The following is a 288068-nucleotide window of genomic DNA, read 5'->3' as shown; positions in this document are numbered from 1 at the left end:
TAAATAGCAAATAGCAAAAGCAAAGCTATAATAGAGCAAAGCCAACGAATAGCTCTTATAAGAACCACAAAAGGGTACAGGACGATTTCAACACATGCCCTACAAGTAATAGCCAACGCACCGCCAATAAACCTAGTCCTTAAAGAAAGGGTGGTCATCCACCAAAAAAAGAAAAATGAGGCTATTGATATAGGAGCAAGCCAAGGAGAAATAGACTGGTTCCGAAGCACAACGGGGAAGGAGGCAAAAGAGTACTTGGGAAAAATGACAAGGGCATCAAGGCAAGAAAGATGGACAAATAGCAATAAAGATGTAATAGATAGATAGATGTAATAATTCAGGGGTGTGGTATACTGCGCCCTTTAAGAGCTATTGTATCCCCTGTGCTCTGCCTAAAGCACATCGATGAGTCCTATTTCATCAAGAAACTTGATTAGTAGGCCCGGTTTCAGTGGTTGTAGTTCTTCTATGGTCACATTGTACATCCCAAAACACTTCCTCCTGCGGGCTAGTGTAGCTCCGCAGTTTGTTAGTAAGTGTGTTGGTGTCTCTTCTGCTTCTTTGCAGAATCTACATGTGCCATCTTGGATTATTCCAATTTTCTTTAGATGTCCATTTAATCTACAGTGTCCTGTCAGGAATCCTGTTAGGATTCGCAGTTTGTTCCTGCTTCCTTTGACACATTCTGTGGTTTCTTTCTTGCCAAAATTGGTTAGAAGATTCTTGGATTAAATAGCAATAAAGGTCGGCTAACATCCAAAGTTTTCCCAAGCGTTGAAAAAATACAAAAAGCAAATTGGCCACACCCCAGCTACGGGACCACCCAAATGCTATCAGGATATGGAAACTTCGCAAGCTATCTTCATAAATATAAGAAAAGAGAAAGCCCTTTATGCTCTGTTTGCAGCACTGAAGAAGACGCCGAACATAAACTCTTCAGCTGTATCAAATTCAAGGCAGAAAGAGAACGTTTGCGAAAGACCATCACCTCAGCAGAATGGCCGCCTAATCTCCAAAAGCTAGTCTGTGATATCAAATCTTTTGGAGCACTAAAAGACTTTGCCTCAAATACGCTTAAATGAACAAGTCCCTATTTATTCTATTTATTCTAATTATTAAGTCCTAAATATGTTATTATTGTTCGAGTTTTATTACCGTTATTTATTTATTTCTTGCATAATTAAACATAGGTTTAGGGTTACGGGCTGTTTTCCTCTTCTTAGTAAGAAAATTTTAGATAATGTACATAGATAGAAAATAAAACCAAGGAAAAGTAAATGTGCAAGGGAAGACCTATTGTTTTAGGTTCTAAAATGAAAATATGGTCCCTTCAAAAACCGACCAGCGATCTCGCCTGAAGGAAAGATCGTTGGGAGGCATTTTTATCCCATTTATTTGAAATCCCTTAGATATACAAATTCGATTAAGCTAAAGTGTTTGTCCGCCGGTATGGGGTCTTCCTCAGGTACGGCGGGGTGGTGGAAAGGGTAAAAAAAAAGATAGATAGATAGATAGATAGATAGATAGATAGTAAGAGAGAGAGAGAGAGTGAGAGAGAGTAAGAAAGAAATATTATATAGTTTCAATATCCTTTAAAAAATAAGTTATACCCTTATTTTAAACATATAACCTGGTGAAATAGTTGAGTAATGAAAACCAGTTATTTTTAAGTTTTATCTTCTTTCTCTTTTAACTTTGCGTTATCTTCTCTTGACAATATCTTCACCTATTGATAAGGAGTTTTTTTTATTGTCATAGGTTAGGTTTTAAACGTTCGTTCTTTTAATAGAAATTTTAAAAAAAGTCAGATGCGGAAAGATTTATTCAAGTACTAGGAAGTTAGAAAGTAATTATTACTCAATAATCAGCGAAGTCTTGGTCACAACGTAAACATTTGAAAAGGGTACCACGCAACACCCAAAGGTTCGCAAGCATCATGATGGACTCTTTTTAAATCATAGAAAAACATAATGCAGTTTTCTTTTATTTAGTTTTTTTCAGTATGATGAATATAATTAAAACTAACATCTAATATCAATCCAATAAAAGTCTAAAAAGTACAATTTTCGTAAGTTCAGAAAATCGTCCACATAGACACAAATTTACAACACTGAAAGGTCAGAAAAGCAATTGTCCCTCAATATTTAAAAATACAAACAATAAAATCCTAGGAATCTGCAACTTAGAAACTCACGAAAACAGGGATATATAAAATTTAGTTCAAAGGAAGATAATAAATGGACAGCATTAATGGAGAGAATCAAAGAGAATTATTTGTACATTTTACAAAATTATCTATAAAAACCACACAAAAAATAACAAAATGCGTAGGGAAAATTTAGAGATAAAGCAATAACACACAATCATTGACTTAAGTACAAATTATAAATTTGTAAATACTAAAAAAATAACAGAAATATCGTTTATCTTTTAAATCATCATTTAAGTGATCATTGACACAGGTTTGATAAAACACGTATACACTTTTAGAAAAAAACAACTTATTTTAGTGCTAATACAACGCTACAAGTTTAAATTGCTGTACACATTTAAGCCTAATGACGTACGGTACGTCACCTCGCCGTCTCTTCTTCCAAGCTGTTGTTCGCTTCCATTTCCTGGTCAACGACGGGCGTCTCTTCTTCCGACTCGCTCTGACCGAATTTCTCATTCAAGCTGTAAAACATCGCCGATTCCTGGCACGGTATGGAATCCTCGGGCCTGGCGCAGGTGAATCTCTCCTGTAACAGACAGAAAACAAAAATAGTGTTGAGCACTAAGGACTAAAACTATTAATATACTTAAAAATGGTTGATAGACTTTTCTCATAGATGGTACGATGCGTAGTGCACTGGTACATGTTCTTTACCTTTCATTCCACACAAACACCCTGTTTCCGTTAAAAATCGGATCGGGGTACGCAACAAGCTACTCTCGTTCTCAAAGATTATCTTTACGTCGGGAGCCATGTCTACACGCTCCCTGTAAAGGCCTAAGGGCAGGCCCCAAATTTGGCTATTAGTTTCCATGACAACCTCTTCGTGCAACCTCCTGGATCTTTGTTCTGCAATCGATCATTGATGCTGCCTCCTCAGTGATATTCAGAATAAGTTTCTGTATTGATAACATGCTTTGGCCGTGTCCTTTGACCTCGAGAAGGCGTATGATATGATGTTTGCGATACTTCAGAAATGTCGAGGCATCGGATTCAACGCAAATTACCTCGTTTCTTCGAGGCTTTCCTGAGGAACCGAAGGTTACGTGTCAGACTGGGGTCCGTATTCTTAAGGTACTTTGATCAAGAGAATGATGTCCCACAGGGGCCAGTGATAAGCGGTAAAATTTTCTAAATCGCAGTGCACGGTATCGCTGACGGTATCCCCGACTATCATTATATCATGCCATCATATATTTTATCATTTTATTATTAGTTTTATTCCTTCCTCATTACCCTTTCGCACCGACCACCCGGGCGCTTTAAGGAGCCGAAAAGACTTAAGGAACTGTGTCCCGGGGACCCGTGTTGCGATGGGGTGACTTCTTTATTTACTTATTATTTTAATATTATTTATTTATCATTTTATTATTAGTTTTTTGCTCCTTCTATCTGACCCCCAAGTTTCTTATAGCTTCCGTCTATAATAAAAAAGCAAGACAAAAAAGAAGAGCCAAAGAGACTGTAAAGAGCCGGCGACGGCTTAGGAACAGTATAAAAGAAGGCCAAGACAGTATCCCGACTAATCAGACGATTATTATACGTCGATTTTTGCTTTAGGGGAAAGACCATCGGAAGGGTGATCCAGTTGCTGCTGGAAGAGTCGAGAATATCGTATTCTCAGAGTCGAAAACTGTGCAAGTCCACTTGTGACGCATTGAACAATTTTTCTCTACAAGAGGAACACCTGAACGAGATTTTTTTCAAAAGCAGGTGTCCGTGTGTAAACCGGGTGTGCCCTAGCCTCGTATTCCGTTCCGTTTCAGGTCTTACGTAGACCATCTCTCAGTCTTGCTTCTTCGCGGACGATCCGGCTTATTCTTTATTTCAAACTTTCTTTTATTGCGTACTTTACTGTTCGTACAGCGTCATCGGGCCGCATCGCGGTGGTTCTGTCTGGAGCGGGTCCGGGTACCGAGACGACTACCACCGTGTTCCCATGCTCCTACTCATTTATCTCTCCAATAAGAACACGACGAAAGGGTCCACCGAGAATACGTCACATTAGTTTATTCATATATTATTTATTAGTTACAACCCCAAGTGGGTAGTTTTTCTCTGGAAGGATAAGTACAATCAGTGTCCTTAACTTTACGTTTTAATTGAAAATAGCTACATTAAAGGGGGGTTTGGAATCCTGCAATTTAAAAAAAATTGATTTGATAGTTTTGGTATAATGGCTGGAATATTACAAATTTAGGGATGCAGGCTGTCAGAGAGTACAGGGAAAAGCAAATGAACCTGTGTTTCCAACTTCTAAAGGAATATCTGAATAATATTTGCACACTACGGTTATGCACGAGAAGTAGATACGCACTGATACTGCTGAAAATTAAGTGTTTGACATTAATATTGTTGCTAATTTGATCAAATAATAAAAATTTCGAATGGGAAGTGAAACATTTGTTATGTTGGTTAATGGTTCCTGCTTATTCTTCACATCACATTCAAAAGATAAGTTTTCTATTACTGCTTATGCTAAATCAATATATTTCACGAAAAAAACCCACAAAGTTTATTAAAAATGTCATGGTATCTTAAAATCCAAATAACTAGGTTGTTGTGCCATGGTCATTTTCGATCATTTTGATCTGCCTAATGTCGTTATTTTGGTCTGTCTTCAGTGGTGAGCTTAGGTGGTTTTTTTTAATCTTTTATACATAATCGCCATGAAAGAGGAAAAGTATGTGTCGATGTTGAATCCAACATTGACACAGCTACAGGCTCATCATCCTGCAGACTTCATTATCTCACATCTATAGGTATGTGTTGTCAACAAACTTTGTCTTTGTTTCTAGGTATTTTTATATATATACGTATATCTGTACTCACCTGATTGAAAACAGTTTCCTGAGGGCATATAAAACTCCACATAAAAGTTTCACTCCTCCGTCCGTCGAAAGCTACTGGCAGGCAGACATGGAAAAGCTGGCAATCGTTTTCAGGGTCCGCATAATACCCGTAAGGTTTCGAGTTGCAGGAAAAGGATGTATCTATGTTCTCTCTGATAGACGTCGCGTTATCCGGAAGTGTGAATCTCTCCAACGGAATCGACCGGTCCACCTTTAACAATATCTTTAAGATATAAATCTCAAAGGGGAAAAAAAGATAAAATCACTTACCCTGATTCTGGGCATGCCGGATACAACAACACAAAAAATCAGACCTGAAAAAAAAGAATTCAAAAGCGTGATAAGGCAAAATTAATTTTTTTATATCACCTGTGATGATTCCAATCATGGTGGCGATCAGAGTGAAATATGCCAGCAGAGCTTCGTTTCTGTTTTATACCGACACCCCCCAGAAATCGCCGTGGGCTAGTTAGTATGCCGTGTCCTCATCGGGATCGGCCACCTGCAGCCGATCGAATACGAGATGAGGAAGGACAATAGCCCTAGCTCAGATCAAGAAGGCATGCGGAAAGACTGTCTGACCCACTACCCATTATCGCTTCCCTTCACGAGCTGTCAACGTCTGACTGACAGTGGATAACAGGTGACATTTTTATTGACGACCCGTTATTGTCATACTAAACTTGACTCTAAACAGTCGCATCAAATTCTTTAACGATTCTATGCCCAACCTACGCTTATAACCCTAATATCTTTATATTTCAGTTGCCATCATTGCATACAGAATATTTCCCACTATCCAAATTCGTTCTTGTACGGTTCAAATATTGGACGAGTCATACCAAATCCTTATGGTTTATAACATGATATTATAAAAGTTCGCCAAAAAAACATGTAAATCTATAAAGATAGTTTACAGTCAGTTTTTTGCCATCCATAGTATTATTATCATCGTCAATTACAATCTCTTAGACATACTTAAGTCAAGATTTAGTTTTACTTGAGATTAGTTTATCATAACTGCATTTCTGCAGACTTTTTGGCAAAAAAGTTGAAACCGTTGCTTGGATAGCGGCAGTTCTTATGCCATACGTTCTGCCAGTCTGGACACAAAACATTCGGGTTACACCTTATATGCTTAGCAGACATAACTGACCTATTTATTTATTTCACGTAATTTTACTTTCGATGTAATGTCTTGGTTAGATGAAAAAGTGAAAAAAAAAATTAAATCGATGAAAAATATGACAATGTCTATTTTGCATGTGAAGCTGGACGACATGTGAACATAAGAATCAATTTATTTTTATAACTGGAAAAAAACGATTATAAAAACTTTGTTAGCTCTATCAAATTCTATCAAATTTCTTACCTTAATACGATAAAATAAAAAAAGTTGAAAAAGCTTACGAATTTTTTATAATCCAGATCCAACATAAACAAAATAAGAAAGATATTTTTTTATTTTGTTTTTACTTTTTTAATAATTCTATTATTGTTATTTGCCTTTTTTAATAATAATTATTATTTAGGATAATTACACTCTTTGCTTTTATATAAATGTCATTATTGCTCATTGCAAATTTTTATTTTGTTTTTCTTTAATTTTAATCCATATTTGCTCATAATTGACCATATTAATTATTTCAAATAATTCTTTTTAGCTAAGGTTTTTCGTTAGGATGAAAAATTAGTGTCACGAGCGGGATTCGAACCCACGATCTTCGGCTAGATACGCCGCTGCTCTACCACCTGAGCTATCGTGACCTCGATCCACTCGGACATCAACTTCCTATCTCAACCCCACCTTAAGAGTTTTCCCTCCTTTTTGCCATTTTTCAAATGTCGTGTAATTGGATTGGATTCTCGACAACAAATGAAATGGCCATTAGTAGAGCAGCGGCGTATCTAGCCGAAGATCGTGGGTTCGAATCCCGCTCGTGCCATTAACTTTTTTTCATATCAACTAAAAACCTTAATTAATTGTAATGTATTAATTGGCCAAGCGGACCACAAAATTAGTGAATCTTATATGAACTTTGAACCTGTTTCTTTCTGCTTTCTAGTAAAAATACTATTCTTATTTTTATTTCACAATGGCGCTATGACAAGGATATAAGCAGGGAGAGACGCTGGCTGATTCCATTTCTCAATACGCTAGCAATTAGTTCAATTAGCTCAGTTCTAACCACTTGTGCTATCATTCACTTGAAATTTATGGGTTCGAGTCCTGCTCGTGACACTAGGCTTTTTATCTCAAGCAAGGCTTTAGGGAAAAGTATATTTAATAAAAGTTCGGGGTACCATTAAATTTAGTCGAAGTACGCGCCACACTGGACTGAATTAACTTGAACTTACAATGAAACAGGTACTCCAAAAAACAATCATTTTCATCTGGAATGAAGCGTAGATTATTCTCCAAACTGTATTAACCAGTATTGGCAGGACATTTAGAGATTGTTTTATCGACTATCGTACATTTGGTGGGAAAATTTATATACTGGGTGGAGTCTTTGAACAGGTTTTGTCAGTCGTCAAAAAAGGAGGGAGCAGACAGATTTATGAAGCATGCTTAAAAAATAATTCGTAATGGAATAGCTTTCAGCAATTCAAATTGTCCAAGAATCTGCGTGTAGATGGAGACTCCATTGAATTCTCAGATTACATATTAGATATCGGAAATATATCATAAAAAAGCTTGAAATTCTCAGGAAATGTTATGTAATAAATTAATTGAAGAGTTTTATCCATTGAACCCGATAGTAAGAAAAATTAATAGGACGATACTACACTGCGACGATTTAAATGGGAATAAAACGGGAAAATTTACACGCCGCTCGAATATATTTAGACACTCGAGGAGATAACGAAATGCTTTTTGTTTTGAGACGATTACAACTCCCAGGCCGTTTAGCATTTGTCATGATCATAAGTCACAAGGACAAAGTTTTGAGGAAGTAGGTTTGATTACAAATTCACAAAACTCAATATTTACACATAGAAATATATGTAGCTCTGCTATCGTCAGCAGCAGTCTGCGGAGGCTGAGAAGAAAAAGGTCATACTACCGGGTTGCGCTCCCAAGAACACACAAAGCACAACTCGCTGATCGAGTATCTCCGACCAAAAATATTTTTAATTATATATAGATCTTAGCTACATCATGCGACATGTGTTTTTGTAAGAACGGATGTAATTTATTAGCGTGAATGAAGGGCTTATCCCTCGTTACCGCGTGGAATATAGAGGAATCTGGTTAGTGTGAATATAATTTATTAGCGCGAATGTGGGGGCATTTCCCAATTACCCCAAGATCAAATACTTTGTGGTAGAGTGAATGCTATCCAGACTATTATGTTTTATGTTTTTGTGGATGTGTTTGTAATTTTTGTTATGTTATACAGAATCAAGGGCCGTCAGGGCTGGGCTATCTAAGTAGTTTGCCTAAAAATGCCTAATAAAAAAAAAATTAAAACATAAATGGACGGATTTTACAATAACAATTCAAAAATTTTCTTTTACAAATATCTTCGGTTCTGATCCATTTTTGTTGTTTTTCGTTGTTTATTTTCTGAGATAAGGTCTGCGCCAATACAGTGAAGTCTAGGTTCCAAGACCGTTTTCCTTTAGACCGGTTGAGAAGTATTAAAATTATCATTATTTTTGCGATTTTCGAAAAAATCGAAGGCATTTGGAAAACAACGGCCCAGGAATTTAAAAAACTGCTTTAATTTATTTTTTATGTTTTAATATATGTTTTTAATTTTAATATTAACAAGGGGGACGGCTGTCTGATGAAGGCAATTTCCGACACTAACCGTAACAATACCTGTAGCTTGCAAATAGTTTGATACATGTATGTAATTATTTATTATCTTGTTGAGCTTATTGTAATTTTATAAAATACTAGAAAACCCTAAAAAGTACAATTACAAGTATTAATAAAATGTATTCTTTATTGCTAAGTACATAAATAATTGCTTCACGCCATATTTAAAATACGATAAGTTACCATTACCTACTAGACAGTTACCACCATCCTTTTTAAACTTTCTGTTAAAAATGGTATTGTAATACAATTTTATTAGAAAAAATATTGAATATTTTTTGTGATTTAATTATGAACAAAAATGAGATTTACAAAAATAATAACTATACTGTCAGAGGTTAGGTATTCTTTAACGATACATTTCGAACATTCTGTACGGTTTTGTTGAAATAATTTTGAAAAATGAAAACCTTCAACGTTTGATACAGTCCAATAATGGAATTTTTCCCCTTATTTCTAATTTTACACCGTGGGCTTCGTTCAAATTCATCCCGTTGCTCTCGTTGAAAATTAATTGCTTCGGGTCAGTGACATCCGTGCGACTGTCAAGACCTTGTTGGCATATTGTCAACCGATTCCTCCTATCAAATTATCAAACAGATATTCGAATTCGCTTTTTTTCAAAATGATAATCATATTGTTTCTTTATATATTACTGAATAGTATCTTTAACGCATAAAGATAACAATAAACCTTTAATAATGATAAAATCCTTGTATATCGAGGTGAGAGGAAAAACATAATTTTTCAGCTGGATATTACAAATATATGAAATCCCTCGTCACGTACGCAACAGAGAATCTGCCACTTGTTGCTGAAAATAAAAACATTTCATATATAAAAGATAAACCCACAAGGAAACAGGTTCTTTCTTATTTTACTTATCTCGGTATCGAATCAACAGGAAAACGTTTGTCTTAAATCAACCGACCTCTCTGAAGATGACGCGATGCCGAACGTAATAGTAATTTCAAAACCCGCGAGTGAAGACGGACCCAATGACTGATCCGATGCCGGTGAAGAATGAGTTCACCGACTCGCAGACCAACACCCAACATCAAAACTGTTAGAAATCATGAGTGATGGAGAGAGTGTGGTGTTCATTCCTTTTTTAAAAGATAGTTCCTACTCACAGTAAGTTAGTTTAGTTTAACTCACTAAAATTAACTAACTTTAACTAACTAACTCACTTACTGTGTAGTAGGAACTATCTTTTGAAAAAGGATTCATCAAAGCTGTTTTCTAAAATGGACACAATTTCATTGGTTAAACTCTTAAATGTAATCTGAACTTGCTTAACTTTTAGTTATTATGAGCTTCTTCCTTATGCACAACTAGATTTGGACTACCACGATCAGACTGTATGGAAATTCGTATCGGAATGGTGTACGTATACATAAAAAAGAAGAGGTTTAAATTTCGAAAGATGTTCGTCAAGGTTTATTATCTCACTTTTACTTTTTAATATCTATTAAAAAATATCCGGAATAATCTTGTATGAAAGAACTGAGGTGTGAAAGTGCATAACACAAAGATTACTGGATTAGTAGAAAGTAGTGTGGGATTGCGACATAACTAAAGAAGACAAAATGGTTGGTTATGTTTAAAGATCAACTGTACAAATGATTGAGATGCTATTTAAACAAAACTGTGATCATTCATCAGAAATCCGCTATAGAGTTGAACATGGTAGAAATTCCATTCAGAAAATAAGGAAAGTCTTGACAAAACTTGAACCTTCTATCAGACTTGATATTCGAACACTTCGATTCTAAACGCGTTATGCAGGAAACTGTAAGCATTCGAAATATGGATAGATAATCGCTGAAGATATCTTGGACAGGCACCTGTTTATTACATTACACGAATAAAAAGTCCAAAAAAATAAAAAATCCTTAATACTGTAAAGAGAAGAAAATACTGCAGGTGATCCTTAAAGGGAAAATATATGGGAACCATGAACTGGGCAAAAAGCATTTTGGCAGTTGACAAGTTGGTCCGCAGTGAGTACGGATCATCTGTTTAAAACAGCTTTAGATCCAAAACCAGATCAGGCTGTTGGTGACCAACGTACAATGGTATATGACCTGACCACGGTGGCTACCTGGTATAAGAGGCAGGTAATCTCTGAACACTAGTTGCAACAATAGCTTTTGTTTGTAAATAGATTCTTGTAAGATATAAGTTGTAATGTGAACGGTGTGTAACATACTGCGCTTTTTCAGAGCTATTATGTACCACGTTCTGTACTTATAGCATACCGGTGAATTTCTTCCATGGTTAAGTGTTCATCTCAAAACAGTCCTTCCTGCGGGCAAATGTCATAGTTTGGTAGAAAGTGTGTTGGTATCTCCTCTGCTTCTTTGCATAATCTGCACGTGCCTTGTTGGGTTATACCGACGTTCTTCAGATGCCCCCTTAGTTTGCACTGTGCTGTTAAGAATCTTGTTAGGATTCGAAGTTTTTCTTTTTTCCTTTGGTGCATTCTGTTTTTTTTTTATTCCTTCCTAAGTTAGAGCATAAGGTAGAAAAGTTCTTCGTTTGTTAATGTCCAATGAATGAATTCCACTGTTTCCTCATATTCATTTTCTTTTGCAAGGATGTCCCTTCTCTCGTAGCCTTCTACTCCCACATGTCCTGGGATCCAACAGTTAGTGACTTTATTTTGCATTGCACATCTATTTAGTTTAGTTTTGCAATTTAGCACTATCTTCTATATTCTTGTTTTTATGTTGTACCATTTGTTCAGACTGATCTTGGTTCATATCTCAATTGCGTGGACTTCAGCTTAAAAGATATTGATGTAGTTTCCCATGAACCTTCTGGTTTAAATTCTTAAGTTAGTCCGCAGTGAGCACGGTTTTTCGTTTTAGAATAGCTTTAGCATAGAAACCAGTTCAGGCTGCTGATGGCAAACGTTCTACGAATACATGGCTTCAAAAAGAGAATAATAATAATTAATAATATGTTTGATATATTAAATCGATGGGGCTGGATGTTTTCCGGGTTTTGTAATTTATTTTGTACTAAAAACAAATCTCAGACAAGCAAAGATTTTGGTAAAAAGACAATGAAATGTTCGACGATTTTTAATAAAAATATATATTTACAAAATTTTACAACATTGAAATCTGGAATGTCTATTAAGCAAAACAAGTAAGTTGACACAACTTTATGTTTTGTTTTAAATAAATAATATATATTACACCATTCGCCTTGGGCGAATATTCATAATAAATAATTTATACAAAACCGTTTTCTATGTTCAAATACCTAAAATGCATTTGGAAAAACGACAACAAAGAACACTTAAATTGCTAAACAAGAAGAACATTATAAATTAAAAATAAATAAATAGATGACAATTAACAGTCTGGCTTGCCTTAATTTGTAACAATAAATAACAAGTACTAAATTTTAAAAAACAACAATTATCACAATATTTTTGCAGTATAATTACATTTAATTTTTGAAGTTAATTAATAAAATAATTTTGGTGGCAAGTTATTCATTTTTTTACGTTGTTAAAGTTTACTCTTTTGAAGTATTGCTTGATGATTAGCATCCCCTTAACGTTCGACGTTGAAAGAAGATTGAACACTTTTCTAGCTGTTTTAGAGCTGGAAGGATCAGCCAGTAAATGACTAAAACGATTCAAAAATCAGGGGTCGATACGCCTGTAATCGTTTCCAGCCAAGGTTTGTAATACGTCGTCCGCATGTAAACACCTGGAAGATACGGCGCGGCGCATTTTATCCCGTGGGAGACTGTTCCAGCGAGGACCCAATGCCCGTTCGGCTTTTCGATCATAAGAGGTCCTCCGCTATCGCCCTAAGAAAAAGAATATAATGATTTGATCGTTCAAATGACGGAATTTTTCAAGATTTGCTACTTACCTCGCAAGAGTCCCTTTGACCGTTGGCATAACCGGCGCATATGAAACTCTGCAGTATGTTCTTCGCGTGGCCTGCGGTGTGGAACATTTCCTGGCAGACGTTATTCTCCATCACGGGCACCTGAACCTCTTGCAGTACACTTGGAACTCCACCTCCTGATTAAAGAAAACACCATTACAAGACCGTAAAGAATAGTCAGTTCTAACTTTTTCAACCGACCGTATTTCAATCTCCCCCATCCTGTGACGGTGGCCATTTTCCCGGTGAAATCCTCGTTGTCCTGGGGCATGCAGATGGGGACGATATGCTGGTCGAAGACGACGGGCGATTCTAATTCGAGGAGGGAGATGTCGTTCTCGAACGTCGATGGGTCGTAATGGCGGTGGACGATCACCCTCCGGACGTTCCTGGACACGGACCGTTTCGACTCGAGTTCCCCGCTGATGTCATACTCCCCAAACACTGCTATTAATGAGGCCAAAAATCTGAAAAATTCATTTTGATAAGTGCAAATTCAACTAAAATTTGTAAAAATAATAAACTATATTAAATCTGTTCGTTGGAAGACAAATAACAACTTCTGATTTTAATTTTTTTCATATAATTTTAAACTAATCCATATTTGCTCAGTAGTCCTTGTCCATATTAATTATTCGTTTTATCTAAGGTTTTTGGTTGAGATGAAAAATTAGTGCCACGAACGGGATTTGAACACACAACCTTCGGCTAACACGCCGCTGCTCTAATCACTTTGAGCTATCCAAAATCGTTTCAATTTTCCTTCATTTTCGCCATAAAGCCGAACTTGGTGGGTTCGAATCCCGCTCTGGCACTAATTTTTCAACACAACCAAAACCTTAGCTAAAAAGAATAATTAATTGGAATAATTTTAAACGTTTACTAGATTAGAAAAATAGTCGAATTTCACTGAGGGTCGGGTTCAATAAACTTCAGCATTCCCTTTATTCCTGTTTTAAATTATGTGGATTTCTAAACCCTTTGCAATTTTGGTCGATATCAGCTTTGAAGGTTTTAGTCTTGTTAGCATTCTCACTGCCACAGAGTTCTTGATATTCCTCGGGGTAATTGGGTATATGCCCTACATTCGCGCTAATAAATTACATTCATACACCAGACTTCGTTCACGCTACTCCAGGATATTCGATATTCCTCGGTGTAATTAGGGATGTGCCCTACATTCGCGCTAATAAATTACATTCATGCACCAGACTTCGTTCACGCTACCCCAGAATATTCGATATTCCTCGGATTAATTTGGGATATGCCCTACATTCAAGTAATAAATTACATTTACACAAAGCTCTACGTTCACTCTACCCCAGAGTACTCGATATTCCTCCACAGTGTGATTGGGGATTTGCCCAACATTCATGCTAATAAATTACATTCATACATCAGACTTCGTTTTCGCCACCCCAGAATACTCGATATTTCTCGGTTTAATTTGGGATATGCCCTATATTCAAGTAATAAATTACATTTACACAAAGTTGTACGTTCACACTACCCCAGAGTACTCGATATTCCACAAGGTGATTGAGGATGTGCCATACATTCACGCTAATAAATAACATTCATACACCAGACTTCGTTTTCGACACCCCAGAATACTCGACATTTCTCGGATTAATTTGGGATATGCCCTATATTCAAGTAATAAATTACATTTACACAGAGTTCTACGTTCACACTACCCCAAGAGTACTCGATATTCCACAGGGTGATTGAGGATATGCCCTACATTCAAGCTAATAAATTACATTTACACAAAAGTTTTCGTTCAAACTACCAGAGTACTCGATATTCCACAGGGTGATTGTGGATATGTCCTTCCATTCACGGTTATAAATTACATTCACACACCTGACTTTATACTCGATATTCCTCGGGGTAATTATGGATAAACTTTGCCATATCACATACAAGAATGTACAAAGATCTATATAGAATTTAAAATATTTATGGCCCTGAGATATATGATCAGTGATCTGTGCCTGCTACCGTGCCTCACGGCCGCCATGGGTCATTCGGAACGTCGTATTTTTTTTCTTTGCCGACTTAGTTCTTTGCATTCTTTATATGTGCTCTACCGTGAAAAGCTCCATAACTGGCACCTACATGGCCTCACCTCAATTATTAGAAGGCGTCCATGTGTGATCTCGGTATGAACTTTTCCCTTCTAGACCCAGCCTCCGCAGGCCAGGGACAGTCAGACTTGAAGAAGAATCCTATGCATTATTATATTTTAATAAATAATGGTTCTAACCTAATACAGACAGCCAAGACAATTTTTCTGATTTATGACAATACAACAGCGACGAAAAAAATTGTAAAATGTTTGCTAACAGTCTCATTATATTTCATAAACAATACATTGGTCTATCCTCAGGTATATAGCAAAAAATTAAGTTGAATCAATGCAAGAAGAAATAAAAAGCAATATTTTCAGTCAAGATGTGACGAGATTTTTGGAGACTTATTACAGAACACACAAGAAGAAACATGAAAGCGCGATCTATCGGCCAGTTGTATAACAAATACAAGTACACATATAATTTATTTAGCGTAGTAGTATTACAAAGATAAATAATTAAAAATTGATTCCGTTTTATTATTTCAGTCTAAGCGAAAATATGACATAAAAATGAAAAATACTTAACACTTAGCTAACATTGTTTTCAGTACTGTTCTTCTAAGGTGAATATTAATGCTTGCAAGGAAACTATTGAAATTTGACTGTTGTTATTATGGTAAAAGGAAGCAAATTAAATTATTAATTAATCAAGAGGTCGGATAGCTGTAATTAATTATTATTCCTAATTAATCGGCCCAGTTGTGTAGGCATACTTCTTACAAGAGGGCAGCACCAGAATGCAATTGTGCTGATTCCTGCTCTCTTCTCACTCTATTTCTTGAAAAGAACGGGTTTTTTGAATAGAGTCGAAGTGAACTTGTTAATTCATAAACGCTGATATGTAACACATCTACAACATATTTTTAAAAAATTTCCATAACTAGATATAATTAAGAACCTGGGATTCCGCAAATAAAAATTTGCTTATTCTTTTAAGGAACAGTATTAAATTTAAAAAATAAATTCAAATGTAGTGATATTAAATGTCTGATTAGAAGAAGGGTTGCCAAGCTCTTTCTATAGATGTGTAAGAAAAAACGCAGTAAAAGGAAAGATGATTTAATATGATTAGTCGATTATCTATGACAACTATAGCCATTTGAGACAATTTGACAAATTTTATTATACACGTTTATTCATAGTAGAAGGTCTGATTTGAACAGAATATTAATGACTTAAAAGTTAATTACCCTGGTTGACAGTGAGCAGCTGTGATAACATATTTGTTGGTGATGAGAACGCCACCGCATTTGTTTTTTGTAAAAAGCCCAAGCCATGTTGCTTCCCTGACGAGGACTTGCCACGGCCATTCTCCGAAGGTGGCACCTTTACCGCCGACGATCCTCCCATTTTTCATCAGAGGTCGCACGCCGCATTCTGAAAATAGTCGAAGGTTAATCGATAAATGGTTAGTAAAATTCAGAATAATTAACATTTACCTCGTCTGTAGTCGATTTCCTCGGTAGAAGAGTAAACTGGAGTCGTCTCGCTGAAAGGTTGGTAGTGGTCTGTCTCTTCTAAAAAAATGGTTGTAGTCGGAATGGGCCGTTTTGTCGTCTGCGGTTTGGAAGTCGACGGCCTAGGAGGAGGTCTTGTGATCAACGAAGGCGTCGGTTTGGGTCTCGTGGAAGGTTTTGTGGTGTAGGACGTCGTCGGCTTCTTTGTCGGTTTTCTCGTCGGTTTTTTTGTAGTTGTCGTAGGTCGTTTGACAGGTGGTGTATACGAGCTCACCGTGACGTTTTGCGTTGATTCTCCGTTGATCAGGACGTGTTCAAGGTCTTCGAAGTTGCCCTGTAAACTTTGAACGATCTTTTCGACAAATTTGTGCACTTTGTTGTCGAGGGTTTCGTCCTCGACCAGCGGAGGGGTCGTATCCTGCACCACAGTCGTCTGTGTTCCCCAGCTCACTACTTCTGACTCGCCCTGATTTTGTGTCAGGTTAACGTACGGATCTCGGACAGGCGGAAACGCAAAAAGTTCGGTCGAGTTGGGTATTCCGTCTTTGACGACTTGGGTCGGTGTCGTGTATAAAGGCACGGGTCGGAGGTGAGTCCCGGTCGTCCCATGGGTATACACTTCCGGTTTGATGGTCGTAAATAATGGCCCATGATTTACACCGTGGTAAATGGGTTTTGCCGTCGCTGCTGCGGCGGGTTTGTAAGTAACTATATTTCCGTCAGGATTCACGGTGATTATAGTGCCCAAAGGTGCGACAGGCTTTTTAGAAGGGCTTACAGGGCCTAAAACGATCACTGTGGGCGCTGGTTCGGGTGTTGTAGTCACAGGTTTCGGTGTTATGCTGACCTGAAATCCAGGTCCTTGAACAAATTGGGTCGTAGTCGTCGGTCGCTTAGTAACTTCGCTATATCCAGGATTTTGATAAGTCGAATAGTGAGTCGTCGGTTTTTTTGTGTACACCGTCTGCGGCTTCTGTGTCAAGATGGTCGGTTGGTTCTGTGTGGTGTAGTAATGTTGGGACAAAGGCTTTTCGTACGTCACTGACTGTTCTTGTGTAACAAAAACGGTTACGGGCCTTTCAGTACTGTAATAGATCGTACTGGGGTTTTGACTAGTATAGTGTGAAGTCGAGTGTTGAGGTTTTGTGGGCACATATTGGGGTTTCGACGTAGTATGTTGTGGTTTCAAAGACACATATTGGGGCTTCGTCGTCGTGTATTGCGGTTTTGAGGAGAGATATTGGGGCTTTGACGTCGTATATTGCGGTTTTGGAGACAAGTACTGGGGTTTGGAATCGGTGTAATGTGGTTTTGATGAAGGGTAGTGGGGTTTGGAATCTGTGTATTGTGGTTTTGACGAAGAGTACTGAGGTTTCGTCGAAGCATAGTGAGGTTTTGAAGTGGACGAATAATTGGGTATATGCGTGGGGTATGACGGTCGCTGGGCACCATATTGTCCTGAGTTGACTGTAGAGACGTAAGGTTTTTGAGTAGAGGGCTGTGGCTTGGTGTACATGGATGAAATATGTCCTTGGGTTGTCGAATAGACGGAATTCTGTGTAGGCTGTTTAGAACTCGGTGGGTACACAGTCGACGACGGTCGATATGAAGGAGTGGGTTTCGACTCGACCGAAACCCATGTTGATAAATTAGGTGTCGTGGAAGATTCAGAAGGCTGAGGTTCGGGGACAGGACTATTGTCTTCTAAAATGGACAGGATATGATTGATCGATTCGGCATCTTGACCGTTGCCTGAGGCCGAGAGTGTAGGGATTTGGATGAAATTCTCCCCAGTTTGTGAAGACCAGTACTGGTTTTTGGTCGTCAACCAAGTTTCGGTCGTTGATTTCCATGTCGTCGATTTCTGAGGACTCGTCGCATGCCGGCTCGGGGGAGGAGGCGTCGCGTCCGTCGCTGCAAACATTTCCGGCTTGGAGTTGAACTCGAAATCCTCCGGCCTGAAAGATTCTTCGACGACCGTTCCATTTTCGTGCAGGAGCACCGTATCGGCCACACCGTGGAGTGTGGTTTTGTCATCTTGATTTGGCATGGATGGGGTTGTAGAACTCGTCCTCTGAGTCACGCTCGATGGGACGTTGACGGAAATAAAATTGGAACCGGGAGGCAGTTTGCAACAAGCGCCAAACAAGAATCCGTCCATACACGAGCCGACGACGATCCCATTCTTTTTTGTACATTCATAGTTGAACATACAAACGCCGGTATCTTTCCCGTGAATCGTTCCTGCTTTACAACTTTTTGGTACTATTCGGTAACCTCCAAATCTTCTTCCTGTAAACCAGAATAAATTATTGAAAAAAAAATTTGTCAAATCATCGGTTCTTGTTATCAATATAAAACAAGCTAATTTTGTGTTAAAACCAAATTACACAACTGTTGCAAAAATAAACCTTGTTAATAAAACGAAAGCAACACATAATAGTCGTGAATAAGGGATGTATATAATAACAACCCTTGTTCCAATCTAAAGTGAAACGTACTTTATTGTGTTGTGGTTGTAACTAAATCGGGATGATTGGTAGAGGGCAAAAGGAAACCGTAGGAGGGTCAATTGTAAACTGAACCAGTCTTGCCTTGAGCAAACTTGAACGTAAATATTAACAAGTCGGAGAAAGCCATTGTCTACTAGGTCAGGCTGATCACCAGTTAACATATTTCCTTCTACTCCGCAATCACACGTCAAGGTGAATCATAAAACGAAAGCTCAGAATTTGTATGCCATGTCAATAACCCGATGTATGTACAATCAATAATGAAATAGAGCTAATGTTTCAAACAACACGGACAGTCAAATTACTGGGAAGTGTAGAAAACAAATATGTTTGTGTTGAATAAATGAAAAAAAGACTGAAAGTTTAATTAACTGGCCAGCAATTTACACATTTGGTGTCACAGTTTTACAAGGTAAAATAAATTATGTTTAATGGTTGTAATAATGAGCATATTTTTTTTTTAACATTTTCACTTTCTGAACAAACAAATATTAAAAAGTATTCAATGAATTTCATTATTGGACATATTTAAATATTTTCACCTTATTTTTTATTGTTTGATTTTACGTGACATATTACAACTATTTAATTAAGATGGTTGTTTCTTGATCTACTTAAAAAAAGACGGTTGTTTCAACCCTCATCACGCCCAGGCAATGCGGGTTAGTATCGCGAATATGATAAGGCTATTTTCATGACTAATATAAGTGCGATATACAAAAATGAAAAAGAAAACTTTTTTCAAATAAAAATATTATATCGATTAATTCTTAAATTATAAAAAGTAAATAACCACCAAAGTTGATTTAATTTGTTATCTCAGCTTTTAACTGTTTCTTATAATTTCAACCACATACGTATATAATTCATTAAAATAGATTAACGCGATGATTTTATTTATTAGTTATTTAAGTTAATAATTCATTTTTTGGAATATTTTGTTGACAGGAAAAAAATTCTTAGTCTAATGAAGTTCTACGTCATGCAGGCGTACATAAACAAAGCTAATCTGGTAATTATGCTTTACTTTCAGCTGATATCATAATTTTAAAAACTTATTTAACAGAATAAAGATATATTGTTATTATTAGTATTTAAAAGTTAATTAACAATAAATACATTAAAAACATGTACAATTACATAAGCCAAATTTTAATGTTTCTTAATTTTAAAAGTTTGTTTTTGTGGTTGATTAATAAGAATTCACTTGAAAAGTTAATTAAAAATAAATACATTAAAAAACATGTACAATTACATAAGCCAAATTTCTATGTTTCTTAATTTTAATTTTTTTTTGTGGTTGATTAATAAGAATTAACTTGAAAAGTTAATAAACAATAAATACATTAAAAAACGTCCAATTACATAAGCCAAATGTCTATGTTTCTTAATTTTAAAAGTTTTTTTTTGTGGTTGATTAATAAGAATTCACTTGAAAAGTTAATTAACAACAAATACATTAAAAAACATGTTCAATTTCATAAGCCAAATTTCTATGTTTCTTAATTTTAAAAATTTGTTTTTGTGGTTGATTAATAACAATTCACTTGAAAGGTTTGATGTATAATAAATTAAATTATTGGCTGTATAATCTTTCATAGCAAGTAATCCAATTTTTTATTTCAAAAATTTCTTTACGAACTTTCTTTACATAATAAAACAGAGTACCAACGGAAATTAGTAAACAAAGGAGGAACGTGATCTGTCATTGTCATAAATTCAGTGAATTGAGGACAGTAGACACTTTTGCGAATTGTATTGAATAATTGAACGTCAGAAAAAAGAAAAAGCTTGAAAAAATTATATTAAATGTTCGAATTGTTCACCTTTTTGAATAATGCAAGCCTACATCATTTCCTAGCAAATTTTACTGCTCTTTTCTTTTGTCTTATGTTTTTTCGAACATTTTTGTTTACTTTGTACTACTTTCATTATTTTTAAAAGAATTTTTTTGACTAATTTTGTAACAGTTCGTAACTGAAACATCAAATTTTTAGCAAGTAAACGATAATTTTACATTGGTTGATAAATTAAGTAAATAAGTCTGTTTGTTCTTAGCTTTTTACGTTATATAAGTGCCGTATCCGTCAGTATTTAAAAAACGAAGTAAATTTTACTTATACTTTGGACACTTTATAAAAGTGTATATTCCAATTGATTTGGTATTTTGTTTATTTAAGATTAAAATAACAATTATTCCCATAGGGTATTTGATGTTTTTTCCATCAAATTTACAGTATGATTAACAATTTATGAGATATGGCGGATTTTATGGAATAAAGCTGTGGAAGGTTGAAGTAACTTGAAAAGTGAAATGTTTCGAGTAGAATTAAGTTAAAGCTCTGGAGAATACGGGCCTTTTAGTCCAATTTGACCTGAAGTATTATCTGTTCTTCACGGGACACCCTGTACATAGACATAATTGTCATACTTAACATAATATATCATATGGATAACACGGTTCTCAGTAGTATAAGAGTATTTAACTCTTTCCAACTCATAAATAAAGAAACTACAATTTTGAATTTTAAATGAAACAGTCAGTTAATCTGTGGGTCAGGCGGATGTCTGAGAGAAAGCGGCGGTCGAAATTCTTCTATTTCACGGAACTCGAGTCAGAAGTATTCAAATAGCCCAGGAAAGAAAAAATGGAAACCCGCTTACGACTCTCGAATAAGGTGTGATTTGAATCACTAGTCAATAATGTATATCCGACTAAGGATAAACGAGTTCCTTCTCAATATAAGTTCTATATTGCGAAAAAATTCGATCGAATTCTGAGCGTTGATACAACAGAGATTGGACTAAAGAATTTAGAGATATAAATGCAAAAAAGAATAAAAAAATATTGAAACTACAGTAAATAAAGCAAAGTTTTTGTTAAGTTAAGTTCTAAGGTAACTGATAATTAAGCTTAATTAACTTCTCATTGAGTAATTTCTATCAAGCCCGAACAGGAGTGCGCATTTACTGATTACTGACAGACATGCACTAAAAACAAGTAGGAAACCATGTGTAATGATATAAATTAGTCGGGTTAATCAGAACAGTAATGTCTGAATAAATATAAAAGAAGTAGAGTAACGAATCGAAGAGGGGATAATAGCAATGTAACAGTTATTGTGCATAATTGAAATTGTTATTTATAACGGTGTTAACAAGAAGGAAAGTGGATTGAAGAGGGATAGAGAGTGAAAGGAGTGACGAGTCGGTCTCGAAAAACCGACCTTTGAACGAATGGTACGACCGCATCGGGCCGGAGGTTTAGAAAGAGGAAAGCGAAACGACAAAGGAAATCAGCCGGGTTAAACGCGTTGCAGGGCGGACCCAGGTGACGAATCGCCGTAACGACACGGGCACAGAAGATGGCACAAAAGGCCGACTGTTCCCGGTGTCGGAAGAGCCGAGTGAGAAAAAGAATTTAAATAAACGAGCTTATAATGTGTCGAGTGGGCTTTCACTTTGGCTGAGGTAAGTGTGTCACTAACGGTATGTCTAAACGAGTGTTCCTCATCCTCTAGTTGATTATGAATGAATCTATTGATTATGAAATGAGCATGGCGCCACAATTAGCACTTATAAAGAGACAGAAGCTCTGATTTTTTTAAATAGATCTAGTTTTTCAAGTCCTTTTGGGTCAGGTAAAATCTAAAAAAATATTTCTCAACATTCCAATATACAATTTTAATTAATTATATCGGATAAAAATATTAAAATATGTAATATTTTGTGTGTGGTGTTTAGTGACCGTTAGTCAATGATTATTCGGAGATCCTAAGATGCGGTTTGGTATGACGTAGGTTTTAAAAAAACATTTCCTTTATCGTGCCAACGTTTCGATCTTTATTGAGATCATCTTCAGTTAAAGTGATGTGAGTAGGTGTGTCATTCATAATACCTTGTGTTGTCTGCATTATGTATGCAGTTATGTAATTTTTATTGAAATGTAAAAACTTACTTCGTATTTCGCCTAAAATGTAAAAGTTATAAATTTAGTCTGCTTGTGAAACAGAATTGGGCAAACTCCTTTAATTAGAAAACAGTGGAAAACGTTGGCATTGGAAAGAAACCTTTCCAGCCTGACAAAGAAAATAGGGGTTGTAGAAGGTCAAAGGGAATTTCCATAATTTAACACAAAGAAGCTTCTTAATTCAAAGCTTAGCCGAGACTAATCCGATCCAGAATTGAGGGGCCAATTTGTTTTTCACGAAAACCTCCTATTGAGGACTAATAACAGGCGCTATTGTGCTAAGACTATTTCTCGGCCCGACGTATCGACTCGATTATTTATCCATTTCGAAAGTGGAACAGGTAGAAAACAAACAATTTTACGGTAATATCAGGCCGACGTGAATCCGTGCCGTCCCTGAGATCGAGGTCTCGAATCCTCTAGTAAAGCGTGGAATCAAGAAAGTACCCGAAGAAAGCAGCCGGTTAACAGCTCCCGGCTTGAGTCACGCACCGATTACCCGAGGCACCATACGAAACTCTTTTTCTGTCGATACGAAATTGGCAAAATTGGATGGCATTACCTTCCTGCTGTGTGTCCGTCTGATGGTAGACTGCTGAGAGCCCGCTGACCAGGGGCGGCGGTAGCACTGAGGCGAACCAGTAGCAGTATAAGATGGATTTGATCCACCCCATTACTGCGTACAAGCTCCTGTAACAGAAAAAATATGTTCCAGTTATCAAGAAAAATAATTGTTTACAAAGTTTTCACTTCCCGAAAATTTGTTTAGAAAGTTGTCTCCGAAAAACATTGAATCATGTATCATGTAACGTAGCCCGTCCCTAATCCTCGACTTACTCCTTACTCCACCTAATCTAATTTAACCCAATTAAACTTAGCTCATGCGGACTCGGTAAAATCAAATGTGTTTTGTGAGAAAAAGGTACAGAGGTAGATAAATGGAAAGAAATATAGAATGTTAAAATAGAATTCTTTTCTCAGAAAATATGAATTGAAAGAAATATTGAAAAATTTAATAAAAAAACATCAGGGAGGAGAAAGATAATCCTGGCTGTTTTAATACCAGATATGTCTTTATCAAAGAGACACAACTTAAGTGTGAGAGAGTATATGGGAGAATGAGAATAAGGGAGAGAGATAAAGAGGGAAGGTGGGTGGTAGGGAGGGATGGAGGAAGGGGGAGAGAGAGTGAGAGAGAGTGAAGGAGGGAGAGTCAGAGAGAGAGAGAGAGAGAGAGAGAGAGAGAGAGAGTGAGAAGGAGAGAGAAAAGGAGGGAGAGTCAGAGAGAGAGGGAGAGAGAAAGAGAGAGAGAGATGGAGGGAAAGGCAGACAAAGAGAGAGAGAGAGAGAGAGAGAGAGAGAGAGAAAGACGGATAGTCAGAGAGAGAGAGAGAGATGGAGAAGGATAGAGAGTCAGAGAGAAAGAGAGAGAGAGGGAGATGGAGGGAGAGGCAGACAGAAAGAGAGAGAGAGAGAGAGAGAGAGAGCGAGAGAGAGAGAGAGAGAGAGAGAAGGACGGATAGTCAGAGAGAGAGAGAGAGAGAAAGAGAGAGAGACTGATGGAGAAGGAGAGAGAGAAAGGGAGAGAACATTAAAAAACAATCATTCAGCCACGGATTGACGATGATTGATTCTATTTTTTGTGAATTCTGCCTATGTTTAAAAGACTTGAATTGAAAATTTTATAAAACGCAAAAACTTAATTGAAAATCTCTCTTAATTAAATCTCATTAGTCGTGAGTATGTGTGTGTGTGTGTGTGTGTGTGTGTGTGTGTGTGAGTGAGAGAGAGAGAGAGAGAGAGAGAGAGAGTGAGAGAGAGAGAGAATGAGCGAAGGGAGAGAAAATTATAAATAAATTAAACAATCTTTCAACCGGAGTTTGCACATAGAGAATATGAAAAACTGACATATCAATAAATGTTGCCAGAGATAAAGATGGCTCTGCGCCAAGGTTATAAGCAGGGAGAGGCAAGACGCTTATTGATTTTATTCATGCGAATTCTTCTTATATTTAATAAATCTTATTTAAAAATCTCTCTTAACTCACATTAGTTGTGTGTATGTGTGTGTGTGCGTGTGTGTGTGGACCATCCAAGTGGATTAATTTTAACAAGCAACTTGATAGATGAATAAATAATAGATGTAAGATATACATGAATACATAAGTAAATAACTTCTGATTAAATAAACTCAAATTCATCATTCCAGCTTTAAAGTAACACTCGCAACAATAACAATTAAATTTTATTGTAGTATCGAGAGTACTAGAGACAATTAAATATTTGCGAGAGAGAGCCAGAGAGAGAGAGAGTGAGAGGGAGAGGGAGGGGAGAGAGAGTGAGTGAGAGGGAGAGGGAGGGAGAGAGAGATTGTGAAAGAGAGAGCAAGGATATATGTATATGCATCTATGGTAAAAAGTAGTTAAAAAATCGAAGTTTTTTATTTTAATTATTTTAATTGGTGCATTAATTTAACTCTACTCGTTCGCGTGCATTCCGTGGCAGCGAGCTGTGGAGAAACACCGGAAAGGGAAGTTGTAAGATGTGGGTCGGTCAAGTGCACAGGGTCAAGGGGTTACTAGATCAAACAGCAAGACCTGACACCAGGGGCTATATTGAAGATAAGAATCCTTTTCCGTCGTTTCATCAAGATTGGGTAATGTAGCACTTTAAAATGTCATCTTGGGTGCTCGTCCCACAATAAAATAAAGTCATGACAAATATTTGATTATTTTTTATTTATAACTAATAAGGGTTTCAGATATGGTTTATTTATAAAATAATTAATGTTTAAATTTTTGTAATAGTAACTTTTGTCTTTAGATTAATGTAAATTTTGGAGGTGTAGTAAAACAAAGAGTGCACACTGTGAAACAAGAAGAATAGGTTTGACACACAAAAACTTTTTAAAGTAGAAACTGCAATTACATCCGTTCCAAATGAATGTGAAAATGAGATGAAAAACAATGAAGTTCCATCTCTGCACCTGAGGAAATCTTGGTTGAGGTCGTTCTTGGTTTTCATTGTGTACTTTCCCTCGGGCTTTGAACCGCCTTTTCCCACTGCCCCAGATCGCATTTCTCGTCTTGGTGAACCAACCTTGACACACCGCTGCGATTATTCCCATTTTCCTTTCCGACATACTCAAGTTTGGGACCGGCGTAATTGGTCTTTCTGACTAAGGCGAGACGTACAACGGGCCACTTCCGTCGTGCATATTTACGTCAATCAAGAGTAAAGCTTTACGGCATGGTCGGATCTTGTTGCATTGCTTTACTTCCGAGTTACTACTCTGAGGTGATAAACATAATCTACACGATTCCCATTATTCAGATCATTAATCAAAAGTCCATGATTAATCGTCGAATCTTTCAACTTGATCCTACGAGACGAAACGCCCCAGGTTTGTCTTGAGAACTTGAAGGATTCATTAAGGAGCTAACGGTCTGCGTATTCAGCCGTTACAGGACGATAAGTTTCATTTTCAACTGAATCATTGCCGGTCAAAGGGGATCATTTTAACCAGATCACTCGTTCAACAGGATGGAATCCATCGGCCGTGGCCTCCTGGTGGAACCTTGGTCAAGGTGAAAGTCACGGCCGGACCCCCGCGCCGTCCCCGCCGATCGATCTGGAAACACTTGATATGGAAATGAAGGAAAAGCTGGGAATTAATAATTTCGATTTTTTTTAAATCCCCGTCAATTTTTTAACTTAATTGGGAGCAAAACCTAGCTAAAAAATCCCCCAATAACTTGCTTTAAGTTTCCTCCTTAAACTTCTTCTTTAAGCAGTTTCAAATCCATAAAACCGAAAAATTCTTCAACGAAGTTTAGGAAATGTATATTACTAAACTCTAAGAATTTGTCCAGCCAAATCTATGCTACAAAAAATATATCAGAAATACTATAACAGGCACTGTGCGATAGTTGTACATAATAAATCGATACAGTTTATGAATTACCTTTTCTGGGCAAAGTATAAAATAACGTGAAATAAAATGGCTTAAAATAACTTAAGCAAATACAATAAAATGTACGGGAAAGAAAGAAACTAATTAAAAAAAATAGAAGAATAAGGGAAGATCCTAATAGGCGTATCTGGCTGAGATCGAACATATATTTATTATTATGGCGATTGTTAGAAAGTAGAAAAACGGAGAGTGAGATGAAAAGATAGATATATATATAGAGAGATGGAGAAATAATTAAAAAAAGCATGGCAATTAAAATCACATGTTTTATGAACAAGAGGGACAGGGATAGATAAATGGAAAGAGAATAGAAAATATACTTTTTTTCTCAAAATATATTAATTGAAAGAAATATAGTACAACTTAATAATAAAAACAACAGTGAGGAGAAAGATAATCCTGGCTGTTCTAATACCAGATATGCCTTTCTCAAAGAGGTAGAGATAGATACATAACATAGATTGTGAAAGTATAAGGGAGAATGAGTAAGGGAAAGAGATAAAAAGGGAGAGTGTGTGAGAGAGAGAGAGAAGGAAAAGAGAAGAATTATAAACAAATACTGGCAAAAAGTAAATAAGAATTAAATAAGATACAGGAGGAGAGAGAGAAGATGTGTGTTACAGAAAGGTAAAAATGAGAGGGAGGGAAGGATAGAGTGTGAAAGTGTGAAATACGGTGTGAGAGCGTGAAAGAGAAACAAAGAAACACGGCGAAGAGAGACAAAGAGACAGAGAGAAAGAGATACACACACTCAAGAGAAAGAGAGAGAGAGATAAAAACGGAACGAGAGATGCAAAATGCAGAATGAGCGATAAAGAGATAGATAGAGAGATAGATAGATAGAGATACAGAGAAAGAGAGAGAGAGAGAGAGAGAGAGAGAGAGAGAGAGAGAGAGAGAGAGAGAGAGAGAGAGAGAGGGGTGAGTGGGAGAGGAAAAGAGAGAGTGATAGAGAGAAAGAAACAGAGGGAGAGATACACACACTGAAGAGAAAGAGAGCGAGAGAGCGAGAGAGAGAGAGAGAGAGAGAGAGAGAGATAAAAACGGAATGAGAGATGCAAAATACAGAATGAGCGATAAAGAGATAGATAGATAGATAGATAGAGATACAGAGAGAGAGGGAGAGAGAGAGAGAGAGAGAGAGAGAGAGAGAGAGAGAGAGAGAGAGAGAGAGAGAGAGAGAGAGTCTTTCTACGTTCTACATTAAAAGAATGGGAAAGAATTATTGGAAAAGATTATTTAGTTTAATATGTATAGCAGTTTCACTTGGCTTAAGATTGCCCCGTTTAATCCAACGGCGTTCAAATACACAAATATTTTCACAACCTCATCACGGAGGCCGTACTTTCATCTTGATTTAAACCGAGAAAGTCCATTGTTGAGATTGTCACAAGGTTACCTTATTTTTCATAAAGCGAAACAGGAAAATTCCATTGAGCGGAACGCACGGCGAGGCGGAGTCACAATGGGTTCACGTGTTCCGATTTTGGCCGTTTTACAAAGCAGACGAGTCGTCAAAGTCGGCAGATCCAGACCGGCAGCCGTGAAATCCGAACCCGGCCGAAAAGCGCGCACAGTTTCGAAAAATCGCTAAGAAACCCGCGTCCTATCGGATGCCGGCCGCTGCGACACAATGCAGTTCACTTTCGATAAATCATTCTATTTTCCTCACTTTCGCGACTCTCTGCTCCAGTTTTCCAGTCGATACGCTCTCCTGACTGCGGGAGGAACAAGTGTCGCACAATGCTTTGTAGAGCTACACGGTCAGCTTTGCAGTACCGATCAGTGGACGATCTCGCATAATTTGTTCCACTTTTGTACAAAACGTTCTAATTTTTAGTTCAAGTGGTACAACGTCCACACAATATCTACTAATACTATTACATAAAATGATAACATAAAACAGCATGAGAGTTAACAAACAAACTTTCTCATTTACTTTCTTTTTTCTTATTTCCAAAACTTATATTTTTTGTTGATTCTTCACATATATTAGCAAGATTTTAACAAAAAATAAAATCTGCACATGGTTCCAAAATTATTTTTGCGAAAAAACTCTATTACAATAACAAACAAATTATGAAAAATATTATTATGTGTGTAGAATGTGGAATGTTTTTATCCCATCACTTGTTCACTCGGTTCGAGATCACAAAACGAGATTTCTCATTTAAAAATAAATCATCAACATCAATCAAGATCAATAGAGAATTTTAATGGGAGTATCTTTAAAAGGCTTTTACGATAAAACCTTAATTAAGCCTAGTTATCAGGATATCTTTTCCCCTTTAGAAAAAATCTTTTAGGTCTTTCAGGAATTGGGTTACAAGCTTTATTTCTTTTTTTGTGAGTCTATAAAGGACAATAAGACAAAGGAGTGTGTCTCGTGTGAAAAAGCGAGATAAGGTGTAGAAAGTGATCTCTGGTGTGTGGAGAAGATATATGTCACGGTGCCGTCAACGAGATCAACTTTACGACCTTTACTTTGTCTTGGGCTACTTAATACGAGGCAAAAACAAAGAAAATGACTGTGCAGACGAATGAAAAAGAAGATGGTCGTAAAATTCGAGTGAAAAGCTACGGCAGTGGATGTCGAGGACGGGCAATATATCCCTTTCTCTGGAGTGGTCAACAGCCTTCTCGTTAACGGCGGAGCGTTAAGGAATGAAACGCTCCATCGCGTTGAAAAGTAGCTTAAAAATCATTTTCAGAAGCGTTTAAGAGGCAGAAGAGAAAAAAATGAGCCGCAGACCCAGATGGGGCCGTACTTCATGCCTTACTTCCACAAAACCAGCGTTTTCGCTCCACTTCCGATCTCCACCGAGGATATTGTTTTGCATGTTTTATAAACCGTCAGATTTACGAAAATGTAAGATTTATATATTTATACATGGAAACAAAAAATAAATGATCAGCACGTCGAATGCGTATGTCCAAGGCGGCAAGGACTTTCTTTCCATAAAACATAATTAACCTAGTATACCAATTTATCTACAAATTTTACAAGTTTAGTTTTTTTGGTGTTATTTGATCGTTAGTAAGAAGGTAAGGTAAGAAAATGTAAGTTTTATACTTGGATACAACAAATAAATGATTGGCCGGTCGGATGCTTTGTCCAAGATGTCAAAAACTTAATAAGTTTTATAAACACATAATTAGTCGTAGGATAACAATTTATCTATAAATTTTAAAAGTTTAGTGTTTTTTGGTGTTATTTGATCGTTAGTAAGAAGGTAAGGTAAGAAAATGTAAGTTTTATACTTGGAAACAACAAATAAATGATTGGCCGGTCGGATGCTTTGTCCAAGATGTCAAAAACTTAATAAGTTTTATAAAAACATAATTAGTCGTAGGATGTCAATTTATCTATAAATTTTACAAGTTTAGTTTTTTTGGTGTTATTTGATCGTTAGTAAGAAGGTAAGGTAAGAAAATGTAAGTTTTATAATTGGAAACAACAAATAAATGATTGGCCAGTCAGATGCTATGTCCAAGATGTCAAAAACATAATAAATTTTATAAAAACATAATTAGTCGTAGGATGTAAATTTATCTATAAATTTTACATTGAGTGAGTTTTATACATGGAAACAACAAATAAATGATTGACATAAAAACATAATTAACCCTACTATATCAATTTATTTATAAATTTTACAAGTGTAGTTTTTTTTTTGTTATCTGACAGTTAATATGAAATAACGCAACGAAAACTAAGTTTTATACATGGGCACAAGAAATAAATGATTACAACGTCGAATGCTTATGTCCAAGGCGTCAAATACTTAATAACTTCCATAAAAGCATAATTACCCCTAGTATATCAATCTATTTATAAATGATTATTCGGAGATCGTGAGATGCGGTCTGATGTGATGTAAGTTTTAGAAAACCATTTTCTTTATAGTGCCAACGTTTCGATCTTTATTGAAACCATCGTCAGTGCTCAAAGAGTTTGTTTTCCGTGTAGATGTGTCATTGCTGTGTGTCATGTTGGAAGTGCTCATCAATAATAATCATTAATTAACGGTCAAACACCACACATTTGTACACGAGAAGAACGAAGAACAATACGGGATAAAAATGAATGATTTTGTCCAAGGCGTCAAAAACTTCCAAAAAGTTCCATAGAAACATAATTATCCCTAGCTATAAATTTATGTTTGTTTATTTATTTGTCAATTAAATTATTAATCTGTGCTCTTTGACCGTCAGTAAAAAATGACCGTACAAAAATGTAAGATTTGTCAATTCGCTAAGTAAGAAAGAATTAGCATATCAAACGATCAAGTTCACGGGAAACAAAACTGCAAATTCATCCCAAACCAGCAAAGTGCTAATTAGGTCTGAAGTTCTGATGTTTTCTAAAAAAATCATCACAATTTAAACATGGTAAACATACAATATTTATTCATAAGGAGAGGCTACGAACGTGGGATCACACGAATTCAATGGTTTGTGGGCAATAGGTGGAAAAATCTCCTAGTACGAGCCGATAAAAACATTACGTTTACATAATTTTAAAAAAATGATTTCCTGCCTTTGATGTGCATGTATTTCGAGATTATTATGTCAGTATTAAAATTTAATTTAGTAATATAAAAAGTTACTAAAATGAAAAGACGCTTCCGGTAAAGTAAGCAATCCTCCTCTTAACGCCGTCCTGGGTTCGAATTCTGGCATAGCCCTTTGATTTTTAATTGAAAAAGGTTTTAATTTAATATTGAGAAGGTACTGAAAGGTGGTTTGAACTTTCGTCCGGACACCCCAAGTTGGACGTTCAGCCCTCGTACGACAGAAATTATTTTAATGTAGGAAAGAAAGTTTTTGAATAAAATAATTCAGATTCGTTTTTAAATAGAAATTTTTAAAGCGAACAGTTGAGGACAGGATAAGCCGATGACAAATTTTCCTTCGGTCTTCTACTGGAAAAATATCTGGATTTGAGCCAATATCAACCGTATTGCAACCGCCGGAAAGCTGAATTTTTCTTTTTTGAGCCTATATCAACAATCTTAGGTTTTATTTTATTGTATGTGAGGAAAATAAGAATGAACTAACCAAAAACCTTTTTCCTGTTGTTTATTTATTGATTTATTTACAGAGGACAAATCTATTCCATTATATGAAGTTTTGAGGGTTCTAACATGTGTAAAGATTTTCGAATATGAGTGAAATACCTTCAGTTATCACCTTTATGGTATTTCAAAAAAATGAAGCATTTGAAAGACAAACAATTTGAGAATCTTTTTCCTCCCAAAAAATTGTATACAGGTTATTTTTTTAGGGTGTAAAAAACAAACTTTTTGTCTCTACTTAAAAAAAAGAAATATTTAAACCTATTTTGCTTCGTCGCTAGATCACAAAATAATTATGTGTTGTGTTTTAATATATATGAATGATTGAATATATTTACATGATGTAGTGTAGGGAAAGTGACGTAGCACTATAACTTTCTACTACAGGATTTAAATTTATACAAAAAAGTTATTTAGCGTACAAATTTGTATCGTGGAAAACAAAAGGATTTAACGTAATGTATAAATAAAAAGGTAAAATTACATTTAAGATGAATGATTAAAAATACGTTTGAATAAGTAAATAGGCAATATCAATTTCTAACTAGTCTAGATTAAAGTTCTGTACCTAGTGCTTAATTCGCGTGCGCTTACATTTATCTGATATGGAGTAAATCCCAATGGACCTACAAATCAGATTTTCCAGTCTCCCATACGCCTAAAAAATTCTTTGGCCGATTTATGTATTTACTCCTTTATCTATTCCATGTTTGTATTTTTATGCAACTCAGTCGGCCTTAAGTTTCTTTCAGAGGCGGTGGCTGCCGCAAAAGTTAATTTTGAATTAATTGTAACTTATTAATGTTTGTCTGTCTAGTAAAATTTCATGCTGGGCACGCTTATAGTCTTAAATATTAATAATTTGTTGGATACCGTTAATCCAGATTCTCTCCTGAGCATAGAAAAAGGTAATCGTATTGGCTACAATATTGTTCATGTGTGCGAAAATTTAACCTTGAATCAAGTGTTGTACCTAGGTAGGTTAACGTCTTTGACCAATTGACAGACCTTTCCTCATGTCAATATGTATAGCTCGCCAGATTCGGACAAGATTTATTAAAAACTTATTCTACTTGAAAAGGAACACCCCTATTCAGGATGAAAATATGAAAACTTTTTTTCCATTATGCTACATTTATGTTATGATTTTACCTAGATAAATATAACCAAGCCCCAGCCAAGATTTTTAATTAAATCCTATATTGAATATTGCGATGTTCAACAAATGATATATTTGCTTTAAGATTAAAAGCCTTTTGCTTCAATGAATAAGAACAGAGTGGATTACAGCATACTTGGAGAAAATTTTTCCATTATGTTTTACTTTAAAATTTAATGATTATTTGGAGATCGTGAGATGCTGTCTGGTGTGACGTAGGTTTTAGAAAAACCTTTTTTTTTATCGTGCCAACGTTTCGATCTTTATTGATATCATCTTCAACGAAGAATAACATGGGATAAAAAAAGGGCACTGTCAACATGACAATAATGACACATCGTCATTTTTTTTATCCCATCCTGCTCTTCGTTCTTCTCGCGTAGAAATGTGTGGGGTTTAGTGACCGTTAATTAATGATTATTATTGATGGGCACTCCCAACATGACACATCTACACAGAAAACAAACACTTTGAGCCCTGAAGATGATATCAATAAAGATCGAAACGTTGGCACGATAAAGAACCTAAAACCTACGTCACACCAGACCGCATCTCACGATCTCCATATAATCATTAGTTAACGTCACTAAACACCATTCATTAAAATTTAATATTTTTTATTTAGTGTAACTTATTTTTTTTAATATTTCATATAGTGACATTTATATTTCAAATTCAAATAATACAATTGAAACATATATATTTACCACACTCCTGTAAACTACTATAGGTATAAATACACACTTTTTATTTTCCTATTCTATTGTGCATAAAGCTTGTCCAAATGTTGATTCTTTTCAAGAAATTGTTAAGTTAAATTGTTTTTAAATTAGAAATTTAGAATTAAAATCAGTTATCCCACGTCCTTAGACTCTACTTGTTAATTAATTTTGAAACACAGACAACTTTAAAATTAAGCATCTAAAATTAAGATAATATTTGGTTATTTTATTATCATGGTATTTGTATAAAATTCGCATATTTGAAGAAAAGAATATATCAAGGAATGTATTTTTTTGTTATTTGATTATAAAAATGTGTTAGAAAAACTACGTTTAATAAGCAAAGGATTTTGAAAGATTGATTGAACTGTTAAAAAGTTAATGCGATTTTTCTTGGCTTATATGATTTAATTATTATAACGGATTATGCAATGATCATCATTACTTCCTTTCCAATTGCGATTTATGTTAAGTCAGGGAGGGTAAAAGGGGACCGGATTAAATAATCACATCATCATCGTCATTTTTAAATCTTCAGGGGGGATTCAATAGAACCTTCAATGCACCGTCCATTAACTTAATCGTTCGGGATCTAATGGGCGATGGCGTCTCATTTGAGTCGTTCGAAATAAAATAGAGGAACGGAAACTGTCTTAATGGTTCTAATGAATTGTTTTCAATTTATTTACAAATTTAAATTATAAATTTGTAAAATAAAACTGCTATTGAATTGACTATATGAGAAGATATTGAAAAGTTAGGTATTTTTGAAAGATTAGGTACATACCCTTAGAGAACACTTTATTGTCACTGGTTTATCCAAGGGGGCTATAGAGCGACATCCTTTTCGTATGGGATCGAAATCAGGAATGATGGCAAGTCTGACAGTTTCGAGAGGAAACGGTTCCCGACTTCGATGGATAATTGGTGGTTATGACCCTAGCGGTTCAACTTCGCGTCCTTCGTTCTTCCGACCATTGTCACATTCCTGGTACCCCGTGTTCCTGTTATATGACGACCCTAACAGGCGAGTCCCGGGCACGTAGCAATCCTTCCTCCTCTCCCAACGGGACCAAATCAAACAACGACGGGGTTTCGCAGTACACCTGTGGGAAATCGGTCCCGAGTAACATTTCCGTCAACTTCCTCGAGGATCAAATCTTCAAATATATTTCAGACAATTTTTTTATGTTCTGATATCTTTGTGCAGCGTAGAGTTAAAGTGAAATTGGTACAAATTATACGAATAAATCAGCCAGGCAAGGAAGTGCACGTGCCATAACCTATTCTAACTTATCAGGAACTTCATTTTTAAGCTTCGATCATAATTCTAATAATGAACTAGTTCATTAAATTGTTCGCGCAAAATAGAGGTTAAGGAGAACAATTTGGCCTGAATGTTTAACATTATAAATTATAATTAACTCATTGAGGGACGAGGCCATGTGGACCATCCTCCGGAGCGGATGTAGAAGCAAGTCACATGCAACCGCTTCCGCCGTCCTACTTATTTCAGCCGACACAGTTCCTCTCTCCTCCGTGTATCGATGTAAGTCATCACAGCCGTCACACTCTGAATAGTCGCACACTACCAATTCCTCCGATGCCTGGAAGCATTCGAAACGCGTCGGACTGTTCAATTTGGCGTTAAAACGATGAGACCAACGGTTCAGTAAGTTACCGCTCGTTATGATTTAGTCGTAATAGCATGTAACATATAATTTCTATAAACGGTCATCGCCCACCTTGGTTGTAACAGGAATTAAAGAAACAGAAATGAGGATCGGCGTATTGTTGACTGGGTTTTGTAAGAACATGCACACGGAAAAGGTAGGTGTGTTCGTGGTGAGTAGCTATCGTATCCCCCGTTCTGAACTTATCGCACACCGTGAATCCTAGTTCATCATAGAACTTAGTAGACCGGTTTCAGTTATTGAATTTCTTGTACTGTTACGTTGTACATCCAAAAACACTTCCTCCTGCGAGCAAATATGGCGCCACAGTATGTGAGTAGGTATGGTGGTGTCTCCTCTGCTTGTTTGCAATTATAAGCATATGCCATGTCTTATACCAATCTTCTTCAGATGACCATTGAGTCCGCAGTGTTTGTTAAGAATCCTATTACGATTAGACTTTTTTCATTTTTCCTTTGATGTATTCTGTTATTTCTTTCCTTCTGAAATTTGCTAGACGGTTTTTGGATTGTTTATTTCCAATGAGTAAATTCTGCTTTTTCCTCATTTTCATTTAGTCCTTTTGTGAAGGTGAATCCCTAAGCCACGGAAGTGCTCAGAATCAGGTATGGCCGCCACTTTCGGGTGACATTTTGCACACAATATGTTTAGTTTTATAAGTCAGCACCAACTTTGGGCTAATAACGTTTGAATTTAGTAGTTTGATGGGTGGTGACTATCTGAGATGATAGCTATATCCTTTTTTTATACCCTTTTTCAAGTTTAACTAGGTACATCTTTCAATTTCATGGACTTCAGCTTGGAAGTTACTGTGTATTGTCCTATGGTTTTGGAATATTTGGTTCCAGGATCGAATACCTTTCCGTACCTTTGTCTCCACGGAAAAGTGTTACACCATTCTTCTTCAAAGGCCCAGTCAGTCTGCAGTGTTCAGGATTAGACTCCTTTCCTTTTATGCATTCAGTTATGATGTTTGTTGATCGACCTGCAGATAATCTACGTAGGGTTCCAATCTTCATAGAGGTCATTAGACAGGTGAAAAAAAGAAGACTAAATGCTGGGTTCACAGAGATTTCGGCACCTGCCATCAAAAAAAGGAAAGCCCTGATGATGGCACTATAAGGCGCCGAAAGCTCGGTGAACCTAGCATTCAGTTTTCTTTTTTTCACCTGTCTAATGACCTCTACGAAGATTGGAACCATACATGCATTCAGTAATTCCTTTCTTTTTGAAATTTGCTAGAAAGTTCTTGGATTGTTTATATCCAATGAAAAAATTCTATTTTTCCTCATTTTCATTTAGTTCTTTTGTCTAAGATACTCGATGATAGATGAATCTCTAAGCCAAAAAAAGTGCTCAGAACCTATCAGGTATGGCCGCCCCATTTTGGTGACATTATTTTGCACACTTAACATATTAGTTTTACATAATTATTAGTTTAGTGGTATAATTCAGCACTATCTTTGAGCTAATAATGTTTGAATTTAGTAGTTTGATGTATGGTTGACTGTATGAGATGATAGCTATATTCTTGTTGTTGTGCTCTTTCTTCAAGTTTTACGATGAACATTTCTTAATTGCATGGACTTCAGAACTTGTCCTGCAATTAGCATGGAAAAAATACTAGGATTAATCCCCCTACATCACATGGTAATAAGGACAGCGCAGAAAACCATCATCAACTTTACTAAAGAGAAACCTCCAACAGGAATGAAACTGAAATGGAGAGATAGCAATAAACTATGGAAAGACCTTCCGATGGCTCCAAGAGACGACATGAACAGGATGTTTGAATTTAACCAAAACTTCCGAATAAACCTTGGTACCAAAAAAGAATGGGAAAGAGAGGGAAACAAGAAGGGAAAACGGGCTGCTACACCGCTGATAGGACCTGAACCCTTCTGTGGCATAGGAACCCACACTATTAACGAGCATTCCAGACAGAAGGACAATAAGAAAATGAGGAAACTTTGGAATTCACTCATTGGATACAGACAATCCAAGAATCTTCTAACCAATTTTGGTAGGAAAGAAATTACAGAATGTGTCAAGGGAAGCAGGAACAAACTGCGAATCCTAATAGGATACTGCATATTAAATGGACACTTAAAGAAAATTGGAATAATCCAAGATGGCACATGTAGATTCTGCAAGGAGGCAGAAGAGACACCAACACATTTACTAACAAACTGCGGAGCCACACTAGCCCGCAGGAGGAAATGTTTTGGGATGTATAATGTGACCATAGAAGAGCTTCAACCATTGAAACCGGGCCTACTAATCAAGTTTCTTGATGAAATAGGACTCACCGATGTGCTTTAGGCAGAGCACGGGGGATACAATATTTCTCAAAGGGCGCACTATACTACAACATGAAACCACATCTACATCTACATCTACATGGACTTCAGCTTCGAAGATAACTGGTATATTTTCCCATGAGTCCTGATTATTTCGTTCTAGGACCGAACACGTCTGCCCCGAACCTTCCTGACCACGAAAAGTGTTATACCATTCTTCTTCAGAGGACATTCAGTCTGCAGTGTTCAGGATTAGACTTTTTTCCTTTTTCCTTTAATCCATTCAGTTATTTCTTTCTTTATGAAGTTTGCTAGAAGGTTCTTGGATTGGTTCTTGGTTTTTGGTTTATATCCAATGAGTAAATTCTACTTTTTCCTCATTTTCATTTAGTCCTTTTGTGCAAGATACTCATTGATAGGTGAATCCCTAAGCCAAAAAAGTGCTATCTAGAAACATTTCTCAATTGCATGGACTTCAGCTTGGATGATGCTGGTGTATTTTCCCATGGGTTCTGAATATTCCGTTCCATGACCCCGTACCTTCCTGACAAAGGAAATGGAAGCATTTTTGAAAAAAAATCGTTTATGAAATCAACCGATATCTTGAAAATAATCCAAATCGGGACAACCTTTAATCAAACAATGGATGAAATAAATTATCAGCTTGTTTGAATAGTTTTGAAAACGCTCCAGAAATATATCATAAATCAATAGTACCAAGTTTGTTTTAATTTTTTTGAGTTTAGATCACATGCCTATCAAACATAAATGTTTAAACCTCCAGTGGAAGTAAAGAAAAGCTGGTTGGTTGTATAAATTATTTATCTGGCAGCTTCGTTTTTGTTTGTCTTTAATAGAATAGAAAGGGTCAGCAGAGACGAGGGTAATAACTCTTGCTGATGTCATCAATGCTCACTGTATAATATGTAGTTCATGATGAGTCGTGCCATTGTTCGACTTTCTCCTTCACTGCGTTGAAACAACTGAACGTTTTTTCCCCTATAACAAGATCTTGTCGGATAAATTGATAACGGTCAGAATTAGATTCCAATGTTCAATATTTTTTCACTCGATAGGCGACGAAAAAGAAAATATGATGAAATTCACTTTAAAAAAACCCAACAATTCCACGGGTTCGTTTTTCCTCCTATTCATATTTCGCTTTCCTCTCCCTTTCGTTGCCGAAGTCCAAACTGATGATGACAGAGGGAAAGGGCGTGGGCCAAGAAAGTGGTATTGTTCGTGACACACTGACACGATTGCCCACATGTCTATCGGCTCACGGGGAAAATCATTTCCTCGGACGGGAATCCAACGTGGTAAAAGATAACTTACCATTAGTCGGAAATTGGACTGTAAGTGACAATGGAGATAACCGCGTTACTTCCTTAACTAGGGTTTCCTCGGTCAGCCCTTTCCGAATCTCACTCCTGTTTACCCTCTAAGGAGACTAAATCAAATTTATCAACGGGACTGGTAAAACCGAGGGGTTTTTATGAGATAAATTTAATAATAGACAATGCTGTAAATGCGAAACTTTCGGGGCAACTTGTTCAATCAAACGAAATAAACGAAAAAATATAATCAATATTATTTTAACACAGAGGCGGGAAAAAATATTTGAAAAATAATACTAATCATGAAACAGACATAAAAAACAACACTTTTGGATTTCTCTCTCTCTCTCCCCCCCCTCTCTCTCTTTCTCTCTCTCACTCTCTCTTCCTCTATCTATCTATCTCTATATATCACTCTCCCCTTCTCTCTCTTTATCTATCTATATCTATATATCTCTCTCACTCTCTCCCTTTCTCTCTCTCTCTCTCTCTCTCTATCTCTCTCTATCTATATCTTTCTCTCTCTCTATCCCCCCTCTCTCTCTCTCTCTTTCTTTCTCTCTCTCACTCTCTCTTCCTGTATCTATCTATCTCTATATATCGCTCTCCCCTTCTTTCTCTTTATCTATCTATCTCTATATATCTCTCTCATTCTCTCCATTTCTCTCTCTCCCTCTATCTCTCTCTATCTATCTCTTTCTCTCTCTCTCTCTCTCTCTCTCTCTCTCCCCCTCTATCCCCCTCTCTCTCTCTCTTTCTTTCTCTCTCTCACTCTCTCTTCCTCTATCTATCTATCTCTATATATCGCTCTCCCCTTCTCTCTCTTTATCTATCTATATCTATATATCTCTCACTCTCTCCCTTTCTCTCTCTCCTCTATCTCTCTCTATCTATCTCTTTCTCTCTCTCTCTCACTCTCTCTCTCTCTCTCTCTCCCATTCTCTCTCTCTCTCTCTCTCTCTCTCTCTCTCTCTCTCACTCTCGGACTCTTTCTGCTCGTATGTACATTTGTTTGTTCGTCACCTAGAACATTTTCTCGGTGAGTAGAAGGAATTATGAATTCATTAAAAAAATTCTAAAAATTGGTACATTGAAATTCGTTGTATGCGTGTATACATTAGTTTTTGTAAACTTATTCCTTCGGAATAAAATTCAAAAATTCGATATTCATAGTGAATCATGATCGATTCGTCTTTAAAACTAATACAATAGTTAAAATGACTATAACGCTTTATCAAAGGTATAAGCAGGGATTGGCGAGAAGCTTTGATCAGAAAAAATTCCATAAAAATAAAAATCTATAAAATATTTATATAAGTGTTTGAGAATGAGTATATATGTACTCCCGTAAAAATAATTAAATAAATAAAGCAGTAAATAAATTTTAACTTCATATTCCATGTGCATGCGTTAGAAAATAGTTAAAATATCTAAAGATTTATCACCACTCTATAAGATAGTATATCGAAATGAATCTATTCCATAGCGATTCGTTATGATTTATTGATATAATTAAAGTTGGGATTCAATGAAAGTCGGCAATGAGTAATAAATTTAACGAGCCTTCTAAAGTAGACAACCAAAGATTCGTATCAGCGGACGTTTCAGTTTTATTAATACCTTCGTCCATTTAAAGCTATTCCACTTCTCGAATGGGCGATTTGTGCTTTTCAGCATCCAGATCTTTAAAGCGCACTCCAATAAATGTGCTTTCTCCTAGCGGCTTTCTTAATTTTAAAAGGCCTACGGGGTTAAAACGTGCTTCGGCCATATTTTTAACACTTCCGGCCGCTTTCTTCGTCTCGGTTTTTCAAATTACAAAACTGTTTCAGTAACGAACAGACACGAGGCGATAATAAGAGGAACAAAAATTATGCCGGATCATTTCGGTGGATTCCATTAGACGTTTGTAAACCGTTCTCCACCTAGAAGCGGGGCCGGCTCCTGATGGGCTAATTCCGTGATCATAACGTATCATAATTGCACCTTTTCTTAAACCGTCCTGTTAAAATGGCAAACGCTCATTATTTTTTCGGATTTTTTCAGCTTTCAGCCGTAATGGAAACAAAAGGAGAAACTAACAAGCGGAGAATTCGTTAACAAATGTAAACGATTGATAACCACAAAATAATTAGTCCACAAGATTGTTTAAAGTAATTATTGAAAAACAACTTATTACAATTATTATTACATTTTTTTTCCAGGGAACCTGCCGACACCCTGTTGTATAGAGGCTACCCCAGCATACAGGGACCTGTTGGGGCGGACACTTTACCAACCTAGCTGCTCGTGGGAACTATATGGAACTTATACATCTGTTAAAGTTAGCCGAGCATCTGCGACAGTCCCTGCAGCTACGCAAACAGGGGATTCTGCCCAATTCTTGCCAAAGACACCGAAAGACACCCTTCAAGGCAAAAAGCCTGATGGAGTTAGAACAACTCTTGCAGAAGAGATAACCGAGAGCCTCAACGAACAGGTTAGCAACCCTACTGAAGGAGGGAGTGGATTATGTGAAACCACCAACAATCACCAACATTTTCATAACAGTAACCTTGAATCCAAAGGGCAAGAAGCAGGAACACGAGCCCATGTGACAAAAGTTTTTTCGAAAGCCAAAGTAAGTCTTGAATGTCACTGACAAAAAAATCCTCATAAGATCAGATAGCCAAGCAGCCAATAAAGCATTAGCATGTAAAAGAATCACATCAAAATTAGTCAGTGAATGCATCCAAAATCGCCAAAACTTGGGGAAACACAACAACCTGACGGTATCTTGGTTGCCAGGGCACACAGGGGGGGGGATTTTGAGTAACGAGAAAGCAGACAGACTGGCCAGAGGAGGATCTGAAAGACCATACATTGACCCCGAACCTATTCTTGGGATAACAAAAACAAATATAGAATCCTCAATCGCAGAATGGATCCAAGCAAAACAAAAGGAGAAGTGGATAAACTCTAGCGGTGCTAGACATAGTAAACTTATGATGTTACCGAGACTGGCAAAAACACTGCTGTAATTGGAGAGGGCCAAACTCAGAGGAGTGGTAGGACTACTAACCGGTCAATGGCATCTGAGAAAACATCTACACAACATGGGTATATACAGCGATGATCCCATTTGCAGATTATGTAATAAGGAGGAGAAAACAGCCACTCATATCATCTTCGAATTCGAAGCAACAGCTCAATGGAGGTTTAATCTTAGGGAATCAAATTGCAACAGCAACAGTCAATGACCTGATACTTCTAAGAAGAAGGATTGAGTCTATTGACTGAACTAAGGAACAAGGAAGGTACAATAAGCCAGAAGGCTGCAGTGCCTGGGGCGTACAAACCCCGCTTCCTAGTAACCTTTTCTACCATACCATACCATACCAAGTCTTGAATATAGCACACCACAGAAACAGACGACAAAAAAGTCAAAATTTACAAGGAAGGAGTTGCCCTACAAATGGACATTGCCACAGGTAAAAATAACTCCGGTAGAAGGAAAACCGGAGAGACAGGTTCTATATATGTGTAGATTGTTGCTTCTTCATTAGAGGAAAAAAGTCAACAAGAAAGATTCTTCACTTGCAACGCTATGGAGGTCGATTAACGTCCGATGTTAGCCAGTGAGTTATAAAAACAGATAAGCACATTAGATCTACTTAGCCGAGTTGCAGAATGCCTTGTGGATCTTTTATCCCTATTCTTTCATATTCCTTCTCTACAGTTGGTGGTATTTGTTAGTCCGCAAAGGAATTAGGTTAATTTAGTTCAGTTTAATTATTTTTTATTTACCATAGCTTTAAATAAGTTCATACAATTAACCTTTGTGTATGTGTTTGCTTGTATATGTATGTATACATGCATCATTCGCCTGTCTATGAACCTCTTGCTCTTGCACTAGGTGAAAAAGTAAGAAGCACATTACGAAAATTAAAAAGGACTATGACTGTCTGTCTGCACGTGTGTATTTATTTATTTTTATGGAAAATCGGTAAGTTCTTTTAGTTGAATCAACTGTTCGAAATTATAAAATGCGCAAAGTTTAATGGTCTACATTGCAATTAGCGCACGATTCAATTTTCTCTTGAAATCTGAAAAAGTCGGGTATACTTTAAGTTCGACCATGTTACAAGGGCGTAATTGCCTTCTGCACTTAAAACCTTACACGGACTTTCGCCGTCGTAAGTCGGCACAAAGGTACTATATAGAGACGATAAAATGTAATTGCCTAATAAAATTGGTTTACGGTTACAGATTCTCGGTAAGTAGCCCCGACTCTCACCCCTCGCAAAAATTGTCCTCGGCAATACAGCTCCTTTTCTTATTCGATAGAGCTTAACATCGGTTCGCATTACTGCAATTTATGGCCTATCAAAACATTTCTGGGTCATTTTTTGTGTACAAACGTTTTTGAAAATTAATAATCTGGTCTGATACAGCGGACTTGGGTAAATAACAGGTTTCCTTTACCGACATCGGTGATGCAGGTTTAATATTTAAGCATCCTGCAAGAACGAAAATATGGATAATTCCTCGCTCATTCCTTATCATCGAAAAGGCTCATTTTCGTCAAGGTACCGTTATCCCCACAAACCCTGTCATTCCGAATTAATCTTCCACTGAATTGCATACTTTCAATTATAAAACTTCAAAGGCAACAGGCAAAAACAGTAATTACAATTGTACAAGACGCTGTAGTAAATTATACAAGAATTTTTTCCAATGCACGACGTTTTTAATCAATTCATGACAAATTATTTAAATTTCACTAAGAAAAAACCAAATTACGGTTTAAAAAATGTACTTTTCTTGGATAAACGCCTTATAGCCTTTCTGTATCAAATAAATGTTGGTTTCTCTTGAGATTATTTTTGTATTTCCTGTTCTTCCGACTTGGTTTTTGAATTTGGTATGGGGAAAACAGCCAAAGGATGTAAAGAATTTCAAACCCGGAATTGGCCCAGCGCTGTCATCCAGGGTGTACAGTTATATCGATTCGGCCTATTATGTCATAACTCGTGACCATCATGATCCACTGGCCGATCCCGCTTTCGTTTCTATTTATTCATTCTCACCTCAAGCCCAACCCAGCCTCAATTATTACTATTTATTATCGTAATTAATTGTTTTCTTAGGTCATTTTTCTTAATTTTTTACATGCGTTTATCAAACCAAAATGGCGTGGCCAAAAACCAAAAATTTTCAACGGATTGTTTCTTAATAGAACATGATGATAGGTCATAGCTGTGACACACTGCAAGTCTGATTTCTAGCAGTTCATTTCAGTGAAAGAAAACAAGCAAAACCTGTGGATGTTGAAAAATGTAATAAAACTTCTTTGGAAGTTAAAATAATTAAGTTTATTTGTGTTAAGTTCTACTAATGGATTCATAATATTTTTAAAAAAAGAAGATCCGTTAAGAAAGGAAAGAAACATCATATCAAAAGCCTAAAGAACATGTTTGTGTAGAAAAATGTACGAAGAGACATTCCTTAGTATCTTTGAATCTTGGTTCATAGCGCGATCACGTAGGAGCAAAAAGACGTCTCTAAGGCAAATGGATTCGAATTCCATCTCTTCTCAACTGTTGAATGACTCTGTTCAATTCGGGGTCAACCGCCCTGGGACACGTCACGAAAAATAGTCGCAAACGAAATGCGAGCTGTATTTAGGGCGTCCGTAATTTGTCGTCCGATGGGATCTTCAAACAAGGCGGATGACCGACTCAAGTGCGATACCGTCAACATCTAAAGATATGTCATTTCAAAAAACAAACAAAAAACATTGGCTTAAAAACGATCTGCAAAAGTAAAAGGTTTAAGCATAAAAATTCACTAAGACGATTTTCGACGTCTGTCCCGGTTTTACAAACGGGAACAAACGGTGGACGTGAGCTGGAAACCGATACAACAGCAGGGAGAGTCATCGGTTGTAATGAGGCAAAATATTTTTTGTTGACTGTTTCCCCTTGGAATCATTTCAATTGCGAATCGGCCTCTTAAAACGGTTAGACAACTTTGGACTTTTATTATTTCTCCTATGTCCCATAACCTCCTGTCAACTTATTCGAGGTAAAGAGAGGTGACGGCCACAAATTGTAATAACATTGTCAAAGGCGACCACATTTATTCGCCAGTGGGTCATTGAACCGGCAACATGCGCTTTTAACGGGCTTAAGGCTTATATACGATTTGAAAATGCAAGATTAATATTGAATTTTTGGGTCGTAAACAGCCTGACCTCCTGTGATCTCCGCCCATCTTCCCTGATTTTTGTTAGTTCAGACGCGTTTCGGCATTTCGCCATCTTCAATGTTTAGATTATTTCTGTGGAGACCCCTTAAAATCCCAAACACTGAAGCGAAATGCCGAAACGCCGAACTAGCAAAAACCAGCGAGAATGGGCGGACCAAGATGATAAATAATTACCAAACAGTAAGCCTGACCATGTTCTTCACCGGACAGTCATACAGCTAGCAAATGCGATCAATTTTATTTACGATGTATTTATTCTGACAAATTTAATTTGATTGAAAAAAAAGCAGTCAAGATCTCAACCTCTAAAAATTCTAGTCAATAACTATTGACCGGTGTTAATCACGAGATGTTTTTCTGTCAAAATGGAACCTAGGAAGAGAACTGTTTGCTCAATGTTTTTGCCTTTTTATTTTTTTACCTGTTGCTTGACAGGCATGGCAATATTTTCGAAATTCAAGCTAAACAGCCAAATAATAGTGATCATTTTGAGGGTAAAAAGTAAATCCTGTTTAAACGTTACGAACGTTGTTTTGTTTCATTTCGACTTGCTTCAATTAGAATTTTTGGGTCTTTTTTATACTAAATACTTTTCAAACTAAGCACCGATTTCTTCCATGAATGATAACAACACTCCAACCTACAAACGTTACTTCTGTCAGAGTATAAATGCTGAAATTTGTTGTCTATACTATTTTTGATTTGTTCTCATAAAAGTTGAATAGTTTTTGTATAAAATGAACATTTTATTGAAAAGTGTTGTGAAAGTGATCACTTTTTAAAAGTCAAATTATACTTAATTTGATAAACAATGTCCCGATGAAAGATTATCAAGAATCCTTCGTTTCTTTAAAAAGACAATAATTTTACAAAACTGTTAGTTGTCAGCACCAAAAGAAATTATGAAATGCATAAATACAATCATTTATAATCTAAATTACTTTAACACAGTCAAAATTATTTTTATGTTCTTAGGAACCAAATTCTAAAAGTTTTGAGGTTATGAAGAAGGCATGTTATAATATAATTTGTATTTCAAAATCTTCGTTTACGAAAATTTGATAAAACATATTTTCTACTGATAGCTAAGTGTTTTACTTTCCGTACTTGATCTTGAACTCCTGATTTTAGATAAATTAAGAAAAAGGAAAAATTCATCAGGAGCCAATGCTCGTTATTGTTAATTTTAAAACACTTCTTCCAAGGAAAATTTACCTTCTTGGCGATGTAAGATCCAGACGCTGTATATATCCTCCGGTTCAGTGTATCTCATGCCAGCCAGCCACCACTGCCCTACTGACTTACTGACTCTGCCAGTCTTGGTAGGTATAACGGGGCATACCCCACCACACCTGCTTCTTCTTCGTCCTACCTGGTGGGGAACCAAGGTCACTTGACCTATCAAATCCTTAACCCACCCTTAGGCAAGGCACAAGCACGGACACACACGGGGGATTTCTGACCTATTTCGGTCCTTGGCCATGTGGAAATCCAGTGGGGACGCCGCGCCGGAGAAACAACGATTATTATGGATTACACGGGACGTCGTTTGGGCAAGGACTTCCTAAGTCACAATTTTTTCTGCTGGTGGTTATCATGAAATAATAAGAAATATATAAAAAATTTCTATATATCTACAGAAAAATAGAGACTTATAGACAGCTAGCAAGGGTAAGTATGGGAGATTTTTTTTAGATTTTCGTTAAAATTTTAAATTTGTTCTTCATGTAGTCTTTGATTCTTCTGACCCTTCTTAATTACCTCCTCATTTCAATTATTTCTAATATTAATTTCATTTTCACTTTTTCACATTTATTTATGACTTTGGACATTGTGTTTGGATTACACGGGACGTCGTTTGGTCAAAAACTTCCTCACTCATAATTTTTTCTGCAGGATATTTTATGGTTATCATGAAATAATAAGTAATATATAAAAAATTTCCTTATATTTACAGTAAATTGGTAGATGGACTTATAGACAGCTGGCAAGGGTAAGTATGGGAGATTTTTTCTAAATTTTCGTTAAAATTTTAAATTTGTTCTTCATGTAGTCTTTGATTGTATGTTTGTTCTTGATGTAGTCTTCTGACCCTTCTTAATTGCCTCCTCATTTCAATTAGCTCTGATATTAATTTCATTTTCCCTTTTTTCACATTTATTTATGACTTTGGACATTGTGTTTGGATTACACGGTACGTCGTTTGGTCTTCCTAACTCATAATTTTTTCTGCTGGATAGTTTTGATAATCATAGCACAATAGATTGATAATGATAAAAATATCTATATAACTATAGAAAAATAGATAGAGGGGCTTATAGACATCTAGCAAGAGTAAGTGTGGGAGATTTTTTCTAAATTTTCGTTAAAATTTTAAATTTGTTCTTCATGTAGTTTTTGATTGTATGTTTGTTCTTGATGTAGTCTTCTGACCCTTCTTAATTGCCACCTCATTTCAATTAGCTCTGGTATTAATTTCATTTTCCATTTTTTCACATTTATTTATGACTTTGAACATTGTGTTTGGATTACACCGGACGTCATTTGTTCACGAATTTCCTCACTCATAATTTTTTCTGCTGGATATTTTATGATAATCATAGCACATATAGATAGATAGAGATATATAAAAATATCTAAGTAACTACAGAAAAATAGATAGAGGGACATATAGGCAGCTGGTAAGGATAAGTATGGGAGATTTTTTTTCTAAATTTTCGTTAAAATTTCAGATTTGTTCTTCACGTGTTCTTTGATTCTTCTGACCCTTCTTAATTGCCTCATCATTTCAATTCGCTCTGATATTAACTTTATTTTCCCTTTTTTCACATTTATTTATAACTTATGACATTGTGTTTAATTTGTTCTTGTATTAAGTTTTATGACATTCTTTTTTTTTTCTAGGATACTCAAGAAGTGGTAATTAGTAAAGTAAATTGTTAAAAATTATTTGTACAGAAAGACATCGGACTTTAAAATAATATTATTGACAACACGATTATCGCTTTTCAATATTTTGCCTAAAATGGCGGCTTTTGACGTTTAAAAAAAATAAAAATTTGGTTTCCCCAAGCGAATCGATTTTTTGTATTCCACATCCTCTTTAGGTAAATTCGTCTGCGTTGTAATTGACCATAGAATGCTAAAACTGGAACAAGTCTTGAATCGCCAGTTCTGGTCTTTTCCGGTTGTTTCATCTCACTCCCATTAAGCACGCCGGATCGGTCCGTACTTAAAAAAGTGACCCTAATCTCGCCTAAGTTGTAGAACAGGTTCCAGTAACGGAGCAAAAAGCGCCAATGCCCAAACGATAACTGCTCATCGGGTTGACGAGTTCCGGCCAATTAAATGCAGTAGTTAAAATTTACGACATGATCAAGGTTATTAATAGGAATGGATAAGAAATATAAGAACGTTTACCACCTCAAAGGACCGTTTATCTGAGAAGAGAAACCATCGCTCACAGCAAAACAAATCGTAATTTACCACTTTCACCGTGAATTTCTTCTAGTCTTATAAGTGACTGTTTCACGTTTATTTTTAACAATTTTCTATATATAAAAAAACCCATCGATCTCTGATTTTCTGAAAGTACAACGTAATTGAGTTTTCGAAAAAGTTTGAAGTCGAATCACACGCGAGTGCAATTAAGTCAATCCCGATAGGCGGGAAAAACATTTACGAAGTACTTTCTCATTTTTCTAACATTTTCGGTAATTATCGAAAGGTCTGTTTTGGTTATCGTATTTGAATACATTTCTGACTCTCCTTTATTCTACGTGACTTTCTACAACACGACTTGGGTTTAAATCAACACGCCTAGGTTCCAGTTTGCGTCTGGGTGAAGAAAAGAAAGATGAATTGATGATGCGTGAAGTCATAGTGTTAAGTGAAATGGGTCGCTTTCCACTGTGACCTTTTCAAAAAGTAATCAATGCGTACATACGACTCGAGTCGATTTTCTTCAGTAGAAGGCCAACAAAGAAAAATGTATACCGTCGGTTTGTCCATGCCGGCGTTATGAGGTTATGATATAGTGAACGGTTTTCGACTCACCGCTTCATATGATGTTGACGGGTCAAAAATTGCATTACGGAATATCGGTTTTTCTACAGTTTCTTCCAATCTTGCTTTTTTCTTCTTAAAATGTCTCACTTTCTAAACTAGTTTCGATAAACGAAAGACGGCTTTAAATAAATTGAAATAAATAATACGGTGCGTCACTTTCTATCCATTACTCGTCATTTTTGTTCAAATTATTGAAGAGAAAGGTGTAACCGGAGTACTTTCCAAAGTACAACAATAATATAAACAAGTTAATCGCTTAATTGGAAGTTAGTTTTCTAAAATCGAAAAAGAAATAGTTCAAGATTAAAAATATAAAAAATTCATTTACGTTTTAATGGTCAATTGACCAAGTTACATCTTTCAATTAAATATTCTTTTTATGTAAGGTCTTGGTGGAGATAAAAAAGTCAATGTCACGAGCGGGATTCGAACCCACGACCTTCGGCTAAATACCCCGCTGCTCTACCACTTGAGCTATCGTGACTTCGATTCTCTCGGACACCAACAATCCATCTCAACCTACAACCGTTCGAACAGTTATTCAGATATCGTGAGATGCGGTCGGGTGTGATGTAGGTTTCAGAAAAACATTTTCTTTAACTTTAATTTTTTTCTTTTTACTTTTTCTTTAACCGTTCGAACCTTCCTTGTTTTTGCCATTTTCATGCTGAGATGGTATGAGATCTGTAAAACTAGATTAAACAACAATTTCAATAGTAAAATAGGTCGTTTTTTGAAAGGATTACCAAGGTAGGTCTCCCCAAAATCTGTATTTAGAGGTAGGTTTGAAGAATTAGGCAAAAATAAAGTTTTTAAGTATAAAAATAGCCTATACAAAAATGTTTAATCTAAATTAAAGTCCAAAATACCAGAAGTGTATAAAAGGTATGTGATATACAAACTAAATTGTCTTTCATGCACTGCCACACAATATGGCCAAACCAAACAATTGATTAAAAATGGAATATCTGGGCGCAAAAAAGAAACCCAGATAAGAATGGAATTGCTTTATTTGACCATTTCCACGTCACAACATTAACTGGAATAATGTAAAAACTATCGATTGTTAAAAATATTTACATATCAGCAGAAGGCCAATAAAAGGAACGATTTATATACATAGAGATGAAAGCGCTTGCAATTATAGAAAAAGACATTAAAAAACTTGAGTGTTATATATAGCCAACATTATATTATTAGAACTAGTCCATTGTTGTGATCTTTGTAAAATATATTACCTTTGGAGTTGGGCTGTGTTGTTAATATTTGCATATTATTGCTGACTTAGGTATAATAAATTATGGTTGAATGGGTATGAGTCTTGGCTATACTTTACAGGATAGGTATGAAGGTATATTGTAATGACTACTCATGTTAATTGTTGTAGATTCTAACGTAATTTTTATTGAGTTATTGTTGAACCATAGTTTAACCTAGTCAGGTGGATGGAACATAGATTTATAAATCCATTTATTGTTTAGTTGTCAATTGACCAAGTACTTCTTTCAATTAATTATTCTTTTTGTGTAAGGTCTTGGTTGAGATGAAAAAGTCAGCGTCACGACCGGGATTCGAACCCACGACCTTCGGCTAAATACGCCGCTGCTCGATTTAGCCGAAGGTCGTGGGTTCGAATACCGCTCGTAACACTGACTTTTTTTATCTGAACCAAGATCTTACATAAGAAGAATAATTAATTTAAAGAATTAACTTGGTCAATTGACCACTAAAACGTAAATGGACTAAAAAAATTAAATAATCCCTTCTACGTTTCAAACCTAAACAATCAACAATGACTTCCAAATCCCATTTGCAATTGGCTTCCTGATACAAAAGCGTCCAAAAAATGAAAACCTTCACCTCTACTTGTCCAATATTTTTGTGGTCCCAAAATTCCTAGAAATCCTTCACGTCGTTTGTGGCTGAGAGATCTCTTGAGAGATGATTGCCTCAATGTGAGGGCGTGTCTCTGCTGGGTGACTTCTCTTACCATATGTAAGATGTTAGATTATCATTATGTCTCCTATCTCATTTATCCCTTGCGACTAAAGCTCACAGTTGTTAAAATCGTAATAAATAAATTTAAAAAAAAACAACACAAATACAGATAAACACCGTTTAACCTCTATTCCAATTATTCTTATGCCGGAACAAGAGACCCCCAAGAGACGCCAAGAGCAGGATGTTACAGTTCACGCAAAATTTCTAAATAAATTTTGCCGAAGGTCATGGGTTCAAATCGCTGACTTTTTTATCTCAACCAAGACCTTACATAAAAATAAAAATTAATTGAAAGAAGTAACTTGATCAATTGACCACTAAAGTAAAAGAAGTATCACTTCACTAACTGTGGCCACTTCATAAGTCGCTGAGAATCGAATCCTCATTACACGACATTTGAAAATGGCAAAAAGAGGGAAAATTCGAACGCTGTAGGTTGAGATGGAGAGTTGTGTCCGAGAGGATCGAAGTTTGAAGAAACATTGCTTTAATATCTTCTACTGATATTTTTGTGTCGCCTTATGTGTGTAGCGTGAGAAGGTCGATGGCGGAATATTGAGATCAACCCGCAATTAGATTAGTTGCATAATAGGTTTAAAGGGTAATGAATAAATATCACTCTACCACCATTGAGTGAACGGTATGTAAATAGGAAAGAATGTATTTAAGAATGAGTGAGAGTGTGAATGGATTTAGGAATTGATTGTGTTGGGTTGAAATGACCTATCGACAGCCCCTGAAGTCCAGCCATAACTAGCGGATAAGAACGAGGTATCACCCCGGACTGCCAACACCCAGGGAGGGTGACTCTTTTCTGCTATTAATTTACCACTCTGAAAAGTTTGCATCCATAAGATCCAAATGTAAAGGTGGATGCTCGCTGGGCGAAAATATCTTAGATCCAAAACAGCGATAAATTTGTCAAAAATTGGTGGTGCCTGCAATTCTTTCTTAATAACGTCAAAAGTACTAGAAGAGGAAGCAAAAATGGAGGAAATGTAGAAATTTGGTCTCGAGTTATTTAAAATCTCGAAAGGTGGTCAGCGTGCACAAAAATAAAACTTCTAATGAATGTAGTTGACTTTGTCGACGGTTACCATCCCTACTCGGTAAATTGCCTGTAATTTATTGTAAATTCCACAAAAAGCTGGAATGGCCAAGAAGAGATGGGCTGAACTATGTACACGCGTGTGCATATTCGACCTTATATAAATCAACAATGATTAGTCAGTATAATTGTGATCATTCTTATATACAGAAATTTATCAAATAATTTTCAAACCGTTGATTTGTGATTTTAAAATTTTAAGTGGCTTTCGTATTATTTTAATAGAGGTTTCTTCTATTTATTTGGCAGAAGGCAGCTTTTCGAAGGTGTTTCTTGAGAAACGGACTGATTTTTAAAAATTAATTTTTTTTTTTTAGATGTCATTTCACGAACTTTGGAGCTGTCCAAACCTTGCAAATCATATGTTTACATTTTACAGGTTTAATTATCTCTCATGTTAATGGTTGGACAAGAATTTTGTTTAAAAAAAGATTTTTTTTAAATTCATTCAAATGTTTGTTATTCCAGAAGGAAATAATGTAGTATGCTTTGTAGTGTGATAGTTGAAATGACTGAATTATTGGGATTCTTATGAGTTTTGACTTTAGTAAAACCAATGTACATGCACCAAAATGTATGGCATGGAAAATATACTGAATTTATTAGAATCAGTAAAGTTTTTAGTAGGTTTTTTTGTAGTTTTCCTGCTTGCGTTTATACTCGAAATTGCAACGAGAGAAAGACTGTTAGAAAAGGAAACAAAAAATGACTGATTTTGGGGAAAGAGGTGTGATCCGATAGATAGGTACGTATAGTCTCGACGTCAATTTTAAAAAACAAGCTAAATTGATAAAAACCGCATTCGAATGTCACTTCCCCAACTGCGAAAAATCGTCCGCCACATATCAACGGCGATCCATTGTCGCCGAAGCACAGAGGTCCTTTGGCCCCTCCGGAGGAAGCGATGCAAAATGCTTTACTTTTGTCCAAATCGAACGCGCAACCGCCCCTATTCACGCTACACAGTCTGGCTCTACAATCCGACTTATTAACGAATTGAACTGCCTTGTGTTTTAGGTCTGCTGTGATATCGTCCACGTCGAATACTCCATCTTCTTTTTTAGTGGCACTCGCACCCCAGCCGTACACGTAACAGTATTCTTTCCCGCCTTCCTGAAAATCCGTTTTATACATAAAAGTAGCAAGGTCCGCGTCTAATTTCCATTGAGTAGTAGGGAAATTTTTAATCGTCTCCAAATTATTTTCGATAAAGTTGAACGGCTTCTGGACTGTGATGTAGCCTATGTCATGCTCCCAGAGTTCCGAACCGAGGTCGTACCGACATCTGGCGTCCGCCTCCATTCGAACGGCGATTCTCGTGTTTGCATCATTGAGATTCCAATTGCTTTTGGACCCGGCGATGACGATGTACCCTTTGGGTAAAGCGGGTTCCAACCCCGAAGCACTGTCATCGCTGTGCGCCACGCAGCTGCAGGAGGTGACCACGAGTCTCAAATAGACGAGCGTCCCTCCGCATACATGTGCCCGATCCCACCGTCTTTGCACACTGACCATATATGGTACTACTTCATTTACTACTTCCCCTTTGAGTATTCTTTTCTTCCTTACTAAATTCCGAACAGTACGTTTTCCACCGTCGAGCGTCTTCGCCTCCCGGCCGAGCACAACTGTGCACAAGAATAAAACGTAAACAAACAATTTCATCGTCCACAAATAGAAATTTTACCAAATGAACTTAAATTTATTTTTGCAAATAGTTATATATCCATATGTTAATTTATACATAGTATATGTCGTTAATAACCTGTACATACAAAGTGAATATTCGTATGTTTGTTAATCGTAAAAACGAAAACTACTGAACCGATTCCGATGAAACTTTCAAACCTGGTTTGCATTAGTGCTGGGTGAATTTAGAGATTATAAAATGGGCATATAAGAAATAAAGGCCATCAGGATTTACAAAAAAGAGAAAAAACATTTTTTATCATCCCCCTGGCAACGCCGGGTTTTAAAGCTAGTAATACATAAAATCGAATAACCTGGATAAAGTTATCGCTATCTACTCCTCTCCTCTGACAAAGAGGGTACAAAGTACCAAAATTCCAAGTACAAAAACATCATTTCTTTACTTGATTTGCACGCTCAATTTGATCTGAAAAGTTGATACAAAAATGATGACACATCAGATAAACACCAGAACTATTAAAGGGTTCTAATAAGCAAGAACAATTTCTCGGCTACAGAGACAGGAGCAGAACTCCACATTTTACATCTGAAAATAAAGTTGGAGGTATAAAGCAAGCAATTCTCTCACTGTACACAGACAATCCAAATATCACAGTAGGAGATTTGAAATTAATAAAGAATAACAGGGAGAAAAAATAAGATCAGAATGTAAACTTGTTTGGTTGACTGGGCACTGCAGACCCGGTGAACATTTGAAAAAGCCTGACCTTTATGAATACAAGATGTGAAGATTCAGCAAATAGACAAAAAGAACTCATATTTGCTAACTGAACAGCTACATCCTTCCGGAAATGATTTAAAACCTACACAACTTCTGTTCCAGGTGAGACAATAAATAATTCATTCTATTGTACAAAAAATATACAAATATATTCTTTTATTGCAATGTTGTCTCGTTAATTGTCGTTAATTCATATAAGAACATTTCAGGGTGCAATGGGCTTGTACTAACTCAATACATACCGATTAGATGAATTTCTGTATTTAACTGTTTTGGAAACTAGATATTACACCGGCATTATTGTCAAGACTGACATAATAAAGAACAGCGGATAATTGATTTTTGGGAAAGAGGTGCCTGATAAAATGTAGTGCTTTATACTTTCTATATCGAGCTTAAAAAACAAGCTAACTTTCACAGCGCCACATTCGTGAACGACCTCTCCGACACCGTAAAATTTCTCTTTACATATTAAAGGTGCGCCGCTGTCGCCGTCGCACAACGGACCGACACCATCACCAGAAGCAGCCACGCAAAAGCATTTATTTTTGTAAAAATTATATCGGCAAATTCCCTTTCCTATGGTACACAGTCGAACTTGACACGTTGGCAGAGTGATGAATTGCACTGCTTTATGATTTAGTGGATCGGGAAAAGTGGTCACGTCGAAGACACCGTCGGTGGTCTTGGTCGCAGTACCGCCCCAGCCGTACACCATGCAGAATTCCGAGCCTCCAGACTGCAACGCCTTAGTCGACATCAAAACCAAAAGTTCATCGTCCAAATCCTTTTGCGTGTTGTGTAATTTTTTAATGGTGCCCAACTTGTTTTCTATATAGCGGAAGGCCTTGAGGACGGTTATGTAACCTAAGTTGTATTCCCACATCGCGGCATCACTGTTGTACCTACATCTGTAATCAGCCTCCATCCGCGACACGTTTCTCGTGTTCTGGTTATCAAGAGTAAAGCTATTCTTTGAACCGGCGATGACGATATGACCTTCCGGAAGGGCGGTCGTGATTCCCGAAGAGCTGTCGTCGCTGTGCGCCACGCAGTGGCATGTGGTGACCAAGTGTCTTAAAGTGACGAGGGTGCCAACGCATAAATGGGCTCGATCCGCTCTTCTTTGCACACTGGCCACAAAAATCCCAACATTATCATTTACCACTTCCCCTCCTAATATCCTTTTCTTCCTCACCAAATTCTCGGGATGTTCATTTTCGCCGTCCAATGCCTCTACCTCACTACCGCCGCCAACATACATGCATAAAGACAAATAAACAAAAAATTTCGTTGTGTTCATCCTGATGTGTATACAAACAATTTTTAACAATTACTGTCCAAACAATGTACAAAATTAAAACAAAATTGTAATTACATATGTTAACATGTTCATTTAACACCAAATATTGTTGAAAAAATAATTATTTCATAGTTTGGTGGTGTTTAAGCGAGTATTATATTATATCAGGATTATACGATTATACAAATAAATTTATGATTTATTTATTAATTAATTAACGTATTGCGTGCTAATTTTAAACTGCAATTTTTAGCTAAGGAAATGTTATATTTGTTTGGAGACTTGGAACAGTAATTTTAAAAAATGTTTTTTCGATTTGTCTTCACGAAACGGCTTTTTTTATTTGAGTTTTACAGAACGTACAATTATAAAAACGTATATCCGATTCGTAACCTTATATAGCAAGATAGCACATGCAAAGAACTATATGCGAAATTAATGCCTAGGAAAAAAAATGGGGAAAAAAGAAGAAAACTCAACTTCTTGTAAGATCTGGGTTAATTGCTTAGTAAATAAATTATCATACACCCGATGTAAACATGGAAACTGGTCTCATTCACTCCCCCAGAGTACTCGCTATAACACGGGGCGAAGTCGAACCCACTCATTCTCGCTAATAACTTAAATTTACTCTCCAGACGTCCCACACTCTTTCCAGAGTACTCGCTATTTCACGGGGCGAGGTCGAACTCACTCCATTCTCGTTTATAACTTACTTTTTGGAGAATGTAGTTAGTAACCTATTCAGAAAATACAGAGTGCAAGCGTTATTTTGGCTTAATGAAATGGAAAACTTCTCAATGAAGGCGAATAAATAGTAAAACCCTTTCCTCACTAGGTAATTATTAACAGAAAGGTCACAAAACTATTAGTTTTACTCTCGTTCTCCTGTGATTTGAGAGAGGCCATTTTCAATGAAATCCTTTTTCTTATTTTACTCGCATTATAGCTTAAAGTTTTTTTTGTCTGTTACTTTTATTTCTTGTTATAGTTAAATGAACAGTTATTTATGTTTTCTCAGTTTTGTTGTGTTAAAGTTCAAATAACATCGGCATCATTGCAACGATCATTAGAAGAAGGAGTAATAATTTTTGGGAGGTTTTCCCATCAGAAGAACCTGTCAGAATGTAATGCCTTAAACTTTCGACGTCGACTGTAAAAAATAAGCTACCTTTCACACTGCCACACTCAAACAACGGCTCGCCAATTGCATAAATTCGATTGTAACACAACAATGGAGAGCCGTTGTCGGCGTGGCACAAAGGTCCGTCTTGTCCTCCAGTAGAAACGGCGCAAAAGCAGCGATTTTTGTCTAAATCGAAGGCGCACATGGCTTCACTTATGCCGCATAGCCTTGTTTTACAATTGATCCGATCGATGAACTGCACTGCCTTGTGTTTTAGTTCTGCCACGTAATCTTCCGTATCGAATACTTCGTTTTCTCTCTTGAAAGAACCCGCGCCCCAGCCGAACACGTAGCAGTATTCTTTGCCCCCTTCCTGAAATTCCGTATTATTCATCATAACAGCAAGATCGTGGTCTAGTTCTTCTTGTGTATCGTGTAAATTTCTAATAATTCCCAACTTGTTGTCCATATAGGTGTATGGGTCGGTAACGGTGATGTATCCTATATCGTATTCCCACATTTCAGCTTCGATATTGTATCGACACCTGTAGTCGGCATCGAACCGAGAAACGTTCCGGGTGTGTGCGGCCTCCAGATTGAAATTGTTCTTCGAACCGGCGATGACGATATGACCTTCCGGAAGGGCGGACGTGATTCCCGAAGCGCTGTCGTCGCTGTGCGCTACGCAGCTGCATGAAGTGATCATACTTCTTAATGTGATGAGGCTCCCACCGCACAAATGGGCTCGATCCGATCTTCTTTGCAAACTGGCCATAAAGGTTCCTGCTCCATCGTTTACGACTTCCCCTTTTATTATCCTCTTCTTCCTCACCAACTTTCGAGGTGGTTTATTTCCGCCGTACAGTGCCTCGTACACCTCACTACTCCCAACAAACGCAAGTAAAAGTAGTAAGTAAAAGTAGACAAGTAAGTTCATCGTTCTGTTCTGTGTATATGCACAAATAATTTTGAACAAATAAAGCTCACAGTTTTTTTAAATGTTTTGAATAGCCTGTACTACATATGTTAATTCTATTCTTTGCTAAATATTGGACTACAAAAAAAAAGTCAATATGCATAATCATCATAACGTAATTATATAATCAATAATGAATATTAATTTGGAATTAATTATTGAAAAAATAATGTTTTGAAATAAGGGGACGGCGATGCGTGGTTGGCAGGATCTCGGCTAGTGGTCGATTCCCACCATCGCCCCTGGAATTTTCTTTCACGATTCACTTCCCCCAAAAAGTAGAAGGCTCTTTGGCTAATATTGAAAAACATATAAGACCACAAAAAAGGTACGTGCGCGCATATTTTTCGTCTATAGCCTGGCCTATCCTCGTTGTGGTTTTATAGTTAAAAAACGCATCTTATCAGAAGCAGATTGCAAGAAGTTTAATACCTTGCTTACAACCATGAAATGTTAACAATTTAATAATTGTTTATTTTACTTTAACCTCTTTACAACTTTTAATCATTAGTAGTCGATCAATTGGTTCTCTCTAACAATTCTCTTCCAGAACATCATAGATTATTTAAACCATTCTATCAGAACTGAGTAAAATCTGAGCATTATAATCTCTATTACATATTTAATAAGTTATAATATTATACAGTTAATTAATTATATATGTACACAATATATTCAACTCAAATGGTGGGTTGGAAATTCAAGATTAGAATTAATATCTTTCAATTAATTAAGGTTTTTAGTTGAGATAAAAAAGTCAATGTCACGAGCGGGATTCGAACCCACGACTTTCGGCTAGATATGCCGCTATTCTACCACCACAGCAATCGTGACTTCGATCCATCGGACACTAACTTCTCATCTCAACCCCCGCCTTTTGAATTTTCCCTCCTTTTTGCCATTTTTCAAATGTCGTGTAATCAGGATTCGGTTCTCGGCGACAATTGAAATGGCCAAGGAGAGCTTTAGTGAAGATATACTTCATTTTAACTTATTCAATTCGCTAGTTTTCGTGGTCCGCTTGACCAATTAATATCTTTCAATTAATTAAGGTTTTTAGTTGAGATAAAAAAGTCAATGTCACGAGCGGGATTCGAACCCACGACTTTCGGCTAGATATGCCGCTATTCTACCACCACAGCAATCGTGACTTCGATCCATCGGACACTAACTTCTCATCTCAACCCCCGCCTTTTGAATTTTCCCTCCTTTTTGCCATTTTTCAAATGTCGTGTAATCAGGATTCGGTTCTCGGCGACAATTGAAATGGCCAAGGAGAGCTTTAGTGAAGATATACTTCATTTTAACTTATTCAATTCGCTAGTTTTCGTGGTCCGCTTGACCAATTAATATCTTTCAATTAATTTAGGTTTTTAGTTGAGATAAAAATGTCAATGTCACGAGCGGGATTCGAAAGTGTCCTAATCGATCGAAGTCACGATAGCACAGGTAGTAGAGTAGCGGTGAAGGTCGTGGGTTCGAATCCCGCTCGTGACATTGACATTTTTATCTCAACTAAAAACCTAAATTAATTGAAAGATATTAATTGGTCAAGCGGGCCACGGAAACTAGTGAATTAGAATTAATTAGAAGCGAGATACTTCTACCCAACGAGCATATAATGTAGAGGGGCTTTCTCGGAGAAAATTATTATTTCAAAAATCTGCAACTTCGTTATTAATAAAAAATTAATTAGGACAGCCAATGATATTCTTTTTTACAAATATCTATATTGTTTTCATTTATAAATTAGACAACTATTTTAGACGATTTACTATTAATTAAAGGTGTAATAACTAGAGGTTTTTACTATGGTATATAAATAATCTGAATATAAATTAAATTACAATTTTCTTTTCTTTCGGTTGTTCGTTTGAATATTAATCTTGCAAATGTTAGTGCAAAATTAGGAAGGAAAAGATATAGTACTTTTGTGATGGTGGTTCATCCCAATTAAAATTTTCAAATTAGGGAGAAACACGACAAATCTGATTGGACTTGGATGGGTCAGCTGGAAAATTTCGAAAGAGGGGAGAGATTAACAAAAATATCATCAGTCGCCATTTTGCTTATAGCTTAATTGTCGGTAAAGATTAGAAAATATTTAAGATTTGAGAGAAAAGGTTTTGGAAGGTGTTCGATTCAGCTGGCAAACTTAATGTAAATTTTATTTTGACTTTTAAATTAAAAGGCTCGAAGGGTTTCTTTATGGGTTTCTCCCTTATGACATCAAACTGTAAGTCGTTTTTATTTTAATTTTATATGTATCAACTGTTCCCTGAAAGATTGGATTCAAATTTTAATGATAATCAATAATTATTTGGAAATCGTGAAATGCTGTCTGGTGAGACGTAGGTTAACAAAAACATTTTCTTTATCGTGCCAACGTTTCGATCTTTATTGATACCATCTTCTGGGCTCAAAGTGTTTCTTTTCCGTGTACATGTGTCATTCTTGTGTGTCGTATTCAGAGTTAATCAATAACTCTCAATACGACACGCAAGAATGGCACAATTACACAGAAGACAAACACTTTGAGCCCTGAAGATGATCTCAATAAAGATCGAAACGCTGGCACGATAAAGAAAATGTTTTTCTAAATCCTACATCACACCAGACCGCATTTCACGATTTCCGAATAATTATTAATTATCATTAAAATTTGAATCCGCATCTCACGATTTCTGAATAGTTAATCAATAAATTGAATTTTTTGTGAAGTCATTATTTTTTTATTTTTCTCTCATTTTTCTGTAACAAATTTAATAGCATCATACTATGGCAAATATTACTTTTATTGCCTTTCAAAATGAATAATTTTCCTTAATTTTTGGAGTTGTTCGATTTGGTTTTTCTTTTAACATTTTCAAATATTTTTAAATGTTATTGCTAAGTACATTTTGTCATTACTTTCTGTTAACCACAATTTGTGATCGTGTTGACTTAAACTATCAAGTAAAAGAAATTAATTGAAAGAAGTAATTTGGTCAATCAGACTACTAAATATAATGGATTTATCAAGAAAAAGAACATACTGTAAGATTGTGCTCGTAATTTTCATCAAAACCATTATCCGTTATGCTTGCCTTAGATGAAAAAAATTTCTTCGACTCTACATATCCGGAACACATTATAAGACGGTTGATTATTGATTAATGTTTTACATATACTAAAATCTGCACACGCATATACGTGCATACAGGCGTGTACCGAGTTGGGCCTCTCTTTTCCTATTGATTCGCTTGTCCAAGGAAATTCCAACAAACACAATTTTCCATCACCAGTTCGGCTTTCGATGTTGCCTCTCAACTGTACAACAAGCACATCGCATAGTCGACGTTTTTTCCACATCCCTTGAGCCAAAACAGTATTGCCCGGTGTGTTCTTGGATATACAAGGCTTTGACCAAGTACGGCACTCTGGGCTGTTGTGGAAGCTCAAGAACATCCTATCAGCAGTCTATTACCTTATCCTAAAATCTTATTTTAACGATCCTTACTTATAAGTATCCACAGAAATTCATTGTCTCCTATCCATCCTACTCTAGCAGGTGTCCCACAGGGCAGCGTGCTGGTTCCTTTACTTTATTCAAACCTCCGACCTACCTACGCAACCTAACATTATCACCTTCACCTTTTCCGATGATACCGAAATCCTTTCTCCTGATAAAGATCCTGTCACAGCTAAACCGTAATCTCTAAAATCACTTACACATCCTAGAATGCTGGCTCCGTCATTGGAGAATCAAGATCAACGAAGCCAAATCAACAAACATATATTTATCCTAAACAAGAAAACACTCCTACCAGTACAACTAAACAACGTTCCCATCCCCAATTGCGAACCATGTACGATACCTCGGACTCTACCTGGACAAACGACTGACTACACGACTTAAGCGCCCAGACTGTAACATACGATTTTTATGCTTAAACGACAGACGGTCAAAACTCTCATTAACAAACAAAAGAAAAACTTTACATTGCCCTCCTGGCCCCCATTTTGACATAAGGACTTGAACTTTACGGGACTGCTAAGCGTTCCAACCTCAATTGAATCCAATCCCTTCAATCCAAAATTCTCAGAAGAATAGTCAACGCCCCTTTCTATGTATCCAATCACACCATCCATACCGACCTAAATGTCCCTTTTGTTACCGAGCTAGCCCGATCCCGCTAAAAAACGTTCCATTCCAAACTGCCCCATCATCCGAATCCTTTCGTCAAAAACCTGTCATCCACCACATCACCTAATAATCCCAACAGAAGACTGAAGCGTCGGTGGCCCCGCGACAAATTTAACACTTTACATCGGTCTCCTAGGACGGAGTCCATCTATTTCATCGTATTGATGTACTAACGGCCACCATCATTGGATGGTAGCTGTTCTAGCTTTCATGCTTCTGTTATAATTGTTTATATGTAAATATTATGTTTTACTTGTTGCGTCGAAGAATGCAGTTGTAAAAAAAAAAAAAAAAAATAGGGTGGTGGAGTACTCCATATTTCACCTTCACCTATTGTGTAACTAATATAATTGAGGATAGATGGGTTCTCATTATTTCATCGACCTTCTCACGTTACGGACACAAAAATATCAGTATTATATGCAACAACCAGACACTCCATGCCATGCTCAAGCAAAATTCTCATCCCCTTTGGCATTCCTATGCCCTATCTATGTGGAACAAGGAATGCCTTCATTCAATTAGACACATCGAACAAACATTTGGCCTAATATCTTATAAACTTTTAGCGTTAATCTTTTCGATTTCTCCGATCTCTTTTTTTGTCGCAGTCGTTGTTGCATCCATCTGCGACGTACATACCTATTTCACTATTGATATTGTTACCTCTTTCTATGTATAAAAAAAGCATAACAAACAACAGCCAAACTTTGACAACAAATATCTGTAGTGGTGATTTTAGTCTATTAGGAGAGGGTGAAGTTGGCACATTCCCTCCCCGGTGAAGGCCCTCTACATTATAGCAGAAGTGGTTCAACAAGTACAAAAAACTACTCCCAAAACAGAGCATCTCCTTTTGTTGGTGAATTTTTGATTTTTTGCGTCCAAGTGACAGTCATTTGGTGACATCTAAAGGTATGTCCTTCTGGTGTTACTGTGCATGATCCATTTTTCGTCGCATGTGGCAATCCGGTCAATACGTCTCTACTTGAAGTGCGATGAAAACAGTTAAAGGCAAATGTTTAAACGCTGAAGCTTTTTAAGAACGGCCAATATATGAGGAAGCCATTTGACCAGCTTTAACTTTTTCCAAAATGGATGTAAGCTAGACCGAATGGTTTCATTTTGTTGAACCCTCTTACGAGCTCCAGACATGTTTGACTGGAATCAAGCTCGATAACTTCTATGCAGTAATTCTAAAATTGTCTTCTTAGTATAAAATCGGCAATGATGATAGAAAAAGGGAAGAACAATAAATTAATATTTTCAAGTTTTTCCGTGATTTTATTTTTTTCTGCGTTTCGAAATTATTGTAAAGTAATAAAAGCTGCCAGAATGAAAATCAAGAGATAATCGATTTTGGGGAAGGTGGCACTTGAAAAAATGTAATGGTTTATACTGTCGATATCGAGTTTAAAAAATAAGCTAGCTTTTACTAAGCCGCATTCGAAAAGCATTTCTCCGACTCCCCAGAGTCTGTCTTTGCACATTAAAGGGGTGCCGTTGTCGGCGTCACACAAGGGTCCGTCTCTCATTCCAGCACTAACCATGCAAAAACATTTATTCGGCTCCAATTCGTAAGTGCAAGCGCCATTACCTATACCACATATCCGGGCTTTACAACTGATTTGATTTATGTGTTGCACAGCCTTGAGTTTCAGCTGAGCCGTAAAACCCCCTACGTCGAAGGTTCCTTCTTCGTTTTTCGTCTTAGTACTAGCGCCCCAGCCGTAAACATGACAGTATTCTTTGCCACCTTCCTGTAATTCCTTCTCGGCCATCAAAGCGGCAAAATCCTTGTCAAACTCGTACTGCGTGTGGTGCAAATTTTTAATCAGTCCAAGCTTTTCGTCCATAAATTCGTAAGCGTGCGAGACGGTGATGTAACCTATGTTGTATTCCCACATGCCGGCAATGATATTATACCGACACCTATAGTCGGCCTCGAATCGAGAAACGTTCCTCGTGTGTGCCTCTTCCAGTTGCCAATTGTTTGCCGAACCGGCGATGACGATATGACCTTCCGGAAGGGCCGTCGTCAATCCTGACGAGCTGTCGTAAGAATGCGACACGCAGCTGCACGTGGTGATCAAGTGTCTTAACGTGATGAGGCTCCCAGCGCACACATGTGCTCGATCCGATCTTCTTTGCAAACTGGCCATGAAAATCGCCGTACCAGGATTCACGTCTTCTCCTCCTAAGATTCTTTTTTTTCTTATCAACTTTCGAATAGTTTGATTATTGTTGTCTTGTGCCTCCTGTACCTCCTGTACCTCGATCCCAGGAAGAATAGTATAAAACAAAAAGAAAACCAACAATTTCATCTTGTGTGTGCGTGTGGTGTAGATGTGTATGAGTATAGAATTTTGGCTAAAAATCCCTTTTTTGTGTGTTATGAGTTTGTAATAATTTGTAACTACATATGTTCTTATTATTCATGTTATGTTATGTCTCATTATTTCATGTTAAAGTAATAAATATTGGATGGTATATTGCTTAATATATGCTTCGTCGAAATATATACTATATTCATTTAATATTTGTATTTATAAGACAATTCTGAAATATTAATTTTAACATTTATCGGTCATCAGACTCCGCAATCCTTTTTAAAATTGCGTCTTTTAAAGGTCATTATTCTAAGGAAATGAATGAACTGAATTTTTGCATTTCTTTGACAGAAAACTATCCAGTGAACTATTTCATTCGCCATCTATTGTTTTCGCGGAAAAGCTTACCAGTTAGGCCGTTTAACAAGGACAATAGAGGTCGCGTGGAGGAGTTCTGAACTATTTTCTTATTTATTAATTAAGCGACAAAATTAATTATAAAGATATAAAAAGTGCCAGCAAATACGATTTATTGGTCTTCACGTGTATAATATTAATATTTTTGAAGCACACTTCCTGCGGTCGTAAACGCAATTTGTAGATATTGGGCCCCAGCAAATCAATCGGTTTTATTTCACCAAAACTCCCTTTTTATGTGGATACTTTCCTGGAAGGACCAGCAATATAAGCAAACAGTTGATGGTAAACAACATTTATCAGGTCGGATCTCGGTCTCCGTCCAGCCACCTTAGTTGAGCTCCAAGGGCTATGGCCAAACGCTCGGTCATTGAAGATTCCTACATAATCAAATTGCCGATTCCTAACACTTATTGTATAACTATTCTTACTCCATCTAAATCCATTCTTATTTACATATCATTTACTCAGCTAGGATCCTGGAGTTTACACCTATTGTGTAACTATTCCTAAGTGTAGCTAATTTAAGGCCGATGGGGTACTCAATATTCCGCCATGGCCCTCTCACACTTCACATTCACGCTAATTAATACATTCTTTCTCAATACGCTCTAGGGACACAAAACTATCAGTGCTATATACAATAAATGATGTAAAAGTATTCGACCAGCTACTATTCACATATTTTTTTACGATTAAGAATTGGCCACATGAGGTTGGCACACTGACACTAACTTTTGGACCAAAGCCATATAGACAGCGCGTAGGAATGCCATTCGATATGGGAATCGTGCTTGAGCTCATCAACGAATATTTTGGGTCCCCTTTTCCGATTCTTGGAGAAAACAGGATTTGGTCCAATCAATATGAAATGTAATATAAATAAAATTCATTGGACCACATCCTCGATCTCACAAAATATAACATGTATACAATTAAACAACCCTGTTTTCCCCAAGAATGTGAACAGGGGTCCCAAAATATTTGCTGACGTGCTCACAGCGTCAGAGAATCGGGAGACATACCGGTCTCCTTTTCGTTACCCTCCAGACCTATGTGGCCAGGTAACCAAACAAAAACCACTCGTTGTATCTCGACAGAAAAGTGCAATAAGTGGGACTACGGAGGAACCATGGTGGACGACTACCATGGCCTGAATGTTTTTTTTTTTATCGCCTCCTCAAGCGCGTGCCAAATCGCTTACAATTCCGCCGTGCAGACTCTACAGTGCGGTGGGAGAGACCATGAGGTCTTACTCTTAGACTGTGTATGAAGATGAGGCGATGAGGCCAGACCTTTATCGAGGTACGCCGGGGTTGACGACTTGGTTAACAAGGCGAGATCGTCCCAGACGAAATATTGAGAAAGCTCGGAATGGAGTACATACAAATAACCGATGAGAAACGAAAAGTCCGATGAACAACGTAATATGTCAGACACTTTTTATTATGTGAGCAGTTAGTTAACTTTGTTTTGATAATTCTACCAAAGTATTTGGTACAACAAATATTTTCGTCTTGTGAATGTAATTACGAAAAAAATGTTGTATGGGTTTGTATATCAACTAATAATAGTAAAATTCAATTTACAATTAATCATATTTGAGTATTTCAATCTGTCCCATTACTCACCAATAGTGTAAGGATAGAAAGACAGTTAGGAAATGGAGAAAAAAATAATTAGTCGTCAAAGCGGAGGTACCCGATAGAATATAACGCTTTATACTTGCGATGTCTAGTTTATAAAATAAACTAGATTTCATATTTACGCCGCATTCGTTCGCCACCTCGCCGATTGCGTAAAGACGATCTTTACATATCAAAGGACTACCGTTGTCGGCGAAGCATAACGGTCCGACAGCTCCTCCAGAAGGGACCATACAAAAACAGTTATTCTCTTCTAAATCGTAGGCGCAAACGTAGTCATTTATGCCGCACAATTTCGTCTTACATACGAGATTACTGACGAATTGCACGGCTTTGTGTATCAGCTGTTCCGATGTGTCTCCAACGTCGAATAGGTTATCTTTCTTTATTGATGTCGCACCCCAGCCGTACACGTAACAGAATTCTTTGCCTCCTTCCTGGAACTCGCTGGTATGCCTAAGAGCTAAAAGATCACTGTCTAACGCCTCTTGTGTGCTGTGCAAATTTTTAACCAATCCCAACTTCTGATCTATCAAGGTGTACGCCTTCGAGACGGTGATGTAGCCTATGTCGTGTTCCCAGAGGGCGGCATCGGGGTCGTAACGACATCTATCGTCCGCCTCCATCCGCGAAACGTTTCTCGTGTTCGCATCATCAAGAACCGTGTTGCTCTTTGAACCGGCTATGACGATAAACCCTTCGGGAAGGGCGGAAGTCAATCCGGACGAGCTGTCGTCACTGTGGGCCACGCAGCTGCATGTGGTGATCAAGTGTCTTAAAGTTATGAGACTCCCGGCGCATAAATGTGCTCGATCCGATCTTCTTTGCACACTGCCAATAAAAATCCCAACACCATCGTGTACTACCTCTCCACCTAATATTCTTTTCTTCCTCACCACCGACCTAGGCTGTTCATTTTCTCCGTCCAGCTGCTCTTCTATCTCATTACCGTGCACAAATATATACACGAAGAAGTATAAAAATAACTTCATTTTATTTATTTGACTGTGAAGAAGTTTGTCCGAGTAAATTGTAATTTTTATATTTTATTTACATTTGTTGTAGTTGTAAGTACATATGTTAATATGGTCGATTACAGTCTAGACTACAAACGTTAACCCAATTTTTGCCAAAAGGTAGTGCAGTCCATCTTTTTCTTGAGTTTAGAGTATTTAATTTGATAGCAAAAGAATGAAACTATTTGAAATTCCTTGTAAACACAAAAAATTCCGTTTTTTGGCTGTCTTTGATCATTGCCAGGGTCTTCGCTGTATATTTTGACGAGAAACGTTTCTTAATTACTTGAGCTTTTGTGATTATAGATATACGTTGGTACTTCAAACTATGTACACAGTAGTTTGTTGTATTTTATTGTCAACAAATCCCACCAATGGTTTTCATTTTAACCTGAACAAGAAAAAAAATTAATCACTTGCACAGGTCATATGCATGGCTTTTTAATTAAAGCAGACCATAACATTAAATATGTTGTTACACTATTACAGGGGTTGACTGAGTTGTGGTCACCAAATATGATTTTTTCCGCCTAGAAATGATTCGTAAGGCATTGAAAAAAATTAATAAATACACTTTCTTGTAGGTGTTGTTTTTTTCTTTTTAGCAATAGTGGCCGTTTTTGTCGCGTGTTCTGTAGGGTGTAGGTGTGCTTTTCTTATATTATCGAATAGAGTGTTCTGATAGTAAAAGCCCATGAAAACCGTAAGTAATTTTTGCTTATCCAGTCAGTTCCCTTTGAAAATTTTATATTTTAACCTTCATTAACTTTTTTATTGAAATTGACTCGAACTGCCTTTATGTGTTCGACGATTTTTACACAAGAAACTGTTACAACCTCTCAGGAATCTTTTAATTTCTTCAATACCACACTTTTATTGGTTTTATCATTATGATACAGTACTTCTAAAGACTTATTACAATGTAATTTGTAATAAGTCTTTTAAGTTCAATCATAGTCATAAATTATTTAAAATTATGTAAGCTGTTAAGAAGAAACTGAGATTTTATCCTGTTCGAGGTTGAAAGTAAAATTGTAATAAGTTGTGCCGTGATTGAAGTAACCTAGACATAAAACGTTCGGTCACAAGGGAACTTACGAAGTTATAAAAAAATTACCAATTCGATGATAATTTCCATTAAAGTACTACATGACAGAAAACAAAATGGCAGAAGAAACATCAGACTAAAGAAGCTGAAAGAACGGAAGACAATGCACTTCTTAACAGTTTACAGTTATAAAAGAGCAGTACTGGCGAAATAACACACAGTCCAACCACCGAAGCTGGTGAATCGAGCCCGGCAGTCAAAACTAGTAGCATAAGCAGATCAATCTCTTTGTCTGTTTTTTAAAAGTTATAGTCGATGATGTGGTTAACATTTACCCAGTTCACAAGCACTTGATGCCCGTCTACCTGGGCGTACTGTTTCATTGATAAATATGCAAAGAAAAAAAAATATGCTTAGAGAAAAATACATAAAAAGATAAATTACCAAAATATAAATAAGTTACATATAAAACTAGAACTTATAAATAAAAATACATTTAAAAAGACCGCAGTGGCAGAGTAAGGGCGCTCGACTCTTATTGGCCATGTTGGTAGTTCTGAGTTCGAATCCCGGCATACCCATTGCAATTTTATATTGAGAAAAATTTGGAAAAAGTGGTATAAAGGGGTTCTGACACTTAGTTCTCGACACCCAACGATAGTTGGACTTTAAGTTCTTCTGTGTTATATGTATTCAACTACTTTACTTGGTGATTTATTTAATCTTTTAGCTTATTGTTCTAAATTTTGAATTAAAATAATTAAGCCTACTTTTTTGTATTCAACATACATGTTTGCTCTGTAGGGCAGAAAAATGTTAATTAACCGAATTTATTTGGCCTAAATTAAATTTGTTCCAGAAGCAGAGTTATGATGGGATCTATAATGGAAAGAAATTTGTACATAGTGGCCTAGTAAACGAAGTAAACGAGGACGTCGGTTTGAAAGGTGGTAGGGTTCTCGACCCTAGTGATTTCAAATCTAATCTTCGGAAAGCTTTGTTTCAAAAAAGTAGGAAGAGAAGTGGAAAAGCGAAAAGGCTTTCACTGAAGCAGGCCGAGCAATGCGATCCGCGGCCACCTCGGCAGAGCAAAAAAGTCTCTTCGCCGAGCAGTAAAACGAAAAGGCGGCCACGAAAACCGCAATGTGAAATGCAAAGCGAAACCAAAAGGAGAAAACGTTTTGACTCTCGTGGCAAGACGGTCCTTAGTGCAGAATCGTTTTCCAATAGCGAATCCATCCCGGATTCTCTGACAAACGATTCCGACCCCCGTTTTGATGTGGTCACCGATGAAAAGTCCGAATCGGAGTCAAACCTTAAAGTCAACAGTTCGTCCTCACGATTAAAACGCAACAACCGACCCCCTGGATTTTTTTGGTTTTGGGTAGACCTCGATGAAAGACAGACTTGCGAGAGTGTTAAAAATCTCGAAAAAGATTTCGATCTAGTTCTGTCCGTCGACGACTGCGGTCCTTGTGAAAGGATAATACCGACATTTGAAAACGCAATCACGGACGATCAATTGGCCTTAAACGAAGAAGGACGTGTACAAGACCGATACAGAAAGAGAAATCAAGCCTCTATACAATTTCTTCGGGAAAAAGAATCAAATCAGAACTCAAGTTATTATGGCAATAAAATTACATCGAGCAAGAGCGAAGGCGATCAAACTGGCAGTTTGTTAAAGAAATCCGGTTTGAATAAGTATGCCGTACTGCCGAATATAAAAGGCAGTCACTCGGAACAAAGTGTCGACACAAGCGCATTTTTATGCCGGATGAGGGAAAATACATACGAGCCGAAGGTAAAACCGAAGTATCCAGTTTTGCCGAACATCAACGGAACAATGTACAACTGTACGTACGCGGTAGATGAAGCCGACGAGACGGTCGATTTGCTGAGCTGGAGGGAAGACCTGATAGAACCGATAACGCTTAAAAAATACCCGGTCCTTCCCGGTATTAAAGAATCGTATTCGAAAGATTCTCTGGTTCGGAGCTATCTTCACTCTCCGGTGGCGACGTGTGACGACGAGGAGGAGACTATCGCGTTTTTCCTCGGACCGCGTTTGAAGGAGGAAAAATCCTATCCGGACATCACCGCTTCCGTCGATCCCTTCGCCAAGTCCAGGCTGAGGCCGCCAAGCGAGAGGAGACTGCCACCAATAGACGACAAAAGGATGGACGACGTAGCCCATAGATTCAACAGGGAGGTATTGAAATCCAAAAAAAATCCGACGGAGCCGTCCAAAAGAAAAATGAAAACAACGGATTATACCCGATCGTGGAAGAGGGAAGACCCGACAAAAGATAACCCGTCGGTGTTCCGTGACGTAGTCCTCAAAATGAGGCAGCATGACAATTCCTCATTTTTTGACGATACCGATCTTCAGAAAAAATGCATCACTACGAATAGGCATGTGAAGGAAGCAGTTTATAAATAATGGAATTGGTCACAATAAAATGAACATAAACTTGTAAAGTAATAACACTCATAATTGAAAAGGAAAAAAGATAATTTAGCGCGTACATTTTTTATTTCAGTTATCTCTTACAGAAAATGATGAAGCCTATGTCTTTCGAACCTTGAGGTCCTGGGGGAGATTCAACAGAGGAAATGTAATCTTTTATTGTAAATTTTAAAGCTTAGCTAAAAACTGGATTTATTAAGTAAAAACGTATTGGAGAAACGTGAGGACGAAGAAGAAAAGTGTTCATCTGATGTTTTTCCTGCATTCCCGCCATTAACTGATGAAAATGAATCAAAAATATGAACATTTTTTTATTGATACAAATCAAACAAAAAACCAATAAAAGTTTATTTTTTAAACAAAATCACCACTTCGATGATACGATGATGGATACTAGGAGGTGGGGTTTTTGTTCCCAAAGCACTACAGCCTTCTTGTTTACTGAAAATTCATAGTTTGTTAGTTCATTGCAATCAACTCGATCCTTCTTCTAAGAAGTATTAGGTCATTGACTCGTTGCTGCATTCCCTGGGCTTTAGGTAGGCCGTCCACTGGAGCCGTTTTCGGTGTGCATAGGGCCTGTTGATCCAAAAGCGAAGAAACGAATGAGGACGCGTCCATTAGAACCAATTCGTTCGGTCGTGTTGGGCCGTGTACGGCCGAAGCACTTTCCGATCCAAATAAAGTTGGATTTTCCAATCCTATTCGGCTGAATGGTTACTTCGACCAACTGTCAACCACGTGACATCAAACACTCACCATTGTTTAATGGTTCTTTGCTATTTGCTTACTTTTTCGTTTCGTTTTCATTTCGATGGATTGCGAAAAATCGATAAGTGCGGTTGAGGAGCAGGCTCTTGGGACATGCGTGATCCACTCTATCATCGGAGAGATGTCCAGCGTAAGCTGTGGTCAAGGATAGCTTTAGAAATGGAACTTCCAATATTTTTGTTTATTTCTTTCATTCCATTTGTCTGTAAACTAAGAATTTTCGAGCAGCAACACATCTTCTACATCCATTTGGGCTGTGTCGTGAACTGACGAAAATCGGCTACAGTGGACGTCGGCGTTCGGCTATATTGCTGGTCGTCCGTTTGGTCAAATAGTTCGGCTGTTGAACGGCCATCATAATTCGGTTCCAATAGACGAGCAGCCTTATTTGTATCCCAGGTTGTCTCTTGAGCGGTAGCTTCCCAGTCGAAGATGACACGGGTGGCTCTCTCTTCCTCCTCATTGCATAATCTACATATGGGATCATAATTGAATGTGCCCATGTTGTGTAGATGTTTTCTCAGATAACTGTGACCGGTAAAGGGCCTTCCAATCCGCTGAGTTTAGCCCTCTCTAACTGTAGTAGTGGGTTTGCCAGTCTTAGTGAGGTTTGTTCCAACATAACCTCACTGTGTCTAGCACCTTTACAGTTTATCCACTTCTCTTTTTATCTTCTTTGGATCCATTCTGAGATGGAGGATTCTACATTTGTTTTTGTCATCCCAAGTATAGGTTCAGGGTCGATATATGGATTTGCGGATCCTCTTCTGGCCAGTGTGCTATTTTTCGTTACCCAAAATTTCTGTGCGTCCTGGTACCCAAGATATCTTCAGATTTATTGTGATGTAATTTTTTAAGATACTAATGCTTGGCTAACCGAACTTAAGAGGATTTTTTTGCCTAAGTAACCTCTTTTGACATTTTTTAGGGCATAAGCATTGACTTCATGTATTTCAGCATGAAAAGCGTGGAGTATTTCCCTAATGAGTCTGATTGCTCATGTTTTAGGCTTGTACAAAACATGTCTGATCCAGTTCTTTCATGGGTTTTGGAGCCAAAAATAAAAATATTTGTAAAAAAAAGAATTAAAAGTTTTTTAATCACTTCTGAAGTAAAACGATAGCTTTCTTGTAAAAAGTAAGTCTGTAATGGAGAGTTTCAAAGACTTTTCCTTCATTTGAAAATATTTCTTTCAAGAGCAGAAGATTAAAAATATTTAAAAAAAATTGAGGTAGATTTTTCCTCTATTCTTTTCACCATAATGCCAATTTGAATCTAAATATTTATATTAAAATATATTTCCGTAATGTTATTTTTCTGAAAATGTCTTCTCAAAGGTAACAACCTGGGCTTTTACTTTGAAAGTATTTTGGCTTCTGCCCCCCAGCTCATTAAGAATCAAACCCACCTAAAAGTCGATAAGCAGACCGTAAATACGGTTTATATTTTTACTGATTTCAGCGTTTAGACGATAAACAACGTGGATAAAAAAATTAAATATTTTACGTCGAAAGAAAATATTGTATTTCTAAAAAAATGGTTTTAATAACTCCTGAAAAGTAACCTAAATTAAAATTCGATGTATTGCGTTTCTTGAAAGAAAAAAAATTGATTTTAATAACTCCTGAAAAGTGATCTAAATTAAAATTCGGGGTATTGCGTTTCTAGAAAGAAAAAAGTTTTTTTAATAAGTCCTGAAAAGTAACCTAAATTAAAATTCGATGTATTGCGTTTCTAGAAAGAAAAAAAATTTTTTTTTAAATTTGGATCAAATCAAGTGGTTTAGGATTAGGACTAGAAATTCGTTGAAAATAAGAAAAATTATTGTAAATTGCAACTTTATTTATTAATAAATAAGCAACTGTTTAAAATAAAATGTATGTTCTTTACAATAGGAACAAATAAAAAAAAGTAGCACTATACATAAATATTTTTACTATTTAAATTATTTTTATTGTTAAAGCTTCGACGATTAGAAAATAAATAACGGTTTTAAAAAAGTGAAGTATCTATTTATGAAGATAAACCTCGTTTTTTAAAAATTAATTTATTTGTTTTTGATTAAAGCTGGAAAAAGCTGAACAGGGGAGGATCACGTCGTCTTTTTATCGGAGGAATCGTTCTGATGAACTGGGGGTTGATGCGTTTTCTAGCCCTCTTAACTCGTACCAGACCCTGAAATTTACAGAAGAGAGATTGGAAAACTTGGAAGGAAATATTGAAAAAAAAAGAAAGGAAGATCTTCACTTTTATCTGACTTACCCTGATAGAATGGTATCCCAAAGTAGGAACTATCGGATTCGGCCTGTATCTCTGAAAGTCAAACTTTTTTTTCAAAATTCGGTTTATATGATGATTAATAAAAATGCGTTTGAATCTAAATATTTTAATCAATAAAATGTCAAATGTTAATATTCAAAAAAATTTCAGACCTCATGTATAGAAGGGTGGAACTAAAAAGCGTTGAAAGGCTTTTATTGAAATTGAAGAACTTTCTCATTAAAGAGTTTTAGTTGTACGACTTTATGTCAAGTTGATTAAGTTATCAATAAAGTTAACTTTAAAGGTTGTCTAATAATGTACCTTAATGTAGGTTGATATGTACCTTCAACTTTTCAGGGCAATTTGGCAAAATCTCTTTTGATTTTGTAAAAAAATTTGGAAATAATACACATGTAATTATTATTTTTTATTAAAAGTAATTATTCTTTGTTTGACACTCGTCGCTATTTTGATCTGCAGTACAAAACGAGTCCTCGTAATTTAATTATTTTGTATCATAAAATAAAAATCAGCTTGAAAATACGGGTGGTGTATGCTTTAATGTAATTTTTTAGTTATAGCAATAAAAGAAAAACGTATAAATATAAAAAATTTCCCAAGGTGAGCGCGTTTATGCCCTTATTACCTCATAGTCTGCCGGGTCTGTCCTATCCTTGGGAACGAGTGCGCCAAGCCGGATGATGCCGTGACTCTCCTGTTCGGTTCGATCCTCGTCGGCACTGGCTGCAACTTTCCGGCCCGGACGAGCACGAGGGCGAGGCTCAGAAAAAGTAGCACTCTCATCGGAGATTTCTCAGAGAATGGGTGAGATCATGTCGGCGCTGAGGATATATAGTTAATGCCCCGGGTTCCTGTACTTCACGGATCCTTCCAGGCCTTTCGGTCGAAAATTAGGACGAGTTTTGCAAGTGGAGAGAAATCGGAATTACACCATTCACTCCTGTCCCTCTACTCATGATTATAAGTCAATTAATACCTAGATTTCGATATGTGAATAAATCATTGGTTTAGGACCGTTCGTGTCTCGATAAATAATTGTTTATGAAAATTACATTTTGCCTCATCAGAAAAATACACTTCAAACATTACTTTTTTATGCCTTCAAAGCCTTTAAGAAAAATATAGACGAACCATAAAACAAATAAACTATAATACATATATTAATGGCAAGCGTCTTGAACTTTCTAGACGGCTTAAACCAGTCGTAAACCTGTAATAATTGAGCTTTGCTAATAATTATTTTTATACTCTTATATGATAAATCGCAATAAAAATTTAAATAAACATATTAATATTTTAACATAACAAATAATATCTTAACATATCCCCCTGAGATTTGACTGCAAAGTATCCCAAAACTCGTTTCATTAACATACTTCAACCTGCTTTTAACTAATAACCTGTTTTAAATTACATGCTCACCCTTTCATTACATTCCTGTATTTCAGCAATATATACAAATTATCTTTTTTTAATTATAATACGGTTTTATTTTTTTAATGCGATTTTAATTTTAATAAATTTAATTTTAACGTATTGTGTACTTTTGAATGCATGATGTGTTTTGTATCAATCTGTGACAATTCTGCCGTTGGACTATACACTGTTTACCTTATAAAACTTTATTTATTTGGGTTTAACTTCTGTTTCCCTTATTTATTTTATTGGGACGTTTTGTGAAAAACCAAGACACGTGTACTTTTATTTTTGCTTCTTCCTGTAGGCAAATGTAGCGCCACAGAATGTGAATTGGTGTCTCCTTTCCTTCTTTGCAGAATCCGAACGTCTGCACAGGCTGCAGTGTCCCGTTAAGAATCCTTTCAGGATACGAAGTTTGTCCTGCTTCCTTTGATGCATTCTGTTGTTTCTTCCTTTGATAGAAGATTATTCGGAGATCATGAGCTGACGTAGGTTTTAGAAAAACATTTTCTTTATCGTGCCAACGTTTCGATCTTTAATTCACTAATTTCGTGGTCGCTTGACCAATTAATAAATGACAATTAATTAAGGTTTTTAGTTGAGATGAAAAAAGTTAATGGCACGAGAGGGATTCGAACCCACGACCTTCGGCTAGATACGCCGCTGCTCTACCACCTGAGCTATCGTGACCTCGATCCACTCGGACATCAACTCCCCATCTCAACGGCATTTTCATCTCAACTAAAAACCTTAATTAATTGTCATGTATTAATTGGTCAAGCGGACCACGAAATTAGTGAAGTAATGATTTAAAAATGAAGTACACTTCACTAAAGCTCTCCGTCGCCATTTCAATGCCCTTATTACCTCATAGTCTGCCGGGTCTGTCCTATCCTTGGGAACGAGTGCGCCAAGCCGGATGATGCCGTGACTCTCCTGTTCGGTTCGATCCTCGTCGGCACTGGCCGAAAATCCAAACAGATTACACGACATTTGAAAAATGGCAAAAGGAGGGAAAATTAATAAGGTGCGGTTGAGATGGGGAGTTGATGTCCTAGTGGATCGAGGTCATGATACCTCAGGTGGTAGAGCAGCGGCGTATCTAGCCGAAGGTCGTGGGTTCGAATCCCTCTCGTGCCATTAACTTTTTTTCATCTCAACTAAAAACCTTAATTAATTGTTTCGATCTTTATTGAGATCATCTTCAGGGCTCAACGTTTTTGTTTTCCGTTTAGACGTGTCATTCTTGTGTGACGTGTCGTGTTTGATAGGAGGTTCTTTGATTGTTTATGTTCGTTGAGTAAATTTCATGTTTCTTCATTTTCTTGTTGTCTAAGTACTCATCGATAGTGTACAGCCCTAGGCCACAGAAATGCTCGGAACATCAGTGGTATGGGCGTCGGCACTTCCCCCCTCTATTGGGGACATGTCCTGTTACTCATCAATGTGTGATTTTATTTTGCATACCTACTATATTTAGTTTAGTTTTGCAATTCAACACCATCTTTGAGCTAATGATATATGCTACTAGTGCTCTGATGTTGCTTGGCTGTCTGACATGACAGCTGTATTAGTGTTTTTTGGACCTTTTGTTCAGACTGAACTGGGCACATTGCATGGAATTCAGACTGGAAGATACTGGTGTATTGTCCCATGAGTTCTGAGTATTTGGTGTTCTAGAGCAATAGTTTGTGCCGTTCCCGACGGAGAAGTTTCTTTCCTTTCCCTACTTCTTTGCTACTAAAATTTATTTAGAAATTTTGCGTGAACTGTAACATCCTGCTCATGGTGTCTCCTGAGGTCTCTTGTTCCTGCATAAGAATAATAGTATAATAATATTGTGTCGAATAGAGGTTAAACGGTATTTATCTGAATTTGTGTTTTTTTTAAATATATTTATTACGATTTTAACAACTGTAAGCTTTAGTCGCAAGAAATAAATGGGATAGCAGACATAGTGACAATCTAACATGTTATATGTTAAGGGAAGTCACTCAGCAGAGACACGCCCTCACATTGAGGCAATCATCTCTGCCACAAACGACGTGAATGATTTCTAGGAATTTTGGGACCACAAAAATATTGGACAAGTAGAGGTGAAGGTTTTCATTTTTTGGACGCTTTTGTATCAGGAAGCCAATTGCAAATGGGATTTGTAAGTCACTGTTGATTGTTTTGGTTTGAAATGTAGAAGAGACTGTTTACAATTTTTTTAGTCCATTTACGTTTTAGTGGTCAATTGACCAAGTTCAATTAATTATTCTTTTTATGTAAGGTCTTGGTTGAGATAAAAAAGCCAGTGTCACGAGGGGGATTCGAACCCACGACCTTCGGCTAAATACGCCGCTGCTCTACCACTTGAGCTATCGTAACTTAGATCCTCTCGGATATCAACTCTCCATCCCAACCTACAATCGTTCGAATTTTCCCTCTTTTGCTATTTTAAAATGTTGTGTAATCAGGATTCGATTCTCAGCGACTTATCAATTGGCAACGGGGAGCTGTTAGTGAAGTGATTCTTCTTTTACTTATTAAATATTAATCCATTTATGTTTTAGTGGTCAATTGACCAAATTACTTCTTTCAATTAATTATTCTTTTTATGTAAGGTCTTGGTTGAGATAAAAAGTCAGTGTCGCGAGGGGGATTCGAACCCACGACCTTCGGCTAAATACGCCGCTGCTCTACCACTTGAGCTATCGTAACTTAGATCCTCTCGGATATCAACTCTCCATCCCAACCTACAATCGTTCGAATTTTCCCTCTTTTGCTATTTTAAAATGTTGTGTAATCAGGATTCGATTCTCAGCGACTTATCAATTGGCAACGGGGAGCTGTTAGTGAAGTGATTCTTCTTTTACTTATTAAATATTAATCCATTTATGTTTTAGTGGTCAATTGACCAAATTACTTCTTTCAATTAATTATTCTTTTTATGTAAGGTCTTGGTTGAGATAAAAAAGTCAGCGTCACGAGCGGGATTCGAATTTAGCCGTATGCGTATTTAGCCGAAGGTCGTGGGTTCGAACTGGCTGATTTTTTTATTTCAACCAAGACCTTACATAAAAGACTAATTAATTGAAAGAAGTAATTTGGTCAATTGACCAGTAAAACTTAAATAGATTTATAAATCTATGTTCCATCCACCTGATTAGGTTAAAATATGGTTCGATAATAACAAAATAAAAAAAACATTACAATATACCTTCATACCTATCCTATAAAGTATAGCCAATTCTACCATAATGTATCATACCTATGTCAGTATTAACAGATATTATTAATATGCAAATATTAACAACATAACGCCACTCCAAGGGTAATAACCTTTACAGAGATCACAACTATAGATTTGTTCCAATAATTTAATGCTATATATAACACTCAAGTTAATCCATTTACGTTTTAGTGGTCAATTGAATTTTTATGTAAGGTTTCAGTTTTTTTTTAAGCATTTTTCGTTGGTCCCACACTCCAATTCGGTACGTCCATATCGGTCTCAGGAGGGTCTTGTAAATGGATAATGGATTAATAAAAGTGTAAGTTATATCTTTATTCGAGTAATTTATACCGTCGGTATTGAGTATATCGCATCGTGAAGGTACTCTTGGGATGTTTGCAATACGTTATTTCGCTATTTTCTCCCTCGCAGCTTCTTTAGCCAAACGGTCTGCCTCCTCGTATATATCCATGTATGATGCATGTTTTTTCGTGATCAATTAAAAAAAAAAAAAAAATACCGTCGGTTAGTTTCCTATCTTTTTAGTCGTGTATGGGGATTCTACCTTACCCTTTTCTCAATATTTTGTGTTAGCTTAGGTCTATTATGGCATATTACGACTATTTCACTGTTTGATTATAACCAAGAAGAATGCTCATTTCATTATTTTAATATCTGTAATGTAAAATAAAATTATAATAAACGATATTCTCTATCTATTTGAATTGCTTTAGAAACTGTATTAAATTATTTAATATTTTTTGAGAACGTATTTTTGTGCATGAAGGACCATGGGGTACATTAACGTAGGTGGTAATATCATTTTTGATATTTTGTCTTTATACCTTCGAGATGATTTGTTGGAATTACGTTTGATGTGAAATGGCTTGTTTATGAAGTAATATAAAATATAAGATAATTAGAGCTCAAAATGACAGGGTGATTATGTGAGTTCCATACAAACGTTATGTTCACCATCAAAGAGTTCTCATACAACAAAATATATGGTAGAAAATATGATTTACCTACGTTTTAACTGAATGTTCGTGATCGTTTCACCGTACCCATTCAGTTTAAACTTGAATAAAACAAATTAAAAAACAGCTCGATATGACACTTTCTGAACGTAGAACCGAACTTCAGTTCAATACCAAACGTGAAAACGATAATTGTTAAAACAAGCCGCAGAAACCATTTGTCGGCGACCGGACATAAAAGTGAGAAGCTTTCATTCCCTTGGGCAAAAACCTACAGCGATACGTGTTTAATCAAGGGACAATGGAATTTATGAGATGATTTGTATTCTCTAGATGCAAATGCCGCACGCGACGCAAAACAACTTGTTAGAGAGAATTGGGTCAAGGTTTTTGTCGGTTGTAGGTATGAGAAAGAAATTAAAAATAAGTCCGCTTAAATACTTTGTTTACTTACGAACAAATACAAACGAATAATACCTTTACCAGCTAAAAAGTTGTGAAAAGGACCAACTCGCGATTTGTTTTGTTCTTGGCTAAAAACTTCTGGACAATGCAATTCAAGTTCAACTTCTCCACCCATCTGTCATTGTTATATGGAAGATAAAACAAAACCTTTTAAGTAAAAACGGAATTTAATTTTTGCCGGAAGAGAGCTTGCTACCCCTTGAATCGATACAGTCTGGTAAAAATGTGTGTTTCTTAGTGGCCATTTGTTGAAGTCGTGAAGAGCAGTCAAGAAGGTGGTAGTTTAGAAAAACACCTTTTTCATATATTGACGACGTTTCGACCTACATTTGGGTCATCTTCAGGGCGTAAAGCGTGGTATTATTCTTGTGGTGTCATATTGGTTTTATGTGGTTGTGACAAAACCATATAACACCGCAAGAATATCACCATATTTTATGCCCTGAAGATGACCCGAATAAAAGTCGAAACGTCGGGAAAAAAATGAAAAAGGCGTTTTTCTAAACTACCTTCTTCTTGACCTCACGACTTCAATAAATGATCACTAAGAAACACACATTTCTACCAGATTATATCCATTCAAGGGGTAGGAAGCTTTCTTCCAGCAAAAATTAAATTCCGTTTTTACTTAAAAGGTTTTATTTTATCTTCTATATAACAACGACAGATGGATGGAGAATATTGAACACTGAATTGCATTGACCAGAAGTTTAGAAATGTTAGAGGTAGTTTAGAAAACACCTTTTCATTTATTGACGACGTTTCGACCTCTATTCGAGTCATCTTCAGGGCATAAAGTGTGGTGCTATTCTTGTGGTGTCATATTGGTTTTGTGTGGTTTTGACAAAACTATATGACAAAGCAAGAATAGCACCAAACTTTATGCCCTGAAGATGACCCGAAGAAAGGTAGAAACGTCGGGAAAAATGAAAAAGTCGTTCTTCAACAAATTACAATCTGGTTTTTTGAAAATTGCCTATATATTGTGACAGTTTGAAATTTAAATTTATCTCTATTTTTTAAAATGCTGTTGTTTTCGTTTTCGTATAAGTAGAACACAATGAATTAACGTGAAATATAATCTATTAGAATGAATTATAAATAACTTGTCTTACCATTTCTTCTGAGTACGTCTTCATCACAAGACCTTTGGGGAGGTGTCTTTTCCTTTTTTTCGCACCATATAATAGGAAACAATTGAAACTAGTCTGTTCTGAATTAAACATTTATTCTTACTCCTTTCTGGCTACACATAACTTTATATCTCACCAGTTCAGAGGTTACATTACATTAAATGTGTTATTATTTACTTTCATTTAGCTTCATTTAGCACTAAACAACTATATTAATATGATATGTCCAATTAGACACTTAGAATACACTTTGTTTTGTTGATCCTTAAACGATAGAAAATAAAGACAACGTGCACTATTTTAGATAAATTTTCCTTTTGAAATGAACGCCGAAGAAGGCGGAAATTGAAGATTTGGGAGCCTACCTTTAATCCCATGTTTATGTCTCGCTTACAGACCCTCAGTAAATTACATATAAGGGGAACACCCAAAATATAATCTAAAATTCTTATAACAACGGTATTTATATAATAATATTATATTTTATTAATATATAACTGTAGACAACACCGATTTAAATAATTTAAAGCCATCTGTTAGGCCTAACTTCCAACGATAACTATAATAGAGATATTTATAAAAAAAAATATATTAACTTTATTATATTATGATATGTTTTTTATTAGGAGCTATGATATGTATTTATTTACTTTTTTTTAAATTGATATGTATATGTTCATACTGTGCCGATATACCATTATACAAAAAAAACTTACAAATTTTACTTTTTATTAAAGCTAATATTTACTTGCACAGCTCGAGAAGGATGAGACTTGTCAGACTCGATACAATTTTGAAAATATGTTCACCTTTGTTTTCAGTTATATGATCTATTATTGTGTAAAGTTAGTTCCGTTGAGTTGAGCTTAGTTTGAAACACCCTCACCAAGTTTGTCGGGCCTTAAACCACGCGTGACTTCAATACAGTCTAAAAGGTCGCGGTCCGTCTCGAGCAGAATTTCAGAGAGTCACAGAGAGAGAGATTTACATAAAGAAGGAACAAAAATAGAAAAACAAATTGGTCGGGCTTAATATCGAGCCCAGCCCAGACAAAAGATGAATATACTTAAAGGAAGTCATAAATTATTGGGTTCGAAAGTCGAATTGGAGAGGTAAAGGGCTGAAATAGATCTACGGCTGGGATGAAGCAGCTTCTAGCGGCGGAGGTGGTTGAAAGCATCCAACGATTTGCTGGTTATGCGCTTTTCACCCGCCGTCCTCTCGATGTCGCCCTTCACTTGATCAGAAGCTACCGGTCCTATGCAGACGAGCGGGTCTTTGAAGTAGGAGCACACCTGAAATAAAGTCCGATTAAACAGAAACAAATAAACACCAGAAAGTCACACAAGAATGTAGTAAGGGTTTTTAATAATCATTATAGGTAAAACCATGAGTCGAATCAAAAAGTAATACACTGACAGGTAGAAATTCCACCTAATTGATTTTTTTTTTTCATTTTCTCGATAAAAGAAAATTCTGCCCTGAATCTGTCTTTCATTTTTTTATCAATAAATGTTTATGCTACGTTTCAAATGGTGAATATTTATTGGAGGTAAACACACTTAATCCTTAATCCAAAACATGGTTAAAGGATTTTTTAATGTTTACTTTTTACGGAATTTAAAATGTTTATTCAGTCTCATTTGAATCCGAAAGCAATAAACTGTTTAGTTTTAATCCTTGTTTTTTTTAATTTCTTAAAACTTAAACTTAAAAATGCCACTTAGTGTCTAGGATATTGCGGATGGTGTGGCATTGATGATGGACGTTCCATCAGGTATGCGGCTATTGCCATCGGAGTTACCTACGAAGCTCTGCAAGACGCCGTTAGACGTTTTCGAGAAATTGGGTCCTAACATAGAAGGCCCGGTTCTGGACACCCTAGGGTAACAGAACCACAGGATGACCGTTTTTTGACTTTGAGAATTTTGTGAAACCACCACCTTACTGTTGTTCAAACGATTCATCAGCTCCAGGAAGTTCGAGATGTCCCAATTTCAGAACGCACTGTTCGAAGAAGATTAAATCAGTATGGACTGATGGCTTTTCGCCCCATAAGAGGACCAGAATTGACCAGAACAAACAGCGTAGCATGGCTCGCATGACACAGCCAGTCTTTGGACATTTGGTTTAGTGTACTTTCTTCAGATGAATGTAGATTTGCTCTACGATCTCCGGATGGGCGTAAAAGAGTGTGGAGAAGGCGAAATGAAAAGTACGAAGCCTGTAATTTTTCTCGGAGCCAACCTATTCAACGTAGGTCAGTGACGGTGTGGGCGGGAAACAGAGTTGGTTGTTGTTCGTGGAGGGTCTTTGACGGCCACTCGCTATGTGGAAGTAATTTTGGAACATTATATGTTGCCACTCCTCGATGAAATCAGCGACAATCCTATTCTAATGCACGATAATACCCGTCCACACATCGCTCGCATAGTACAAAGTACCATCAACAGCATAACACCAGGGTCGTAGCCTGGCCCGTTCTCCAGACATGAAGCGCATCGAAAATTTATAACCTCAAAAGACACGTCCATCACTTCCTGGTACACTCCACAAACTTGAAAGGACTCTTCGTGAAGAATGGGCTAACCTCCAGCAAAGAGACATTTCCAGACTGGTAGAAAGTATGCCGAGGCGTCTTCGAGATGTAATTAAGGCAAGAGGAGTAAATAGCGATATTGAAATATTAATTAAAAATCTAAAACAAAATTAAAACAATTTTTATATGTCCGTCTTTTTTTCCCCTTATAATTTTTACTTTATTAGACAAAGACTCAATTATTAAACGTTAAAAAACATGAAACTCTGATTAATATATAAAAATATATACAAATCAAGTTATATTACAAGTGGGTGGAATTTTTGTCAGTGTACATTTGTAGTAATTGTATTTCTAGTAATTAATAAAACCATTAAAAAAAAAATTCTCACATTTACCCAGTTTCTCTGTTCCGCACGGTTTTGCCTATCCAATTTGCACTACTATTTATTATTACCAACAAAAAACTGCGACATCCATATTGGTGTTGTTGAAAGTCAAGGCTAACAGGAGAAAATTAAATTGCTTTTCCATTTCGTTCGGGATGGGCAAGTATACCAGCAATTCCACCTCTTCGAATTCAGTTAGCAAACATCTTTACGTTACCCAATTGAATTCCTTGCGGATAAAGACCTGAGGCGACCCAACGCGATATCAAATCCCCGGGTATCTTAACTCATCTGACTTTTTTTTAACAATGGAATATAATATTCCCTTATGGGACATCTGTGTCTTTTATGGAGTAAGTGTTGCTACCGTGCAAGTCTTAAAAAGTCGATTCTAATCGATATTAAAATAGTTTTAAATTAACACTTAAATCTTATCAGGTCGAATTATTTAAAAACACATGTTCTGGACTGTACGGACTGCAAAGTTAAAAATGTGCTTTAAACAATTTGAGATCTGTAGATTAGTTCTATAAAAGAGGCTATCTGTTACAATGGAATCCTTAGAAGTGACATTTTTATGTGTATTTTATTCGCTATTTCATTAAAGAATCTCTTATCAGAAGGAAACCAATTAAATGCAAATATAAAGAAAAATCCACCTTTATTACTGAACGATGGATTTGCTTTTTCAGAACAAAGATTGTTAAGTTATTTTAATTGTATTAAGCATTTGACAGAATATGGCACCCCGCCTCGTTTACAATTTAAAACATATCCTCCCTCATTCCTACAAACTTATCCTGAAATTCTTATTTTCGGACGATGGTGTGAGAACCGGGACCGATTTTTCACACATAACGCCAATCAAGGCGTTCCACAAGGAAGTATCCTAGGCCCAATCCTGTACACAATCTACACTTCTGAGATACGCACACAACTTTCTCGGATGACACAGCAATCTTATCAACACACTACAATCCTATCCTATCAACGGAAGCAATCCAACAACATCTGAATCTCATTACCGACTGGTGCAATCTGTGGCGGATAAGGTTAAACGAACAAAAAAGCCAAGTTACGTTTACGCTCAAATGTCAAACCTACCAGTGCACATTAACAACAAGATAGTACCACCATCGAACCAAGTCCTCTACCTTGGGCTTTATTTAGATAGTAGACTTACATGGAAGCCACGTATAAGGTTAAAATGGCAAGAACTTAACGTATATATGGACTACTCAGACACCAACGGGGTCCAAAATCAAAACTAAGCACACATAACAAACTAACCGCTTACAAAACACTCATCAGACCCATTTTGACCTACGGAGTCGAACTGTGGCTCGTCCAAATCATCCAATATCCAACGAATTCAATCTTTTCAATCTAAAGTTCTCCGCCGTATCCTCAAGCCCTCTTTTACGTCACCAGTCGAATAATCCATAATGATCTTAAAATCCCATTCGCGAAGGATCTTATCCGAACAAGGTTCCTCAATTTCCACTCTAAACTATCCCTCCAACCTAACCCACTAGCCCTAACTCTTTCCTCAACGTCTCACCCTTGCAATCCTCCGTTTAAAACGACGATGACCTTGTGACCTTCAATCTAAACCACACAATTAAATAAAAGAGAGTTCCAAGACTGGCTGGTTTCTCTCCCCACTGCCTCCGGGTCTGGCAGATCTGTCAGATTTGTTTATAACTAAACTATTTCCTCAATGTATATTTTGTACAGATAACAATAAATAAAATTTAAAAAAATGATTTAAAAAAAAGTTATTTTGCAATAAATATATTGGGAAGTTTAGGGGCTGACAAATATCTAGCGTCATCGCTGGCCCTCTGCGTATTTATACATCCTTTCCTGGTCTTTCACGCTTATTTTTCATCTGCATCAAATGAGCGTCTCGATCTGTTAATGACTCTCTGATTTTGTGTCATAACTAAGTCGACATCATAAAATGCTAGTCTCTCATCTATACCTGAGGTTGTCAACTATAGAATAGAAACAAAACATACAATACTTATGTATAAATCACCACTCTATAAAAACGTAGGCGTCTGGTCACAATCCTCGGGGTGGGGTTAAACAACACCTTCCTGTCACGCTAATAAATTACATTCATTTAACGAAATAACTAAACGCAACACCCGATACAAACATAGAGGTCTGGTCACATTCACTCTCTAGGAGTACTCGATATTTCTCGGGGGTCAAACCTACACCATTCTCGCTAATAACTTACTTTTACTGCCCAGACGTCATACACTCATCCCAGAGTATTCGATATTCCGCGGGGCTGCATATTAAAGTAGTCTTTTCATAAACTGGACACCATTTTATTTTAAAACATACATATGAAATGACGTGTTTGATTCAAAGGATCATTCAATACTAAAATAGGATGTCTAAGATGTAAAATTACACGAGTCAGGATTTGAATGCAAATTTGATTGCATTATGATGTACCTTTGACCTTTCAAATGCTAATATGCACAAAACTAAATCGATGTTCAGAATAGTCGACATAATTGGTCAAATTATCAAGCAACAATCCCCTCCAAAATCTCACAAAAATAATAACCAATTTTGGAGAATAATGATATCAAGCGGTGAAAATGTTTTTTTAGTATATTTTATCCAAAAAAGCTAACAAGTTACACCTACAAGTGGGTTAACCATAGGTTTACCAAGAAAGAAGAGTTTGCATTTTGAGCCTGCTCCATATGACACCGGCTTAAAACTGAACTTAGCATTTCAATAATTTTCTAAGCATTTTTTTGACGAAGTGTAAACAAGAGGACTATTTTATGCGAGGGATTGCATTTAATACAGGAATAAAACCCGTCGATTTGCCTCGACCTGCTTATAACCCGGACGCATTCATGTATGGTATTTTCAAGTCAATTGAGCATATTTAGAAAACAATGTTTTCTTTCATGAAACTGACATTACCTCAAAATAATTTAAAATCTTAAAATAGATAAATTTTAAAAGCAAATAAAGTAAGTACAGTATATAAAATTTTTATTGTTATTAATTATTATATATTATGACAGCCATGCCTAACATATATTTTAAAAAGACCTGATAATCATAAATAATGAAATAATGTCTCCGGCAGACTGTTATTTTGACAACGGAGTATTGTACTTTTGGTTTGTCATAACTTTGTAAATTTATTCTTATAAAATAAAGGTTTAGTTAATTAATTATTGTTTAAACAATAATTATTGAGTTGAGTATGATGGCATACAATCATACAGACCTTGTGCTTTTACCCAGACCTGAAAACCCGCCTGGCATTGTCAGAGATGAGATAATTAAACGTTGCGGAACAGAGGAATTGTGATTAATTAGTTAATTAATGTTTCCTTGCAGGGATCCCCTTCATCTATGTATACTATTTCGCAACGGGTTTGTCAGAGGATCGGTTTATATGTGGGCGAATTTACACTACTTTGCCTCTTTACGAGAATAAATCCACAAGCCGATAATTAACGAGCAGGGCTTAGCTGGGCTTAGAGAGGACGAGAACAAAGTGTAACTAGGCTTAATCCTATTTCCCTTAATAACTCGATATTTTGCAACGAGCAGATTTTTCGCCGGGGGGGTTACACGTCGGAAGGGCTTCTGAGAATGACAGCGCTTTAAAGTCATATCATGTCTAATCCGGGGAAACTTGAGCTTAGTCCGGGCTGAACTGTACATTGCGTAAATTTGAGACGGTTGAAAAGAAAATTCAATTACCTTACGAGCCGCTTGTCTGTGTCTCCTTTGGTACTGACAGCACAAACCTCGGTGGATGTCGCACTCGTTGCTTATTGTACACTCTTCATCTATAAAAAAAAGAAAAAAAGAAACAAAATTTATATGCAAACATACATTTCCTTGGCTACGACCAATGTATGATGTTCAATAAATAATAAACATTGGAATAACGACAACATTAATTGTACATGTACGGAAGGTAACAAAAATTTTTTAAATTAATATAATATTTTTTTCATTCTACCATATACACCTAAAATCAAAGAAAGCTTCAGGTTTTAATCTTATTAATCCGAAAATATTCCAACATCTTCCCAAAAAAGCAACCACATTTATTACATACTTATGTAATTCTGTTCTTTATACAATCTACTTCCCTAAAGCTCTAAACCCAACAAACCAACAGATTTACTACCTCATATAGGACAATACGTCTACTACCGATTTTGGTTACAAGTTTATAAAAGCTCCTTTTGAAAAGAGTTCTTCCAATTTCAAATTCTCAACATATAACCCCGGACCATCAGTTTGGTTTTCGCAACTGTCAGTGTCATCGCGTGGTATACATTATTTCCTCCTCCCTGGAGATGGGACAGTACTGAACCGAGTCCTTTCTTGACGTAAGCCAAGCTTTTGATCGATTTTGGCACCCGGGTTTGCCGTTCGTGCTCTGGGGCATCCTTCCATTTACCTATTATCTCATACTGCACAGTTACCTCACTGGCCGGTTTTCCGAGTCATTTATGGCACTTCGGTTTCTGCGTATTTCCCTATACATGGTGTGTTCCTCAGAGTGGCGTTCTGGACCCACACTACCACCACTCACATTTGCAGACGGTACAGGGATCCTATCTAGTAACTCCAATCCTGACATATCCACCCGAAACCTTGCAGTATTGGTGTGAAAAGAAAAGAATAAAATTTAACACAGACAAATCCACTAAAATTAACTCTCCTTAAAAAGATCTCCCTTCGAGTCGACTTTTATAAAAAACAATATTTCCCTCCCAACTGGGAATAAGGTGTGGTACCTCGGACTGTACATCGACAATCGCCTGACTTGGAATCTTCCCACACTACTAAAATTTCAAGATCTTATGACACGTTACATGGCTAATGCACGTCTTTTGGACAAAAATAAAAATATTTAAGCCGATATGTATTTATGGACTGGAAGTGTGGTGTTCAGCCAAAGGTTTCATCATCCGCCGCATCCATATTGCCCAATCTTACGAAAAATCCTGACGCTCTATATTATGTATCATCGAAACTACACATACAAACTTAATTATTCCTAAGGTCTAAGGGTATGGGCCAATTCATCGAAGGCACTAGGAACCTCTCTACGTATTTCCGTATCCTTGCTAGTGATCCTCAGGGTAGCGTTCTGACCCCACTATACCAGGTGTATACAGATGACATTCCATTGAATCCGCAAACCACCACAATCACATTTGCAGATAAAATTATCTCTTGTAAATCCGATCCTGTCACATCCACTCGAAACCTCCAAAACAACATAGTTAAGCCGATTTTGACTTATGGACTGGTAGTGCGGTGTTCAACCAACCATTCCAACATCCGCAGCATTGAAACTACTAAATCTTTATTTAAATAATTAATTAAGCTCCATTTTTTATATCGAACCTAACTGTACATTTACTGTAAATATTCCTTTCGCTTAATGAAATCCGTTCCCCTTACTGTAAATTTCATAAATTTCCCGACGAATTCGCTCGAACCCTCCTGATCGACTAAAGATGGCCGCGAGATCACCTAGGAAGTGATGGTGATGATAGTGAAAGAATTAGTAACACAAGTATTAATTAAACAGACAGCATTTTACTGGCACTGGAGTAGTGAGTGTTACACGGTAATATTTGAAGGTAGTTGTAATGTACTGGAAATTAAAAAAAGAAAAATGAAATAGACGTGATAGTGACATAGTTTATTTCTATCGCGTACAAATGGTAAAACAACTTCGCGTGTCTGTTGACGCTTTAAGCGTTTCGGTTGATGATCTAAAAACTTTCTTTACAATGCAAGGTTCGTTTTATCGTCGGAAAGACTGTGGGTGGAAAAGGAAGGTGTGAAATCATTAAATCTCCCCCTCTTGATTTCTAAACCACCCTTTCCCTTTGAGATCACCTTGCCAGGTTGCCAATTTGGAATAGTACTCGATGTTTTCCCGACTTCCTCAGCATTCAAGCGATACTAATCTTAAAGATTATGGCGCGAGTTCTCTCTCCAGAATCCTAATTTGGATTTTCTGATATTGAACGCAAGTTGACTTTCTGAAAGCAATTTCGACGAAAGCGACCAAGTGGCACAAACAATTTCTGTCTAAAAGCAGTGTCATTAATTTAATGAATGAAATATTTTTAGCTAATATTTCTCATCGTTAGTTCGATATTAATGAACTATTGTTTCGAAATTACCTTGGAGTGAACATAACCTTGCAACTCCCATTATAACTAAAGTGAACAAAGCTAAGCAAGGATTGGTGCGATTTGGAAAGGGATGATGCAGGACCATATTGGTATTGAAATTCAGAGTGTTCTTTACAGTCTTCCAGATCTATGGTCTTCTATGGTGCTTAGGTATGGGGAGAAAAGGAGTATAAAGAGTTTAGTGACTGGGAGTTTTGTTGACTCTGAAAAGGGCCGGTGTTGAATCGTAGCGTCGAGACGATGAATCGAGGCCGGAACCGTGTGCGTGTGCAGCTGGTGGTGGTCTATGAACGAGAGAACCGTCTGAGGGCCGTGAGTCGGTTGACTCCGCAGTGGCTGCAGGGACTCGAGTCCAGCAGTTGGCGTTTTTAGCCAAGTCGGCTGTGTCAAGAAGGCGAGAATCAGGCTAACGCTGCGAGTACCCTTGCTGTCGTCGTTGCCGATGACAGTGTTCCATTAGTTATTTGTGAGAGCTCGTTTTGGAGACGAGTCTGCTGTCGTTGTTGATTACTGATGGATGTGACCTCGTCGGGCTGGGGAGTCTGAAGTCAACGGGCAGTGCCCATGTTTATACCCGAAGGGGCTCTACTCTCGCTGCAGAGTGGAGGGCGAGAACATTCCATAAGCAGTAGTGGCATCTAGTGATAACGTGGTAACTACATGTGGCCACTACAGGGAGGTAGAGTTATTCTTCAGACAATATAGTAAAAAGCTATAAACTGATCTACAGCACCCCACAAATTTCCTATTTATGGAAACCCACTATAATTCGATGTTCCATATATAATCAAACTACTTTACGATTACATACTAAAGGTACTGAATATGTCCGAAAGTAGGTACCCAATAATAGTGGCTATGGAAATCATAGTTAAGAGATCGTAGTGGTTCAAGGATATCCTTGTGATGACGGCCAAATTGAACACTGAATTACCCACTCAATTAAATAATATTGAAGAACGTTAAATCTTTGGCAATACTCAAACGTTAAATATAGTTCAATGGCGTCGAAGAATTTTAGAGGAAGACAGGTTAAGTGAAAAATGCTGTAAAAAATAATATTTTGGCCGTTTTGGTTTGAATTCGTGCATTTCAATTCGGTTACAAAACTGTGTATTAAAATCAGGAAGTTTGTAAAAAAAATTTATGTTTATTTGGTTAAACATATTCAAGGATATCTGCGTACGAAAATAATAAACAATTTAGCATAAAGCTATGCTTCTGTTTCATTTTTTTAACTTCCATTTCTCTCTCGATTTACATGATTATTGACGAATAACTTTTTGATACGGAGCGTCGGTGGCCGCAATGGTTTAAGCGTTGACACGGCGCTCATCCTCGTAAGGTAACGATCCCGGGTTCGAATCCAGCGGCCCTACCCTGCATTCGAAACCGACATACTTACAAATGTGCTTTTTTTTAAACACCGGCCCCCGAGGGTTGATAAAAAAAAATAATAAAAAAATAATAAAATATTATTTTTTATTAAAAAATAAATAAATTTATTTATTTTGAATAGAATTCCAAAGCATTCAGCTTGTTAATGGTTGGCTAAAGTTTTTGTATTGTGTCAGGTTGTGACGTTTTATCGCTTTGAAACATTTACTTTTCACATGTGAGAACAAAGGAACCGAAATAAAAGGATGACAATGGTCGGAGTAGGGAGATTATAATTTCCATTTCGACTATTTTCCTTATTCGGAATATGATGTTATGTTAAATTGAGTGAGTTTCAAAATTTCAATATTTCAGCGTTGTCCTGTTGCTCTGGAGTCCTAGAACAACAAGTTCAGAGTTGTTCGTGCCCGGGGACATTAAGAAGCGTTCGTGACCAATGCCTCCTCCACAGAATATTATAATCCGGAGCAATAATAAATGGGCCTCCTCGGTTCGAAACCCTTTCTCCATTTCCCCAGAACCGGCGGCACGAGATGTCAAAGTTCATAGTCAAAAGCTCTTTCGAAACTGTGTCAAAGGGAGATTTTTTTAATCAGTTTCTAACTCGCAGCTTTTGAGCGCTCGGGGATGTGAGAGGTAAAAGCCAGCCGACGGTGCAGGCTTTTAAAAGTTACAAGTTTACTTTGTCTCATCTTTTCCTTAATGGTTAAAAACGGAGCCCATTTTTGTTGCAAAAAAAGCTAATTGTTTGGAAACTAAATATCCTCATTTCTCACTTGCAATATTGACAAACTTAAAATTCCTATAATGTCTAAAACATGACTCGGCAGGCAATTTGAATTTGTGAGAATCATATCTTTTCATATCCTTCTTATATCATATTACGCTTACCGTGACAGATCTACGTATTTGGTCTCTTTTAGTTAAAACCTCGATTTTGGCTTGGTGGATGAGAGTTGACCACTTGACTTTTCTCGATTTTAGATATAACATCAACTTCTAAAAACAAGAAAAAAACAGAATGGGAAAAAATCCTCCAGACCATTTCGACTGTCCCCTGTTTTGTCAGACAGAATCATTAATATGGACCTACACCACGAGCGTATATTTGAAGTTTATGGAGTGAGTTGACGTCGCAATTTTTCGCAAGTAGGTTGGAGAAAATTCATTATAAGAATTATGAACCATAAATATGGTGCATTCTATACCAATCTGTGAAGAAATTCAGCACTTATGAATGTCCTTGTAAACCACAAGGAATAGGGATAAAAGAGGTGGCCACAAGACCTTCTATACCTCGACCTGAGTGGACCTGACCTATTGTGCTCTTTTAATTTTATAAATCACTGGCTTTATAAATTCAGGCTGTTCATCGATCTCGATAGCCTCGCCAGCGCTCAGTGTAGGATCTGGCAGCAGCTTCTCTACTATTGGGTTGTCCGGAAAATAATGCAGGATTTTAAGTTTTCATTTAAAAAAATCTATATAAAATATTCTGTTTACGTTTACAGGATTACTCATTTGTATGAATGTCAACACTTATTAATCCTCTTCCAAATGATATTGTTTGTTTACCTCTGTAGCATTCCGCTACTTGGAAATAATTCAGTCATCCTTATAATGTCAAAGCGAGAATTTCGTACGATTTTCTTTTACGAGTTTAAACTCGGCCGAAGCGGAGCCCAAACGGCTAGAAACATTAACCAAGTCTGGGGCGAGGGTTGTGTTAATGAGTGCACTGTGCAAAGGTGGTTTAAAAAATTTCGGGAGGGAGATTTCAGCCTTGAAGATGAAGAAGGTCGTGGAAGGCCTTCCTCTCTTAATGATGATGTTCTGCGATCAGTGGTGGAAGAAAACCCCAAAACAACTGTTCGAGAACTTGCAGAGCAACTCAAAGTCAGTAAAACGACCGTCGCTGACCACCTCAAGGCGATTGGAAAAGTGAAAAAACTCGAAAATTGGGTTCCACACTCATTAAACGATCGCCAAAAAAATCAGCGCTTTGATGTTTGTGCATCACTTCTTTGTCGAAACAAAAATGACCCATTTCTGGCCAGAATTGTTACATGTGACGAAAAGTGGATTCTCTACGATAACACTAGACGTTCTGGACAGTGGCTCGACAAAGGAGAAGCTCCAATACATTTTCCAAAGCCCCCAACTCATCAAAAAAAGGTAATGGTTACGGTATGGTGGGCTTCATTTGGTTTAATACACTACAGCTTCTTAAATCCTGGCGAAACCATCAATGCTGAATCATACTGTAACCAAATTAATACCATGCATCAGAAATTGGCAGTAATGAAGCCCTCTTTGGTCAATCGGAAAGGGCCCATTTTGTTGCATGACAACGCTCGACCACATGTGTCACGTGTAACGTCACAAAAATTATTGGAGCTTGGCTATGAAACTTTGCCTCACCCACCCTACTCTCCGGACCTCTCGCCTACTGACTACCATTTTTTTAGACACCTGGACCACTACTTACAACACATAATATTCAAAAATCAAACGGAACTGGAAAATGCATTTATTGACTTTATCAATTCTAAAAATTCTGAATTCTACTCAGACGGAATTAATAAGTTACCAACACGTTGGGAGATTTTGATTAAAGAACATTGCTTTAAAGTAACTAGTTTCTTTTTTTTTGTTTAATACCAAAATCCTGCATTATTTTCCGGACAACCCAATAGTTGCAAGAATCTACATGCTTAGTATGGCATCGGCACTCCTCTCTTGTAGATGTAGATGTAGATGTAGATGTAATATTCGGGGTGTAATGTACTGCGCCCTTTAATAGTTATTGTAGACCCCGTTCTCTGCCTGTACATCGGTGAGTCCGATTTCATCAAGAAACTTGATAAATAGGCCCGGTTTCAATGGTTGAAGCTCTTCTATGTTCACATTATGCACTCCTCTCTTAGTTTCCATTGAACGTTGAAATGGACTACCCTTGCAGATGACAGTGAATTGTGAGCCGCTGCTCTGGCTTATCCTTCGAATTTGGGCTTAAGTTAGCACAAAGCGTTCTGTACCTCGGCCAGGCAATTTTGGCTCTGGGTAATTGTAATTAAATGGTGATTCCATGTGAACCGCTCATCTAGTGCGACCTCTAGGTATTTAGCTTCTTTATAGAATGGAATCGGTGAGCCGCTTAGGCTTGGAATTTTTCCCTTCACGTCACCCTTTTCCTTGTAAACGTAATCAAGGCTTTCAAGCAATTCAACACTAATGGATAAGAAGAAAAGTTTGAGAGAATTCATTATGAGAAGTTATGAATCATAAATATGGTTCATGCGCTGTAAACCACTAATGTAATCCATTGACCGAACCTTTGCACTGCTGCTCCTTGTTGAAGCATGTAAAATCATCCCGCTTGTACAGGGTTCGGTTAAACATAACATCATAATCATCCATTTTTACCACGATTATCAATTTTAATATAACTGCTTAATCTCAAGAGCTTACTGTAAAGTTTTGGTGATGCAAACGGCGGCTGGCAAGTTTTAGTACCGTCGCCATTCGAGTAGCAGATGAGGCCGGTGTCGCAATCGGAGTGGTGTCTGCAGAGCTCGCCTTGACCTAGGCCGTCCAGAGGAAAACAGGAACCAACTGAAACACCGAAAGTATGTTTTATAGTTATTTTCTCGATCCTTAAAATTTGTTGCATAAGAGGAGGATCTAATAATTGACTATTTTATCAGGACATTGAGCAAACTGCCCTGTTTATGTTTTTGACGGGCGTAGTAACGACATTCCAATTGTTGGACATTTATCATAATAAGTTTACAATAATGCTGGAGCCAAGAGTCTTCCTTTAACTGCTAGATATTTGAAATAAAAATAATCAACTTACCATCTTGATCGCGAATAATGCAGACGAAACTGGGGCAGCAATGCTCGTTAGCCATGCACTTCCTTCCAAAACAAGGGTCTGACGCTTCTTGAAGTTCTTGTAATGCTTCCATCGAATTAGAGTTCTGAAAAACAAACATTGACGATTTGATAAATACGTAATAATCAATAGTTTGCGCCAACTTTTGCTTCCCTTGTTTGAGTCTGATTAATTAATCCATTTGGGAATTTAACAATTTTGCTAATTGGGAAAAACATTTCCTTCCCGAGTAGTTTTAATAACTTTCACGATAAGTTCAGATGTTATCCAATTATTTTATAACCGTCATCATGGTATCAACATAATTACTAATGAATATTTATTTTTCATTTATAGGTAGAAACAAGAAACAACAAGAAAAATACCTAGTGGTAATTAAGCTGACTGGTAACTGGTATTTGGAAAGAGAATTGAAAACGAACCGCTTGAATTTTCCAACGAAGGTGTGTGGTTAAATATGTTTCTGTTTAATGTTTCTGTTGTTAAAAAAAAAAATACTTTCAACAAGTAACCGATATCAATTATCTCTTCTCTGATCCCCATGGCCACGGCCTTTTTGGTTAACCGAAATTAGGCCGCGTTAACACTTGGTAATTGCGTAAGATAACTAATTTAGGGTTAAAGGTAATTGCACAATTACTATTGACAATGTTATCAAACTAGATTCACGAAGTTCAACGACAACAAAACAGGGGACGGTGCCGTTAACATGAATTAATACGAGGCTATGCAAATTTTGGGAAAATCTGCAATTTAAGCGTTGTAAAGTGAAACGGGCTTATTCACAAATGGAGAATGAAAAAAATGACGGAAAATTAAACAATACTTTATGTACGGATGAATTTTATGGAAGCTTAATTAATTCTTTTCACGAAAGGCTGTGTAAATGTTTTCTATCTTCTTCTTTTTTTATTCATTGTTTTAATGAACAAAAGTCTTCACCATAATGCTCAGCTTTCATGAAAATTTTGAATTACTACAACGGCTTTTACCATAAAATCTACGCTTTCGATGAAAATTGACATTAACAGGTAATCAATAAGAATGAATTTTCATCAAAAAATTGATTAAAAACATTTTAATCCTGATTGCACAGGGGCGGCGATGGCCACAACTGAGTAGACGTTGACACGGTGTTCATCACTGGAAGGTAAGGGACCTGAGTTCGAATCCAACGACCCTGCATTCGTACCTGACATTATTTTCAAAAACCCGACACCCGAGGGTTCACATAATCTCGTATTTGAAATACCCTCCTTAAAAAAATCCTGATTTTCAACCCTGCCTTGGGGCCGCGGTAGCCGAGTGGTTAGCGTGAGAAACTCTCGGCTCGTAGACCACGCGGTCGTGGGTTCAATTCCCGCCGTCACCTCTGGCTTTTTTTCACGTTACCCTTCCCCCCTAAAACAAATACGCATAAATAAACATATAACATTGTCATTGGCTAATATGCTAGAACATAAAGCCGTTAAAAAAAAATCTCTCAATCATCGAATCGTGTAATATAATCCTCAACCATGAATTTGGACTGATCATTCCACTGTTCAATAGTGCCAAAGAGTTGTGGACACCATTGCATTCTCCCAAAAGAAGGACGGCTGCATGGCTGTCTTCTTCAATTTCGAACGGGCTTTCGATCAAGTTTAGAACCTGGGTTCGCTCTGGAAACTCAAAAGCACAAACTTCTTCATCCTGAAGTTCTACTTGGCCGACAGGTAATTTTTTTTTACAAAATTGAGAGAAATTTAGAAGAAAAACCTCTATCTGGATAAAAGAGAGATAAAAATCTACCCTTCAATAAGAAAAATTTCCTCTTTTGTAAAAAATGCAGAAGCCAGATTTGCAATCATTTCCTTTGACACGTGCGCATTATAATAAACATGGGGGTGAAATATACGCATTTCTTATTCATACGACCTGCTCATACCCCATTTGAGGGTAAGCCTCGACTATCACCCCTTAGTTTCGAAGAGATTTGTAACATAGCTGTTTTATGAACCAGATTATGCAACTTGATTCAATTTCAACATAGGCCGTATACAATTAAATATTGCTGCTATGTTTACAATATAAAAGAAAAAATGGTTTAATTACCAAAAAAATTATCAAATTGGCTAAACTTTAGGCCTAACTTAATTAACACTTTACCGAAGTCATAATATACAAAGTTAATTAACCCTTTCTTGCCCAACGTTGCCTCAGGGTAACATCAACTTTCCGAAATGTTGTTTAAGGTCAGCAGGAAATCCCATTAATTTAAGGCGGGTCCAGTGTTTTTTGATCACTGTTTCATCCCTTCTATTAGCAACACTGATTTTTTTAGCGCCAATCTAAAATTTCCATCTTGTAATCTTCCATCTCCAACCGGCTTTTCACCCCAACTTGAATCGGTTGTTATGTTAGCTAAAACATGCAAAATTTGATATACAGTGTATAATGTACCCCTTCCTTGCTTCAGGGTAATGCCAAAATTAGCAATTTTGTTTAATATTGGCAGGAAATTCCGCGAGTTTAGAGTGGGCAGTGTTGTACCTACCCGTGTATTGGCAACACTGATTTATTTGGCGCTAAACACTAAACTCACGGGGTTTCCAGCAAACCTTTTAACAAAATTGCTAAAATTCGTCTTGCTCTAAGACCTAAAGTGTTAATACGCCATGTGAGACTCGTCAACCTTTTTCAATTTCAATTAATTATTCCTTTTACGTAAAGTCTTGGTTGAGATGAAAAAGTTAGTGTCACGTGCGAAATTCCTTCGGCGGTCGTGGGTTCGAATCCCGCTCGTGACACTAACTTTTTCATCTCAACCAAGACCTTACATAAAAAGAATAATTAATTGAAATAAGTAATTTGTCCAATTGGTTCACTAAACATAATGGATTATTTTTTCAATCTTTTCATATCAAAATTTATTCAAGTTGTGTCATTATAAACATACATTTTATTATTATTTTAAGTGTTTTACCTTTCTAAACTAGTTGTTACATGATTTTTTTACAAAAGTTATCTCTCTTCTTATGTTATATCAAAATGATGAAACGCTCTTGAGCATAAGGCCTGGCATGAATACAACAGATAGAATGTTAAGTAAAAACTATAGGACAGTTCATAGTATTAATAGTAAAAAATATTGATATACTTTTAATTAATAAAATTTGATGTAATTCAATTAAGTTTTGAATGTATCGCATCAGGACATCATTTTGAAATTCAACCCGATGTCACGCACTTGAATATTTTCATTTTCTGTCCCTACGTTTAATTTTCCTGATCGATAAGATCGCAGTAATCCGAACCAAGAGGCCTTCCCCTGGATTAAATTGCGTCGCAAAACGGTAATAAATTGGATAAACACGATCGTATCCTCCTCTCTATCTCTGGAATGGTATCGCCTTAAGTTGGGGTCAATTTGCTCTGGAAAGCTCCCCGGAGGTTTGGTAAAGGTCCTCAAAAACGATATCGACCCCGAGAGACTATTTTCTTTTACCTTAGGTTCATTGATTTTATCCAAATGAATTATTTCCGCACGAGGAAAGCTTGCCAAATTAAAACAATGCTATCAAGTACAATTATCCGACTGTAATTTGTTTATAGAAAACAACAGATAACGGCAATTTTGTGTATTTAACATCGTAATGTACGAACTACGTAATAAACTATATATTTGATAATCAATGTTTAGCGGTCATATTTGACCTTATGAATTATTTCAATTAATTATTATTTTGATCTAAGGTCTTCATTTAGATGAAAAAGTTAGAATCACGAGCGGGATTCGAACCCGCGACCTTCGGCTCAATACGCCGCAGCTGTAACCACTTGTCACAATAGCTCAACTGTTTAGACCAGCGGCGGATTGAGCCGAAGGTCGTGGGTTCGAACCTCGGTCGTGATACTAACTTTTTCATCTCAATTAAGACATTAGATAAAAATAATAAATAATTGAAATAAATAATAATACAGTTTCTACATAAATTTATAACACTGTCACACAATTACTCAAACGCATTTAGGCATTGCGCCATCTTCAGTAAGTTTTTCCAATTTTGAAATGCTTTTGAGTAATTAATTTAATTTGACCCAACATTGCTACACTAACTCAGAACCCATCTTTTTATAAAAGTATGTAGTTCAGTTTTTAAAAAATATAAACGACGAGAATGTTTCCCTTTAAAATTTATCTATTTTAAGATTTTAAATAATTTTGAGGTAATGTCAGTTTCATGAAAGAAAACATTGTTTTCTAAATATGCTCAATTGACTTGAAAATACCATACATGAATGCCAATGCGTCCGGGTTATAAGCAGGTCGAGGCAAATCGACGGGTTTTATTCCTGTATTAAATGCAATCCCTCGCATAAAATCGTCCTCTTGTTTACACTTCGTCAAAAAAAATGCTTAGAAAATTATTGAAATGCTAAGTTCAGTTTTAAGCCGGTGTCATATGGAGCAGGCTCAAAATGCAAACTCTTCTTTCTTGGTAAACCTATGGTTAACCCACTTGTAGGTGTAACTTGTTAGCTTTTTTGGATAAAATATACTAAAAAAACATTTTCACCGCTTGATATCATTATTCTCCAAAATTGGTTATTATTTTTGTGAGATTTTGGAGGGGATTGTTGCTTGATAATTTGACCAATTATGTCGACTATTCTGAACATCGATTTAGTTTTGTGCATATTAGCATTTGAAAGGTCAAAGGTACATCATAATGCGATCAAATTTGCATTCAAATCCTGACTCGTGTAATTTTACATCTTAGACATCCTATTTTAGTATTGAATGATCCTTTGAATCAAACACGTCATTTCATATGTATGTTTAAAATAAAATGGTGTCCAGTTTATGAAAAGACAAGTTTGGAAAGGGAAAATTTTCTAAAGATTATCCATAAAGTAATATATTTCCTTTGAGCTTGACTTTTCTCGATCAAAATTTTTTCGATTAATTTAATTGTTGATCAATTATTGCTACTCTAATTTCTAAATTTGAAAATTCCTTGCCCCATTTAAAGAATATTCCAAGCCAATAAACATAAGGATATTAAAATGGAAGGAAAAATCCTTAATTGGCCGCCCTTTGGCTTGCGATATCTCTTTCCGCTTGATAAAGGTTCAACTTGTTGGACTTATAATTATGTTATAAGACGCAGAGAAAAGCTCTGACGAATGATAATTGCCAAAAATCCCCAATTATCTGATTCCCGCCTTTTGCATCGTGATTCCCTTCCCACACCGATCAGAGCGTAATGCCAAAAAGGGCAGAATTTTAACGAGGGAAGGTAAAAAAGTTAATTTAAATGGGAAATTTTACATTTCAGTTCTCTTTAAAGAGAGACTTGGCTTTTTACTCGACTCCAGAGGGCGTTGAAATATTCGATTTGGAATATTCTAAAAATATTCAAACAGCACGTTTTAGAAAATATTTCCTTAATGTTATAACAAAAATCGATGTTTTATACAATCGTTACTGTTTCAGTTTTTTTTCTCCCCTTCTGATAGCATAGATCGGTCATGAATAAGTTATGAGAGAAGATGATGGAGTGAAGCGGCGTCGAATTATAATACGAGACGTTACAGATCCCGGCTTTGTTCAATATTTACCGGGGCTTTTCTCCCTCCGACTTTTTTCAAAAGAACCTTTGTGATTTCTATGTTTACGTTTCGTTAAGTGTATTTTCTCGGCGTTTTGACTACCATCAATTTCTGGCTTTTATTGACTGTCCATTAACGCCTACAAAAAGGCGTCTATGATTTTTTTTTCAAATTCTAGAAGAGAAAGTATGCTGCTTTGATGTGGACCGTGATCAGAGGCGTTCAAACTGTGTCAATGAATCGTTTACGAAATAACATCAACCATTCGTTTTTTCCATCACTAATTTTTAAAATGTATGTACAAATTTTATTGCATATTTTTTATTTACAGTATTGGTTTGGTTCTAATCAGTTGGCTCCAGGGCATTATAGCCTTTTTCTACCGAACGTGCAAAAAATATAAGAAGCATTTTATCTTAAATTTACATTAAACATAAATTAGTTTATAGTAATAATATATTAAAGTCATTACACAAAACAATAAAGGTATTAAACATACCATTAGATACAGGTACATGAGGTCAATAAATAAATAAGATAATAATATTCAAGTACATATAAAATCAACTAACAGACAAGGACTTAACATATTAAGTTTTTTCGGAGGATCTCCGGAAGAGTTCAACACAGAGAAAACTTCCTTTCGGTTTTCGCCGAGTTTTCGACAGTTTTTATACTATCTTCAGGGCCTGTTTTATTAGTTGTACTTTTTAATTATTAATTTATTCAATTTAAATAATGTTTAGATGCTGAGCCCCAAAAAAACGTAATGTACTTCTGTGCTCAAAACACCATGTCTTTTTATTTCCCCATTAAGTAAGATATTTCAATTTTTGTGCAATTTGTTTTTCATGTTTTAATTGTTGTTGTTTTTTTATATGATAATAAAACAGGCCCTGAAGATGACAGTATAAAAAACTGTCGAAAGCTCGGCGAAAACCGAAAGGAAGTTTTCTCTGTGTTGACCTCTTCCGTAGATCCTCCGAGAAAACTTCATGTTTCCAGCAGGTCGATAATCTAGCTCATCGTTACTTAACATATTATTAAACATTATTTATCACAGCACTTGGTTAAACCAGGTACATTGGCCGACACACATTTCCTTTTAACACTGTTCCATTACTTTTCAAAAAATATGTGCTTAACTCTTTTCTGCTTGTATTTGTAATATTTCAAGTCTTCTCTATTATAAATAAAAAGATTTTCTATATGTACAAATTGGCTAGTTACGCAAGAATTATAAAAATTTACCATTGCTCTTTAGATGTTAGTTGTTAAGCTATGTAAGTTAGGTAGTTCAAGTTTGCATGAATATAGCCAATAGGAATCTTAACGTGAAAACACTCCAATAATTTTTAGAGTAGCATTTTGGACTACGAGGAGCTTAAAAAATTGGATTTAGACATATTTGATTGAAGGTATGTTTCTTACTTTTTCTCACCGTACGTAAACGCTTATTACAGACCGGGTAAAGCTCCTATAGACGGTCCTTGCTTTTGAGCATTTTTTAGCCTAAAATATTGGCTAGTTATTTATTTTGACATTATTGACCGTGTGTAGTCTGTGTCTAGTAAACAGTATTGCCTCAGCCTTGCTACCATTAGGTCTGATTTTCCATTTCCAAAATATTTAAAACACCTACCTTCATTTAATGATAATTCTCTGCAGGTAGAATCAACCCATGATAAACAAAGTCCGTACCATGAGAAAAGAGAGCCAGTTCGGCTGAAGTTTTTAGCTTGCAAATGTAATTTAGGTCATGTGCAAAGTTGTAAAGTAAGGTTGGTCTAAAAACCGACCCTTGGGGGACTACAGCTTTTATATTTCTTCAAGGTGACCATATGCCACCAATCCGTATAACGAATTTCCTATTAGTTAGGTAATTACCGATTAAATATGCTAGATAATCAGGAAATTAGTATGACATGTATTAAAATATGAGACCTCTGTGCCAAACAGTTTTTCCACGTCAATAATTACCATACTCACATTCTTTTTTGACATAAAAATTAGGCCGAATGATACCCTTCACTCTGGTCAACTGCACAATGTGATGTACAATGCATGGCCTGAAGTCAAATTGGCAAGATATAATAACTCATTTTCATTTAAGGTGCCTACTAGTACTAGTACGGTACTACATTCTCTGCAATTGTTGAGAGGGTACTAAGGAATGATATTGGGCGATATTCTGCAAAGAAATATATTAAGTTTGCAAAATAAAGTACCCTAAAGGGGCGGCCATACTTGATAGGTTCTGAGGACCTCTGTGGCATAGGGATTCACCAATCAATGAGTAGACAAGATTAGACAAAAGGACTAAATGAAAATGAGGAAACTGTAGAATTCCTCATTGGATATAAACAATCAAAGAACCTTCTAGCAAATTTCAGAACGATGGAAATAACAGAATGCATCAGAGGAAAAAGAAAAAGATCTAATCATAACAGGATTCTTAACAGAACACTGCAGACGGATTGGGTATCTAAAGAAGATTGGAATAACACATAGCATGTGCTTATAATTGCAAAGAAGTATAGGAGACACCAACACACCTACTAACAAACTATGGCGCTACACTGCCCGCAGGAGGAAGTGCTTTGGGACGGACAGTGTGTACGTAGAAGAAATTCAACCACAGAAACCGGGCCTACAAATTAAATTCCTTGATAAAATACGAGTCACAGGTGTGCTATAGGCACAGAATGGGGGCAACAGCCCTTAAAAGGGGCAGTATATTACACACCCCGACTAATGCATCGACATCTACCGTGCATGGTGTCATTTTTATTAGGTTTAGGAATAAGTATGACTTTTCCGATTATCCGGGAGAAATGAGTATGTTCTAGCATGTGATTAGTATGGTGAGATAAGCTTTTCTCGAAAGAGTTTTGTTTTTACGAAAATTGGTTTAAATTATCATCTCCAGGATTTTATTCATGTTTTTTCGAATATTTTTTTTATGTTTTTTTATTTATAAAAGTATATTTAGAAAAGAAAACAAAATACTACATTTTTTTTTAAATAACAAAATAATACTTGCAATGGCATGATCTAGTCGTCTGCCAGTTGACCCTTACATATTTACATTCAAATAAAACTTAAATTAACATACAAATTATAAACTTAACATAAAATTATCTCTGCAATTCAGCGCATCTACAATATATCTATACAAACTAAACTAATCTTTCCCATTTAACAGTACTAAATACTCACGGAATGTCAAACGACATCTGTGGAACCAAATTAACCTAACGCTCTCCAAAGTTGGACAAACTGCCAAAAAATGAAACAAATCTTCCACCGTTTTTAGTTTGCATACATGCTTGGTCTCTTTCCTCCAGCCAAGGCTTAAAATTTAAATATAATAATTGACCTCTCGCGCGAAAAACACCCTTGATCAAATTCCAGTTGTATTCCTTATACAAGTAATTCTTGTCCCCAAGATCGAAGTTCAATTTCTTGTATATTAAATGGTATGTAGAACATTGCACTTTTCTTAAAATTCTTCTTTATGATGAGTTTCTACTGCCTGCAATAATTGTACTGCCCAAATTTTGAAATCTTTCGGATCTGTAAAATTTATACGAGAACTACAGTTCAGTCCGGAAGACAACAAACTTCCAATTCTTTAAACCGAAAATTGTTTTTTTTTATTATCTCCTGAGCAAGAAGATAGGGGAAAAGATCTCGTTTCAGACCCAAAACCCGCTGTATATAATTTAAATGACTCCTCAACGTATACACAAACATAGGTCTTAAGCCTAATTCCAAATAAAGAAAATAACTTGGTGTATAATAGGTCATTTTTATTAGGTTTAGGAATAGGGATGACTTTTTCTATTATCCGGGAGGAATGAGTATGTTCTAGCATGTGATTAGTATGGTGAGATAAGCTTTTCTCGAAAGATTTTTGTTTTTACGAAAATTGGTTTAAATTATCATCCCCAGGATCATTATTCATGTTTTTTACGAATAATTTTATCCCTTTAGGTGTAGCTAGTGTTTTTTTAAACTTTTTTTTAGTAAATGAGACGACTAGATTTATATTCATGAAATGTACTTTCTCAAAACAATCACCTAGAACTGTAGCTATGGAGCGTCGGTGGACAACAGTTTAGGCGTTGACACGGCGCTACTGTAAGGTAAAGGTCCCGGGTTCGAATCCAGCGCCTGCATTCGAACCCGACATACTTACAAATGGGCTTTTTCTCAAAACCACCGGCACCCTGAGGGTTTATATGACCTCTGCTGTTGCAAACCCTCGCAAAAAAAAACACCTGTAGCCTAAAACCTAGCGGATTCATAAGAATATTGGAATTTTTTAGTAATTTCAAACAAAATGTCACAAAACTTTCTTACTTTAACTTATTGCAATCCTTAAAAACGCCTGAAGTCAAATATAAATCCCAATTATAAACAAAAGGTTCTTTTTATAAGCGTTTCTTTCGTAATTGTTTGTACGACTCGATATCACTGAATGAATACAAAGTAGAACGTTGTCTATTTGTCATTTACTAGCATAAACTTTCTTTACGGTCCTCGTTTATATTACTCAGTGGCCATTGTGCCTTGTTGCTCTTTCCTAATATGTAAGAGACACGAAATCATACTATAACTTGCTAATGTTGTAAAGCAATAAATCATATTGTCATTTGTTAATGCTTTTGGCCCGTTTTTACTAATCAATGTCGACCACGCAGAAAGGAAAATGGTTATTGCTCAGCATGTTAATTGCTTTTTCCGATAATTCGGTTAACACGTTATAATCAATTTGGACGACAGTTCGTTTCTAGAAGAATTATTAAATTAAATAAATCTAAGCATTTATTATTTATTTACTTATTATTACTTAGTAAGTAAGATAGCTTCAATCTTCCCCTAAAGCTTTGGAACATTGTCAAAACATACTTTTTTCTAATGTGTGGTGATTAGCGACCGTTAATCGATAATTAATCAGAAATCGTGAGATGTGGTCTGGTGTGATGTAGCTTTCAGAAAAACATTTTCTTTATCGTGCCAACGTTTCGATCTTTATTGAGATCATCTCCAGGGCCTGGGATTTACAAACATTGTTTACATTTAACAAATACATATAGGATGTGGAAAAAAGTGAATTTATACAATGCAAAATTTATTTTTTATATTCAATCAAAGTATGATGACCTGAAGATGGTGTCAATAAAGATCGAAACGTTGGCTCGATAAAAAAAATGTCTTTCTGAAACCCATCACACCAGACCGCATCTCACGATTTCTGAATAATTTTTTCTAATCTTCATTTTCAAAAGCACGTTTGGTGGATAGAATTCTTGGTATTCTATCCATGTTATATTTTGTTAATCACAAAGTAAAATTTAAACAAACAAGAAAATCGATTTATTTCACTCAATTTTTTGTATCGGAAATTTCGAACGACTTCTTCCCACCATTCACAATAATAAGCTGATCTTCACTCTTATATGGTACGTTCGATACGTTTATTTAAATGTTGAACTATTCAAAAATATGTTCGAATTTTTGCTAGTTCTAAAACGATTTTTTAGAGGAAATGTAGATGTATATGAAATAAAACCTTAATAGTAGGTTTAAAAAAAATTAAACGTTTTAACGTCAACACCAGACGTACAGGTTTGAATAGCTTTTTAAAGGTGATAATACCTTTAATATTAAAAGTTTTCTATTTAAAAAAAAATGTTCAACGTCAAAACCAGAACAATTTTGTTAAGTTGGTGGACGTTGATGTTTCTGCATCCGATAGAATTAGTTATGACTAAGTTCAAACTGCTCTTTCTGAAAACCCCATTCTATGCAACAATACTTAAAAATTATCATTATTTTAACTTTGATAACTTCCTGTAATGAAAATCCGGCCCTCAGCAGAACTTTGCTAATGATCATAGAACGTCAATGGTTCTGGTTTATGTAGACGCCGTTAAAGGGGGGCGCGCTGGTGTTGTGGGGAAACCAATAATGAAAGTAATTAAATTAAATTAAATAAAACACGAATAATTGAGGTGAACGGGTGTATAATCGCCTTTCTTGTTTTCGGTACCCAGCAATGCAGCACCTAAACCCTCAACATAACCGTTGATAATATGATGGCGTAGATTACTGCGATATCTGCTAGGTTCCGTCCTTTTCTATCGGGTGCTGGCGGATTTCACTACCGTGATTTTAAATTAAAAGAAAATTAAAATAAAAACATCTTTTAAGTTTAAAATTAAGTACTGCTAACACTTCTGAATTTACGCACAGAAGCAAGAAACCGGAAGCAGGAAGCAAAGACGTTAGTTAGCAAGCTACGAAGGATGCTTATCAATCCGTTTAGGGATTAGGGAGCAAGGGATTGTGGGCAGAATTTCAACGGAAACATGAAACTTTAAACACTTTAAAATCATCATTGTTTTATGAAATCGATTTTTTTGTAGTTTCTATTATAAATTTTACAATGCGATTTCTCTCCTGATTCCCCTGAATCTCGTCCGCCTAAAAATTCAGATGTGAATATTGTAGTTGTTTTGAAAATCTCGTGCAATAGACATATGTCTCAGGCTAAAAAATCTACCAGGAAGTTGTTTATAAAGATCTTGATCTTTCTTTTGCACCTTTTAATCAAATGCATTTTTTACCATTTTCCTACATACATTACTTTTTTTTAAATTGTGAAATGAGACTTGGACTTCTATATTCAAATTATTCACCGAAAAGGGATGAAAACGTGCAATTATGTCAACTTTGTAATTATAGGGAAGAGTTGTTACGCTTTATAGGCGTATATTATGTTCTTTCAAAATCCCGCATCCTACAGGAGCCAGCTATATTTCGAGGTAGGTAATAAAGATCTTGTAATAAAGAGCTGACAGTAAAAGCCTAGTCAACTTTGCAAATCATGCTTGATATTACAGATATGGACTCGTGAAGCATTTCAACTTCTGACTCCTTTAGCTTTTTTTCTCTCATATCTTCATCTCAAATACACTATTCCCCAAGAATCTGCTACAATCTCCCAAGAAATGTCTGTGGGATTTCCAAAAATCTAGGGACAAGAAAATCGGTGATCAAGTGGCTCTTAATGAAGGTTTAAACATTTATGGATGTGTTCGTAATGGTATTTATTAATATTAATTAATAAATACCAATATTCTATATACAGGTAATATTAATTACAAATGGGATAAGTGGTCGTTGTGGATGGTTCAGTCTGAATAGTAGAGAATAATTTTTGTAGTATTTTGATTGTATAGATTGAGACTTTGAGTAAAAGGTCGAGTAACCTAAGAAGTAAATTACAGCGTCGGATAGTTTCCTGTCTTTTCAGTCGTGTAGGGGGATTACTCGTTAGTCGTTTGCCAATTACCAGGTAGTGTACGATATCTGAGGTCGGAATGGGTCCATTGAAATAGACTCTAGGACAAGAGGATTTAGCTTCATTAACCTTACATAAAAAGATTAATTAATTGAAAGAAATGATTTGGTCAATAGACCATTAAACATAATGGATTTAATAAAAAAAAACGAAGTATAACTTCACCAACAGCTCCCCGTGGCCACTACCTATGTCGCCGAGAATCGAATCGTGATTACGACATTTGAAAAATGGCAAAAAGGATGGAAAATTCGAAACGTAGGTTTAGATGGAAAATTAGTGTCCCTGTGGATCGAAGTCACGATAGATCAAGTTGTAGAGCAGTAGAGCATTTAGCCGAAGGTCGTGGGTTCGAATCCCGCTCGTGACACTGACTTTTTATCTCGACCAATACCTTTCTTAAATATTAATTAATTGAAAAATGTTAATTGGTCAATCGGACCATGAATTGTAATGGAAATAATATTAATACTAATATCAATAAACCTTTTTTCCGTCACTTGATTAATCTCATAAAGTTTTAAAAAAATATGACTCCACGAATCCTGCGCTTTATGTGTCAGTTCGAGCAGTTTCATTAGAAAGTAAAAGAAATATGACTTGAAATTTACATAATTTTAAAGACGTCAATACATTTGTTTCAACGGAACGGATTCAAATTTATCTTGTTCCGCTATGAAAAAACACTTTTGAAATATACAATAAAAAATATACCACTCGATTTAAAATCTACGTTAAAATACATGATATGAATTGATATATATCATATCGCTCGAGGCACTTACTTTTTCATTTCAACCAAAACCTTACATAAAAGGATTAATTAATTGAAAATAATTAAATTTGATATGAATGTTTCAACGGTTTTTATATTGAATTTATTGTATTTGTAAATATGAAGGTTTTCATTTTTTATTGTAAATTTGATTTGTGGATTCATCGGATTTTAGGTTTTGTTTTTTTCCAATGTTTCATTTTTTTAACGTTTTGTGTTTATAGCTCAAGTATATTCATTTTTTCAAGTTAAAGTTAAAAATGTCTATTTTTCTTTTTTCGTCAGCTTTTCTTTCTTTTCTTTGTAAATTTGTGGCTGTTCTTTGGATTTGGGATTCAGCGTTTCCTCCAAAGCTGTGGATGGGCGTTCGATACGCCCAGAAAATAAAAAACTAGACCGCTCAGTTTTGACAGCCCTTGCTGGCTTTTTGGCTGGCTGAAGCATATAAGACTGCAGTTGAATCAATGAAAGAGAAAAATTTTAACGTGAAGGTGCGTTTTTGCACCGATGGATGTGCGTTGATTTAACAAACCACAAGCAGAATAAATAGCCGAGGTTTTTTTATTCTTCAGAAGGAGAACCGACAGTCTCACATCATAGTGCATTATTGTCAAAGGGTTCAAAGTTAATTTCTGATAAGCTCTCGTTGTGATCCCATGTTGTACCACATGTTGGGACCCAAAATGATCAACAACATGAGATTACAGTTTACTTGCTATCGACTTGCTATTCACAATCTGTTTTCCTATCATAAATCATATCGTTCTGTATACTGTAATTTAGTTCGTACTTTTAGAGTAATTGGCTCAAGTTGGTAAAAAGAAATCAGTGAGAAAATGGTCAAATGAATCACCAATAAAAAAATAGGTGAATGTACTGAAATAATTTTCCTTATGGACAATAACATCTGTAAATGAACATCGATTCCCGTGTTAACGCTAATTCTGTCGAGTTGGATGTCCTATGATTGGGTCAATACGACGAGTTCAATGCTCTTTTCGTCAAATTACAATGCAATTTTATTCTATAGACAGGTGAGAGTCTGTTTTAAACGCATTTGTGCACTGGAGCTAAATTAATATCGCTTGAAGAAGCGTCTCATTAGAAACAGTGTAAATGTGGAAATGCAAACAATGTCGCCCGAGCCTGATCAAATATTAATGTTGAACCCTGTTTAAAATTAAAACAATTCGAAGTAGCTTGCCGTGGATACGCCTTAATAAATTTTCAACTTTGGTTAGTTTTGCAATGTTAAAATGAGGATAAAGTTTGCACGCAGCTGCCTTTGCAATTTGAATGCCACAGCGTTCTTCTGCCAACCCTGGGCTAGCCTTAAATCCACGGTTTTTTCTTCTTTACTCAGAATATTAATGGTTTTATTGATAAAATTAATCATTCATTAACGTACTGAATTTTATTATTAGAATTGAACTTTGAAAGACCATGATTGTCTCATTTATTGACAAGTTATAAAATAGGAAGTCTCTATGAATATAATTGGTACTTATAAATATTTTGAAGCATTGAAATGTTAATTTCACAAAAAAATTATCTTTTATCATTACTACTATAATATATTTTTATTTGAAAGAAAAGTTTTTTTTTCTTCATTTATTTTCATACGGTATCATACCTGAGCTCCATAAGTGACGACTGTCCTAGATACACTGGTATTTTTGGTCTCTTTTTCATTTTCTAGGTTTGTAGGTGAACCTTGTACTATAAATTTTCCTGTTGTTCTAATTGCCTGAATTTTTTTTCAAGTTGACTAAGTTATTAAGCCATTAAGTAAAAGTGAACAGAAGAAGTTAAGTTGCGTTTCGTGACGAATTAAGTCCTTAAAATTTCTTGGCCCACCAATTAGCCCAAAACAATTCTATTAAATTACAATTTATTCAAAACCAATAATACTAAGAAAATATTTGTTACATTTTTAACAAAAAGGCTTAAAATTGGGTTCGCAGCATGTGAATTTATTTCGCATGTTTTAGGGTTGAGGTCAGTGCTTTAAGTTTCAGCTAACTAATCTTCGTTGGTTGGTGTGCTATTTTGTCAGTCGATTGAATATCAATTCGTTTAAAAGAACCAAATATAGTACAATGTAGGTAAAATTGTGATAAAAAGGACTGAATACTAAAGTTTAAAAACTAAATATAAAAACCCGATAAAATAAAGTTAAAAGTACAAACTAAAATAATTCTTTTGTTACGTAAAATAATTATTTATATCGGAAGGGGCCTGAGATGCTCCAAGCGGGAAGAGGGACTTAGTTGAGAATAAGTAGTTAAGGAGAGACGTTAATGCGTGTTTTCAGTGGCGAAATCATATTTTATTTTGTTAAAGTTCTTTTCTTGTTTGCAATAAAATTTACAAGCTCCTTTAAATTTAAATTTCCAGAGTCATATATAACAACCTGCTCAAAAATGAAAACGGATATTACCAATTTTGTAGTATTATCCCTTGCATTTTTTTTAAATTATAAATTAATGATTATTTGGAGGTCGTGTGATGCGGTCTGGTGTGACGTAGGTTTTACAAAAACAGTTTCTTTATCGTGCCAACGTTTCGATCTTTACTGAGATCATCTTCAGGGCCTGGGATTTATAAACATTGTTTAACTTTTATAAATACATGTAGGACGTGAAAAAAAATGAATTTGCACAATGCTACAAAATTTTAGATTACAAAAATGAATTTATACAATGCTAGAAAATTTTAGATTAAAAAAAAGAATTTATGTTTTTCTAAAACTACGTCACACCAGACCGCATCTCACGACGTCCAAATAATCACTAATTTATAATAAAAAATAAAATACTGTTTTATGGTTTTTAAAAGCTATTTAAATGTGTTCTGAGGAGAGAAATTTTACTTAATTTGTGTGATAATGTATGGATGAATGGAATGGACATGTATATTGGTTTGTCTTTGTATTTGTTGATGGTGTGTTGTGTACTGTGGAGGATGTTGTTTTCTATGTAGGTTATAATTGTTTATAATTCTGTTGATTATGTTTTTCGGGTAGTTATTGTTATGTAAAATTACTTTAATGTTTTGATATTTTGTAGGTGAAACGATTCATGACTTAGAGACATGATATTGTGTGTAAGGGGTGGTGTGAGGTATAATTGAGGTAGCGAGCAGTGTTCATTGGTTTTTGGTACCAGTCTGTAATTAGTGTGCCATTTGTTGGGTCGAGTGGGTCTAGGAATGGTAGTTTGTTTTCTGTTTCGACTTCATGCGTGAATTGTAAGCGAGGATGGAAGTTGTTAAAAGTTCTAAGCTACTTCATTCTTGACCACTCCTCACTTCAACAAATTATGAAACCACAGGTCACTAAGAAACACACATAATTCAGTAAATTAAAAACAAAACTTATTGACTAGGACAACTATGCTGATTTAATGAAATGAAGTCAATAAATATTACGTCTGTGATAAAAAAAATTGAGTTGTACCAAAGGTCTAATGTGTAAAATCACAATCTAAAAGTTCTATTTTTGACTTATCCAGTTTATCCTCGTGGGTGGGTAATTTTACTAGGATGGAAAGATGAATCCCGAACCGACGTTTTAATTGTCCGTATAATTGGAATCATAATACGGAATTTATAATATTGTTAATTATTGCGGATCATATGACAGTAAAGTGGCTTATATTCAACGCTATTAATCCTTGGACTTATTCAACGATAAACTTACCCTAGATTAATGGTCAGAAATTCCAAATATATCCTTGTAACTGAGCTCTGAGCAATATTTTCCAATAAAGTACAAGAATATGATTTTAGTTTGCAATCTTTTCCTGGATTATCTTGGAGTCAGTATTACTTCCTGGCGGGCTTTTAAAGGAAGTGCTAATAAAAATATAGTTTATTAAATAGAAATATATATTTTTTGCTATTAAGGATTATAAAAGGAACGTGTTTGGAATGGGGAAATCTACTTTGAAGTGCAGGCTAAAAATAGAAAAGCCAGAGGAAATGAAGTGAGTTGGTATAAGGTAAATCGTATACAGAGGACGTGATCAGATTTTGGTAGATTCTTTGTGTGGGAAGATATATATTAGTTTCTCAAAATGATACAGAAAGATGGTCGGATTTTCTTTTCTGCGAGTTTGGGATTTTCACCGCTCTCAGCCAGAGCTTACAGGGACAGTATAATCTCAGAAAAACGGCGAAAGAGGTTCTTTTGTATTATTGCCAAGTTTTCGCGCTATGTATTTTACTCAATTTTTCTCTCTTTCTGTGTAATTTTTTATGGATATTATTTAAACGTAAAACCTAGTCGTTTGGTCTATCTCATAACATGGCAAAAAGGAGGGGAAATTCGAAAGGTAGGTTGAGATGGGAAGTTGGTGTCTGATTGGATCGAAGTCATGATAGCTCAAGTGGTAAAGCAGCGCGTATTTAGCCGAAGGTCGTGGGTTCGAATCCCGCTCGTGACACTGACTCTTTTATCTCAACCAAAATCTTACATAAAAAGATTAATTAATTGAATGAAGTAATTTGATCAATAGACCACTAAATATAATCGATTCCTTTCCGACACTGAGTGCCGAATCACAAATCCAATCCAGAAAATCCCCATTCTCGACATCCTTTGAGTTAAATAAAACCGCCAGATGATTAAAGAAATTTTCCCAGATTTACCGCGTCCCCCACCCAGTTACAGTTATATTAAAAAAAACAAAAAAAAAAACAATATGACAGCAAGAACAGCAGCACACTTTATGTGAATATGAAATACTTCAATCCTTTTTAAAAAGATAGTTCCTACTCACAGTAAGTTGTTTTGCAACGATCCGGATTTCGAGCCTTTTAGCTCATCATCAGGTTGAAGGACTTCTACAACCACGTCTCTCGACATGAATTGCCAAAGTGAACCGCTGATACCTCCGCCAACGCGACGTTCCAATTATCAGCTGATTTTTTTAATGACGCTCAATTTGAACGTGCGAAACGCGGAAATTATAACACAAATAAATATTAGAATAATAAATACTTAATATTACTATAAATTACTATAAAAATAATAACAATTAAAATAATTAGATTAATTATTTGGATGTTTGATATTATTTATGTACATATTTAAAATGGGAGGTAGATCAAAATCTGTTATATTATTAATGCATTTATCACCATGTTCAATTTTACATTTTTTAATTTCAAATTTCTCAAACCAATCTAGTTCTTTCCCTTTGTTGAAACTATGTAACACTCTTGTATTTAAATTTGAATTGAAATTATGTTTTGTTTCTTTTAGATGGTCCTTAAATTCCGAAAATTTGCTCGATTTAGGCAAGTGTTCTTTTACTCTTGTTTTTATTTCTCTACCGCTTTGTCCTATATATTTAATATCACAATCATTACAATTGAGTTGGTAAACCCCGCTTTTTGCCAAGTTGTCTACTTTGTCTTTAGGTTTTGAGAGGATGTTTTTAAGTGAACCCGTACTTCTAAAAGCTATTCTAAAACCTTCTTGTTTAAAAATTTTACTAACTTTTTCCGATAATTCACCAATGTATGGCAAACAACGGAAACCTAATGATTCATTTGTGGTGGGGTGGCTGAGTCCTATTGTTGATTCGTTTAAAGTTAATTTTTTTATTCTTTTAACTAGCAACCTATCAATAAATATTTCTTGATACCCGTTGTTTTTTGCTAAGGTTTTAATAGTTTTTAATTCTTTTTTATAGTTATCAGGTGTTAGCGGAAGTTTTAACATCCGGTCTATGAGCCAAATGAAACCAGCAGCCTTTTGGGACCATGGGTGGGAAGAATCCGTTGGTATCATAGTATCTGTAGTTATGGGTTTTCTATATACGTCTATTTCTATTAGGTTGTTTATTATGGACAGTTTTAGGTCTAAAAAGTTCAAACAACCATCTTTGCCAATTTCCAATGTAAAATGTATATTACGGTGTAGAGAATTAATTAGTTGGAGGAATTCTTTGAGAGCCTCTAGAACTATCTTTTTAAAAAGGATTGAACACCACGCTCACTCCATCATTTATCATTTCTATGAAATACTTGGTTCAATTTACACCTTAAATAGTATTTTGTCCAATCAACATATGTTTTGTAATTTTCCCAGGCCTTGAAGATGACCCGAATGAAGGTCGAAACGTCGGCGAAAAAAATAAAAAAGGTGTCTTTCTAAACTACCTCATTCTTGATCGCTCCTCACGACTTCAACAAATTTCTGAATTATATTCGGACTTTTTCGTACTCGCGGCATTACACTTGACAACATATGAAAACTATAGAATATCATCTGCAAAAATATATTTCAAAGCTATCGAATATCATCTGCAAAGCATCGATGCTTCAAAACTATCGATAAACTTTCTTTTAAATTATTCATTCAACTAATGCTTCTTTACGACATGTATGGCTTCAACTTGTTTTAATATTAAGAATATTTTCTTGACCTTTGTGTTAAATTACAGTTAGTGCAAAAATTTGTATTAGCTATTTCTTCTTTTAAACAATTAAATCACATAGTTTTTCTCTGTTCCTTCTCCTGAAACTCCCAAAACAATTTTAAAAAATGGTTCCTTCGGTTTACAAATAATAAAAGTTGTAAATTAGTAAGAATTTCAACTTTTTGTTTAAATAAACCCATTTTTTTGGCTTGGAACTTAAAATGGTTGGATTAATAATTATGTGAAAGCTTTGTGTAAAATTAATGATCAAAATACTTATTCCGTATTAAGTAACCTCCAATGTAAATTGTTAACACTGTTATAGCACTATAGCTAATTTAAAATAAATGAATTTTCTATCTTTGTCTTCTTACGTTTCTTTTATTACGAATTACACCGACGCAATGTTATTCATCTATGTGAAACGATAGCCTTCTTATAAGGCCTAGCAGTAAACAGAAAATACGAGGGTTTTAGAACGTCCTGGAATGGTGATGGGATCACTGAGACGGGCTGATGGAAGTAATAAGAAGAGAACTAACCCTGAGGGGTGGAACCGCCCCTTTCCCTCCCGTCAGGATACAGGGTTGGAAATATCTGCCATTGTGTTTTTCTAAGGTAGCATTATTGCTGACGGTATCAAAAGATTAAGGGATAATCGAGAATACCTAGAATCTCTTCGGAGAGTTTATTATTAAGAAGCACAACGGAGAGCATTATTTTCCCTCGAGGATCAAGTCATGTTGCGACAGGCCACCATAAAAACTAATTTTTGAAGTTTTTTATTATATAACTGTAAAACTGAATCGGAATAACAAGAAAATTTTACTGTTTTTAATATGTATAAGTCTAAACCATTATTGTTTCTTTATTTCCATCTGCATATGCCCTTTATACCAATTCTTAAAAAATAAAAATATTTTGCAACAGTTTTCACATTTTTTACTCTATTGATTAACCTGGGCTGAATAGGGAAAGAAAATTAGTTTTAACGGTCGAGCCAACGTCTAATGACCGGTCGAAGCAATTTCAGTTGAACCTATGACACAACCTGTTTTTAGCACGCAAATTGTGTATGCAATTAAATCATTTTAAATCACGCAAATATAAAGTACGGGCAGAAAAAAAGGCATCGGGTAAACACGTAAAAAAATCAGTAAGAAAATTATTCCATAATTTAAAAATAGATCGTGAGACTTCTTCTTGAGGTCAGAGTGATATTGAGCCAGTAGCTTGGTCGTTTCAGATTATTTGTCACTACAAATCTTACATCGAAGCTAATAACAATTGTCATTTATCAATAATATTTGATGTTATGTATGATAATACCGAAACATTGATGTTTTGCCAAGGATGTTCATTATTGCCGCGACATTGGTGATGCATTTCTTGCTTATATTCATTACTGTCCAAAAATCTATGATTTGCTGTGGATGTTTCATAGTTTTAAGACATTTTACTGATGATGACTAAAAGTATAACATCGATCTCGAGCTGCTCATACTATTAATATCGATGGCTATTCCTAGAGAGGCGAGTGGACCGTCTCAAGGTGGTTGTCTGGGTCCAATAATAAAGGTCTGAACGGTAAAGAAAAGGCAGCTAAGCCGGGACGTACTCACCCCCGGACTTAATAAACGTGATCCAGCCCTGTGATTCTAAAAATGGAAGAAACACATCATTAAAAGAAGTCTGTGGACTGGATCGGCAGAAAAGCTCTTACATATCAACAGCACTGTCGATAGGTGGCCCTCGGAGGATCTGTCCCGTAGAAGAATGGTCATCCTCATCCGGTTAGGAATAGGCCATGCGAGGTTGACACAAGCACATTTACTTTTGGGCCAAAGCCCGCGTATGTATCCGGCAAGTAGAGAAAGGTCATTCGATGTATCCCATCTAATGAAGGGTGCAACTCCTTGGCTCTATATAGAGAGCGCGTAGGATGCCACCCGAAATGAGAATTGTGCTTGAGCACGTCAGACAAGGAGGGAACATCCAAGGTTTATGGTTTAGTAATGATGGTTTTGTGTCCCTGGCGAGTGTTGAGTGCGAATGTATTTATTAGCGTGAATTTGTAGTGTGAGAGGGTCGATGGCGGAATATTGAGTACCCTCAATTAGGTTAGTTATATTTTGTTAATATGTGTGGAGGGTGATGGAGGAATTCGAGTACAACACCCTAATTTAGTGAATTGTTGTGAAATAGTATGTAAATAGGAAATAATTTAAGAATAAACGGATTTGCGTTTAGGAACTTATTGAATTGGGTCCGAAATGACTTGGTTGATTTTAGCACCAGGAGCCCAGACTAGGTGGCTGGACGGATAAGACAAGTCCCCGAATGCCGACTCCCGGGGTGGGTGAATTTCGAGGTCTACCATTAATTATTTAAATTACCAATGCTGGAATTACCGGTAGACTGCGAAAAGTGATCGGCCCAAATCTGTGCGTGTGCGAAGAATTGTGCTTATATAAATCAGAACAATGTAATTTTTTAAGAGAGAGAGAGAGAGAGAGAGAGAGAGAGAGAGAGAGAGAGAGTGATGTTTAGTCGCAATAAATGTTTATAAATTGTTGTTATCGATTTCGCGAGGTGAACATGAAGCTTGCTGGCTGAGGAGGTTAGTGTGCTGTTTATGCAATCTAGTCCTTTTCTAAGTTTGTCAATCCTTTTTGTCCAAAAATATAATATGAATTAGAATAATTAATTTCAAAGATTGTATAATCGATGCGGATTATAGCTGCAAATGCGTTTAAGTTTAACTCCATGAAAAGTTTTTTTCTTCAACATAAATGGGAACATAAACCCACCAATGTAGATGGCGAAAAGCCAAATCGTATTTGATCGAACAAAACAGCGTGGATAGGCAGATAAAAACGATCGGAAACTACCGGAAAAAACTATTCCATTTTAACCAGCTCGTTAGATTTATTCTGTCCTGTTAGTTGCAATATCACACAGAATAATTTGTATTCATATTTTTTTATCGTTTATGTAAGAAGTTTCATATTGAAGCATCCTGTTGGATGATAAATTTGGTGAAGTCCATCTTGTGATTAATGAGGATTTGGCGTCTCCTCGACATTCTCTGCCAGATGGTATATTTAGTCAGAATTATGCTACTATTTGGAAGCTGTCTGAGAGATGATTAGCTAGAAAAACTAAACAAATGAGGAAGAAACTGTCGCTTAATACAGCTCTATTATTCTAGACTAGATTTTTGATTATTTCGTCGTTGATTTATGATTTATTATTTTATTTCTGAAGCAAAACCATTTATTTTGTCCCTTTTTGTTGTACCGAGATTTATGATGCTTGCTCGACTAAAACAAATTCGATGTCAGAAGCTTGTTGAGCTGACCAAGATTCGAAAGACTGTTTACAAAGTCTAACGGCCAACACTAAAATATAATAGGACAAGTTAATATTGTTGCAAAGTTTTGCTTTAAAAGCCTGCCGGTATATATCATAAATAGGAAGGGTTTTGTATAACCTGCCCGTTATATCGATTGTGCCAGAGTTTCTAGGTGACGTCCATTTGAAAAGCAAATTCGCATTACCGAGCAGACAGGAAAATGGAGAGTTGCCGTTCGATAAATTATTGCCGGCTGTATCTTCTTTTGTTAACTTTACTGTCCGAAAAGTTGAATCGGCGTGAATGCATAGAAATTTGATAGATCCTAGGATTCTATTTGATAGTACAAAAAACTTCCAAAATTTTCTACCCTGCCTCAAATTGAAGCTGATCTATTAACATAAAACACGCTTGCAGAAAGAACATAAATAGAGTTAGCGAAACGAAAGTCCGATTTAACATCAACAATATTAGCGATTGATAAGTTAACGTTTATTTCAGAACATCTTCCCAGAAATGTTAATAAATTTATAATCGTATTTGATGGCAGCAATACGTCACGGATTAAAGTAAATAAAAATGCATGGTGGGTGTTAATAAGAAATATAGCTATGATGATAATGATGATGTGTTCGGATGTTTCCATGTTTAGAGAAAGAACGTGTACATGTCAAAAACGACCAGTTTAATAATTGATATGTAAAATCGATAATTGCCAGAGACCGTTTTATCCTTTTGCCCCTTATATTACGGGTTGTTTTGTGTGTGTGTGTGTGTGTGTGTGTGTGTGTGTGTGTGTGTGTGTGTGTGTGTGTGTGTGTGTGGGTGGGTGGATGGGTGGGTGGGTGTGAAAGTACCCGATAAATAATTGTGTCCGATTCTCCGAAGAAAAATCTGTAGAAAAATGGATTCGTATCTTCTGGAAGAACGCAGAAAATAATAATGTATAGAGGGAAAAAGTATTACTTGCTCTTCTTCGTTTACCACATTCGCCCAAAACCCACTTTATTTCTTCGTTTCAATCATATTATTGTTAAATTTAAAAAAATAAATAAAAAAGGAAATGTCCTGCAAAAGTTGAAAATTTGTACAAACATGTAAATGAATTAGATTATAGCAAAAATATACGATCAACGTCTGCAAACCTTTTTAAATAATTAAGTTTGATCGGTAGTTAGCCTGTGTGTTATTTTATCCACCGTGTTCTTTTTATTCGTTTCAAAAATTTGAAGAGACGACGTGGTATTTGACGAACAAAGTTTGGAAAAAATGTCGAAGTTTCTTATTTATTATGATTTGTTGATTCATATTTGTTCATCTCTGCAAATGTGTGTTCTTATTGTACAATTCTAATGTTTTAAAGCGTGTTTATTTTTCATCCTTATCAGACTTGCTGTCGTGTTAAAGATGTTTATAGACTCAAAGTTTTTAAGTGTCTTATGTACGCATTTTTTACCTCGTATAATTATTTTTTATTTATTTGTTTATTTATTTATTTATTTATTTTTTGACTGGGGCTTCCGACATCAAGGTCATTTCAGCCCCCAAGTCCCTATTCTATTTACCCTTTCAAACACTACCTTCATACAAATAAATACATTCATACACATAAATACATCCACACAGTACACTCATTCCGTCTGGTAGGTGGAGCACTTAATATTCCTCCACCGACCGATACTTAAACTAATCTAGATTGGGCTCGATGGAGTACTTTTATAAATATTCCGCCATCGACCCCGAACACACACACTTACGCACAACAACGTTACACAACGTTCGAGGGGCGATGATGACATTATATTTCACCCTCACCCCTCGCCATTCATGCTAATAAATACATGCACTCAGACAAAACATACAGGCACACAACACATAAGACATATTATGTACAATTTAAAAAAAAAAAAAAAAAATTCCCCCACAATATCGTGACCTCGATCCACTCGGACATCAACTCCCCCTCATCACTAAAGCTCTCCGTCGCCATTTCAATTGTCGTCGAGAATCCAAACCGATTACACGACATTTGAAAAATGGCAAAAGGAGGGAAAACTCATAAGGTGGGGTTGAGATGGGGAGTTGATGTCCGAGTGGATCGAGGTCACGATAGCTCAGGTGGTAGAGCAGTGGCGTATCTAGCCGAAGGTCGTGGGTTCGAATCCGTCTCGTGCCATTAACTTTTTTTCATCTCAACTAAAAACCTTAATTAATTGTCATGTATCACTTGGTCAAGCGGACCACGAAATTAGTGAATTATATCCTAAGTTATTTCATGATATATTGGTTGGATATAGGTTAGATTTTCAGTTTTTCAATATTTTGTACGTTTTGTTTTCAATTCGCGTTTTTTCGCGTTGATTTTTACTACGTTTTTTGTCTAAAAGATGTCCAATAAATCCTGTCTTTGTTTATTTTGTCAGTTTTAATTCTTTTTATGTTAATTAGTGTTTTTACTATGATTTGTGTGTTCGTACAATTTTCTTGTTATGTGTGTTACGTGTGTTATTTTTTTTTTTTTGCTTATTATTAGTTTGCTTTCTGTCCGTAGTGGAATGTGTTTATATATCTCGCAATTTTCAAGCATGTCCGTTTTTGTCTTTTCTACTTGGCAGTTAATTTTCATTTCATGTTATTTGGTAGTTTCATTTTGATTTTTGTTTGTACATTTTCTCGCGTTGTGTGAGTTACTGCACCTGTATAGCCCTTAATAATCGAATACGCTGATTTTTGTGTTCTGGGTTGTTGTTTTTCATGTTTTTTAATGTTTTACAGAATGCAAATACGACAAATTGGTAGATATAAATGATATCAAAAGGATAAAGCACAAAGCAAGCAACGTTTGTACTAATGACGTCGTAGCAGAACAAACTGGCAACTGTTTTATTTTTAATTGCTTGTGTGGTTTTGAAATTTTAATTAAAAAAAACAAATAACACTGTTGAGTGTCTGTTTTAAAAAAAGCCTTTTTTTGTAGGGAGGCCAATTGTCAGTTAGATTAGGTGTTACTCTCTGGCCAGTCGCACCGCAGGGAACGGGTAAATAACTTGCATTTCAGCTGACGGCAAAATTTACAGGGCTCGTCGAGCATCATCTGCCGTTTAGGGTTGAAACTTTTGGACAATTATTCAACCGAGGGTGATATTTTAAAATGGAACCCATTCGAGCTTTTAGAAAGATGGATGGATGGAAGTTTTTTTCTGGGGTACGAGACCAAACTCTTTCTTTATTATGGAGCAGATCCATCGAAAATACTGCATCCTGGGTGCGGTACTCTAATTTTTAATAAAAACATATTATGCTAATAAATAAATCTCATTAAATGATAAGAATATGCCGTTTAGGGAAGTGGACCGACTTAAATTTCATATGGATCGATTATCGAAAACGTTGAGATATTACATAACTTCCATTGCAAAAATAGATGAAAATTATAACGCACGGTAAAATCGAGTTGGAAATTGGAACTGAGAAGATTGGAAGAAGATTCTTCACAGTTCTTCAGAGCTGCCAATTCTTCCTTCGTCTCGTGTCAAACGTACTAACGGAAACGCCTCTTTTCGCCTTAAGAGTCTTCAATTATTCAGGTCCGCCTCACACATTTTTCCTTGGACACTACATCATGCGAGGTAAATGAAAAAATTATATTGCGTTCCATGGCAGAACCAATGACCTGACGCCGGAACCTGGGTCTACGCGACATAGAGGAAATAAGAAAGTAGACATGTTGGCCAAAAAAAGATCCATCCTCTAGGCCCCAACCCTATTGTAGCCTAGCACCTTACCAAGGATACTTTCAAAAATGGATCTTCAATGAGTGAATGTCCATCAGCAAAACTTACAAAGCAACAGAACCAGGATTCTGGTTGGGCACCTGACAAGACAGCCCTTAAAATAGTATGTACACTGGATAGTAGACCTGGCAGAAGAGATAGTGTGCAAATACTGCCAGGAAGAAGAGGAGACCGCAGAACACATCTATGTTTTTGTGAGGGTCAATAGAAAAGGTGCAAGCAAGTTCCTGCACCTTAGTGTTCCTTACAACCGCTGGCAAGGCGTGATGTTGACTAACAACCTTACGCTGGCCAATGAGTTATAAAACAAATATAGAGGAGCAAAATAGATTTACTATGGTCGAGGTGCTACCAGTACAAGGAGTATTTTAGGACCCACCGTCAGTATATACCGTAGACATGACTATGCTTCCTGAAACGATCCTTACCACGATGTGCATGATGCCGCCATCCTTTTCTCTCATAAATATCCAGACATCTGCACATGTCACATCCCTTGAGCAGTTGTTCAAGCGGTGGAAGATGACAATAAACATAGAAAACTGTGAACATAACACATTCACCACTGATAGGATAATAAAAAATAAGAGAATAACCTCTGCTCCCATCTGCCACAACAGTATCCACCTCCTACCAGCTAATGTAGTCCGCTATCTTGAGTTATACATTGACAAATGACAGACATTTCATATATCCTAAAAAGTTGTTGTATAAACGATCAAAACCGACTATTTACATAACTATTTGGAGACCCATTTGGACATAAGGCTTCAAACTTTGAGGTTCAACAAAACATTCCAACCTCCAACTTATCTAATCCCTACAATTAAAAACCCTTCAAACCATTGTCAACATATCCAAAATAATAAATATATCCAACCTTACCATCCACAATGGTCTTAATATTTAATATGTCCTTGAAGTAGAGAAAACCCGCTACATGAAGTTATACAAATAATTATCCAGTCATGCAAACCCTCATCTCAGAAACTTTGAATAAATGCATAAATTTGCAGAATAATTACAGTAATTACTTTGATTAATTGGAACAGCTCAACATATAATAGATTAATATATTTTCTGTTTTTATTTTTTATTTATTTTTTGCTTTATGCTTCAAGATATTATCAAATTTACTTAAGTACAGCAATTGGCGCAGGTGTAAATAAAAAATAGAAAAAATGTATCAAGCAGTAATTTCAATTTTATCTTTATTTTTTATTGTTTAGGGTTATTTTATGTGAAATGAATAGCGCAGTTTGATTTTTGTCGTTGTTAAATATACCTTATTATTTCTTTGCATCTTATTGATTTTCCGTCCAATGTTCTTTTCTCTGTCTTGGCATCTGTTACTGTGTATGATAATTTTCTATAGTGAGTCTTTTCCTCTTGTTTACTGGTTTGTCGATTGTGTCTGTAGCCTTTGTTGTGTGCTATGTTGTTGCGTTTTTTAAATTTTTTTAGCCTTGTCGATGTTTTATTCCAGTTTTCATATTACGTTTTAAGGTTTTTATATTGTATTTATTAAACAGATGTGTAGTTTATAAGGGAAACCACTTTGCACTCGGCTTAAATATTAAAAAAAACGAGTACAGAGAGAAATCAAATTTGATTCCACTTTTATGAACTATTCTCAAAAAGAGGGGCTATAAAAGCATTTAGAGTGTACTAACTACCTTCATAGTTTTAAATACAAATACTTTAGTTCTTGTCTGCTAGTAGGAGTTTTCCTGAAAAGAGCAAAAGTTTGTACGTCTAATAATGTAAAATTGTAAACAATTTTTGTATTTTCATAAAAACAATTATTATTTGTAAAATAAGTAGGTAATTTCTTTTGAAAACCGACTGAAGTACGTTCTTTGATATAAAGGTTCACGATTAAAATTGTTTTTTTAAATCTAATAAGTCTTAAAATGAGGCTTTTCATTTGAATTAGACCAAAGATTCAACTTTTCAAACACAAAAGCTTAATACGATTTTCCAAGCGTTTAAACGCCTATTTTTCAGAAGTCACGGATCACTATGATAAAATGGGGTGCAGAAAACAAAGGAAAACCGGTAAAAAGAGTTGAAATTAATTTAGATCTGTAGCGGGAAATATAAAAAAAAAACCTGTTCCCTTGTTCTCGTCTTCCGCCTCTGCTATCTTTTTCGCGCACCTTCGCGGCCGTGGTCTTTCCTGCTTTTCAACCATTCTGACAGCCTGTTTATTACATTTTCCCATCAACTCCGCTCTGGTGAATTTTCATTTCACGCCATTACTCAGAACTGGTCTTAGCTGTGAAGCTTTGGACCGTTCTTCTGGAAATTGTGGTTGCAATCTCGACGAAAACGACTGTCTCTTTCGCAAAATGAAATATATTATTTAAATAGGTTTTTAATATAATAAATTACTTGAGAAAACAATATTCTATATAATTAAAAATTAAATTAATTAAAATGCTACTTTTCTGAAGACGTAGTTTTGACAAATCCAGCCTTTGCCTATGCAAAAATTGTTTAGCAACAACCTACACGTAATCTAGCCCTCTTCCTAATTTAAATAATTCAATGACAGTTAATATTTTGCAAATTTGAATATAAAAAAACTTATTTTCAACTAGCTTGTCCAGAGGGGTTATAAATAATAAGGTACTTCTTGCCTTTTCATTAAAAATCCCAATGCTCTATAGAAAATTGGTTATTAGTTCCAAACACGACATATTTTTATAATAGCACTTAGTTGAAAAACAGGAGAAAAATTCAAATTGGAAACGACTTGGTAGCCAACCAATTTCTGAGGAGAAACCGATCAGAATTTCCATTTTTATAGGGCTGACGCTCAATTATTGTAAATTGGAGTTTATACCTGAATAAGGTAAGTGCCAATTAATTGTAGCAAAAAGAAAAGTTAAAAGGTTAAAAGTGACTACCAATATTTTTAATTGCAAACTCTGTACAGTCTGTACTGACATACCTATACACCCACATCACGAACTTCGCAAATTCTGACCCTATCCTTTCAGCAGAAGCAATTCAAAACATGTCAGACAGGCATGTCATTTCGGCTTGGAATATCTGATTTAAAGGCACAACTTAGTATTTTGTTGTAATGTTATTTTTTAGATTAATTTTTTTTATGTAAGGTCTTGGTTGAAATGAAAAAGTTAGTGTCACGAGCGGGTTTCGAACCCACGAACTTCGGCTCAATACGCCGCTGCTCTAAACACTTGAGCTATCGTGACAACAGGTTATTAATAATAACACAGAATAATTATAACAGGTCCTGGGTTCGAATCCCGCTCGCGACACTAACGTTTTCATCTCAACCAAGACCTCACATTAAAGAAAATATTAATTACAATAAGTAATTTGGGCAATTAGGCCACTAAACATAAATGGATTATTATTTTTTAGTTTGGCCTATAATTTGTTCGTTTGCTCTAACCACTTAAGCTATCTTGACAACAGGTTGTTAACAATAAAACAAAATGATTATAACAGGTCAAGGGTTCGAATCCCGCTCGTGACACTAACTTTTTTCATTTCAACCACGACCTCACATTAAAAAAAAAGAATAATTAATTACGATAAATAATTTGGGCAATTAGACCACTAAACATAAATGGATTATTATTTATTAGTTTGGTCTATTATTTTTTGATTTGCTCTAACCACTTGAGCTGCAGTAACAACAGGCTATTAATAATAAAACAAAATGATTATAACAGGTCATGCGCTCGAATCCCGCTCGTGACACTAATTTTTTTCATTTCAACCACGACCTCACATTAAAAAAAAAGAATAATTAATCACGATAAATAATTTGGACAATTAGACGACTAAACATAAACGGATTATTATTTTTTAGTTTAGTCTATTATTTTTTGGTTTGCTCTAACCACCTGAGCTATCTTGACGACAGGTTATTAATAATAACACAGAATAATTATAACAGGTCCTGGATTCGAATCCTGCTTGGGACACTAACTTTTTCATCTCAACCAAGATCTTACGTTAAAAAAAAGAATAATTAATTAACATAAGTAATTACTAAAACATTATTATTTTTTAGTTGGGTCATTTCCGATTTTCCTTGCAGTTTTAGTTATCTTCAGTCTGCTAAAATTTTGTTAAATATTAATTGAAAAGTTTCGTTATAAAAGAACAGATCAAAACCATCCATATTATGGAAAATTTGCAGACTAGGAAGAATTTGAGCTTGATCGTCTCAGTACCCGGTCTTGCTTTTTTTCCATATATAGTATTGTCGAGGTCTATTGGATTGTTGCTTTAAAAGAGAAAAGGAACAAAATGTTATATTTCAAATTTTAACAATCCGTCCTGGTATAAATGTGTATAGTGTGGCCGAAATGCATCTGACAGAAACAGCGAGGACAGCCGGACCAGGAGGTCCAGAACGACCAAACTACAAATCAATCACTACCCAGAAACCGCACGACAAATATAATTTCTAATCTAAATAAAATCTAAATTATACGTGTTCAATTAATACAAATCGTTGAAAACATAACAGGGAAATGTTCGACTCTGGGCAAAACTTGATTCGGTCATGGATGATGGTCGACCCGTGCAAAAGTTTCTCTTACAGGGTTAATACGTAAATTCTAGATAGGCGTGACATTTAATTAAAACTTTCCCTTCAACTGGGGTTTGGGGAAATGCGTGTTAATTGCTAGCTCTTACAATTTAGCGCCCTTAAAAATCATCATTCCCAAAGCACGACCCTAGAGCTGTATTACTGGGCGCTTTAAGGACTTAATATTTTAAGCCAAATCTCCGAAGCTCTACGCTATAAGGTTATGTATTAAATTTAGGTAATTCTGCTTGAACCGGTTTACGGACATTGGATAAATCCAACAATTTTCAATTTGTCAGTACCAACTGTCTCACCTGTCTGCAATGAAAGGCCATCTTATTTCGAAAACCTTCTTACAGGAAAATGAGAAGGATGAAAATTTCTGGTAGTCTACTTTCAAGAAAAAATATTTTCGGATAATAGACACGTTGAAAATTCACGAAAGTTTCTAAATAAAATTATCATCAAATTCTTACTTGTAAGAACGGTTGCACTCTATAGGAAGAAGATCCGTGTCCACCGTAGCCAAGGTTCGAGAGCATTTCAGGGCTGAAACGGTTGAAAAGTCCACCCCAGCCGAGGGCGACCTGCACGCCCACAGTTAGTAACAGAACAACAGAAAGCATCCTCTTTCACTGAAACAAAAAACATAAAAACATTTTGTTAAAAATAAAACAATGTGATAATTTATTTTAATATTAAGCATGTAAGTTAATATTTGTACTGCTTTGAAGGGGTGAAAAGGTTTATCTTTGGGATATGAAGGTCGGTGCAAACACAAGAATGGACGGGATGGCTTTTTTTTATCCTTTCCAACGTAAATAAAGCAAATTGAGTTAGGTCTTATCGATATTTTCTTTTTGTTCGGAATAGCGCTTCATGACCGCGATAAAAGGAATTCATTCTTTCAATGATGGATCACATGAATTACCGGTCTGTTCACGATGAAAAGTATTTTTTGAGTGACGTGAGTTAAAATTGATCCATTTAAATGAAGTAAACGACCAAATTATAATTGATCTTTAACAGTCTTCGGTAAATTCAATTCGTCTTGGGTGCAAATCCATACTAAATTGGCATTATACTGTAAAAATTGATATACCAAGACGTGTGTTTATCTGTCTTCAGAATTTAAAAAAATGTGGTTTTTAATTTTTTTTTTAATTTGTACCTTATATCTTTGTATATATTACTAATGTGATCACAGTACGTTTTTTCACATGGTCACAATACTAACACCAATGCCAGCGATGCACCCGGAGGACATATGTCATAAGAAACCAGCCGATGCTGGTCAGTTGAGGGGGCTAGGAGATCTCGATGTCATCAATTAAGGCAGGTTCTCAGAATGGTAAAGTGCAGAGAAAGCTCGACCATTAGAAATAGGATGGCTCGAGAGGTGGTGTGAAACTGTCGGAATCGGGACGAATTAGTTTGTTGACAAAGTCGTTATGGACAGTGAGGTCAGGACTTAGTAAAGAGATTTGTCGATTCTCCTGAAGACTTTTGATTACGAGGATGTTGGAGGGCTTGGCAGAACACTGTTCCACCTTCCAAAATGTTCGCAGTAAAGTTTTGTACAAAGTTCGTTTTGACGGTCAAGACAGATTTCGGTCCTTGAAGTCTTCGTAGCTGTCCAAGTCTGCTTCTTAAGTCTTGTATGGACATTAGGTCCGTCAGTCTGCTGTCTAGGTATAGTCCTAAGTATTTGACTTGATTGGAAGTCGGCATCTCTTTCTTTATGTACAGTAAATGGCAAGACTAATAAAAATTAAGTAAAACCAAAATAACTTTTGAATTTTCCCGGCTAACCTCCCAATTGATAGTGTGTCGAGACAAACGTCAGTTTCATCTTCTTCTTTTTCGGCTTGCTGCGTTAAATCTTAGCGGTCTGATGTTCTCCCCCATGAAGGTTTTAAAGTAGTCGACGGTAAATTTGCCCAAGTCTCACACAACGCAAAAATAGCTTTTTTTTATATGACAGGATTTCTTTAATTGACTCGGTATTACTGTTTTCTTCGAGTAAGAATCGAAGGAATTTAGTTTCATACCTATCTCGAAATAACCCCTTGAACCATTGGCTGGATTAACTACGATACGTTTGCCGGAAGGCAATGAACAAAAATATGACCATCTTCATCAAGCAATACAACTGCTCTGAGAGGGATACGGATAGGGATAAAAGAGGTGGCCACAAGGCCTTCTGCGCCTCGACCTGAGTAGATCTATTGTGCTCTTCCACTTTTACAACTAACGGGCCAACTTCAGGTTGTTAATCAACCTCCATAGCCTTGCCAGGTTCTCCTTAGTCTAGGATCTTGCTTTTTCTCTCCTGTTGCAAGTATCTATACTAAAAGGACCCTACAAAAACTTAAAATATGTTCTGCGGTTTCCCCTTCTTCCTGGCAGTATCGGCACAGAATTTCTTCTGTCTGTACTCCTATCAAGTGCATGTGCCTTCTTAGGTGATAGTGCCCCGTCCAACCAGAATCCTTTTACTTTTGCGGTTGCCTACCAGTAATTCCTTTGTAAGTCTTACCGATGGGCGTTCTATGAATCTCTTCTCGTGCCTCGCGCCTAGGGTATTGTTCAATATTTTGGGCTCGTTAATGATAAGTTTTTGAACGTGTCCTTTTATGTGGCAAGGTGAATTCATATTGGCTCCTTTTTTTTCCAATATGTCCACTTTCTCATTACCTCTAAGTGTGAATGCCCAGGGTGAGGTCATTGGAGTCACTGACTTCTGCCAAGACTTCCATACAATTGCATTCGCTTTTTGCCTTCACCTCACATGACTGTCATCGAAAATATATACCTTCTTGGAATGTATTCCTAGCCTTTTTTATTTCTCTGGCGCAGTGTTCAATTGCCAAGATTTTTGTCCGGAAGAGTACGTAAGTTTAAAGTCAGTTCGGTCTTAAAATTCCTTCCGGGGCTCTAACTCTTGTGCCTTTATCCGATTTTGATCCTAAGAGAAAGTCATTTCTCTTTCAACTGTTGACGCAATGATGATACGAACTTATCTTTATACCTTGATTTGAAAATAGCATGATTCACCTAAATGGATGGTTATAATAATCGCAAGGGAGGTTTTCAGTGCCTTTAAAAGATCGAGGTTTTTGGCCTTCGCAACTACAACTGATCCTGAAGCTTTGAAACAAGTCATATGGTGAGACTTTCTGCGCTGGATTTGTGACCAGGAGCCGACTTTTCTGACCGGGCCGCTAAGGTTATACACCAAATCCGAAATGACTTGTTGCTACTCAAGACATAATACATTTATACATAATAAGGAGACCTGGGACCCAGATAATTGGATAATTAAAACAATCTTTCATTTTTAACGCACACATTTACTACCTTAAGAAGAAAATAAAAATAAAGAAAAGAAGAATGTGCACGAAGCACACAAACCTTCCAACGATAACCTTACGCCCTCGCACCCTCGTACGTGTTTTATCTCTAACCGTCCTGACAAATGACACCTCTGAGGCCATTATAATTCATGCTAATTCGCCCTTTAAAAAAATCCCCGGCTCTTAATTACAATTTTTATTATTAATGAGAAATGTTAGACTGCAATCCGAGTAATGGAAGGAAATATAATAGCTCCGTCCGTCCTTTTTTCATTGAAAGAAAAGTTGATCCATTACGCGAATTGACCTCAGGAGGCGTAGTTCTTATTCTATCGGGTGGAATTGTCTCTAAAAAAAGATTACTTATTGACAAAGCTATAAGCCTTTCATAATCTAATTATTAACGTTGGAACACTATTTTGTTTCTTACTCACCGTCCCAATGGTTCAAACCGTCCATTCCCACAAATCAGCCCTGACTTAATACAAAAATATCGCCTGAGTATTAAGAAAAAATCCGTTAAACAAATTGCACACGAAACGTCAGATAAAATTGAAAACACACCCAAAGACAAAAAACCGGACACTTGTATTTATTTGTTTATTTTCCATAACAACCAGGCATTTACATTAATGTTGGACATAAAACATAAACACAACATTAATAAATTTTTTTTTATTAAAATTTTTTTCTTTTTTACCCTTGATAAATCAATAAATCGGTGTAAAGTTTTCGTAAAAGTATGGTTTTAAGTCGAGAAGATCTCACTCGGGGGCAAAGCTTTGCGTAGACAAGTCAGTGCTACACTGTAGATCATCCGCGATGGTCTACAACGATTTGGGGTCACCGAAAGTCTCGATGGAAGAGAAGGTAGTGGCGATAGACGACGGTTAGAGACGATCGTTTTATTGCTATTAATGCACTACGGAACCGCCATTTAATAGTTTCCTTCATAAGTAATCAAGTACAAACGGTCCGTAATGCAAGGGTGAGCTGTAAAACATAAGTAGGCTTCGTGAAAATAGCCTAGTTTCTAAAAGTACCGCATCAGGTTCTCTACTACTGGAAAGGCATCGAGTTGAAAGGCGCTATTTGCAAATAAGCATCTCATATGTCATGTCTGAGCCAAAGTTAGTTATGGTACGGAATGAATAACGTCCATGCCCTTACCAGACTGATTATCATACAGAATGGATCACTGCACTAAGTTCTGGAAACTGTGGTCCCATTTATTCAATTTATTGGGTACAATTTCGTGTTAGCGTATGATAATGTCGGCCATATGTGATTACCACAATGAATTGACCAGCACGTTTTCCTAGCGTGAATCCCATAGAACACTTATGGAGCATGTTAAAGAGACGAATTAGATAGACATCGTTCACCGCCTCCGTTGAACAGCCTCAAATCAATCTTGATGAAGAATGGGTTAAGAATGGGTCAGGTTTTTTCAGTATGTATTCAAAGAAACTTGCATTAAACGGCGCAGTATATTAGACCGGAGTAATGCATCTACGTCTACGTCTACAACGATTAGGTTTGTGAGGTTAAGTGTATATTATGGGTACTAACACTAAGTAATGTTTCCTGTGGATCGGTACAGGTGTTTCAGCTACTGCCATCTTTTACAAGACAGCGAAAAATTTACTTAAAAAAACCTTAATCACAATTTTCTAGCTTCTAAAAGCTTACATAAAAAAAGAATAATTAATTAAAATAAGTAATTTGGGCAGTTAGACCACCATAATAATAAATGGATTATTTTTTTTTTTTGGTCTATTATTTTTTAGTTTGTTCTAACCACTTGAGCTATCGCGGCAACAGGTATTAATAATAAAACAGAATAGTTATTCAGAAATCGTAAGATGTGGTCTGGTGTGATGTAGGTTTCAGAAAAACATTTTCTTTATCGTGCCAACGTTTCGATCTTTATTAAGATCATCTTCAGGGCTCAGTGTTTGTCTTCTGTGTAATTGTGCCATTCTTGCGTGTCGTGTCGAGAGTGCCCAACACGACGCGCAAGAATGGCACAATTACACAGAAGACAAATACTTTGAGATTTGGGATTTACAAACATTGTTTACATTTAACAAATACATGAAGGATGTGGAAAAAGTGAATTTATACAACGCAAAATATATTTTTTAAATTGTTGTTATATTTGGTAAATGTAAACAATGTTTGTAAATCCCAGGCCCTGAAGATGATCTCAATAAAGATCGAAACGTTGGCACGATAAAAAAAATGCTTTTCTGAATCCTACATCACATCAGACCGCATCTCACGATTTCTGAATAATTATCGATTAACGGTCACTAACCACCACACATAAAACAGAATAATTATAACAGGTCGTAGGTTCGAATCCCGCTCGTGACACTAACTTTTTCATCACAACCAAGACCTTACATAAAAAAATAATAATTAATTAAAATAAGTAATTTTGGAAACCATCTAACATAAATGATTTTTTTTTTGCTCTAACCACTTGAGCTATCATGACAAGAGGTTTTTAATAATAAAATAGAAAAATTATAACAGGTCGTGCGTCCGAATCCCGCTCGTGACACTAACTTTTTCATCACAACCAAGACCTTACATAAAAAAACAATAATTAATTAAAATAAGTAATTTGGGGACCATCCAACATAAATGAAATTTTTTTTTGCTCTAACCACTTGAGCTATCGTGACTACAGGTTGTTAATAATAAAACAGAATAATTATAACAGGTCCTGGGTTCGAATCCCGCTCGTAACACTAACCTTTTCATCTCAACCAAGACCTTACATTAAAAAACAGAATAATTAATTAAAATATTAATAAATCGCAGTACATTACACCCCAATAATACATCTACATCTACAAAGATTAGGTTTGTGCGGTTATGTGTAGATTATGGGTCCTAACTCCATGTAAAGTTTCCTCGTGGATCGGTACAGCTGTTCCACAGTTTTTATACATTTTTACAAGACAGCGAAAAATTTACTTTAAAAACCTTAAGCACGATTTTCTAGCTTCCAAAAAAATATTTTTATGTTACGATGTTTTTTATTAATAAAAATAGATGATTTGCATGAAAATTTGATTATTAAAAAAATAATAGTTTATAGCTTACACTGTAAAATAAATATCAGCCATTTCTCTTAATAATTTTCTAGTTTTAAAGATCAGTTAATATTGCTTTTTATAGTTCGTCTATTATTATAGCGATTTTACGCATTATAATCAATGATTGTTTAAAAAAATTGATTATTTCTTTGTTTCTATAGATTTTTGGTTCAATTAGTTGATTTTCCTTGATTCAGAAGTATAAAACCGAAAGTTTAATTGAAATCATTTTAATTTTCCAGTTTTGGTTTTAAAATGCTATTCTTCATCAAATCGTATCATCTATTTTTCAGCGTATAAAATGTAACCTTCTATAGTTGTTTTACGCTTATTCTTTTACATTATTAACAGATAATTAAATTATTCCAACTGCGCCAGATCGTAACCAGCCACGTATTTTAACTGTGACATACTCACATGCCAATGTTGCTTTTGGGTACAGAGAATAATGTGGGAAATAATTTTCCAGCCAATTTGAACTCACTGTTTCAAAGGGTTAAACAAACTAGAGGCTTGTCAGATAAACCGGAGTGGGGAAGTCGAATTGATGTTGCGTCTGGTGACCTAGCGTTTTGTCTCCCCCGAACGGCTATTTTCGTCAAATATATATATCCTGTATCAGACGGCGGGTGGTTGCTTAATTTAAGCTTTGAAACTTTTATTTCGACATGTAAATTTCATATCATTTGACTTCACAACTTCTTGACTTGAATTGGACCCTTTATCTGTAATAAATTGGGCTTATTGAGGCTTTTACAATAATATTGACTTGATTTATGACTTCGAAAATCCTTCTCCGTATTAATAAAATAGACAAGGCTAAATCTGCATTTCTTGGATCAACCTTACATAAATAAAACCTATGGGCATAAAAGTAGACTCATGTAGCCTTTTTTAGTTTTTTTTCTATCATAAATTATTTATTTTCTGGAACCTAATGTTGTTAACAGGATCGAAGTCGCGATAGCTCAAGTGGTAGAGGAGCGTCGTATTTAGCCGAAGGTCGTGTGTTCGAATCCCGCTCGTGACACTGACTCTTTTATCTCAACCAAGACCTTTCATAAAAAGAGTAATTAATTGAAAGAGTCAATTGACCACTCAAACGTAAATGGATTAATATTTAATAAGCAAAAGATGTATCACTTCACTAAACAGCTTCCCGTGGCCACTTTATAAGTCGCTAAGAATCGAATCTTATTACACGGCATTTGAAAAATGGCAAAAAGGATGGAAAATTCGAACGGTAGGTTTAGATTAGTGTCCCTTTGGATCGAAGTCGCGATAGATCAAGTTGTAGATGCGTATTTAGCCGAAGGTCGTGGGTTCGAATCCCGCTCGTGACCCTGACTTTTTATTTCAACCAATACCTTAAAAAGAATAATTAATTGAAAGAAGTAACTTGATCAATTGACCACTAAAACGTAAGTGGGTTGTTAACAGGGCTTTGTTATTCATCCGAAAAATCGGCAAGTAATTTTAAGGCAGCACAGCTTATTTGTTTCTTGCGACTTTCCACTTTCATTTTAAAACTGGAACGGACTTTCAGCGTCGTCGTAAAACACATACGGTTTAAAGGCTTGTTCCTCATTTTTATTACCGACCGAAGTAGCTTGAACCGTGCTCTCCTGGAAAATCATGAGCTGAAAGTAAAGTCTTTAGACGGGAATAAACAAGAAAGAATTGAGGGGGTCGTAAAGAATTAATGCTAACGCGCCCTAACATAAAACGTGCGTGAACGTCTAATGATGTGAAATTGTCATAAATTTTAAGCACTTACTTAATTTTACTATTTTAAATTGTGGTACTTTTTAACTAAATCGACGTACACTCTATTTCTTAAATAAATTTTAATACATTTATTTCATCTTTACAACTACGAAAATTGTATTAAGAAAATATGTTCGTATATGTTGAATTTGTCATTTGAGTATCTTGTAGTTGAAGTTGCCCAGTGGCACTCCTTCATAATGAAATTTTTTCCATCTTCAATCAATGAGAAGGTCTTTTGAATCGTCTTGGCGGATTTTCAGGTAGGTGTTTTGTTTTTTTTGGCGCTATGAACTATGCATATTAGCCATGTGACAATTCGTATATGTGTGTTCAAATTTGGGGGGGTTATTGTGAAAAAAGGGCCAGGGGCAACGGTGGGAATCGAACCCACGACCGCGGCGTGAGAGTCTCTCATGCTAACCACTCGGCTTGGATGAGGGGGGAAATGATAACTGTTGTACAAATAGATTATTGTGTGTTCAGTGATTGATGAAAGATTTTATAGAGGGTTTTTATGAGTTCATGTACTAATTACTGTAGTGTAATTTGAAACGTAAAACGGAGGATTTATAATTTGAAGGATAGAAAGTAGACTAATGGGTTGTTAGGAACTGAGAAGATCAACAGGTTTATTTGCCTCTTATGAACCATTTTAATTATAGTAATAAATTGCAATGGAAAATATGTGGTCCTAAGTACAGCGTTATATAGGTATGTTAAATAAAGTAAGCTCCTGTGGGGCAAATTTTGTAATATTTGTATTTAAATTAGATTTTGGAGTTTTTCGTGAAGGTAGTTAAATAGTGTTGTATGTCTGATGGGGTAAAAGCTTTATGAGGAGGAGAAAGTTACAAGAGGACATTCAAGTCGTATTCAATGTCATGCCGATGGCCATGGTCAAGTATATCATGGTGTGGATTGAACATTGTGGAAAGATGCTTTGAAAACAATTTAGCTTTGTCGAAATTGGATTCGGCCCAAGCGTTCATAAAATTTAAAAATTGTGGCTTAGCATCTTGGCACGAAAAGGACACGTCCAGAATCGGATCCTTAATAAGTCCAACCCCTGGAGGAGCATTACAATGAATAAAGAAATTTTTAAAGGATTAATTGCCCATGTTGATGATTTACTTTGTGGAAATTTTAAAACAAAGGAATTAAGCGGTTTTGAATCACAGTCGGCGACAAAAAAAATACTTTCCGTCTAATTTGAATTATTAAATCATTTTTAAAAGAGTCAAACAAAAAATGCGGCCAAAATTTTGTCAAATTTAAAACTAAATATTCTTTCTATGTAAGTTTTCGGTTGAGATAAAAAAGTCAGTGTCATGAGCGGGATTCGAACCCACGACCTTCGGCTAAATACGCCGCTGCTCTACCACTTCAGCTATCGTGACTTCGATCCTCTCGGACACCAACTCTCCATCTTGATCAATTGACCATTAAAGCGTAAAATGGTTTAAAACTAAAATTGAAATTTCAAAGTGAATTTCATGGTAACTTGCAAATGAATCATCATTGTTAGCTATTTTTAGGATTTTGTCAGGGCGAAACTCGTGGCAGTGTTTCTCCATGACGCTCTAAAGGAAGAGTTCTTTCACATCGATCAATGCCTAAAAGGTTTACATTCATCGCTTTCGCTGCTTATAAGTAGGTTTAATTTTGGTCAAGAACAAATTTGACTAATCCTTTTAGAAAGATAGTTCCTACTTACAGTAAGTTGTTTTCAACGATCCGGATTCCGAGCTTTATCTCATCATCAGGTTGTAGAACTCCTTCAACCTGATGATGTGCTAAAAGCTCGAAATCCGGATCGTTGGAAAACCACTTACTGTGAGTAGGGACTATCTTATTAAAAGGATTGAACACCGTACTCACTTCACCATTCATCATTTCTACTAATTTGGCATCATCTGGTCGCTGCATTTAAAGCAACATTGCAGGAGACACGTCAAGCCAGTTTATTATTACATATTATAGATGCTGCGGATAATCGTATGGAAGAAAATATCCAAGCGGTTGAGAGTATATTAGAAGAAATTGAAGCTAATGAAATTCAGATACGCGTGCTTTGGATTTGTTTGAGTGTGTTTTGTCCTCAGCGTAGAACACTGTGGCTATTTATTTTACTGTAGGCTATTTGTGTCAATATTTATTAGATTCATATTAAAACATTTTTATTTTACATTGGTGGTACCACTCTAACTACATTCATGTGGAATCGAGTGTGCCTACAAACTACTTGAACGCAAAGCATTTTGACAAATAACAAACTGAAACTCTACAAAAATCTACTGAAACCGATTTGAACCTAAGGACTAGAACTATGGGGTATCTCTAAATCTACCAATTTCCAACAAATCCAGTACTTCCAATTCAAAGTACTCAGGAACATAGCAACGTATGTCTCCAATATCGCCCTCCACAACGATCTCAAAATGCCCTTTGGAACTAAAATTAATTCCAAACAATTTTTCTTAGTTCCACGATAAACCAAAACACTCACTCCAACCCTCTACCCCAATCCGTGTTTAACATAATCCATCCCTATCTCTCGTCAGTCTCCTAAAGCAGAGATGGCCCCGGGACATCCTAGCTAAGCACTAGCTCTGGTGTATATTTGGGAAAACAACAATGGAAAATCCCTTGAGTTATAGTGTATTTTCTATATGTTCGATCAAATGCAAAAAATTACAAAATGTATTATTTTATACAAATTGTCATAAATATTTTATTAGGAAAACAATTTGGTGATATTTTAAGTATCAAACCGATAAAAACTAGTTAATTTCATTATTAATTACTTATGATAATGATATTTTTATGAACTATTTTCATAGTTTAATTTTCTGCTATCGTTGTAACCGTATACATTACAGATAAATTTCTTCGTTCTTTAATTAAGGTTTAATATTATAATTGTTAATAAAATATTCATTTTCAGAGGAGGATAGAATTTTATTTGATTTGCTTGATGTTTACACAATAAAAATGTTACTTTTTATTTTATGTAATGCATTCAATTCGTATAATTCAATTTGTTTTGGGTTTTGGCAATACAATTGCATTGGCGTCTCTTAATTTATTAATAAGATGATCCATCCTTAAAAATTTATATTTTAATTATCCTTTCCTTTCGTCAATTAATTCGAAAAAGGGCAGGTTATAAGCCTCTACACGATTTCGAGACCCAATTTCGCCTCAGCTTCCGCTCCGAGAATGATTTCCGCCTGGGTCGACCAGGGATGCCTAATTGTGACAAATCGCTTGAGGGCTTATTAATTTCGGCTCTGCAAATTCTCGCCATGGATGACAGTGACCTACAGTCGGCTTCTGAAATATATCACAACAGGGTGACCTCTTGTACGCCGTATAACATGGAACTTTGAGACAGACGGGTGGTCGGGATGATTAGTCGTTCGAACCTAATTTGAAATATGATCGAAGGTTTTGTCAGCAGTCCTGAGTTAGAACTTGTTTATTCATCCCATTTAAATTAAGTTCCGGAACTGCCATCATTTTAGTCATCTCTTCTCTAATCACATCTTTACATACTGTTTAGTCGAGAGTGCCCAACACGACGCGCAAGAATGGCACAATTACACAGAAGACAAACACTTTGAGCCCTGAAGATGATTTCAATAAAGATCGAAACGTTGGCACGATAAAGAAAATGTTTTTCTGAAACCTACATCACACCAGACCGCATCTCACGATTTCTAAATAAATATCGATTAACGGTCACTAATCACCACACATTTATTATATAAATTAAGTACATTACTGTTTCTGATCCGACAGCTCTATTTTGCCTATGATTACAGCTTTGATTAAGGTGTCCTCACACAGGAAAAAGCTCCTGTAGTTTCGGCCTTTTTGTCGGATGTTTCTGAGATGCATTTAGTTTACTATTAAGAGTAGTATTACAAAATGAATTCGGAAAGCCATTCTTCAGCTGTAAATGCAATGGTTTTAGATGACCTACATCGACTGTTCCCTGAACATCATCTCGTTTAACTGACGGGTCAGTTTACAGTCGAGGCGAAGTAGGATAAATTAGGCTAGCCCGAACTACAGGAAACGAAGATCGGCAGAGGCTATAATAATATAAATAATTATTATGTAAGGTATTGGTTGAGATAAAAGAGTCAGTGTCACGAGCGGGATTCGAACCCACGACCTTCGGCTAGATACGCCGCTGCTCTACCACTTGAGCTATCATGACTTCGATCCACTCGGACACCAACTTCCTACCTCGACCTAACCTTTCGAATTTTCCCACCTTTTTGCCATTTTTCAAAAGGTTGGCTTGGGGTGGGAGGTTGGTGTCCGAGTGGATCGAAGTCACGGTAGCTCAAGTGGTAGAGCGCGTATTTAGCCGAAGGTCGTGGGTTCGAATCCCGCAACGTGACACTGACTTTTTTATCTCAACCAATACCTTACATAAAGATTAATTAATTGAACGATGTTATTTGGTCAATCAGACCACGAAATCTAATGAATTTAATATAAATAATCAGGGAAAACTAACAACAAAGGACGGGAATTTTATAAACATCAAATTGCCAAAAAATTCTTGAATAATAAATGGATAAAAGGCTGTAGCATTTGGTGCCTTAGTGGTTCAATAGGTTCGTTTTATCGATTATTGTTTCCGAAAATAAATATGGTTCCATGGTTTTCACAGAGGAAACTTTTTGATTGGAAACTGTGGAAAAAAACAGCCTCAACACGGTTAGAACAGATGCTATTTGCGGATCTTACTTGTACCGAATTGCCGATGCCTAATTTCATGTGTGATGAGCCAGAAAATACATATTCTTGGTTGTCTGAACCTTTTAAAACGAATCTTTCGGCAGAGGAAGGTGACTAAACCTCAAAACTTCAAATCTGACGAGAGCCTACTTGCACTCTATATGGATTATCGTCAATCAAATGAGACACGTACGCAAACTTTTCACTTTATGACGGGCCAAAAGGCGTGCTTTAGACGAAAAGTGTATGACATTCTGGGACGGGTGAGAACGGTACCTCTTGAATTTTTGAGGTGATTTAGATCCCACAATGGCCACTTACCGGCCGTACTCTTGACACGAAAGAGCTTTACTGCCGATCCGGCCCCACGACATATCTTTTCTTTTAGTCGTTTTTATTGGTTCGGTCCGGTTATTTTGGCTTGCCAGCGCTTATCGACTTTCCGCCGTATTCAACTGTTGATATTTGTGTTAGTTTACAAAATTATTTTATTATTTATTATTTTATTTGATGAGAAACTGACAAATTCGGTGATGACGTGTCCAAGATAATCGTATACAATGATATTATATTATCAAAAACATCGGCACCCCGAGGGGTTCATATGACCTCGTAGTTGAAAAACCCTCGTAACAAAAAAAAATGAATTTATAAGTAATTAATATGTAGTTGGGTCTTTTTAGTTCTAATTAGACCTAGCTCCAGCATGAAAATCCCAAACACGTATGCCAGACCATAACAGAGAGGGTGAGAAGATCAAAATGGCCGAATTGGTTCACCACGCCGCCCACCTCAAGAAGAAATCTCACAATAAATAATTAATGTAGTAATATTGTCATAATTCATTTAAAGTTTCTTAATCATTCTCTTCTAACGTTCTCCTTTTCAAAAATATAAATGTAATTTAGATAATTTTTCATACCCTGTCACAATGAGGTAACCTCGACCTAAAGAGACCTATTGTGGTCCTCTACTTTTTTTAAAGCTCACTCATAAGATTTAGGCGGCTGAACAGGTTCTATAACCTGGCTAGTGGTTCTTTTTTGTGACACTACTTGCTGTGTTTTTTTTTCGTTTTATTTGAAATTTCCAACCATTAGTTGAATTAACAAATACACTGTAGTCCATAACTACTACTACAGAGTTAATTACAACAAACAAATACAATGGTGTTATGGAATATAATTGACTTGTACTGTCTACCCAGAAGTCGCTCAGCAGTGACACCCCATATAAGTAACCTAAGCATTCACTTATCACTCGTACCACTCGAGTTAAGATCACGCCATCATTTCAGTTGGGTTGTGGTTGAAGTTTGGTTGAAGATAGTTTATTAAGGGACTGGGATGATCAGCGAGTGACAAGTGGAATTTGATTATTCTTGATTTGATGTAGTGCAAAACATAATGTATGTTGAAGTCATGGTGAAAGGTAGGACATAGCATTTGCCACACAACGGAGAGTTTTGTACTGGGAGGAGTAACTCGATAGGAGTTGGATACTTTGACATATTTCCCTCTATTTCTATATAGTAAGTTCTTGCCGGTTTGAGTAATGTGTTGTAGATTACTCTTTTATTGTTATTATTATTATTAATTTTTAAGGGCGTTTTAACGGCTAAGGTCATTTCACACCCTAACCTCCAAACCTTCTATCTTAGGTTAGCTATATCTCTTCTAAATGCTATAAAGCTCTGACTTCAAACATTCACTCGTAATCTAATTTATCCTACTGCCATCCAAGCTTTAATTTTTCTTTAAAAATTCTTAATTCGGAAGGCCGAATGTATACAAAATTCCCATTTTAAATTGCATAAAATTTAATAAAATTATAAAATTTATTTCTGTTTCTTTTTTTAATTAGAATTGTGAATTTTTGTTCCATAATTTAAAAAGGGGGACCGCGGTAGCCGAGTGGTTAGCATGAGAGACTCTCACGCCGCGGTCGTGGGTTCGATTCCCACCGTCGCCTCTGGCCCTTTTTTCCCGATAACCCCCAATTTGAACAACATATATATAAGAATTCGTCATGACTAATATGCAAAGATCATAAGGCAAAAAAATAATAATAATTTAAAAATTCCCCGTAGGCTTGTATGGCTAATAATAATAATAATGGTGTCAGACTAGCAACAGTCTCAGCATGAGTATAGGCTCATCCTTATCCTTTTATTCTTCCATTCAAATATGATAACTAATTCTACATAACTATAATAAGAAACAAAACACAATAACATTTCTTTTTCTTTATTTATTTATTTTTTGAGGAAGCTATTTTTCTTATTTAAATTGCGATTTTGGGCATTGCAGTTTATTCCCCCGCAATTTGTATTTTCTTCCATTTCATTTTTCCGCTCCGGCAGCCTCAAAAACTTCTGAAAAAACGCACAACTTTTATTCAAACATTAGCAGGCATACAATGGTACAACAATTTGGGAAAAGGCCTAAATCTCATTATAAATTCCAATAAATTTGAGAAAGCTGAAAAGTGATCTTCGAAAGAAACACTGGGGACCCAGTAACTCCTGTAAATCACTCGAAAGGTTGAGCCTTTGCCTAAAGGGTTGTAAAGTGGGACAGTCGACCAATTTTATTGTTAAAAAATAGTTTGGATCGACTGTCTAAAAGTCGAGAAAGATGTCCATTGAGTACGTACTAAAAAGACTACAATCATGTAAAATCAATCTTATTCTATTGCGAGATTTTGGTTCCTTTGCCACATTTTGCATAAATTGAATCCCAATGTTTTTTGTTTAAATTATCACACCGGATCACGTTGTTCTTTCGTGTCTTTAAATCGCCGGACCGTGGCGTTGCTCGCAACCATCGCCCACATTTCACCTCTTATCGAGAGATTCATGAGGGATTTTTTTTTATACCGCCCCGTTTTCTAATCTCAACATTTAACAACTCTGACTCGGAATAGCGCGTTTATCCGGCATAAACCAGATCTCCCGAGGGAGGCGCTTTAGTCGAGTGTGAGAAACATCGCCCTGAGGGTCAAAAGTCCCTCTCGGGCTCGGGCATTTTCACAAAAGGAGTTTTCACGGTTTTCTCTCCTCTTTTTGTTCCCTTCAAACACTCACTTTTTTAAATAGAAATGCGAGATCAAAAAAACAACACAGCTCTTGTTGTCTCACAACCACTCTCGCTTGTTTTTCCTTTATGCTGCATCATGCCTAAACATCTTTGATGATTGAAAATCAACCATGCGATGATTGACTATTCATGATTTTCGCAGTAAAATGTGCAAAGTACTAAAAGCAGCATTCCATAAATAATTCCATTTATGTACCACCATTATAAAAATATTTTCATGAAATATTACCAAGTAAATCAAAGAACGTCCTATAACTATACTAACATCAATTTTCTTCACTTCTGTTGTTGAAATATCTGGATATTAAAAATAATCAAGTAAGCTTGTTAATGTCAATCTCATAATATTAAATTCTAATCACCATATTCAACAGGGTGCCATGGAGGTGTATAAATCATTAAATGTTTCCCTTTGATCATAGGAACATCAAAAGGTTTATTTTATCCATCATTGACATGTCTATTAATATTTGAAGTATATAGGGGGAGAACCTTTTTTAGTTATTTCTAATTTGCTTTGAACATGTGCATTTTTTGGTTTAGAAACAAATACACTTTCGTCATAACTGAACAAATAGAAAAAAAATGTGTGTCAACATTGCCTCATCAATTTAGATTTTGTTGTTACAATGTGTTAAAAAACACGCTAATGATTTTCGAAATGTCACAACAGCTATAAATAACTTGGGTGTTTATCGATCGTTTTCGAATGTGACGATGATTCTTGCGTCTACCTCGGTTTTATGAGCAATGAAAAAATCGCCGGGTTATACAAGCACTAAAGAGAAACTAGTTGAAAATATTGTTTCGGAAAAGGCCGATCGATACTCGAATAAGGGCTTCTTGACGTTAAACAAACCCCAGTGGGGAGTCAAGGCCAAAACATTAATCGTTCAATGTCGTCTTGGTAGAAATTAATTAATGAAAAGATAAAAAAGAAAATTATTAACGAAAAGAATAGATTATAACCTGGGCATGCTTTATAAACTTAAACGCTTCTTACCCACTCGAAGAATCACCTCATCCTCAAATATTATCTAACCGACCGCTGCTTATCAAGCCGGCGTACCACAAGGGAGCATCTTTAGTCCCATCATTTATACTGCTGACATACCTATACACCCTAATACTTAATAATCATACAAACGAATTAGACCTATTTAAAATTAATTCCAGCAATAAAATTGACATTGCGAAATTTTCTTTTCTAGTTTCCATGTCAAATTACACATAGAATAATTGAATGATGTAATATCAGCAAAGCAATCGAATCAAAAACATCATCACTACATTAATTCAATTAATTCTAAATAATTTTAAAAAACATAATTGTCATTAGCAAACTTACGTAAAGGGTTTTTATTTTTTTCGTATTTGGTTGATTAGTGTTCACTGATCTTACAAGCAGGCGAATTTCATGTTTTGTAAAAAAAAATTCATAAATCCATATCTATCATACTGATTGAGTCTGGAGGATTAAAGGATTAAAGGCCTACCGCTTATCCTTATCAGGGCTTAGCAACAAGCCCTACGATCCCTGATAAATCTGTTGGATTTGCTTACGCTGTTCAACTTTGAGGTTAAAGTTTTTTTTTGCCGAATGCAATATATTGAAAATAAATAAGTGAAAAGTTCCCAGGGCTTAAATGAAGCCGATCCTCTTTCGGCAGGGCGGAATGTAATTAGTACACTGGCTTATATTGGCTTTGATTACAGTTTTTTCTTTTATTTCCTTTTGCGTAATGCTTCGAAACCGTGGTCTTGGAGAAAGTTTTTAAACAAGTTTGTATTTTCTTCATTTTCATACAAGAATTCTTGTTTATTTTCTGATGTGCTATCTCGTTAGTTTTTATTGGTCACAATTTTTTATCAATAAATGAGTTAACGTTACAGAATACTAAAAACATAACAATAAATAATCATTCCTGATTTATTATTAGTTTTATTAAACATGCTGTATTTACACTTGGCTTTAACTATATTTTACAGTTTTAAAAGGTTTTGTGAAGTTATATTAAACTATTAATTAAGGTTTTTAGTTGAAATAAAAATGCCAATGTCACGAGCGGGATTCGAACCCTCGACCTTCGACTAGATACGCCGCTGCTCTACCACTTGAGCTATCGTGACCTCGATCCACTCGGACACCAACTTCCTATCTCAACCCATCTCAACCGCACCTTTTGAATTTTCCCTCCTTTTTGCCATTTTTCAAATGTCGTGTAATCGGATTGGATTATTTTATTATTATTTATTATTTATTATGGGATTATTTCAACTAAAAACCTTAATTAATTGTAATATATTAATTGGTCAAGCGGACCACGAAATTAGTGAATTTAATGATTGAAAATGAAGTATACTTCACTAAAGCTCTCCGTGGCCATTCATTTGTCGTCGAAAATCCAATCCGATTTCACGACATTTGAAAAATGGCAAAAAGGAGGGAAAATTCAAAAGGTGCAGTTGAGATGGGAAGTTGGTGGCCGAGTGGATCGAGGTCACGATAGCTCAAGTGGTAGAGCAGCGGCGTATCAAGCCGAAGATCGTGGGTTCGAATCCCGCTAGTGCCATTGGCTTTTTTATCTCAACTAAAAACCTTAATTAATTGTAATATATTAATTGGTCAAGCGGACCACGAAATTAGTGAATTTAAAGTTATATTAAACGTGCTATATTTCCTTAATTTTATAAATGTATTGAGCAATATTTTACATATTTAAAAACAAGAAACAACCGTCATTTCAAAATATTGAGCCAAAGGGAGAAAATCAAATCATCAGAGATTCCAGTTTAAAAGCGAAAAGCATTTATCTCGGGGCCTTTCGGTCTCGCCGACCCACGAGTTCTCAACGCTTGCGGTAATCTGCATAAATCTCATTTGATCATGGGCAAAAAACGGCCAAAAACGGCAAAGAGATTCCATTCCAAACAAATTAAATTCATTTTATTTGCAGTACGTCTCGGTCGACTTTTAAAGCCCCCAGGATAAAATAACTTATTTTCATGTGGTTAACAAACAAATAACTATCATAAACCAATTCAAATTTCGTAATAAAGAAGTATATTTAATTTACTGTTTTCATATTTTGTGAATAAATTTCAAACAGAGGGAAACCTCGTATTTAAAATTTTATAAATTGAATTATAAAAACTCTTTTATTTAAAAAATAACATTCATAATTGTTAACGTAAATCATGTTCAAAATAAACTACAACCGTTTAAACAAAGGATAATCCACTTTATGATATTATGATATGAACATTCTTGGTTTTAACTAAACTATTTCTGCTGGAAGTCAATATACTGAAAGTAAATTAACTATAAAATTAACATAAAAGACTTAATACAATAAAAAAAGACTGGTGACTTCTAGATTTCGTTTGCCTTAAAACCTTAATGAAGGTTTACAAATTTACAAACATTACTCTGTCGACTAAAACGCTCCCATTAACAAAAATTAAGACTTTGAATATTTTCTTTTTTTATAACTCCATTTTCCCTTCAAAAAAATTTTTTTTTGTTAAATTACCCTTTAAATATTTATATATTTCTATTTGACGTTGATCGACATACCTAGTTTAAATTGATGTTGTATTGGATTTTCTTGAGGTCATTTTACAGGTGAATAAAGAACATCACTAATTGGGTTTCACCAATCTTTCGGCGAATGTTCCGCCATCTTCAGGGCCTAATTTATTAAAAACAAAATTTACATGAACAGAGTTACATACCACATCTTATATAAATACATTACAAAATACAATTACGTTCTTTACCCCGTTGTTAAGAAAATTAAATTTATTGCACATGTTTGTTGTTTTTTTGAAGTGAAGGTGAAAATGAATCTACATATTAAAAGCAAAAAAAGTCTTGCTTAAAGTCTAGTGACACTCATCGGTCCATCCTTTGGTTTCATTTTTTTTCCATAAGTTAACACTCAATCTGAGCTACATGTAACTCGTTAAAATAACAGTTAAAAAGTTGTATATAATAACCCCTAACCATCCCTAACCATCCCTAAAACGAGTTACATGTAGCTCAGGTTGAGTGTTAACTTATGGAAAAAAAATGAAACCAAAGGATGGACCGATGAGTGTCACTAGACTTTAAGCAAGACTTTTTTTTGTTTTTAATATGTAGATTCATTTTCACCTTCACTTCAAAAAAACAACAAACATGTGCAATAAATTTAATTTTCTTAACAACGGGGTAAAGAACGTAATTGTATTTTGTAATGTATTTATATAAGATGTGTTATGTAACTCTGTTCATGTAAATTTTGTTTTTAATAAATTAGGCCCTGAAGATGGCGGAACATTCGCCGAAAGATTGGTGAAGCCCAATTAGTGATGTTCTTTATTCACCTGTAAAATGACCTCAAGAAGATCCAATACAACATCAATTTATATATTTATTATTATTATTATTTAGATTTGAAGGCTATTCTCATACTGAATGACTCCTGAATGAATCCACTTTAGCCTAATGGCTAAAAGTGATAGTGACAGTCAATAGAAATTTCGCAATAACACGTTACTTCTAGAAAGCGACAAGTCCAATAAATTTTCCTCTTTCTAATCTTTAAATGAAAGCTTAAAAGCTAATAAAAAACAAACAGAGACTAAATTGAAATATTAAATTTTATCAACTCCGTTCGTTGCCAACGAATAATAACAATATATTATATTAGAAAAATTACAACTTAAAGTATTCTTGCAAAAAGTTATGCTTTTCGTATAAAATAAATCCGATTTGAAAGTTATTCTAGCAATGAATAATCGGCTAACAATTGTGTTTCAGCTTAACTCGTTTGGCTAACAATGACAATGAGAGCAAATAGTGGTTTTAAGGTAATAAATAGACATAAAAACAATAAACATTTGAATAGACTGGCTGTTTGACGTAATCTTTTATTTAGAAATCATTAAGCGAAAGACTAAGAAGAATTAAGTAGTATTAAGAAATTGAAACTGGGAATGGTTGTTCAAAAAGGGTGAACCACACCATAACAAAGCTCATTGGACTAATCCCAACAATTTCCAAGCTGAGGTTCACGCAATACTCTGTACACATGGGTTAATGAAGAAAATTATAAAAGGTGCGACGTTCAGACAACTTTAAAGAGACTAAATGCGTGTGCTCTCAACTCTAAAATTGTCTTGGAGTACCTAAATTGCTTAATGGTGCTTAAAACACAAGATGTATGTACAGAAGGAAATGAACAGGCTAACCTACTAGTCAAAAAAGGGGCAGCCCTCTCACCCATGGGACCAGCACCAGGTGCGTTCTGAGTACGTGCTTAAGTTGGAAATGGAAAAAAACTGGAAAAACTCAAACGCTGGATAAAAGAACCAGGTATAACGCAAGCTAAAAGATTTATAAATCTTTCGAAAAATAAAAAACCTCTCTCACAACAGATAGGTTTTGAGGAATATTATAGGCCTCTATGCCCTATTAACTACCAACTAAAGAAGACGAGCAAAGCAGAGACAGAAACATGCCGTCAGAAAGAACCAGAGGAATTAGCACATATCACGGTACAATCAATTTGGTAAAACAATTCTCACACCTTTAGGAAAAAGTGCACTTTCCAAGAGATGATTAAAATTGATAGGGGTTCCACAATCAAATATAGGTCGCCGTGGAGAAATGATGTTTAAAACTTTATTCAACCCCCAAAAACCTAAAAAAAATAACGAACTAAGAAACCCAAAAGAAGAAAAACTAACAAGAAAATAATTCCCAAGAAATATCGTTAATACGTGTTTAATTCTTTTATGATATTTTCTTACTACTCGAATTAAAATTTTAGCTATAGAATTAAGAGAAAAATAAAATATTAAATTTTATCAACTTTATCAACTCTTCTGTTTAAAAAGTTTCTATAACAAAAATTCAGATTCTGATTATTTTATTTGAAAGTTCATTCTCTACAGAGGGCATTTTTTAAAAGATAATCCTTTGAATATTCCAAAGTTTTTTCGAGAAAGGTTTTCTAACAATACGCAATCCGCCAATAATTGCGTTGCTTAACTCGACTGGCTTAAAAATGATGATTAGTCAATTTTTACTATTTTTTAAAGCGTGTCAGAAGTGAAGTTACCGAACTTCATACAGCAAATTTAACATATTGAACGAGAGAAAAATCAAATATCAAATTTTATGAACTATATTGATCAACATGCTTCTATAAAAAAAACCATTCACCTTACTTACAAAAGAAACATTAATCCTACGAGTATTATTATCTATTTTATTTATTTATTATTTATCTAGTATTAAGTCCCTCTGAAGATATGAAAGTTTGTCTAGCAATCACAATCCACTAATAATTGCGTTTCAGCATAACGGGTTTAAAAATGGCAAAAAAAGTCAATTGAAATATTAGGATAAGAAATTGTCATAAAAAACTCTAGGTAATAAAAACTTAAAGAGTCTGCTGGTTTTTATGCCCTATGTAGTTTCAGGCATCAAGTCAGCGGGTCAAATGAAATCTCATAAATTTAGAGATTCAAGGGAGGGCAAAATTCAACAATAAAGATACGCAGTTAAAAACAATAAAGAATGAAGAAATAGATCCGTGACTGAAGTGAAAGGTAATGCTAAAAGTAAAACTTCAATGAAGATAAATATCAATTTTTTATAAATTCTGTTCATTAAAACGTTTACATTTACAAAAATCTGAATTTTTCACTGCTTTCTTTATTTAATGTGCAATCCTCCTTAAAGAATATGCCTTTGAATATGTCAATGTTTTTGAAAGCTCTTCTAACTAATCTCGTTTCCAGATAATCCACGATTGTCTTGAATTTACTCTAATAAATTTAGTTGTTGAGTCATCAAAAAAATTTAGAAATACAACAGAGCGAAAAACCAAAAATATATCGAATTAAATCAACTATTTTGTTTTAATCATATGATTATTTCAACATTTTTTTTAAGATTAAAGGCTTTTCTACCAATAAACTATCCGGCTTAACTCGTCTGGCTTCAAAATGACAAATATAGTCAATTTCAACTTATCTATAAAAAAAATTCAGTCACCAGTCATGTGAGGCCTTTGAACAAATTAACAGATTCGATGGAGGGCAAAATTTATCGGTAAAGATTCGCAGTAAAAATAAATTAAATTAAATTTTTAAAAAATAATACAAAAAAGATCCGTGATTGAATTGAAAGCTTAAAAGACAATGAAAAATAATTAAAACTTCAACGAAAAGAAATGTTATTAAAACCCAACGATTATCTAAAGTTCCAATTTTTCCGTAATCGATTTTTTTTACACTGCTTTCTGTTTTTATATAGAAATCTTTAATATATCTATGATTATTTCAATGTTTTTTTTTGCATATAATAAAGATTAAAAAGTTTTCTACCTATAAACAATCGGCTAAAAATTGCGTCTTAGCTTTTTTAATTTTTAATTATAAGCAAATTTTATAAGTTTTGTTCATTAAAACGTTTAAATTAACAAAAATTCCGATTCTAATATTTTTACACAACTTTCTTCACTGAATTCTCCTTCAATGTTCTTTCTTCCTGTATTCTCCCTTAAAGGATATTTCTTTGAATATATCAATGTTTTTTGAAGATTTGAAAACTTTTCTTACTAATCGCGTTTCAGGTAAACTCGTCTGACTTCTAAAATGACAAAGTCAATATTGACTTATCTCTAAAAGAAATTCTGTCACCAGTCATGTGAGGCCTATGAACAATTAAGAGATTCGATGGAGGGCAAAATTTGTCGGTAAAGATTCGCAGTAAAGAAATTAAATTAAATTTTTAAAAAAATACAAAAAAGATCCGTGATTGAAGTGAAAGCTTAAAAGGCAATGAAAAATAAGTAAAACTTCAATGAAAAGAAATTTGATTAAAAGTCAGCGATTATCTAAAATTCCTATTTTTCCGTATTCGATATTTTTTACCCTGCGTTCTGCTTTTGTATCTACGATTATTTCAATTCTTTTTTGCAGATTAAGAGCTTTTCTACCTATAAACACTCGGCTAAAAATTGCGTCTCAGCTATTTAATTTTTAATTATGAGCAAATTTAATAAGCTTTGTTCATTAAAACGCTCAAATTAACAAAAACTCTGATTCTAATATGTTTACACAACTTTTTTCCTGTATTCTCCCTTAAAGAATATTCCTTTGAATATATCAATGTTTTTTTAAGATTTGAAAACTTTTCTAACTAATCGCGTTTCAGCTTAGTTCAAAATGGCAAAGTCAATATTGACTCATCTCTAACAAATTTCACTCATGAAGTCATCAAGTTATATCAAATAAAACAATGTAGTATAATCAACGTAGAGAAAAATCAAATATGACATTGTAGCAATTATGTTGATTAAAGAACTTCTATTAAATCATTACTTCCTATTTGTATAATTAGGATTTTGTCCGAAACTTTCTTTACAGAAGAAACAACCAATTTTAATTAATATAGGCAAGTTCTTTTGGAGTAATGAAAGCTCTTTTAACAATGAACAATGCGGTAATAATTGCGTTCAAGCTTAACTCGTCTGACTTTAAATGACAAAGAGAGTCATTATAATAATTTTGATGACTGAAAACGATCTGACTTCCTTTAACTATTTCCAGGCGTGAAGTCTCTAATTGTAATTAAACGAATATTAAACTTCCATGGACAGAAAATATCAATCTTGTGGAATCAAATTGATTTAAACAAAACAACCTCTTAGAAAATTTATAAAGTTTCTTGATCAGAATAGTTTTTATGTTTTATTCGGGGAGACAAAAACGGTTTTCGTTGTGTTAACGCAGTTATATCTATCAAAATCAAATATTCCCCTTTTGGCCCCTTTCGCTTTTCATTGATGTAAAAGAAGTCTTTTTTTTGGCTTATTTGAAAGCAGCTTCCACCTTTGATTTACCCCCAACTGTATCGGCCTCTTGTCTATCGGGAATCATTTAATTTTCCCTCAAATGGTGACAAAAAATTTGGAAAATCCTTGAAAAATAAAAAGCGGAGTGGTACATTATTCTCTCTCTGAAAATTTGAACTTGGAATCAAAGCGGAAGCGAGTTAAACCGTTTTACCGCCGGGCCAATCGAACCATGACCTCAGACGCCATGAACTCAGTTGCTTTATTTATTTATATAAGAATGATTTTTTTAAGGTTTAATTAAATGTGATATTTTATTTAAAATATAAACTTATTTTTAAATATAATGAGAATGACTAAACAGAAGAAAATCGCATGAAACAGAATGGGATGATGATCTACAGGAATATGAATGTAAGATAAGACGGAAAAAAAGCGTTTATTTATTATAAAAATTAATCATGCTGTCAGCAGTATGAAATGTAATTTAATGCTTCGATGAATGATCTCGCATGTCTAGAAAAAATCAAACAAACAAAAATAGTGCATAATTTTAAAATGTGTTTCGAGCGAAATGGTGAGTTTATAATTCGTTGCACTGCCTCTTCGAGGGCTCTACTTACGTATATTGTCGTGAATTTGGTTAGACGAAAGGGTTAAATGTTGGGGGTGTTCTCGGGTCGGCGTCCTAGCAGGTAGTGGCGGATCTATACGACAGCAGCCCCCGGGTTGGGGCGCATGCGGAGGCGGCACAACTCCCGCCTCCACACTCCCAAACCGCTAATAACTCGCTATCTTTACCCCCTGCCGTTTTCCTTTCACCCCTGCAACACAGCCTGGAAAAATCCTCCTCGTATTTTCCATCCAAGTCCAAATTAGGAAAAGACAGAACCTGACCTCCGACTCGAGGATTGACGATCCATTCGAGAAAACCAATTCCTCAATCCTGTCATTTTGTTAATTTACAATTTTATGGGATTTATATTTTAAAAACTGGTTCCTAATGTCGGTCGTCTGTTAATGTGTCATAAGGTCAAGGCACTGAAAAATAATCAAAGTTCGTTTTATAACCGTGCATAAAAATTAGGATTTTTTAAATATTATCTCCAGACAAATTGGTTGGCTTTCACTATAGAAACTAAACCCAAACACTACAAAATAAACTTTCTCGACCTGCCTATTAATAAAACCAACAATCAACTCAATTTAGTCATACAGTGAAAACAAACAATAGCAAACGAAACACAAGCAGACACAAACCCAAAACACAAACGCTCAAATACATGACAGACTGCCTAAAAACCATTTCAAATGAGAAATACAAAAACGAACCAAAACACCGAAAAATGAAAACGCTTGTATATAGGCAACCTAAAATATTGGTAAAAGTTCATCTCCCGCAGGGTTGAAAAAAAGAAATCCAACGGTTTAAAAGAATTTACTATTGATACTCTGGACAAAAGCTTTTCTATGATTTCGTTCCAACTCAGGTGGCCCTGGAGAGTTAAAGACGTCCCTGTCCTTTGCGACCTGCTCACGCCTATTGTGGATTGGCCCTGTTTTATGTGCACTTTCCTTAAGTAACTTAAGTAGCTTCCGAGTTGTCATTTCGTTTGTTTCTTAAAACGTTATGATCGCCTTTTCAAAATGGCGTTATCACTGTCACAAAAGAAGTGTTCCGACGTCTTCTTCGTGACACTTTCGCTTTAGAGTTTAGCCCATTTTTTTTTTTTTAATTCAATGAACCCGGTTACTAAACTTTCGTCGGGTATTTGTCCCAAAATGGTCCTGGGTTCAAACCCCAGCTTTTACTATTTTCTAGTCCCTTGTAACCTTTGTTCACTCCCCGTCTTCGGTTATTTAAAACTAACCCTGACTTTCACACAATTCATCATCATTTCTCAACTGTATATGTACATGGTGAATGCTCGCTAACTAACGAAAACTTGACTATTGTTAAGAAAAAAAGCAATCCATCTGTGATAATAAACTGTGATAAGGTAGTTGATAAATTAGACAAATTAATGTGAAATTGTCATGCTGGTCCGGATATGATACCACCCATATTTTTAAAAAAGTGTGCCACTGAGATAGGGAGACCCTTAACACCCCTGTTTAATAAGTCAATCTGTGATACGAAGGTACCTGATATATGGAAAAAAAGTTTTGCCACTTCAAAAATCGGGAGATTGTAAATTAATTATAAATTATATCTAAACTCTGTGATATTGTTAAAGTATTTGAAAGTATAATCTGTGATATGTTAACATCTAAATTAAATTCAGTTGTAGTCAATGACCAGCATGGTTTTATGGCTGGACGTTTTACCACAAGGAATCTCCTTTGCGATAAGACGTTTGTCAGCGTATGATAAAAATGAACACGTAAATACGATCTTCACCGATTTTTCAAAAACCTTTGGCAAAGTGGATCACTCAATTTTGCTGAATAAGCTATGCGACTTGGACTTAGACATTGACATTGTTCAGTGGATTGAGTTCATATCTAAAGGGCCGTACGCAAATTGTAAAATGTGTTAATTTTATGTTAAAGGGGATAAATGCCTTTTCAGGGGTACCACAAGGTGGACATCCGTCCCCTTTACTGTTCAAAATATTTATTAATGATCTGCCTGCATGTATAAAGTATAGTATGTAACTTAAAAATGTTTGCTGACGATGTCAAAATTTATATAACCATAGACACGATCATTGACTGCAACCTCTTCCAGAGGGACCTAAGCTCTTTAGAGCAACGGTGTGCAAATAATAAAATGTATTTAAATTGTGAGAAATGTCAAACTGTAACTTGTAGTAGAAAAATGATTGATTTAGAGTACAATTATGTGATCAATGGCTGTGTCCTAGAAAGACTTGATTTGATTAAAGACTTAGGTGTTCGGCATGATAAGAAATTAACATTTTGTAACCACATAAACAAAATTCAAACTAATGGTATCAAAATGTTGGGTTTTGTCGCAAGGAAGTCAGTGGACTTCAATAGTAAGACAACCTTTAATATGGTAGTGTAGTTTTGGCCCCTATGTAACGTTTCTGGAAAGAGTTCAAAAAACGTTCTTAAGAATTGGGTGCGTTCCTAGACGTAGCACAAGCTTTTGACAGGGTGTGGCACCCGGGCATGCTTTATAAACTCAAACGCTTCCTACCCACTCCTTATTACCTTATCCTGAAATCCTACCTAACAGACCGCTGCTTCAGAGTGAGGTGCGGTAACGAGTTCTCTGAAATCAGGCCAATACAAGCCGGTGTCCCACAAGGGAGTATCCTTGGTCCTATCCTCTATACCATCTATACTGCTGATCTACCTACTCACCCCAATGTCATCATTACCACCTACGCGGATGATACCTCAATTTTGTCCTCTAACTTGAATCCTACCCAAGCTACCTCTAATATCCAAGAACACCTTGAGCTCATCGAAGGTTGGTGCAAAAAGTGGAGGACAAGAGTGCATCCAATGTACGTTCACTTTGAAAAAACAGTCTTGCCCTCCACTATACATCAACAATGAAGAGATACCGACTTCCACTCAAGTCAAATACCTAGGACTATAACTTGACAGCAGACTGACGTCGAATCCCCACACAAGACTTAAAAGACAACAACTCAACAGAAGACTTGGACAATTACGCAGACTACTAGGACCAAAATCCGGGTTAACCATCAGCACTAAACTGACCTTATACAAGACTTTACTGCGACCACTTTGGACATACGGTGTGGAACTGTGGGGTTCCGCCAAACCATCCAATATCCAGCGTATCCAGTCCTTCCAATCAAAAGTCCTCAGACAAATCGTCAAAGCTCCTTTTTACGTCTCTAACCTCACTATCCACAAAGACCTCAACGTTCCTTTTGTCCACGAACTGATCCATTTCCGATTCCAAAAATTTCATACCAACCTATCGATCCATCCTAACCCTACCGCTAGAGCCCCCTCCACATATTCCCATCCCGAGAATCCACCACGTCGCCTAAAACGACGATGGCCCCGAGACCTCCTTGCCCCTTAATCTATTAAAATGAGTGCCAGCACTGGCATGCGTCCTGCGGGTGCAGCGATGGCATCAGTGTTAGTGCTGTGACCGAGCGGTAAACAATATACATTGAGATCACATTTGTATTATGTACTAGTATGTATAGGCTACAAATAAATTTAAAAAACAATTAAAATTTAAACAAAATTAAAAAAAGAATTGCAGCATTTAAATTAAAAATTAAAAGAGAACCTCATGAGTATGGTCCACTTTTGAATGAAATTGGTATCCACTCTCTGGAAGATAGCAGATTTCTCATTGACTTGCTGTCCCTCTAAAACTTGTTACATTCTAAAGTGGGTAGTCCCAAGCTGCTTGAATGTGTGTTTCATTCATGTACCTAAATTTAATTCAAGGATAATTAAGACTTTTTGTCCTACTCCTAGTCAAACCAACTATATAAAATACCTTTCATTTAATTAAGGTTTTTAGTTGAGATAAAAAAGTCAATGTCATGAGCGGGATTCGAACCCACGACCTTCGGCTTGATACGCCGTTACTCGACCACTTGAGTTATCGAGACTTCGATCCACTCGGCCACTCTCCGTGGCCATTCATTTGTCGCTGAGAATCAAATAGATTACACGACATTTGAAAAATGACAAAAAGGAGGGAAAATTCAAAAGGTGCGGTTGAGAAGGGAAGTTAGTGTCCAAGTGGATCGAAGTCGCGATAGCTCAAGTGGTAGAGTAGCGGCGTACCTAGCCGAAGGTCGAGGGTTCGAATCCCGCTCGTGACGTTGACTTTTTTATCTCAACCAAAAACCTTAATTAATTGAAAGATATTAATTGGTCAAGCGGACCACGAAAACTATTGAATTTATATGAAATACATAGCAATAAACAGACTAATGCTGGAAGGGAATGAACTTAACATTGAATGGTTTTTCTCTAGCTTACAACAAATTAAAAACGCCATAATAATTGAGAAAATAAAGCTTTATGCTAGTCACGAATGTTAGTCACAAAAATGTATTATTCTATGAGATTCTCATGTAAATAAAATAAAAAAGTTTACACATTGAATAATAATAGATGAATATTTTTTTGAATGGTAAGCCAAATATCATGCGAGTTATACAGCCCTCCTCAAGAGATTTTGCAGAAAAGCCGCAGTTTTTACTTTTTTAACGGACTCAAAATTTATTTTTGTATAATTTTTGATTGTCAAGAAAAGCTATAACCTACAAAATTAAACAAGTAGGAAGATTCCTTAAATTCTACCATCTTTGTTTCGCATGTAGTCCAAGAACTTCCAGTATTTCCCCATATTTATAAATTAATCGTTATATTTGTGGTTCTAAAAACAAATCAATATCAGGAGTACGTGTTTCTTAAATGTCTGTCGGTTAACCAGTGTGGCACAGAGTTTTTCCCCGGGAAATTACGGTGATAAGGCGAGGCAAAACGTTATCACTGTTGGTACGGCGAATAAAGTTTATTCTGGTCGTCGACGGCCTTTCTAAACCAGTAAACCATCCATCTTTCTAAAGTCGGTGAACCACGTCGGGCACAAAGTTTGCCGACCGCAGCTTTTCCATGCACCTAGCGGGCCGACAAAAATAAGCTTAAAAATCTTCGTTTTACCCTTGACAAATTGTTCTTGATATTTAGTAATATATAATTATTTGGAGTTCGTGAGATGCGGTCTGGTGTGACGTAGGTTTTAGAAAAACATTTTTTTATCGTGCCAACGTTTCGCTCTTTATTGAGATCATCTTCAGGGCTCAAAGTTTTCGTTTTCCGTGTAGAAGTGTCATTCTTGTTTGTTGTGTTGAGTCAACACTCAAGAATGACACATCTACACGGAAAACAAACACTTTGAGCACTGAAGATGATCTCAATAAAGATCGAAACGTTGGCACGATAAAGAAAATGTTTTTCTAAAACCTACATCACTCCAGACTGCATCTCACGACCTCCAAATAAACATTAAGTAATGGTCACTAAATACCACAAACTTTAGTAATAAACTTCTTTTTTCCGAAATTGCGTTCGTGATAAAACAAAAATCGTTTATGTATTTCAACATAAAGTTACTAATCTCCAACTAGCCAATATCGATTATTTACGATTATACCAAACCCAAATATCTAGTATATTTGTTCATGCTACATAATTTTGAGTCAACGACCGATTAGGGTTCAAATTTGAAAATTACCTCGAAACGTAATTGGATTTTTTTTTTTACATTTTCCTCTCTCTCCTAAAGGTTATTCTATTACTCGACGGACATTCAACGAGAAAGTATACAGTAAACACTTTCATTTTCTTCTTTTTATTTAAACTTCATTTATTGTCAATTGGACCTTACATTTCTTTTATACAGTACTATTAATTAAAAGAATTAAATATTAAATTAAAATTAATTAATTATGTGCTAGTCGACATTTTAGCATAATTTATTTAACAATGTAACGATTGGCAATACCTCACGTAAGTATAAGTTTACAATGTGAAAACTATATCTTTTTTTTATGTTTCACACGACCACTGTTTGTGAATGTAATTATTACCGTGAATCTACTGAATAGAATTCAAGGATCTCTCTCTTTCTCTCTATCTCTCCATTCTCTCACTCACTCTCTCTTCATCTCAGACTATCTCTTTCAAACTTCATTTTTCTCACAATCGCTTTTTTTACGATAACTCTCTCTCTCTCTCTCTCTCTCTCTCTCTCTCTCTCTCTCTCTCTCTCTCTNTTCCAATAATTGTGTTCACCCAATAACGTGCATAGTGGATAATAAAAGTTGCATAATACAACTTTTTTTAATGTTCTTAGTTGTTTGAGAATACTCGGTTTTAATAAACGCTTAGGGCATTTTTCTGCGCGTTAGATGTCAAGGCGGTGAACAGTATAATTCAGATGTAGCCGTGGGGTGTTTAGACGAAAGTTGGCAACTTGTCAGATTCTACATGTTTAAGACGCAATTTGGGATATTTTCGGATTTTGGAAAAACCAACCTTTTTTAGAACGGCGAGAAAAAAAAATGTTCAAAATAAATTCTACATATTGTAAATCGACACCAAGGCCTGGAACCATATGATAATTAATAGGATAATCTCTTTTTCATAAGTTTCTCTGATTAAAATAAACTTTTTATATATATAAAATATTTTATGCTACAGTGCTACACTACAACTACAAAGTATTAATCTAGTTTTGGCTGAAGCCCTCCCACTGGAATTAGTTCAGTAAGTTCTGTTTCTAAATTTATCAAACCTTAAGTTCGTTTACCGAAGTTCTTTGTATTGATGAGCTAAATATAATAGGAATATAGAAAAAATTTAAGCTTTACGCTAACATTGTGGAAACCCAACCAGCAATTCCATCCTTTTTTGTATTCTTCTAAACAAATTAATATACTTTTGTATTTATATCGTAATATAATAAAATCATTAATTAGGGAATATGTTTTTCAAAACTTCATTATTATTGATGTAACCTCAAAATAAAGTCTAATCAATAGGGCTTTGTAGTAAAGGTCCGTTTGCAAAGTTTATCCGGTGAGAATAGAGAAATATAGGGCTCGGTAGCGTGTTTAAGGTAGCACGCATCAATATGGGAGTGAGGTCTCGAAAAGTTCTCGAAAACACCAACTTCTCGATTATAGGCGTGGCCTGAATGGAAGATCCAATAATTAGATTTAATATTAATTGTTCAAACCAGCTAAATTTCTTCAGACAGACTCATACCAAAGTTTAACGAGAAAAGTCCGCCCAATGATTATTAAGTTAATCCAACTTTATCTCCTCATCAGGCGATTTGTCTTTTATTGCTGCTTATCGTTTAATCTTTTCAAATTACAAACTCCTTTTAATGAATCCCCGTTTCTTACTAATTTACCACTTACTTGCCTAGTTTTCAATACTTGATATTAGAAGTTTATGTTGTATTAATATTTACTGTATAGAGTAAAATTAATAATTTAGTCATGTGGTACTTAATCAATTTTTCTTGTGCTTAGTATAGTCAGGAAAATTAAGTGAATTATATGTGAGTGCAGTTTAACTTTGCTGTCCGTGACAGGTTCTCTTCGACCCTCCCGTGCTCTTGTAACGAAAAGAGAGAGGACCAAAGCCGAGATGTCCCAATTTCCGGACTTAACCACCAGATCGGACCATCTCACGCTAAAAATACATAAAAAGACCTATTGAAAGAAATTGGCAGCGTCGGTGGGTCGGATCGGCAGAGAAGCTTTCAGGTTTCAAGTGCATTGTCGATAGGTGGCCCTCGAAGTATCTGACTCGAAGATGAAGGGACCTCCTCACTCGATTAAGAATAGGCCATAGGCCAAGAACTTACTTTTGAATCCGCGAGTGTGTTCAGCAGGTAGAAAAAGGTTACTCGATATGTCCACTTATTTGAAGAGTGCCATTCCTTGGATCCGTATAGGGAGCGCGTAGGAATGCCAAGAATCGTGCCTGAGCACAGCAGCAAGTATTTGGATCGCCGTTCCGGTTCTAGGTGAAATCAGGGTTGTTTTATTGTGTATAATATTTTATAGGAATCTCGTTTTGTTTCCGTTAGTGTTGAGAATGAATGTGTTTATTGGCGTGAATGTGTAGTGTGAGAGGGCCGATGGTGGAATATTGAGTATCACATTGAAACTCAATTAGGTTATGTTTAATAGATTTATCGACCAACTGTTTTGGTAACATCACATCCCTGATAACAACCAAGAGAGAATTATCAATTAGGTTAATTACACAATACATGGTAGGAATCTGGAAAATGTATGCGCTGGAGGCTGATATTATGACCAAAATGTTGATATCCCCTGGAGCCCAACCTCGGTGGTCGGAATATGCCAGACTGCCCACACCCGGGTCCATGATTCTCGATGTCTGTCGGTAATTTATTGTAAATTACAAAAGCTTGAATTGCCGGTTGACTGCGAGAAGTTCAACTCTATATATGTGTGGGTGCAGATTTGAGCTTATATAAATCAGCAATCAGCAAATACATTAAATTAATTACTATGTTCATTTGTTCAGGATTGTGTTTCATATTTTAATTTTTGATAGCTCTAATGATGCTGATATTAACACGATAATAAAACGAACAATTTCATTCAGGCTAATCTAAGTAACTGAAACTGACGATTTAACAGAGCCGATGAACTTTAACCTTTGGTCAATTCAGCTCTCGTAGTTACAACATGTTTAGACGGATAGTAAAACAAACAATAATAGCACATTAAGAGTATTAATTAAAGTTTGCTTAGCCCTGATGGTAAGATAATAAACTACAATAAAACAATTTAGACAATACTTTGTGTGCCTTTTCTGCCTATAAAGACATCAGACCTTTAAACAAATAAAGTGGTGGCAAATCAGAATGTTGCTGATACCTAAAAGTCGATAAAAATTGTATAAATTTATTTTTTCAAAACATTATATATATATATATAAATTTGTATTTATAAATATATAAAACAAGAACACAACAAGTCGTGATGATCAGCATTGGTGAATAGAGAATTACAGCCAATATTGTTAATCAAATTAGTTTAACGCCTAAAAAACTTTCGGCTGCAAACCCGCAATACTCTTTGGTCTTGCTGTTTGGTAGCACGGACATCTTAGACAGTTGTTTTAAGCATGTATTTTTTAAGAACAAAAATAGAATTAAAACAAAATTTTTATTTATCATTATTGATTATATTTCCAACTTGTCAATTTAATATTCTGCACTACAAGACAACTGAATGGGTCGGATAAAATATTCTTTCTCCACATAGAGAAATATGGTTGAGAAAAGATTTGTGTACCTATTAAAAAAAAAAATGAAATGATTTTATGTATATAATAAAAACATTTTTGTATATATAAATTTGTATTTATATATATAAAAACAAGAACACAACAAGTCGTGGTGATCAGCATTGGTGAATAGAGGACTATAGCCAATATTGTTAATAAAATTTCAGTTTAACGCCTAAAAAACTTTCGGCTGCAAACCCGCAATACTCTTCGGTCTTGCTTTTGGTAGCACGGACATCTTATAAGAACAGTTGTTTTAAGGATGTATTTTTTAAGTACAAAAATAGAATTAAAACAAAAATAATTATTTATCATCATTATATTTCCATCTTCCATATTTATCATATTTCCAACTTGTCAATTTAATATTCTGTACTACAAGACAACTGAATGGGTCGGATAAAATATTCTTTCTCCGCATAGAGAAATATGGTTGAGAAAAGATTTATGTGTCCCTATTAAAAAAAGCATAAATGATATGATTGTATGTATTATATAATACAAATAAAAAATATTGTATATTGTTGTACTACTGTATTTAGAAAAATATCAACTGATATGGATTATACCTACACCGGAAATGTAGCTGAACAACAGTGTAAAACTCAACTCGATAGTTTGTAACCACTCGTGCCACGCCAAAAAGGAAACTTGCCTGATTTATTGGACGAAATGTCATAAATTATGTCCAACATATTCGAACCTTTTTCGAATATTTTCCCTTGGGTTGTTTAAACTAAAAATAGCAAGCAATCTTTTTTTTTATTCTTACAAGCTCTGATAAAAAGAAGGAGTAAAATCGATAAATAACGCCAACCCGCTTGTTTCCAATGCATCACCACATCACTCACCGGGACGCCCACGCTTTCATATGAAACATTGTGATTAAATGTCGCCTTTTCGGAAACAATTAATCAACTAGATAACAATTTTAAATTGCTCCGTCAACAACTGTCCAGCTGCAAATAAACTTTTTATGTATATCGATCGCCATACAGTTGAAGACGTGATGGTTGTTTGCATAAAAACATTCTCGAATTATTCAAAATTAATTTATTCTAATATTAATAAAACCTTACAGTTATTATGCAATTTATAAGTTTTTTAAGCAATCTGTCTACTGAGTTTGTTGCAACTTAAATAAAAAGTAAAAATAAATTAAATTGACAAAACACTAACATACATCCATTTCGAAAAATCAATATTTTCGATGTTTTTAAATTAATTAACAAATTCCAATTAAGCTTCAATTCTATTTATATTCTTCTGTAGCACAAGAGGGTGGTCTGCGATAATAGCAGTATCATCAGCATAGGGTAATATTTTTATTTTCATTACACCAATAAGAATACCACCCACTAGGACCCGAATTTTTACCATTGCTCTTCCAAGTTGGACAATAAGCTTTTTTTCATTCACATTAGACTAAGCAGTTAGAAAGGTCCTACATAATCAGTTTTGCCCACTCATTAGTCAAGCTTTGAGCCACTGCGAAATGGCACTCTCTAAAATCATCACATTGACTGATTTCTGACTCTATTCTACGAGAACAAATTGTGTTGTTTTTTTTCTGGAAATATTCTATGAGAGGGATAGTGACAGTTTTTCCAATCGTTCCAAATGATCAATGACCCAGAAATCAAAGGCGAACGCTTCGGCGGCACTCATTTTAAAAAAAATTAATTTTGAATACTTCATTTGATGTTCTTTGGTTAGCACAATCAGAAATGTTTGGCAGGTGTCTATTTCATCTAGGTCAACCTATTTTCCTAGTATGAACAACATTCCTATTATTGGAGAGAAAAAAATCTAGTTTAGTTTTCCCACACGAAATCGTACTTCCTAGGTATTGTCAGTGAGCCACGGGTGATTTGACATGGGAAGGAAATTGTTACGTAAAAGACAAGGAGTCTCAGGAATTTTAAAAAAATGTACAGGGTGTCCTTTTCAGATGGCCCGGCTGAATTTCTCTTGAACCAATGACGCTATCAAAAAAATACGTGTTTTATATTTTTGTCTAAATTCAAATTTTTACCTTTTTTGTAGAAAAATTATACAGGGTACTCAGGCCCAGTTCAATTTCGCAATTTTAAATACGACCCTACACATCTTGACACATCATTTTAAAGGATTATTTACGCTGAAAATAATGGTGCAATCGGATTTTAAATTGGTCAAAAAATGACAATGTTATGGAAAAAAAAGGTTCAGAGAGAAAATACTGTCATTTGGTTTGCTAATCATTTCGAACTTGTATCCAGGCCTGCCTTGCGAAAAGGTACAAAAATTTGTACTTTTTAACCACTCTTCGTCTGTGCTCAAAGCGATAGAATCAGGAGAGATGGATTGACAAGCATTTTCTATCCTTTGGCGCACTTCTTCAATTGAGGTTGATTGGTTATGATTGGCGTAGACCTGTTTTTTTAAATGGCCCCACAGAAAATAGTCAAATGGAGTAAAATCGGGTGATCGAGGAGGCCAACAGATCAGGCCATGAGGACCTATCCACCTATCTCGGAAGTGACGATTCAAATGACCTCTCATCTGCAAAGAATTGTGCGGGGCATCCATCAAGCTAGAGAATAATTCTTTGTCGTTGTTGCAGAGGAACATCATCTAATAGTGTTGGTAGACCCTCCCTCAAAAACATGAGGAACTGAACACCATTGAAATTATTTTCCTACAAATAAGGCCAAATTCATTTACGAGAAGTCCACACCAAACGTTGATACTGTGAACCACCTGATGATGACAAGTCGTTTATTCTCGGATTTTCTTCTGCCCGCGTTCGAAAATTCCTACGGTTTATTATGCCATTAGAGGTGAACTTGGATTCATCAGTCCATAGGATGTACGGAAGAAAGTTTTCTTCAGCCTCCCAAATCGACATTTGAACATGTAACGTTAGACGCCTCGGAGTCCCGAAGTCCCTGGACAAGATGAGAGCGACACGGCTCAAAATTGTAAGTCCGAACATCTCTAATTTTATTTTTTGAAAAACCTACAACCCTTCCAACATTTCGTAGAGAGGAATTCAAATTTTCTCGAACATACAGTAAAATTTCAACTAATTATTCTTTTTATGTAAAGTCTTGGTTTTTTTTGGTATTTTTAATTAAATTTATTTATCAAAACTGGTCTTATTAGGCCAACCATTAATTTTACAATAATATTATAGAATAAATAAATGTTTACATTCTTATAAACCTATTGGTACAATAAGATTTACATTTCACTATTCACTATTTATTTTTAACTACACAAGTTCATATGGCTTTGTTCTTTTTAATCTTCTGACCATGTTTCGGTTATGTAAGAGTGGTCGCTTCCACATTCTCGTGCTGAGGCGAACCTGGTGTTTGGCGGCAAATCTTTGTATTTCCGCTGTGACTTCAGGGATCTTAAGATCCCTTTGTAAGTCCTTATTCCTTATGCACCAAGGTGCATTGACCATGTTACGTAAGATTTTATTTTGGAGTGTTTGTATGTTTTGATATTGTTGTGTTTGGTACAACCCCATAGTTGAATACCATATGTCCACATAGGCTTTATGACTTGTTTATATAATATTTTATTTTGTATAGCAATATTGGAGCCACGTCCTATCAACCAGTATAGTTGTCTATACCTTAAACCTATTTCTGTCCTTTTTTTCTTCACGTGTTCTTTCCATCTCTGCTTGGCATCTAAGGTCATTCCCAGATATTTACCTGTATTGCTGTATGGTATAGTAGTTCCATCGATTGTGGGCGACGGAACATGGTCCACCTTTTTGTTTGTAAAGATTAGATGCTGATTTAGCTTGATTTTCCATTTTTTGTCCATTCGTTTATCTTATTACAAGCATATTGAAGGATTTTGGTTGACTAGTTGATAATTGGTCCTACTGATATCACCGCTGTGTCATCTGCAAACGTTGCAATTTTAATCCATCTATTTTCGGAAAATCACTGGTGTATAACAAGTAAAGTATGCAAGTAAAGAAGTGGACCTAATATGCTATCTTGTGGCACTCCTGCATTTGTTTTTAGTTTTGAATGTTGAACTTCTTGTTTCACTCTAAACAGTATGTCAGGTAGGAACTGATAATATCGACATACTGCTTTGGTAGCATACGTAAAGTCTTGTTTGAGATGAAAAAGTTAGTGTCACGAGCAGGATTCGAACCCACGAACTTCGGCTAAATACGCCGCTGCTCTAACCACTTGAGCTATCGTGACTTCGAACCTCTCGGACAGCCGAATGTCGTGGGTTCGAATCCCGCTCGTGACACTAACTTTTTCATCTCAACCAAGACCTTACACAAAAAGAATAATTAATTGAAATAAGTCATTTGGTCAGTTGGACCACTAAACATAAATTGATTTATTATAGTAAAATATTCAGCTCATTGTCGAAATTACGCTGCCGGTTTCTTGGTGATGGAACAGCAACTGATCCGTATCCCCTCATCTCTTTCACACTTATAAAAGAAAACAGAAAAACGTGCTCTTCGAATTATTTATTATTTTAAGGTAATGGTACAGTTTAATGCCAATTTGATAAATTTTTGAGCAATTGATTTTTGGATAGTCAGGATTGAAAAGACAACCGGTTTCACTATACGAACCACATGAAACCTGCTAGATTGTCAACATCCATATCATCACCCTCGCCCAACATATGTCGTAGTATCGTATTTTAGATAGTAAATTTCTATTTCGCCGATGGCTGGATTATTGTCCAGCTTGTGCAGCAGTAAGTCTGTTTAGGTTTCAAGGGGTTTTGCGCAGGTGATACCGTTGATACGATTGCGATTAAATTCGTCGGGGTCTAAACGGAAACCATCGCGCATAATCTCTGAAAATTTCGTACAAATTGGTCTCATGGATTTGGAGTTTTGCCCGTTATAAAGAATTGACCACAGACAAACACGAAACCAAATTTGTTCAGAAAAGCCCCAAATTTTGATTTTGGAGAGGAAAAATGTTTTCCACTTCCCGCATGAATACAAACAAGGCTTCGGTAGTTCGGAAGTAAAATTATGAGAGTAGCAAATGTCACGTTTTTCAATGTTGGCACTGCAGAGATTGGCTTTGCCCTGCCAACAACTCTTTCAAATTACTAAACGTTACAGTCAAAGCAGTATTGATTAAAAAAATAAATTTGTTAATTAGAAAAATATATTTTTGATCAAAAGTTTAAAATATTTATAATACATGACGTAATGACTTCGTCCTCCTTTCTTTTGTCTTTTGTCTAAAGGAGGATTGACTCCATACCATGTCATCGTTTACTTCAAAGAAAATAATGACATTGCCATAGGCAATGCCTGGTCATAATACAAACAGTGAATTAATTATTACCGGTATTCTGAAAATAACTATTAAAAAGAACATCAATTTTGGATAAAATCATTATTTTTAACGATCGTACTTATTCCTCTCACAGTACCTTTAAAAACTTTTAACATCTCTCTCTCTCTCTCTCTCTCTCTCTCTCTCTCTCTCTCTCTCTCTCTCTCTCTTTTTAATAATAAAATCAGTACTTTCGTCCTTTATTCAAGCTTATTCCGTTTTTACAGCTCCATAATTAACTAGAGCATTTTTTCGTCAGTTTTTTTATGCAATATACATGGAAATTCGTGCGAATAATATTAAAAATTGTAAAGGTGTGGGATGTTTTTCCTCTGTTTCGGATGGCACGTAAAGATTTGACGGAGTTCCAAAAAGTAGAGCTGATTGCAACTCGCTACTTAGGGGTTTCTTTATCAAGAGAAGAAATTTCTCCATCTCTTTGCCAATTTAGCCGATTCGCGGGCTTCTCTCTGACAGTTCTTTTCTTTGTAATTCAACTGAGGTTAGGATCGTCCAGCACAGGTTCAACGCTTCTCTTTTACTTCAGTCATTTGTCGTGGGGATCTTGAAAAACCCATGACTTGTTTAACACTGTCCATTCCGGGTAGAAATGAGTTTTTCATTGACCGGTTGTTCAATAATTTGATGAAGTCGTGAGGTGCGGACAAGGATGAAGTATTTTCATAAGCATCTTCAGGGCCTGGGTGAATTACAAATCATAAACGATGAAGAAACTGTTAAATAAATAAATTTTTAAAAAATATATAAGAAAAAATGGACAGTATATCAGGGTGTTCGGCTATCGTGTTACAAACTTTGCCAATAGATTCTACATTCAAAATGGAACCAAAAAGTCCTAATTAACTATGGTCCGAATCTCAAAAGTTTAGGAGTTATTCCACTTTTTATGATTTTTTAATATTTCACGACCTTGCTTCAAAAAACAACGATAACTCCAAAACTAAAAGGTTTTGGACAAATTCGTTAATACCATTGAAAACTACGTTAAGATATGATAAGATGTGATAAATACTAAACCTGTAAACATTCGAGAAATCAGCGTTTTAGTAGCGAGAACATTGAAAAAAAAATTTTTTCAAAGTTGAAAAACTTACCATCGTGTTTCTAAACTACTATTTCCAAACCTAGATACCAGCAAATTTCAGAAAACGTATTCCATTTCATATCCTTTTTAGTGGTGTATCTTATATATATTTTTTATATATATCTTTTTTTTGTATATAGCTTTTTTAATTACTTTTTCCAAAGATGAAGAAATTGATGGAAGAAAACTAAACACTGTGGCTGAAGGATCGGTAAGGTGGAACAATTAATAACAATAAATTAATTAAAAAAGATATACAAGAAGAAAATGGACAGTTTATACAGGGTGTTCGGCTACTTGTGTTACAAACTTTGCCAATAGATTCTACATTCAAAATGAAACCAAAAAGTCCTAATTAACTATGGTCCGAATCTCAAAAGTTTAACTGTTATTCCACTTTTTATGATTATATTTATTTCTCGATAATATTTCACGATCTTGCTTCAAAAAACAACGATAACTCCAAATCTAAAAGGTTTTGGACAAATCCGTTGATACCATTGAAAATTAGGTTAAGATGTGATTAATACTAAACTTGTAAACATTCGTGAAATCAGCGTTTTAGTAGCGAGAACTTTGAAAAATATTTTTTCTTTTTTTTTCAAAGTTGAAAAACTTACTATGGTATTTCTAAACTACTATTTCCAAACCTAGATACCAGCAAATTTCAGAAAACGTATTCCATTTAATATCCTTTTAGTGGTGTAATTTCTTTTTTAATTAATGTTCTCAAAGATGAAGAAATTGATGGAGGAAAGGAAAAACCGTGGCTGACGGATTGGTAAGGTGAAACAATTAATAACAATAAAAAATAAAACCTTAAGGAAATTTTGAATGAATATATTAAACTTTTTCATTTTTGATTCGAAATGCTCTCCACCCTCCGCAATGTATTTTCGACGCACTGCCTTTTGAACTTTGCATATTAGCCAAGGAACGTGATGATGATGATNATATATGCAAATATGGCTAATATGCACAGTTCAAAAGGCCATTTTAAAAAAATCAATATTATTCTCCCCCTTCAATTATTTATCAATTTATTAAACTTTTTTAATTTGGGTTCGAAACCAAAATAGTACAAGTGTTTACTTATTAACCAACACGACTGCAACTTTGATTAAAGGATTATTGTATTATGTTATTATTGACCTGACCCCCTTGGACTATTTCATTTGGGGATTCATGAAGAGTGAAGTGTACCATACGAAAGTGGCAAACGTCGTAATTTTAAAGCAACGATCCTGTCGCTGCTGAAAAGCTTAAACTTAAATAAACTTTCGAGTTACGGTGGCTAATACGACAGCTTGTTTGTGCATTGCGGAGGGTGGAGAGCAGCATTTCGAATCAAAATTTTAAAAAATGTTTAATAAATGTATTCAAAATTTCCTTAAGTTTTTTTTTTAATCTTTCCACCTTACCAATCCGTCAACCAGGTTTTTTTTCCTTTCCGTCAGAAATTTCTTCATCTTTGAAAACATAATTAAAAAAAGCAATTATTCCACTAAAAACAATATTAAATGGAGTTCGTTTCCTTAAATTTGATAGTTTCTAGAGTTGGAAATAGTAGTTTAAAATCACCATAGTACGTTTTCATTTTTTCTGATTTTTTAAGGTGGCAGTCGTGTTGGTAAATAAGAAAACACTTGCACTATTTCGATTTGGAACCCAAATTAAAAAACCGTTTAATAAATTCATTCAAAATTTCCTCAAGTTTTTTTTTAATTTTCCACCCAACCAATCTGTCAGCCACGTTTTTTTTTCCTTTCCTCCATTAATTTCTTCACCTTTGAAAAAATTAATTAAAAAAGAAATTACACCACTAAAAAGGATATTAAATGGGGTACGTTTTCTGAAACTTGCTGGTCTCTAGGTTTGAAAATAATAGGTTCAAATCACCATTGAATGTTTTTCAACTTCGAAAAAAAAATTATTCTTCAAAGTTCTTGCTACTAAAACGCTAATTTCACCAACGTTTACAAGTTTAGTATTGATCACATCTTACTGGAAATTTAACGTAGTTTTCAGTGGTATAAACAGATTTGTACAAAACCTTTTAGTTTTGTAGTTATCACTGTTTATTTGAAGCAAGGTGGTGAAATCTTAAAAAATCATAAAAAGTGGAATAACTCCTAAACTTTTTAGATTCGGACAATAATTAATTAGAACTTTTTGGTTTCATTTTGAATGTAGAATCTACAGACAAAATTTGAAACAGGAGTATCCGAACACCCTGTATGTATTCTAATACGTTTTGAGCATGGAATAATAATAAAGCGTTATGTTTAAATTGTTTCTTGGTTTGTACTTTTTTGTTACTTACTTTTTGTCTTGAAAAATATCAGACAAAAATTTCAATATTCGGAAGTGGTAAAGTGCGTGTTTTGAAGAAAATTAAACCTATAAAAAAACTGCGCCATTACAGTAATTGCGTTATAGGCTTACCTAAACCTAGATACTTTCTTGTCAGGCGTACTTTTCTAAATTGCACATTCCTCGTAATTTTTGAGAACATAACTTGCAAATTATCTCTCTCTAATTGTTTTATAAAACAGAATCCATTTTTTCTCATTAGCACACAACAGAACAATAAACAGATGTCAAAACATTCCAAGCCCAGTCGCCATCTTGCCTACAAATGCTATTAAGAATAAAACTTATTTAAAAAAGTGTTTATTTTTTATTTGTTTGGACAAATATTGGCAAAGTTTACTGAATTCAAAAGTTGAGTAATGAAAACTCCGACCTTATCACATTGATCAACCTAATAAATATTTACGTTATTCAAATCTCTTTGTAAACATTTGGAAAACCAACAATTATTCACCCTCTATATTGAATATATTAACTTTCTAGACAAAATAAATTAATGAATTATAATTTTTAAATACCTTATTTTTTATTATATCACTTTTCTCTGTTGTTTTTTTTTCTACTAGAACAGATTGTTAATTTTTCATTTAAAAAAAATAAGGTTGCTAAAAAATAAGAAGAAAATAAAATATTTTAGCGGTAAAGACACTGTAATTGAATTGATTCAGAAGTTGAATTTTCCAGGTGAAGGCAGGGAGAAAAAGAAAATTACTTTTCTCAGTTGATTCCATGAAGTTGGAAGACATTTAGGAGAAGAATATCTTAACTTCCCACGTGATTTGAATTCTAAGTGTCATATAAATAAATCCACATCATATTCATTGCGACCTATTGACAATTATTGCGCTTTTACATTATTTTTTGACAATCCAAGGGGTGGGAAAGAGCATTATTCTAGCTGCTAACAGCCATGAATCTAGATTTGTGTACATGGCGAAATGACCACGAATAAATAACAAATGTCAAGGCAGATATTGGTAATTTTCTTGTGTTGTGAGTTCAACATTTTCAAACCCACCCTTGATCTAAAAAGAAGCAATAAAAAAGAAATTCAAGTAATTTCTTATTAAAGACTTGCTTGCTAATTAATGTGAATATAAAGCATCTTCTGCTACGAAAGGAACTTTATTTTTATTATACTGGTCGTAAAGTTCATAGGATATCTAAATCTCATAATATGATTCTAAAATTTTTAATCTGCGAGTTGAATTCCTTCACTCACTTGCAAGCAATTCAGGTAAAACAGATATCAGTGAATTGCCACGTACACGTACAAAAATACATGTTCTTAGTTTTAAAATTTTAAAGTGGCGATATCTTCAGTCTTGGAGAACAGGAATTAAGTTTTACATCAAGAAGATAACATCAACAGACTACCGGATAAAATTTGCTCGAATCAGATCACACTGGAAAATGTTAACATAGTTAGAACATTCACATTTTCAAGTGTTAAGTTTTTAAAACTTTTTTTAAATAGCCTTATGAACTTTGCCAAGGGACGTTATTTCTCATATGCGATGCGTATATTTTTTATTTTTTTAGGGTCGGGGGTTGCATGAAAAAAGGGCCAGGGGTGAAAGTGGGAATCGAACCCACGATTCCAGGGAACTGAGAGACTATCACACTGAACACTCAGCTATTGCGGTCCTCTAAAACTGACTTTTAAACTGGCCAATGAGCATGTTAAAATAAAAACTTTGTTGCTAATGATTACTTGGAGGTCGTGAGATGCGGTCTGGTGTGACTGTGATGTAGGTTTAAGAAAAACATTTTCTTTATCGTGCCAACGTTTCGATCTTTATTGAGATCATCTTCAGGGCTCAAAGTGTTTGTTTTCTGTGTAGATGTGTCATTCTTGTGTGTCGTGTTGAGAGTGCCCAAAATTTTGTTGCTAATGCTTTATCATCTCAGTTCATCATGGCCTGTTTTTTTTTGTTTTTTTTTTTTGTTTTTTTTTCAGAATTTGTCCATCAGGGATGCTTCAGGATTCTGACATTTATAGTGTATCTCCTACGCACATTTCGTAAGTATGTAAAATGTGAAGTATCTGTGATGTAGTAAGTATATAAGTAAGTAAAAGACACCATTTCTCTCGAGTGGATTCCTCATTGTTTTCTCATAGACAGATAATAACTGAAATGACAAAATTCTGTACATCCTGTAAACACACAAAACCACTGATAAAAGCAATTAATCTACTAGTATGTAAAAGCAATATCCACAAAATTTTAATTTTAATTATGTTGATAATTTTTACAGTCATTTTATTTTATATAAGTTGACAATTTTTGCAGTACAGTTAGGGTTTTTTAAACAGTGTAAACATTTCTACATTTTTATGAACTCTTTTATTTAAAAATATATTGTATATAAAGAAAAGTTTAGACAATCTTTCCATTGTTCCAAACTGATATGTTTTTTTATGAGAATTAACATTACAATTAAAAGTATAAAACCTAGAATAGTGCTACTAATATTGTAGTTGCGCAAGTTTTTCATCTGAAGCTCAAAAGGCAATTTCACTGAGATGGGTTTTAAAATTATAGTCTAAAGCTTCTTTTCACTATTTACTGATAATTTTTTTCACAAAGGTAAGCAACATAATTATATTTCATGCTGAACAGGCGCTTCACTAATAAATGCAAAGATGGACCCAATTAGTGAAATAGTAGCCCAGTGCTGGTTCAGCAAGTCATCGATTCGCAGGCGAAAACCCAGCATCACCATAATTATATTTGTTACACCATATTTCTACGTCCAAAGGGATGTCGGCAGCATTCCTTGGACACCCATTGGATTAGGAGTTAGAACTTCATCTTTTAGAAACTCTAAAGGAAACATAACGAGATGACCCTAAAAATAATTTAATTTAAATTAGTATATTATGTAAACATTAATCAAATTTTTAAAAAAAATTACTTGAACCCCTTCTAAATCTTTTACGGCTGCTTCAGGATCATACAAGCATTTAGGGTAGTATATCTCATTGTTAAGATCTTTGAAAGTTTTTATTTGATCTGATGGTATACAATGAAAAACCTAAAAGAAAGCAAATTTGTAAAAAAGTTACTCATAGATGAGGATGAAAAGGAAATACTTTTTCATAAATCTCAGAGTTTGACTTTGCAATTCTCCTCCAAACATTGTGATAAAATGCGCGTGAGATAGGGTCAGTTACATCAATCGTAGGCTGTTGACTGCCAAGAATCCCCAGGTGCTCTTTAAATAAAAATCTTCTCAGCGCTCCGCAAAGTTTCCCACTTAAAAATGTCGCTCCGTTCATCTGTCCTTCTTTAAACTCCTCGTCTTCGATGACGACAGCAATCTCGGAATCTCTCTTTCCCAACAGTGATCTGTCGTTTATGTTAGCAGATCCGCATATCATTAATCGGTCGTCGGCTATCAACAATTTGGAATGAACATAGATAAGTTCGGTGATCTACAAATTGAATTGAATTAATACATTTTGAATCGATTTGAAATGAAACCATTTTATGTACCGGAGCTTTGTTCAAAATGGAGTGTGTCCTTAAGCCATGAAATGTGATATATTCATCTGGGTCAGGTATGCCTGCATCTTTTAATCTCATAATTAATGAATTTTTTCCTCTAGAAAAAAAATTGCAACTTTTCAATCAAAAATAAGGATGTTACACTGATAAAAGAGTAAAAAAGTAAAATAACTCAAAAGGACAAAACCTTGTTTATATTTTTTATAGTTTTCAAAGCATTCAGCATACCTGCAAATTGATGCATAATTCCAGTGGGTTATTGCATGAAGAGCTGTACCACTTGGTGTACCGACTTCACCCTCAAAACCTGGTAGTAACGGAAGGACGACAAATACTCTGAACACACTACCTTCCCTGGAGATTAAACAAGCCCAAATTATTTAAATCAAATTTTTTATATATATTTTGAATACCTGTGAGCTCGTACGATCCTTTTAAAAAGAGCATCAGCCACTTGGTTCCTGACTTGAGATGATTGAGAACCGAGTGAAATGAAAAATTGATTTTCAATGTAAACGTAATATCTTGCTTTGGCAATGGCGTCAACTAACGCTTCGTGAATGCTCCCCTCCCATGTTTCTTGATCGATGAATCCACCAGACCATTGTGACAAACTCCTCACAACCTAAAAAAACGAGAATAGATTTCTTAAGTATTCATTTGAACTTGAAACTATTTTTATTTTTAAATACCTGACACGAGGCACTGATCTCCCTAACACCCGGCAATTCGAAGTGTGAATACTCATTGTATGACTTCGGAAGAAGATACGGATACTGGGGATTGATCTTTGATTTTTCGAGCTAACCAATTTTTTAAAAAAATAGTTTTACAAATTGAACAATGAAAATAATAATAATAAAATACCTTCACAGCATTCCATCTCTGTATAAAATGCCTTGCTAAATCCCTGGCTGCAGTACCTTTCACCATAACACCGACATCATGCCATGGCATTCTTGCCGTTTTGGTACGATCCACAAGATCTAAATAATTTTTAGAAAAAAAATTGATCACCAAGCATGTACTTCTTATACTACATATAGCATATATAATTTATATCGACTTAAAATTCAAACCTTGAAAAGGGAGGTCGAGATTTTCAAAATCCTTAAGAATGAAATTTGTATAGTCTTTTCCGACCCAAAGTTTAGAACCTGCTGGCTCTTCAGTTATCATCCCTTTCTCCAAATCATCTTCTGACATTTCAGGACAGACCAAGCTAAAATATTTCATGGATTAACTACCATTATATATTTAAATTGAAAGGAGAAAAAAAAAGCTGAATTTTATGTTTTAAACATACGTTTCTTGCGTTAATATACTGGCAGATTCCCTTTCTCTTTCTATCATATTTCTAGTATCTTTCGTATTATCAACCAAGTCTATATCCTCATCTTCATCAGAATTAAAACTCCATAGATTCATCCATTCCTTACCACGTGTTTTTACCTTTAGATAAAAAAATTTTTAAAAGTTGTTTATAATTAATTTATCGAAAGTTTCAATATTTAATAAGTGCATACAGTATCAAAGAGGCTTTTTCTCTCTAGTTCAGGTGTATTGCACTTAACATTCTCCTCGGTCGGCTGCATATAAACTTCATCTCCATCTGTGTTATTGTTCACATTCCCATTTTCTCCATTTGACCTAAAAATGATAAATAAAAAAGTTTTATATTGTCTTTAAAGAAGGACTGTTTTAGAAAGCACGAGATGCTTACTTTAATGCTAAGACTGAAGCGGCAAGAGCATGAGTTGCAAGAGAGAGGGACATAAAATCTTGAAATTTATTTCCTCCATCTACTTGACTTCCAAGATCAGTTAACCTAAGTATTAAAAATAAATGCAATACCTTAAAGATGCATTAATTCAGTTTTATTCAAACTTACAATTAAGTAAGGGTTTAAAATTGAAATAATATCTCTAAGTTTTTCCTATGTAATAGACTTTAGGTTAATTTCTAAATGTTATTATTATATTTATTTTCAAACCTATGCTTGTAATCATCCCAACGGCCATAGCATAAATCAATGCCACCAAGGAATGCCAAACTTTGATCTATGACGACCATTTTTTCATGATGAGCCCAGAAAAGAATACCCGCCTTTGCGTGATCAGGATGGCGTAAAACCTAGAAAAATGTTAATAAAGAAAATATTTGCGACTTTTAATACTTATTGTTCTAAATTTTTACAATACTTTTATGTTCTGTGAGCCTTCAGCGGTAAGTTTTTGTTTGCTGTAGAAACTATTGATGCCAATTGCCATTTCAACTTCTTTATACAAAAGGATGAATATTTTTACACCATCGGCCTAAAATGAGATTTTTTTTAGATGATATTCGAATGATTTTAGTGAGGGTGCAATTTACGCACGGCTTTCCTTTGTAAAATTTTATCAAGCCTCCAATAGTCTCCTTGTAGCGCTGGCCTCTTCATGTATATTTCAGGGCTGAGCCACCAGTCTGCAATGTATATCTCTTCCTTTGCCTGCTCCAAAGCAGTCGCGACTGCCGCCATGTACGATTTTCCATCGACAAACCATGCGCATTTTACAAACGGCCTCACGGGCGTGAAAGAAAAATAACGATTCCTCTGAGTAAAATCAGCTCCTAGTGTAAAATTACAAAATATTTAATAACTGTCGATTATAAGTTTCGATAAGAACAGACATTTTATAATATTTACCCAATCTGTTTCCTCATGTTAAGCTTTTATAAACAAATTTTGGTAATTTATATTAGAATAGTAATTCAAAATGGAAAATTTACCTTTCTGTCTGACCATATCTTTTATATAAGCCTGCCATTCACGAGCTGTCCTCCGAGTAGGGCAATTAAGCAATATTTGCCTGTTAGAAAAAGCCAATAAGATCTATTCGCACTTACGACGACAGTTCAAATACCTCGACATGTTGGTGATGTGAAGACCTTTCCTCCTTCCGGTCGTGAAAACTCCAGAAGAGACATCGAATCCGGAGTCAAAAAGTATGACGGCTTTCACCCTTCCATCTTTTGGCCTGATGTATGCAACAAAACTGTCTTTCACAATCAACCACCTCGATCTCCATGTAGCGCAAAGATCTCCACATATGTAATGGCATCTGAAGTTATAAAAAACAAAACAATTAATTAATTTTTCAAATATTTGAAAACAAAAACTGACAACACTTTACATAATTAACTAATCCATGCAAAAAGCCTCAATACAACATTATTATAATTTAAAATATAGCATTTTAATTCCATTAACTTGCATATTTCACTATCTTGAGTGCTCTACGCAATAAAAAGTACGAACTAAGCCTACAGCCAATCGCACCATGCTTATATACTTTAAATATTATTGTACAAAGACAATAAATCCACTCTAGTTTTGCAAATTATTAAATGAAAAATAACCTTTTAAAAACAAACAAAAAATCAAATAATTCCCTATCAATACCAACAGTTCTTACAAAAATAAAATGCTTGCATTTTTTCCAAAAACACCAGCACCCCAGCAAGTTATTGGAATTCAAAATATAGCTTTTGTTTCTTTTAACTTTAATTTTTAATGAATAATTTATTTATAGCTTGATCATCTCCTATCATCTAGACTGACAGGCAAATCCAGAAGGAATAGCCAGACGAGGATGATCAAAGATGATCGAGCTACAAGTTCGAAATCTCTGAACAACCTGGTCTGCCTATTCTCACCGATGAAGGTGGTGTTATTTATTTTTCAATTATGCCCTTTTACAAAGAAACTGTTTTATTTATATAATAATCAATTAATGTAAATTAACAAACCACCCATAGAAGACAGAAAAATGCTGAAATGCTCTTAACAAACAAAACCAGTGAGATGGACCAGGATAATCAAGCTACAAAATATTATGTGTCGGTATTGGTGAACACCAAATTTTGAAATTTTGCTCTATTGAAAAAAAAATCTACACAAGGGAAAAATTGCCAATTATAATTCATTTTAAAATAGCCAAAACAATACCTAACACATAATCCACTGTCACAACATCCACATATATTACAACCTGCAGTTCTTGGATAAGCACTGCGAGTTCTCTTCTGAACGGGCCCTTCCATCCCTTTCACGCCCAGGGCGCCGATAAACGAGAGTTCACTCACTTCGAGAAAGGCAATCTTAAAATAAAATAAAAAATAAAAAATTGTTAGAAGTTCTATTTCAGTTTAATTGCACACTAAATAAGAGAAAAAAATAATTTTTGTTGAAAAAGTGAACAAAATGTTTCATTAAGGCTGGGTCAAAGTGGCTTGATTAAAACTGATGTCATCGCTTAGTTTCTTCATAGTAACGTTTTTAGTTACCGTTTCATGATGGTTTCTGTAAAGCTTAATTTTCAACAAATTGTTTAGATAATCCTCCAACTGTTTCATCCTCTCGTCAATCTTATCGTATGGCACCAGTGCTTCTGGTTTCGCTGGAAATCTAGGTTTAAAATTTTAATACTTAAAAAATTTATTAAATCTCAACAAACAATACAATTGAAATACAAACCTTGGAAAGTGTTTCTTCACAGATTTGTCCTTTGAAACTTCATTTTTAAAGCTCGTTCTACGTTCTTTGTGCGTTTTTGTCGGGAAAGGAACATTGAGACTTGCTCTGTACATCTTGAGCTGCTGATGTAGGTGCAAAATGTGCTTGTATCGCTTCTTTATTGTCCAAGAAAAATCTCCATGTCTCAAGTGAATTGTATACCTAAAAATTACAGACTATTTAATCAACTTTAAAAGTAAATAATTCATTAGTAGGCTGCATGCACTTATTTTTTTTTTTTTTTAATTTATTACCATCTGTACAATATATACATTACGTAATGCGATACAACATTTATCATTTGCATATATCCGAAGGGAGCCAGCAACCACTGTTACTTTCCCAGCTTTCTGAATGAAATATGTTTAATATGTTACATACAAAATCCATTATATATGTTTGAAAGTAAAAATTCTATGAAAGCCTGTTGAAGGCATCCTTTAATCAATGTAAAAATATGTAATAATGTTAGTGTGAAAATAATATTTTGCCAGCAGCTGAAAATGAGCCACAATACTAATAAATGTGCACATCTCTCAGTACTTCTTTAAGTCGGACGAGGCAGCCAAGGCTGGGACATCCCAACCTTCAGACTTAACCTCCACAATTTGACCCCCTGACATTAAAAATGCAATAAAAAACGTGATTAAAACGTCGGCTGGATAGGCAGAAAAGCTCCTACATATGAAAGCATTGTTGATATTGGATCTGACCCATTATCAAAGAAGGGTCATTGTCACCCGATTAACGATAGGTCATGTGAGGTTAACACATGGCCACTTACTTTGGGGGGGGGGGTGTCTGGTGGCATGCAAAGAAAAAGTTACTCGATAAGGAAAGCTTGATATGAGTGTTATTCTTGAGCACTTGAGCAGTACTTGATCTTAGAGGAAACAGGGTTGTTTTAATGTATAGAGTAGTGAAATTTTTGCATCCCCTAGTGTGCTGAGCATGAATGTATTTATTAGCATGAATGTAAGTGGGAGAGGGTCAGTTATAATATTATAATGTAATAGGTGTAAAGGGTGATGTAGGCATATCGCCTTAACTGACTGAATAGCATGTAAATGTTTGCAACATGTATTTAAAAGAGTGTGAATGATCTGGCTGTTGACAGACCCTAGAGCCCTTGGCAGCTGGATGGATAAGACCAAGGTCTGACCCAGGACTGCCAAACTCCTGGGTGGGTGATATTCGAGGATCACTGTTTTGTTTTTTGCATTTTTTCTTTTTTTTCAACCGGCTAGCTGCCTGGGCTATTGCCGGCACCTCACATTTAAATTTTTTTTTTTTTTTTTTTTTTTTTTTTTTTTTTTTTTTTTTTTTTTTTTTTTTAAGTTAGCTTTTCTGTAGGAAGTCTGGCGATCTTTCTGGTTGTGTTCTGGGATGTTATTTCTACATTTTTAGCCCTCCCACACATGGTGAAAAGGCTCTGAAACTATCTCATTCACTAACATTCAATCCTAGCCTAACCTATATGCGGGTTTCAGAGTACTCAATATTCCTCTGAAGACCCGCCCTCGTTCACGCTAATAAATACATCCATACATTATTTACAATTAAAATTACAATTAATCTAAAATATTAACCTAGGTTGGTGGGTTTATGGGGTACTTGATATTCCACCATAGACCCACCCATGCATACACTACTATCACACTAATAAATACATTCACTCAAACAAATCATTCTGTAGTTACAAATTAAAAAAATGCGGAGCCACTGGCGCATTTAATATTAGAACAGTGCCTCCGCCCATTTACTCTAAAAGATATTATAGCCTAATACTAACCTAAATCGGTGGGACTGTGGAGTACTCGATATTCCTGTACAACCCACCCAAACACACTCACTTTCGCGCCAATAAATACATTCATTCTATCCAAAACACACAAAGAGATATCTATCCTAGTTTGGTGGGTCTGTAGTATACTCGATATTCCGACCACTACCCACCCATACACTCACACATTCTCGCCAATAAATACACTCACTTCAGGAAGGGAAAACGAAACCACGTATGGAGAAGAATTAAAGACGACCATATGCATTTATTTGCTTCAGATATTCGATTTATTTTATTGTAAATCACAAAAGCTAGAGTTGTTAGTGAACTGTGAGATGTGAAAGGCTCAACTCGATCTTCTGAAGACTTTAACATTTTCTTGATCAAGGTCGAGGAAAGAGGCACAAACTGTAGAGGAGAAGTCAGAGAATGAGTCAGAAAAAATGGCTCACAAGCCCTTTTTATCGAGAATTGTTCGAATGTTCAGAATTGTGTTCACACCGAACGAGTACAAATGATCAATACCTTTTATGTACTGAGTCCAAGTGACTAGTCCAAACTAACATTCACGAATGCTTTTCTTGCGTGAATGTGGCTTAAAAAGCAACATTTATAGACAATTATATGCAAGCAGTATAGGAAATTATTCTGCATTATGCTCAATAAACCTAACTTATGTTCAATGTAGGAAACATTTTTTTTGTACTCATAAATACATTTTGTCTTTACATACTATTCAGTCAGTTAGGGCGACATTCCTACATCACCCTTTAACCTATTATATTATAATTGAAGATTGGTGGAGTGAGTATTCAATATTTCGCCATTGACCCTCTCACACTACACATTCATGCTAATAAATACATTCAATCTCAACTCACACTAGATACACAAAACTATCAATATTATAAAAAATAATACAGCCGTTTCCTGTAAAAATCAGAACAGGGGACCAAGATATTCGCTGCCGTGCTCAAGGACAATTCTCATATCGGGTTGCATTCCTACACACTCTCTATATGGAGCCAAGGAGTGGCACCCTTCAATTAAATGGTACAAGTCGAGGGACCATTCTTTACATATCAGATACGTATGCCAAAAAAGTAAGTGTGTGTCAAACCCGCATGGCCTATTCTTAATCGGGTGAGGATAAACCCTCTTCTACGAGTCAGATCTTTTTAGGGCTACCAATAAGGGCCGCCACTTTCTTTTAATAGGGTTTTTTAACACATTTGTAGCGTTAGACGAATCGTCTGTAAGTTGAGACGTCCCTTTTGCCTATTCTTGCTGTTTGTCTGCTTCAGTATCTCATCATCTTCAATGGTGGGTTTGTGTAATTTTTGTTTTGTCAGGCCCTTTTTTATTATTTCCAAAAATATCACTATAGGTAAATACTGTGTTGAGGCATGCAAACAGTAAGTTATATAAACTTGCTGTTTCAATTAAGGAAAATTGTTAGCAATTAAAATTAATTTGAAAAGCAATAGAAGATCATTCAGTATTTTTAAGCAATTTAAAAAGTCGTTTATTGAATTAACAAAATTTTGTCACACAAAAATTAATAAAATACCGGCAAGACAAAAAAAAATAAAAAAATAAAAATAAAATTGTCCTTGTTAAAGTGAGATTTCTGACCACACAAGGTCATACATGGGTAAAATTAGGCATATCTGCAATTCTCTAGTCTCGTGGTGCGCTTGACCAATTACTATCTTTCAATTAATTAAGGTTTTTAATTAAGATAAAATATATCTACATATCTGCAATCTAAAACACTGAGAATGAATCTTACCATTATGTACAGAATCAACTTTTTCACAAAAATTTGTATACACTGTTTAAACATACATGTTAAAAAATAGACACTTTTAACGATTTTTAATAAATGTTTCTTCATTTTTTATTAAGTGTTTGTTTAGTATTTATTACTTTTTTTATAATTATTTCTATATCTCCAATTGTTTTATTTATAAACATATACAATAATTTCAAATATAGTATTTTAATTTCAAATATAGTACATAATGTCAAATGTAATACTGATTTGATTATATAAATTTTTTAAGAGTAATAAAAAAATGATTGTTCAGAAATCGTGAGATGCGGTCTGGTGTGATGTAGGTTTCAGAAAAACATTTTCTTTATCATGCCAACGTTTTGGTCTTTATTGAGATCATCTTCAGGGCCTGGGATTTATAAACATTGTTTAAATTTAGCAAATACATGTAGGATGTAGAAAAAAGTGAATTTATACAACACAAAAAATATTTTTTTATATTCAATCAAAATATTTCTACTCACCCATATAAATAAAAATAAATAAATTACTTTTTTTTAAACTAACTGAATAATAAGATAAAAGTATATATATTAAAATGATGTAGTGTGAAACACAATGACATTAAAAATTTATTAAAATAAACAAATCAGCAGAATCTATCCTCTGGCAGACGGCATTAGCCATGCCATTATACTTTGTGTACTATTCAAAATGTAATTTGTATGTTTTCTTTTTAAAATAAAAAGTATTTATTTACTTGAAAACTTTTAATAGAACAATTTGGGAGAGGGAGATTAGTTCATTTGAATAATGTTAAAAGAGAGAGAGAGAGAAAATATAGGAAGTTATAAATTACATCAATAGATTTATATTTGTCCTAAAGCAGTAAGCTATTTTAAACTTCTGGGTTAAAGGAGCTATTAATAAAATATCAAAACAAAAAAAAAGCAAGAAAAACCTGCCTTCTAGCCTTCGTGTAAAACTAGGCCATGGAGGCGCTATTAAATAATCACATCTACACTTTCTAACAAAAGTAAAATAATCGTTTCACTTTTTATTATCTAATGTTTGATTTAATGCAAGTTCAATAAAAATAGTGAAAAATATACCGATCAATAAAAAAAGTAAAGGAAGAAAAATTGAACAAGCTTGAGAAGAATAATTAAACATCTAGCCTTGATTGGCGATGTCATGACTCGAAATCACTATTTCCAGTCAAGGACATAAGGAAATATTCCTCGCAGAAGTACATGTGAAAATGCAATCAGTTAAAAAAAAATAATAATAATATTCCTTTGAACAGAACTAAAATCACAATAAATATACTAATTTTTTAAATTATTTTTAATTATTTTAACACTTAAGCATAATAGAAAAGATAAGTACAGATTTATTTTGGCCGAGGAAAATATATACTATAAAAGAAATAAAAAAAGAAATTTCTGTTTTGAAGTGATAGTGACTAATTCTTTGAAGGAGTGTACATTAGCTCAAGGCTGAAAGAATTGGGCAATCACTAGACTCAGCCAACATTTCAAGCCTAAAAATTAGGTGAATGCACTCCCAAAATTCAAAAACAGTCAGATGATGATGATGATTTAATAGGATTTCATTTGAATTTTCTTAATCATGAGATAAAAATCACTATTGTTGTAGGAGCGACAAGTTCGAAATTTTATTTTAAAATAAATAAATAGTAAATTCAATGATAAACAATTGTAAAACAAGGATCCTTGAACGTTTACAATGCAAAACTTATTTATCAAAAGCTTAATCTACTTACATGTTTTATTTATCAGTTGACTGGTTGATTTTTTTTTTACAATACTTTATAAATACCCCTTGATGGGTCATAAAACTCATTCATCCTCTTGACTATAAAATCGAGATTTTTTTTTGTTTGTTGTATATAAAAACGGAAAAAAAAATCACCAAAAATTCATTTATCATCAGTTCTAAGTTTTAGAAATGTCACTGAACTGTTTTACAATTTCTACAATAGCAGCTTTTGTCTACTTAGTTGACACTTCTAATTTGCAAGTGTCGTGTAAAAGAAGAATGAAACATAAAGTGGTATTTATGTTTATCATTGTTTAAGCACCTTGTTATTACGTTGTATGAATGTTCTGTAAAGTAATTCCTGTCAAACAGGAGGGCTTAATATCGAACTACCCGTTGGGTGTCGCGTTCAAACCACATTACAATACTTCTTTCATATTATTCTCAATTAAAAATCCTTGGGCCGGGTTTCGAACCCAGAACGGCAATAAGAGCCAGATCCCCTGACCACTCAACCACCAAGGTCCTGTACAATAGCATCCAATAAAAACTATTCAGAAAAAATCTACAATGAACTATGCAATAAATCATTATTCAATATATCACAATTAATGATCAAATAATTTATATTTTTAATTTCTATTCAAGCCACCATGAAATTAAGTGCACATTTAATAAAACAAGGTGTGAGAATGATTTTCATTGTAGATTCCACCCAGAGCCATGGGAAAATTAGCCATTCAAACCCACCGCAAGCCAACTGAAATAGAAGCTTTAATTTGTTGAATTTTTTCACCACAGAGAACTAATTAGTATTATATAAATGCAGATGTAATTTTACCTAATGACACCTATTGTTTTCTCTTGTCATTTGTGTTATTTTCTGCAAATAATACACCAGTACTATACACAAACTTCAACAATGGTTTAATTGATTATTAGGTATAAATAAAATTATATAAAATAAAAATAAAAAACAGTATATTTACATTAAAGCATACAATCTATAAGTATAAGCACCAACTAGCGTAAAAAGTATGCGGTTCAATGACATGCTCTTTAAAATTATTTTCACTGATCGCACATTCACAGCCGTCCCCCGATGCAAGCAAGCATGCAGCACGCTGTCGCACTTACAGATTGGGGTTCAGAAGATGAGTCGTGATACTTCTCTCATATGCAATGATCTGCAGGTGAATATCTTGACCAGTAATGAACACATTGCGGTTGTGAGTCTTAAATTTGACCGGCTCACTGTGAACCATATAAAACTCGTTGCAAGTAGGCTGAACTGCAATCATTCAAGGAAATAAACTTTTTTTTTAAATCAGTGCGAGTAAACAAAAATTTATAAGTTCATCTTCATCAAGAGTAAAAGAAAACACACTTTCATACTGTGATGTGTGTTCAAGGAAGATTAAGAACTAGAAATGATGACAGTTTCTGTTACTGAAAAAGATGAAAGCAAGCCATACATCACATAAGTATGGCCATGGGGTGATTTCAGCAAATTTAAAACATACAAAATGTATATAAGAACTGAGAATTTTATTAGAGAAGTTAAAATGATAAAGATGAAAGTAAGACAAACACAATATAAAGTATGGGTCATGGGTGACATTTCCAACCAATTATAGATACACAGAATAATGCATTTAACTTGGTTTAAGTACACAAAATTTGTGTCTTCAAGGCAATTTTTAAGAGTAAAACATAGCTTTCATAGTTTGATACATTGTGCAAGTCAGTACAAGAACTTGGGATGATGTGAATCCTTTTGGTTACTGATACGGATAAAAGCAAGCCATACATCATATAAAGTAGTGATCATAGGCTGCATTTCCATTTGGTTATCAATACAATAATGCATATTTAAATAAATAAAATAAATTTTAAAAATTTTCTTTTTTTCGAACAACTTTGAAAGGGGTTAAGGAAAACAAATGTTCATAGTTTGTACAAGTCAGTTTAAGAATTTGGGATGATGTGAGTCCTTATGGTTAGTGGGAAGGATGAAAGCCTTACAACATATAAGTGTGGGCCATAGGGGGCATTTCTGATTAATTATAGATACATAAAATAATATACTTATAGTACATAGTATTTAAATTCACAAAATTTGCTTGTTTTGTAAAACAACTTTGAAAAATTCAAATATAACAAACTTTCATAGTTTGACTTTTTGTGACAGTCAGTTAAGAACTTGGGATGATTGGATCCTTATGGTTACTGATAAAGAGAAAATTAATTCATACGACTTTTTTTTAAAGAAGAACTTGAAAATATTCTAAGTAAACCAACTTTCATAGTTAGATTCTTTGTGCACGATAGTTTAAGAACTTGAGATGACCTGATCCTTATGGTTACTGGTAAGGATGAAAGTAAGCCGTACGACATATGAGCATGGGCCATAGGGAGCATTTCTAATTAATTAAAGATAAATAAATAATGTACTTATCCTACATAGTCTTCAAATTCACAAAACTGGTTTTATTTATTCTTTAATTCCTTCTTAATTTAATTTTACATTTTTGTTTTTCATAGTTTGATTCTTTGTGCAAGTCAGTTCAAGAATTTGAGATGATGCAAGTCCTTATGGTTTCTGATAAGGATGAAAGTAAGCCATGGCATAAGTATGGGCCATAGGGAATATTTCTGATTAATTATATAAACACAATAACGTATTTATAGTAAATAGTATTTAAATTCTACAAATTTGCTTTTTTTAGAACAACTTTGACAAGAGTCTAAGAAACCAAGCTTTCATAGTTTAATTCTTTGTGCAAGTTGGTTTTTAGAATATAGGATGATGTGAGTCCTTAAGGATACTGACAAGGATGAAAATAGCTATGGCATAAGTATGGGCCATAGGGAACATTTTTGATTAATTATAGAAATATGCAATAATGTATTTATAGTAAATAGTACTTCAATTCTTAAAATTTGCTTTTTTTTAAACTTTCATAGTTTAATTCTTTGTGCACGTCGGTTTAAGAACATAGGAAGATGTGAGTCCTTATGAAAACTGATAAGGATGGAAATAAGTCATGGCATAACTATGGGCACATTTATGAATATTATGTACTTATGCTATAAAGTACTTAAATTTACAAAATTTGTTTTATTTTTATTTATTATTAAATTTTTGTTTTAGAACAATTTTGAAAAGAATCATAGAAAGCAAACTTTCATAGTTTGATTGTTTATGCAAATCAGTTCAAGAATGTGGGATGATGTGAGTCCTTATGGATACTGATAAGGATGAAAATGAGCCATAGCATAACTATGGGCCATGGGACATCTCTGATCAATTATAGGAACATGCAATAACGTATTTATAGTAAATACTATTTAAATTCCCAAAATTTGTTTTTAGAACAACTTTAAAAAATGTCAAAGAAATAAATTTTCATAGTTTGTTTCTTCGTGCAAGTCTGTTCAAGAATTTGAGATGATGTGAGTCCCTACGGATGCTGATAAGGATGACAGTAAGTCATGGCATAAGTATGGACCATAGGGAACATTTCTGATTAATTACAGAAACATGCAATAACGTATTTGTAGTAAATAGTACTTAAATTCCAAAATTTGCTTTTTTTTATTATTATTTTTGTTTAGAACAACTAAAAAATGTCAAAGAACACAAACTTTCATAGTTTGATTCTTCGTGCAAGCCAGTTCAAAGAATTTGGGATGATGTGAGTCCCTATGGTTACTGATAAGGATAAAAGTAAGTCATAGCAAAAGTATGGGCTATAGAGAACATTCCTGAATAATTATAGAAACATGCAATAACGTATTTGTAGTAAATAGTGTTTAAATTCCCAAAATTTGTTTTTTTTTAGAACAACTTTAAAAAATGTCAAAGATCATAAACTTTCATAGTTTGATTCTTCGTGCAAGTCAGTTTAAGAACGTGGGATGATGTGAGTCCTTATGGCCTGATAAGGATGAAAGCGCACCACGCACCATAAAAGTATGTGCCACGGGGGCCACAACATCCCATGTGAAAAAATGTACCTTGCGTCCTTCCTGGAATCTGCGGACTTGACGATTCGATGTCCGACAAAGCGAGAAATTCGTCATATTCATCCGAATCTATGTATTCTATGTGTCCTGCCTCAACGGGAGGATCCATGGCCGTTTTGTAAACTTCAAAATTGAAAAACCACCGACGGATTAGAAAGCGTCGGGGAGAACGAAACGGATTGATGAAGTGTAAAATAAAACTGGGTGGATTGTGCAATCCCTATTCAGCATGACAGTCCGAAATGGGCTGGATGTCAATTGGAAGCAGTGGTAATTAAACGTAAAACGACGAACAGTAGGTACGACAAAAAGTATGACAACTCGTCATTACAAAACCGACGAGGATCGCGTGGCTGGAGTGCCAGTAAGGAATAAGGAAGTCCAGTCCACATAAGGAACATCCATCCCCGGGACGAACTCGAGGAAGACTAGCTCAGGCCAGCCAGTTGGAATGGATTACCCAAATTCGTTATCACTTTATTTTGAAACGTTTATCTATCCTGAGGCCAGCTCCCCACTATATTCTGACTGGCTCATAATCCATTGAGCGGGAGTTTCAAAAGTATTACTGCATAAAATGACATTTCTCCATCAAATTGTACCTTCGTAGTATTGTAATCCTCGCAGGAACCTCTCAAAGGAAACACCAATTCTGAAAAAAAACATTTCCATGTATTGAAAAGTGTGCCAGGCAATAGTGTCCAAAACCCTGCCAGGACTAATCAAGGAACGACCCAAATCCCAGGCCAGGGGTCGACCCCAAAACCCTCTCATACAAGCAAAAACTGTCACCGCTGAATGTAAGAACCAGTGCTCAAGGACAACGATCCAGGAGCTGTTCCCAACCTACTCCTGTCCTTTTTGTACACGACCACATAGCTTAAATGAAAATAACATAATGTCTTTTAAAATAAGATATCCCTAACCATTCCTGAAACTTTAATGACAGGGTATAGGAAACATTGTTTATCGTCAGGATTGTTGTGGGTAGATTTATCCTTAGTGGTTGTTAAATGTTTTGGAAGTTTTGAAGACATACTTCTTCCAGTCTGTAATGCAGCTTGTACTTATGATAAGTTCATCAGAACTGTAATTTGTAGTTGTGTATTGTTTTACCCATGAATATGTAAATAAATAATAGTATCAAACGATAATTAGCTCCTTTTTGACCATGTACCTTTTCTTACTGTTATGGCTACTCCACATTCTTCTTTATTACATCTTTATCTGTTGTGAGCTTCACTTTCAATAAGAGTCATTTGTGTCAGTTAACGCAATAACGTGTATGGTGTAGAATATGTTTATGAAGAACAATTGCAAGAAATGAACTGCCTTTTTAATTGTCATTCATTGTCAACACAACACTGAAAATCAAACACAAGTATGTGGCACTCAGCAACTACTGCTTAAGTTCAACTTCTACTGCTAAAGTCGAGGAATATCGAACTTTATTACATAACCTAAAATAAAAATAGTAATAAAAATAGCTTAAGCTAGGTGGTAATATGTAAACCTGTCACATCCGGAATCAGTGAGTGCATCTAAAACCAGTGAAAACAACAACATTAATTGTAATGCCAGGGCATGCAGTTAAACTGGCCAGAGGAGGTCCGTAGAACCAACTATAGGCCCAGAACCTATACTTGAGAAAACAAGACCAAACATAGACTTCTCCATCAGTGAATGGGTCACAAACAAAAAAATCAAAAGTGGACAAAGTCTGGAGGAACCATACATAGTAAACCCTTGATTTAACAATCCACACCACTGGCAAACACATTGCCACGGTAATAGGGTAAAACTCAGAGAAATGATAGGGCTCCATGCAGGTCACTGGCTGTTTTGTTATTATTAAATCATTTTTTTTAACTTCACTTATTTTTATCTATAACCGTTTTTTATATACAACCAGCAGATTTGATTTCAATTTATGATTGTGACATTTTGAGCATTATAGGATAGAATTAGTTAAATAATATAAATATATAATATAAAGTTTGTAATTGTAAAAACATAAAATAATATAAAATTTAAATAATATATTTATGTAGTATAAAAGTTGTTTTTTAACGGAAACGCGGATACTAGACATGAGCGCATTGAAGCATTGCGGGTTTGCATGTATAAGAATTTTCAGGCGTTAAGACTAACCGTCAACTTTCCTGAGAATTTTTGCCGCTAAATAGGTTAATAGCACATGCCAGTCAAAAGTATAGCTTTTTTTAAAGGATTTTTCCAGGATCTTGTTTAAGGAATACACTGAAAATATAATTAGTGGCCAATAATAATTATTAGATATAGTACAAAATTACAAAATGATTTGGCTTTTATCATAAAAAATTAGAATCAACACAAAAATAAAAAATGTAAGAATACAAACACTGGATACAATAAATATTAATTGATAATTGATTTTTTCTGAGCAGTGTAAGGTACGTTTTTGTACAGATACGATCTTACTTTTCTGTAATAATTTACTCACTTTTTCAATTTGTTTATGCTGTAGAAGTGAGAAAATAATCATGGTTCGTGATAACTGTTATTCAACTTTAGAACATTGTATTAGCACGCTTTTATTTGCAATAACTATGCAGAAAGGTCAGACAAAGTCTGGGAGAAATTCGAGGACTTCTTTACGAAGATTAATTATATTTCTGTTTTCATTCAACTTACTCATTTGTTTATTCTACCTACACTAATAAAGTTCGTGGTATTTTTGAACAAATACGGCCCAGACGTTTTGTTTTTACACCAGGTCAACATCATCAAGACAAGGATGTCAGTAGATTTAAAATAACCACCACTGGTGAAAGTGGATTCATCAGAAAAAAGAATATGTTGAGGGAAAAAAATACCAAAATTAATGCATAAATATCGTAGGGTGTTGGAATCAGATTGTTCTTTATATGAGATACGTAATATAGTTAAAGGGTTTTTTTTTCTGGATTTATCCAATTATTGTTGTTTCCTCGTATTTCCTAAAAAACATATGCAAAAAATCATGTCCTAAGAGCCTTTTACATCGAAAAAGACAATAAAATTTTTTTTCGATATTTTTGGGTTTTTGCGTTTTTATTGAAAAATACGTTAAAAAACGTGCCTAAGAGCCTTTTACATCAACGAAGACAATAAAAAAAATTCGATTTTTTGTTGTTTTTTTTTTTTTTTTGTTTTTCTTGAAAAATTCGTAAAAAACGTGTCCTACGATCCTTTTACATCGAAAAAGACAATAATTTTTTTCGATTTTTTTGCGTTTTTCTTGAAAAATACGTAAAAAACATGTCCTAAGAGCCTTTTTCATCGAAAAAGACAACAAAAATTTTTTCGATATTTTTGGGGTTTTTTGCATTTTTCTTGAAAAATACGTAAAAAACGTGCCTACGAGCCTTTTACATCGAAAAATACAATTTAAAAAATTTCGATTTTTTTGTTTTTTGCGTTTTTCTTGAAAAATTCATTAAAAAAGTGTCCCACGAGCCTTTTACATCGAAAAAGACAATAATTTTTTTCGATATTTTTTGCGTTTTTCTTGAAAAATACGTAAAAAACATGTCCTAAGAGCCTTTTACACCGAAAAAGACTATAAAATTTTTTTCGATATTTTTGGGGTTTTTTGCATTTTTCTTGGAGGATTTTCCTCTAGCAACACCCAAAGGTGCACAAATAAAGTGTTTCAATGTTGATAGTTAAAGATTAAACGGTTAAGTAGAGGAATTATGCAAACGACAACGCCTCCGCCTCCGCCTCCACCTTCGCAGGGACCTTCTAATCGGAATTTATCCTGAAATTGTAAAATATGCCGGAAAGGGGATATTCTGCGGACATCACATTTCTCCATTAATACGGGCTGTATTATGGAAATCCTAATCCCTTGTACAACGTTGAATTGGGGATAGGATTTTCTAAATGGTCTCGTTACGTGCTGAAGGTGAGGCGTACGCGATTCAATTAAAAACCAATTAATTAATTAGCTACTTTGTATCTTTTACATTATGCCTTATACAGTGTGTCTTTTTTTAACATGCGCCAGCAGGTTTTTTCTATTTTTTTAACATATATAAAACAGTATGGTAGCCCCCTTACATTTTGCGCAGATTCCAAATTTGTCCTCAATTGAACTGTAACTCTACACGGAAAGTCAAATTCAAGTACGTGGCACTCAGCAAGTACTGCTTAAGTTCAACTTCTACTGCAAAAATCCAGGAATATCGAATTTTATTATACAACCTAAAATAAAAATAGTAATAAAAATATCTTAAGCTGGGTGGTAATAGGAGGATCCGTAGAACTAACTAGAGACGCAGAACCTATACTTGAGGAAATTAGATCAAACATAGACTTCTCCATGAGCGAATTGGTTCACACAAAAAAATCAAAAGTGGACGAACTCTAGAGATTCCATACATAAAAACCCTTGATTTAAAAATTCAAAACTGGCAAACACATTGCCACGGATATAGAGTAAAACTCATAGAAGTGAGAGGGCTCTATATAGGTCACTAGCTATTTGCTTTTATTAAATAATATTTATTTTTACTTTATTTACTTTATTACTTTACTGCTTTACTTTATTACTATTACTTTATTTACTTTATTTTTTATCTACAACTGTACATGTGTTAAATACAACAAGCAAATTTTATTTCAATTTATTGTGTCATTATAGAATATAATATAGTTTGATAAATAGTATAAATATGCAGTATAAAATTTGTAATTGTGAAACTATAAAAAAAATTAAAATTGAAATAATATATTTATGTAATATAAAAGTTGTTTCGAACTGTGAAAACGCGGATACTAGACGGCAAAGCGTTATGCATTGCGGGCTTGCATTTATATGAATTTCCAGGCGTTAAGCCTAACCATCAAATACGTCGTAAATGTTTTTGTCGACGTCAATTTTGTCAATTGGGAACACCAAACTTTTATTGTTTTTAACTAAATTTTTTTCTAACAAGAATGAGTACTACAAATTTGGAACATCTCCAAAATTGTCTCTAGGATTTGTTGAAAACATTAAAAAATTAAATAATGTTTATTAAACGCAAGTTTACATTTTCTTTTTCTCCCATAGGATAGGTAGGTAAATATAATAATAAAGAAAAACTTTAAATACAACCATTTCTCATAATAAAAATGAGTGAAATTGATTATTTGAGTGTAAATAAATATCTGGGAACAAAAGGTACCTACGATTATTTAATCAATTAACACGATAATTTTATTTTGTCTTGTGAACCTTCTTAAAATAAATTGTTCAAATTTAAGACCCTGCTGCTGAATGTATATTTACATTCAAGAAAACAATTTCACTTGTTTCAGTTCGGGTACTTATTCTTCTCACAAAAAAATCTAGTTTCAGAAAAAAATTAAAAATTTGGTGTTCCCATTTGAAATAAAAAATTTGACGACGGATTTGAAAATCTCGCAAAAATATAAGGGGGTTACCATTGGTCACTTTTATCTGTTAAAAACAGGGAAAACCATCTGGCGCATGTGATAAAAGACACCCTGTATAAGTAAAGTTAACTTATTGAACATAGAGTCAAGAAAAATTACGACTAATTTTTTCATGTATAATAATATTCATAATATTATTTAATAGGAGTATGTGAGTAAAACTGGAATTTGAAGTGTTTGTTGAGCTCTTCTTGTTTTCTTAAGGTAATAATTAAGCATCTTTGGAAGGCGGTGAAGGCTTGAAATCTGTTTTACCTCCATGTATTAAGTCTAGTGGTTCTTCGAGATCCTTTATTCCTTAATAATTATTCGTGTAAAACAGCTTTTCCCTGTAACAAAAGTTGTGTTATTTGTATGTAATCGCATACTGTTAAGACTCTGCCCTCTCGAGGGATACCATTTTATCTCACACCGTGTTCTCATTTAAGTAATTCTATTTGAAGAGTAGGTAACGTGGAAGGATTAAGGACGAAAATAAATCAGATTAACGCCGCGTTAAGGTATTGTTGAAATTATGAAAACCTTCGACGGGGTACGAAGCCGAGGGCGGATGGTTATTATTTGGGGCCGGCTATAATAACGAATTAAACCACGGCCCAATGTGTATATTGAAAATTCAATTTACCGTGTGTGGAAGGCCTCTGGGGAGGTTCGGACGTGTAATAACCCTGGGAGAATGCAACACTGATTTTATTTATGTTTTGGCTCGCTGCCCTACCCTCCGAAGCATAACTTCGACCACTTTATTTCTCCATCGTCGTCGGGTCCTGATTGCGAAATATTGGAACTGTCAATCTAAACTTGGTCGCCCACACGCTATTTTACATAATTCACAATAATAACAAACCCCTCTGCGCTGAGAATAGAAAATAATTAATAAGGAAGTAATTTTTGGAAAACGTCCCTTCTGGATGTTTTATTCCAGAAGAACGTTTTGCCCCTCAGCTGACTCTAGGACAGAGACTACGGAACAACACAACCCTTCCCCCGACACCTGAAAATCTTTTTATTATTTTTTTTTCACGAGGTTTCTTAACAGCAGAGGTCATATAAATCCTCAGGTGTTTTTGAAAAAAAAAGCCCATTTGTAAGTCATGCAGGACCGCTGGATTCGAACCCGGGACCTTAACCTGATGAGCGCCGTATCAACGCCTAAACCGTTGCGGCCACCGACGCCCCTCCTGAAAATCTTTGTAACGAATTTTCCTAACTGGATTCACATGTTTGATTTCATGTATTCTACTGAGAAGCCACCGGCTGTCTTTCCATCACCGCCTTCCCCAGTCAGTTCACAGTTCTAGTTACTAGGGGAGCTGAGAAGAGCTGAAGTAGAGCTAGAGTAGAATAGCTAAGTAAAGCTTTGGTCCCACGTGTGCTTTGGCGAGCTTGATCTGAAGTTTATCTTACCTCACGCCGTGAGAACGTTATTGCTCGAGGTGGCTCAACCTTTCCGTACTTATTGAAAGGCTTGGGGCCGATGGATGGCAACCGCAGTACGGCTCTAGCAACCGTGCCCACGTTCTGTCACGGTTTGTTGTAGTTGTACCGGTTTATACTTAACTGAATTCATCTTTCAACATCCATAAATCATAATAGAACACTGTACTAACGTTGATCTTTAAATCAAAACTGATTTAATTTTTTTTTTAAAAAGTACGCAAAGGTTACTAGTGGTTGCTCGAGATTCGCCGAGTCACGAGCCTTTCCGCGCCCTGGGGACGACTTATGGTCGGAATTCAGATCAAGACAGACCGCGACAAATCACAAGTCTGTAGTAGTAGTAGTAATATATTTATTGACAAATTACATAGAATATAGGATAGGTACTACATAAATTTATAATTTAGGGGAAAAGTAGCAGGGCTCTGTACAACCTAAAGCAATCATCCGAAAATTTCAATACTTTACGTATATACTGTAGAAACCTCGGATTCACTTAGTGGGGAAAAAAGTTTACAAAAAACACTAATCATCTAAGTTGACTCATATTTGGCAATTAAACCAGTTTTGCGGGAATTTAGTAAGTGTTGTCTAATACTAAATAATAATAGATGTTAACTATAATTTCAATTAATTAATCTTTATGTAAGATATTGGTTGAGATAAAAAAGCCAGTGCAACGAGCGGGATTCGAACCCACGACCTTCGGCTAAATACGCCGCTGCTCTACCACTTGAGCTAATGTGAGTGCGATCCACTCTTACACCAACCGCCCATCTCAACGTACCTTTCGAATTTTCCCTCCTTTTTGTCATTTTTCAAAAGTCGTGTAATCAGGATTCGATTCTCGGCGACAAATGAAATGGCCACGGAGAGCTTTCGTGAAGATACACTTCATTTTACTTATTAAATTCATTAGATTTCGTGGTCCGATTAAGCAAATAACTTCTTTCAATTTATTAATCTTTATGTAAGGTATTGGTTGAGATAAAAAGTCACGTTAGCTCAAATGGTAGAGCAGCGGCGTATTTAGCCGAAGGTCGTGGGTTCGAATCCCGCTCGTGACACTGACTTTTTTATCTCAACCAATACCTTATATAAAGATTAATTAATTGAAAGAAGTTATGTGGTCAATCGGACCACGAAATCTAATGAAGTTAACTGTAATCCAAAACATCTAAATATAACAGTACCATCAAGTTTAAAACATAAACAACAATAAAATATAAACTGCAATAAAATAATAAAAAATAAAAATAAAGAAATTTAAATAAATATGGCATAGATGTAAAACAATGGAAAAATTTGAATATCACAGGTATAACACACAAGCGCTTATAGCATTAAGGAGTCATAGGTATTTTTCATAGATAGAAGTTACATGTTTTATCATTGTCTTTACATTATATTATTTTTTATACGCCTATGTTTCCACGAAACTGTGGTATATCTCCCCACCGATCTGCAGATTGCGAAAAATTGTTTCGTGCTCACGACTATGATGTCGCGAATCCATTTTATGCCAATTTCCGTATGGATTTGGGTAAGCCTAGTGTATCTCGGAGATGAAGTGGCAAGTCTTAGGAATTTGTTTTGTATAACTTTAAGTTTTTTGATATTTGTGTCACAAGTGTAGCTCACATGTGTTGTAGGGCAGGCGTACAACAACATGGATCTGACGATGGCTTTAAAAATTAGAGTTTTGTTCCACATGCTGAGAAGCGATTCCCTACATAAAATCGAAAATAATGTCTTAATGGTACATCGTCCCTTAACGACTAGCCGTTGAAAGTGCTTACCAAAATTAAGTTTCATGTCTAGTGTCGGTCCCAGAAAAACAATTTTGTCCATCCAATTTACTAAAACTCCCCCCGAAGACCCTATGTGTGAGCAACGGTCTACGCCTAGTAAAGAGAATTGCTTCGGTCTTAGATGTATTTATCTTGAGCTTCCACCTAACACAAAATCACCTAATTTTTACAAGCTCAAGATTTAATCTGTTTACGATGGTGCACAAGTCTGTGAGAATGCCGTGTGAATACATTACTCAACTATGGCATGTACTCCATCCTCGCTGGGCTCATCGACTTATGACTCTATTTATCAACGTATTACTCCAAGGCCTGTTATTGGGCTTTCTTCTCGCTCATATTATTACGATAATTTCAAGCGCCAAGAGTTATTCTATCAAGAGTCTATTATCAAGAGTTACTAAGAGATCGCTTCATTAAGCTGACCCGCTGGCTGATTTTGTAGTACAGCCTATGGATTTGCTTTCAGCAGATTCCGTCTTATTTGACGAGTGTTGTAAATGAGGGAGAAAAAAAATCATCGGAGAAGGAAACTGCTATGGATCAGGTGCTCCATTTTGAATGTTTCACCTGTGATCACTGTGCTGTTCAACTCCAGGGAAAACCTCTTTACATGCTTGAAAAAAAGTCGCGTTATAAAGCTGGATTTTTTTTCAACATTTAAGCCCCATCACGGACAGAATTTTTAGGGCGACAGACCTTATCACACTCAATGCTTCTGTTACGTAGTTTGTGGAAAGAGCCTGAATGGAATACCGTTTACAGTCGATGCAACAAATCGGATTTACTGTACTAATAAGAAATTCGCACCAAGGTTGTGTCTGCAATCTGCCGATTATGCCAGGAGCTGGACAGGACGAGACAGTCGGAGTCGTAGCACTAGAAAGGAGTTTGCACATCTGGTTCAAATGCAAGGATTGCGGTTTGGTTTTGGCATCCGAGGCCGAAGGTCGGAGCTGCTACCCGCTGGATGACCACGTCCTCTGCAGAGCTTCAATGCCAATGACTCTTTGGTCCAGGCCCATACTTCCCACATGACAACAGAGCTCTACTCCAGCTAGTCCTCTCCGACATCGTAGTTCTGATGATCGCCTAGCCACCCAAATAGAATCTGACAGAACAGAAGAGAAATGTTAATAAATTATAAAAATAATGCATGAGGGGCCGGCAATGACCTTAGTAGTTAGCTGGCCAGAAAAACAAAATAATTTGCGTTTACATCTCCTTTTAGTCTTTTCCCAATATTTTATAAAGTCTAATTCTTGGTTACAATTTGTAATTTGATGAACATAGGTAAAATAATCGATATTATTCTCCCACAGAAATTTTTTTAAATATTTTTATTGGTCCTTTTGCAGATATTAGCCATCACTTTTGGCAAATTCTGAACAAAATTCGTTTCTTTATCTGTTGATCTCTAACCCTAATAAAACAGATAGGTCTACAGTACTATTACTACGATCAATAACAATTATTACACCCGTCAACTGTTGACAGTTGGATTTTGCCCTAAGAACATTTGGCATTATAGCCAGCCCGTGACAGTGGAATTGATTATGCTCACAGCATATTCGAGTCGGTTGTTGAATTTTAATGCGACGACTTGATTTAGATTAATTAAACATAAGCAGATTCGAATCCAAATATAATGTCACGTGTAATACGCCTGATATACAACAAACCCGTGGTGCTTGATTTAAAATTCAATTCAATTAATAGAAAATGTTAAACGATGCTTTTCTACCCTTCTTATAATTTAAGTTAAACATTTATAAAACAAACATTTCAATAGGTTCTAACTAAAGCTGTCGTAAAATAAACCAAATTATTTTTTGTTTGACACGTTAGAGTGGTTTATCCGAGTTTATCCATACACAGGCTAGTAAGTTTCCATTGAAAGCAGTTCATTAATTTTTATCGGCATGGTGATTATTATTGGATCCGCCTACCCTCGCTTTTGCCCTCTGTGATAAAAACCCGAACCTTCAATTTGGAACAGAACAAAAACTTTCTCGTTTTAGAATAGAAAGAATGTGTGAAGATCGGTCAGCTTACATTACATAAGACTTGATCCTTATGTCCTTAGATCCTCCAGGTCAATTGTAACTAGTTCACTGATTTTATTAAAACTTGGACATTTTATTTTTTATAAATTATTGTCTTGTTGTTTTAAGTCTTGTTTTAAAGTAGAGTGGTTAATTGGTCTGATGATTATATGGTTGTTTAATAATTTATTATTACACCTTTGAAATCAATTTAATGGGGTTTTGTACAAATTTTAATCTCACTACCAATAACTGTTTGTGGATGTTTGTTAATTCATGATCGCACCAATCAAACAATTGTATGGGAACATTTGTTCTTTTTTGTTCAATGATCACGGAAGAAATTAATTATATGCCGGATGATTCTTAATTTGTGATCGGACTAAGGAATCAATTGAATGGAGACTATTTGTTGATTTTTGTTCAATGATCAGTTAAGAAATTAATTATATACCGTATGAATGTTAATTTGTGATCGGACTAAGGAATCAATTAAATGGAGACTATTTGTTGATTTTTGTTCAATGATCAGTTAAGAAATTAATTATATGCCGGATGATTGTTAATTTGTGATCGGACCAAGGAATCAATTGAATGGAGACTATTTGTTGATTTTTGTTCTATGATCAGTTAAGAAATTAATTATATGCCGGATGAATGTTAATTTGTGATCGGACTAAGGAATCAATTGAATGGAGTCTATTTGTTGATTTTTGTTCAATGATCAGTTAAGAAATTAATTATATACCGGATGATTGTTAATTCATGATCGCACCAATCAAACAATTGTATGGGAAAATTTGTTGATTTTTGATCAATGATCAGTTAAGAAAGTAATTAAATGCCGGATGATTCTTAATTTGTGATCGGACGTAGAAATCAATTGAATGGAGACTATTTGTTGATTTTTGTTCAATGATCAATTAAGAAATTAATTAAATGCCGGATGATTTTTAATTTGTGATCGAACCAAGGAATCAATTGAATGGAGACGATTTTTGATTTTTGTTCAATAATCAGTTAAAAAATTAATTAAATGCCGGATGAGTCTTAATTTGTGCAATAATTTTGCAAAGCAACCAATTGAATACGGGGTTGTTTACATCAAGTGGCCAACCAATATTTCATAAAATTGTATTAAAGGATTAATATAAATTTTTAAAAAAATCTAGGATGGAGGCGCCGGGTATCGATCCCGGTACCTCTCGCATGCTAAGCGAGCGCTCTACCATCTGAGCTACGCCCCCTGTTGAAGATTTTGGAGAAAGTATTGTATCAATACTAACACAAAATTAGGTCAGCTTAAACACTGTGCGGAGGAAAGAATGAAACCCGTAAGAGAAATCTTAAGCGCTGACCTTCTCCCGAGGCGACACGAATCGATGTCGAACCGGTCTCTTGAAAAAGACCTACTACCAACTTCTTTCGCACTATGCTTATTTCAGGAACGTTGTTCATTCTGACACGAAAACGCTTAATAATTGTTTAAAAAAAACAATTCAAAAATTAGTATTGACCTTTACCGTTATTCATTAGGTACTTCATCAAAATTGTTATTAATCTATGACATATTGCACGTCCAATCCGGAATATGACGTTTTAATTTTAACCGGCAGAAACTGAGGAGATAATTAATGTTTTCGCTAAGCAAACATGAGCCAAAATGAAATTAAATTCAAGTTAGATATGCTGTTAACATAATCTTTTTTCACAGATTATTGTTGTCTGTTGATATCTGTTGATAATTTACCCGCCATTTATCAAGAAATTAAGATAGGTGCAGAACCATGTTTATAATAAAAATTCATCTCCATTTAATTTTATAAAATTAGATCCGTAACTTGTCGCATATTACAATCACAGGCCGTTTCTTAAATATAAATATATCATTTAACAAATCTCACAACAGCAGGAATTCAAATTCGTTATTTGCTATTTTTTAACGCTTCCGTTGGTTCTAATTGTGCGGCTTCAGGGATATAAGCAGGGCGAGGCAAGACACTGGATCCTTTAATTTCTGCGAACCTGTCTGCAATGGTGGACTGTGAATTGTTGAATTTTCGTTCGCAGTTTGATTGTTTCTTATAATCCTGGTCAGCCTTTTTCTAACTTTTAAATCTGAATTATTATAGTCTTTCGGTATGTTTCAGTGTGGGTTGAAAAAAAAATCAACGTGATTATTTAATAATTTGATGATTTGCATAAAAAAACTGTGTTTCATGCTGTATGCCGTTCACTTTATTTTTATATTGTTATTTGTTCACGAATGTTTGGGAAAGACGTTCTCCTCAAGTTTCTTAAGCATAATTTTTAAGGTGAATGAACGGATTTTTTAACACTGAATGACAAAATCAGCAGAAAAGACGAAATAGAAAAACGACTTTGTAAAATTGTGTAAATCGTTGCCGGCTGTTTTTTAGGACGTGAGGAAGGACAACAAAGCCCAAGAGTAATTAGCAATCTTAAATATGCCCCCAATGTTCACAGGCAGAAAACAGAGATATGCAAAGTGGCATTAGTTAATTTGCATAACATAACGATCAAAAGTGTCACTCGCCTTGGATGTGTTTTGGTTCAAAATATTTAACCAAAATACGGATAACGTTAATGAGCTACGATGCAAAGAATAAAAAACAATCCCCTTTCGATTTCACGTTCAAAGGAAAACAAAGTATGTAGCATGTTAAATTTAACATAACGAAAATTATTTAAACCTATTTTTAAATTTATTATGGACGAAAAACAGTTTCGGCAGGGGATAATGGTTATTACTTTAAGCCTTCTTCAATTTGATGTGTGATTATGACTTTTCAGAGGCCAAAGCCAAAAACGCAATGGTCAAATTTACTTCAAAATGTGGATGGTTGCTGATTAATTAAAATAAATATAGTTAATGCATATCCCTGCATATTAAGGGATAGGGATAAAAGAGGCGGCCATATAGCCTTCTGCTCCTTAAGTTTAGAGAGACCTGAGATCTATTGTCCTCCCCTGTTTTTCATAACTCACTGTCTAGCTTCAGGTTATTAACAAACCACTATAGCTTTGCCAGAGGCTTCTTAGTGTAGGATCTTGCTTGTGCCTTTTCCAGTCCTCGTGTCTGAACCTTCATTGACCTTCATAAAAACATAAAATGAGTTCTGCGGTGTCCTCCTCTTCCTGGCGGTATCTGCACATTGTTTCTTCTGTCTGTATTCTATCCGGTGCACGTGCTTTCTTAGTTGGCTATGCCCTGTCCAACCAGAATCCTGGTTCGGTCGCAGTTGCCTTTCAGTAATTCCTCTGTAAGTTTTGCGGATGGCTCTTCTACGAATCTCTTCGCGTGTCTCATGCCTGTGGTATTGTTCCACCAGGTTTTGAACTCATTAAGGATCCATTTTGAGTTGTATCCTTTTTTGTGGCAAGATGCTAGGCCACATTAGAGTTCAGGACGTAGAGAGTCCATGGTGGAACTCTCTTTGGTCAACATGTCTACTTTTTCGTTGCCTCTATGCCCTGATCTATGTCAGGTCATTGGTGTCGCTGACTTCCGACAGGGCCTGCAAGTAGTTCCAGACACTCTGCCTTCACTTGGCATGAGTCTAGGGCCTTTAGTGTTACCAGACTTTCACAGAAGACGGCTATGTTCCGGGAATGTATACCCTAGCATTATTATTTCCCTGGCGCAGTGTTTAATCGCTATGATTTCAAATTGGAAAACTATAGAATATGTACCTAGGTTTACCGACAGTCCAGTCTCTGGATTCATCCCGAAGATTCCAGTCCCGGTGCCCTTCTCGGTTTTGGAGCCGTCAGTGCACCAGTTGGATTTTGCCTTTAGCGGTGTCCCTTTGGCCCATTCTTCCCGTTATGGTATCAGTACCTCGTACTTTTTAGCAAAATTGTATTCTGGAGTAGTGGCATCGTGATTGGTATATTAAATATGGCATCGCGATTGGCATATTAAAAAATTATCAACGTTAAAAGGTGATATGGCACAATTATCTGTTTGCCAAGGAGTAGTTTGGAAAGTATTTTGGGTTATTAAGAACTCGTAAGGTTTTATGTTTTTTGAAACATTTCGATAGTCTTTTTGATATTTTTTAAAGAAATCACTTGTTTTGATCAACCTGAATTTGTAACATAACTATTGTACAAAAGCAAAGCTTGAAGAAATTAATTGGGTCTTGACTCCTCCTTCTTATTTTCCTGACATCGCGCTTTTCTTTGACCAACCAAAGTAAAACTTTATTGATAGAGAAACCACGCATCATAAATAGACGGGGGAAAGGAGAGATCGAATTTCTTCCAGCTAGAATCTTCTTAACTGACTAAAAAACCTGACCAACGCAATTTTGCCTTTTTGACATAATAAGACCAATAATTCCACTCCTCAGCGATCCCCATCAAACTCAATTTATTAGGAAACGATAAACATCTAACACACACCAAGCCCGGTTATTCAAAAATGTATTGCACGTATCAAGTTAACGCACTAAACTTAAATGTTATGAAAAATTCAAATTAGCAACATTAAACAAAGTAATTACAAAGGTTTATATTTATAGGTGATAATATGCGGAAATCTGCTCGCCTCACCCCTGATATCCCGCTATCCATTGGTCAACCGGAATAAAGAGTTATACCTGGAAAAACCTGGAGAAATAGAAGTAGTGTTTTTCTCACCCTTCTTTTGTCCCTGATGATCAGTTATGGTACATCAATAGTAATTCTATAATGAAGTTTCGAAAAAGAAATATAAAAAAAAACACATTGACAAAACTAATTTGTTAATTGTACAAGTACACACTCCTGAATTAATTTTACGAGAAATTCCTCGGCAAATATTTTCCGTTATTCGCGCAATTAGGCGACAGTATTTTTCTTTCATCAAAATAAAGGAAAACAATCATGCTAATCTGTTATTTTGTCCGGCGTTTCATTCCCGGTTTTTGAACAGCTCGTTAACAAGGAAACAATTAAAATTCAGTAACAAAAAATTTCCCTTCAAACACGCTTCAGAGACGTAGTTTTGTAAATATTTTTACTCTATTAACACCAGTTTTACTTGCCTAACATGTAAGTTGGATGCGTTTTTATTTATTTATACTCAAAATATTCCTACATATTTCAGATTTGAATACACGGTTTACCAGTTTATTATTAATTTTTAAAAACTGTTTTGTGCATGCCAGCTCTGGAATTTAAAAACGGTACCCCTTATTTTTTGTTCTGAGGAATTTGTCTGATCTTTAACTGACAATAATCAGTCGTCAGGGATATAAGGAGGATGAGACATTGACTCCTATTTCTGCAGGTTTTGCCGGATACAATTTTTTATTCCGGTTGATCAAAGCATGACGGAGCATAAATGGTAAGGCAAGAAGCTGCTTATTTCTTGAGCTTTGCCTACCTCCAACGCAAACGATTATCCCTGATCATCCTCGTCCACTTATTCTCACTTACAAATATAAATCTTTGTAATTTTGTTAATGTTGATGATGATGATGATGATCCCCATGTCTCACCCCTGATGCCGAATGATGCCTTAACTGAAAAACAAGAAATTGTTCGCTGATAGATGCTTATTTATTTTCTGGTAGGTACCGAAACCAAAATTCTTAATTAAAAATATATAAAATGTGGTTATTAGATACTGCTATTGACACAATAAGTGTTGACCCTTTAAAATTACCCTGTTTTTTTTTTGTTTTTTTACGAGGGTTCGCAACAGCAGAGGTTATATCAACCCTCGGGGTGCCGTGTCTTTGAAAAAAAGCCCATTTGTAAGTATGTCGGGTTCGAAAGCAGGGCCGCTGGATTCGAACCCGGGACCTTTACCTTACAGTGATGAGCGCCGTGTCAACGCCTAAACCGTTGTGGCCACCGACGCCCCCTACACCCTAGTTTATTAATAATCTTAAAAAACGTTATTTAATTATAACTATGGCCAAACAAAAATCAAACTGTGTTTAAAAGGGAGGACTGGATAACATGGGACGATGCGAATACAAAGGTGATTTCAGCAAGACGCATACCAACAAGAAGGATCCTTGGTCTTTACAAATTTAATAAAAGCAGTAAGTCCTTTAGAAACAAACTTATATAAATACATTTAAACAAAACCTAACCCCATTTGGACTTTTGCCTTTCTTGAAGAACAACAAGGGATACACGCCTGACTGTTGATTATCAAAGGAGCCAACGGTGGTTTGCAGTAAACAAAGAGATCGAAATTTTTCAAACTTAACAGACTGAAAAAAATCTGACCAACGCAATTTTAACATTATTGGTCAATAATTTCATTCCTGAGCGATCCCGATCGAATTCATTTTATTGGAAAGCGATAAACATCGAACACGCCCAGCTCGGCTATTCAAGAATATATTGCACATATTATAAAGTCTAAAAAAAAAACTAAGATTTCTGGATAGAACAACGCTTTTACATGCAACGAGCTTTCTAGTTTATAATGATAATAAAATACATCGGAAACAAAGCCTCAATACTCTCGTCAAGTTGGCTTTATTGAAGAAAGCCGAAATATTCGTAAGCATTTAATAAAAGTTCATTTTACGATTTGTGATTAATTTATTTTATATTTACATTAGATGGACTGAGGTAGCGAAGTGGTTGCTCCCGTCGCCCCAGGAATTTTCTTTCCCGCTTCCTTTACTCCAAAATAAATATATGCAAGTCGATCAGCCTCAATCTTTAATTATCTGGCTAATATGACAAACATAAAGCCATTAAAAAAAATTATCCTTAAATTATTTTTAATTATGGACAACTAGTTATTATAGTCCATCTGTACTAGATACTTAATTATCTTCTTTAAGCCGATCCTTGGTTGCATAAACATCTTCTATTTTAATTGTTATGTATTACATTGTATAAAACGATTTACTGGTTGAATGTACATATTAGCCCAGTTGAGACTCAGAAAAGATTTCATGCTCAGGCTACTTTAATCTATAAGCTGTTGTTTGTTAATTTTCACGCGTACTCCTGTCCGTTTTGCGTTTCAGCTCCGCGTCTCCATCAGCTGTGAAGTGCCGGCCAATAATGGAAAATTTACGAACTTCGCTGGAATCAAGCTGTTTGAAAAGCTGACGCATGAACGGCGGACACCTGTTGACGCCCCACTACCCCCGCGACGAAGGGGTATATAAAGGGCGCCTGGGGGGTGTTTCGCCCTCACAGGCAGTCCGATCTCCCCAACCCCTGAACGCACATTTTACCGACAAGTTTCAAGGTACGTTGCACGAAAAAAGACGATCACACCATTTCGATCCACGAATTTAAAATTTCTCAAATGTTCCGGACATGCGTTTCAGTCCAATATTAAAGAAAATACCGTTTTCGAAATATTAATATACCAAAACAATACAAGGCTTACAAGTGTAGTTATATAAAAAAGCAAGAGAAAAAGATAATCAAACAACAATTTCTCTAATCGCGGCTGAATTCACGTCCTCTCAGCCAGTTTATATGTTTTCAAATATAATTGAAAAATATTTTCTTTTTAAAATAAGACTTTGTAGAGGTAATCTATTACTATTATTGAACGGCTAACCATTCCTAAAAAATATATATTGTCAGTAAATAGGTTTTTTAAAAATTACAAGAAGGTTTAGCCATTCCTTAGGTATGCCTATCCTCTGGTTGGATCTGTCAGAAGTGACAGGTAATTTCGTAATTTCGCAATCTTCAGTGAAATCGTACAATTATCAATTAAAAATAAACCGTCATAAATGTGTGAACATAAGCATAAGTTCCTGTTCATGTTGTCAAAAAAAAATTCAATGTTATTTCTGCAGCTTAAATTGAGTCGAAACATTTTCGTGCTTTTTTACGGGCATGTTTCGCATTTTTACTTCTTTATTTATGATTGGCTGATGCATTATAAAAACGCTCAAACTCAGGACAGATGGATCGAGTTGAACACTAACTAAACCAGGTTCATTGTACTCGCAGTTCTTGATAGGAATCTCACAAAAATATCAATGTTTGTGCATTAAAATGTTAGCTAAGTCAATGAAAAACAAAAACCGAATCTACGTCTTCAATTACACCAAGGAAAACAAGAACTGAATATTTGCAATTTTATTATCGTACCTTGGCTGAATTAAATTATGTTTAAACGATTTTTTTATTATTGCCTTATGTTTAATCATTACATATGTAACAGTCATTAAAGCCTAAGTAAAAAATTACGTATTCATAAAATAAAATATTGGGTGATTGATTCAAACCAAAATTAATTATTATTTAGAACTTTGACTTCAATAACACCAAACAAAAACTTGAAAAGTTGCTGTTTTATTATAAATTATACCGATTTATAATTTGTCCTGGAGGATCTTTGTTTTATTCTTGCGATGGTTTTCAGACTTAAAACTAAATATATAACTAAAAATATAACATTTAAATACAAACTGAAAAGTTGAGTTTTTCTCCCAAAGTATGTCGGCTTATTTTATAAACTTAAATATTCCTATTGATGTTTTTTTTTTTAATTAGTCTATATAAGAATTGACACGCTTGATCACCTCATCGAAATGTTGACTAAGTAGACTTGAAATAAAACCAGGTGGAACTTTGTCTTTAAATACAAAAACTTACAACACACTGTTGCAACGAAACGTCTTCATTTCAAAAAATATTTCTTTGAAGTAATTTATTCCAAACTATTTTGGTTTATTTATTGTTCCGATAGTAAAAGAAAGTCTTTTTAGCTGTTTAAAATTATTTATAATTTATTCATTGAAAATGTTTACGTAATAAATTTAACAGTTGGATAATTCAAAATATTGACAAGGTCGTTTTAAAAGAAAATCAAGTTTAAAATAATTTTAATTTACATAATACAAATGCAAACTAAAAAGTTTTTTATAATTTTTCTAAATTTTTTATTTATTTATTTTTTTGTGATGTCTTTGGTCATAAAAATGTACATGTTTGACCATCAAAATCAAATGAAAAATAAACTAGATCTGTTTTAAACAAAACCAACTTTTTGTTTGCTAAAAAAATCTGTTTAAAGTTTGGCTTTTGTAACAAAAAAAGTATTTTCTGCCCCAGAAGACAAAATATACATAACAAAAATACTCAACATAATAGTTGTTTAGATTGAACATTAACATATATGCTAGTTCGACTTAGCTAAGTTACTGAGTCCGTCTTTACTCAAACGTGTTTCGGCATTGCGCCATCTTCAGTGAAGAATATTTATTTTCTTAGATGTTTTGAGACAAAGTATTTAGTTAAGAAATGAACTTATCGACTTCTATCTTAGCATGTGGATTGCTTCCGATACAATTTAGTTACTCAAAAAAAGCAAACTAACAAACGTTTTAAACAAAGCATTTCGGTTTTTTAAGTTTAATGAATGTCTAAATTTTAGTCTTGGTGAAAATGATCATATTTAAAAATTAAAATAATTAAAATGTTCACTAGATTGGGTTAAAATAAAATCAATTATAATTAAGTTTAATTTTTTACATAATATTTCAATTTTATAAATTATCCTTATTATCGATAATTACCGATCATTTTGGTCCGCCTTTCCTTGCAACTTTTTAAATACATGTAGCAGTATAGCATAATGAAAGAAATATTTTTTACAACAGCATTTCTACGAAGAAAAAATTTATCTTAATGGTTTTAAATCGAATTCGTTTGATAACTTACAGTTTGTACATATGTAAAAAATTCATGTTTGAAGATTAAAATGTATACTATAAGGACTAGAAACAAAATTAATAGTATTTAAAAAAGTATGTACAAAAAAAATCTTTACAATATATTTTGCAGTTCTGACAAAAGATTCGTCTATTTCAGACTATTTTTGAATCAATTCAAGGTATATTTGAATGAATTCCCGTAATAAATTTAAGGTTTGAACCATCTCGTGCATGATTTTTACAATAATTAATTATTATTATAAATTATTATTAGTTGTTATAGTTAAACAATTGATGATCTGCGAAGATTATTAGAGCGTTCTTTGATTAAAATTACATTCATTACAAAACTACAATTTTTTTTTCTTTTTGAAAATTTATGAGAAACATAAGAAAAAGTAGAATTTTGAGAGTAGATACTAGAATAATGGCTTGTTTATCAAAGATCGTTTATAGAATAAAATTTTCATTATATAACACTTCGGTTTGACTTAAGACCAAGGGTGAACAAATGTAGAGTTTAACACCAAAATCCGTTCACACCTTTTAAAACACTAGATGTCAAAATTGGATTTTTTTAGTCGGATCTGTCCCAATTTCCGCAGGGTTTTGCGTCGGAAATATGCTTTCTGCATAATCCAGTTGTTATTTGGACTGTGGATTTATCAGCCGGAATTCCATCAGGCTCGAAAAGGCCATTTTTCCCCACCAGTCACATTTTTATGTTTGTAACTCGGAATAAAGATTTAAACTTGTTTACTGTATATTCTTATGTAATATTACAATTATAAACAATTAAAAACAAAAAAATATTTGATATGTCGGCAACTAAGCATATTACCCTAAATGTAAACATTCTGCCTTTTCTAAACATTTTTTATTACTTATAAACATTATATGTTCAAACATACGAGAAATTTCAGCGTCTCATCATTATTTTCTTTTCTAGTTGGTAAAGTGTCAAAAAATAAAGAGATAAGAGGGGTGAAGGATTGTTTTATGGAAGTACAGCATAAAACTTTGTAAAACGATCTCAACCCTTGGGTGTGAGCTACTTTTTAGCTCTTTGACATTTTTAAATTTTAACCAAAAAATATTTTATATATAAAAATTATATATATACACAGGGTATATCAACTTCTATAGTTTATCCATTTAATTCGGAATCGAACTTTAGCCCAAAATGGTCTTATACATATCCCAAGTTAATTTTGGCTACGGATCGCTTGGTGGTAACAAATTTAACATAACTTCTCATCTATAATTAATTAAGGTTTTTAGTTGAGATGAAAAAAAGCTAATGGCACGAGAGGGATTCGAACCCACGACCTTCGGCTAGATACGCCGCTGCTCTACTACCTGAGCTATCGTGACCTCGATCCACTCGGACATCAACTCCCCACCTCAACCCCATCTTATGAGTTTTCCCTCCTTTTGCCATTTTCCAAATGTCGTGTAATCGGTTTGGATTCTCGACGACAATTGAAATGCCGACGGAGAGCTTTAGTGAAGTGTACTTCATTTTAATTCATTATATTCACTAATTTCGTGGCCCGCTTGACCAATTTCTCATCTACCTGGGACATAATACTAACTTTGTTATTTTAAATAAGAATCCTATATTTTTATTGTAAAGTTTGATTCTAGAGCTTATTTTATGCCACTTTTACTGAAAGGAAAATTTTGGCGGGATCGACCATTTCTTAGTTATGCCCGACGAAAGACGCGTGAGGGGGCTATGCTTTCTGTAACAAGACGGTCCTCTCCGTTTTAGATTTAAATTCGGTTGTTTAATGCAGTGCCTTTTTGCGCAGGGAGCGTATTTGAGCATTTATTACAAACACAAATTTTAATAAATAGCATAATAACAGCTGAAAGTCAGTTTAAAAACAAAATGAACGCGATGATGATAAAAAATCCTTTTTGTAAAAAGAGTTCTTTTTTTTTTTAATTAATATAAGGTAAACATAAAAGCAAACCCATGATCCCTATCTCATTCTGACACGATTTCTAAATCCTAAATCCTAAATTAACTTGCTAATTCTAATCGTTTTCGGAATAAACGGAGAGGGCCATCTTGTTGCTACAAATAGCATAACCCACTCACGCGTCTTCCATCGGGCATAACTCAGAAATGTCGACACCGTACAAATTTTCCTTTCAGTAAAAGTGGCAAAAAATAAGCTCTAGAATCGAACTGTACAATAAAAATATGGGATTTTCATTTAAAATAACAAAGTTAGCGTCATTTACCAGCTAGATGAGAAAGTTATGTTAAATCTATTACCACCACGCGACCCCTAGTATTAACTTGGGTTAATATAACCCTGTATACGGGAATGTGAAGCAATCACTCAATAAAGAAATAACAAAGCAAACCAGCGAGATTGTAGCAACGAAAGTCACTGACTTAGTACTCCTTAAAAGAAGGATCGAATCGACAGACTGAAATAAGGAACTAGGAAAGTTCAGTAAGGTAGAAAGCTTCAGTGTTTGGGGAACATAAACCCCTACTTCTTGGCTTCCTTTCAGCATCATCATCATATCCGGAAACAAATTTGATCCGATTTAACTGTACAACATTCACATCGTAGGAAACTTTACAATTAAAACATGAGAAATTGGACTTTTGTCATTTTTTATCATTGATAAACAAGGAATCTACTACATTACATATAGGTTAAATAAAGCCACTTCAGACACACGATATTTTTTCATGTCGTTAGCATGCCTGATTTCGCTTTCCAGCTTAAATCTGTAAAAATTACGTATCGCGCGCGGCTGCTTTGGGCAGGGGCATAATGGATTTCGTTGTGCCGAAGTTGGGTTAATTTGATCGTTCACGCTTCACGACATTAAAGCGGCTAATTAAGTTTGTCAATTAATGTCAAAAAGGCAATTATAACAACTCGCCCAACTTAGCTTTCTCATATGGCGATAACCACGTTTTTATAATTCGACAAAATGCAAACTGAATCGCCGCGTGGCCGGAAATTAATGCCATCCCGGATTATTTCCTTTTATACAAGTCAAAAAACAATTTACACCATTTAATTATGCTTAATATATACATAATAGTTATGTTTGAATTTTCGCTTCGTTTTCCTTTTGATTTTAATCGTTCTTTCAATCTCGCCCCTATTGACTCTAATGAGAAAAATCTGTAAGGGGAAAGAGTGTGACAATACCTCACTAATGACCACATTTCAAATTCGAATGGAAATGGACGATTTTAACAAAAGGACTGATTCAGAAACTTATGCAACATTTACATATTTCCTAATTCTTTAGAACGAGTTTAAAAACCCTGTAATAAACCTTGTTTAACTTAATAGGAAATTTTGCTTAATTAATTGACTTTTTTGCAAGTCAACTACGTGATTATACGAACCCTCGGAGTTTGTAAGAGAAAATGTCCATTTGTAAATACGCCGAATTCAGGCCGCTGGATTCGAACCCGGGACATTTATCTTACAGCGATGAGTCGCCTTGGTTGCGCGTTGCGACCACCAACCATTTTGCTTAAATAATTAACTTCCTTTAAAAAAATGTACCAAGTAAACTGCTAGTGATATACTTTCACCTTGTACATCAATTCATGAGAAAAAATTCAAACATGAAATTCTACTCCATAGATAAAATAGAAACCGAATTACGCCCGTGTAAGTAGTGAAAATAAAAACTAGAGAGAAAACCGACGAAAAGTTTCATGTCCCCGGTGTTTACAGCTTGGGGTCGAGTTATTCCAGGACCGCAAAACGTGCTGCGTTATGCCATTTACATATATTCTTAGTACGTGAAAGGGAAAGGGAGAATTTGTAAAAGAGACCGTGCCAGGTGAAGATCGGATGTAGTGGGATCATGGTAAGCCCAGTCGTGCGCTCTGCAACAAGGCAAAAACAACGCTTTCCACCTTTGTTCTCGAATTTCTGACCCTCCTAAGGGAAAAAAATAATATTTCACTTTGTCTACTATAGATAAACTATTTATACAGTTACAATTTTTTTAAATTAATTAATTGATCTGGTTAATTTAGACACTTTTCAGAGTGATAAACTAACTGTTTAAATAAAGTTAGGAAATATTGTGTGAAATTGATCAAATTTGGGTTTATGCAATTTTAATAATCTTCAGGAAGGGATAACAATTATAAAAATTTAATCATTGTCAATTGCAGTTAATTCTGGAGGACTTATGGAGTTTAACTTGAAAAAGAATCTTGGTAGAGTTATATGTCTTTGATTTTTTTTTTTTTTTTTTGTAATTTTTATAGGTTTTCATACAACCAGAACGGTTATCATCGGCCTGGTTGTACAGTCAAACGAAAACCTCATCCGTACCTTGATGCCATTTCAAAAGTCCAATAATGCCGAGGAAATAAAAATATTGATTTTAACAGCCGGTTTTATAGTTGAGCATAAAGGAGGAAAACGCCAATATTATGTTGCCACTGTCTTTTCAGATCTTGCGGGGGAGGAGTGGAGGTCATTGATTTTATTATCGGCCGCGGAAAGTGGTTGTAAAAATATAATTGAAAACACGATCCCCCCGAGCTTGAATTATTGAACCGATGCAGAGGAGAATGAAATTATATAATTTTTCCCTTTAAAAAAATTGTCCAGGAAATCGGTGAAATTAAGCGCACTACATATGTATGCAATGTGGAAAATTTAGGGGCCGACGTACAGCTGAGGACATCGTCGGTTCTCTCAGTGTTGGTACTTCTTTTCCTGGTCTTTGTGCGTCTCGATCTGTTAGTCTCTCTTCGTTTTTTTATGAAAACTAAGTCGATATCCTAAAATGCTAGCCTCCCGTATAGAAGTCACATTCACTCCAGAATACTTGATTTCCAGGAGGCGGGGTCGAACCCACTCCGTTCTCGCTAATGACTTACTTTTACTCTCCAGACGTTACAAACTGCCCCAAAGTACTCCAAATTCATCGAGGAGGGTCGAACCCACTCCATTCTCGTTAATAACGTAAATTTTCTCTCCAGACGTCACCTACTCGTCACCTACCAGACGTCACCATGAGTACTCGGTGTTACACGGGGCGAGGTCGAAGCCACTGCGTTCTCGTTAATGACTTACTTTTACACTCCAGACGTTACAAACTGCACCAGAGTACTCGATGGGTTAAAATCGCACTAAAAAATCATTTGGAATATTTATTTGAAATAACTAAAAACCAATCGTATTGTTATTCATGGTTTATTTTCATGTTGAGTTGTCCCTGACTTCACTAATGAGTTGAATTGAATCTTGTCTGAGGATTCCACAGCAGTCTGTTTTCTGGGTAAATTCTTAAGCACATTCTTGCAGAAAACTGTGATTTCAATGTAAATGTAAACTCTGTGCATTTTTCCTCATTCCGTATTGTCCTCTACTTTCTTCACTGTTCTTTTGGTAAATAAAGATTTTCTTGGATGATAGAGACTGCATGGATTCGAGTTAAAATACAAAATCACACATACATATATAGATGTATAAGTTAGTAGCATTAACGGTATACAGTGTAGGACCAAAAATGCTCCCTTGCAGGACGCCACACAGTTGGTCGGAAAGGCGAAAAAGCGGACATTATTCATTATCACTTTCAACAGTAAGCAAATTAAAGTTGTTGTTCAACTTTGAAGTACTGACACATCAGTCATCAGTTGAATTCAAACTAGAAATTGGTTTTCATAATTGTTGGGATTTTTATTTGGAAAAAAACTTGAATTACCTGCATCTAATTTATCAAAAAAGTCTGTTTATTGCTGGAATTTTTTTTAAATTATCATTTTATTTAATTATTGTTATGGTTTCTAATCTTCCAACGCTCGTCGGTTAATCTTTTAAAAATAAACATATCCTTCAAACCTGTTCTGGTCTAGCTGTTTAGCAGCAACCAACTGCTGGTCATGGTTGTAAACAGATTGTGGTGAGCATAAACATCTTTGTTTTGTTCGTATTGAATATGAATGATGAGCTGACACACCTACCAATGATGTTGGTGAAGCAGTATGATCGGAAACGATCAAACTGTAGGGGCATCACCACGTAGACCTAAAAAATTCTGTTGACTATTTTCATTCCACATAATGAATCTGTCCGAAAAACCTCTTATAATAGTTAGATATTAACAGAGATTCATTCAGGCTCTAATCATTACATAATTTTTCGATTTTTTTTAGTATGGATCGTTCATCATCGAGATGAAGTTGTTCACCAGAACGTGACAGTTTTTATAAATGGAAAGTTGTCATAACAAAGTCCATCTCTGCTATCTCTGAGTGCTATACGGTTTCTATTAAAGCCTCATTGTCACCGGCCTTTGTATTCCAAAGAAATATATTTTTCTTTCAACCTGGCTGCACACATACTGGCCTTGACTAGGCTCAGCCCCTTACCAAAATTTTTTTGGTTGAAATTGTCTATAAAAAGATAGGTATGAGAGTAACTAGTGTTACTGGTTACGGTAGTTTTCACAATTATGCGCTTTTCAACATATTTTAGTTACAAAAATATTTCAATTTTTTTAAGCTAGTGGCCCTTACCATTTGAACGATATCGTTTTATGAATTGAATGAAGGTTTTCGGCCATATTAGGAGGAACGCTTATCATATTTAATACCTAAAAGTTGGATTAAGCCGTTTTATAAAATATGCCTTGAGCTACTGTTGAACGAGGCAGCTCAGGTAACGGCGTAACGATTGTAATTAAGATGAACAATGGTCTTATCTCCTTTTTGGTGTTTTTGTTCAACCGTCGAGAATCACATTTTGTACACGTCATATTTTAGAAAGATGTACTTTCAACAAGAAATTAACCAACCGTCTTTTGAATCGGCAACTCCTTGTGAAAAGAGGTGTATTATGTTTGCCTCGTCATGACAAAGCTTCCTCATCTCCGTCGGTCAATCAAATAAATTAAATGAAATTATAGATGATATGATTTTCCAAAAGACTGCTATTTAAGATTATTTTTATCATCATAACGATCTTAAACAATAATGACCCTTTAACTATTCGTTAATCGCCTTCTTTGTCATTTTACAACCAGGTTTTCGTTCTCACCGTATTGATTGTAATAATTCTTACCAACACATACATGGTAAAAAATATGTTGTCTGCAACTGTTGACATTTAGCCCACGTTACTAAGTATTCTTTTTTCCTTTATTCAGAGATTTTTTTAATATCGAAAACTATATTCAGCTTATCTTATTTGAACTCTCCGTACAACTCATTTCCCAAGGTCCTAAGCCATCAAACTACACCACCTTCCGAATTTTTATCCCCATCTGCCAATTAAAGTACACTACTTGAAAACTCTTTTATAAAGAAATACAACAAACTCCATATTTGAATCATCTAATATAATCCACGATTTGGATTTAGACGTCACCATTCCACTGTTCAACAGTGTCATCGCGTCGTGGACATCATCGTATCATCCTTTGAGAATAAATAAAAAGTAAGTGAAGAAATAAATAAATTTAAAAAAAGAATGCTGCTCGAGGGTCTTTCTCGATGTCCAAAAGGCTTTTGATCGAATCTCGCACCCGGGTTTGCTCAGAAAACACAAGGGCATTCAGCGAATAGAAAAGATTATGCTGAAATGCCCGATAAGTCCGCCATGACCGAAACCTAAAATCAGCGAAACCTTGGGTCCCTGAGAACATAAAAAGAGAATAATTATTCTCACACGATTAAGGATACACGACACAAGCTTGATACATGGGCACCTCCTCGTCACAAAGAGAACCAGGTGTGCGGAACGGCTTTGACGGTGAAATATATTTTAGAAAAGCGCCGCAAAAAATTCGCTGTGGCCTGCCTAAAGAATATCAAAAATATTAAAAGCAGGTTTAGCGGCATCAAGCTACAAATCTGACCTTTATTTCGTAAACTATATTACGTATTATAAGTCAATACTTTCATGGTAGATTCACTAAATAAAACCTAGTTCAGTTCTACCAGAACGAGATTTCTATCTTGACCCTTTCCTGAGATATTAACATTTTTGTGATTTCAGTCTAAAATCACATAAAATTATAATTTCTCAACTTTAGCGGCATTAAAATACAAGTATGATCTTTGTTTTGCAAACTACAATCAATTTTCCGCAAGATAACATTTCCATTGAAAAATTCGGGCTTCCGAATATTCAGTAGCCGCTCAAAGAATAAAAAATGGCAAAACACGTGTTTTATTTTATTTTTAAATACTTAATTGTGGCTAGTGCAATGGATTGCACCAAGCTGCTTTATTTTATAAGTATTTGAAGGACATACTCACTTTTACCTTTTTTAGAACTTTTCTTAGTGAAATCTCCTTTGCAAGGTTTAAAAGCTTTTATGATTTTAGTCAAAAATCAGATTTTTATCAATAATTTTATTATAATATATTTATATATTATTATATTATATTTTTAGGAATCTATTTAATATATTTTATTTTTTTATTATTATTTTTTAAATACTCAATTGTGATTCGTGCAATGACTTTTCTATCAAACATTTCGGGGAGATTTCACCAAACTCGTGTTGAATTGGCAGGGTCACTTACTGGGTCTGCGTTTCGGCATTGCGCCATCTTCAGTGAGGAAGTATTTCTTCATTTTATAAGTATTCCAAGGAAATCCTAAATTTTTACATTTTTTTTTAACGAACCCAAGGACCTTGCAAAAAAGGTTTCACTATGAAAAGTTCTAAAAAAAAGTCGAAGTGAGTCCTTAAATTACTTATAAAATAAAGCAATTATGGTGAAACCAGGGAAAATTTTGATGGGAAAGCCATTGCACGGCCACAATTGAGTATTTCCACAAAAAAAACATGGGTTTTTGCCATTTGTTAGTCTTTGAGCGTCTATTGTCTATTCGGAAACCCGAATTTTTCAACGGAAATGTTATCTTGCGGAAAATTGATTGTAGTTTGCAAAACAAAGATCATATTTGTATTTTAATACCGATAAAGTTGAGAAATTATAATTTTATGTGTAAAAAGTTTGATTTTAGACTGAAATCACAAAAATGTTAATATGTCAGGAAAGGGTCAAGATAGAAATCTCGTTCTGGTAGATCTGAACTAGGTTTTACTTAGTGAATCCACCATGATAGTATTGACTTGTAACCGCGTAACACCCTGTCTATAAGTAATAAGAAAAGTGTGGTGATTAGTGACCATTAATCGATATTTATTTTGAAATCGTGAGATGCGGTCTGGTGTGATGTAGGTTTCAGAAAAACATTTTCTTTATCGTGCCAACGTTTCGATCTTTATTGAGATNAGATGATCTCAATAAAGATCGAAACGTTGGCACGATAAAGAAAATGTTTTTCTGAAACCTACATCACACCAGACCGCATCTCACGATTTCAAAATAAATATTTTAAAAAAGTAATAAGAAAAGTTGAACATCTTAAAGCATAAGAGTGATATTAATATGAACTCCTTGAATATTTAAAATCTATAAACGCATATGGTTATTAATTATTATATAACCCCTACACGTGGCCTTTATGTCTTTTCTTGGTGTGAATGTATTTATTTGCGTATATGTGTAAGTGTGAATGGACTGATTTGTGGCGGAATATAGAGTACCCCCACAGACTTTTTAAACTAGTTAGGTTAATTAACCATCCCAGACCAACGAAACGCCATTGGTTGGATGATCAGTCAGTTTAATGGTTAAAAAAGCTGATCTATGGAAAATAGAGGGGCTTAAACTTTTTTCGTCGTACAATACGGCCATCGTGTTTTTTGTACCAGAAAGAAAAAAAATCTAACGCATTTTGACTTGTACAAATCTCAGAAAGAATGAATTTCAAAAAGCAATGGCAAGGATTTTTTTTTATTATGCAACGAGGGGCCGAATTCATTTAATTGTTATTGCCGGGTGGTGGCAGGCGTCAGGCGATAATGTTTACCATCAGGTTGACAAGCATTCACAACAGCCACCCAGCGAAATATGCCCCCTTAACCCACACCAAGACCACGTTAATGGCTAAAGTTTAATTAATCGTGTAAATGTATCTACACGTTTACACGGACCGACATTTGCCTATCAGGTCCGAGGGCAATTACGACATCGTGTTAAAAGTTCTTGAGCCCTCGATGTTTGAACAGTGTTTCCTGTCAATATGAACGATATTATGGTGTAAAATATATACCAACCCGTCAGGTGCAAACTATAGGCAGTAGAATTTTTCAAAAATAAATGAAGTGAGAATCTAAAATAAAATAAAATTTGAAATATTTACAAAATTATTCAAAAATCGTGAGATGCGGTCTGGTGTGATGTAGGTTTCAGAAAAACATTTTCTTTATCGTGCCAACGTTTCGATCTTTATTGAAATCATCTTCGGGCCATAATCATAATAATCTTCAACTAACGGTCACTAATCACCACGTATTTACAAAATGTTATATGGCTAAGAAACAACTACTATAATGTATGGTATAGTACAATAGATAGAAGATACCAAAGATGGTGGAGGAAATACAAGATACAAAATTTAAAACAACGTAAAATTTAGAAAAACGACACAAATCATTTCAACTTAAACTACTGCAAATAAAATCGTTTCTGTTAGATCAACTCAAGTGAAAATTCACTAATTTCGTGGTCCACTTGACCAATTAATACATTACAATTAATTAAGGTTTTTAGTTGAGGTGAAAAAAAGTTAATGGCACGAGAGGGATTCGAACCCACGACCTTCGGCTTGATACGCCGTTGCTCTAATCAAGCCGAAGGTCGTGGGTTCGAATCCCTCTCGTGCCATTAACTTTTTTTCATCTCAACTAAAAACCTTAATTAATTCAAATGAAAATTTTGATATCTAAAAAAACTACAATTATCTTTGAGAAGAAATTTTCAAAACAATCATGCCAGTATAATTAAAACAGGCTAAAATAATATCGTAAAACGGTAGATATCACGACAAAGGTATAACGGGTTCGCAGGATTGAAATGTCAGGATGGGATATCAGGGCTCTCTTTTAATAAAAAAAGGACTCTTCCCACAACAACAAAAAAGTTTTGGAACAAAATTTAATTACAACATTAAAATTAAAACAAAATAAAGTATATCCCCAGTATATTCTTGAAAAGCAGAAAGTCTATGCTGTTGATGAACGTCCCAAAATAATCTGAATCTTGGTATGGTCTGGATGAAAAAAAAATTCAATTGTCATCTACCAAGCTTTCGATCTATTTTAAAGTCAACATCGGGGCAAAACAATCTTGAAAATGTCTACAAATTGACATAATTAAGTTTGTAATAGATGGTTTCAAATTTCTTCAAACGTCTCAGTCCCAATTTGCCAAAGGCTGTTCCAGTTTTTCATACAGACCATACGACATCTAGATTATTCGTGAGTAAAATCGGTCAATACGGATAGGGATAAAAGAGGCGGCCCCAAGGCCTACTGCACCTCGACCTGTGCTCCCTTGTTTTTAAGAACTGGCCAGCTTCAGGTTATTACCCATCCTCCACAGCTTTGTCAGCGGTTCCTTGGTGTAGGATCTTGCTTGTGGTTTTTCTTGTCCTAGTGGCAAGAACCTGCACCTACATAGATCTTCACAGAAACGTAAAATGTGTTCTGCGGTATCCTCCTCTTCCTGGCAATATCTTCATAGTGTTTCTTCTGTCTGTACTATTATCCGATGTACTTTCTTAAGTGGCAGTGCCCTGTGAGGAATCCAACCAGAATTCTGGATCGGTTGCGGTTGCCTTCCTATAATTCTTTTGTAAGTTTTGCGGACGGTAAAATTGGTCAATACATCTAACCCTTTAAACGTCCCAGGAGACTGTTTTCAAGCCGAAGGACACGGAAGAAGATTTCTGTTAGTAACTCCAGCTGTTTTATGGAGTCTTTTTTAAATTGTAAAATCACCTCTATTATTTGTTCTTTCCTTTCGTCATGTATGATGCTTTCAATTGGTGCACCAAAGTCATCAACAAGTGAGTTTTAATTTTGATTGAATGTCTTTCCTAAATGTCTTTTGTCGTTTTAAAGCTGATATTAGGTGTACAAAAATGCGAACTATGTAACAACATTCAACAGTACAACTGTAAAGCCCTGTCATTGTGCTATCACTTAAAAAGGAATGCTTATCAAAACAATGGCCAATGAGAAGTGTAGAACTTTTGCCTTTCTTCTAAGTTCACTTCACCCACCTCTCCTGTATGACTACACATGGTCCTGATGTTTTAATCCTCATTCAGAAACTGGGCAAATGTTAAGCAATAAAAATGGATGCTCATAAAAGTATGAGTGAAGTGAGGTTGGCCAAAATGTAGACATAACTACTTCGATAGTCTGACTTCTTCGTGAGGAAATCTGGAACTTTTAACTTTTCTTTTGAGTTCCCTCAGGTTATGAACTAAAAAAAGAAAGGACTAGGCCAAAGTGTAGATATCATTACATTGATAGGCTAATTCTTTGGAGGGGGATCTGGAACTTTTAACTTTTCTTTTGAGTTCCCTCAGGTTATGAACTAATAAAAGAAAGGACTAGGCCAAAGTGTAGATATCATAAAATCGATAGGCTAATTTTTTGGAGAGTGTCTGAAACTAGGCACTTTTTCACGGTTGCGTTTTTGTTCGGATTAATAAATCGTCGTAGGAAATAAAAACTCGGAATTGCTACACAGACAAAGTTCATTACAGCTCGGCTGTTTTTCTGCGAGGATCGTTATTCAGATGGTCGTTAAAGCAGCATCTCAACCAGCAATTATTTCCAATTCTTAAAGCTCTTTATAAGTATATCAAGCTTCCCCCTTGAAGCAGAGCGTTTCTAAATAATCTCGGGATTAAAGGGGGTTGATCCTCCACCCCCGCCCCGGCAAACATGACGGTCTCCATTTCCTGAGTCAATCACCATTGTGGTTGAAAAGGTTAAAAGCTACCGCATTTAATTAGTACACACGAGGTCAGTCACTGTTCCTTCTTCCTTGATTCTTCGCACGCCCGTTTGTAATTAATGTCAACATAATTTTATTGAGAGTTCTCATCGATTATTTTATTTTTATAGATTTAACAAATTGAAACCAAGCCATTATTATTTCACATTTTTTGCTGTCTTTTTTCCCCGTTTTTAATGCATAGATAAGAGTAGTAATAGCTTTTAATTACCTGAACTGATTAAACAACCTGTTAAAAGTAATCTTATCTTTGTTAATAACGCCGGGTGGTCTTTCCTTTAATAATAAACATTTATATAGTGATTAGTGGACTATTTTTCAAGTGAGCGAGTAATAAACGATTTTCACTTTCAAATCATTTAGGCTCCTTTTTTAATTTAACTCAATTTTTTATACGCACATTTTGTTTTACTAATTTTGCGACATGTAGAAGTTATAATATACCAGGTGAGGTTTTATGAAAGACCTTTTACCTAAAGGGTATTTTATTTTTACTCTTCCTAATTTATTTTAAAATTAAGTACGGGTCTAAAAGATTTTTGACGTAGAATCTACTGGTGCTATTAAAATTTTAATCAGATGGCGCGTTAAGCAGACCTGGCAATCAACTTTTTTCAAATGTAACATCCTATTTTTAACACATTTTCAAAGTGAACTTTACCATGTAATTAGTTGATGATGATGGTGGTGGTTATGGTGGATACTAGGAAGTAGGAATTTTATGTTCCTAAAGCACTGTAGCCTTCTGGCTTGTTGTACTTTTCTAGTTCCTTAGTTCAGTTCGACTCGATCCTTCTCTCAAGAAATATTAGGTCATTGACTGTCATTGCTAAAATTCCTTTTCCTCGGTTATCTTTGTAACCCAGGTTATGTCTTCATTGGGCGGTTGTTTCTCATTCGAAGATTATGTGGGTGGCTGTTTCTTCCTCATCATTGTATAGCCTATAAATGGGGTTATCATTGAAATCGCCCAAGATATGTAGATGCTTTCTCAGATACCAGTGACCTGTAAGTAGTCCTATCACTCCTCTGAGTTCAGCCCTCTCTTACATCAGCACTAAGTTTGCCAGTCTTGGTGAGGGTTGTTTTAACAAACCTTCTCCTTTTCTTTAGATCCATTATGATAAAGAGAATTCTATGTTTGTTATTGTCATTCCAAGAATAGGTTCAGGGCCTATTTTTTACAGATCATCCTCTGGCCAGCCTGCTTTTTCTTTACCCAAAATTATCCTGTAGCCAAGATAATATCAGGTTATTGTTTTTCAATTGGTTTTGGAGATTTCGAATGCATCCACTGACAAGTTTTGATGGGATTTTTTTGTCAGATCCAACACTAAAAAATGTGCGTTAAAATCGTCATAAATTACATTTAACAACAACCTTAAAGCATCAATATCACAGTTTCGTAAAAATTTGGGGTCATCAGCAAACTGTAAAGTCAAAATATCCTTAGTTAAACTATTTACATATACGATTAAGATTTCAATAAATTATAAAATATATCGGGCTCAAAATGGAGCCCCTAGGCACCCCACCCTCAATTGTACCTTGACTAGATGAGATATTATTTACAGTTTGTATAGTTTGGAAAATTACAAAAAACAAAATAAGAAAAAATATCTTATTTTGCAGTTTTAAATTGCATCGAGAAGGAAATTACTACGAACACTTGGGGAAACAAACATATTTTTAAATTTTATGTGTGTGGTTTTAATGCTTATACTGAAGCAGTAAGTAACAATAATTGAATTATCATATCAAAATTTTTCTATATTTGTATCTACGAATAAAAAATTACATTAAGAAAACCAGTTTTTTCTATTTAATGTTTATATTTATAGGAGCTTTAATATATTGATGTACAGTTGACCAGATAGATTTCATTGGTGCCCAAAGGCACGCTTCAAGATTATGGGTATCGTGGTATGGGAAACGTTTATCAATGATTTTTTCAATAAAAAAATCACGTACCTCTTCAAATGTGTTGATTATAAATAAAAACCGTCCGTTTAAAAATATGCACTTTTGAGTAAAAAATAAATTGTTAAATAGAACAGATGTAATCTTGTCAACCTGTGTATGTAAAAAATGTCATAAAAGCGAAACAGGACTTTTTTTTGTGCCATTTCATCCCAAATAAAGCCTTTTAATAAAAAATGAAGCAATCTTGACCCTTTTGTCTCGATTTATTTCCAATATATTCTCTCTGAACAATCAACAAAGCGTACGACAACGAGCCCGGTGTTATATTTGTTGAAGGCACATGGCACAAAATGAAACATCTGCTTTCCCTCCCAAATTAGTCATTCGCCTAGCTGAGAACCAGCATAGATGAAATTACAAATTTGTAATTACAAGGGTTCCGCTTTGAAAAACAAAGAAAAAACGAACAAATTTGCAACGGTTCCAGCGAAAATAAACTGACGATTCTAGCCTAGCTTTCACAAGCATCTATTTTTGTGAATAATTTTAAATGCAATAAAGCAGCATTTTAAAAATGTTAAACAATTAGCTCAAAATAATAAACTAATCTAGTACGAAAAATCAGAAACGAAAATCCATAATATAGTATTAGCCTGCAATTTTTCAAAATTGTTAAATAAAGAAACTCACAGGTGGAAGAACAACGTGGGATCACCGATTTTATGAAACCTTTTTTGATGATACAAGGTCAAAAAATATTGTAGACTTGTCCGAATTTTCTTGCCGATGAACCCTATGAGCCGAGCAAAAAAAATTTAAAGAATTTACATTTTTTGTACTTTTAGTGTGTATTGCAAGTTTGTTATACAGGGTGATTCACTACTCGCGTTTCGGCACCTGAAAGCAACAAAAAAGCTCATATGAACCATGGTCCGATTCTCAACCTTTTCGCAGATATTCAAGATTTTATGGGGGTTTTTTCTACTATTTACGGTTTTCGTCATAAATTTACTGGTAGCTCTCGAACTATTAATTTTTTGGTAAATTCAACAAATAGCACACCTTTCTAGAAGTTTCAATTTAATTTTGAGTAAAAAAAGGTAATTCTTCCAAAAACTGCTAATTTTTAAATTTGTATCAAAAACTAAATTCGCAACCTCCTCAAAAACATTTATGGTAAAGCTTGGCAAATTTCTTAAAAACTTCTTCATTTAATTAGCTTTCTATCGGTTACCCTTTTCTTTAATTTCATCGAAGCAAAATGCAGAAATTCTATCCTAAATGGGAAAAAGGGTGTGAAAATGGGGAGTCTCGTGAAAATCTAGTAATTCAACTTTTTTCCTAAACAAAATTTACTTCCCAACTTGAACTTAATAAAAAAGCACGGAAAGAAAGAAAAATGAAACAAAACTAATAAAAAAGAGACAATAAACATATCAAACAATCAAAACAGAAAAATGCGCAAAATATCTACACTAAACACAAACAAAAGAAAAAAAATAGAAAAACAATACAGAAGTTGTAATGCCCAACTTTAACCTAATAAAAAACAGCAAATAAATTCAAGGTAATTTTTCTGTACTCGAAACACTCCTGAATACAAATTTAGAAAATATTTAAATATTTTGCACACTGTTTCTTTTCCTTTCTTGTTTACCTTTTTTTCGATTGGAATACTGAACAAAAATGTTTTTTGCCTTACTTTACTTGAACCTTCTTTTCATTTTTGTAATTTTTATACATCTAATCCCATTTCCTACGATCCTGCATATTTATATACATGCATATGCATAATGTTACGTACCTTGAAATACTGATTATATTAAATTATACTTAATGCTTATAAATTATCTATAAAAACAAATAGCAATTTATAAAGACTAATGATTTGATTCTGCTGATGGACATCTCTAGAGCTCATGAATTAGATGAAGACAGATTCGTTTTCAAGGAGAAATAGAAAAGATGATGTGGCTCTTTTTCCGTTCCACTAGGCTGGATGAAGAAATAAAAAAGCAATCTGTTCCCTTTTCTTGTAGAATAGTTTATCCGGAATAAATAATAAATATGTATCAACATGACAACACAATCGATTTGGCACCAGCTGTACATTGACGTGAACGTTGTAAGAATTCCGCCCACATTGAACTCTCTTTTGTAGGCAAGTGCACTAACTTTTACTGATCTAGTTTTGAAGAAAAAAATTACCGGTGGGACTGGAGAATTTTATGTTTACAAGTCCCAATCATGGCCTACCCTAATCAAAAATTAAAGAGTATAAACTTATACAAGTGTTAGTCAATATTGTTGAACAAAAAATCCTAAGTGATTGAAACTTTTAAAATTAGTTTAAACTAATGACGTTGTTCTACACAGAAACGTCATTGCATTAGAAATAAAATCATTATATTCTGCAGTATCATAATTATATAATACAATTTTTTGTAGTCTACTGATAGTGTCTTTCTTTTTAACCTTCATATATTGCGTTATCTCCAATATAATCAGTCATCAGTCTTAAATTTTACACTTTTATATTGTTAAAAAGAACTATCAGATCAGCTTTTAGATTTTAGACAGTGGTTGTACAGACTTTTCCTCTCCCAAGAAAGGACACTTTCTTTTCTATCCTGACAATATCTGTCCAGGTTTGTTTCTACTGCTCCAAGCCTATTTATGCCTCCAGTGCAAGGCAGTGTCCAGTCAGCAGTCATACTATCATTCTAACTCTAACACGACCTAAATTTAGTAGTTCTGCTATGTCCATTATTGGCCTTTTTTTCATGTATCTGCCGTGGAATGCATTCCAATTGAAGCAAGGATATAGACTTAGTACATTGTCTGATGTACCTAAGTTTTTGGCAATTATATATGCCGCATTAGGTTCAGGGCCGATAGGAGTACTGGCTGAACTTTTTTTGGCACATTTGTCGGCCTCTTTGTTGCCCAACTGCTCTGATACTATAACAGTTGTAATTTTGTTATTTTCCCCAATATCTGGCAAGACCTTGAAGAAATCCCAAACAGCTCTGGACGTTACTATCAACAAATCAGTTGCTTTTAGTGTCGCGTGGCTGTCTGAGTAGACAGCTTCTTTTGTTGATAACACCAAGCCTTTTGAAAACGAGAAGAAATGAAGCCAATTGGAAAGAAAGAGACTCAGTTCGTCATCGTCGCTTTTTAATATCAAAATTATCTTGCTGCAAATTATAATTATACTTTAAACAATAATTTTAAAATTAATTAAGGTTTTCGAGGTCACGATAGCTCAAGTGGTAGAGCGGCGGCGTATCTAGCCGAAGATCGTGGGTTCGAATCCCGCTCGTGCCATTGACTTTTTTATCTGAACTAAAAACCTTAATTAATATATTAATTGGTCAAGCGGACCACGAAATTAGTGAATGGAATTAGAAAGAATTATCGCTTCACTTTTCATTTTTTTGACTAAGTCCTCGGATTAAAAGTTATAGAGGTCAAATTTGCAAAAACATGACGGTTCAAAATGTATGCTCCCTCAAAACTCGGTTCTTTTTACGTGCGCGTAAAAAAACACACACAAAAAACACGTTTTTTGCCCATAAATTGCGAATAACTCGAAAACGGTTGCGAAATCAGCCGAAGTGGAAGGTGACCAACTGAAAGCTTATTAAAATTTCCTATCGATCAGCTCCAGGACGATTTCCTCGCTCCACAGCTCAATTTGAAGTTTTCGTAAAAACTGCAAAAATTAACATCTTCCTGAATTTGTGAATTTACTTATGGGTGACTAAAGCTAGGAAAACATTTATAAAAACTAACTTGTTCAGCGTTAAATTTTCTAAAAAACGAGACCTAGCGCAGGTCTGTGACTTAGAAAGCAAAGAAAATATGCATTTCCAGAGTTGGCCAAAAATCCAGGTGGTCGTTTTTTTGATGGGCAGGATAGTTTATTTTTTGTTTATTTCTTTTACAAAAGATTATTCCTTATCATTAGAGTTTTAAATATCTCTCGACACTTAATAAATTACGATAGTTTTTAATAATTAAATTGTGTACATTCTGAGGTATTTATACAAATAAATAGGATACAGTTTTGCACGACAGATGTGTGTTGCGGGTTTACCAATGGATCCATACACGAGAGGCTAATTAATAAATAATAAAGCTTGATAATTTTAAGATAAAGGGATAAAAATTAAAATTTTAAAAATTACATTGAGTAAAATCAATTTTACATTATTATTTTTTATTTTCATTTATATATTTCCAACTAAAAATATGGTATTATGAAACTATTTTCTATATACGCAGAATTTGTCGTTTGATTCGCTTGTAAGAGAAGTTGCCCAGTTCTTTCAGAATGAAACCTCTTCTTTAGTCACTTATTGAGAAGGTCTCGGGGCCACTTTCCTTTCAATCGTCTGGGTGGATTTTCTGGTAGGGTTGGAAGTAATAACTGTCGTAGTAGTAGATGACTCTGGGTGCTCAGTGATTGATGAAATTTTTATAGCGGGTTTTGATGAGGTCATGTGAACAGTATTATTTGCATCATAAAAAGGAACATTCTAATTTGACAGAGACGTTGGGAATCGGAATCTTTTTGTTAAACCCCTCACTTCACACCGTACGCTGGTGGGGTCTTATCATTGTCTTACAAATTAAAAGTTTGTTTTAAACGAAATTTTCCTCGAGAGTCAAGTAGTCTTTATGTATTAATTTATAATTTAAAACGTAGCTTTGTTTCTTGATTTTTCAGACCTGCATGGGGATTCCAAGTCAGTAGCTTATACTGACTAGGGGGTAGATATTTTTTCCCAAAGTAAAATTTATATGTACTTTTGTTTATATGTGTTTATTTTCATACTCAATGTTGAGATCCATACTGTCAATTCATTCAGATGTTGTTGTAAGTGTTGATTGTTTATGGAGGGAACCAAATTACGTGAAAAATCGCTGTATTATCATGTATGCGTTGAATGTTAACACGTGTAGTAATATCTTCCGAGTAAATTGAAAATAGAAATGGGCTAAGAACACATCCCTGAGAAAAACCAGTTCTAATGCGTATACAATGTAAAAATTCAGTTTCCTGATCTCCCTATGAGATACGCATGTGGTATGATATTATTTGGTTTCAAAAGCAAGCCAAAGTGACAGAGCAAGCCTGTGAAGTGAAGAAGCGATATTGTTAGCAACACAATGCAGTTGCTGAGCTGTCGAGTGAAATGAGCAGAATCCAAACTAATGATGGTGAATAAGGTTGGAATTTTCAATCATAGGAAATAATCTTTGGAGAAGGAGCTTTCCGAGAATTTCGGCGAGAATTAAGAAGACTAGGAATTAAGAAGATCATAAGTTTAGCTTGTGAAAGATGGTAAATTTGTGGACGTAACTACAGCATTCTATAGGGACGTTAAACCACTGTGGAACAAATTTTGTAATATTATATAATTTTAAAATTATTCAATTCACTACTTTCGTGGTCCGCTTGACCAATTAATATCTTACAATTAATTAAGGTTTTCAGTTGAGATAAAAAAGCCAATGGCACGAGCGGGATTCGAACCTACGATCTTCGGCTAGATACGCCGCTGCTCTACCACTTGAGCTATCGTGACCTCGATCCATTCGGACACTAACTCCCCACCTCAACCCCACCTTTTGAATTTTCCCTCCTTTTTGCCATTTTTCACATTCTTTCTAATAACTTTTCGAATGTGCAGTGCTTCTGCTGTCGATAACTGAATTTGAAGTTTCCACAAAAAGTGCAAAAATTAACATGTTCCAGAATTTTTGAATTTACTGTTGAATGACTGAAGCTAGAAAACAGTTGAAAAAGCCGTCTTGTTCAGCGTAAAATTTTCTAAAAAGTGAGATCTAGCAGGTCTGTGACTTAAAAGGCTGAAAAAATATGCATTTCCAAAGACGTCCATTTTTCGTGCAAAAACCAGGTGGTAGGTTTTTTTTTTTTTGTTTGTTTATGGGAAGTATACAAATGGTAGAAAACCTCAAGGGAAATGAAGTTCACTTTTTAGCGTTTTCATTTGTTTTCAGTGCAAGGCAGTATAATTTATGAGATGGCCGACAATTTGTCAAAAAGATCCGCCCATTTTCATTTGGATTTTTTCAATGATTAAATCAATATTTTGGTTAAAAGGGGACTCGGGTTTATCCTATTGCATCTTTTATGAAATATCCGTCACAGTGTCAAATTTTTTGTTTATTGTCTTGTGTAATGAACGGTCGATGCTGATCAACTTTCCTTCAGAGCTTGTCTAATAGATGTTTAGTTTAAATAAACAATAATAAATTATTTCCGAACAAAGATTAATAGTACATTGAGTGGCAAGGTTTATGAAGAAACAATATTTTCTGCTATTCTTTTTTCTCGGTGAAAGCTGTTATTCTTCGATTAAATAACAGTTACAGCGATAACAATGGTTGTGTTAATTTTTACAAAATTAATACCGACGTTTTGTTAAACACCTTTAAGTATTGGCACTAATTTTGTTTTTCTAATCCTTCTTATCGGGCTCGTTTAGGAAATCGATCTTTGCTTAAGTTTTCTAGTTTTTATCTTAACGGATGAAAGATACAAAAATGGAAATAAGCGCGAAAAACTTCCCCTTGCAGTGCAGTGACACTCTCACTTCTTGTCCGATATGTCTGGGTTGGATATCATTGAGTTCCATTTATCACCTTTCCAATAAATCACTGAGAAGTTCCGTCCGGAGCAAACAAGTGCCTCGTTGACAGCCCGTAATAAAGTCTGTCATATTTCATTATTCTTTTTTTTTATGTTATGTTTATTGAGGGTTAGGACGAACCGGCTAACAATAGAAAACCCGAGTGAAAAAATAATAAAACATGTATTAAAGCGGCAAAGATTATAATGCAAATGCTTTGTACATAATATCAGTGTGATATCGATCAACTTTTTTCTCTTTTGGCTTTGTATTGCCAAATCTAGCCACAGACAAGCCCGATGGAGAACCGAGCCCTACCAGGAAAGACGAGGTTGGATTTTGGGATGTTTTCTTCTTGTTGTCTCTCTTGCACGGAATTTACTTCAAATGATTAGTTTGTTGTCTGACACAAATATACAAAGCATGCATTAGCCTGCATTTTCCACGTTGCCGAAAGTTAAACTGCTACTAGTGAGGAAGGAAACCTCTCCGAATCAGTTTTTGGTATAAGTAAATCTCTATGGCCTATGGATCAATGTCGATCATGGTGACTCCGACACATTAACATACCGGGATCTGTGTCAGTCTTTTTGTAAAGCTGATATGGAATCTTCTATCGTTCAAAGTGAGTCTATCCATGGGAGGATCGGTTTCCCAGGGCCATTCATTCTTACGAACCACTGTTTAGAATGGATAAACGGTTATATGGATGCGTATATTTTCCCTTTCTGTGTGCATACATTTCGTATTCGCGCTGACACTTCTTCTGTTTTCATATGTTTCCTTTTTTCCTTTCCGTTTCATACGTAACGGGAAGGACGTATAGTCGGACGGAGAGTAACTCCTGAAGATAGTTTTGTCATCAGGTAATTTTAGACCTAAGAACGTTACTGTAAATGTCTCGAAGTGAATTATTCTAAATTTGTTACCTTCTTTTAGACATATATTTATTCTTTCTATTGTTTACTGGCTCTATGGTTGACTTCATGTTGTCCAAAATCTCTTTTTCGTTTAGGGTGATATCTACATTTCTAATGATCCTTTTCATTTTAATGGCATATGCAAACAGCGTATTTTCTTTCGGTACATCACAATTTGTCAGATTAGCTGTACACCCTTATAGCTTTTTTTATTTGGATCCTGTTTCTACCAGCAATTCGTATCTCAGAGATGGAGTTGTTATTTAGCTGTTTATCCTAGAATAACCATTTCCAAAAACTCACGGGATGGGTATTACCCCCTCTAGGCTTTCAATTATTTTCACTTTTCTTTTTAATATCTTCTGTACAAAGTACCACCATTTAGTGGATGATTTTAGGTTTTCTCCTCTGGCCTGTCATTTGGCGTTGAAAAGTTAAAGTATTGGTACTGTTTTGTTATTGGGGGATAATCAGGAGACGTGTGTGGCCAACAGTAATTGTGGACCTATTGTTATCAGGAGAAGTAAAGATAATTTGATAGATTACTAAATTAAAACAAGTTCCACCCATCGTAAAAAAAACGAAAATTAGCGACAAAAGTGAGAAATCGTTTTAAAAAAAGCTGTTATTTGAAATAATATGCGATGATACTTATAACTACTCCATTTACGTTTTCGTGGTCAATTGACTGAGTTACTTCTTTCAATCAATTAATTATTCTTTCTATGTAAGGTATTGGTTGAGTTAAAAAAGTCAGTGTCACGAGCGGGATTCGAACCCACGACCTTCGGCTAAAAACGCCGCTGCTCTACCATTTGAGCTATCGTGACTTCGATCCTCTCGGACACCAACTCTCCATCTCTACCTACAACCGTTCGAATTTCCCTCTTTTGGGAAAGTTGGTGTCCGAGTGGATCAAAGTCACGATAGCTCAAGTGGTAGAGCAGCGGCGTTTTTAGCCGAAGGTCGTGGGTTCGAATCCCGCTCGTGACACTTCCTTTTTTATCTCAACCAAGACCTTACATAGAAAGAATAATTACTTTATAACTACTGTTGATCGCTAATCCTATCGACCAAGAGACGTCCGAACTGTTCAGAATACGGATAAAATTGGTCAACATTGATAAAACTTAACATTTGACCCAACACGAAAGAGCTTTTTTTATAATAAATTAGTCTGAAAAGAGCTGCATTTAAAAATCATCATGGATCGATCATAGAAAAACTGTGAGACGTGTAAAACAGAAGAGTTGAGTTTGATTGCAAATCAATGTAAAAATACTGTTAATTCGAAAATAAAAATTTATTCTCAAATAAAGTCTTATCGCTTATAAATATGTAAATAATATAACGTTATAATCATTAAGAAAACCCATCCAGAATATAAGGTGGTAATAACAGTTGGATCTAAAATTTCCCATCGAAACTTTACAAAATGGTTCTACCCTGTCATTACTTCATGGACGAGAAAGTCATGAAAAGATTTTTAATGTTGGGTTCTCGTCTTCACCCCATAAATTTTTAATATAATTTTGCTCCTTCAAAAGATAATTACTTTCAAGTCTTTTTAACAATTCAGACGGACCAGAATGGTATATTTTTCGATTTTTAATGTCTATACTTTACGATTTCTTTCTTCCGCGGTGTTACTGCCGAGGAAAGCACAAATACTGAAAAAATTGGATAACGAAACTTTGTTCTGGCGACGTGGGACGATAACTCCGGGCCATACATCACCTCACTATCGTCTTGATTGATTGACTCACTCGTGAACAAATACAAATTTCGCAAATGTGAATAATTCTTAAATCACAGGTCTAGGTTTTTCCGGAGATAGCATTGTCGTAAAAATGTTTTTCAACTTTTCGACTTGAAATTTTCCAATATAACTTAATACCTTAAACCAACCAAGTCTGTTAATCCTCCTTCATCCTACCGCCGTATCAGTCTCGTTCTTGTAATGAGTAAAATTCTCGACAAACTCCTATTAAAACTCTTGTACACTATCATTAAATACTATTCCAAGTCACCAGTTTGAATTTAGGTCCAGCAATTTCATCACAGTGCGGACGTCATGTCATTCTCCCTTGAGCGGAAGCAATGTTGTCCGGGTGTGTTCCTTGATATTGCACAAGCCTTTGACAGGATTTGACACCCTGACCTTCCATAGAAGCTGAAAGGGCATGTTACCCTAATGTACCTATTACCTTATCCTAAAATCCTACCTGACCGTTACTTCAGAGATAACAGATCAGTCCTCTATATATCCTATCCAAGCTGGGTCCCACAAGGAGCGTTTTCGGACCTATTCTTTACACGATATATACTACTGATATTCCTATCCTTCTAGAAATAATTCTGGGACTTGTAGCACACCGTCGAGTGACACCTTTTTTTTTCTTTTTTTTTTTTTTTCTTTTTTTTTAAACGAGGGTTTGCAACAGCAGAGGTCATATAAACCCTCAGGGTGTCGGTGTTTTTGAAAAAAAAAACCATTTGTAAGTATGTCGGGATCGAATACAGGGCCGCTGGATTCGAACCCGGGACCTTTACCTTACAGTGATGACGCCGTGTCAACGCCACCGACGCCCCTGACAGCTACCTTAAAACATTGAACCAAATGTAATTAACATGCTGTTAAAAAATGTTTTCTAAATTGATAGTTTACAAAATTTTGGCATTAAACTTTATCTGCGACTGGTTAATAGCAGGTTTATGCAAACTACGCGCTATTTTTAACTGTTTTAATATTTTTACAAAGTATGGCATGAGGGATTATTATACAAATTAAAATTATTTTTACCCCAGGCCTATTATCTGATTATACAATCATACCTTAAAGAGAGATTTTTCGCAGTACACCAGGATACGGAGACTTCTGGGATGGAAGAAGTGCAGGTGTGCCACAAGGGTCAATACTCGCTCCGCTTTTACTTCTGATATGCCCACAAATGAGAATACACTCACCGCCACATACGCAGATAACACCGCCATATTAACAAGCCATCTCTCTTCACTCATGTTACAAAACCACATATCAACAATTGAAAAATGGAGCAATCTTTGGAAAATAAAGTTTAATCCCTCAAAGTCACAACATATCACCTTTACACTCCGTCGTGAGACTTGTCCTAGCATATACTTACACAACGAACCTGTTCCTCAATCCGACAAAGTTAACTATTTAGGACTTACATTTGATAGAAGACTAACTTGGAATCCACACACACGATTAAAAAAACAGACACTGNAAGTGGAAACTGGTATCTCTTTGTTGTTGATGTACAAAGGAGGGCAAGACTGCTTTTTCAGCGTAAAAGTACACTGAGTGCATTTTTCTTCGTTCAGTCTTGTCCTCCATTTTTTACACCAGTCTTCGATAAGCTCAAGGTGTTCCTGGATGTTGGAGGTAGCTTGGATCCAAAATTTTAAGACTAATTGTTTCTGCCCCTTTTTATGTAAACAATAATACACTTCACAGAGATCTTCAAATCCCAACAGTTTTTCCATCCATCAAAACATATTACAGACGTTTTCATAGTAAATTACAAAATCACAACAACACACAAATACGATTACTCCATTCCCCTCAATTACCACGTAAACGTCTGAAAAGAATATAGATAAGAGACCTCTTAAATGATTAATATCATTTCATTAATCCAGAGCGGCTGCCAATGGGTAGCTTTCTCTATAACGCCCATAATGCCAAACACATAATCTGAAATCCAATCTGCTGGTTGTATATAATACATGTACAGTTGTAGAGACAAATAAATGAAGTAAAAAAAAAATTTCAATTTGATTAAAAAATACCACTTTCCCCATTGTCTACCTTATAAACTTATCATGGTTTTTCCCTTTTTTTATCTTACTTGGTATCAAAGTTTCTACGAGGTGAATAATGGAAATATGGGACACCTTTGGGATCACAGTGTGGGGAATCATTTATAATCTTATCTTTCCTTTTTCACCCTCTTGTGTTTATCAAAAATGACAGCCGTGATTCACCGTCTCCTTATAAACTATTTGACTTTAATATAGCCCAAACTAATAAATTAATTATTAAGAAGGCATTCGTAAAAGTTCCACGAAAGATAATATACTTAATAATAATTCGTTTTTTTAATAATCTTATGTGAAATTTAACTATTTTTGATGTATTTATTTTTAAATTGCTCACATATTCATAATAACGCTAAATGAGTCTTGAGAAATTTCAAATCGATCCCGTTTTATACTGCTCAAGTGTATAAAACATAAACATATATCAATACATCCTTCTTTGTCGAGTAACAAATTGCCTTTCCTCGTCGTTCCTTTCTAATTAACTCCGGCCGTAGAATACCAGATTAAAGACACTTAATTTTCTATTCCCGGGGGGTGCGTTAAGTCGAAATTATTTACTCAGAACAGTAAGGCTTTTTGCAAGCATAAATTTTACTCAATGTTGTTTTTTACACGGTGACTGGTAAAATAATGGTGAAATTTCCTACAATTAAAAAATGAATTGTCACGAAAAACATCATGATTTATATGTTACCAATGGTGTAACAAGTTTGGTTTTCATAAAGTCATTATGAACAATATAATTTTCGAGTGCGATCGCATATAAGTCGTTGCTGAAGACTATATCACTGGTGTACAAAACTAATCAAATTTCATTTGGTTTCGTGGTCCGATTGACCAAATTACGTTAAAAATTTTCTCTTTCATCGGTTCAACTGCAGACTTATATGCTTCAGCATTAGGATTTTAGCCAAAAAGCCAGCAAGGGCTGTCGAAACTGAGGGGTTTAGTTTTTTTATTTTCTGGGCGTCTCGAACGCCCATCCACAGCTTTGGAGGAAACGTTGAATCCCAAATCAAAAAACAGCCACAAATTAAGAAAGAAAAGCTGATGAAAAAGGAAAAATAGACATTTTTTCAACTTTAACTTGAAAAAATGAATATACTTGAGCTATAAACACAAAACCATAAAAAAATGAAACATTAAAAAAACATAAAATCCGAAGAATACACAAATCAAATTTACAATAAAAAATGAAAACCTTGATATTTATAAATTCAATATAAAAACCGTTGAATATCAAATTTAATTATTTTCAATTAATTAATCTTTAAGTAAAGTTGAGATAAAAAAGTCAGTGTCACGAGCGGGATTCGAACCCTCGGCTAAATACGCCGCTACTCTGCCAGTTAAGCTATCGTGACTTCGATCCACTCGGACACTAACTTCCCATCTCAACCCCACTTTTCGAATTTTCCCTCCTTTCTGCCATTTTTCAAATTCAAAAGGTGGGGTTGAGATGGAAGGTTAGTGTCCGAGTGGATCGAAGTCACGATAGCTCAACTGGTAGAGCAGCGGCGTATTTAGCCGAGGGTCGTGGGTTCGAATCCCCCTCGTGAAACTGACTTTTTTATCTCTACCAATACCTTACATAGAAAGAATAATTAATTGAAAAGAATTTATTTGGTCAATCGGACCAGGAACTCTAATGAATTTAGTAATATTTATTTAGAAATCGTGAGATGCGGTATGGTGTGATGTAGGTTTCAGAAAAACATTTTCTTTATCGTGCCAACGTTTCGATCTTTATTGAGATCATCTTCAGGGCTCAAAGTGTTTATCTTCTGTGTAATTGTGCCATTCTTGCGTGTCGTGTCGAGAGTGCCCACGACACCCAAGAATGGCACAATTACACAAAAGACAAACACTTTGAGCCCTGAAGATGATCTCAATAACGATCGAAACGTTGGCACGATAAAGAAAATGTTTTTCTGAAACCTACATCACACCAGACCGCGTCTCACGATTTTTAAATAAATATCGATTAACGGTCACTAATCACCACACGAATTTAGTAATTTTGTTGCAAAATAAGTCAACAGTTTGCCTGAGTACGAATCCTAAATTTTTAAACGATTTATTTATAATGGTACAGATGTCGTCCGAAAAATCACAATTCTTATAAAAAATAATCCCGAGATCCGAGATAGTATCTATCTCATCAATCGTGAACTATTTTTTTCATGGAGAACTTCAAAATCTTAAATTTATTTTCGTTTAGTTTCAAAATATTACGCGTACACCAAAGCCAAAAGCGTCTCAAGTCATTTTGTAAGAGAATGCAATCATTTAACGATTCGACAGGGCGATCAATTTTCAAATCGTCTGCTAACAGCGAAAATGAATAATTAATGAAAGTAGAGGCCACGTCATTAAAAATATAAAAGAAATAAGATCGGACCAGAATGAGAGCCCTGCGACACACCAGATCGTACGTGGACGGGTTTCGATAAACCTTTACCAAATCATAATATAATAAATTCATATTTTATATTTATAAACGAAATGTAGTTTTATTGTGGCCTGATCTGGAAAGTCTCTGTCTTTCTTATAAATCCAAACAATTAATAAGCTGTAATTCTGACCAAAAACTGGAAAGATTAAAGATAATTCCTAAGTCTTTTGGTGGTTCTTATTTCCAGGAGATGCCCATTCATTAAATAAGGGTGGTCGAGAAAAATTTTTTCCTTTACAGTAGTTCATCACACATTTATATTAAGGGAAATGCTGTTGCTAATACATTATTTAGATAGTTTTGAGTGATGACCTAGGCAAAAAGAGCAGATATTCGCAATTCATAACTTAGGATGAAGAAAAATGAACTTAAATGTGAGCCTTGAAACATGAAATGGCGTAAATATAGGGACTTTAAATTAATGAATTGATATATATTTGTAACTCAATATCTTGTATAAGACCGATTTTAACTGGTTCTAAAACATTTCCTGAATATAATTTTCCTTGATTAATAAGCTGAACCTTATATCGTAGTGTTTCGTCGTGATTAATTCGCCCCAAAGGGTCAAACCGTGCGAATTAGAGCATGATCAAACGGTTCCTCGCCACCGGATGAATGATACATGGAAATGACAGATATCGTTCAAATATTGAATATTTAAGTAGATTGTAATTAGCTGGAAATAATTGAACAGGCGAATACACTATTTCTATGAAGTTTTTAACCTGTATTGATCGCGTACTGGACAAACTGTTTTGCACAAGTTCATGTCACGCCGAAAGAAGGGCGATCGACGGCTCGCTGTCACAATACCGATCACTGAGAGTGCCATCATCGAACTTGACAATACCAGGAGTGCTAATAGACAAAACGATAAACTATTTTAAAAAATATAGTTTGAATTAAGCGGGCCTAGGATTCATAGTGAAATTTATTTATATCGGGTTGTTTCACATGAAATGTCTTTTATTCGAAGTATTTACCTCCATTTCCTACACATTTTTCCCAACGCGTGACAGACTTTTTTATGCCTGAACTGAAGAATTCTGAGCTTTGAAATGAAAACACATTTTGGACTTGACCCTCATTTTCAAAAAATTTTCTTTTGACGAAGTTGTCTAAATTCCTAAACGGGTTTAGAATCTGATCAAGACAAGTCTGGGGAATAAGGTGGATTAAGAACTTCGTAGTTAAACTCTTTCAATTTCTTTACAGTATGTTTTGAAACTTGAGGCCTGGCGTTGTCGTGGAGAGTATAGGACCTTTCCGATTTGTCAATGAAGGTTGTTTTTTGAGTAATTTTGTATGCATTTCGTCAATTTCCTTGCAGTACGATGTAGAGATAATGGTCTCACCTCCTCTTTGCAATAACACCTCTGTTTTTCAGGCGGAAATCTGGGCCATTAATGTGTGTTGTAGAACACTTATGGAAAATAAAATTAAGGGAAAAGATATTAGAAATTTTTCTGACAGTCAGGCTAGTCTTAGGTCATTACAAAAAGATTTGTCAACCTCTAGACTGGTGGAGGAAACTTTAGATCTTATCAATAGGATTTCTTCCAGTTTTGAGAACAAGGTAACCCTTATTTGGATACCAGCACATAAAGGACACCATGGCAAAGAAGGCTCTAATGCTGTGTTTAGTCGTGCCACAACCGGTATTACCTCACTCTATGAAAGAGAGTATTAAAAACTGAGGATGAAACAATTCCTTAAGGAGTGGAATCTACCCCCCGGACACAGGCAATCGAAAGAGTTTGTTAAGGCGATCAAACCAGCAGAATCGAAATGGCTATTCTCTATCTCAAGGAAGGGAATTAGGAGGCTGATTCTAACGGGCTACTGCCCACTGAGAAGAAACCTCTCCGTAATGGGTATTCTACCAGATCCTTTTTGCCGTTTTTACGAAATAAAAGAAGAAACGGCAAGGCACTTCCTCGCAGAGTGTGATAGGTATGCTAGGTCTAGATTTGAAATCTTCGAAGGAGCGGACATCACCAAATCACTCCTCGAATTAAAATGGTTATATGTCTTTAGTTTTATATTTTTTTTATTTGTTCTTTCTTTCTCTTAATTTGATCTATAATTTGATTGGATCTTTTACTTTCCAGTTGTAGTATGTAGTAGGCCATCCTGTCCTTTTCATTACAGCCTTCCACATTTTCACCGTTGTATCAAATCCGGCACAAGATGTCACTGCAAAGGGATTCTATATTTACAACTTCTGCATTCGCTTCATACATCCATCCAATCCTTAAATTTATGTCACACTCAAATACTACATGCTCAGCTGTTTCACGATGCTGTCCACACGTGCAGAATGGGTCTGATTTAAGACTGAAACTGTGTAATTTTGCAGCGAAATCACCGTGTCCTGTTATCAGCTGGGATGTATCAATTTTTAGATGTTTCATATTCGGCCTTGTTTCAATCCTCGGAAAGAGTTTATAAGTATGTCTTCCTGTCAATGACGCGTCCCAACGCTGCTGCCATTTATCAATCATCCAAGAAGTTGCTTCTTGACTACTGGAATGCAAGGTTGATGATCATTGGCTAATTCCCATGTTGCACATACATCCTTAGCCTTAAGGTCAATCGGTGGTTGTTCCGCAATTGCAATGCATCCGTCGACCCTGTCCTATACGGTAACTCACAAGGGACCCATAGCTCATGCATTTTGACTTTTCCTATGTTCCTTAATTGTCTTAACACGATAGCTGCACTTGCATTTAGTTGTGCTGCAAGCCCTCTGACTGTTTGGTAGTGGTTTTCTTTCGTCTGAAGCTTAAGGACATCATTGTCAATTCGGTATCCCCTACCAAAAACTTAGCAAACCAACGGCGAATGGTCCGTTTATTTACACTCCCTTTTCCAAACGCCTTAGTGATGTTTCTTACAGTTTCAGCTGCCGAATGACCGAGTTTAAACTCGTAAAGGAATATTACACGAAAATCGCCTGTTTCCATGTTCATATTTGGAGGTATACTAAAAAGTGTGTGTAACGGATTGGGGAGCTCATCAATACAAACAAAAGTGGAGGATGCTTAATTGCTGCTTAATTATGCTTAATTATAATATGTAAACCATTGGAAATAACAGAAAACCGCTATATCCTCTCTGAATTTCTCAAACTATAAAATCTGAAATGTCCGATTTTATAGTTTGAGAAATAGTAAAACAACCCAAAAGAATGCAAATAAAGTAATTTTACTACAGCTTTCATCAAGTTCTATATAACGAATTGAAGAACAGCCCTGAACCTTATAAAAAAAAGTAAAAATTGTCCATTTTGTCTTTTCAGTGAAGAGTAATAAGGACTCGAGTCGGATTAAGAATCAGTCAGAGACGATCACGTAAAATTTTCGCTTGAGAAATTGAGTCGGATCGAAGAAGTGGTGTGCATCAGGAGCAATATCAGTACGTACACTTAAGCACGTATCGTTAATACGTGGTTGTCAGTGCCAGTTTCCTCTCAGATCATTTTCACAACCCGGGAAAGTCGATTACTTCAATTCTCGAACATCTCTCAAAATTAGGACGGACGGGTGAAATGTCAACGTTTTCCACTTCTTTCAATGTTCTAAAATATTCGTCGTGTGTTGGAAACTTATATGAAACCTTTGTAACTTCATGCCTGAAATCGCCATGTTTTGTTTTTTGTTAACAACTTCACCTATAATTCAATATTTTTAACAAAGATAAATCAAACTTATTTGCAACTCATTTAAAATCCACCTTTACTCCTCAAGACATAAATGATGTTCATGACGCGCAATAGGCATGCATAACCTTAGTGTACTTCCTCTTTATCTTCCTTTCGACCCTTCTCATCCTTCTGAAGGAAAATACCACATTCACAAATCCCCAAGCAGGAAATCCCCGGGACATGATCTAATTCCCTGCACCATACTTCCATATCTGCCACAAAAGGCCATAGTTTTCATATACCAGCCTACGAACCACTCACTATCACCTAGAAACAATCCGTCGCTGTTTTCATTAACCTCCCATCCAAATATCACCTTACAGTACCGCGGACATACATATACACCCTAATACAAACATCACCACCTACTCGGACGATATCGCAATTTTGTCCCCTAATTCGAATCCTTTCTAAGTCCAACATCTAAGAACACCTTGAGCTTATCAAAGACTGGTGCAAAAAGGACAAGTCAAAGAGATCGTCAAGTTCTATCCAAGTCAAAAGCTTTTATCTAGACAGCGGACTAACGTGGAAACCCCACACAACACTTATTGGACAACTCAACAGAAGACTTGGACAATTACGAAAACTACTAGACAAATCTGAGTTGACCAGTCAAAACTAAACTAACATTATACAAGACTTAACTACGACCACTTTGGGCATACGGAGTTGACCTGTGAGGTTCTGCCAAGCCGTAAAATATTCAGCGCATCCAACCTTTTCAATCAAAAGTCCTCAGACAAAGCTCTACTAGTCAAAGTCTACGTCCCTATTCACAATGACCTCAAAATTACTACTGTCAATGAATTGACCCGTTCATTGCAAAAATTTCACACCAACCTCTCGATCCATTCTAACTCTGCTGCTCGAGCCCTCCCTAATCGACTTAATCGACGATGGCCTCGAGACCTTGCCCTTTAATCCTTCACACTGAATGCCAGCATTGGATGGTTTCTCAGAGCATGTGTCCTCCGGGTACAGCGCTGGCATTGGTGTTAGTGCTGTGGCCGTGTGAAAAAAAGTTTTATAATCATATTAGTAATATGTATGAATATGTATTGGGTATAAATAATGCAATTTAAAAGTTTTTTTTTTTACTTATTCGTATTCACAAATACAATTGATTCTATTGGCAACAAAGTTCAAAAATACACTCGGTTGTAAAGGATCTGACATTTTATGCGGGTCAAAATTTCCATATGGGATTTGACATTGAGCCTGTTGGCTGTGTAATCTTGTTCTCTCGGAGTTGTTCAAAATTTTGTGCCTTTTTAAATTTTCCCCTTTTTGAATCTTATTTCATCGCCTTACCTCCGTCAAATTTAAATTCAGACAACGTGAGCGAGGGTTACAATTGCAGTTTCACGGCGCATAAACTTTTTTCCTGTTCAGAATCCCTTCGGAAACCCTTCCGACCTGTTGGCACTTTCAGCCCTCCATTCAGAGGAAAGTAATTTAAGTGTTTGGTCCCAATGAACAGTTTTACGACGATGGCCCTTCAACCGCGCTTAATTAAAATAAAAGTAAAGTCTTCACATCCTTTAAAAAGTTTTCCTGGAAAGTTTATACCTTAATTAAAAATATTTTTAAGGTGTTTTTTTTGTTCACCAGAGGATTTCAATATAGACTTAGACAAGTTGTGTGTGATTTGTACCTCGTCCAGCTGTGAAAGCTGCGAGTTTGATTTTTTCTTGACTAACCAGGGTCCGCTTATTCTCGTCGTTAATAAGCCAGACTGCTAGTAAGCCACACTCGTCTAACACATGGACATCTTTTGGTGGGCGGCCGACAACAATAGTGACCCCAATGTATTCAGCCGTGACAATCCGTACTACTGGACTGTGGTGCTTTAAAAATGCAGAGACCAGTGTGGCCTACCCTCAGATGAAAAAAAAGCCTTAAGGGAAAACTTATATCTGAGAGGCGTGAATGCATCCAACCTAATTTAATCTACCTTTTTGCATATTTCATGTCTTACAATTACGGATGTATTTATTAGCGAGAATGTTGGTTGAGTGAATGAAAACAGGCCTCTCGACGGCCTGCTAGCTAGGTTTTAAGGTTTTCGTGTGAATGACGATTGGTAAAACCATCGAAATATAGCCATGGTAGCCCGTTATGTAGTATGCTTGTTTTTTGTATGAATGATATATTGATGTAAAAATTGATGGGATAGTATTGCAGAGGATACAAAATGCCAAGGAGAATATTGCAGAAAAGTGAAAAAAAACATGAGAGCCCACTATGACCTTCCTGTTTGTCGGAAACAAAATATTAGCAAGACGATTTTCGGCCCTAGAATCAAGTTTTGCAAAAACAAGCCTGTCAGAAAAGTAACTTTTGTCTGGTTTGTAGTATATTCATTACGCTCCACTCAACTCTTAGTTGTATAGACTAAAATCCTACTTCTCTTGTCCTAAATTACCGAAAAGTAGAATTTACTATTCTTCTGTTGTATAGAAGTAGATTCTTTTGTAGTTTTTCATTTTCTCCATAAAAGAAAATTTTGCCCTTAATTTGTCTCATTGTTTATAAATATTTGTTTATGCTATATGTTAAATTGGGAATATCAATTAAGAGGTAAACACACTTAATCCTTAATCCAAAACAAGGATAAAGAACTTTTCAGAGTTTACTTTTTACGGAATTTAAAATTTATTTAGAAATCGTGAGATGCGGTCTGGTGTGATGTAGGTTTTAGAAAAACATTTTCTTTATCGTGCCAACGTTTCGATCTTTATTGAGATCATCTTCAGGGCACAAAGTGTTTGTCTTCTGTGTAATTGTGCCATTCTTGCGTGTCGTGTCGAGAGTGCCCTTTTAATTTAAAATGTTTGTTTAGTCTTATTTGAATCATGAAGCAATAAACTGTTTAGTTTTCATCTTTGTTTTCTTAATTTTCAATTTTTAAAGTTAAAAATGCCACCTAATGTTGAGGATGTTGCGCGTGGTGTGGCACTTTTGATGATGGACGTTCCATCAGATACGCGGCTATTGCCATCAGAGTTCCCTACGAAACACTGTGAGGCGCCGTTAGACGTTTTCGAGAAACTGGGTCCTACCATAGAAGGTCCGGTTCTGGACACCCTAGGTAACAGAACCACAGGATGACCGGTTTTTTACTCCGAGAATTATGCGATGCCGGCACCTTATTTTTGTTCAAGCGATTCATCAGCTCCAAGAAGTTCGAGGTGTCCAAATTTCTGAACGCGCTGCTCGAAGAAGATAAAATCAGTATGAACTGATGGCTTTTCGCCCCGTAAGAGGACCAGAATTGACCAGTACACACAGATTTGCATGGCTCGCATTGATCGAGAACTCATTGAGAAACCATTGGTCTTTGGACGATTGGTCTGCTACTTTTTACAGATAAGTGTAGATTTGCTCTACGATCTCCAGATGGGCGTGAAAGAGTGCGGAGAAGGCGAAATGAAAGGTACGAAAGTAATTTTTCCCAGAGCCAACCTTTTCAACATAGCTCAGTGATGGTGTGGGCAGGAATTTCAATGGAGAGTCGCACAGAGTTGGTTGTTCGTGGAGGGTCTTTGAAGGTCACTCGCTATGTGGATTAAATTTTGGAACATCAAGCGTTGCCTATTCTCGATGAAATCAGCGACAATCTATTTTAATGCACGATAATGCCCCTATACACGTCGCTCGCATAGTACAAACGTACCTCCAACAGCATAACATCAGGGTCTTAGCCTGGCCAGCCCGTTCTCCAGAGAACACCATCAAACATTTTCGGATAACCTTCAAAGACGAATAAGAGCACGTGTTCATCAAGTCCTGATACACTTCATGATGTTGAAAGGACTCTGCGAAGAATGGGTTAACCTCCAGCAAAGGGACATTTCCAGACTGCTAGAAAGTATAGACGTCTTCAGGATGCTTAAGACAAGAGGAGGAAATACGCGATATTGATGCGTAAATTAAAAATCTAAAATAAATTTTATCTGTCCGTCCTTAGCAATTTACTTTCTTTTTACTTTTTTAGACAAAGACTCAATTACTAAACAAAAAAACCTGAAACTTTGATTAATGTATAAAAATATATACAACTCAGTTTATATTACAAGTTGGTGGAATTTTTTGCCTGTCGGTGTACTACCTAAATCTATTTTATTCCTGTCTCTCTCTTCTTTAAAAAGGATTCCATGTTTAGATTTTTTTGGGCCGTGTTTTGAGGGCTTATTTTCTCTGTGTTTGCTTTCTTTTCCCTTGGATCCGATAATTGAGTTTAATGTCATTACAAATTAAGAGCGAGTCCAGAGACTTTTCCAACGGGGTCCTTTTCACTAAAGATCGTAAATAAGTTTATTTTAAAATTTCACAGTAGCTGACAGCTTCTTTTTTGACAATATCCACCTAATTTCGACCGGCAAACCAATTAAGCCCCTTGACTTTCTCCAGCGGCATTAATTTTTTTTCTCCTTTACAGGGTGATGAGGTAGGTTCTTTTTCATACTAATGTATTTCTACCTCCAGTTTCTTCTTAACCGAATTTGATACAAATAAAAAGACATTTCAAAAATTAAAACTTTTGCTGTTCAGTTTTAACACTTGGCATAACAATAATTCGCGTGATTATTTGCCCGAAGATTTTTCAATTTTTTTTCTTTCTGTACAAAAATTTGTACAGTGTTTAGGATTGTTGATTGATTGGTTTAGGGTTGTGTTACGATGTCGCAAGGCCACTCTTTTTAGGCGGCGTCTCCATTGTTAGGATGGGACGTTGAAGAAAGGGCTTGATGTAGTGAATTCATATGGGAGGAGGGCTTGGCAAGGAAGTGTGAAATCGTATTTGGATCATGTCCATCAGTAATTGGACCTAGGTGTTTGAGAATGTTTTAGTTAGTGCTGTAGAAGACACTGAGATGCGATGGAAGACATTTGATTGAAAGGATTGGATTCTTTGAATCTTGGCATGGCTGAAACCCACATCTCAACTTCGTAAATCCAAATCTAAGTCTAATTAATGGCTTGATGTCTAAACATTCAGATTAAATCAATGTAACCCATTGATGGGAGTCGAATTATTTAAGGGGCAACTTCTCTTACAAACGAATCAAATGAAAAATTCTTCATATATAGAAAATATTTACATAATACCATATTTTTAGTTGTAAATATATAAATGTAATAAAAAATAATGTAAAATTAATTTTACTCAATGTAATTTTAAAAATTTTAAATTTTATCACTTTACCTTAAAATTATTTAGTTTTATTATTTTTTAATTAGCTCCCCTTCAACGGATCCATTGGTAAACCCGCAACACACATCTGTCGTGCAAAACTGTATCCTATTGACTTGTACAAGTACCTCTGAGTATACGACCATTTAATTTATTAAAAACAATCATAATTTATTGAGTGCCGAGAGATATTTAAAACTAACTCTAATGAAAAGGTATATCTTTTGTAAAATGCCCATCCAAAAACTGACCATCTGAATTTTGCACGAAAAAAAATGGTCATTGGACCTAGGAAATGCATATTTTCTTAGCCTTTTAAGTCACTTAGAAACACAGCAACGTTTTAAATTATAAATTAATACATAAAGTATTATGTGCATCATAAAAAGGAACATTATAATTTGATGGAGACGTTGGGAATCTGAATCTTTTTGTTAAGCCCCACAGACTACTTGACTACTTGACTCACGATGAAAATTTCGTTTAAAACAAACTTCATGTAACTTGGTCATCTCCATAAACAATCAACACTTACAGCAACACCTGAATGAATTGACAGTATGGATCTCAAAATGGAGTATGAAAATAAACACATATAAACAAAAGTACATATAAATTTTACTTTGCGAAAAAATATCTATCCCCTGGTGAGTATAAGCTACTGATTTGGAATCCCCATGCAGGTCTGAAAAATCAAGAAACAAAGCTACGTTTTAAATTATAAATTAATACATAAAGACTACTTGACTCACGATGAAAATTTCGTTTAAAACAATCTTTTAATTTGTAAGACAATGATAAGACCCCTCCAGGCATACGGTTGTGAAGTGAGGGGTTTAACAAAAAGATTCCGATTCCCAACGTCTCTGTCAAATTAGAATGTTCCTTTTTATGATGCAAATAATACTGTTCACATGACCTCATCAAAACCCGCTATAAAAATTTCATCAATCACTGAGCACCACAGTCTTCTACTACTATGACAGTTATTACTTCCAACCCTACCAGAAAATCCACCCAGACGATTGAAAGGAAAGTGGCCCCGAGACCTTCTCAATAAGTGACTAAAGAAGAGGTTTCATTCTGAAAGAACTGGGCAACTTCTCTTACAAGCGAATCAAACGACAAATTCTGCGTATATAGAAAATAGTTTCATAATACCATATTTTTAGTTGGAAATATATATGTAATAAAAAATAATAATGTAAAATTGATTTTACTCAATGTAATTTTTAAAATTTTAATTTTTATCCCTTTATCTTGAAATTATCAATCTTTATTATTTATTAATTAGCCTCTCGTGTATGGATCCATTGGTAAACCCGCAACACACATCTGTCGTGCAAAACTGTATCCTATTTATTTGTATAAATACCTCAGAATGCACACAACTGAATATATTAAAAAGTATCATAATTTATTAAGTGTCGAGAGATATTTAAAACTCTAATGATAAGGAATAATCTTTTGTAAAAGAAATAAACTATCTTGCTCATCAAAAAAACGACCACCTGGATTTTTGGCAAAACTCTGGAAATGCATATTTTCTTTGCTTTTTAAGTCACAGACCTGCGCTAGGTCTCATTTTTTAGAAACTTTAATGCTGAACAAGATGGCTTTTATAAATGTTTTCTTAGCTTTAGTCATCCATCAGTAATTCACAAATTCAGGAACATGTAAGTTTTCGCACTTTTTATGAAAACTTCAAATAGGAAATTATCCTGGAGCTGATCGATACGAAATTTTAATAAGCTTTCAATTGGTCACCTTCCACTTTGCCCGATTTCTCAACCATTTTTCAGTTATTCACAATTTTTGGGCATAAAACGTGTTTTTTGGCGTGGATGATTGTTGGGATGGGACGTTGAAGAAAGGGTTTGATATAGTGAATTCATATGGGAGGAGGGCTTGGCATGGAAGTGTGGAATCGTATTTGGATCATGTCCATCAGTAATGGGATGTCTAGGTGTTTGAGGATGCTTTGATGCGACGTTGAAATGCAACAGAGAACATGTGATTGAAAGGATTGGATTCTTTGAATCCTAGCATGGCTGAAACCCACATCTCAACTTCGTAAATCCAAATCTAGTCTAATTAGTTGTTCTATTGATGAGGATGGTGTTATGGGAGTTGAATATGAGGATTAAAATTTTGTGGAGGAAGCGTTCAAAGATTTTAGCAAAGTTTGAGAGAAGTCTTATAGGTCGGTATGAGGACAGAGAGGTTGCTGGGGGATTTCAATAATAAATGAGCAAAGTTCCCTATTGATACAATAATTAGCTAGGATTATAATAATAAACTAAACTAGTAAATTAAAAATGCTTGTTATATTTTTTTTTCTTTTCCATGAGCAATAATGTTATAGTGCATTGTAAAGTTCATGTGCACCATTAGTCTTGTCAATTTGTTGTTTAAATTCCTTGTAATTTCAAATTAAATTATATTCATATTTGAATATGGTTGTTCGTGAGCTTTGAAAAAATTTTATTCTAAATATCTAATTGATATTTTTTTGTCTTTCCATGATTTATACAAACAAACGAAATTACTATTTGACTACATTCCTCATCAAATACTTAAAAGTTTAATCGATATTTCCTACATTTTAAGGAACTTTTTAAGTTTTTGTTGTTTCAGATGAGTAGTTGGCTTTTTTGGCTGTGGGCATGCTTAGCAGCTTGGTGTTTCGCAGTAGGTGCAGGGCAGCCCATGCCTGCAGACGCCATGGCCAGGCCGGCAAGACCGAAGACATTCGACTCCCCCGACGACCTGAGGACCTATCTAAACCAGCTTGGACAATACTACGCAGTCGCTGGCAGACCCAGGTTAGTTCTGCACCGTGACAAAATGTGTTTTTCGCCAAGGAATTTCCAAAAAAGAAATTCAACAAATCCTGAAGATTTTCCACCCAAAACATGTCATGCAAATGGAATTAACTGTCAAAATTTAAAAGCAAAATATCTTCCTAATTGTTTTCTGCAAGACACTTATTATCTTAAAATGATATTTTAAGCAAAATTTAAAATGGATCTGCATTTTTTGTGGGCATATTGTTTATATTTTGAATAAGTTTAAACAAGTTAAACTTGATTATCTTGGTCTATTCTCACTGGTTTTGACTGTCAGAACGCATTTTAGCATTCTGCCATCTTCAGTGATTGGTCAGCAGAAACAGGCAGACCAAGGTGATCATGAAAAAATCTCACTCAAATGTAATTCAGTTTTAAAACAATATTTTTTTTTGTTCAACATAGATTTGGGAAGAGGACAGGCTTCAGTCCAAGACTACATTTGGCACTAGATGGACTAAGCAGTTATAGATATCCTCTTTCTGACCCAAGTGAACTTTATGAGCTACTGTTCCCTCAAGCGGACTGAAGTTGAGTTTTTATTTTAAATTGAAATACACAAAATAATGGAAAAATATTTTTCTTTCTTCCCTCCTAACAAAATATTTAAAAAAAATAGTAACAAGCTTATTTATTATGGTTGTAAATAGAATTCAAAATTAAAAATATTTAAAAAAATTGAATTTTTGTCATTTCTGGTTACTTATTGCAATGTTTAGATTTGGCATTAGTGAGAGCATATGTGAAAAAAATATAAATGTATATTTGTAAAATGAAATAACGTTTATGTTCCTATATAGATTTTGAAAATGTAATATTTTTATTTATTTAAAAAGCGTGTATTTTAAGTCAATTACAATTCAGTGTTTTGATAATTTTTAGTTCTTATGACCAAGTGTATATTTTTAACCGCCAGAATAAACATTGATATGTGCTTCCTGCCAAATTAAATTTTGTAACCCGTTTCCGGTAAAGAATGTATTAAATGATTGCAACTATTCACAAACCCTGTAGTGTTGATCCTAATAAAGTCATTCGCAAATGAGGAGTTTCACCACTGAAGAACACAATCCGGGTATCGACGTGGTCGGAAAGAAGACCAAAAATATTCCCTACGTCCCATTCCTACCTCAAATTCGACCACTCTTCTGTGTAGCTGTTAAAACTACATCAAACAATATTTTTCTTATATGCAATTTTCATTATTGGACTATAATCACACGCTGATTTTGCCATGCCTACTGTGTTCAAAATAAACTTCGTCAGTTCCCTTAAGAAATTTCCAGAAGAAAATTGTGTTGTAATCTTTACAGGCTGACAATTTTGATATGAACCTGTAAAAATAAATATTTAGATATATTCGTGTAATCAATACATCCAAATATTTTGTAAAAAAGACAAATTATTTTTTATTACTATCAATTTACATCTGATAAATGAAAAATTCCTGGGATTATGGTATAATGCAAAAGCGGTAAAATAAAACAACAATAAATAATAATAATTTATTCAAGAAACATTAAATAATCAAAATTTAATTAGTCCTTTCAAGAAACATTAAATAATCAAAATTTAATTAGTTAAAAAAATAACGCTTTTTTTTAATTCCTTCTTGTTGTATGAATGTTATATTTCATAACACAAAATAACTATTACAACCAAACTAATAAACTTCCAGAAAATTAATTAATGTTATTTTTTGCAAAGTCAATGCAATAATAAATGTAATTTTAGTTTTTACAAAAAAATATCAACCTGGGAAGAAGTAAAAGTTAAATAAAATTGACAATTACCATCACGTTTTATAATTACTTTTTAAATGAACCATGTTCATTAATAAATCAACCAAATTAATATCACCAATTAATCACCAAAAAATGCTTCTTTTTTTTTTTTTTTTTTTTTTTTTTTTGCTTAGCCAAAGCAATAATAAATTAATTTTAGAAATAAAAAAATTAACCCGTAAGTAACATAAATAAAACTTAAATAATTAACAATTAAAATCACATAATTATTTATAATTGTTGAAAAGTGCTCGGTTCACCCTCGGCCCTCTTTGAAAATATGAATTGTTAGACCAGCTGTGGCCATCCAGTAGCTGCAGCAACATTTCACCGACACTCGGCTCAATTTCCTGCCCATCGCGGCTCATCAACACTTCGGCGTATTCGTTATAAGGATTAAAAATATGACGAGTCGCGTGGTGTGGAACATTTGAACGTTTGATCCATTCAATCGGAAGAGGCGGGTTGTACAAAGAGCCTGGGATCAACTCGGGCGGAATTGATTCCGGGCTCACAGGCATGTCACTCGTAAGCCTGGCGTAACCTTGGAAGTGATTGGACCCTTGGATGCTAAAGACTAATAACACAGTTTTTCCACCCTGCAATTGAAATTTCGATTAAAAACAAACCGCGAAACGTAGCATCGCTTGTTTACCTTATGGGCTTGAACAATTCTGTTTTGAGTCATCGGCAAGAACGACCACATTTTATGTACAAACGAAAGTTCAATGTTTTTCATAATACCTGCCTTGATTACAAAATATCTGAAAGGCGACGCACCTGAAACTTTTAACCCTAAATAAGAATTCTTTGACCATTTTATTTTAACTACTCACAGTTTGATCTGAGAGTTTCTATAGCAGATTCAACGAGTGGAGTTGTACTGTCGTCAAAATTCTTCGACGTACAGTTGAATCTTTCTGTAAACATTTGAGCAGATATTAAGAAGTCCGCGACATTACGGTGTCATATATGATTTACCAAAATTTTTAGCAGGTGAAGCTGAATTGGACGATCGGTTTCGATTGGGCTGGTTTACTTCTGACCCTAACAAAGAAATATTGCTGTCAGTATCACTGAAATCCATCCTTCCTACAAATAAATTTCAAAATTATAACAATAAAGTCAAATTAAAACAAATAAAAAAATATATGCATGAGAGAGGAGAGAGAGAGAGAGAGAGAGAGAGAGAGAGAGAGAGAGAGAGTGTGTGTGTTTGTCTTAAAATAAAAAGAAACTAAATTGATTGACTTATTTACTAAATTGATTTTTTTCTTAATTTGACAATTGACCTGATGAAACTGTATTAGGTGTCATAAGGTAAGGTCTTTTTCCAACTCCAGGAGGGTGAATCAATCCAAGCGCTTGTTCTTCAGCAGAGAGCACTTTAACTATTGTATTAATTACCATTTCTTCCATCTAAAAAGCAATTTTTTATTTGTTTGATATTTTTATTTTATCCTTCTTTTTTTTTAACTTACATAATTAAGCACTTTGTTCAGTCTTAATTTTTTAGCAAGAAGAGAATGCCATTTGATTCTGAGTTGTAAGGCCAGCTGGGCAGCCTCAGAATCTGTCCTGAATGTGGCCCAGTCGTCGACTTTAAGCGTGGCCGTCTGGTTGGGTCCAACGTCCTCTTCCTCGCTGTCTGACCCAATGCTTCCTTCCACTAAAACAGAAATTTCACGCTGAACAACGGACAACTTGACAACTCTAGGGGAAAAAGCGTACATTGCGAGTCGGAGTAGGCGTCGAACGGAATTTTAGCCGGCCCGGCAAATACAGCGACTGTTATGGGAGAGACGACTGTTGCTGTCCTTATATAAGACTGTTGGCCAACTTTAGTCAACTCTTCGTATATTATCCAATCGGAAGGAAGGCCCTCGACAACTTTTTTTTTAGAACTTGCATTTTCTGTGAGCACAGATGTTGCATGGACCCTAACCTTGTGTTCTTTGCTAAGGAAACAAAGTACCAAATAAGTATTTTACAATATATTTAGTATATTAATTATCCCATATATTAATTTAATCATTTTAAATAAATCAAACAAAAATTTTAATTAAAAAAAACACATACACAGTCCTTATAACTTTGTGTTCTCTATCAATCCGAGCAATATTAGGGTACAGTCCACCTATGAGCGCGGCTTTCACCACAGCCCAGTTGTCTGAATTTGAGTTGACATATTTGATATCTAACGGGGCTTTGGACTTTATAAAGCCAGACGCCCTAAGCTGAGCAAGGACTTGAGCCCTCGTTCCCATTATCATTTCCATGTTGGCCCCGTTGACACAATTCTGGTAGCAGAACTGCTTGTCCCGGCCTTGCTTCTTTGCTTCTTGCCAAGCCTGAAATAGAATTTTTTAAAATCGATAATTTCAAATTTAAAAAAATATCCTAGGATGATTGACAAATACCTGAAATACTTTGAGTAAGACCATGTGGTCGCTAAGGCTCCCATTTGAAAACTTGGAGCGATCGCTGGCCATTTTCTTTCTGTCCGAATTCGCCTCGGGGAGTGTAAAAATCTCTCTAAAAACAATTAGTCGAAAATATGAAAAAGTCAAAATAATTCAGGTAATTTGTGATTACTTGTAAGAAAGACAGCACACGATCGTAAGGACAGGATCAAGACATTTGAGTACTACAGCGTATATAAGCATCTTCCCATAACGTGGATCAACAGGTAAATCTAGCAGATGGTGTCCTAAATCAGTTAGATCCTCCCAGGTATCAAGAGCATCAATTGTCTAAAAAAAATCAATACATACAAAATTACTGGAATCAATTTGGATCCAATAAGTTTTATCAAAAAAACGCCAACTTAATATGATTATAGCTTTAAATACTTATTGAGAAATGAAGAATATTAATAATTAAATTCACTAATTTCGTGGTCCGCTTGACCAATTAAAATATTACATTTAATTAAGGTTTTTAGTTGAGATAAAAAAGTCAATGGCACGAGCGGGATTCGAACATTTCGATTGAAAAATGGCAAAAAGGAGGGAAAATTCAAACGGTGGGGTTGAGATAGGAAGTTGGTGTCCGAGTGGATCAAGATCACGATAGCTCAAGTGGTAGAGCACTGGCGTATTTAGCCGAAGATCGTGGGTTCGAATCCCGCTCGTGCCATTGACTTTTTTATCTCAACAAAAAACCTTAATTAATTGTAAAATATTAATAATTTCAATTAATTTTTTCTTTTTATATAAGATCTTGGTTGAGATGAAAAAGTTAGTGTCTCAGACAGAATTCGAACCCACAACCTTCGGCTCAATCGTCACAATTTCATCATCGTCATGTCATTTCAACCAAGACCAAAAAAATTAATTGAAATAATTAACATGGCCAATTAGGCCACTGAACATAAATGGATTAATATTAATAACATAAAAAAATTACTTTTAAGAGAGCTACTGCACTTCTACTCGCCACAATAGAAGGAGGATCGATAGCTCTCATCAAAAAATCGACAATTGACGTATTAGGCGGTGCTAACTGCTTTGCAAACAAGCACAATTCCTAAAAAATAAGCAATGAAACATCAAATTCTATTGATGTAATAATAATTGTATAGTTTACAGAAAGTGGAGTCCTGAGTATTTCAGGTAAAGGTTTCGGATTCATAGCCTCGTAACGTAAAGTAGAGTAGAGCCTGTAGCACACTCCAGCCTGAACTCTACCCGCTCTTCCTTTCCTTTGAAGCGCTGAAGATTTTGATATCCAAATGGTCGACAATTGGCTGGCTCCAGTTAATGCATTATAAGATTTCTGTGTATAAAAAAATAAAAATAAAGTTAACAAAAAAAAATTATTCATGTTTTACTTACTTCTTTAACTTTCCCAGTATCTATAACATAAATGACATCTTCAATTGTCAAACTGGTTTCAGCTATGTTTGTTGACAAGATCACCTTTCTCGCATTGGGAGGGGTCGGCCTGAACACAAGCCTCTGCATGCTTGTCTGAAACATAAAATTTTTGATCAGCATCGTCAATGATTTTATAGTTTCCTTAAATGCACCGACCTGCATATTACTGTGCAGCATTAGAAGAATTATTTTACTTTTTTGATTCAGTCTATTGCTCTCGGCCATTATGATTTCTTTAAGTGTATTTATTTCAGAATACCCTGGGAGAAAAACCAATATCCCGCCTAAAAAATATAAGCTATAAATAAAATATTAAAACATTAAAAGACAAAAAAAAATAATGACCTTTATTGTTACTCTCAAGGTGTATATTTGAGATTAAAGTTAATATCAGTTTATAATCAATAACATCGTCATTAGCAGCGTTACTGTACAACTCGAGCATTTCCATATCAGCATCGCTTAATTTTTTGTTTCCTTTTTCACATTCTTTCACAGCAGTTGTATTTTGTTCAAAGTTAAGTCTAAACACGATTAATCATTATAAAAATGTCTCGATATTTCATTTCATAATATATACAAATTACACTTACGCGTACGCTTCTAATGTATCACTGATTTCCTGCCTGGAGAGATGCTTTGCCCAGTCCAAGGCGGTATAGTCATTGGAAGATCTGACATAAACATTCGCCCCTAAACATAAAAGTTGTTCGACCGTTTCCAACGATCCACGGGCTGCTGCTACCATCAAAGCTGTAACTCCGGTATCACTATGCTGTAAATATTTAAATCGACATTTAGCCAGTTAAATATTGCCTTAGCTTTTTTTTTTATATTAAATTTACACTTTTAAAATTGAAATATAACCTGGTAATCAACTCCGACTGCTTCTGATTGAATTATATATATTACTTGCGCAAAAGCGCTTTCAGTACCGTTGGTCCAGGCTTCAAAAAGTGCAGCGTCCATTTCTGTATTGGACGTGTTTGCATCGATCTGGAAAGAAATACTGTTATAAAAATCAACAGACAAATATAAATGTGTATGTCGCACCTGGGGACTATCGTTAACGAGATCATCAGAGGTTCCTTGCATGACAGCGGTCCACTTGTCTAAAGCGGCCTTTTGTGCCCTCCTTTTTTCCAACTGTTTTCTGAACTTTTCCATTTCTGCATTCATGTAACCAGTTCTGAAAAAAAAAACTTTTTGTTAATTCTTTTTGGTTTTGTTTTTCAACGGGCTACGTTTGATCAAAATAAACTTCAGAAAAATAAACATGTTCTAAGAAAATTATTTTACTTAACGTTTTCAGGTCTCAGTTTTGGATGCTACGTGTTGTTACGTGTTCCCGCCTATAGCCTCAATTGCTTTGCCCCCCCCCCCCAGCAAGATTTATTTTGTATTTTGTATCAAATTTCAAAGTGTTTGAATCAGTCTTTTTCCTTTTATGTTGCACAAATTCTGTACAAAATTTGACATTATGTCGTCTAAGTTCTTCAGAAGTAGAATTGTACATAGTTTACAACAGAAGTAAGTAAATGCAAGTTGATTCAAACAACAATATATTCCAAAAATTACTGTGAAAATGTAAAACTAAAACTGAGACCACTTGGCAGAGGAGAAGAGAAAAATCAGAAAGTTAAGGGTAGAGGGTTGGGAAGAGCAGGGACATAGACAAAAGTAGGACAATGAAACTTAGGTATTGTTGATTTTCCTTAAAAAAGGAATTTATCGCTATTTTGCAAAAGTTTGACAGAGTCGCCAGATTATGAACAGAAGGGAAAGTAAAGAGTGGGTCGTTGATGATGAGGGCGAGAAAAGAAGCATGAGGTCTCCATTCACTACCGAGATGTCTGCTACACAACCTCAGCTCAATAGATGTCATGAGTGCCCAGCTAAGGCTTCTAAAAGGCAAAAAAAAACACAAGGACGAGATAACTCGTCACTAGGAATGGGGTGAGTACAAACCTGAACAAAATATCTCGCTAATCCCAAAAAGGTTAAACATAAACATAAACTGGTTAATTTTAAATCGATAATAATAATTGCTTTATTAAAACAAAATTAAAACTTTTCGTTATATTAAAGAACAAAAGCATTATGGAGATGGATCGTCCGATCTGTCTGCGAAAGGTCATTGGTTTACAAATATATATGCAGCTTAGAGAAGAAAGAGAGAAGAATAGAAAAAAAGAGAGAAAAGAAAAAATATATAAAAAAATAAAATAAAATAAAATACAAAAATACGAAGTTATACCTAAAAAAAAAATGCAAAATACAAAAAATAAAATAAATAAATAAAAACGCGAACTAGTATTAAAAATGAAGTCTATATCCAAAATTTTGATGGCTTAATAACAATGAAAGAATAAAACTTAAAAATTAAATTCTTGAATCAATTCGTATCTGTAGTTCCAAGCTTGTTTAGCATACCGAATCAAGCACTGAAAATTTGAGCCACTCAAGAACCGCAATAGCTCATTTCTTGGGAGAACAAAACAACCAAGGTGTAAGAACCGAATCACCCAAAATTGAGCACTCCGCCAAAAAGTGAAACACAGCCTCGACAGCACGAGAATTGCATAGGGAGCATATACCCAAGGGGGAATTAGCCCTATTCCACATAGCTGAATTTACATCTAAAACCTCACATTTCAGCTTAAATGCCCATCTTAGTTCATGCAAGGAAAGATCGTCAAAATTAGGCTTCTAGAATTCAAACATGGGTGAAACTTTTAATTCCTTGTAGAGAGACAGGTGTGTAGATGTTTGAACCCATAATAAGCAATCTTCCCTATGCTGAGAGGCAATCTTGAAGAGGAGAGTAGAAAAATGTACCTGCCAACTATAGATGTTCTCAAGGGTCAATGAGAAAACTAGATTATATTTATTAAATAAAAATTTCCAATGAGCAAACCAATGGGAATTAGACTTAATTATATCCAGTGATGTGATTTTTGAAAACCTTGTGTCCGAGAAAGAATCACTTTTGTTATGAAAGAGAAATGAAGCTTAAGTTTATAAAGAAACACCAAGTCAGTTGCCGTTTCCAAATACAGAAGGGTACCCAAGTATGAAGTAACGTTGCACTTTTTCTATCGCCTCAAACCTCTGATACCCCAAACCTGACAGCCGTAACAACACATCACCGCGCGAGAGACAGCATTAAACACACTAAATTTTGCTTTAATAGGGACATAATCTTGCGCAATAATAGTGGACCAGGTTCTGTTTATGGCCTCTGCTGCTGACGTCTTCCTTGATAAATGTTTCGACCAAGAAAGTTGAGGGGTAAATATTACTCCTAAATATTTGTATTGTAAGAATACAAATCGAGAAATTGGCAAAAGAATGAACACAAATAATACTCACTGTTTTAATATGTCTTCAAGGAAATACTCTTTCACCTCAAACTGCTTTCCAGGTACTATCAATTTCAAAATTTTATGTTATTTCAAAATAGAAAACCAAAAATAGAAAAACTGTTTGTTACCTGGAATTATAGGGCAGTTGTTAAAATAAGCCGAAAATTGTTTGGCATCCAGCGTCGCAGACATGAGGACTAGCCTGAGTGAGCGATATTTAGACAAAGCTTCTCGTAAAACGATGAGAGTGAAATCTGAAAGCCTGTCTCTTTCGTGTATCTCGTCGATAATTACATGTGTCACCGACGCTAGCATACTCTCGGCAGACATCAGGCTTCGGAGCAAAACACCGCTCGTACAGTACATCAAGACGGTAAAAGCGGAAATTCTATAAGCGGAGAAATAATGAATTTTTATATTTAGTAATAATCGCTTGACGATCCTTACTTTCCCTCAAGCCTGATTTGATATCCAATCGACTGGCCGAGCTTCTCACCCCTTTCGGCTGCGACCCTTTCAGCAACTGAAACGGCAGCGATCCTCCTAGGTTGAGAGCATATTATCATGCAAGGCCTTCCTGTTCGCTCATGCCATTCCAGAAGATACTGGGGAATCTAATAAAACAAATTAAAAAATACAGTTAAAACCGAATTCGTAATAAAAATAGATACAAGGCAAATACCTGAGTGGTTTTTCCTGATCCCGTCTGACCAGTAATGATAGTAACAGGATTATCACTGATTGTCTGAACAATAGTTTCCATCTGTGAATAGACAGGCAATGAGCATCTAAACTGAGTCATGGGCTTATTTGCAGGGGGTGGCACTTGAGGGCTGCCGACTGAGATGCGTCCCAGAGCTCGAGAACTGTCCTTGCCTTAAAAAAAAATTAAAATTAAAATTAAACTTACCACACAATGTGTTAAACCTAAAATATTACCATCCTGATAAACATCTTTGCATCTTTCAACAGGAGGAAGGCAATCCTGTCTTTCCTTTGCTGAAACAGCATATCTTGTGAGAAGAGTAGTTAAAAATGTTCTTGATATCTGAGTCAAGTTGACAGTGGCGTCCTTTTGCATAATAGCTGACCCTTCTCGCTTGTAAACAGTCAAATAGCGAGCACTTCCTTTCCTGAATAAAAGTCAGTATTTCAAAATAGAAGAAACCAAATTAAAAGTTGATATTTTTAAAGAAATAATAGCTGGAAAAAATTAATACTCATATGGAGTTACTGAGTAAATCCAAATGAAAAGTTTAACCATTATCATACAGAAAGAACAAAAATTTGATCATCAAAACTAACAGGCCAGCGCTGCACCCAGAGGTCGTATGCCATGAGAAACCAGCCAATGCTGGCACCCAGTATGAAGAATTAATAGGCAAGGAGAGGTCTTGAGGCCATCGTTGTTAAGGTGGCTCCAGACATGTGGTATTCGCCGAACTTTTCCTCTCAAGACGCTTATTTTGGCATTTGCCAAATAGCATGCCTATGTATCCACACATACACGGTTTGTACAACCAGCCAGTTTGTGCAGATACAGCGAATATGTATTTGCTATGTGCCTTGTGAATCCTCAACATGCTACCAATCGTGATGGACAACATTGCTGCAGCTGTGGTTACTGTTTTTTGTAGTGGCTACAAACTCAGTCACAAAGTAGTCACAGAGTACTGTTGCCCCATCTTACTTTCGATAGGTTTTCACGCATCAAAAACCTCATTCAGATTTTTGTTATTCGGAAGAGAAGCATTCCAAATTATTGGTTCAGCTTGGTACAGATAGAGGAATTCCAAGACTGTTATGTTGGGCCAATCCATTCCTAACCGACAGAAATGCTGTGATTTTTTTTTTATTATTAATACTTCTATACTAGTTAGGAATCGTTTATTGTTCACAATTAAATAGCAGTGTTGATTAATGATTAATAGATATCCGTACAGTTGATTCGCGAATGTGCATATACTTTGAGTTTGGCTATTTCACGAATATTTGTGCACTTTGAAGCTGACAAGGAAACTGACAATTAGTCGAGCATGACTAGCACCGAATATTGTTGTTCAAATATGATGTTTTTTGATCGACCTGCAGATAATCTATGTGGAGTTTCAATCTTCATGGAGGTCATTAGATAGGTGAAGAAAGAAGAAGATTAATTGTTGGGTGCACCAAGCTTTCGGCAACTTATAGTGCCATCATCAGGGCTTTCCCAAGAGTGCAGATTAACATGGAAAAATTATTGTAAAAGCATCTAGGGTTTAAGGTTATGAAGCACATGGCCAGCATACTATATTTAACATGGTGAAATTAGTCATCTCGGTAATAAAATCCATATGACTAAGATTCAACAATTTGTTCTGACTAGCAATTTCTTATAGGTAACATTTATGATCACAGAGAGTATTTTGACTCAAATTATAGCTATTTATAAAAACTATGTACACAGGATTAACATTAATGAGAGAGAGAGAGAGAAAGAGTGACAACACCATCGCGTCAGGTTGGACTGTTATGACATATACATAGACTAATTTCACCATGTTAAATGTAGTATGCTGGCCATGTGCTTCATAACCTTAAACCCAAGACGCTTTTACAATAGTTTTTCCATGTTAATCTGCATTCTTGGGAAAGCCCTGATGATGGCACTATAAGTTGCCGAAAGCTTGGTGCTCCCAACAATTAGTCTTCTTCTTTCTTCACCTATCTAATGATCTACATGAAAATTGAAATTCCACATTGTTGTTCAGTGAATAACCGAGCACCTATCCCCATTTCGGGATTTGGTAAACCTTTACTCAGCATTTACACTATTGGTGTATGGGAGTCCTTGAAAAAGCTTTGGGATCTGGTTAAAAGCCTTAAGCTTTTTTTAGTTTTAGTGAACAATGGAGTTGCACAATGGGCCAATGCTGGTTGTGGTGCGCAGGTCTTAAAGAGGCTGACTTCTTTTCTAATCTCAATTTTAATCTTAACACGTAAAGATCGTTTAAACCTCTTTCAGACAAGGCAGTTTGGTTGATCCAACTAAATTGCCTGGTTGACTCTCGATTAGTTGACTGTCGTGTGAAGGTTTTTCTCGGGTGGTTTCGCCCCAGGCAACTTCTCTCCAGAACAATGTATGTTCCATGTTAAAACACAATGAATCAGAAGAAAAGTATTTAAAAAAAGGAAGAAAACCCAGTTGAAGAAAAATGTGGGATCATCATTTGTAATTTGGGAAGCAAGCGCTTTCACAACTACTGCTGTGCCACTTCCCTCCAAGCTGCTTCTTTTAATTTTGTCACTACACCCCCTCACACTTAATGTCCCATATCGCAATATTAATATGAATTTTTTCAATGACATTGAACCTTGCACTGTCTATGGTGAACTTAGCCAGTTGACTCAACTTAGGTGACTGGTGAGAAAGACAAATACCGAGTTGTGTCTTTTGAGTTAAGCCAACCAGTATGCGGACGAGTTGACTGCATGTGAGGGGGTTCAGGTGGCTCCCGATCATTTGCTACATGGCTACACTCCTTGACACCCGTTTGTTCAACTAGTCAATTAACTGCCACATCTGAAAAAAAGCCTTATGCTACCTAGAAAAACTATCTGGCCTGTTCCCAAATCAGAGGCTTTCTGTACTGTAGAACAGATCGTTATTTTACTTTTTTTTACAGCATTCCCTAAGTAGAGATGTTAAATACACATAAAATTAATCTTTCATGCTAGTACATCTGTAACTGTCTGATAAATGGAAGTGTCCCCTAAACAGAGGAGCTTCTTATCAAAAGTTTCACTTTTTTTAAAGTGTGCAGTACTCTACTACACAGGAAGAATCACAGTTTAGGGTTATGACACATGTAGCGGTTTTGACTGAAGAGTTTAACATGCCGGGTTTTTTCATAGCTGACAGATGCTGCAGTTTCATTACTTCAGGGGAGACGACCAGTCTTGCATGTAGTTTTCTTTTTATTACTTCTCTGCTATATTACCAACGGAAAAAAGAACGAAAAACAGTTGAATATGTGTTCGATTGTAGGAAAAATACAGAAAAAAGAGCACTTCAACAATTTATGCTTGGAATTGTGGAATCATCAAGAAAAAAAAGGTAGAAAATTTCAAAACGTATAAGACAGGATCAGACTGACTTTCAACATAATGACAAGGCTGCCTTTCTCACTGGACACGAGCCCAACATGAAATATCTGCAAAGAATTGATGTGACATCCCTGGCGTCATTCGGGTTCAGGACATTCCTCTGCCCTATGCTAGATTGAAAAAGAACAAATCTGACATGACATCTCCTGCTGAATGGATGAACCTGTGTTTAAACAATTCGCTAAAATTGTAACTTACAGAAAATGAGAAATAATTTTAAATCCATTATATTTCATGGTCCTATTGACCAAATAGCTTCTTTCAATTAATTAATCTTTATGTAAGGTATTGGTTGAAATGAAAAAGTTAGTGCACCACTCGTGACACTAACTTTTTCATTTAAACCAATACCTTACATAAAGATTAATTAATTGAAGGAATAATTTTAAATTTAATTTTATAAATACATATAAATGAGTACAAGTTAATGTACCTATATTACATGTAATATAATAGTAGTTCATGGAGAAAATAAATGAATAAATAAATGCAAGATAAAATCAAAAACAGATGGTTTATGCGCAGTTGTACGTAAAACAGATACGTGTGGCATGGTTTATGGAATACTACATAACCATCCCAGGAAATTCACTTTCAAACCCAACTCGGGGAGTCATCTCATCGTTTTGAAACTGCCAGGATGATGCACCACCATCAAAACCAAAGGGTCTGTCATGCCCCTCTTTCGAGAAAGAAATGACCTACCGACTCAGTTTTCCTCATGGTGAACGCGTCGGTCAAAACCGCTATGTGTGCCATAAGCCTTAGACGAGGCATCAAAACTACAACTATGCTGATTATTCTATACATCTTTAATAATCAATTCTTAGTTTATCGACTCAGAACCGATGTGAAACATGAGGACATTTTTGTTCCCCGGCAACTGCAACCTCTATGTAGTTTTGAGAACTGCTGAACATGACTGTTAAAAATAAGGACACTATATTTATGCTTTAGTTTTGATGTTATTAAAGCAGATTAGATATAATCTGTCAAACATTGCAATTATGTATTATATGACTTTGCGACATACCCTCTGCTTTTCGACTTGAGGCCTTGCTTCCTCGCCTCCATGTGAACGTAGGCCCTCTCCGAGGCGGTGAACGAACTCGGAAATTCCCATTCTGCAAAACCAAAGATCAAGACGTGTCGTAATTTTTAAAAAAAATCCTCCTTTACCTTTGAGTTCTTCTGTGTTCAGAAACTTCTTGAATGCCACTTCCACGGCTATTTTCAGCCCTTCGCCGACACGGACGTTGTTCTGGTTGTTCTTGTTCCTTCGTGGCATCTCGATAATTTCAAAAAGCCTCTGGTTTCACACCGTCCGGTACTGCCGACACGACATAACGTCGATAATTTAAAGTAGATATTAATGTGTGGCGGCCGAAGTCGGTCAAACCGTGAGAGGCTCCAACGGTTTGTTGTTGTTGTTATTGGATGGTAATCGCCAATCGGTAGTTTTACTCTTCAACAACAGTCATACGTCATCAATCGTTCTTCAGCATCAGAGATCAATCTTCATTCCTTTCTCACAATACATTTTTTGTTAAATATATCGACTTTAACTCGACTCAAACATGAAATAAATAATAAATAAATAAAAAATAAAATAAAAATTATCAATAAAATTTTTGTAATTGAGCCAAAATAGAAAGTACATTTTTATTTGGTTTTGATTTTAAAAATCCTATATCATGATGGCAAAAAAAGAAATGAAAAGGAAAAACTTTTATTTGCAAAAAACTACAACAGAAATAAACAAACAAATAATATACATAAATATGTATTATCTACTTAATCCCTTGATAACACATCATCCTTGATTAAATTCATAAATTTATTTTAGATTTTTAGCAAAAGAGTGAATTTAAATTGCAAAATTGTAAATTTGATTTGCAAAATGTTCAATTTAAATCGAAATGGTTAATTTGATTTGTAAATTATAGCAAAAAAATGTAAATTGCAAAATGGTGAATTTTATTGTAAAAAGATTAATTTTACCTGTAAAAACTTAATTTAAATTGCAATATGGTAGATTTGAATTGTAAAAGAGTGAATTTTATTGCAAAATGGTGAATGTTTTGCAAAATGTTGAATTTATATTAAAAATTGTGACAATAGTTTGTAAAAGTGTATTAAGTTATGGAAAAATTATTAATTTAAATTGCAAAATGGTGCATTTGATTTGTACAACGGTAAATTGATTGGTAAGAGTTAACGTAACTTGCAAAAAGTGAATTTAAATTGCAAAATTGTAAATTTGATTTGTAAAAAGGTGAATTTTACCTGTAAAAACTTAATTTAAATTGCAATATGGTAAATTTGATTTGTAAAAGAGATAATTTTATAGCAAAAAAATGTAAATTGCAAAATTGTAAATATGATTGTAAAAAGATTAATTTTACCTGTAAAAACTTAATTGGAATTGTAATAAGGTAAATTTGATTTGTAAAAGAGTGAATTTTATTGTAAAATGGTGAATTTGTTTCACAAAATGTTGAATTTATATTAAAAATGATGACAATAATTTGTAAAAGAGTGTATTAAAATTAAGGGAAAATTATTAATTTAAATTGCAAAAGGTGAACTTGATTTGTACAATGGTAAATTTGATTGGTAAGAGTTAATTTAATTGGCAAAAAGTGAATTTAAATTGCCAACTGGTGCATTTGATTAGCAAAAGGGTAAATTTTACTTGTAAAATACTGGATGTTAATTACAAAATGTTGAATTTGATTTTTAAAAAATGAAGTTAATTTGCAAAAGGGAGAATTCAAATTGTAAAATGGTGACAATGATTTGTAAAAGAGTGAAGTTAATTTGCAAAAGGGTGAATTTAATTTAAAAACCTGTAGACTGACCAGGATTTCTTTGTTTAACATTGTGTTTTTTTTCTCTGTTTTTAAATATAAGCCAATTCAGATGGTTCAGGTCCTTTGTTTTGTTAATTTTTTATATTCTCTAAAATTTTGTTCTAAAGATAAAAGGCCACTATTCATTATTCTACTCGTCCTTGTTTTCCATTCCTGAGATTTTATTGTTCACTCTCCTTTACCAAATTCAGCCCAAATTTAACAATATTTATTTATCTCACCTCTCTTCATTATATTTGTCCTAGCAATTTATGATTGTTCAGTGTAATTTTTTTTTTCTTTTTTTAAGAAATATTATTCATTGTGTCCTCACGTTTAATTTATGTTACAAATCAAATCACATTGCAGCATTTCATAGCTACATAGCACCACAAGCACATTTATTATTACTGTTAATTATAATTTCAATTAAGAATAGTTTCAAAGTCATGACGAAGCAGATATACAACTTGACAGCTTGAAGAAGAAAGAATCTGTTTTCTATAAAATTGGCCGGGGCCACATGAACCCCGGGTGTTCCGTTGTGAAGATGGCCAAATGTCAGCCCCTGAATTCGGACCTTGTACCCTTACATTGACGACCATCTTAACGCCCTAACTGTTGCAGCCACTGATGCCCCTTAAATTGGCCTTATCCCTGATATTTAAAATTAAAATTGGAATTTTAATGAAATATTGATTATAATATATTATTACATTGAATATTACAAAATTAATTTTATTGGTTATCAATTATGTATTTTATTTATGTTTAACTCAACGAAATATCACTGTTACTATTGTGATGTAAGTGGAAATTTATTTATTGAGAACACTGCTATATTGATTAGTATTGAATTAAAATAACATGAAAAATAAGTTTTGGCGTATTCACTATTGTAGGACTGGTTATTTTATTAGAAAAAGATATTTTGGAATGATGACTGCCAAATTTATAGAATTTAAAACAATTTATTTACAAATATTTACATGACTGATAAAGATTGTAACACCCTAAAACAGAAGGTAATTAGGTTTTGTTCTTTGGTAAGCAGGGAGTTTTGAAATTCTCTTTCCCCGTTGGTTGACAACATGAGGCAGCAGTGCAGGAATCCGAACGTATATCCCTCTTGCCTGTGGAGTCCATGGAAGTAACGTACACATCTCTTTATCGTTTGGTGTAATCGAGACCCATCCTGCAAAAGCGAATTTTAACGCCCACCCGAATACTCGCTTGTTTAAAAGACATACCACAAGACGAGAGCACTATGTCGGCACAACTTTCATATTTGCTCAAACCGCAAAAAGTTGTCTCCTTCCCTTTCGCTAGGCCCGGCCACTTCGTCAGCCTTTCCCCTCTGCCGATCGGAATTCCCATTTTGTCAGTGCCGACGAGGTTCTCGTAAACTTCCTCAGCGTTTGAAGTCAAGCAAATGGTAACTGGTAGATATTTCGAGGAAAATACAGTGCACCTGAAAGTTTACATCAATAAAATTAAAGTTTTCAATAAAAAGGCAAATTTAAACACACTTACCTCATAAATGTATTACCACTTATGAAATCCAACCGTGCCATGCCACCAACAAACAAAGTCCATTCTGGTTTTAGTAAAAAGCTCCTTGGCTCAATCATTTCCTTTGGTAGTACTTGCACAATTTCCTCAGTTGTAAGTAGATCTAAATTCTAAAAGACTAAATAAACATATTTTATATAAATATTAAATATTAAAATGTACCTGTGCGTCATGCAGCACACCAGGAGTGTCATAAACCCAACGACTTTTTTGTAAGTTCTTGTCATCTGGATCCAAACCCGATTGAGGGATGACTGCATCTTTCATTTCCTCCCTGTTAGCAATTGAAAAACCATCAGCAGAGCCACCCATTGTTTTACTAGCGTAGAATGTTTTTCCTATATGGCCTACAACAATAAAAATTACCTTCTTTATTCCATTAAAGATAATTTGTTGTATTTTTATTAGTCCAATTTTAGAAGTTATCTACATCTTTCTAAAATTGACCTAATAAGAAAAAAATGAATCTTTTAAGTTTAAAGGTTTCTAACATTGTATTAACCTATTAATTGTGGTGGAGTTTGGAGTTTCATTCTCAAAGATTGTATCTGTTCTTTTCTCAGCTTTTTTTCTTTGTGAATTTGCTTTTTATCTTGAAGCAAACGAATAGTCCTTAAATACAGCCTCCAACCCTCCGGATTCATAATGGGAAACTAAAAATCAAAATAATTAATAAAAGAAAAATATTTTCCTTGATATAATTACTTTAAGTAGATTAAGAGTCGTTCCTGGCCATGGGGAAGTAGTGGCTCTTTGCACGAAATCCCTCGCCCTCACTTTGCAATAATCGGACTGCAGTAATGAATTAAAAAGAGTGGACTTGCCGACGTTCGTACATCCGACAAGATAAACATCACCCTTGTACCTCCAGACGTTGTGAAGTTTCGTGATGAGCTCTTCGACTCCGAAACCCGTTTTGGCTGAGATAAGTTGTACATGTTCAACCCGAGCTTCACGAGGAAGGGCCTTCCTCAGAACCTCTTGTACATGATTAAACCATCCTTTTGAATCTCCCCAGAGCAAGTCTACTTTGTTTCCGACCAAGAATATTGGTCGTTTTTTACCTAAATTTGTTAATGTAATGTATCAATTAAATGTTTTGTTTTTTAATTCTTATAATGTACATTTTACCTATTAAATCTAAGAGACCTGGCCATATACTACATGGAAAGTCTGTCAAATCGACCATTAACAAAACCATCGCTTTTTCATTCTAAAAAAAAGAAAGAAGTAATCATAAAGTATAAAAGCTTTTATAATTTTTGTAAACACCTTTATTTTTGAAATCAGCGTGGGATACGAATCAGGATCTACCGTGACAGACAATGCAGCATTGTAGTTTGTAAAGAAATGACACCTCTGGCAAGTGATTGACCGTAAATTAACATCTGTACACTTTTTGAAGATCTCATATGGTAAGTATCCAGGTATAGAAAAATCCTAAATAAATTAATATATGGTTCATCAGCAGTACAGAAAAAATAAGGTATACAGTACTGTCTCCTTAATCTAAACTTCGCCACTCTGAAAATTCCTGTACTAATAAATTTAAAAACAAAATTTTCTAAAGACAAATTGGACATGTATGTGTATTCTAATAAAAATAAATTTTGTACATGCAGTAATAAGTTTTTTTTGTACATACATATGTATATATGTATTTGTAACATCTTCTCTAATCCAAATACTCCTCTGCAGCAATTAGTTTGAATTATTAAGAAAGCACTGTATTTTTAATTTTTTTATGTCGAATTGAACATAAATTAAAATAAATAATTAGAGGTACATTTGTGTTCTTTAAATAAATAAATATTTAAAATGTATTTTTAACATCTTCTCTAATCCAAATACTCCTCTGCAGCAATTAGTTCGAATTATTAAGAAAGCACTGTATTTTTAATTTTTTTTATGTCGAATTGAACATAAATTAAAATAAATAATTAGAGGTACATTTGTGTTCTTTAAATAAATAAATATTTAAAAACAAATTAAATAGCATCAGTTTTTACGACGACTTGGATAATTTTATTGCAATTATTTAAATTTGCCTTGAAACTCATAAATTTACCTGGCAATGTAAATATGCACCACATCCACCACAGGGCACTTTGCTAACCGGAACATTAGGATTGCATGTTCCATAATTTAAGTTCCAATCTCCGAAATCTGTTTCCTCTGTTTCGTCGAGTGTATATTGTTCGTAGTCATTCATCCATTTTTTTCCCCTGGCGTTCAATGGAACTAAAAGATAATCGATTGATTTTAAATAATAAGTCATAAGTAGTAATCGACAGAAGATAACCTGATAAATAATAATTTTAGCTCAAGAACAAAAATGAGTGAACCTTTCAACGTTAATTCGTCAATAAATTATTTGGTGTTTAATTTTTGTTTTTAATAAGGTTTGTCGTTGCAATTTATGAAAAAAAAATCTTGCATTTTTCATGGATATAACGTGAATTTGCACTTTGCTAATGTAGAGAAGAATAACAAAATAACTATTTTCCATTGATTCATAACAAAGTTTGCTAAGAAAAAGACACAACCCACATGAGTAAATGTCGTTTTTCCATCAAAATAAAGGAGAGTTAGAATGGGGTAAAAGTTTATCCAACAAGGATTATCTATTAGTATAATGATGGATGTACACCCTTCCTAGGTTCCAGGATATGCACAGAATAAGAAAAATGAAGAAATGGAAGCCATTGCAAGGCAGGGAACTGCCACACTGCTTCTGCAGGACAGAAATATACACTGTCGGGGAAACAGAAGAGAGCAGAAGGCAGAATGACACTACAGCTTTTCTTTTAACCATCCAACTCCATACTTTTTTTAATAATTTACTAATTAATATAATTATTACAATATGTAATATTATATTTATGTGTGATGAGTAGTGACAGTTAGTCGATAATTATTCAGAAATCGTGAGATGCGGTCTGGTGTGATTTAGGTTTAAGTAAAACATTTTCTTTATCGTGCCGACATTTCGATCTTTATTGAGATCATCTTCAGGGCCTGGGATTTACAAACATTGTTTAAATTTAATAACTACATGTTGGATGTGGAAAAAAGTGAATTTATACAATGCAAAATATAAATATTTCTTTTTTATATTCAATCAAAGTATTTCTACCCACTCAAAGTGTTTGTCTTCTGTGTAATTGTGCCATTCTTGCGTGTCGTGTTGAGAGTTCCAGTGCACTTTGTGTGAGTAGAAATACTTTAATTGAATATAAAAAATATTTTTTGCATTGTATAAATTCACTTTTTTCCACATCCTACATGTATTTGTTAAATTTAAACAATGTTTGTAAATCTCAGGCCCTCGAGATGATCTCAGTAAAGATCGACACATTGGCACGATAAGAAAATGTTTTTCTGAAACCTACATCACACCAGACCGCCTCTCACGATTTCTGAATAATTATATTTACATTACATTATTTACAAGCAATGAGTTGAATATACAAATGACATGGATCATGTCTCGTGAGGGAAGTTAATCGTTGTTCTTCCAATTATATACGAGGATTAATCCTCATTTAGTATGTCGCATCTCCACACCAGCCGACAAAGGTGAGAGAAGAGAAGTTTATTGTGGAAAGTTGAAAATCTTTTGGAAATTATTTTTTTGCACAGGGATTTTGAGGTCTTTGGAGAAGACATAGTAGGGAGCATTGACTATGATTCTGAGGACTTTGGATTGGAAGGGCAGAATTCTTTGGATGTTGGAAGGTTTAACGTGTTCCATAGTTCTCTGTCCAGATTGGATCCCCTGAAGAAGACAATAAAATTTGTCGAAAGCTTGAGCATTGATATAATACCATTGTATGTTTAAAGACCACAACCCGAATCAACAACATCGTAATGAAAGCTGGTTGATCGCATAAGAAAAACTAAATGAAGAAGTGACCACAAGAAGGACCTTAGGTAAAGGTTTTTCGAAAGCCAAAGTAAGTCTTGAATATCACTGACAAAAAAATCCTCATAAGATCAGATAGCCAAGCAGCCAATAAAGCATTAGCATGTAAAAGAATCACATCAAAATTAGTCAGTGAATGCATCCAAAATCGCCAAAACTTGGGGAAACACAACAACCTGACGGTATCTTGGTTGCCAGGGCACACAGGGGGGGGGATTTTGAGTAACGAGAAAGCAGACAGACTGGCCAGAGGAGGATCTGCAAGACCATACATAGACCCCGAACCTATTCTTGGGGTAACAAAAACAAATATAGAATCCTCCATCGCAGAATGGATCCAAGCAAAACAAAAGGAGAAGTGGATAAACTCTAGCGGTGCTAGACATACATAGTAAACTTATGATGACATAGTAAACCTCACCGAGACTGGCAAAAACACTGCTGCAATTGGAGAGGGCCAAACTCAGAGGAGTGATAGGACTACTAACCGGTCACTGGCATCTGAGAAAACATCTACACAACATGAGTACATACAGCGATGATCCCATTTGCAGATTATGTAATGAGGAGGAGGATACAGCCACTAATATCATTTTCGAATGCGAAGCAACAGCTCAATGGAGGTTTAACCTAACGTACGGAAAAAACTTAGGGAATCAAATCGCAGCAGCAACAGTCAATGACCTGATACTTCTAAGAAGAAGGATTGAGTCTATTGACTGAACTAAGGAACTAGGAAGGTACAATAAGCCGGAAGGCTGCAGTGCCTGGGGAATACAAACCCCGCTTCCTAATAACCTTTTCCACCATACCATACCATAACAAATGAAGAAGAAAAAACTATAGGTTTAGGTTTGTATATTTAAACTAGGGATACTACAGCAGATTATAGCGTTACAATCCCATGATTAAATATTTTCTAATGCACCTTCTTAAATAATTACTTTTCTCTAGTCATGTCTTAACTGTCTATTATTAAGAAAATATAGTTCTTAGTAAGCATCCGATACCCACCCACGCTCTGCGTTCTCCAATTTTCACTGTCCCAGTCTATATCTTCGCTTCTTTCTTCGACGTCGTGTACAGAGACTTTAGTGTTGAGGATGTCAGACGAGAAGGGAAAACGGACCTGATCCGTCTCTTCGCAATCCTCCTCCTTGTTTTCATCGCATTTCATATCATCCGAAATAAGCCTGAGGGCGTACGAGGAAACCTCGACAGGCTCCTCTTCCGAATGCTTTTCCAACATCTTTCGTTGAATGAAGTTGTACTTGTTGATGACAGAGTTGTAAATAATTTTGTTCTCGAAACATTCCTCCGGTTGGGCAGAGTCTGTTTTGGTCGAGTAAAACCGGCAACCTGAGCTATTCAAAACAACTCCTTTTTGGCTAATACATACCTTTGAATAACGTTTCAACTTTTCTTTTAAAATAAAAGTCCTGAACAAATAAGTTCTGACGCCGTCTGAAATTAAGTACCTGCTCATGACCTGACTGATATTACAAAGTACAAACTTTATCAGTATAAGGAAGAATAAACCATGCTTTTTTTCGGGTTACAGAATGGTTACACCATGTTTTTATAACATGTTCAGAGCCTGAAAGTTAAGGTCAACATTAACTTTCAGCATCATTAACTTAAAATCACAACAAAATATAAATATTAAATAATAAGACAGAAGATAGAAACTATTAACTAAAAATTTTCAGACTGTAGTTTCTAATTTTGTCTTCTGACTCTCCTATGTTAAGATATATTTAACTGAAATAATAAGCAACTGTTAAAGATACAACATGAACTGATCAAAAACAGTTAAAAGATCTAAATTGTACAATCGTTTTAATTTCATATTTTATTAATTAGTAATTAATTTGTTGTAATAAAGTACCAAGCATAGGCTGCAGTATTATCAATCAAAAATGTCCAACTTTCATCTTAATTAAAGTCACCTACAAGAGATCATTTATTATTAAATACATATTTTAAATAAATCATAATAAAAAGAACATTTTTATTATTTTATCTTCTTTATTTACCAATTAAATAATCAGGCTCTTGAGATCAATTCTTCAATCCAGACAGAAGAAAGTAGAAAAAAAAATTGTTGCTTCTGTTTGTTCAATATTAGACTAGTCTTTAGAATAACAATGCTAAAAATATTTTGCAGACTCTGGTCTTTTATTATCTACTTTAATTGATAATTTGATTCAAAATAAAAACTTAAAATTTAATACTTTTTTTTAAATATTGGTTCATTTAACGTTAATGGACATGGCCGTTTCTTCTTTCCAAAACACAATGTTGGGCAGCAGACCTAGCCTCAGTAAAAGAGGCAAGACAAAAAGGAAAGTGCAGCACACCCAAAGATCTGCGCTTCTTGAAGTAAAGAAAAACTCCAAAAGTACATAGGGCAAAATAATCTATAATGCCAAAAGGGATCTGGAAAGGGCGATCGAAGAATAGAAAGACTGCCGTGTACATCTGTCTTCGATGGCAGCGATGGAGCTCTGTGGAAAAACTAAGGAGCCCACGATAAACACAAGCAGCTTATTCAACATAACGCATCTGGAAAAATCTCAACTGTGTGCTGATTTGCTAGCAGAACAATTTTCCTCAAATCCCATGGGAAACATGGCATTCAATGCACACACCTCTCCATATTAGTCTTTTTTCACTCCTGGTGAAGTAAGAAATACTGTAAATAGATCACTAAGACTGATCTTATTATGCACCGCTCCACCCAAAGGACTAGTTATGCTCACACAAATTTTCAATGCATTACTTACAGCAACACCCAAACAAGTGGAAATATGCACATATCCCCAAGACCAAAAACTAAGCAAATATGCAGCATTTTCCTAAAATATGTTGGTAAAATTTCAGGGCTTTCAGTTGGCAGGGCTCAGAGTACAGGTGCACGACTGAGGATGCCCCTACAACTAAATAAAAAGCCGGTAGGATAATCATAATCCTACCGACTTCCTTCCATTCGTGCTAATAAATACATTCATACAGTATATTTCATTCATCCATTAGACTAATTTCCTTTTGACAGGCTTGTGGAGTACTCGATATTCCTCGACACGTCCATTTACACAAAACATTCATGCTAATAAATACATTCATATTGGAGAGGGCACAGCATCTCGGTAGTATTACTACAACCTTGATAGCGGTGATCTGTCCCTCACATCACACAACAAATATGTACTTACCTAAACTAATTTGGCGGACCTGTGAGCTACTCGATATTCAGTCACAGCCACACCCAAACATACATCACCCACGCTAATAAATACATTCACATTGCAAAATAGATATACCACGTGTGGTTGGTTATATGTATCTATACGCATTTATCAATTTTAAGTACCTAATAAGATTATCTTGGAAGTCACTGTTATGCTTAAGAAATATTTCCAGATTAGATGTAGGTCACACCGTTCTCAGTACTCTCTTAACTTATTACATTCCTCTAATAGGTGTCTCACCGTTACCGGGTTTCCGTTGGTTCAATGTCAGGGTATTGAATTAAAATTAAAGGATACAATCAAGTTCCTAGGGATAACGCTAGATAGGAAACTTGATTGGAAAGGCCACATTAAAAATATACATAGGAAAGGCACTATATCCATGGTGCAGTGTAGGAGAATCGTTGGTAGAACATGGGGTATTAAACCATGGGTGGCCAAATGGATATACACCGCGATCATNGGACCTTTTAGGGATGGGGTACGGGCCTACTCAGGCTTTTAACCCCTCGGGTCTTGGTCGCCCGCCCTGTGTAATATATATAAGTTACCGGGTTTCCACAGTGGGCAGCGTTTTTGACTTCTACCCACTAAGAGGTGACCGTGCGTGACCTATTTGCAACCTTGTTAATATTATTTTGTTACGTTTTTCCAAATTCTCCATGGGCCATGGCCTCACTGTACTTTAATGTATTTTTAGTTTTTCATTACTTTTGTTCCAGTGAGCCTGCCATTTGCAATAAATCGAATTTTCATTTTTGTTTTTAGATCCATCAGGCTAATGGGGGACTCGAGGTCGCAGCCGCTTTCTTAGCATGAAAGATAAAATTCAGATAGTACAGATACTTCTGCAACTGTTGTGCCATCCAAATGTACTTTTAAACCTTAATTATCACTCAAATTTGTAATATTTAATGGCATTTATTAATTACTGATTATTTCAAGATCATGAGATGTGGTACCGCATCTCACCATCTTTAAATAATCATTATTCAAGTACTTACTTTAGCCAAAATGTCTCCATAATCTGGTTACATAAGCTTTGACATATTTTACAATGAAAGACAATAAGGATCAAGTCAGACAATCGTAACATTTAAGAATGTATATTGTAAAATTTGGTTGGTAAATGCAATTCAATTTCAATTTAAAATAAAATTCAACCTGTCAACATATTTTTTTTTTAAACAATAAACATGTATCCTATTAACTTGATGTATATTTAGAAAAAATAAAAAGATAGAATTATCAAATTTCATACAATTTTGCATGTATATTTACATTTATAGCTTGATAAAAATATGTATTGTTAAAAGGTTAATTAATAAAAATACACCAAAATTACAGTAACTCAATATAATTTTAATTATAATTTTTCTTTTTAATTTCTACTGAATTAAGTGGCTATATTTAAAAAATGATTATTGATATCTATTAACATCACCATTTTTTGTAAACATAGGTATTGATGACCTACCTTCTACAGAATATAGAATTATACAATGAAAATGGGAGACAACTATATTGATAGTAATTAATTAATACATTTTCTTTTCAAAATCCTCTCTCAGACGAATCTTGGATTTCCATAATTTATCCCATAATAATGTTTGCCCGTCTGCAGCTTTACAAGGCACAGATTTTGAACAAGAAATTACTCTTGAACATTTTGAAAAAACCCAATTATGGCGAACCTTTGGTTTAAAGTTTTTTTTGCTCAAAATAAAATAATAATAAAAAAATTTAAACGTTTGTAATGTTGCAGCTGTCTTATTGGAGTCTAAAATTCGGTACTGCTACCCCATATAAGGCACTTGCAATATACCCTAATTATACATACAACGATGCAAGAGTAGATTTAATAAAATATTGTTCGTGTTTTCCTTCTAAAAAGGTCAATATTGCAGATCGATAAGTTTTTTTTAATATTTTTATATATTTACAAAAAGCAAAAAAAGAAAAAACAAAGGAAAAGATTCTTTTGTACTGACTTTGGCAATAAGCCTTCAATCAACATTAGATAATGAAAAACTCACTTAAAGGTAAATTAATAATTTAAGAAAAAATGAAATAAAATAAATAAGAGTGCTTAATCATACTATAATAAGTGTTTGGAGCAAAAAATACTATAAATTTGTACAGTAAAATAATATTCCCAAGTTAGTTCATGGGCACTAACTTATGATACAGTAGTTATGTACAAACACATTTTTAAATCTTTTGATAATTACTTGAAAAAAACATATAATGAAGGAACACAGATATTTATATCTTCAAAAAAAAAAAAAAATTTTTTTTTTAAATTGTCTTCGACACAGTGAATTGTTAACAGGATGTAAACTTAAAAAATGCCTGCACCCTCGTTCGAGCACAGATCCATCCACTGGCTAAATGCGAAACCCCTACGTTTATACATATATGGCCAATTTAATAAGTTAACAACCTATATTAGAATAAAATCACAGTGTTAATGCCCCTAACTTATACAGTTGTTTTTCATTTTTTCATTTTTTTTTTTTTAATATACATACAAAAGATGTACATTTATAGCATGCAAGAGATGCAGAAAGGCTTCAAGGAGCAGAGATCAATAGGATTGGCTGAGAGAGGGTAATAGAGGTGAGAGAACTTGGTTACTGATGATCCCACCAATCTGGTCCTGGGCTTCGGCTATTGGGGTTGGATGAATACGATCCACCATACCCAGATCCTCCTCCTCCTCCTCCGCCACCTCCGTAATAATCTAAGAACAAAGCACAAAACACTCGTTTTTCACACAAAAATCATAGCCATGTTGGATTATAATTCCAAGAGTTTTTAAGTTTCAACTTAATTACAAATGCAGCATTTTATCTCAAATGACACAACCATACAACTACGAATTATTGCCTACACAAATTATTTTTTTAAACATAAATTACTATTATAACAAATTTTATATTTAACAATATCTACAGTATTGTCTACATTCTTTTTGGTATACATGAAACAAACCAAAATATTGTGTTTTGGCAATAAGCCTTTGCTACATTATTTATTTAATGCAATAAACATGTTCTTCAGCTTTTAAACAATGAAGTTTCGTCCAGCAAATCATTACTTTTGCCTATAAAATTTATTGTAAGTCCATTTGTGTATTTACTTGTAAGATTGAAATTATGTCTTATTTAAAAATGATTTTTTTTTTTTTTTAACTTATTGCTTTATTTCAGGGGATAATTCAGTTACAATTAATGAAAACAACTGAAAAGCTACAACTCAGAGACTTAGTTTAAAGTATGAATAATGATTAACAACTGAGCCATTTAAATTTAAAACGTACCAGAATGCACGTAAAACGTACCGTATTAAATTTGCTGCATTTGTTTATTTTCATTTATAAGTAACGCGGCAAAGACTTACTGTTGCTACTGTTGTACGAGTTGTAGCCTGCAGAGCCTGATCTTGTATTACCTCTATTACCACTGCTACCTCCTCCGTTTCCTTGTTGTCTGCAATCCCTAGCAGCGAACCCACCGGAGTACCTCCCACCGCCTTTCCCGGCTCTCCTTGAAGACATCGGCTGTTTCATTTCAGCCGAGAGGTTCTCGAGCCAAGCAGGAAGCTCTTGTTTGGAGTCGACGATTAAATCTATCAGGTCTCTAACTAAATTACGGTTTTTGTCATTGAAGAATGACGTCGCCAAACCTACAATAAGAAAGATACGATTATAACTGTTTTGGTAAAAAAAGTCAACATTCGTCCTTACCAAGATTTCCCATACGACCGGTACGGCCAATACGATGCACATATTCCTCAACATCGCTTGGCAAGTCAAAATTGATCACATGTTTCACATGAGGGATATCAAGACCTCGAGCAGCCACCTGGACAAAATAACAATTAGTCTTTCCAGAAATTCAATAAAAGATTAAATTTAGTAGTTTAAGTACCGCCGTAGCGACAAGAATTGGGGTATGACCAGAGCGGAAACTTCTCAAGGCTTCTTCTCGTTCTTTCTGGGTCCGATCACCATGGATTGATGTCACCGGGTAATTATGGCTATGGAGGAAGTCCTCCAGAGCATCTGCACCTTTTTTAGTTTCAACGAACACAAGCGTTAAAGATTCCTCGCCTGAAAGAACAAAACAGTAAATTAAATTATTAAATCATTATTCTGTAAAGCATTATCTACTTACTAGTTTCCTTTGCCGCTTCAAGGATATCTAAGAGAAAAGCTCTTTTGTGCAGGTCATCACACCACACTATTTTCTGAGTGATATTCTCTGAGGTCGATCCAACTCGGCCAATAGCTAAGAAAATATAATTGTCTAAAAAGTCTCGAGCTAGCATCTGAAATAAATAAAATAGAGCAATTACATGAGGACAAAAGTTTTACATTTTATAAATATTTTTAGGTGAAAAAGCTTTAACACATTCAACACGGTGGATGCCACCTGATGGACCAAATCAACATAGGATAGACAGGGTTAAAGGCTTCAGTAGGAAGTTGTCTTGAATATGCTTAATTGTGTGCTTTTATTTGAAAAATAAATTACTTGAATTTCTTTGGGGAAAGTAGCAGAAAACATCAATGTTTGCCTCTCTCCAGTCGGAGGCATTGAATCCTTTTGTACAATACGTCTTATCTGGGGTTCGAAACCCATGTCCAACATACGATCTGCTTCATCAAGCACTAAGTACCTGAAATAAAACCGAACACGTTACAAAACAAAATAGAAAAAAATAATTAAATAGAAACTTACTTGCAATTATCAAGGGCAATTTTACCCCTGTCGAGCATATCGACTAACCGACCAGGCGTGGCCACGAGCAAGTGACCTCCACGGTCAAGATCCCTCATTTGGTCTCCAATAGGAGCTCCACCGTAACTTAAAATTTAAAAGCCAATTAGATAGAAAAGTTATACATGAGATAAATAAACCTACACAACACAAGGCCTCAAACGGGAACGGTAAGCAAATTTTCTTGATTCTTCATAGATCTGCGTAGCCAGTTCTCTCGTAGGGGCGAGGACCAAGCCTAGGGGGTATAACTTACGCCTTTGTCCATACTACAAAAAAAAAATTATAATCATAAAAGTTTAATATAACAATCGGTAAGACATACCCTCGGAGGCGGGTTAATGGGTCCTGTCAACAACATCTGGTTGAGAATAGGTACGAGAAACGCTGCAGTCTTACCACTGCCTGTTTGAGCACAGGCCATCAAGTCTCTATTAGACATGATAATTGGTATCGCATGTTTCTGTACCGGAGTAGGCTTGTCATAACGTGCTAAACGGATGTTGTTAGAGATAATCTCAGTCATCTGGAGTTCATCAAACTGGAGGAACAACAACAAAATTATAAAAAAGAAAACACTATTTCTAAGGTTCGACAAATGAAAAACTAACGGAATTGATATGGGCTGGAACGTGGTCGCCAGTCGCCTCCACTGGTATGTCCTCATACTTGTTGAAGTTGATGCCAGTGTTGGCGTTCCCGAACAGCTCGAGTTCAAGGCGGTCGTCTCTTGGCATGAGGGTCGTCCAATCGTTGTTCGACTGGTGTGAAGATTTCTCCTGCCATCTGTCATTTCCTCCTTCGTGCCACCCACGCGATCCTCCAGATCGGCTACCCCAGTCGTCCCTATAAAAAAGTTTATTAATATCAATCATATAACAATTAAATAAAGTGAGACAGTCGTTTATATGATGCTTCTGAAATAAATTTTGTAAGTTAGTTCAAATTGTATAAATTATAAACAATTGTTGCTGGAAAAAAATATAGAAAAAAAAAACATGAAAATAAGCCTGAAAAAAACTGAAATATAATCAAAATAAATGCAGATTTAAAGGCCAATTTAACTGTTAAGGTCAAATATAAAATGCACTATCTACAAACAATCTGATGATTTAATAAATTATTGAATAGAAAATTAAACGACTCTAAATAAATTCTGATTATTAAGATATGGATAGTAAATGTTTTGTGAAAATTAAATGACCTGCGGTAAGAGCTTCCCCTGTTATCTCTGTCCTGCCAGCTGCCGCCATTGTAAGAGTCGTAGTCTCCATTTCTGCGACCGCCGCCACTCCTGAAATTGTCGTTGCGGCCACTGCTGCGATTGTAGCCTCCCTGGTTTCTACCACTGCGGTAGTCACTGTCGTTGAACGACGACGATGAATAGTTAGACGAAGGGTAAGACGGAGCTATCTGATGTTCAGTGGCCCGTGATTCTTCAATGAAAAAAAAAAAGTTTTAATTAAAATATAATTGTGAACAAAGATTCAGGTTTAAGTACCTCCTGAATTCTTATAACGTAGATGAGGTGGGATATAGCGATTCTCTTTATGACCACTCTGCAAGTCCAGACCAGCGAACTATAACACACAAAAAAAAAAAAAAAAATGAATTTTTTTATAAATAAATACAAAATATTTTACTTTGAAAATTTTTATTAATTGAATATGAGTGGATGAAGTTATAAATTTTTGATGTGGTTATTAAACTGCAAATACTGACTCAATTTAAGTTACATGTTAAAATAATGACATCCATAAATATGATTTTGCTAATGTAACAAGAAATTAATCATTAGAAAATAATCAGAAGTAAAATAAAACAAAAAAAAGTTATTACGCAGATAAGATTAGTAAAGATTAGATGATAATTATTGCAGTTATTTACATCTTCAATATTCTTTAACCTTCTTTAACAAGAAATTGAAATTAAATTGCATTGAAAAGTAATAAATTGTAATGCAATCTTGAATTTTTATTTTATTACTTTCAGCCATAATTATTTAAACATAAATATAAAAAATGTCACAATACTTTCTTGGCGACGATTTTGGTTTCTTTAGTAGCTCAATCGTACGAGATGTACTTGCTATACATACGTAAATTTTATGTTTTTTAATTAATTAATAAATCAAAAAGACCAACAAAAATATAGCAGGGTTATTTCAGTTTTAATTTTCACCAATTGGATACTAATCTTAAAATAGAACCTCGTTCATTCTTGCTACATGGATAGGCATCTTTATCATTCACAAAAAGTGACGAAAAAACGGAAATTCAGAGATGATGTAAACTTTCAATAAATAAACAACTGTTACATTTCTGATGATGTCTGGTTATTAGAAGTTCAACTGAACTTCTTTAAATTGAATGAAACAATTTTATTTTTATTGGCGTTATATTTATAGCAATGGCTAAATCTGAAGCATTCCAAAATAAATGTAGTTTGATTGACTGAAAAGATTTGAATTTAACAGGTGTTCATCACATTTTTAACATAGCTATCTACAAGGAAACACGATCCTCTATCAGGCCCAACTTTCAATAATCGAAAATAAATAAATTTAGTTCAGAGTGGAAAAATTTGACTTTTACTGGTGTTTGTTATATTGTAAAACATGGCTATCTAGGATTTGTTAGATCTGAAAAACGTTTTAGTATTTTTCGGAATAGATGTAGTTCTATTGACTATCAACTGAAACAATTTAACCTTAACTGGCATTCGCCATATTTTTATGATGGCAATCTAGGAAAGATGCTAAATCTGGAAAAATTATCTTACGTTTCTAATCTACAAGTCATTCTGAGACAAACTGGAACAATTTTTGGTATTCGCTGTATTTATAACATATTGAAATTCTAAGAAATGTTCCATATTTTTAACATGGTTAACTTCAAGAAACATGATCCTAAATCTGAGGATCAATTAAAGAAAACAAATAATTTTAATTCTACTGAGTATTGCTGAAACAATTTGACTTTTACTGACATTATGTACGTTTGAAAACATGGCTATCATCTAGAAATGGCGATAGACTGGAAAAACTTTGTTTTTCAGGATAAATGTAGTTTAATTGAATATAGTTGAATCGATTTGACCTTAATAGCTGTATTTTTATGATGGCCATCTCGGCACAATAAATCTGAAAAAACTGTCTTACATTTTTAAGCGTAGTTCTAATGCAAAGTGAAACAATTCTGGCTTTTATTAGTTTTTGATATAATGATGGCTAAATCTGGAAAATTCTTAGAAATGTAGTTCAATTTACTGTAACGATTTGAATTTAAAGGTGTTCATATTTTTTTAAACATAGCTATCAACAAGGATACATGATCCTAACTCCGGGGAAACTTTCTTCCATAGTTTAAAAAAAAATTAATTCTATTGCATATTGCCTGAAAAAAATTGATTTTTTCTGAGATTCTGTATGTTTCAAAACATGGCTATCAAAGGATGGTGGTAGAAGTGGAAAAACTGTCGTATTCTACCGACTACAAACATTTTAGCCTTAAATGGTGTTCGTCGTAATTTTATGACAGCCTACTAGGAACAATTTTCAACCTGGAAAAATTGTCTTACGTTAAATTTGCAGTTCTGATACAAACTAAAAACAATTTTGACTTTTACATGTGTTCGCTATATCTAAACCGATGACCACACCTGAAAATTTCTAAGAAATGTAGTTCAATTTATTGAAACAATTTTAAGCGTCTTCATCATACTTTTAATATGGCTATCTACAGGGATACATGATACTAACTCCAAGGAAACTTACTTCCATAGTAAAAAAATTAATTCTATTAAGTGTTGGCTAAAAACTTTGACTTTTTCTGACATTTGTATGTTTTAGGGCATGGCTATCTAACAACAGTGGTAAATCTAAAAAAATTGTCTTATTACTAAGAGTAAAGGTAGTTCTACTGACTGCAAACATTTTGACCTGAATTGGAGTTCGCTGTATTTTTACAACAGCCATCTACGAAAAATTCTACATCTGGAAAAATTGTCTTACATTTTTAATCATATTTCCAGTTCTGATACAAACTAAAACAATTCTGACTTTTACTAGAGTTCGCTATATCTAAACGGATGACCACACCTGAAAATTTCTAAGAAATGTAGTTCAATTTATTGAAACAATTTTATTTTAACTGTCTTCATCATACTTTTACTATGGCTATCTATAGGGATACATGATACTAACTCCAAGGAAACTTACTTCCATAGTAAAAAAAATTAATTCTATCGAGTGTTGTCTAAAAAAATTTGACTTTTTCTGACATTCTGTATGTTTTAGGGCAAGGCTATCTAACGAAAGTGGTAAATCTAAAAAAATTGTCTTATTACTAAGAGTAACGGTAGTTCTACTGACTGCAAACATTTTGACCTGAATTGGCCGTATTTTTACAACAGCCATCTACGAAAAATTCTACAACTGGAAAAATTGTCTTACATTTTTAATCATATTTCCAGTTCTGATACAAACTAAAACAATTCTGACTTTTATTAGTGTTCACTATATCTAAACCAATGACTAAATCTGGAAAATTTTAATAAATGTAGTTCAATTTACTAAAACGATTTGAATTTAGCGGTGTTCATATTTTTAACACGGATGCATGATCATAACTCCAAGGAAACCTTCTTCCATAGTAAAGAAATTTAATTCTATCGAGTGTTGTCTAAAAAAATTTGACTTTTTCTGACATTCTGTACATTTTAAAACATGGCTATCAAAGGGTGATGGTAGACGAGGAAAAATAACATTTCTAAAAGTAAATTTAACTCTACTGACTACAAACAGTTTGACCTTAAGTGGTGTTAGCCGTGTTTTTACGACACCCATCTAAGAACAATTCTACATCTCCAGTTCTGAAAACTAGAACGATTCTGATTTTCATTAGTGTTCACTATATCTAAAGTGATGGCTAAATCTGGAAAATTTTAAGAAATGTAGTTCAGTTAGAAAAGATTTGAATTTAACAGTGTGCATCACATTTTTTAACATGGCTATAAACGATCATGACCTTAAATATGGAAAAACTGTCTTGTATTTCTAAGAAAAATTGTAGTACTATTGACTTAAAGAATTGTTGATTATATTGTTAACATGGCTCCAAATCTGTAAAAAGTTGTTTTATATTATTTTTTATAATCAATTTATAATTTTTAATGGCGTTCATTGTTTTTTGTGTCTATATAAGAACAAAATCCGTAAATATTTTTTTTAATGAGTCAATTTCTTTTTTTTTTTTAATAAAAGAGAAAAATCAAATTCGCACTTTCTCCAAGTCGAATAGCGACTGTGATGACTCATATAATACACACAATGGCAAATATTTATCAAATTTTGAACGCAAAAAGGGTCTAACTTTTTACATGGGAATTAACTTCTTTTTTTTATAGGGAAATAAAAAAAGTAGAATTGTGTTTTGTTAAATTTCACACGGGAAGTGGAACTTTTGTTCTGAACGCATGATCTCACTTTTAAAATATTTTCAAGGAAACCGTTCTAAACGGTGATTTTTGTTGTAACATTTGGTTCCGTGGATAAAAGTTTTTAACTTGGCCGGTTAAAAAAAAATCCGCGTTTCGTATTTTTCTCTTGTGTAAGTAGAAAGGGACGAAATCTATGAGGAATGCGTTAGGGTTAGCTCATTAGAGGGATTTTTTTTCGCCGTTTTTCCGGCCGAAATTGAAACCGTGTTTCGGGGACTTTGTCGGAAAAAAGTCACCGACTGTATGGACTGACACGTTGCAAAGAGAAAAAAGTCCGCAAGTTTTATTGAGTCCGAAATGGAAACTGCATGGTCTCCGAATGGAGTGGACTCCGACACGGCTCCCGAATAATGGAGGGGTCGTGTCGAGATAAATGCGTGGCGACGGCTCGAATCCGGCCAATTTTCTCGTCTCCCGTCCACAGTTTTATCCTAAGTTTTAATAAAATTAACGGTAATCTCTTGTGATACTCACTTGCTGCTCTAGACCTGATCCATTTTGGTTGGGTACATTACTCATATTACTTCAAATCGAAACGTTTGTTAATTTGAACCTCTTCCAAATTGCCTTTTGTCCGAAATTGCGATCCGATGGTCAGAGAGAGTGGGTAGAACGAGCGGTAGAGTGAAAAAAAAAATAAACGAGTTAATTATAATAGAGTAGAGTGAAATAAAGAAAGACGATCAAGTCGAAGACTGGATGTACGTGAACTTGAGTGGATCCGTAAACTAAGCATCGATAGGTCGATTCTACCGGAAGCTTCGATATGTGTCAACAACCTCTACAAGGACGGGCCGAAACGGAATCGGTTCCCCTCGAATTTTGACTCTTTGAGGAAAATGGAAAATTCTGCGTTGTGGAATGTTGGGCTACGTCGAATTTAATCGCGTCCGATCCGGGAAAATGTGGGAGGAAAGGGAAACGCGGATACTGGGATCTTGAAGGAGTTATCTACATTTGCCACGAAAACTAAATCCGAGTCGATATCTCTCTTCCGTTTCTGATTTCGACAATTATTTTCGGCGAATTTTGAATCCTTGGACCTTTATCCGGGTTGGAAAAAAAGACTGGAAAAAAGAAAAATCCCGTTGGACGATTTTTTCCGCGACCTTTTTTTATTTATTTATCAGACTTTTAATTTAAATCAGAAAAAATTTGAACGCAATACTCCTTTTTTTACACTGAAAATCTGTTTTGTTCGATTTGTGTTTTGTTTTTTTATTAGTACGAACGAAAAAAAATACGGGCTCGCAAATATTAACTCGCGAATTTCCTAGCTGAAAACGGATTTTCGATTATTATCGCGTTGAAGATTCAGTGGGTCGTGAACGGGTTTCGGTTCATCAGCACTCTTCACTCTAGTTCGACACGTTCCCGATCGTCTAAGGGCTGAAAAACATGCACCCACCAGCAAGAGAACCCACTCTCCCGCCACATTCAACTCTCATTTCTTACGCCAAAACTGTTTCTGATTTTTTCCCATTTAGAATACTAATTCTACACAAAAATATTCTAAAACATTCCTTTTTTCTTGTATTTCTTTACAAAGAGTATTCCTTTCTAACGATGATTGCTCTCATTCTCTGATTGAAAGATTAAATGTTGAAAGAAACAACATACAAGATCACTACACTAAAAAAAAAATAAGATCGTTTCCCACCCAAAATCTTTTCTCTTTTTCATTTCTTTACAAAAGAATATTTCTTTTGATTGTTAATTGCTCTCTTTCTTTGATAAAATTGGAAATGTCGAAAGAAATAACATTCGCACTGATTCTGATTGATGAAGATCATTTTCTTAAAAACACAAGATTTTTGCTCACCCAAGGACTTGTTGCTCTAAACATTGTTTAAATTATACAATAATTATTATAAAACAATGTCTATAAATCCCAGGCCAAGAAGATGATCATAATAAAGATCAAAACTTAGGCACGATAAAGAAAATGTTTTTCAAACCTATGCCACACCGGACCGCATCTCACGATCTCCAAATAATCATTAACTAATGATCTCTAAACACCACACATTTTTACAAAAGAATATGTCCTTTGAATGTTAATTGTTCTCTGATTAAAAGTTTAAATGTTGAAAGAATCAATCAACATTCTTGGATCCTTGCTCGCCCAAAGAGTGTCTTTTTCAAATTAAAAATACTAATTCTATACTAAACTAAAGTCTTGTTGATCAAAATATTCAAAAACACAGCTTTTTATTCATTTTCCAACAAAAGTTGTCTTGTTCCGATTAAAAATACAAATTCTAGACAAAAATACCCTCTTCCTGATAAAAATATTAAAAAATATTAATTCATTTATGTTTACTGGTCTAACTGACCAATTTACTTATTTCTTTTTAAAGGATAATTAATTGAATTAATATGGTGAATGGTGAACACTAGACATATATGTATTAATATTTAAAAAAAACATTGCTTTTTATTCATTTCTCAACAAAAAGAATATTTCTTGTTAATTTTTGTTGTTTTTAAATGTTGAAAGAAACAATCAATATTCTCACTGATTCTGATTGGTAAATCTGATGATACTGAAAACTCAAAGATCCGAAAGTCTGCTGATTAAAAATATTCAACCTATTGAAATTAAATTCGACTCTCATTTCTCATGCCAGTACTCTTTCTGATTTTTTCCCATTTAGAATACTAATTATACACAAAAATATTCTAAAATATTACTCATTTTTTGTATTTCTTTACGAAAGAGTATTCCTTTCGAACAATGATTGCTCTCATTCTCTGATTGAAAGTTTAAATGTTGAAAGAAACAATCAACATTCTTGGATCCTTGCTCGCCCAAAGAGTATCTTTTCCTGATTAAAAATATTAATTCTACACTAAACTACACTTGTTGATTAAAATATTTAAAAACACTGCTTTTTATTCATTTCCCAACAAAAGTTGTCTTGTTCCGATTAAAAATACTAAGT

At 35.1% G+C, this 288068-nt stretch overlaps 12 protein-coding genes, 3 non-coding genes and 1 pseudogene across 25 annotated transcripts; 4 read left to right on the top strand and 12 right to left on the bottom strand.

Annotated features, from left to right (window-relative positions):
* Nucleotides 1–2038: 2038 nt before the first annotated feature.
* Nucleotides 2039–5496, bottom strand: LOC106669620. Its single transcript, XM_014399203.2, has 4 exons — nucleotides 5437–5496; nucleotides 5338–5381; nucleotides 5048–5278; nucleotides 2039–2741 (listed from the first exon to the last, which is right to left on the bottom strand). The coding sequence occupies exons 1-4, from the start codon at nucleotides 5453–5455 to the stop codon at nucleotides 2574–2576; spliced, it is 462 nt and encodes a 153-aa protein (XP_014254689.1). The 5' UTR covers nucleotides 5456–5496; the 3' UTR covers nucleotides 2039–2573.
* Nucleotides 5497–12006: 6510 nt separating this feature from the next.
* On the bottom strand, nucleotides 12007–46809 carry LOC106669744 (serine proteinase stubble). The gene is made up of 7 exons (XM_014399430.2): nucleotides 46615–46809; nucleotides 23450–23577; nucleotides 16387–18696; nucleotides 16138–16324; nucleotides 13012–13277; nucleotides 12793–12947; nucleotides 12007–12727 (listed from the first exon to the last, which is right to left on the bottom strand). The coding sequence occupies exons 2-7, from the start codon at nucleotides 23559–23561 to the stop codon at nucleotides 12551–12553; spliced, it is 3207 nt and encodes a 1068-aa protein (XP_014254916.1). The 5' UTR covers nucleotides 23562–23577; nucleotides 46615–46809; the 3' UTR covers nucleotides 12007–12550.
* A 6342-nt stretch (nucleotides 46810–53151) lies between these two features.
* On the bottom strand, nucleotides 53152–54295 carry LOC112126180. Its single transcript, XM_024224750.1, has one exon. It carries the CDS (start codon nucleotides 54239–54241, stop codon nucleotides 53231–53233), a length of 1011 nt encoding a protein of 336 aa, XP_024080518.1. The 5' UTR covers nucleotides 54242–54295; the 3' UTR covers nucleotides 53152–53230.
* A 998-nt stretch (nucleotides 54296–55293) lies between these two features.
* LOC112126178 (granzyme K-like) lies at nucleotides 55294–56271 on the bottom strand. Its single transcript, XM_024224746.1, has one exon. The coding sequence runs from the start codon at nucleotides 56269–56271 to the stop codon at nucleotides 55294–55296; it is 978 nt and encodes a 325-aa protein (XP_024080514.1).
* Nucleotides 56272–63307: 7036 nt separating this feature from the next.
* Nucleotides 63308–65029, bottom strand: LOC112126179. Its single transcript, XM_024224749.1, has one exon. It carries the CDS (start codon nucleotides 64920–64922, stop codon nucleotides 63906–63908), a length of 1017 nt encoding a protein of 338 aa, XP_024080517.1. The 5' UTR covers nucleotides 64923–65029; the 3' UTR covers nucleotides 63308–63905.
* Nucleotides 65030–68566: 3537 nt separating this feature from the next.
* On the top strand, nucleotides 68567–71862 carry LOC106669751. Of its 3 annotated transcripts, XM_014399446.1 has the most exons (3): nucleotides 68567–68710; nucleotides 69915–71531; nucleotides 71599–71862. In XM_014399446.1, exons 1-2 carry the CDS (start codon nucleotides 68702–68704, stop codon nucleotides 71496–71498), a joined length of 1593 nt encoding a protein of 530 aa, XP_014254932.1. In that variant the 5' UTR covers nucleotides 68567–68701; the 3' UTR covers nucleotides 71499–71531; nucleotides 71599–71862. The 3 variants fall into 3 exon arrangements, with proteins under 3 accessions (XP_014254932.1, XP_014254933.1, XP_014254931.1); XM_014399447.1 differs by lacking the exon at nucleotides 71599–71862 and having other exon boundaries at nucleotides 69921–71536; XM_014399445.1 differs by lacking the exon at nucleotides 71599–71862 and having other exon boundaries at nucleotides 69915–71536.
* A 10009-nt stretch (nucleotides 71863–81871) lies between these two features.
* LOC106669699 (prohormone-3) lies at nucleotides 81872–153799 on the bottom strand. Of its 5 annotated transcripts, none has more exons than XM_014399342.2 (6): nucleotides 153704–153799; nucleotides 128616–128774; nucleotides 96203–96326; nucleotides 95815–95958; nucleotides 88475–88563; nucleotides 81872–83088 (listed from the first exon to the last, which is right to left on the bottom strand). In XM_014399342.2, the coding sequence occupies exons 2-6, from the start codon at nucleotides 128763–128765 to the stop codon at nucleotides 82948–82950; spliced, it is 648 nt and encodes a 215-aa protein (XP_014254828.1). In that variant the 5' UTR covers nucleotides 128766–128774; nucleotides 153704–153799; the 3' UTR covers nucleotides 81872–82947. The 5 variants fall into 5 exon arrangements, with proteins under 5 accessions (XP_014254828.1, XP_024080433.1, XP_014254827.1 ...); XM_024224665.1 differs by lacking the exon at nucleotides 153704–153799 and adding an exon at nucleotides 135023–135044; XM_014399341.1 differs by lacking the exon at nucleotides 153704–153799 and adding an exon at nucleotides 129071–129147.
* Nucleotides 153800–174045: 20246 nt separating this feature from the next.
* Nucleotides 174046–189622, bottom strand: LOC106669710 (phospholipase D2). 2 transcript variants are annotated; one of them, XM_014399371.2, is made up of 22 exons: nucleotides 189152–189622; nucleotides 186269–186422; nucleotides 179748–179948; nucleotides 179558–179678; nucleotides 179220–179371; nucleotides 178135–178332; nucleotides 178001–178080; nucleotides 177606–177841; nucleotides 177430–177543; nucleotides 177222–177361; nucleotides 176952–177056; nucleotides 176755–176878; nucleotides 176535–176680; nucleotides 176308–176450; nucleotides 176096–176214; nucleotides 175921–176031; nucleotides 175642–175853; nucleotides 175457–175582; nucleotides 175217–175325; nucleotides 174814–175155; nucleotides 174636–174755; nucleotides 174046–174569 (listed from the first exon to the last, which is right to left on the bottom strand). In XM_014399371.2, exons 1-22 carry the CDS (start codon nucleotides 189267–189269, stop codon nucleotides 174468–174470), a joined length of 3273 nt encoding a protein of 1090 aa, XP_014254857.1. In that variant the 5' UTR covers nucleotides 189270–189622; the 3' UTR covers nucleotides 174046–174467. The 2 variants fall into 2 exon arrangements, with proteins under 2 accessions (XP_014254857.1, XP_014254858.1); XM_014399372.2 differs by lacking the exon at nucleotides 186269–186422 and having other exon boundaries at nucleotides 189152–189234.
* An 8491-nt stretch (nucleotides 189623–198113) lies between these two features.
* On the top strand, nucleotides 198114–198935 carry LOC112126177 (annotated as a pseudogene).
* Nucleotides 198936–201093: 2158 nt separating this feature from the next.
* Trnaa-agc lies at nucleotides 201094–201166 on the bottom strand. Its single transcript has one exon. It is a non-coding gene; the product is annotated as a tRNA-Ala (tRNA).
* A 5934-nt stretch (nucleotides 201167–207100) lies between these two features.
* On the top strand, nucleotides 207101–251112 carry LOC106669617 (pro-neuropeptide Y-like). Its single transcript, XM_024224681.1, has 3 exons — nucleotides 207101–207153; nucleotides 249856–250043; nucleotides 250473–251112. Exons 2-3 carry the CDS (start codon nucleotides 249856–249858, stop codon nucleotides 250594–250596), a joined length of 312 nt encoding a protein of 103 aa, XP_024080449.1. The 5' UTR covers nucleotides 207101–207153; the 3' UTR covers nucleotides 250597–251112.
* Trnak-uuu lies at nucleotides 232763–232835 on the bottom strand. The gene has a single exon. It is a non-coding gene; the product is annotated as a tRNA-Lys (tRNA).
* Trnak-uuu lies at nucleotides 232926–232998 on the top strand. Its single transcript has one exon. It is a non-coding gene; the product is annotated as a tRNA-Lys (tRNA).
* An 867-nt stretch (nucleotides 251113–251979) lies between the features above and the next one.
* LOC106669727 (probable ATP-dependent RNA helicase YTHDC2) lies at nucleotides 251980–264696 on the bottom strand. Of its 3 annotated transcripts, none has more exons than XM_014399403.2 (25): nucleotides 264420–264695; nucleotides 264274–264364; nucleotides 260034–260227; nucleotides 259777–259970; nucleotides 259542–259708; nucleotides 259223–259482; nucleotides 259102–259156; nucleotides 256783–256918; nucleotides 256597–256725; nucleotides 256323–256504; nucleotides 256075–256253; nucleotides 255886–256013; nucleotides 255688–255822; nucleotides 255440–255628; nucleotides 255260–255379; nucleotides 254447–254604; nucleotides 254272–254386; nucleotides 253931–254202; nucleotides 253583–253809; nucleotides 253333–253520; nucleotides 253144–253270; nucleotides 252833–252943; nucleotides 252688–252771; nucleotides 252507–252637; nucleotides 251980–252450 (listed from the first exon to the last, which is right to left on the bottom strand). In XM_014399403.2, the coding sequence occupies exons 1-25, from the start codon at nucleotides 264526–264528 to the stop codon at nucleotides 252079–252081; spliced, it is 4053 nt and encodes a 1350-aa protein (XP_014254889.1). In that variant the 5' UTR covers nucleotides 264529–264695; the 3' UTR covers nucleotides 251980–252078. The 3 variants fall into 3 exon arrangements, with proteins under 3 accessions (XP_014254889.1, XP_014254891.1, XP_014254890.1); XM_014399405.2 differs by having other exon boundaries at nucleotides 251999–252450; nucleotides 252833–252898; nucleotides 264420–264696; XM_014399404.2 differs by having other exon boundaries at nucleotides 251999–252450; nucleotides 252507–252631.
* Nucleotides 264697–267043: 2347 nt separating this feature from the next.
* LOC106669754 (nitric oxide-associated protein 1) lies at nucleotides 267044–273167 on the bottom strand. Its single transcript, XM_014399449.2, has 10 exons — nucleotides 272604–273167; nucleotides 269733–269905; nucleotides 268937–269104; nucleotides 268796–268877; nucleotides 268370–268728; nucleotides 268167–268317; nucleotides 267827–268011; nucleotides 267626–267774; nucleotides 267343–267563; nucleotides 267044–267287 (listed from the first exon to the last, which is right to left on the bottom strand). Exons 1-10 carry the CDS (start codon nucleotides 273073–273075, stop codon nucleotides 267106–267108), a joined length of 2142 nt encoding a protein of 713 aa, XP_014254935.1. The 5' UTR covers nucleotides 273076–273167; the 3' UTR covers nucleotides 267044–267105.
* A 3948-nt stretch (nucleotides 273168–277115) lies between these two features.
* LOC106669698 (ATP-dependent RNA helicase DDX3X) lies at nucleotides 277116–286238 on the bottom strand. Of its 2 annotated transcripts, none has more exons than XM_014399340.2 (13): nucleotides 285598–286238; nucleotides 281126–281204; nucleotides 280829–281060; nucleotides 280236–280470; nucleotides 279950–280165; nucleotides 279769–279893; nucleotides 279586–279711; nucleotides 279379–279523; nucleotides 279019–279172; nucleotides 278773–278954; nucleotides 278589–278706; nucleotides 278294–278527; nucleotides 277116–277583 (listed from the first exon to the last, which is right to left on the bottom strand). In XM_014399340.2, the coding sequence occupies exons 1-13, from the start codon at nucleotides 285640–285642 to the stop codon at nucleotides 277474–277476; spliced, it is 2001 nt and encodes a 666-aa protein (XP_014254826.1). In that variant the 5' UTR covers nucleotides 285643–286238; the 3' UTR covers nucleotides 277116–277473. The 2 variants fall into 2 exon arrangements, with proteins under 2 accessions (XP_014254826.1, XP_014254824.1); XM_014399338.2 differs by having other exon boundaries at nucleotides 278243–278527; nucleotides 285598–286237.
* Between the last annotated feature and the right edge of the window lie 1830 nt (nucleotides 286239–288068).

Source organism: Cimex lectularius, unplaced genomic scaffold (genome assembly GCF_000648675.2).
Source record: "Cimex lectularius strain Harlan isolate CLEC.00 unplaced genomic scaffold, Clec_2.1 scaffold8, whole genome shotgun sequence".
In the NCBI taxonomy this organism is placed as follows: Eukaryota; Metazoa; Arthropoda; class Insecta; order Hemiptera; family Cimicidae; genus Cimex; species Cimex lectularius.
The sequence above is the reverse complement of the archived record's forward strand: the minus strand, read 5'-3'. Positions and strand labels throughout refer to the sequence as shown.

Bases quoted from the DNA above. Each gene is read 5' to 3' on its own strand.
- LOC106669698 (XM_014399338.2), bottom strand. From the start codon at position 285,642: ATGAGTAATGTACCCAACCAAAATGGATCAGGTCTAGAGCAGCAA. The intron at 281,205-285,597 runs GTGAGTATCACA...TGTGTGTTATAG, and splicing joins GATCAGGTCTAGAGCAGCAA to TTCGCTGGTCTGGACTTGCA. The intron at 278,955-279,018 runs GTAAGTAGATAA...TTGTTCTTTCAG, and splicing joins TGAAGCGGCAAAGGAAACTA to GCGAGGAATCTTTAACGCTT.
- LOC106669620 (XM_014399203.2), bottom strand. The intron at 5,279-5,337 runs GTAAGTGATTTT...ATATTGTTAAAG, and splicing joins CCGGCATGCCCAGAATCAGG to GTGGACCGGTCGATTCCGTT. The intron at 2,742-5,047 runs GTGAGTACAGAT...TGTCTGTTACAG, and splicing joins AGGAAACTGTTTTCAATCAG to GAGAGATTCACCTGCGCCAG.
- LOC106669727 (XM_014399403.2), bottom strand. From the start codon at position 264,528: ATGCCACGAAGGAACAAGAACAACCAGAACAACGTCCGTGTCGGCGAA. The intron at 256,505-256,596 runs GTTATATTTCAA...AAATATTTACAG, and splicing joins CAGTCGGAGTTGATTACCAG to CATAGTGATACCGGAGTTAC. The intron at 254,605-255,259 runs GTAATTTTTTTA...GATTTTTTTTAG, and splicing joins GTGCAGTAGCTCTCTTAAAA to ACAATTGATGCTCTTGATAC.
- LOC106669754 (XM_014399449.2), bottom strand. From the start codon at position 273,075: ATGAGCAGGTACTTAATTTCAGACGGCGTCAGAACTTATTTGTTCAGG. The intron at 268,729-268,795 runs GTAAAATGTACA...TAACAAATTTAG, and splicing joins AGGTCTCTTAGATTTAATAG to GTAAAAAACGACCAATATTC. The intron at 267,288-267,342 runs GTATGTCTTTTA...TCGCTTTTGCAG, and splicing joins CATAGTGCTCTCGTCTTGTG to GATGGGTCTCGATTACACCA.
- LOC112126178 (XM_024224746.1), bottom strand. From the start codon at position 56,271: ATGTATGTTGGCGGCGGTAGTGAGGTAGAGGCATTGGACGGCGAAAAT.
- LOC106669710 (XM_014399371.2), bottom strand. From the start codon at position 189,269: ATGGATCCTCCCGTTGAGGCAGGACACATAGAATACATAGATTCGGAT. The intron at 177,842-178,000 runs GTAAATTTTCCA...ATTTTACACTAG, and splicing joins AGATATGGTCAGACAGAAAG to GAGCTGATTTTACTCAGAGG. The intron at 175,326-175,456 runs GTATGCTGAATG...TTTTTTTTCTAG, and splicing joins AATTATGCATCAATTTGCAG to AGGAAAAAATTCATTAATTA.
- LOC106669617 (XM_024224681.1), top strand. From the start codon at position 249,856: ATGAGTAGTTGGCTTTTTTGGCTGTGGGCATGCTTAGCAGCTTGGTGT. The intron at 250,044-250,472 runs GTTAGTTCTGCA...TGTTCAACATAG, and splicing joins GCAGTCGCTGGCAGACCCAG to ATTTGGGAAGAGGACAGGCT.
- LOC112126180 (XM_024224750.1), bottom strand. From the start codon at position 54,241: ATGAAATTGTTTGTTTACGTTTTATTCTTGTGCACAGTTGTGCTCGGC.
- LOC112126179 (XM_024224749.1), bottom strand. From the start codon at position 64,922: ATGAAATTGTTGGTTTTCTTTTTGTTTTATACTATTCTTCCTGGGATC.
- LOC106669744 (XM_014399430.2), bottom strand. From the start codon at position 23,561: ATGGGGTGGATCAAATCCATCTTATACTGCTACTGGTTCGCCTCAGTG. The intron at 12,948-13,011 runs GTCGGTTGAAAA...TTCTTTAATCAG, and splicing joins ATGGGGGAGATTGAAATACG to GAGGTGGAGTTCCAAGTGTA. The intron at 12,728-12,792 runs GTAAGTAGCAAA...TCTTTTTCTTAG, and splicing joins GTCAAAGGGACTCTTGCGAG to GGCGATAGCGGAGGACCTCT.
- LOC106669699 (XM_014399342.2), bottom strand. From the start codon at position 128,765: ATGCTTTCTGTTGTTCTGTTACTAACTGTGGGCGTGCAGGTCGCCCTC. The intron at 88,564-95,814 runs GTAAGCTCTTGA...TTTTTTTTATAG, and splicing joins TGCATCACCAAAACTTTACA to ATGAAGAGTGTACAATAAGC. The intron at 83,089-88,474 runs GTAATTGAATTT...ACTTTATTTCAG, and splicing joins ACAGACAAGCGGCTCGTAAG to GTGTGCTCCTACTTCAAAGA.